This window comes from Dysidea avara, chromosome 9, assembly GCF_963678975.1.
Source record: "Dysidea avara chromosome 9, odDysAvar1.4, whole genome shotgun sequence".
Lineage (NCBI taxonomy): Eukaryota > Metazoa > Porifera > Demospongiae > Dictyoceratida > Dysideidae > Dysidea > Dysidea avara.
In genome coordinates, this window is record NC_089280.1 from 20189400 (window position 1) to 20454438 (window position 265039).

The 265039-nt window shown below is 38.5% G+C and overlaps 12 protein-coding genes, 2 long non-coding RNA genes and 2 pseudogenes across 21 annotated transcripts; 6 read left to right on the forward strand and 10 right to left on the reverse strand.

Annotated features, from left to right (window-relative positions):
• Positions 1-3018: 3018 nt before the first annotated feature.
• Positions 3019-43384, reverse strand: LOC136265520 (patatin-like phospholipase domain-containing protein 6). The gene is made up of 38 exons (XM_066060390.1): positions 43187-43384; positions 43025-43110; positions 42927-42973; positions 42748-42835; positions 42610-42659; positions 42461-42560; positions 42346-42405; positions 40961-41103; positions 40827-40893; positions 40680-40760; positions 37585-37837; positions 14704-14813; positions 14310-14474; positions 13901-13978; positions 13541-13609; positions 13193-13326; positions 12826-12957; positions 12422-12545; positions 12142-12191; positions 11907-12046; positions 11524-11631; positions 11400-11463; positions 10761-10875; positions 10361-10414; positions 10171-10305; positions 8137-8181; positions 8050-8081; positions 7881-8002; positions 7523-7635; positions 7406-7469; positions 7293-7345; positions 7173-7242; positions 6291-6407; positions 5522-5670; positions 5316-5428; positions 5229-5268; positions 3586-3726; positions 3019-3535 (listed from the first exon to the last, which is right to left on the reverse strand). Exons 1-38 carry the CDS (start codon positions 43326-43328, stop codon positions 3209-3211), a joined length of 3981 nt encoding a protein of 1326 aa, XP_065916462.1. The 5' UTR covers positions 43329-43384; the 3' UTR covers positions 3019-3208.
• A 37-nt stretch (positions 43385-43421) lies between these two features.
• Positions 43422-46970, reverse strand: LOC136265522 (leucine-rich repeat and coiled-coil domain-containing protein 1-like). Its single transcript, XM_066060392.1, has 6 exons — positions 46435-46970; positions 46193-46383; positions 46005-46137; positions 45791-45948; positions 44368-45742; positions 43422-44002 (listed from the first exon to the last, which is right to left on the reverse strand). The coding sequence occupies exons 1-6, from the start codon at positions 46858-46860 to the stop codon at positions 43454-43456; spliced, it is 2832 nt and encodes a 943-aa protein (XP_065916464.1). The 5' UTR covers positions 46861-46970; the 3' UTR covers positions 43422-43453.
• Positions 46854-49319, forward strand: LOC136265529 (F-box only protein 41-like). Its single transcript, XM_066060401.1, has one exon. The coding sequence runs from the start codon at positions 46946-46948 to the stop codon at positions 48506-48508; it is 1563 nt and encodes a 520-aa protein (XP_065916473.1). The 5' UTR covers positions 46854-46945; the 3' UTR covers positions 48509-49319.
• On the reverse strand, positions 48544-53195 carry LOC136265533 (TBC1 domain family member 13-like). Its single transcript, XM_066060405.1, has 18 exons — positions 52942-53195; positions 52705-52740; positions 52496-52569; positions 52405-52445; positions 52092-52153; positions 51817-51889; positions 51681-51763; positions 51565-51629; positions 51428-51513; positions 51235-51306; positions 51123-51182; positions 51010-51076; positions 50868-50966; positions 50752-50816; positions 50611-50689; positions 50404-50485; positions 50292-50349; positions 48544-48690 (listed from the first exon to the last, which is right to left on the reverse strand). Exons 2-18 carry the CDS (start codon positions 52722-52724, stop codon positions 48601-48603), a joined length of 1176 nt encoding a protein of 391 aa, XP_065916477.1. The 5' UTR covers positions 52725-52740; positions 52942-53195; the 3' UTR covers positions 48544-48600.
• LOC136265525 (uncharacterized) lies at positions 52891-62426 on the forward strand. Its single transcript, XM_066060396.1, has 6 exons — positions 52891-53289; positions 53367-54687; positions 54998-55091; positions 55145-55279; positions 61927-62091; positions 62141-62426. Exons 1-6 carry the CDS (start codon positions 53218-53220, stop codon positions 62241-62243), a joined length of 1890 nt encoding a protein of 629 aa, XP_065916468.1. The 5' UTR covers positions 52891-53217; the 3' UTR covers positions 62244-62426.
• Positions 62427-64714: 2288 nt separating this feature from the next.
• Positions 64715-93114, forward strand: LOC136267571 (uncharacterized). The gene is made up of 4 exons (XM_066062731.1): positions 64715-64831; positions 81706-81996; positions 92815-92993; positions 93109-93114. The coding sequence occupies exons 1-4, from the start codon at positions 64756-64758 to the stop codon at positions 93112-93114; spliced, it is 552 nt and encodes a 183-aa protein (XP_065918803.1). The 5' UTR covers positions 64715-64755.
• A 13-nt stretch (positions 93115-93127) lies between these two features.
• LOC136266777 (protein NLRC5-like) lies at positions 93128-135279 on the forward strand. The gene is made up of 5 exons (XM_066061797.1): positions 93128-94593; positions 110423-110680; positions 128670-134928; positions 134982-135068; positions 135121-135279. Exons 1-3 carry the CDS (start codon positions 93129-93131, stop codon positions 134621-134623), a joined length of 7677 nt encoding a protein of 2558 aa, XP_065917869.1. The 5' UTR covers position 93128; the 3' UTR covers positions 134624-134928; positions 134982-135068; positions 135121-135279.
• Positions 135280-139014: 3735 nt separating this feature from the next.
• On the reverse strand, positions 139015-144948 carry LOC136266694 (uncharacterized; annotated as a pseudogene).
• LOC136267572 (uncharacterized) lies at positions 144885-145989 on the reverse strand. Its single transcript, XM_066062732.1, has 5 exons — positions 145690-145989; positions 145382-145633; positions 145161-145325; positions 144980-145069; positions 144885-144927 (listed from the first exon to the last, which is right to left on the reverse strand). The coding sequence occupies exons 1-5, from the start codon at positions 145797-145799 to the stop codon at positions 144885-144887; spliced, it is 660 nt and encodes a 219-aa protein (XP_065918804.1). The 5' UTR covers positions 145800-145989.
• A 2863-nt stretch (positions 145990-148852) lies between these two features.
• LOC136267264 (uncharacterized) lies at positions 148853-151004 on the forward strand. The gene is made up of 2 exons (XM_066062348.1): positions 148853-149223; positions 149281-151004. Exons 1-2 carry the CDS (start codon positions 148915-148917, stop codon positions 150871-150873), a joined length of 1902 nt encoding a protein of 633 aa, XP_065918420.1. The 5' UTR covers positions 148853-148914; the 3' UTR covers positions 150874-151004.
• On the reverse strand, positions 150920-152685 carry LOC136267265 (uncharacterized). The gene has a single exon (XM_066062349.1). It carries the CDS (start codon positions 152661-152663, stop codon positions 151029-151031), a length of 1635 nt encoding a protein of 544 aa, XP_065918421.1. The 5' UTR covers positions 152664-152685; the 3' UTR covers positions 150920-151028.
• Positions 152686-219046: 66361 nt separating this feature from the next.
• Positions 219047-224940, reverse strand: LOC136266942 (uncharacterized; annotated as a pseudogene).
• Positions 224941-225862: 922 nt separating this feature from the next.
• On the reverse strand, positions 225863-226678 carry LOC136267573 (E3 SUMO-protein ligase ZBED1-like). Its single transcript, XM_066062733.1, has one exon. The coding sequence runs from the start codon at positions 226676-226678 to the stop codon at positions 225863-225865; it is 816 nt and encodes a 271-aa protein (XP_065918805.1).
• Positions 226679-230151: 3473 nt separating this feature from the next.
• Positions 230152-232537, reverse strand: LOC136266606 (uncharacterized). Of its 8 annotated transcripts, none has more exons than XR_010706185.1 (12): positions 231816-232537; positions 231668-231765; positions 231540-231622; positions 231388-231467; positions 231242-231338; positions 231102-231192; positions 230940-231037; positions 230810-230883; positions 230661-230754; positions 230445-230608; positions 230338-230392; positions 230152-230288 (listed from the first exon to the last, which is right to left on the reverse strand). It is a non-coding gene; the product is annotated as an uncharacterized lncRNA (long non-coding RNA). The 8 variants fall into 8 exon arrangements; XR_010706182.1 differs by having other exon boundaries at positions 231096-231192; positions 231388-231489; XR_010706183.1 differs by having other exon boundaries at positions 231096-231192; positions 231388-231464; positions 231816-232536.
• Positions 232521-235729, forward strand: LOC136266607 (uncharacterized). Its single transcript, XR_010706189.1, has 2 exons — positions 232521-232656; positions 235299-235729. It is a non-coding gene; the product is annotated as an uncharacterized lncRNA (long non-coding RNA).
• A 19192-nt stretch (positions 235730-254921) lies between these two features.
• Positions 254922-255704, reverse strand: LOC136267574 (fibrinogen-like protein A). Its single transcript, XM_066062734.1, has one exon. The coding sequence runs from the start codon at positions 255702-255704 to the stop codon at positions 254922-254924; it is 783 nt and encodes a 260-aa protein (XP_065918806.1).
• Between the last annotated feature and the right edge of the window lie 9335 nt (positions 255705-265039).

The window sequence follows — 265039 nt, forward strand, 5'->3', positions numbered from 1 at the left end:
ATCTAGTTGCAATTGACTGGTCAGGCTTCATCACATTTCAATATTTAGACTCCTCACAACAAGTCTATCACTGCCACTATAGTTTTCAAGCTTAATTCACTACAGATAATACTCCCGTATTGGGACCAAAACTATGGAATTATAAATGTGTAGCTTCTCTACATCAGTGTAACCTTCCTCGAGACTGGAAAACAGCTCGTATATTTCCAACCTTCAAGAAGGGCTCTTGCAAGTGTTCTGCCAATAAGCTATACAATTAACAAGTATTCCTTGCAAGATTTTTGAACATAATAATATAATATTTTGTTCTTCAATCTACAAACATCTGGTAAACAATTCTCTTTTATGCAATGCACAACATGGATTCAGAAAGAACCACTCTTGTGACACACAACTTATCTCCACCATTAATGAAACAGTCTCTCTACTCAACCATGCAGGTTGATATCCTCCTACTTGAGGCCTTCAATAAAGTCCAGCATGCTCAACTATTCAAGCTGGATTACTATGGAATCAGGGGCCCACGCATATTTAGATTGGATTAAAGAATTCCTTTCCAATAGAAGTCAGATGGTTGTTATTGGTAACAGTTTCAGTGCACGATTCCCAGTTGCCACAGGGCTCAGTGCTTGGTCCCTCTTACTTTTGTTATTCATAAGTGATCCACGTATTAACTCTACCCTCAAGCTCTGGATGACGTTTTGATATTTAGGGTATTCATAGCTCTACCAAGAGTATATACTCATGTAGTCTTGGTTAGACAAAGATAAACTAGCTCAGTGGTCTACTAACCTAAGGATTGTTACTAAAATGTCGCCTACTGCCTGCTACTATTTCAAACAGTAAAGTCAGCCAAATACCTGGGCATAACATAACTTATCATGGTCTGATCATATCCCCAGAATTACTGGCAAAGCCAAACTCATTTCTCTTTCTTCAAAGGAACATCAACCTCTATCACTGTTTGCAAGATTTAAAAATGAAAGCTTGTCTGACATATATATGTCCACCCATGCCAGTTGTTGAATATGCTTCTGTCATTTGGCCACCATGTAGACAGCGTCACATTCATCAAGTTGAATGGTCCCAAGGAGAGTGGCCAGATTTGTTTTCAATAATTTTTCTAGATACTCTAGTGTATCAGTCATCACTTTAAGTCAACTTGACTGGCCATCTCTCCAAATACGCAGAAATCATGATCAGTCTTCCTTAATTGTGTTCATTGTTAATGATATCAAGAGTTCGTGAACTCTTGATGATATTGTTGACATCCCTCACACTTTTCTATGCTCTGCTCCACATGATCAGAATAAATTATTCATTTACAATCAAGAATCGAATCTTTCAAGGATTCCTTTATTCCCAGAACAATAAGGCTGTGGAATCGTCTACCTGATGATGTGATTGAATCAGACAGTTTAAAAAACTTTCAACAATTGATGAGTAATATTATCATCAGAGTTGGGGGTAACTAGTTACTTTTCTGAAGTAACTACTCCAACTCTGATTATCATGTACTTTAACACTCACATATGAGGTCTGTACATTACAAAATAACAGTAGACTTTTAAAATAGTAATATGGGGTTCACAGGGATAAGGCCAGGACACTATAGCAAGGTAAGATGTGAGTGCTGTTCATGATGCTACAATATAAAATATTCACACTTAAAACCATACAAATGTACAAATGCATGCAAATCTCTAGAAATAAATTGGAGAGTTGAGACTCAAAATACTTACCTCTGAAAAAATAAACATTGTACTCTTTCCTTATTCCCATTACAAACTTATGGGATATATATATATATAGCATGAATTGGGAAGGAAGGACAGGCAGATCTCTCTATACGACTCCTAATTCACTTGACCAATAAAAATCTCACACCTGTATGGTAGAGGACCAACAATGCACCAACACACAATACAATATATCGAATGTGATATGTATTGAACATGCATGTACACACTAAATGAGCTGGGATTATGGGAGAACTGGATTCACTACTGCTTCGATATTGGATTAGTAAAAAAATATTGGGTTAGTAAGTACAATTGTTAAAAACCTGAGTGTATACTAACATAGCTGGTGTGTATAATGTGTGTGTGTGTGTGTGTGATCTGTTTACTATGTAAGTATAGCTACTCAGATTTCAGTAATATTAAAGACACTTTCATGACTACAAATGTATGGCCACTATCATATATGGCTTTTGTGATGAAATTATATCACAGCATCACAGCTGTTATTAAGAGAGTGACTGGTGATAAGGTTTTCTCTCCACATTACAGGAGTCCATCTAATTTAGATGCCATGGAGCATACGAGGAGTTACATGTACAGATGGAACCATCACGTACACAATTACTGGATTTGGTGTCATTTCAGAGGGTACACTTCGTTAAATTCTTGCCACCCACTGGCTAAACATGAGGTCACACATTTCTGAGTGGTCATCTTTCTGGCAAATAAGGGATGTGTAACTATAACTAGCTAATTGCAATTGACTGGTCAGCCTTCATCACATTTCAATATCTAGACTCCTCACAACAAGTCTATCACCACCAACTGGTTTATCTCACTATATACAATACAGATAATAACACACATATATAATGGTCGGGTGTAGTGGGACCAAAATTTGTGTAGTGGACATTTTAATAGCAATATTGGGAGTACAGGGATAAGGCCTGGAGCCCTGGATACTATAGAAATAGTGAGATGTGAGTGTTGTTCACAATGCTATACTTAAAAACATACAAATCTCTAGAAGTAGCCTTACATAAATTGGAAAGTCGAGACTCAAATATGTATCTCTGAAAAACAAAAATTATTCTCATGCCTTATTGTCCATGCATGTATCAGTGTATCCACTGCAAACTTATGGGATAATATTAATGCATGTCAATAGGGAAGGAAGGACAGGCAGGTCTCTCTATATGATGACTCTAATCGCTTGGCCAAATTTAATAAGCATACACGAATCCCTTTAAACTACTTAATATAAATCTCACACCTGTATGGTAGAGGATCTCATTTGAAGTCCAACAACATACCAACACACAATACAATATTGAATATGAAATGAGTACATATTGTTGTATACTATTGAATGAGCTGAGATTATGGGAGAACTGGTTCACTATACTGCTTCTATGCACAATACAGTTTTCTGGGGAATTAATAGCATAGCAAAAAATATTGGATTACTAAGGATTGACCACCAGCTCTGAGTCCGACCACAGAGTGAATTTTGCTTTGCTCTCCTCTTGTTCATCTTCATCATTAGCTCCATCAACATCATCAGAGGGACTTTTTGTGAATGCTGACTCCTCCGGATCTGACCAGTAAGTTTCCAGCACTTCTTCCTCTGAACTATCAGAATCATTTTCCTTGTCTTTTTTTTGACTCTCTTTAGAAATACTTTTCCTGGAGCGATTATGTTGTTTGATTACATTAGTGACACTGAGTGAGCCTCTTCTCAGCTGTGAAGCCAGTGCAGCGAGATCTTTAACTGACGACCGACGAGATGCCAGCTATAATAACACACGTAGGCACACCATTATTTGAGCCACAGTATGCTTACAAGTGGGTCAAGAATGAGTGCCTGTTCTTTTTGTTTACGCTCATCTCCCTCAGTCTTCTCAACTTCATGGAACATGTGTTTCATGTCATCTCTCATCCGCCAACCTTGGATCACCGTCTGTCCATGTTTGTACCCTAATTCCTGCAACAGCAACCATAACCATATGGGTAAAGAGTAAATATAGCAGAAGCCATCATATTCATAATATTATATACATGCATTCAATAAACATATAATTATAAATTTCAACTATAGAGCACATTGTCAAATTTTAAACTGTTTTATCATGCAAATATGCATTACATCATATAATATAGTACGTACTGTATAGTAGGGATCACAAAGGTTTGGGTGTGGCACATGAAAAAACATCACCCAAAAAACCAGCCTAACTTTCCCTGATGACGATGAGGCAGTATTGGTTAGGCCCAAACAAGCCTTCAGATCAACCTGAAACGTTTTCAACAAGTTGCTATGGAAATTAAAAAAAATATTATTAAATAGAATTTTTTACTGACTGAGTGAGTGAGTGAGTGAGTGAGTGAGTGAGTGAGTGAGTGAGTGAGTGAGTGAGTGAGTGAGTGAGTGAGTGAGTGAGTGAGTGAGTGAGTGAGTGAGTGAGTGAGTGAGTGAGTGAGTGAGTGAGTGAGTGAGTGACTGACTGACCGAGTAACTGATGCCTTCAGACTGATAATGGCTAAGGCTACAGGCTTGATCTTTTCACTGTTCGACGTCACTTAAGCCGGACACATGCCTTATGGCATACCGCAGTACGTACAATGCATTCTTCATGGGCTTACCAGTGTCCTCCTTTGTGTCCCATTCATGTATGCTGACAGCGAAAGGTGTCGATTTGGCGGTAGCGCAAGATGGCTTCCCTTCACAACAGAAATTATTCGTATTTTTCATAGTGGCTACTTTGATTGCAGAGGTGCTTTTCAAATAGTTCTTGATTCGTAATGCTGTGTAACGGGTTGAACATAGCTGACAACGAAGCATAATGGATACTTCACTTTTCAGACGATAATTGATAGCTGGGGCATGCGGCGCTTTTCTTTCTTTTGATGTGGTATGCATGGGTTCACCAGTCATAATAATTTTATTTTACAATAAACAAGTTTTTTTGTACTTGTAATTTTAAGCTGTGCATGAAATATTTTACAAAATTGAGGATCAAATAATATATTTCTAACCACAAGAACTATCCACCTTCTTTAGATCCATATACCTTACAGCTGCTTGTAATATACATAGGAACAAGGAGAAATATAGCAGTGACACCATTACACCATGGTGACCATGCCCCTCCAATTGTCAAGTGTATTTTTTGTACCCGTGCATTGTCAGCACTACCAGTATTTGTGTGTGGGTAATGAAAGGTCTAAGAGATCCTCCTCCTAAACTACTAAAGGTGCACATAACAAGATAACAATGATCCTAAGAAAGTATATTATCTATCAACTTATATGTATGCATGTATACACTCACACGATGCATGCACACAATCCCATGTTTACCCATAACACCATGCCACAAGTTATCAGAGGGATAAAACATACCCACTGTTGCATTGAAGTCATCATGCATGCACACATACGCACACAGACACACACACAGAGACACGCAGACACACACACACACACCTGAGTTTCTTCAAAGCTTCCAAATTGGATGGTACCAACACTGTAAAAAAAAAAGTTATATCACAATTCTGTCTACGAAAGACTCACTGGTCGATGGGTGGTCTAACATATTCACACACTCCATTTGACTTGATAGCATTCAACAAGCTAGTAGAAGTGGTGTAGGCTAGCCTGGACTGTACCTCTGACATGTCAGGGACCTGCATGAAGGGTGATGAGTCAACATCAAAATGGAAAAGGACAACAAAGTTAGGTGGTCACTAAGTAAGGTTCTACTGGTTGGTCATACTCACTCTGACTTTAGCTCCAAATGGAAATAGTTTCTTCAACATCAGGTACCAGCCCGATATGTGGTCACCATAGTCTGATAGGTCATTGTTGTTCATGGCACTGACGTCTACCGCCACAATTGTACGCACACCTTGTGTGACCATGATGTCCGCTGAGTAGTGAACATGACATACAAATTTATAACCAAATGACCATCTAGGTATGATACTCAATTACAGCATACAGTAACACCTAATTTACATACTGTGTTAACACCATGATGAATGCTCTAATAGAGTTTTTGACTGTTGTATAGAGTACAGTGGATCCTCACTAATCCGAACCCCAGTAATCCGAATGCTCACTAATCTGAACAGTAGAAGTGACTGTTCTATTAGAGTATTTTGTCAACTAGTGTGTGTTATATTAGAGTAGTTGAGCTGCTTTGTATATAATCAATGGTTCACTAATCCGAACGAATTCACAAATCTGAACAGACTTTTCTCAACTTGAGAACAGAGCTGTTCGGATTAGTGAGGATCCACTGTATATTAAAATTCTCTCTGATTAGGGGTTGAAGACAAAAGGGGACCTTTGATTTAGGTAATGTATTTTGCCTATTTGAAATACAATTTTCACCTTTTTTGCAGATGGGTTAAGAAGTGGTTTGATTGGATGTGAGTAATAAAACAAGTAAATTATGGACAGAGAGAACTGACCTTGTGTTACACGTGTAGGTACATGTATACAACTGTTGACAAAGAAGCCAAGACACTACCATCACGCACATACCTGGCAACACATTGACATAACCTCCATCCAACAAGAGATGTCCGTCCACTGGGTCACATAGTGGAGGAAAATAACCGGATAGTGACATGCTGGACCTGACATATCTCCATAAACAACCTGTGAGATGTAAGTAGAGCAATCATTCTAGATTAAACCAAAATGAAATAAGTGAGTGCAAAAAAACATTGCATGATCACAGAAAAAAGTTTAAAGTTTAAGGCCAAAGTTTGCACTCAGCTTCTCCTAATGTTAAAAACTTTTCGTATTTTGAATTTTTGATGCTATAATATTTTATTTCATTATAATATTCAGTTGGAGTAGTAGACACACTAACTGTGTACACTGTTACATGCTAAGGACTTAAAATAAAATTTGTGCATTTCTACTTAAGTATTGTAAGCTGCTCCAGCTTAGATTATTGTGGAGATTTAGGAAGGGACACATTGTTAGGAGTCGTTGTATAATGTGTGAGGCACACTTTGAAATGAAACGCGAAGCATAAGCCTTCAAAGAGGGCCTGAACATGCTCCACAGGAAAAATTTCCCTGAGATTAAATTTGGAAGCAAAATTACCTAAGCAAGTTGTAATATGACACTTTATTATATTTGTGTTTGGGCTGCAAGCACCAGACCCTTGGCATATTTGCCATAAAGCAATAATAAATAAATAAATATGGTTAATAGATGACTGCTCTATTAGAGTATCTTGATCTGTTTCAAATTCGAAGTGGTCTGACCACAACCGGACCAGCTTGACTGGCTCCTACACCCTTGATACTTTTCCGTACAGCCATGGTTGTTGTTGTACACAATTTTAATCTATCAATTTAGCAGCTGAAGTATGTGCTAGAAGTATACGTACTGTATATATTCTTAGCTAACCATCTTTGTGTATCCTGATCTTTGAATCAGTAATATCCGTAGTTACACAAAAGTACGGTAACCACAAGTCCTAACATCAGTAATTAAGAATTATAGAACAACTGCGATATTTGCAATTACCTCAATTTGCTTCTCTTTAAATAAACCATGAATGACATTATTGAAAGCTTTTCCTAAAAGCGAATAATTGAGTAGCATATTTAGAAATCTTTGCTAAATACACTAAATCCAACCTGTAAACATTGAAGTGTGTGGATAGGTCAGATCAAGTGCTTGGTTCACCTTGCTGCTCATCGCCTGAGGGAGAAAAAACATCGAAACACTTGTTGATGGTCATAATATTGTCACACCTTAGCCCATTCTCTGGCTCTAGCTTCAACCATGTCAGCGTCAACTTCTTCAGCATATAATGCTCCAATTAATGACCCAATACTGGTCCCTCCCACCATATCGATTGGTATACCTGTAAACCATGATATACAGTAACAACTGAGTGTAACACAATTGTCCTCCTCACATCCTTATATATACAACACTATTGGAACTATGGGCTATGCAAGTAAAATTTATACAACATTTTTGAATCTTGAGTTGCTAATTCACGGAACTAACTCTCATTTTACTAGTATGTGTAATATCTCTGTATAAGCACTGTGCCTTACAATTAGACACTGTGGCTTATAATCAGACAGTCCGACATGTGCTCACCAACTTCTCTCATTGCTTTGATGATCCCAACATGAGAAAGTCCCCTGGCCCCACCTCCACCGAGCACCAAACCAATAGAACAAGATGTTAACTTGCGAGCTAACCGAGCAAAATCAGAATGTCTGTAAAACAATACCATGCAATAATAAATAATCCTTTTAAAATATACCTTGATGGGATGGGAGGCAAGGTTTTCTCATCCTGGAGATAAAATGGATCATTTTTCAACCAGGAAGTATAGTTTGTTATGCCTTACCTTAGCAGTTAACTTGACTGTAAAAAATGAGTCAGGACAGCGAATCTGCAACACAATATAATATTATAAGATATGAGCTGAATTATAAAATGTCTTGATCAATAGTTGTGTGACAACAACAACAACCACAACAGCAAGAACAGAACAAGAACACACACACTGGACAAACATTTAAACAGTCAAGGCTGATCCTAAACAGTGATAAACTTGAGTGGTCATGTATTTGAGACAGAAATGCACCCGAATGATGACTACCCTCTTGTACTGGGAATGTCATTCCAGTGATGTGGTAAGGATGTAGTAATAGTAATGACATGTTATGACATGTTGTCACATGTCCTGGTATATCATAGGTTACCAGGGCTCAACCCAGAATATTAACCTAGAGGGGGTGAAGTAAGTCGCTTCGGATTCTAGGGGGGTCTGGGGGCATGCTCCCCCAGGAAAATTTTGAAAATTTAGGTGTAAATATACTCAATTTTGGTGAAATTTTACTGTGATGCCATTGAATATTGACCATTGGATTATACAACTTTGGGATCAATTAAACCTTTCCATTTCTCAAGGCTTTAGTTATAAACCTAGGGGGGGCAATAGCTAACCCAGAGGGGGCCTGTGCCCCCCCCCCCCACCCCCCCCCCCCTAGATTAACCCCTGGTTACGTCATGAAACCTCTTCAAAGAATTTAGTACATAACTAGAAATATTTAGCTATAGAATCGAACACTGGGAATGAAATAATTGCCAGCACTTTGGGGTGATAAGCTCTGTATCAGCATTTTACACAACCATGGCTGTGCTAGCACAAATTATGCCATTATATGACAAAAGACAGGACCTGTGATGTAATGTTGTGGAATGCTTTATGTACATGACATGAATTCCAACATGTACTTTACAACACAAGTGCAAGCATGAATGTAACTATTGGCACAGTCAAAAGGAAGCAATGTAAGGTAGAACAGCCATTGTATTGGTGATTCAGCCATTTACATCTATATAAATATGTGGGATTCTACAGGTGTATATGATAAAAATGCATGGTAAATATGACCCCAAGCCTGAGTGAAATCTGTAATTTTACATAATTTTTGTAACTTAGATAGTTTTGAATTTGAGTACTGGGTAGGCAGCATCTCTGGTAATACCCAGGGGCACAACCAAAAAGATCCACAATGTGAAGCATGACACAATAGTACATAGCTAGCATATATAGCTATAATAAATAACTAAAGTCAGAGTACAGATAGTTTTCAGTAGTACTGGTGTTACATGGTGTACATAGTGAAAAGCTTCAGAAATTTAACACACAGAAGTATCTTCTCAGTTGATTTATAGTTTGTCTATCGTGTTTTCTTACTTAAATTCTTGGCCAAAAGACTATAGGCTGCTCTTCAGTTTGGTACGCGTATGAGTTGGTCACGCCCCTCTTAACTCGAAGCCGCTTTCGCTATTCCAGATAGCCAGCAATGAACACTTTTCAATTGGTTTTTCAGTTGTTAAAAGGCAGTAGAGCCCTCAACAAAGGTGTTCACAGTGTTTTCAGAAAGTCGCCACGCCTACTCATGAAGAAATTGCACTAGAGAAAAGCCTATGTATATAGAAACACTTCAGAAAGTTTTGGATAAAGTAGATTTGTTATAACTGTCCGTATCAAGAAGGGATATTTCCATAAAAGTGGTATAGCATGAACAATGATTGCCGTCCGGATTACGGATTATAAAGGTGTCCGTATTTTTAAGGTTATGATACATGTAGAGTAGTGAAATAAATTTTGGTGCTTTACAGAGCAGGCCATTTTATACAGGTGTCCGCAATTTCCAGGGTCTGGATTAAAAGGTTCCACTGTAATGTGAGTAAAACTTCTTGCTCAAGGAAACAACAAAAACAACACCTGGGCAAACACCTACTGGACATCATGGAGCATTAAAACCTGGAACTTTCCAATTACAAGGCCAAAGCTTTAGATGTGCTGTTTCACAAACAATCACGCAGGCACATGTATGTCATGTGTACGATCCCACAGACCACTTACATGGAAGTAGGACGAGATCCATCCAATTTTATTAATCCATCGTACAGTGCCAGTAGGGTGGGTGACATCGCTCTTGTGCAATAGTATCAACTCCTTCTGGACTCTCATTGATATAGCCTGCACTTGATTAAGGATCTACCATAGAGCAAACACCATCAATACTTGATATTTGAAGGTGAGTTCACCATACCTGACTTGTAGTAGGACCACGTTCTGCTAGTGCTACTAGGAGGATACAGTCAGCCTGTGTGAAGAGGAGATGATTATAAAGTGTTACATAAACCTGCCTTTGGATATGTGAATAAAGATAGTGTTATTGTTTAACCCAATATGGTATAGTAAAATCTCACCTACTGGCCACTAATCTAACAAGACCATGCCACTACGGTGGCCATGGCATGTCGTTGCCAAGTGCAGCAGTTAAGTAAGGTACAGTTACAGTACTACACAACCCTTTTAAATACAAGGCTAGCACATTATCAAGTTTAGGTATTTAGCACAATGTTGGTTGAGTTTGACTACAGTACAATGTATACTTTAAGCCTATTGTTTAGGAAGGAACATATCCATGTACGCCATTAGGTACATACCTGTCTGATACAGCGAGAGGTCCATGGTGTTAGCTGAGGGTCAGCCTGATACAATACAATACTGTGTTTGTCCTCCTGGTGGGCAAGCCATGTGCGTAGCCTGTATTCGTAGACACTACAAGGACATAACATGGTTATTGGAGTATACTAGAAATATCTGATCAACATGTTTGGCACTGCTAATCTGAAATGAACTCTTATCATGTTTTAATTGTTGGTATTAGTAATTTTTACCACTGTGGGTTTATGAGGGTTTATTGATGTAGCTACTACTATGGCAATATTCAGCTGCACTCCTTCTTAGGGGTAGGGCTACATAGTGTGCACTAGGTGAGGTGCTGCCATACCAAAGTTTTATTACAGAAAAAAACAACAACAACTTAGGAGCATTTTATTGCAGCATACATATAACACCACACACACGTACGTACGCATACACACACACACACCCACCCACGCACACACGTACGCATGCACGTATGCACACACATACTACACACGTACACAAATACACACGCATGCGCACATTACATACACACTACACACATGCATGCACACACTGCACAAAACACACACACATGCACACACTGCACAAACTCACGCACTACACGCACGCGTGCACACACAAACAATACACACCTCTCAAGTGCTTGTGAACCCAAACACTCCTGCACAAAGGAGCTAGTCAGTCTAAGAGCAGGAGCTATCAACACACATACACAACTAATATACACTCAACAACAACAACACTACTACTACTCACCAATGGCTTTAATGGCACTACACAACTGTCTAGTGAGGTGAGAGATTGGTACATCAGCAGACACAGGCACTACTGCCACCGTGGACAAGTTAGAAGATGCTTTTGACACTAAAACAAATTAATGACAACACAATGAAATCACCTCATTATAGTGGCCGTGTCAAATAAGTCCCAAACATAGCTAAGGTATACTTCATGACCTCATTAATAATACCACCTCATTATAGTAAGATCCCAAGGTGTAATTTATTTAGTGCATCTGGCTTGACACACTTAGGTTGAATTGTAGCAAAGAGACTTTATTGAAAAATTATACAACAAACTGGACACTATCTACTGCTGTTGCCTATGCCACAGTATGTTACAAGAGTTCCATTACTCACTTGGTTGGTGAGAAGACAATCTCGTGTAGCCACCAAGGATCTTCTCACCAAGAATGTCAATCATCCGACCTACCACCTGAGGCTGCTTCAGTTTGAGAGTATTTAGTAACCCAACAGGAAGTTGGGCTAGCTCAGTGTCCCTAAATGACGACAAAGTATATATGATGTGTGGTGAGTGGTCTGTTAGCACACACATGCACACACGTGCATACACACTGGTCCACTACGCACTCACCTTATAGCATGCACAGTGGTGGCTCTTGTTTCAGTTGTCATCACTTCAACCTGAGGAAGAGTAACAGACTAGTGAATACTTCTTATAAAGGATGCAGACCAAAGTGAACACACACAATTTGTGTAGACCCCTCATCATAAGCCAAAAAAAAAAAATGCTATTAGTCCAAGAAATCAGATATTTATATACCAGTCTTTCTATTTTAGTAATCTACATTTTAAAACAATACACTCTTGTTTCCAGAGTTTCAGCTGTGGAATATTTACACAAATCAACATACCACTCCCACAGCTTCTCCTCTTCCAAACTCATCCACCATTTCCTTCTTGCCATCATTGTTTCTCACTACTGACCTCAACCGACCTTGCAGCACAATGTAGGCACACATGGCCTTGTCTCCTTGACTGCAGGAAGAGTGTAACAGTTGGTATGTATACGAGGTAAGTATATTCAAGGGGAAAACATCAATGAATTCTTCAACTAAACATATTCAATACTATTTATTGTTGAGCTTTAAAGTTTCACAACTTGGTTGATATAAATTCACACAATGACAATTTCAGATCATTGCAACTCAGATAATATTCAGGATTCATAGGAAGTCTAAATCATGCGGTTCACAATGACACAAACATCCAGTCATGTGTTACATACAACATGACACACACACTAAGGTACACACACCTGTACAGAGCTCTTCCTGCTTCAAGTTCCATCCAGTCCAAACCAAAATCCAATTCTCTCACTAACGGGGAGATGCGCTGGACTAGGTCGTATGCAGGACCACATATAGCCTGAGGGGCTTGGGACATTATCCTTAAAGATAAATATTTAAGTAATTACTACTACAAAACACAAACACAATAATGCATTTTGTGTGCTCCTTATCAAAGCTGGGTTCATACAAAAGCCAAATGTCATAAAAAAGGACAAGAGGGTGTTTGCTATCTTATGCACGGCTTTGATATATTTCTGCATAGCACATATTTAATCATACAAGTCACACTAGTATATTCAACTAATAGATGCATACACAGTGAGCCCCACCCACTTGTACAAGCTCTGCTTTGTGATGTAGATCAGATGACAGTAAGAAGTGGAACGGATACTGAAGAAAGATGGTTCCCCTGTAACAGCTGACAATACTCCAGTAACTTCTCCTGGTGAGGCGTAGTGTAAGATGACCTGAAGAAGGGTGACAAAAAACAGACACCATAAACAGTAAGGGTTTTCTAATTCACTACAAGGGAATGTACTTTTAGATGATAGAGTGAGTGATTGTTCTATTAGAGAGTTTCAAAAACATACCAATTGAACAATACAGGTTACCATTGGGTTAATCCATGAAAAATATACATATATGTAGAATACTATTGTTGTACAATAATGTGTTGCTCACCTCTTTGGGTGACTCTGTCACCTTGGTTACTGCAAGACGGCCACTGGCCACAAAATATAAACAGGCATCCTACAATAAAAGTGCACAAAATAGTATAGAGCAAACAGTTAATAAATCGACTGCTCTATTAGAGTGTTTCATTCAGTACCCCATATACGTATACACTATAACAGGCACAGCTGTTACAAGGAGGTTGGTCTTATTTAGAAGTACAGCTTCATTGATAGAGGTTATAAGAGCCTCAGAAACTGCTCTTTTTGTGTTCTATATTTAGAAGGTCCTACAAAAGAGGTTCTACTGTATCTATTAGAGTATCTGAAGGAACAATGTACACATACTACTATACAGAGGAATTGTTACCATATCTCCTTCTTTGACAAGTATTGTGTTTGGGGCAACCTCCATTAGTTGAATCCTCTCCTTCAAGAATGTCTCATCCTACATGTACAGAAAACAACACAATCAACAACATGGCCAGTACATCTTTACTACTATACATACTGTATGATGGAACAAGAAAAATTCACAACTTTCGTGAATAATATTATGTGTTTTATTCATGAAACTTTTCCATGGAGAATTATCAGTACTACACAACTACTTGAAAATGATTTGTACCTTTTACAAAAATGCTTTACATCTACCCTATCTGATCTATTACCATAATCTTTGGCTAAGATTCTTACAATCTGTTTAAATCATATACCAACTCATACACCAGCCTCACATGGTAGCAAATTACAGGAGCTTACACAACCTCATTGCTGACCTTCACACTGAATATCTCTTGCAAGTCCTTGACTGCTGCATTGTATATTTCATCACTGTCCATCTTGGAGAATTGTGCGTATGGTCCACTAATGACTGAATGATGACCACCTGATGGTGGATGAGATGACGGCTTCTTTATCGGAGTTGATCGGTCTACCCCAGCCTGTGTGATTAAAACAAACAATGAATGTGCAAGTCATTGGTTGGATTTTGTGTGCCTGACTCCCTAGCACTCGTGTAGTACACAGCTGTCCTAGGTTGATGTAACCTGTGAGAATTTGGTATGTAGTGTGTGTGTGTGTGTGTGTGTGCGCGTGTGTGTGTGTGTGTGTGTGTGTGCGTGTGTGTGTGTGTGTGTGTGTGTGTGCGTGTGCGTGTGTGTGAGTCAATACCTGATGCCTTACTGCATCAAATTCTGGTGAAGTTGATATGGTTCCAACATTACTACTGAAGTCTTCATCACTCTCCTCTGATTGCCATCTAACATGATGCAACATGCCAACTACACAAACAACAACATGTAGTGTTTACAACTAAAAAGGTGGTCGCCAAATGTAATAAAAGACTTGTGGACAAAGTGCATAAAAAAGGCCTGAACAAAGATAAAAATTTGGATTCTGAATCCTTGGCCCTATGAACAGTTCACACTTAACCAACACTGCTACAAGATCAGTCACACATGAATGCAGTACTTAAGTGAAATAACTGCTAAAAGTCAACATTTTACAGATTTCCAATATTACTGATATCATGATATTAGTACTGATACCGATATTTAAATCTGTAGTATGTTTTGTGTGTGTATGCATCCTGTATGTGTGTGTGTGTGTGTGTGTGTGTGTGTGTGTGTGTGTATGTGTGTGTGTGTATGTGTGTGTGTGTATGTGTGTGTGTGTGTGTGTGTGTGTGTGTGTGTGTGTGTGTGTGTGTGTGTGTGTGTGTGTGTGTGTGTGTGTGTGTGTGTGTGTGTGTGTGTGTGTGTGTGTGTGTGTGTGCATGTGGTATGGCTTTCTTGTCAATTTCTTTTGTTAAAAAATTTATTATTGTGTCCATACTGAAAACCTTTTATGCTCACATGCAACCCACTACTAAAAAAATATCAGTATTGGTAATTTTGTAGTTACTTTATTATATCAGTTACTGATGTATTGGCAAATTTCCCTTCCATATCAGTGCACCTCTACCACTACCACTACTACAACACATACACAATAAGTATACACACAATCTGTGTAGAAATTTGTGTCTGATTGTTTAATGACGATGGTGCACATTTTTATGACATTCCATATCACCTTAGTTGAATGTTCTGTTGCACAATTTGATACAGCTTAACGATATTACATTTTACAGTCTATCACTAATATAAAAGGACAGTGGGATAAAATGAATGAACAAGCTGACTTTAGTGTGCGTATATACAAAGTGTACAATGATAATAGTAACTAATCTACACTACACACTCCAGTATAGCTACTGGTGTATAACTAACTGATAGTACATTGTGTGAGTGTTGTGTATTAAATGTTACAATTGAGTGGCCTGATCTTTATCTCGATAAAATAACTGTTTACTAACAAATCTCCAAGATGACTATAAAAGTCATTTGGATTTATTTGCCAACAACTATGGTACCACCATCCCCCAGCTGGTTTATCAGGATCAAACAGAATTGTACAATTACGCTTGTATTGATCATTGTCATTGTCTATAGTGGAGAAGTACATTTGATCATGATATGCCATTGGATTAGTAGTAGTGGTCCATTGGAATTCTCCAACAGTTAATTTGTACTTTTCTTCAGCTGATGCAACTTTAAACTGTTTGTAATGGAGAAAATTGCTGCTGCCATCTTTGTATTTGATGTCCATTCTCATCTCCCAATCACCTTGACTGGTGAGGCAATAAAGGGGTCTCAGGCCGTACCAAAATTCTCCAGTCAACTTGCCAAATCCATCTTCATACTCAACCCAGGTTCTGTTAAAGTCAACAGATCCATCTTGTCTTCTCTGTACTACTACCCATCCTCCTCTCTCAGTTTTCATGTCACAATAAGCTTCAGCCGTGAACCAATCATTTCCACAAAAATTTGAAATAACATACAGTCCAGATGATTTGACCGTACTTGAGGAGGAGAAAACATGAAATCTTTGGTCACAGCAGCTTCCGAGGCGCATATTGTCATTCTGACTATTGGCAGGTAGCATCCCAACAGCCAGTAGTAGCAGCAGCAGAACAGTGGCCATAGTATCAGAGGAACATGTACTGTAGACAGTTGACGTTACGATTGCACAAGAACTGACTGATAAAGAGTTGCTTTCTCTGCTTCAGTCACCTGTTTACTTAGTTCCTTCTGCACTGACTGCACTACACAGATGCTTGCAATTTATAAGCGAGGAAGGGTAATTCCACTGAGAAACCCTTGCAAGGGTATTAATGGTGGAATTACCCTTGCACAGATGTTATGGTGATGGTGGTGTGTGCATAGGATAGGCCAGCTGTTGCTAGAATGCTACCAGAGGTATGAATCCATTTATGAATTAGGCATCCAGAGGAAAGCTTCAGCATCAACACCAAGTAATCTAATGCAGATCCTACTTATTTTCATCTCGATGAATTTACTTTGCATACATTGCTACACTGTAATTAATTTAGTTGCTAATTTGTTTCATTGCTTTTTATCTGTGATTCTCCCCACTCAAACACAAAATTTCTCTTACACTTGTTTATTTATTTTTTTGTAGTAACATACTTGCCGCACATTTTTCCTGCCAGACACATTAATCACATGACTGAACATGTGCCCCAATTATTATTGACTGAAATGTGAAATTGCCATCTGACTTCTTTTTTCAGCTGCTGTACAACTTTACAAATGAAGAACAGTATGAGAATTAAGCATCTCTGCAATCAATCCACTTACAGTACTGAAACCATGTCATGAGTTACTGCCACTCAACACCCATGTGGTAGTGGAGAAAAAAATGGAACACAAAGGAGGACAAAGGTATGTCCCCTTTTGTTTATTGTAGTTGCTGTGGTTTGTGAAAAAGCACATCTTGGGCTAAAGCAATGTCAAATCATCAAGAAATCAAGCCCACGGTCTTATCCATAGTTGAGTTGGTTCATAAACATGCTAAAGAGTTTGGGGTTGCTCTGAAGATACTTAAAGGCTTTTTATGCCTAACCAATACTACCAAGGAAAGGTGAGGCTGGTTTTGGACGATATTAAGCCCAAACCTTCATGATCCCTATACTATACAGTACCACTGATAGTTACATCATAAATAACGAATGCAAAAATTACAAGGTTCATAAACATTCATTAATCAGGAATGACCACTAATGAACAAAGGGCAAACATATACTGGAATAATGAATCTCAAGATGTAGTTGAAGAGATATGTCACTTAGAATAAATCTAACTCATAGGCATGTAGCTAGGAGCTGTGGAGGCTTGGATCAGAAATGACTGCTCATCTTTTATGAAAGCAGTTATACAGGTTAGTATCTATTAGCTATACTTGTGTTTCAAGGGTTGTTTACAAGTGTTTGTTAGGCAAGGCGTTGTGAGAAGGCAGAGTTTTTCTTCTTGTTAAATTTGCTGGCATGCAAGATATGAACAGATTAAAATCTCTATTGTAACTATAGTTACACCAGAAATTCATGTCAGGTTGTCTAACCGACACAATAACAAGAAGGAACAGCAGCTATGCATTTATTTATTACACCAAACTGGTAGAATGCTCAGTGACAATGTACAGCAACACAACCTTAGCTGGCTGACTGTATTATTCATTTTCTCCCAGCCAGCTAAGCTATTCAAAAATGATGTAAGAGAAGTAATGTAATTACATACAGCTATATCACTCCTTCTTAGCATGATGCACAACCAGTAGCTATCATTGTATCATTCTCTTGAACACTGTGTGCTGGATAGGAATGGGGCCAAGTACATTTGATCATGCCATTGTAAGGTTGCCAAACAGAAAAAGGCTTTTGAAAACAAGAATGTTCGGGCTTGCCCTTTATCAAAAATACACCAGCAGGAAACATTCTGATATTTTATTTAGTGGATTCACTCCAGTTAAAGTGTTCCAATTGTTAAGCGACTGAAACATATAGCTTGTATCAAGGAAGTTACATTTTATGATCACCCAAATAAATATCTTGAGCCAAACTACGTATCACAGCTGTATAGAACAATGAGCAGTTTACATTCATTGCTGTCCAAGTGTTTTCAGTTGGTGGTGATGGCAGAGCTGACAGCCCGGGACATTTACGCATTTATGCTTCCTATGGTATAACCACGAATAAAGTTTTTCAGAATAAGTAAGCACATGAAGAACAAGATAAATAAATTTTTATAAAGCAATGAAGTAAAATCAAGTTATCATAGTAAAGCTATTGGATTTTTAGCACATAAATCTGAATCTTGACAGGCAGGTACAAGAAGATTTGTAAGAAAACATTCAACATAGCTATTGAGGTGTTCCCTAATTGCATGAAAATGTGTGTGATCACCAACTATAGGCTTTCTTGATTGGCTTTTTAGTTTACAAAGCTTTGTGTACTTGTTGGGATGCTTTGACATAAGAAGTAAAGCTACATTAGACGTATCAAACAATATGGTAGCACTGCTCAAGTAGGGGAGTGCCCCAAAATTTCACATGCCGTCTAAAATTCCATCTTTAAAAAAAAAAAATCAACCTAGAGACACACTGCCTTATTGACCACAGTCGCAAGGCTAGAGGCCAAACAAAGCAGCATATGACCACCATTTTATACCACAATAACAAACTCACCAGTAAAATCACCTTTATGGAATAGTACTAGTCCATATAATATATAATATAACAAAGTACTTACAGGTGGCCGGATATAGAATTTTTTAAAAAATCACCAAACTATGAATTTTAGTCTCACTGCCTCATTGACCACAGTTGCAAGGCTAGAGGCCAAACGAAGCAGCGTACGACCACCACTTTACACCACAATAAAAAATTCACCAGTGGGATGTGCCTTTTGGGGTTCCGACAAGTGTAGGCCCTCTGTGCCTTTTTTCTTTTATCTTCAATCAGGCTGCTTGTCTTCTTCTTCATCCAATGAAACCGTATCGAGGCATTAATTTTCCATAATAGGTCCACTAGTAAGTATCATGTGAAAAGGAAACAGTAAGTGTATTCATACATTAACAGGCATAGTGAAGTTTACAAGGAGAATCCTGGGATAAAAAGTAGCAAGGCTTGCTGAATGGATCATTGTGCATGTCCATGACCTATTTTTGATTTCGTTTTCAGATGGAAACAGCCCATACCGGGCCGTTTCTTCTTGCCAAAATTCCATTATGGATACGAAGCCATACAACATTATACTAAGGGTTAGGTTTTCGGGTGTGTACTGCTTGTTGCTAATAGAATCTGTCTTATAGGCCAGGAAGCTTAATCTGTGTGAAGACTTTGTTGCAAGGTGGTTTTTTCGCTCCATGATTATTATACATGGGTGGGTTATCCAGATTAAATATTGTCATGTAAATACTCTAATAATGCAGTGGGATAACAACAATCCTTGCACCGCTACATGTATTAAAGGTACTAGTAATATAATTCTAGGAGACTCTGTATGCACACTGCAATTTGATCAGTTTCATGTGTGTACTGAAACGTTAATTGACAGCATTACTATGCAAAATGCAAAATTACACTAAATATTCACAGTCTTCATTATCAATAAATAAATCCATTACTGGATAGATGAATAAAAAATTGAAAATGTTAAGAGGAAGAATAGGGATCGCTAAAAAATCCATGAAACAAGAAGGGATCGCTGGGGTGGTAATGTAAACCACAAATCCCTATTTTGACTCATTTCAAAATGACGGAGCATGCAACTAAAGATTTATGACAGAGAGTCAAAATAGGGATTTGTGGTTTATATTACCACCCCAGTGATCCGTTCTTGTTTCATGGCTTTCTTCAGCAATCCCTATTCTCCCTCTTAAAATTGTCCATTTTTAAATCCATCTAGTTATTGTTTACTCTTGATTTTATGCAATGCTACTAGGTACCGACGTAACTATCAAATACTTATAGACAAAACCTTGCTCTCTGTTTTTGCATGTACACAAGCAAACACGTTGTTAGAAGCAGGTCGCTATTCCTTCTAGCATACAAAGTCATAGCCTCATTATATAAACGACTGCCGAAGATTTTAATAATAAAAGATTTTGCTGTGTTTGTACTAGGGCTGAGCGATACTGCCATTTTAGTATCACGATCAATACTAAAGCCACTATTCACGATACTGAATAGTTCACGATACTTACAAATAAGTCAATCATAGCTGGTGCTACATAGCATATTGCTCAGCATTCCTGCAGGAAGTCCTTATATGTGATAACAAACTAGCCACTATCATCCTTGTTTACAGTGACAGTTATTGTAACACATGCTTTGAGGTTGTTATGGTGTTCACACCTCTCTGCAGGGGAAACCAGATGGGTGGACTTAATCATTTACAAGGATTCTTAGCCTAGTGCTGCATAACAAACGGATTTTCAATGACAATAATGTACAGGCATGGTATCACGATAGTTAATAACAAAATATAGCGATATCGATACTTTCAAAATATCGCGATATATCGCTAAAACGGTAGTATCGCTCAGCCCTAGTTTGTACTATTGTGTAGACATTCCACATATTGAATCCATATCACCTTTGTAGAATGCTGCTCAGTTGACCAAGTAAATAGATACTGTTATTCATATATGATTTCTACATTAACAATAAACAAACTAGGATACATGTGTATAGTTCGTACAATGATAATAGTAACTAATCTACACTACACACTCCAGTATAGCTACTGGTGTATAACTAACTGATTGTATATTGTGTAAGTGTTGTGTATTAAATGATACAATTGAGTGGCCTGATCTTCATCTCAATAAAATAACTGTTTACTAACAAATTTCCAAGATTACTATAAAAGTCGTTTGGGTTTATTTGCCAACAACTATGGTACCACCATCCCCCAGCTGGTTTATCAGGACCATTCAGTAGCGTACAATTACGCTTGTATTGATCATTGTCATTGTCTATAGTGGAGAAGTACATTTGATCATGATATGCCATTGGGTTACTAGTAGTGGTCCATTGGAATCCTCCAACTGTTAATTTGTACTTGTCTTCAGCTGATGCAACTTTAAACCGTTTGTAATGAAGAAAATTGCTGCTGCCATCTTTATATTTGATGTCCATTCTCATCTCCCAATCACCTTGACTGGTGAGGCAATAAAGGGGTCTCAGGCCGTACCAAAATTCTCCAGTCAACTTGCCAAATCCATCTTCATACTCAACCCAGGTTCTGTTAAAGTCAACAGATCCATCTTGTCTTCTCTGTACTACTACCCATCCTCCTCTCTCAGTTGCAGTGTCACAATAAGCTTCAGCCGTGAACCAATCATTCCCACAAAAACTTGAAATAACATAGAGTCCAGATGATTTGACCGTACTTGAGAAGGAGAAAACACGAAATCCTTGGTCACAGCAGCTTCCGATATTGTCATTCTGACTGTTGGCAGGTAGCATCCCAACAGCCAGTAGTTGCAGCAGAACAGTGGCCATAGTATCAGCAAATAAGAGGAACATGTACTGTAGACAGTTGACGTTACAATTGCACAAGAACTGACTGATAAAGAGTTGCTTTCTCTGCTTCAGTCACCTGTTTACTTAGTTCCTTCTGCACTGACTGCACTACACAGATGCTTGCAATTTATAAGTAAGGAAGGGTAATTCCACTGAGAATACTCTTTCAAGGGTATTACTGGTGGAATTACCCTTGCACAGATGTTATGGTGATGGTGGTGTGTGTATAGGATAGGCCAGCTGTTGCTGGAATGCTACCAGAGGTATGAATCCATTTATGAATTAGGCATCCAGAGGAAAGCTTCAGCATCAACACCAAGTAATCTATTAAATGATAGGTTTATGCCATGCAGATCCTACTTCTTTTCATCTCAATGAATTTACTTTGCGTACATTGCTACACTGTAATTAATCTTAAAAGTCCTCTCTTGTTTCATTGCTTTTTATCTGTGATCCTTCCCACTCAAACACAAAATTTCCCTTGCACTTGGTTGTTTACTTTTTTGTAGTAACATACTTGCCGAACATCTTTTCCTGCCGAACATCTTTTCCTGCCAGACACATTAATCACACGACTGAACATGTGCCCCAATTATCATTGACTGAAATGCGAAGTTGCTATCTGACTTCTTTTTTAGCTTTGTTCCCCCTGCTGTACAACCAAGAGTTCATAATAAAAATAGTGATTTTTTATTATGAACTCTTGGTACAATATTTCAATTGAAGAACAGTATGAGAAGCATCTCTGGCAGTTACTACAGAAATTATGATTGAATGCACACCCTGATTATCAATCGTGACGTGGCCATTTTGCTTCAGTTCCAGCTATATTTCACCTGTTATACAGTGTTACAAGTAAAGAACAGTGTGAGAAGAGCCTTGCAATCAATCCAGTCACACTATGGAAAATAAAGCACTGAAGCCATGCCATGAGTTACTGCCACCCAACACCTATGTGGTAGTGGAGAAAAAATGGAACACAAAGGAGGACAAAGGTACATCCCTGATGTGATTACTGTAGTTGCTGTGGTTGGCAAAAAGGCACGTCTCAGGCTGAAGTAATGTCAAACCACAAGCCAATTCATTAGTCGAGTTATACTTGGCTGGAGGCATCAGTTTACAAAATATTTAATATTAAAATTCATAGAAAGGGTTTGGGGTCACCTGAAGATATTTAAAGGCTTGGTTATGCCTAATCAATACTGCCAAACTGTTATGAAGGAAAAGTGAGGCTGGTTTTGGGTGATACAAAGCTCAAACCTCTACAGTACCACCATACTGTATAAATGGCGTTGGTCATTGTACTACCTTCTTCGTATTCCTTGGAGTCAGAAAAGTATTTGCAGTGAGGGATGTTGTTAGTACACTTCCAAAACGGTGAGTGCCAAGAAGCTGGTTAGTTTTTATGAGAAAACCTATACCGGGCATGATGATTTCAGAAGGGTACGCTATTCCTTCGACGGTTACTGTATCACTTCCACAAGCCGTCGAGTATAACACTAGGTATGCATGCTGTCACTTTAGCCTTGGCGTAATAGCCATGTTTGCGCAAGATATCTGGAGACTGTACAGTGCCCCCTTGCTAACTGAGCTAATGCACATTTAGTCCAGCCAATTCACCTCTCAAGGTGGTTTGACATGAAGCTGGATTGAATGTGCATTGTGATCAATTTGGCCCAGGTGTGAAACGGTTTGATCCAACTGTGCAATCGGCTGTAGTGTGAAAAGGCCTTTTCTTGTATTTCAAGGTTTGTTTAAAGTGATGAGTATATTTGTTAGGCAGAAGTCACTTGCTGCTTGTTAAATTTGCTGGCATGCAAGATATGAACAGATTAAAATCTCTATTGTAACTATAGATACACTAGAAATTCATGCCAGGTTGTCTAACTGACACAATAACAAGAAGAAACAGCTAATTTGAAGTATAAACTTCGCTAGCTCATAGCCAGTTATGCATTTATTTGTTACACCAAACTGGTAGAATGCTCAGTGACAATGTACAGCAACACAACCTTCAGCTGGCTGATTGTATTATTCATTTTCTCCTGGTCAGCTAAGCTATTCAAAAATAATGTATGTATGAAAAGTAATGTACTGTAATTATATCACTTCTTTACGTGACGAACAACCTATTGTTGTATCATTCTCTTGAACATTGGGTGCTGGACAGGAATGGGGCCAAGTACAATTGAGTACTTACAAGTACTCAAAAAGTATGTACTGGACAATACTTAAATACAAGTTTGGTCCAAGCTTAGGTTGATTGAAAGTACACGTACGTATGTACTTGGTTGTATGTGGACAATAAGTTTCTAGCATTAGTAGTATCATACTGTATTCTTACAGAATCCTCGTGGCAAATACATTCACGGATTTCGCAGTTATAATAAATCTATTCCAAGAAAACCCACCAGCTCCCAACAACTATTAGTCATTCTTGTCTCTTCTGCAAATAGCACAAGGTGGATTTCCAGAAGTTTTAAAAGCTGGGAAATACTATGTTAATATTGCACATGTACATATTGTGAGATTTGTTTCTGACATTGTCCTAAATTGTAATATCGTAACATCATATAAATAATTTCATGTAATTCTACTAGTCACCTAAAATACCAAATACTCTCAAGGTTGCTCTCCATTTTCACATATACACAATCAGACACGCTTGCTATTCCTGGTAGTGTACAGGTTTAGCAGTTATTGATGGTCTTCATTAGCCCAATTATATTATGATCGCTGAAGATTTTGCTGTGTTTGCACCAATGTGCAGGCATTCCACATATATTGAAGCCATATCACTTTAGTTGAATGGAATACCAAGTTAATACAACTTATCGGAAATTACTATTACAACAATACACAAACTGTGGTATACGATATACTAATAATACAGTGTTGATACACGTTAGTGTGTGTATATACGTAAAGTATACAATGATAATAGTAACTGATCTATACTACACACTCCAGTATAGCTACTGGTGTATAACTAACTGATAGCACATTGTGTGAGTGTTGTGTATTAAATGATACAATTGAGTGGCCTGATCTTTATCTTGATAAAGTCACAAAATGTTGAACTACCAATACTAAAATCATCGAAGTGATCATTATAATAAACGTTATGTTTCAGCAATTATTGTGCCACCATCCTCCATCTGGACTATCGGGACCAAATTGAAGTGCACAATTCCCATCATCATCTCGATCATTGTCTCTGTCCTTAGTGGTGAAGTACATTCCATTGTGAACTGCCAGTACCACTTCCTACAAATCTTCCAATAGTTAATTTGTACTTGTCTACAGCTGATGCAACTTTAAACTGTTCATAATGAAGAAAGGTGCTTATAATATCATGGTATTTATAGTCTATTTTCATCTCCCAATCACCTTGACTGGTGAGACAATGGAGAGCTTTTAGGCCGTACTAAAACTCCCCAGTCACATTGCCAAATCCATCTAAGCCAGGTCCTGTTAAAGTCAACAGATCCATCTTGTCTCCTCTGTACCACAAGCCATCCTCCTCCGCCATTGGTTGTATCACAATAAGCTTCAGCTGTTGCATTGAGTCTGCAAAAACTTGAAATGACATAGCGTCCAGGTGATGTAGTGCTGACTGCCCCTGAGAAAGTGAAAAGACGAAAGCCTAAGTCACAGCAGCTATTGATAGAGCGAACATGTGTTCCACCCTGACCATTGGCAAGAGTGAGTGGAGTGTCCCAATTGCCAGTAGCAGAAGCAAAGTGACCATTGTATCAGGCGCTGTAGACAGTTCACAGTATGGCTACAAGAAATAATCAATAAAAAGATGCTTTGCTTTCTCTCTTTCTCTCACTGAGCGTATTTAGTTCCTCTACACTGACTACACAGTACAGGTGCTTGCAATTTATAGATAAGGAAGGATAATTCTACCTGGAATACACATTAGTGTATTCCTGGTAATTACGCTGTAAGTTTTGAGGTAATGTTAAATGCTGTGATGATCTATAAATGTTTTACATAACATTATTTTATTTATTTACACAAGACAGGAATGTGTGGTCAACTACAATGATTAATGTGATAGCTTACACAACTAGGCTTGAGCCTATTATGCTCAAAATATTACCTATTATTCTTTCCAGAATTTCCCAAAATTTTCACCTATTATTCTTGTGTCTTGCCTATTATTCCAAACTAATTCTCATTTAGTTTCTGTAGCTAGTCATGATCTGACTGCTCTATTAGAGTATTTGAGCGTTCTATTAGAGTATATTGATCTTTTAAAGGCTTTCAGGTCCTTTTCAGCCGGCACTCATATAATTACGTCAGCTATATATCACTCTTAGTAGCTTAACTCTTTCTTCTAGCTAATCAAGAATAGACATGCCCTTTAATTCCACCGATTATTCTCGTGGACATCCGATAATTCTAAAATTATGCCTTTAATCATTCTATTATTCCGGAATTATTCTCACGAATGGGTGACCTATTATTCTCAAAATTATGCTGGCATAATAGGCACAAGCCTATACACAACACTGTTGAAGCACTATGAAAACTGTTTTGAGTTCAGCTATTATGCATCCAAAGAGAGTTCAACCAATCCATATTCCAATAATTTGGCATCGATATAACAAGTATGGTAGATCTATGCTAGAACCTTTATAAGGTACTCTCCAATAGGCCTGCAGATGCTGTGCTGTACTTAATAATCTTGATCTGGTTGTTGCTTACTAGTAATGTACAGTACTGCCCAAGCGCAACGTCATTTCTTGCGAGTGCACGATTTAAAAAAAAATCACTAATTAAAGGGCGTGGCAGCCATTTTGCTAGTGAGTCATTATCAAACGGATAATGACTAACTCATTGCATCTCTTTATTGGTTATTTCGCTAATGACTCACTAGCGAAATGGCTGCCACGCCCTTTAATTAGTGAGTTTTTTAATTGCGCACTTGCAAAAAACGGTATTGCGCTTGGGCGGTAGCGTAATAATATTACTGAACAATAATACTAATATTATTACTTGGAAAAAAGCATCACAATAAGTCACACAAAGGTAAGCAGGTATAACTCCTATAAGTAGTAATAAACCAGTTACCTACTGTTGCTGTTACCTACTGTTGCTTCACTACATCTGTATATCTAGACCTACCATACTGTGTCATTGCGTTGTTGGTGGGTGCAACTCTGTCAGTGCAAAGGGCCATGGCTAAAGATGAAGCTATTCAAAACCAACAGGTTAGGGCGATTAAATGCCAACAGAGCAACTTTCTTCCTCTTCAGGCTCTATAGCACTTCACAACTGACTGCTTTACTATAGGAATGCATCTGCGAAGAAATGGGCATTAAATTGTTAAAGTGTCTTATGCCAGATACTGTTCTAATGATATTTCCAAGGTCTGAGCACCTCAAGCTTATCTACGAGTTGAACACTGGCCGTAAAACGACAACACTTGATAAACACAAATTAAATTTATGCACATTTTAAATATCTATGAACAGACAGTAAATAAGCTCCTACAAGTAGGAACAGGAGCTACTGTTGACATGGATAATAGGACAGATCTTACAGGAACAGCTATTGTCACTACTACGATAAAGGCAAAGACAAAGATATAGTTATAAGTATGCATACAATTATCTCTACAATTCAGTAAATACCGTAGAATATTTCACGCAGCTCTGTGTGAGCGTTACTAAGTATGGGAATCTAGTGTAAACTCTCCATTAAAAAGCTTACTGCTGGAGGATTACTGAATGGCTTATTTGCAACAGAAATTAACACAGATCTTGAGAACAACATCAACTTTGACTCATACTTTTCATTGTATCCAAGAAGATAGCCAAGATAAACAAACAACTAAGGTTGAGATTGAGATTACAAAAAAAAATTATTATGTCATGGATATGTCAACCCAGTATAACTAAACTAAAGTACAAGTAAAATGTGATGAATAAATATTTGTTAACTTTATAGGCAATGAGGTAACATCAAGTTACCACATGCAGGAAAAGGGTTTTTAGCAAAAGCTATTGGATTTTTAGAAAATAAATCTGAACGTTGACACCTTAGTCACAGACAGGTACAGACAGATTTGTAAGTATACATGGGCATGGATGTGATGTCTGGCATAAGTAATGTACGTACTGTATATGTGCAAATTATAATGAGGCCATTCAATTCACATTGTAGTATCTAACGACACTGACTGCGGGGTATAGTGGACCAAGAGTATCAGCAGCTATATGTACTGGTGTCAGCTATTATACATCCAAAGGGAGTTCAACCAAACATATTGGCATCGATATAACAAGTAATCTATTAACTGGTAGGCCTATGCCATACAGATCCTAGAACCTTCATAAGGTACTCTTTAATAGGCCTGCAGATGCTGTGCTTTACCTAATAAATTAGTACTACTTCTTGATCTGGTTGTTGCTTATTTGATTTTAGCAGTGCTAAATCACATGAAAACACAATCATCCACATGTCTATAAAAATGCTATTCATAGTGTGTTAATACAATTTGAGTTACTATTAAAGAATCCCTAATCCTTACCAGTAATGAGAAAAGTAATAATATTACTTCACTAATACTACTACTTGGAAAAAGCATCACAATGTGTCATCTTAGTCACACAAAGGTAAGCAGGTACAACTACTACAAGTAGCAATACACTTACTGTTGCTTCATTGTATCTATGGATCTAGACCTGCTATACTGTGTCATATCTACTCATTGCGTTGTTGGTGGGTGCAACTCTGTCAGCGCAAAGAGCCATAGCTTTCATGGGTTTCCTAAAAGATGAAGCTATTCAAAACCAACGGGTAAGGGTGGTTACATGCCAATGAAACAACTTTCTTCCTCTTCAGCTTTGTGCTCTAAGCACTTCACGGCTGACTGCTTTATTGTAGGAATGCATCTGCAAAGAAATGGGTATTCCATTGTTAAAGTGTCTTATGCCAGACACTGTTCTAATGATACTTCCAAGGTCTGTGGCTTAGCAGCACCTCAAGCTTATCTTATCTATGAGTTGAACAATGGCTGCAAAATGGCAACAACGCTTGATAAATGCAATGAAATTTATGCACATTTAAATTAATGTATTTACTTGGTTACATGATCGATTTACATGATCGATTTACATGATCGATTTACATGATCGATTTTGAAAATAATGGCTTCAACATAGTTTTCAAGCATCAAGTGGTGGTCAAATTTGAATAGTTGCAGCATCGATTTTACAATAAACACCGTGACGTTTAACCACAGTATTTACGAACAGACAGTAAATGATAGGATCAGGAGCTACTGTTGATATGAATACTAGCATGGGCACAGATCCTATAGGAACAGCTACTTCACTAATCACCAATGTTTTTTCAACACTTAAAATTCAGTGCATGTCACTACTACGATAAAGGTAAAAAGTCAAAGATATAGTTATAAGTATGCATACAATTATCTCTACAATTCAGTAAATACCGTAGACTGTGTCTAAGTATCTCTCCACTAAAAAGCTTACTACTGGAGGATTACTGAATGACTTATTTACAACTGAAACTGACACAGATCTTGAGAACAGCATTGACTTAGACTCATCCTTTCATTGTGGTCAAGAAGACAACAAACAAGCCTGAAATTACAAAAAAAAAATAAAAAAAAATTATCATATAGATATGTCATAGTGACACTCAACCCACACAAACCGGAAATGAGATCAAATACTTAGTATTTACATCTCTACCTTGGCACACTGCAGTGTTAGCACACTACAGATCATGCCAATATCACTGCATGGAAGGGTTGCCAAACAGAAAATGTTCCCACTACTTGGGCTTGGGACAATCAGCTCTTTTATCAAAAATAACTAACAGGAAGCAGCATTCTACTTTTAACAGCTTTAATATTTTATTCAGTGGATTCACTCCAGTCAAAGTGTTCCAGTTGCTAAGCCACCGAAACATAGTGTTTATCAAGGAATGTATATTTTATGACTAGTAGCTTAGAAGTCCAAGTACAGGAACACATTCGAATTGTATCTCCAAACATAAAACATGGAGAGTTGACTGTACTTGCTCATCGGTGGTGTAATAGTGGTGTTTTCTGTTCGGTGCATCTACATAGTCTGAACGGAAAATGATTTGTCAATGTTATACTCACTTATTACATACAGCACAATTTATATCTTCAGAAAGAGAACAGAAATTTTAAACTGGTGATCTCCACACACCTATTGTTGCATGGAGAGAAAAGTCACACTAAGTCACACTGTATGGATCACCGGGGGTAGTAGAATGCCATCACCAGGAAGTACCACAATCAGAGTCACAGCCAGAGACTACACTGTTGTAGATTCTGACTCCAACTGATGATGACAAAGGTGACAATGAAACCATAACATCAAGTCAGTCAATAATATCCTTACAATGCAACTAAAAACTATCATCATCAAGTGTTCCATGCATGATGACAATATTTGGTACATTATCAGCCCAATCACAAATAGTCTTAAATAATTTTATAGTTAGCTGACTTTGATAATTGTTACACTACTCCCTTACTAAAAAAAGGAGGTACAGAGCAGGTTAGTACCTATTAGCTTTACTTGTGTTCTAAATTTTGTTTACGGGTAATGAGTTATTGTGAAAAGTCACTTTTTGGCCAATGAATTTGTGTGATAAACAGACTGTAAAAATAAGTTTCTTCTGTTTGTCAAGACTACACTGGCTAGGATAATCAAGATACTGTATTAGAGAAGTCATTACTAAATTTTTCACAGATGTTGTATGAAGTAATAGCGTAACCATAGATGTAACTGCCATAGTAAAATGAGTCATTGGTGAAGAAGACAAGGAGAAACAGCTAATTGGGAAGTGTGAGCCTTGTCAGCTTACGATTATCGTTTATTTCAAACTGATAGAATGATCAGTGGTTAATGTACGTAGACATTGTACAGCAACATTGGCTGGCTCTAAGTTATCCATTTTTCACCTAAGTTATTCAAAAGAGGTGATGCAGAAGAAGCAATGTACTTACATACTGTCAAGATCACTCATTCTTTTAATAATATAACACCAAAGTAGAGTAGCTATTGTTGCATTATTCCGTTAAACACACAGAAGTGCTGGCTGTACACTGTTGGCAGAATTTAACACTAAATGTAGGAATTTCAAATACTAATAGGCATCATAACGTGTTCACCAAATTCTCACTGCAAGTATTCACGGTTTTCGTATGTAGTTACAACTAAAATTCAGTTCAGACTTAATTACAAGTTGTCTTCTGCAAAGAAACAGTGGCGAGGATATTCACTTTTCATCACTTCCAAAAGCAGAGGGAACCAATATGATATATTGCACATGTAATATTGTGATGGTTGTTGCTGACATGTTGGAGAGCCAGAAATCACAATATCAAAAGATCGTATAAGTATTTACCGCACTTCTACTAAGCAATCAAATATTAGTCAAACCTGCTCTTCATTTTCAAGCACGCCCTGAAAGGTTTACCATGTATGAATGCATTAGCATCCATGAGAAGATATAAGTGAATTCATATCACTTTTGAAGTTTTGTAGAATGCACTGTTGAACAAGTTAATACAACTTAACAAAAATTGCTGTACACCACCAATACAATCGACATCAACAAAAACACAAACCAGGGCCATAACTACATAGGTCATATTTTCTCAGTTGGCTATTTTGAGTAGAGCCAAGTTTCACACCTATATGCCTTAAAATCTGGGTGGAGCTGAAAAGTTGCTTTAAAGATTGATATCCTCGATAGAACAGTCAAGCAAATACTGCAATAGAACAATAAAATGTATTTCTCTGGCTTATGAAACACTAGCTACTAAAATTAAGAGCACAACCACAACTTTGCATATCAGTTCAGCAACAAAAGCCAAAATAGTTGCCAGAAGTCACATGTATACAGTAATGTTGCCCAACGTAACTGCATGCCACTAAAGTATGACAAAAATTATAACAGCTTTTTTATTGAGCAGAGGAGCAGCTACATTCCGAGCATCGAGAATGGATAACTGTGATGATTATTTCAGTAAAAATGTGTCTTGGCACTTTTCTTATAAGTAGTATGGATTAATCTATACTAACAATTAATCGAATTAGCTACGCGTCAGATTTCAAGTGATAACTTTTGAGAGTCAGAGCAATACACATACACACTAGAGTCATCAGTGTGTACATTCAATGTGAGGTCAGTTAGGAGGCATATTAACTTAATAAGGTGTTGTTGGCGTCTGGGAGCTGAGTCCCCCCGCTGCTGTGATCACCTACCAGGTCACAGTAGAATGCCCACCCTACAAACTGTGATGTAGGATATACTAACAATACAGTGTCGGTACATGTTATAGTGTGTGTATAGTTTGTACAATGATAATAGTAACTGATCTACACTACACACTCCAGTATAGCTACTGGTGTATAACTAACTGATAGTACATTGTGTGAGTGTTGTGTATTAAATGATGCAATTGAGTGGCCTGATCTTCATCTCAATAAAATTACTGCCTGCTAACTCATTTAAAAGAATACTATAAAAGTTGTTTGGGTTTATATTCCAGCATCTATGGTACCACCATCCTCCAGCTGGTTTAACAGAACCGTACAAAAGTGCACAATTCTGACTATATTGATCATTGTCACTGTCTTTAGTGGAGAAGTACATCCCATTGTGTCTTGTCATTAGATCACCAGTGCTTTAAACCGTCTATACTGAAGAAAATCGCTTCTGCCATCTTTGTATTTGATGTCCATTCTCATCTCCCAATCACCTTGATTGGTGAGGCAATGGAGGGATCTCAGGCCGTACCAAAATTCTCCAGTCAACTTGCCAAATCCATCTTCATACTCAACCCAGGTCTTGTTAAAGTCAACAGATCCATCTTGTCTCCTTTGTACTACTAACCATCCTCCTCTCTCATTTGTAGTGTCACAATAAGCTTCAGCTGAAAACCGACTATTCCCACAAAAATTTGAAATGACATACAGTCCAGATGATTTAGTGACTGCCCTAGAGAAGGTGAAAAGACGAAAGCCTAGATCACAGCAGCTTGTGATGTGGCGCACATTGATTTCATTGTGACCATTGGCTAGAGATAGTGGTAGCATTCCAATAGCCAGTAGTAGTATTATTGTTGTGGTCATTGTATCAGCAAATTACAAACATACCGTAGACAGTTTACGTGATGACTGCAAGAATTGACTGATAGAGTTTCTTTCTCTGCTTCTCTCGCTGAGTGGTCAGTTTACTGTAAACTGACTGCACTACTACACAATTTATAGACAAAGAAGAATACACTGTAATTCCACTAGGAATACCCTTGCAAGAGTATTCACAGTGGAATTACCCTTACACAGATGTTATATGGTGTCTGCGTATAGGATAGCCATCAGTCCAGCAGCATGTTGCTGGAATGCTATCAGAGGTGGGAATCTTTTTAAGACCAGGGGAAATTTAGGCATACAAAGATAGCTCAATCATACATTATATCCACTTCTATGGATAGGAAACTGCTAACGTGCACTACTTGTCACCATCTGCATTTTCATGCACATAAAAAAAGGTCTTCTGCCCTACGGGACCAAGATGCTGTAGTTAGAATCACAAGCATTCGTTTAAATTACTGGTTGGATGTTGAGTATTGACTTTGGTGTTCGAGTTTACTGGTTCAGCGAAAATGTCCTAATAACTTTGTAATGGAGCTTGTCATCATTTTAACTTTCCATACAGGTATGCATTATGTGACTGCTGGTGCAAACTTCATGAGACAGCATGCTATTCTTGCAGAATTGTTACCTTGTGGAAAATGTATAGTCACCAATGCTTTGTCATAGCACTGAATATCTAGTTGGTGCGCACAGAACAGATAAAGTAGGCAATTAGCAATGCACTATTTACAATACCTAATCTTCTTTGCCTTGTTAGAAGACAACAGCAGTAGATGCCAAACCCTACCCACCACAGGCTAGGAAGAGGTGGGGGTCCACAGACACCACACATGCTGAATTAAAAACCTCTTAGAAACAATTTCATGTTGCAAATCACCTATTGTTTACCTAGTAAATTGCTACAGCAACGATGCAGAGATAAGATCAAATGATAAATCTTGGCAACAGTACGTAATGTATATACTAGTTTCAGTGGATTAGACATGACAGTAACATTGATGTGTCTTAACAGTAGTAACTGTCAGTGTTGTTTCAAACACTAGGAAACAACTATGGAGAAGTGTTGAGGCAACACCAAGTCTACAATGATGACTTTACACAGAGACACATTCACGGGCTTGATCTTTGCATTCATTTGTGGTTTTGATTCAATGTTTTGATTCCATCATTTGTTTCTCGGGATGTCACTCAATAGCTAAAAAAATGAACCCTCTATAGTTTTCATTAAAAAAGACATTTACCTCTTAAATGTATGTAGTATACACAACAGTTAGGAGTAAATCATGGTTATTAACACATGGCCTCCATATGAAAGTTTCTCAGGGTTGCATAAATAGTTAAATGTCACATGGACAGTTAGGGTGTTTTCCCAGTATAGTAACCTTCAAAAAAGTTGATTACAGCATATCCTGGGTTTCCTTTTATGATTTCAATTTCCTTTTACCTTATGCTATAAAGACTGTTCCCTGTACCTCTTCCTGATTTCCTTTAGCCCCATGAATGCTGTCATATAGTTGTTACCCACTAACTTTACATCATTGCTTTGCTCATAAATCTGCATAAGCTTGTTGGCTCTAGGTCATGGTCTGCCTTCTCTGTTTACCCTATGGAATCTACAGTAAATTAATCGACTGCTCCCTCCACCAAATGATTGATCTCTTCAGTATCACCTCAGTAGCTATTAGTAAAAATTTTTAAGCTTGTTCCCTCTATTCTGATATTTGTTACCTTTATTTCTTGCTAATAAGAATTTTATTTACATCATTGTTCCTGCTTCTATATATACGATTATTCCCACTTGCACATTTTCAAAATATGTATTGAAGCATACATAAGTTTAGGTGTAGAACTTGAGAAGAAAGTGTTAAAAGAAAGGAAAAGGATGCTACAGCAGAGGTCGGAAAGGTAAAGCTGGTAGGAATGTCAAAAGTATATATACTGTATGGTGTGATATATCATTCCTATACAGAGTTCTCTTGAAATTATTCACATGTTAGTAGTTCGTCAGATGGATGGTATCACAGCACAGTGACAAACAATACTTTCAATGTTTCTAAACTGTGAAGCAGTCAGTGTTCTGGCCACCGGCAATCGTTTCAAGGCTTAACAGTGTCAAGAATGAAACATTCTTCACAACAGACAAAATTGCACACAGTACCTCAGGTACATAAAAAAAATCACTGCAAAAAGTAATCAGAACCAAAAACAAATAGCCAAGGTTAAGGAAGATGGTAACATCTTACTGGAATCACCCAATTGAAATTCTGAGAAGATATGGAGAATTACCCAATTACTACAAATATGATGACTTTAAATGTATATCTTGGGAGTAGCAGGTATATCTAACAGCACTACAATTATTTTATTGCCGAACACCTTAGCGCAAGGCTGGTCACACGTCATCAAACATCTTGTGATCTCAAAGAAAAGTTCTACCCATTCAACCCTGACAACTCGGTATTGATATATAATAATTTAATGTGCAAACTGATATTGATAATTACGGTTTTCTAATTTTTCAGTGTTACAACTATCTCTATATTTTATTATTCATTCATAGCTGAGTTTGTCTGCAACGGAAGTACATGATGTAAAGTGTTGCGCAATGAATTAATGCGGCAAGGGTTGTTGTGAATGTGACAGGTCTCAGTTTTATTGTTGTCATTGCTGGAGGGTAGCCTTACAAATTTATCATACAGTACAATAGTACTGTATATTAGGGACATTGAAGGTGTGGGGGCAATCCGTAATATAATACAACCCAAAAACCTGCCACAATTTTTCCTTACAACGACATGACAGTATTGGTTGGGTAAAACCAAGCCCAAAAGTGTCTTCAGATCGACCTGAAATGTTTGCGTCAAGTGCTACAGAATTTAGAAAAAAAATTATTCAACAGAATTTTCTACTGCTTGCCTGCCCAACACCTTCAGTCAAGCGTAGCAGAAAAGTGGCTACAGCTACAGCCCTAATTCTTCCGCAGAAACGTTTCTAGTTTGCTTAAGAAAAATCCTTTGGTATATTGATAAACGTACAATGCTTGCACTATTGTCTTACCTTTTATCCTTCTTTACCATGGCCATTAGTCAAGGTCCTACTGCTGAGTGTTAATAGACTACAGTACAGCTTCCATACCAGTGTATATTGCATCAAACTATTCGAATACGCGTGGTCGCCGGCTGTACCAAAAACACACGTGTATGTGACTTGCTGTTGATATCGATCAGAGAGAGCAACTCACGGCAAACTATATAGCAATGTGTAAGTCACTAACCACTTACGTAAATTACTGTCTGTAGATGTATGGTAGCCACGTCCATTCATCAGTGTGTAGGTATGCATGAATCCACGTCCATTATTGTCTGTAGGCTTATGTAGAGCCACGCCCACCGATCAGTTGTTATTGTATGAGTCATAATTTAGTATAATAGTGCTGTGATTAACTCAGCAGATATTTAGTGGTCATGAGCTTGCAAAAAAACTTCACAAACAAGTATAAGAAAAAAATAGGAATTTTAAATTAGATTAGGGACAGTGTATAATGCTGCAATAAAAAGTACTGAAACAAGTTGGATCGGAGTAGTACGTAATGTCCGTAAAACAATAATAAGTGAATATCCCTACTGTGCTACACTCAATGCACAGTAGGGATATTCACTTCTTATTGTTTTACGGACATTACGTACTACTCCGATCCAGCTTGTTTCAGTGCTTTTTATTGCAGCACTATACACTGTCCCTAATCTAATTTAAAATTCCTAATTTTTTCTTATACTTGTTTAATTAAACAATTTGTGGAGGATGGTTTGTGGTGACACAAACTATACCTCAGACAAACCCTACATAAAAATTTGCGGGAAGAAGAAAGTGACCTAAAAGTTTGTTACAGACATATTTTGAATTTTAGCGTATTCATTAGCAGATACAAAGGGCCTACACATGTTCTAACTAAAAGATTTGACCACAGCCCTGTTGAAATATTGCATACAGTCACATCATACATTGTTTACATGATGTACTGTACCACCACAAGAAGCCACTGTTGCACTATTCTCTTGAACACATTGAGTGACTGTACAGTGTATATGATCAAATTTGATAGCTCTTTTGATGTCAATTCTTTTATGCAACCAGTCTTTGCTTTATTTCTTTTTGCTTTACTATTCAACTTGTCTTTAATACAATCTTTACCACAGCATCCTGAGCTGTGCTCCATTGTCAATGGAGTTCAAGTTTACACACCACACATTGAGTTGTATTGTAGCCAAGTGCATGTCACCACATACTGGTACTCTTGTGGGACTGATGACAAGATTACACATGCTACTGCTACTGTTTCAATGTCAATCACACACACACACACACACGCACGCACGCACGCACACACACACACGTGCAAAAAATAAACAAACAAATATGCATACCCACACACTATACAAACCTTTTTTCTTCAACAGAGGTGTGATTTCAGGTGACACAGTCCCAGTCTCTGCTGCACTATCATCAGTTGTAGTGTTCACAGTCTTATCCTCTCCAGTAGTGATTGGATATGTGTACTCCACCTGACCGGTGACTGTAGGGGTGTTATCTTTAGTGGAGTTATCTTTAGTGGAGTTCTCCAGTTCAATGATTGAATTCTTCCTAATTTTACGTTGCACTTTGTACACACTCAGTTGCCTCTTTTTAGGAAGTCTCTGGAATATGAAATAGTTTGTAGGTTAACAAGACAAATGGTCCCAAAACATGAGTACTGTACATGTAGGTACTTAAGCATACATACACGAGTAAAACATTTATGAAGGTTTGTACTTCACTTAGATGTATTTGCCAGATTTTAAGACTTGTAAGTAATACTAAAAACCAACTGTCCCATGAAAAAGTGTTAGGAGTAGTGTGAATGTATTCTATTCCTAGTCTCGCATTGCCAGACCAATATGCGCCAGCCACTTATCGATATACTAATTATAAGCATCGGCTATAATTGGTCTGGTGAAATGTGCATTCTACTAGAGTGACCGAATGTGATCTTCCACTTGTGAACTGTCCCACTCACAGTAGTGTACGTATAGTATTCCTCAGAGACTTTGTCCTTCTAGTTTGCAGTTTGCCTTGCTTGCAGTAAGTAGTGGGAGGCGTGTCTTGTTGGAAGACTTGTTGGAAGACTTGTTGGAAGACTTGTTGGAAGACTTGTTGGAAGACTTGTTGGAAGACTTGCCAGAAACTCTCCTTAGATACTGCTGGGTATAATTGCTGAATGACATAGCACGTACCAGATCACATGACTATTTCTCTAATGTGATTGGTTAATGAAAAAGTAGTTAATCCTATTTATCATAAAGCTATGGCCATTGATTATCCGAACATTCTGTTATCTCAACTGTGGAGATGACTGTTCTATTAGAGTATTTGAACAGAGTTCGGTATATAAATGAATGGGCTTTAGTTTTCTGAACTTTTCATTATCTGAACTCACCCTGGGCCCAATGAGTAGGGAGCACTGTACATAAGAGTATCTATTAGCAGTGTGCTATACCTGAACACATAGCACAAAATTATAGTGACAATGATAAAGGGCTTAGCTCATACGGAAACCACCCTATGATACATCGATTTGGGCAAGCAGTTGGTCTGGAAAGTTTGAAGCAAACTGGGGGCACTAGGAGTTTGTGGTTTGAAAAAATTTATGGCCAGAATTTTACTGTTTCCCAGGCCACGAACTAATAAAGGCATGGAGAGAAGGCTGGCAACTAATAAAGATGCTTCAGAATGTAAGACAGATTCTTACATGTAGCTTCCTTTAGTGGCAATGGCAGTTTACTGTAGTAGTATATTAATTGCCGCCAAACCCTAATAAAAAAAATTCACTTTCAAGTGTAGATTGGCTTGGTACCAATCCAGAAAAGAATCCAATCTCTGATCAAGAACAATGGGATAATTAGAATATTGATTTAAATATGATGAAGGGATCCAAGGGACAATAGAGTCGCAAGGCAAGTAATATGAATGCTGGTATTACAACATAGCTATGTGGGAAAATCCCTACATTAACATGTCGAATAAAATTAATGCCAAATTAGGAATTTTCCACAAACTTGTATATTGCATCCATATAACCTACTTTCTACCATTTACCACTTGGATTACTACTTCATTTTAATATACTGCATTTTTGGAGTATCTCGGTCTCACTGCTGATCTTTATTGACCAGGTATCCTATGTGATCATCATGTGATCATCATGTGATCATCATGTGATCATCATGTGATCATCATGCCTAGTCTTCTGCAGTGAAACCAGTTATTATTAGTAACATAGTTGCCAACTGTTCTTCAGAGAACTGATTGATACTAGACAAATGTTAACAGCATCGTGGGGTGGCCTTAGTACTCAAGCTGCATTTGAGTACATGACTGCTCTATTAGAGTATATCAATCTTTAAAGGTGGAGGGGCTAAAATAAAAGTGGACCGGTTCTAGTCCAATAGCCCCCCCCCCCCCCCCCCCCACCCCTCCCCGTGTTGCTATATGTCTATGGTGTAATGTTTGATAGGACCAGTTACGTCATGTTTCTACGGTGTATATTATTGTGTGATGTTTAATAGGGCCTTCATTTTTTTCATTTGTGCTCATTCTGGACAGTCAACCATACTATCAAATATGGAATGTTCATTGTCCTCTCGTTTGTGATGTCTATATATGCACTGGTAAGGAAAGTGACAATATAGAAAATTAAGTTAATTAACACCTCAAAATGGTATTTTTGCATAAAGAAGATGACCACTAGTAAGATTAGAGAAGAAAGGAAAGGCAATTCGCACAGGGAGTACATTCACTGGAACCCCAAAAAAGCACACGTCACTTGTGAGTTTCTTATTGTGATGTAAAATGGTGGTTGACAACATGATGTTTGACTGTGGTCAGGCAGACAGACAAAAAGTTGGGTTTCGGGGATTTTTAACTTGATACAGTGTATCTCACCTTTGTTTCTAGAAACGGATAAACTGTTCAGATAATAGAATTTTTTATTTACCGAGGAACGCACATAAGTTGGTTAGCTCAAGGCCATCTGGTTTACTTGTATTGTAGGTGACACAGATAATTACTGATGCATTTTTGGGTAGTTGGAACTGATTAGTTTGAATAACTGAAGCCCATTGATATATATACAGAGTTCCATTCAATTCTTCTAAAAGTTATGATGCATTATTCTAATTCAACAATTACTTTTGGTATTAGGATAGTATGAGGTTCAGATAAATGAGGATCTTCTGTACAAGTTTTCCAAGATTTAATACTAGATTTGATGTTACTGTAAAATTAATACTTTAAGACTGTAAAGGTGCTGTCTGATACTTCTATGATGCTTTTTAGCAGCAGCGTTTTGGTGAACACCCTTCATTTTGGTGGGTATCCATACTATACAGTACTGCTGGGATGTACAATATTTAAATGTAAGCCTTTAACTCACATACACTTGGCTTGAGTAGTTTAAGCTGTATACATTGTAAACTTGCATATGCACAACTAACATAGTACCTGATTAAGTAGTTCATTGTAGAGGCCAAAGAATTTGCTGAGGGACATAAAAGTGACCCTCTGTAGGCGTAGCATAATAATCTGCAACAACAATAACAACAACAACAGGTGCTAAGGACAGTGCTAGCAAGTTGTTATACCACTGACCTGGACCATTCGTAGCAGAGAGTCAGGATTCCTATCAAAGAAGTCCTTAAAAGCTGCAGCCCTTAGCCTAAAAGTAAACATTACATCATAAAGATCACACTACCCTACACACAATTACAGTTTTGGGAACTCACTGTAACACATAAGTATCCCTGCTAGCACGAGCTGCCACTCTGTTAAAGGGTCTGGTATGTCCGATCACTGCATCCAGTATACTCAACATGCTGTGGATACTCTCTCCCTGGTGAGCTTCTTTTAGAGGTAGCTCAGTACCATCCTACACAGGAGCACATAATGTATTATGTATGACAGTGACATATTACTAAAGTCATACTGGATGTGTACTATAGGTACAGTAGACCTTCAGTTATCTGACCCTTGTTTTCTACGAAATTGGAAATGACTGTTCTATTATAGTATTTTGAATACAAGTGAATGTTCTATTAGAGTATTTCAACAGAGCTCTATATAAATGTATGGGCTTCAGTTATCCGAACAATTCGCTTATCTGAACACTTTTATCATTGCCTGAGACACATTGGGTTTTGGATAAACGAGGGTCCACTGTAGTGTTGTTACTTTTAGTTATAGCAAACTAGCCAGTTACACACTTCCCTACATCAGTTGTGGGACTATTGGCACTTTCAACTGGGCTTCTCTTTTTTACCTTCAGCTCAGCCTTGTGGTTCATAAATGATTAGACAGAACTCACAATTTTAGCTGTAACATGTTATGAGCTCATAGAGTGTTATGTAACATTACTAGTATAACATGATTATGGCTTCATTTAAAAAGTATTAAGTATATACTACCCCACATAATGAATAATAACATGTTACATTCCTCGTAAGCCATAATCATTACATAAGCTATTACTTTAGTAATGTGTTATTACCAACACAAGCTATAGTAGCCATATAAATTCAAGTGGTTTAACATAATATAATGTATCACAACATAGCTACATTATATGAAACAGGACCTTTCAAACACATCTTTAGGTATATATAGGGCCGGTAAGCAAGTGCGCGGAATAACCTTACAACTCTCTCTGTGCTTTTGTGTAATGCTAACCTCAGCCTGGAAATACAAAATTTGTTGGTGATGAGGCTAATGGCAGCACCCCGGTCCCTGACCGTGTGGTTGAGGGCCAGGTGTCTTACAAGCAAGAGGGACATACCTTTCTTGTCTATAGTGTACAAGACTGCAATACATGGACAATATTGTCAGGCCCCTGCTATTGTCCAAGACCGATCACGGGTTGTCCTACCTGGCAAAGCCTCTAATTGGTTACTCAGCATCTTTTGGCCAATTGGTTAGGTACCCTATTCTATGGGAGGATGTGTTCTGTGGGAGAGGGGATTGTCCGACAGGCGGTAAAAGGTCTAAGGTGAATGGAATGCATTCACTTGAATGTTTGCTAAGTCCCCAGATCCTCACCATTAAAACAGTGACTACAAGACCAGTCCTTTAGCCAACGAATACATGTACAAATTTGTTGCTTCATGTCATATCCTACCTCTTCTATGGTGAAAATTTCCAGCTTGCCAGTCTGAACAACAAAGATACTATCATCAGGCTAAACACAACACAAAAAACCAGTGAAGTTTACTTCAGACTATAACTTAACTTACCTGCCCAGGTCTGAATAAGATTCCACCTGCTGGAACAAATTTAGTTTCCATATGCTTGCACAGTTCAATAAACAGCGGCTTCTCAAAATGTCCGAACACCCTTTGAAATAGAGTAGATTTAGTTAGTAGTTAATTGTTAGTGAACTCACTTTACACTCTTTAGAAGGTACAATACTTCTGATGGTATTTGAGTGTCATACTGCAAGGAATAAAACTATGTAGATGGTATGAAATTGATCATGAAAATAAGTGGTACACAAGAATAATAATGGAACACACACACACACCTCCTCCATAATATCCGCCTGCAACATCTCATCCGGAGGTTCTTGGTGTAGTAATTGTTCTGGAGTCTCTGCATTACCTGGTAACAAGCTACAACAAAAAAAAACATGTTGTCGTTGTCACAGTTTACCACATTAACACATACAACCTAGTTATATTATTCACACTATTAAAGCCATACCGAAATCTGCTCAATTCAGAGCCAGCTCGTTGACGTAAGTCACTGAACTACAAACAAACAACACTGTTACTACAGTATCACGTACTGTTATGCACTACCTTTCTGACTAGCTTTTTGCCATGTATAAGCACCCTGTCTCTCTTTCTGATGCGCTTTTTAGTCATTTCCAGCTTAGCAGCGGCATCTGAGAAAGATTAGGGCCATGAACAAGGTCACATTAACTTGGAGAAGCGTGTAGCTGATCAGAGAACAAAACCTACCTCGTTCTTTCCCTTTACCTACGCAGTAACATGTTATGAACGTCAACAGCGTCACCACAGCTGCAGTAGCGATATAGTAGGTGGCATTCAGCTCAACAGACAACCATAGCTCCCACAAAGAACCGAGGGACCAGCTCGCCATTACATTACTTCATACACAAACGAGGACAGGAACCCTAATTATTTTGTTGCGCTTGTAATAATTATTTCTAGCAGCGCGGTGTCTAAAACTGTATACAATATTTTAAGTGGAAATAAATAATGTATTTACACAAGTAATGGGAAACTGGTTACACTTAGATCATTGGATGGTGGCTGGGTTGATGGTGATACCGGCCTTGATGTTTCACTGACTTCTACAGCATCATTTTGTTGTTCCTCTGGCTCAACAATATGTAGAACAGGCTGAGGTGGCATCATCTGGTGCATTAATGCTGATCTATTGTTCAAGTCTCCTTGTAGAATTACACTGGTGTTGAGCAGGTGTGAGTAAGGTCTATTAGAGTCATGAGATAGACAGCCAGTAGTTGCACGTGACTCTGAGAATGGTGAGTTTTGAAGTTGACTATCTTGTAGTCGGCTGTGTAATCTCCTCAGACGATAGTGTGTGTCTTGTTCCGGTGATTCTTCTAGCTTGCCAAAAAGAGCTTCTAGGTAATCCAAAGTTGGGTTTGATTCTGGTGGCAAAGTTAGTTCTTCCTCAAGGAGAGTACTAATGTTGTTAAACTTTGCAGTCACTGTATGATCAGCTACTTCTTGTCTAGCCTTCAATTGTGCAACTCTTTGTTTGGCATCCATCAATCTATCATTGGCTGCCTGTATGTATGGTAACAGATGTATGTTAAGGCAAGCTCACATTTAAGATGCGTATTATAGTTTGTGCGTATGTATCTACTGTGTGTATTGTGCATGTGTGTCTGTATTTGCATGTATAACTGGTTAGTATTAAAAAAATTAAAGTATCACGGCATATCATGTTAAAAGAATATTAACACTGGAGTAACTGACTGTTATATTAGAATGTTTGACTGAGAAATCACAAAAATATTGTGGTTTGATTATTAAAATCAGTAGGATTTTTCTAATCACTGCATAGTGCAAAATGCAAACCATGAACTGGGGTCTGTGTGTATGTGTGTAATACATGAGGTGCAGGTGTGTGTACTCTTACACAACTTTACCTGTAGCACATGGGCATTCAGTTTAGCCCTTTCGGCTGCCCCCTCAGATCTCAACTTCAGTCCTCGATACTCCATATACCTGCGAACTTCATGAAGCATATGCTGTTCCTCTTCTTGGTGCTGCCTTGTGCTCTCCACATTTTCATGCACAATCTCTTCTCGGTACAACTTGGTATCTTCTTGGGCAAGTGTATGTTTCACCAAGTTGTTTTGTTGACTAAATTGTTGGAAGAACTTCTTGTCAGCAGTTCTGATCGACTGGTTCTGCAGTCTTAATGCTTTTCTGTGCTGCCTTTTCTTCACTACCATTTTTTTCTCAGCCTTTCTTGCTGCAGCTGCCTTAGCTTGAGTTTTACTTTCTTGTTCCTTCCAGTCATGAATCTTCTCCTGACGAGTTTTGTGGAAGTCGTTGATTCTTTGTCTTCCATCAAGTAAGTCTTGTCTCATTCTTTTCACTGTGTCAACCTTGTCTGTCATTGCAACAACTTTCTTCCTGGACTCGTAAACTCTCTCCACAGCTTTCAGTGCAGACAGAGTCATGGTAGTGTATATTCTATTGAAGACTCTCTCTTCCGGAGTTATTAACTTGTTATGCCTAACAATTTTCTTTGGTGGTAATTGCTTCAACATTTCCTCATATTCTCTCATTGCAGCTCTTACTGTTTCACCGTCTTCTTTCTTACTGAGCAGCATGTCTGCATAAGGATTACCAAACCACACGCCCATAATTTTCCCTTTAACTCCCAATTCATCATCACATTTGTTATCAATGGGACCTACTCTTTGGGATACCCTGGGTGGTGCTGATTTGAGTTCCTTCTTTGCAGCGACTGATGCAGCTATTTCTTTAGGAGTAACAGTGACACTGGGAATATCAGGTATGGTATCTGTAGTAGCTTTATGTACTTGCTTAGGCTTGTGCTTAACAACTTTGGCCTGTGTCATTGTAGTAACTCCACTTGACAAAAAAGCATCATCCTTCGATTGAGCATCACGGATATTTTTCTCAAGTCGATACAAGTTTATATGAAGTGATCTTCGATGAGGGGAGCTGCAAGGAGCGGGAGGATGATCACTGGAAGAGGCAAGTGAGATGGATGAAGGAACACTAGTTCTTCTCGACGTTGGAGGTGCAGACGGGATAATAGATGCAGCACTACCTACACTAATGGAGCTGTCCCAACTACGACCCTGTTGACCATGTTCTTGATGTTTGACAGGTCTGTCCTCTGATATTGGTGATAAATCAAATGTGACTTTTTGATGCACTGGTGACTTTACAGTATCTAGTATCTCAGCAACAGTTAAAGGAACTTCAGGAGTTGGTGGTATTGAGTCTTCTTTACCAGGCACATGTGTAACAACAATAGGCTTTCTGTAATATATAATTGTATCAAATAATTTGAATAAAGTATATACAAACCTTGGCATGGCTATTCCACTTTGCTTCAATCTTAGTCTAGTTAAGTGTCCTCGGATAAATCGTTGCATGATTACGACAGGCGAAAATTTAGCCAGAATTCTATTGATTTGTAAAAGTAACTCATATACCCTCCTGTGTTCTTCCAGGTAAGTACTGTGCTGCATAGAAATAACTGAAATACAACACAATTACAAAAATTAATACTTTAAAATACCTTAGGACATGGTACGTATGATTGTATTTTAAAAGAGGTGGACAAAGCAGCGAAGACGCCCTTTAGATAAATATCTTCAATAATTTCTTCATCAGATATCACAAAATGATCCAAAGCTTTCAGAGACCAAATGCTAAGTGAGAACACCAATAGACAATTCAACAAATAGTCATTCATTATCACTATACCTGTTAACTACATGGTGCCTGTAGTTCTTCATCAAGCTGATTGGTGTGTCATACATTGTTAGCAGTTGCAGCACTGGGCAACCATTGAGTTTCCTGATACAATCTTTGTTACCGATAGTGTTTCCATGTAGATATAATATACGCAGCTCTTTTAGCGAAGCCCAAAATTGCTTGCTAGGAAGTTTGTCGATCTAAATGGAACAAATTAAAAACACATGTATATGACGTTAAAGCAGCTTTACTTGGTTGTTTCTTAGGTCCAGTTTAACAAGGTTGATGCAGGAATAGAAGGCACTGATGTCGCTTATATAATTTGAAGAAAGGTTACAAATTTTTAATTGTGCACATGACAAAATGGTGAACTCATCCAAACTTCTGATGTGAGCTCCAACCAAGTTCATCCATGGCAGCTCTCCAAGGTTTAAGTCTGGCGGCGGCTCGTCTTCTTCTTGTTGTTGCTCTAATTCTTCTTCTGTAGGCACTTTTCTACCAAACGTGTGTTCGTACAAATAGTCGAAATCTAACTGACGCAGGAAGCCTTTCTGATATGCAGTCTTGACGGCATCGCGTTGTCTTCTTTTTAAGTCTCTTATTCTCTTTATTGAAGAATCCTCTTTTGATATTGGTGTAATCGACGACTGAAGCTGCACCCATTCAGGGGCAGCCATATTTCGTTAGTGCCTTCGTTGTCGTCAAGGCAACGTTGTTTACAAGTGTATACAAATTGTTGACGCCTACAGTAGCGTTGTGACCATGACCGAAAGTGTAAACGAGAAACTATGGAACGCTATCTCTCTGGATGGACTGGTACGAAAAGCTCAAGAGTTGGAACAACGGTTGCAATCTTCAAGAGAGGAGGCATTATTTAGAACAGCCAATTTAAATAGCACCACGGCCTTGTGGGAGAGAAAGTATAATGACCACGCGGTGTCTGATGATAAATCCTACACGCTTGGGGCAGTCAACGATTCAGATAGCAGCAGACTTGATCAGTTATTAGCTGATTACCAAAAGCTTGCTGTACATGCCACCGCCAATCATGCTGAGGTGAAGAGATTGAAACAAGAGCTAGCAGAAAAGACTTATGAGTTAGATAATCTTAAAGGATATTTTGAATACTGTGAGCTGTCCAAACAGAAGGAAACAACATTGGTATCTTCATGCATTGATGATGCACGAGAAACTAAAGAGGTGTCAAAAGCCGAGTCAAAAGAAGATGAAATGCAAGATAATGTCACAAAGGCTTTTTCAGTTTCACCAAGTGACAACAGTACTGAAGAAAGTACTGCCACTGTTGAAAAATGTGATACTATTGCCAATGCAGAACCACAACCAACTTATGACACACATGGAATGGCTTTACTAAAGATATTTGGTTACCTCACAACTTGGGATGTTTGTGTTATTCAGGGAGTGTGTAAACGATGGCAGAAAGTGGCTCAACATCCATCTCTGTGGCGTCACATAGAAATCAAAGACGTCATGATTCCTGTGAGTTCACTTTACAACATGGCACAATGGTGTACAGCTACAGAGAAAATACATATTCAAGGTATTATACCCACCCCTACATTGGATGATGAAGAACTAAATGCATATGTTGTTCGACAGAAGGGATCTTTCGAACCTGCCTTGGCTATCATCCTGCGTTCTTCATCTGCTACCCTGAGGTCTATAATCTTAGATGAATGTAACATCATGATAACACAGAGGGTATTTTGGTTGATCAGTGTACATTGTCCACAGTTAAATGAGCTACGTTATAGCAGTGATGAGTTTCCACCGACCCCAGCTGCCTTGTGGACCCTCAGTATTGGCTGTCCTAATATCACATCCTTGCACTTTCCACCAGTTTTTGCTAGCAGTTTTGTTGCTCACTTCAACGACCATTGTTTGGCTAGTATAGCAGATGGCTGGCCTTATGTTAGAACCCTATCAATAGGCAGTCCGAGTGTGAGTTCAGAGGGTCTTCATTTTATTGTAAAACAATGCCAATATCTGCAGCACTTCTGTATTATGTACTGCCAACAAATAACGGAGTCAACTGTTGCACTGCTTTGTAAGAGTGGATTACGAAAAATTCAGACTTTGACTGTGATGTTCACTCGGATTTCTGCGAAGGCTGTAGTGTACTTCATAAGGAATTGTCGCCAACTGAAGCGGTTTGAACTTCACTTAGGATACTCAGATTATTTTAACGAGGATCCCAGTGAAGACACAATATTGAAGTATAAAATGATAATTAAAAACTTTCAGGATTTACTAAAATACCCTGATATTCAACAAGTATTTAAACTAAAAACAAATTATAACTGAATTAGATGATCTAGTTTTCATGTTCCAACAAGTAATACTCTATCATATACATTATTATTTTATAGAAAATTTTCATTGCAAATTATTGCAAATTATTTACAAATAGATAAAGGGTACCAATCTCTAAGTTCTTTAGCTTGTACGATCACTTTTCTAATATCAACATTTGTAGAAGAGTAATGCTATGAGGACAACAACACACAATTACATATTATACATACGTACATACATCTATGCCACATCTATACACACTACAAAACAAGCTAAAAACAATGACACACACTGGGGCATACCCAGGGATGATGTTCAGGAACATTTTTGTTTACACATTATTGTAGGAAAATTGAGACTTCAGATTCCCATTATATCCCAGTCAAGCATTGTTTTCTCACATAAGCTTGTGGCACAGGGCTATTTTCCAAGTGGCCCTCTTCCAAGTCCCCTCTTCACACACCATTAGAGTTGGGTTGAAAATGGGACAACTCAAGCCAATGAGCCAGTACAAGATCTTCAGGACAATGGAAATTCATTTAAACCTCACCACAAAGTAACTAGAAGTGGATGGATTGTTAGACTACTACGGGGAATAGTTGGAAACACTTGAAATGTTTCGCACACACAATATTATTATTGTAAATACTGCTTCCCATGAATTTGTGTACTGTAAGTGGGAAGGTATATAGTAGGATATAATAACGTAAGCATGGTTCTGTGTTTTGTGATTCATCATGTCCGTATCCATGTGCTTGTTTGTAGTGTGTGTGTGTGATTGTATTCTGATATACTGTAGACTGTTGTGATCATTCTTAAAATTGTTTTTTAGTAAACTATAAGTGGTGTGCATGCTCAAGACACCTATGAAGCCATTCTAATGGCTTACACAATGAATTGGCCAATTTAGTAGCAATTAGCCATAACCGATAATCATTACAGCTGTTTCTGTTGTGGCATGATGGCCAAAGCTAAAGCCCTATAAACTATTAAAAAGTTGTACTAGGTAATTAGATTTGGTACCTTGGCAATGTCAAGACACATGGTAGTGTATCATGTGGCCAAGAAAGCCGGCGTGCCACATCATGAAGAAGAAAACATGATTTTCATGAATATGTAGCTTTGTACTGTCTTCTTGAATTGTTTGTGCTGCAAACGTCCTCAACCTTCAGCACCCTACACTAGATTTGAGCAACACTGCCTTATGCAATCGTGAAATACAAGCCCTCAAAGCTTTGTTTAGGAGCTTGGGGGCTGATTAGACTATTATTTTCACACTTTTTACAAAAACCATAATAAAATGCAAATGCGTAGTTCGATTTTGAATAGTATGCACTTTAAGAACGTATTGCAGCAAAATCACTTATCAAGTTTGGTGCAAATCTGATAAATGGTCATGGAGCTATGGATGATTATATTTGCATTAAAAAGGCCGACTTTTAGTCACGTCTACAGGGTAAACCGCCTATGGGAATAACTTAAAAATCAGCATGCATATAGGTTAACCATCATAGCTCAAACCTTTTGTAGTTTAAAAGAAGGCTGTTTATATTTAGCCGGTCAATGCAATTAAAGAAAATTACGGGTATAAGAAAATGGAAAATGGTGGCAAAACTGGGCCTTGAACCACCAAATAGTATAACAGTCAGACAATATTGAGTATATATTCTAATAGAACAGTCACTCAGTGCTGTGGAATCCCTTTTCAAAACTTCCTGCCCTGACTATGTTAAGTACTTACATGCACACTTAATATACGTACTACACTGAACGTACACCAAATACATTTTACCTGTAGAAGTACAATGTTTTCACCAAAGTCTCCTGCTATCAGTTCTCTTTTTATACAACTAAATAAATCACAAAATATATCACATGATCACACAGAGGCTTGATTTACGCACAGTATCATGGAACAGCAGACGTAGATGACAAAATCAAACCTCTTGCTGTCCGCCAAGAATGTGTCCCAGATTTGAATGACATCTGTACAGTATGTAGAGTGAAAAAGTAAAAGAACTTACAATTCCAACAATAAATACGTGCACACACAACACACAGTCTACAGAGATACATGCATACACACAAATATAACTCAATAAAAATCTAACCAGGTAATAAGAATTCTTGTGACAAAAGTAGTGTTATCCATCTGAATCCAAAGAATTGTGGATCAACATCTTTGCTTACCTGTGTACAAGCACAATAAACAAATCACACCATCTCGGACTAAATAGCAACACTGCCCATACCAAGTTCTCATACAAGACAGCATCTTTACGTTTTAGTAACATCATCATAGTATTCAAAGCACTTTCTGCATAGTACCAAGTACAATAATATAAGTAACATGACTCAACATGCTTACTATAACCAGTAGGTGACGAGTCAAGTGCTTTATTGAATTTGTCCCCAATTTCAACCATTATATGCGAGAAACAGAAAAATGTGTCTGCCTCGGCAAATTCTGAGGAAAAAAAGTTATAAAGGTTAAAATAGAGAATACCCACCTTGAGATTGTTTGTCAGGTTGTGAAGCAAATACATAATACAATGGTCCACAAATTTCATTCATTCCCTAAAGAGATGTATGGTACATGTTTGTATGCTACATACATGCCTACCTGAATGTATCCTAAGCCCTTGTGTACTTTTGTATGGATAAACAAAATTCTTTCTACAACCTGAAGGAAAGTATAGATATAATCTTAATGGGGAAATGGCTGTCACTGTTACCTCCCAGTGTGCCTCTTGTCCTTCTTTCAACACAACATGAGGCTCTGTATCAGACTGGCTTGATATACGAACCTGGAAAATGTATAAATACACCAGTAATATAGCCTGGTGAAATAAGAAATTAAATGTGAAGTAAGAGTTGTGCAGACACATACATATATAACACACGTACAGTAATGAGGGGCGAGCATACATTTTTAACTCCCTGTCGGGTAGATTCCACTACTTGTGAAGGTAAAACTGTTTGTTCCACTCTTCTTTTAAGTTTGTGTTTTGTTCCTACAAACAATGGGAATCTTCAAAGTCAGGCTACACAAGTGATAAACTCACCTCGGTACTGTGTACATGGGTAAGCAGTTGGCAGTTGAAAAAACGATATGTCAGGGTACAATCGTCTAGATGAGGATGGAATCAAAATGAAAAAATAAACAGGTTTCTATGTATACTTTGCATCGTGATCAATTTGTATTAATGTTTCATTGTCTTGAAAATACTTATTCCAGCTGCTGTCTGGGTTAGGGTTTAGTGGCTGTAATTATTGTTAGTATGGTTTACTGATGTGAGATAACAATAAGATCTCACATGATCATCGTCTACTGAATCATCTTCATCAGGAATGATAATGGTCTCTTTTACATAATGTTTGTATAGTTCTCTATTAGAACAGTCAGTTTCACAGTTATTATTTTACACATATACACAACACACTACATGCACACTTGCTTGCATCTATGTCTACGTACATAGGAATGCATGTGTGCAAGTGCATACATGCCTAAAACTGCACACACACACACACACACACACACACACACACACACACACGCAAAGCACAACACAGACCCACATACAATCACCTATTTTGTTTCAATGTGGTTTCCCACAGGTCTGTTTCTGGTGGGAGGTAGCTCAGAAGTAACTAAATAACACACAGGAGTTGCACATGATGTAATATACGGTAGTGTGGCATTCATTCTATAAATTGGCCAATTAAACCACACATCCTGTGTAGTATATACACATAAGCTACCAAATTCATAATATAACAGCTAATACAATGCACCAACAACAGGCCATGATCATGATGTCCCATGTATAAAATTACACTACTGGGGACATCTGTTTAATATTATTGTACACTATTTGATGTTCATGTATTTTGTTGGTTACCTTCCAGCATGTTGCTCTAATCCCTGGAGCATCAGGACAACCTGGTAACATGTTGGTGGACAAGTGGTAAAGTAACACAGTAGTGATGTACCTTCAAAACACAACTGTCTTAAATGGTCTAAATCCACCACCGGCTGTGACAATAATGTTTTGAATTGCTCTAGTCTGTAAAGAATACAGAGGAAATGCTTTCCATATGTTTAATGTGGTAAGTTTTGGTAGAAAACTGAGATTTCGATAATTCTTTAAAACACAACTTGTATCTTAGTAGTACACTGATGCTTACAGAACAACATATACCTTGCTGATTGCTTTGCCATATTCACACTACTCCACCTGCAATTTGGTAGTGCAATAAAAAATATTACTTTAAGGCACAATCTTATTATGTACAAAGTATACATGATCGAGACAATACACATATCTTGGAACTGCTTTATATTGTATAGTGGGGTTGCCAAAGGGGGTTGCAGTACTAGCTGTATAGATACGTTTTAGGATCTATGGTTTTATGAAGGTGTAGGAACCGTAACATACCTTAGCGGATACTTTGGGTAAAGGTCGAAGCAGCACAACAGAGTAGTTCAGCGAGTAATTCAAATAATCCGATTAATACACCGTAGCGATTCAGCGATTGTGAGCAGTGTTTCAATTGGAGTCGTAAAATATTTACTGTGTACGCGCTTAATTTCTATCCTGCTTTAACAACCAAGCGAGGCACGAAGACATCTCATTTATAGCGTGCTGAAATATCGTGTAAGCAGTTGTAGCTTACATTTTATCAGTGTGCTTTATTTGGAAATACATTACGGCATGGCCTTTCTATTCCCGCAAGTTTTGGAAAGACAACGAAAAGCAAACCTTCCAACTGCGATGAGGATTGGCGTGAGTTAGCATTTTTATTGTACATGTTGGTATAATTTTTGCATATATTTTATACCACCCTGTGTTTTGTGTTGCAGTTTGTCATAATCAATCAATCAGACAATGAAGTAGAGAATCCTGAAAATGCCCAGATAATTATGGAAAAATATTTTAACACATTGGAAGAAAATAATTCCCCACGCAACATCCTGTACTCGCATCTGCTGGAAATCTACAAGTATTTCTGTGAGTCCTTGCTGGAAGCTGGATCGGTTGAGAGTGGATCTTTTGACCATCTGATGAGCACCTTTGGACGTTCGGTTATTGACAGTGGATTGTTTACATGTTTGGCAAAGCTTATCCGTGCTAACAAGCTGACGTCAGTTACTGATACCTTGCAGCGTAACATCTGTCTGGTGGCAATTGACATTATTCGGTTGTTTACAAACAGAATGCACACCCTTAGCCATGCAGCACACCAACAATTAGTCACCGAAGAGGAAGATTTGCTCAAAGATTTCATGGAGATGCTGTTTGATGAGAAAATATCTGAGTTCTATCGTTGTTTGATTCTGTCGGTTCTTGTTGATTTGTCTTACAGCAAATGTGGCCTTGACTGGATCGTGAAACAAGAGCAACTTTTCAGTGCTATTCCAAAGTGGTTTTTGACCTACAATGATTTCTTGGAATCGGGGATGGTACTGAAGCCATCAGAGACTCTTAACAGCCAGTGCAAAGCCATGCTGGCTAAACCAATTTATAAAAAACTTGTTCGTTCATTAAAGAGTGGGTCACTCCATATTTTAACAACTGTGTTTTATCCTATGAAAAATAGTAAAGAAATTGCAGAAAAGATTGGTGGACTGTTAATGCAGAATGGCCTCTTTAAGGACTTGGCCACAAAATTTTATTATCTCTCGCTACCATTTTTGGCTCCGTTTCAACACACAGATTTCATGTTGTTCAATTCTTCAATTGCTATGATGGTTAATGGAACAATTGACGTTTGTTTAGAAGAGTTTTGTAAAGAGTTGCAGCTGTTTAACTGTTGTACACCGAATCCTAATGCCATTCTTTCATTACGTCACTGTGGCACAGATAACACCTTAGTTAGTCCAGTTGCTTTCTTAATAATGTTTGCCATTAGCATACAACAGAGAGTATTCCAATTAGAGCACATGTTACGACTGTTTGGCAACCTATTAATATCCAGTGACTGGACTAGGGATCTGCTGTGTGAGTGTGTGGGGACTGAATTAGTTGACATATCATTTTATGGAATAATGCACGAGCATTCTGTATACGGGGACATAAGAATGCGTAACTTGCGGCAAGAAGATTGCAAATTCCAACGGATAATGATATCCCATTTGATAAAGCCTCTTCTTAACTCAAACTTTGGCAAACAGGACAGTAGTGGTGAGTGGTTAATACTGTGTACTGTTTGTTTGCCTTGTACATACTTTACAGTGAATAACAAAAAAATTGGCGGGACTAAAGTGTAGGGAATTTAAGAAAATTTATTCACTAGTTTAGCTATTGTACATTGTTCAGTATTCGGCTGCGTAGCCACATCTGTTAAAATGTTGGATGCAAGGGACTCACCAACTTTCATTGTACACAGTACATACAGTGTGTGTAGACTGCTATCCATTTCAGTATAATGATAAAAATAAGGGAACTGGTTTATCAATGGCTTAATAACAGTGTACATTTCTTGTACTTACAGTCCAGAGTGAAGCTACACTTGAAGCAGCCCTGTTGTGTTTCAAGTACCACAAGGAGACTAACAATACTTACCAAGAACGTCTACAACTTCTCTCGTATGTCCACATTACTTATGTGATGCTTGTATGGTGTGCTAATCTGATTACAGGAGGGGCAAGAAGTTGCTGGTTAGAGCTGTGAAGAGTCTTGATAATAAAGACAAGACTAAGGCCATTCGTATTTGTACTAAAGGGTTGGCAGTCACTCCATTGGAAGCTGTTAAGCTGCAGTCAGCTCTTTACTAGTGAGTAAATGAATAGAGAAGAGTAGTTGACCCTTAAGAGCTGAGAAATGAGTCTCCTAGGTTTCCTTGTAACTCAGTTAGGAAACAACTCTTTGATGTGTACTTCCCTAACCCCAAACAAATCTAAGGTGTACTTGTGACCTTATTATATTAATAAGAACACTGCATTATAGTGACCAGTCAAGTAGGACCTCAGGTGTACATCATGACATCATTAATAATACCGGTCAGTCCCATAGGTAGCCTTATTAACAAGGCTTTGTATACCACACCTTTCTGAGGGTGTAGCCGTGTAGCAAGAACCCATGTCCAGGTATCAGCATACTCTAATAGGACAGTCACCTTAACCCTTAAACCCACATAGGCCAGAAAACTGGCCCAATTATGCATGTCTTGCACTAAGCGCCATAACTTTCGAAGCGTCCATCCTATGGCTATATACACAATTTATGTCATTCTACTTGCTATGTAACAAGGATTAAAATGATACCTAGGGTTTTACTGTTATGCTAAATGGTAAGGCCAAATCTAGCCGTGAAAATAATTTTTCGGTAAAGAAACACGCAAACCCTTATATACCTTTATTAAATGGTCAATAACTCGATGCCTATCACCTTGCAACAACTTCCATTTGATTCCCCGTAAAATTTTTTATCAGGCCATACACGGCTCACGTCAGTGAACTCACAATTGAAATTAAACACGTGACAAGAATTTGAAATACGGGGACACGACTAGTTGCTGTTCATCGCTTCATAACAAGTAAGCCACTATAGTTACAGTGTTCATTTAACCTTAGCCCAGTGAGCAAATCTTTACTTGATGTATATTTGTAGGTTGTAAGAATTAAGTTACCCTACCTAGTGTCGCCGAGTAGAGGTGTACTGATAATCGGATCGGCTAAAATATCGGCCACCAATATGGTAATTTTAACCAATATCGGTATCAGTACAGAACCGTTACCAATATCGGTATCAGTACAGAACCGATATTGCTACCAATATTTATACAGTAGCAACAGTTTGTACATAAACGGATTATATGTTGGTTTTCTACGTTATTCATGTGGCTCTTTAGTGCCAGTGGCTTATTGTTCACTCTGAAACAAGCGCTACTCTGCAAGAAGCCATATACTTACACACGATTCTAGTGCTTGCTGCTGCAAAGCTTATCACAGTCTATACAAATGAAGCAGTTATAGAGTACCTTGTAATAAAAAGAAGGGTCACAGGATAACCAAGAAAACTTGCTGTACCAGCTTTCTCACAAGCCATTAAAATGCAGAGTAATATATTAAGGCTCAATGGGAGTATGCATAAAAATGTTTGTGGGTGCCTAATTGTCTGGATTACACAATGGATGATATCCGCAATGACGTTTTCTGATGTCACAAAACAAAATGGCCGTGCTAGTGTGGGGACTTTGTACAGGGAGGTATTGGGCGAGGTAGTGTTTCCCTATGATAGTGTTTATAAATTCGAAAAAGGGCGAAGGTGAGGCATATCATGAACCATGATAGTGGGTTCATAATAGGGATCGCCCATGTTTTTTGCAAAAATCCTAATAGAACGCACACCTAAAAACCACCTTGAAAAGCATCCTTCAACTCAAAACAACCCTCTGGTGTTTCTTTGCAATAAGTATAGGCCCACTAGTAAGTATCAAGTGAAAAGGAAACAGTATGTGTATTTCAGACAAAACTGAAATATGCCCGTTTGTTCATATTATTATCTATATATTAATTCTCTTCGCCCACGCACGTGTTTTTCGAGCACTGATCCGTCATTCTTGGTCGGATTTCAATCGGATCGGTACCATTCAATTCTAGAATTTGAGACAAATCTTATGATCCAGGATTGGTGGCGATTCGTTGAACTACGGAAAATATCCTTAAAACCACCGTAACTACCCTAGGAAGACACGAATTCGTCCATAACTTTCTTGAGACCCTTATCGTGTTACCAGCCTTCCCCATCCCCCAGCCTACACTAGACTTTTCTCTCCCCTGTGGCCGACAGAACGAGAAACGTTAAAATCGAGGCCATAAAATTTTCAAACACAAACTCCTCCCAGGTTTTTCCCCCGATTAGCTTCAAACTCGCTAAATCAACTACCCGTCCAAATCAATGTGTCATAAGGTGGTTTTCGTGTCTATCATTACGTGCTAACCTTGGTTGCGAGATACTTATCACTGTCAATGGCCATTATAAGTTTACGATACGCGTATACGGCATCCCGTTATACACGCGTTGCCAATAGAAATCAGATGACGTCATGGTTAAAATTTAATATCTAAAAGCTTACAGTGAGATAGGATCAATCACTTTTTCATGATTTAACCAATCACATCAGCGAATTTGATCATGTGATCTGGTGTGTACGCTATCATCCGGCAAACACTCGCCAGTATAAAAGGAGAGTTTCGTATTGGGTGTAGCAAGTCTACGAGCGATGATTATTTCTATCAAGCTACTTGACAGAGACCACACAAGGAAGACTCACCGGAAATACACACTCTGCACCATACTGTGCTGTCCACTACAAGGATAGACGTCCTAAGGCCTATCCCGCTGTCCGCTAGACGAAGCAGTATAGCTACTGCGACAAGCAGGTCCGGGACTATAGACAGACCTAAAACGGAGGATTACTAGCAACACCACTGCAAGGAGAAGGATACAGTCAACAAAGGATAGTTTCGTAGTGGGTGTGGCAAGTTACCGTGGAATGATCACTCCGACCAGGCTGCCTACAATGACACCCTGCAGGATGACACCTTTGTGAACGAGGATATTCAACCACTCTAATAGAACATACATCTACCTTATACTAAGCCATGAATCGTTGGGACAAGATCATTTAGTTGCTATTGCAGTCTTCAATGTGTAGGGAGACACAGACACATTTTCACTCTTTGGTAACTCAACAGGGACAGCTGAAACTTAAAGAAGCTCTACTGAGCAACCACTCTTCGTATGAAGGATTCGCCTGGGCTATGCTGATATACAACTCTTCACATATGCTGGTGTTGACCTTCTTGCTCAGTACAGTCGATTAACTTGAATACCCATAATTAATACTGTACTGCATACACATTTTGTCATGTAATAAGTAAACAACATAACAATACCATGACTAGGATGTAGAAATGAAACTCCAATTCAGTGACTCAAATTGACAATACAATCTATCTATATAATAGCTCATTGTGGTAATGTACCAACCATTGGTCAACTGATCCTCATGCCACACTCAAGCATGCAATTTATGTTAGTTCATGCAACATCATCCAAATGAAGTAGATTACATCCCAATTGTGGTATTTGTCTGCTGCTCAAAACTAATTTATGTTTGTGCATGGTTGTAATGGGACCTGCATGAGTAATGCGCAGAAATTCCAGTGCACAAGGCCAACCTACATTATAAAAACTATAACATCAGTCACTCTTTGCTCATGAAGCCACCAACATTATAGCTAGATTTTAGTGCCAAACACAATTGAAGAGATTATGCGTGCACATCAATAGCTATGCATAATCATGACTTTGTTGGTATGCAATGATGTGATTACTCCTTGATCATTAGTAATGTTCAAACTTTAAGTGTATTCACACAAGAGCAAACAATTGTCTTAGTATCACGCGCATTTTGCACGGGTACACCTAGTTCTTATTATTCATAATATTATTATTATTCTTTCACAGGCATAGCGAAGTTTACAGGGAGAATCCTGGGATAAAAAGTAGCAAGGCTTGCTGAATGGATCATTGTATATGTCCATGACCTATTTTTGATTTCGTTTTCAGATGGAAACAGCCCAACCCGGGCCGTTTCTTCTTGCCAAAATGCCATTACGCTCAAGAAGCCGTACAAGATTGCACTCAAAGTTTGGTTTTTTGATGTGCGCTGCTTTTGGCTAATAGAATCTGTCTTTATTAAACATAAGCCAGGAAATTTTATCTGGGCTGATGACTTTGTTGCAAGGTGGTTTTTTTTGCTCCATGATTATTGTATGTGGGTGGGTTATCCAGATTAAATACTCTAATAGAGCAGTCATGTAAATACTCTAATAATGCAGTCAAGTGTACAACAAAAATCCTTGCACTGAATTTGACAGCTATTAAAGGCACCAGTAATGTAAATTGTAGCTCATATTAGGAGACTCTCAGTCTGTATGCATATTGCAATTTGATCAGTTTCATGTGTGTACTGAAATGTTGACGATGTTACTATGCAGAATGCAAAATTACACTATTCACAACAGTCTTCTTCATAATCCATTACTGGATTAATAAAAAGTACATAAACTAGATGAATAAAAAAATGGAAATTTTAAAATGGGAATAGGGATCGCTGAAAAAAGCCACAAAACAAGAAGGGATCGCTGGGGTGGTAATGTAAACCACAAATCTCTATCTTGACTCACTTCAAAATGACAGAGCATATAACTAAAAATTTATGACAAAGTCAAAATAGGGATTTGTGGTTTACATTACCACCCCAGCAATCCCTTCTTGTTTTGTGGCTTTTTTCAGCGATCCCTATTCCCATTTTAAAATTTCCAATTTTTTATTCATCTAGTAGTATATAATGCAATACAGATAAGCCTAGTTGTGTCCGAATTTAAAATTTTTGGTCTGCTTTCCTTGTTGGAATGCGTTTTGCATCGTCACGGTACATGTACTATTTCTTACCTTTATTATCTCGTGGTTCCAAGTGTAGAAAACTACAGACAACATTCATTTCGAATACTGCGTGCAGGGCCGCCCACAGGGGGGGGGGCAACTGGGGCATTTTGCCCCGGGCCCCAGCCTGAAAGGGGCCCCAGGAGGCCCCATGAAGGGCCCCCTGAATACCTGTTTAAAAGATTGATATACTCTAATAGAGCAGTCAGATCTAAATACTCTAATAGAGCAGTCACAGTATTCTTCAGAGGAGCAGTGTAGCAAGCTTATAGATAAGGAGATATGGTTGGTGATGGGTAGTTATTGTCATTGCCAGCAGGTTGTGACCTTTTTTTTTTTTTTTTTTTTTTTTTTGGTCTTTACCTTACAACTTGGGTCAAGGGCCCCACTTTAACTCTTTGCCCTGGGCCCCTTAATTTCTCTGGGCGGCCCTGACTGCGTGATAAAATTACTGAAGCCTCCACATTAACATGGCCATTTTATCAATTATGACATCAAATTTCGTCATTGTGGATATCGTCCATAGAAACCCAAGCTGTATTTGAGTACAGCAATGAATACATGCATATGTTGTTGTAGGGTGGGTAAATGTACACTTTAACTATAATGCAAATATCGGATCAACTATCGGTTATCGGCTTCTTTTGGCGGCATCAATATCGGATATCGGTACATGACAGAAACCCATATCGGTACATCTCTATTACCGTGTGTGCCCATATTGTGTAAACACGCATTCCCCAAAAGTTCTCTGCTGGTTTAAGGGTTAATATAACAGTCAGGCAAATAGTAGCTTTACTAATATACTGTTGATAACAGATTCGATTTCAGAAAGTTTCCTGGGGGCAACATGTTTAGTAGAAAGCTTACTACGAGATAGTTAGAGCAGTCATTCTAGTACAACAGTCAGATAAATATTTATTATTTATATTGTGATAAACTTTTGAAATCACTCTCAGATTTAATCTAAATTTTCCTAGAGGAAGACCCCTCTAAGTATGCTAGTGTGCAAACACTAAGATTTGTCTCCCCTATATTACCTAACTATAGTGTTATTTGGCTAGGCCATGGAATCACTGAAAGTCTGTCTATGCCCCTGCACGTACAATGTATCCTCATAGTTCTCTGGTTAACTGAACACCTCAGTTATCTGAATGGCAATACTGACTGTTCAATTAATTTAGTTATTGGTGTATGTCTTGTTAGAGTAAATGTGTGTTCTGTTAAAACTAAGATTAAGGGGGCAGGCAACTATGTCCTATGGCTTCCGTGGGTTTAAAACATGTCTTTATGTGAAGCTCTATAGCTAACACAGACACTATTATCTAACTGATCAATAACTGATGTTGTAGTTGAAGCCTTGAACATCTGTTTAGTGCAAATCTGAGTAAAAATCTTCAAAGCATGTGTAAAATATGGCGCAGTTGTCATTTTTCAGTAAAATAGATTCTTCTTCTACAGCTGATGATGAAACTCTCTAAAAATTTTTGCAGAGGCTTGTCATAGTATTATCTTGAAAAGTATGGAATCAGATTTTTGTATGATGTTATTACCCGACTACTAGAGCACCAGAAAACCGAATCAATTTTTTCTTATAAATATTGAGAATTCCACAGCTAATTTGAAAAAGAAATTCCAAAAATTGCTTCCATACTTTTGTTACAAATCCACTTAGGTAGCTGATTATAAAGTTTGAACACCATAGAACTAAAACTGAGAGACTAGTTTTAAAAATTCCATAACTGTGTAGGTTTCTACAACTTTTTGGTCTTAAACACAAAGCTGAAACTTTTAGTGAGTATTTTTAACTGGAGATGATGATTTCTTAGTGCTATAAATGCATCTGATACAAAAAATAATGGATAGCAAGCAGGGATCAGTAGAAAGCAGTAATTTTCAGGCTGTGATATGTGGACAAATGAGGATCAATTGTATTATTGTGTTTTTTTCTTTTATCTTACACAGCCTCAGGGCACAATGTCACTATGTGGTTGGGAATTTTTCCAAGGCGGTCCATGATTGTACTCGGTCGATGATGATGTCCCCTCATTACTTCAGTGATGTCCAATGGTTGAGGGCAATGTGCTTCTATCAGATGGGAATATATTATGCCACTTGGGTGGATCTGAGGTGAGCTATGGGATGGTGACTTGTGATACTGTGTGATTTGTTTTGTTAGGTGTGTGAAGGACACGTTTGATAAACAGTCTAAGATAAAGAAGAAAGAGCATAAACAATACCTCAGTGAGGTTGAAAAACATCTTGGCTTCGTCAGCAAGTGACTGGAATACCATATTTGTGCTGTTTGGAAACTGCATAATGTGCTGTTAACCAATGTTTTATTTTTAGCATGCCTGGTTTCTAAAAATAGAAAGTTTTAAGTTTGGGAAATTATGTTACTGCATATCATCTGTCTGTATGCACATGAGCAAAAGTTTCGACCTAAAAGCATTTCACACTGTATATGGAAAGCTTGGTGTTCTGGGGTCATGCCCCTCAGATTTTGGCAGCTCTTACTGCATGAGCACAGGTAAATTAAGTACCGTTGGAAACCTTACTTAGTGGCCTATAAAATGTAAAAGTATCTTGATCTTTTGTTACATGCATTGACCAACAATGTAAGATGAATGGATGTTGATGTGATGTACCAGATAGAGTATAACAATGATCTGTGCTACTAGGTCAATGGTGGATTGGGGGTGCTGAAGTCAAGTCACCCCCCTTCAAATTTTTACCATGTATTGTTGGCTAGTAGAAGCTACAGGAATGTTAGGATTGTATTTTAAGAATATCAAATGAAAAGATTGAAAGGACAAATCTTTTCTCTAGGTTTCAACATATGAACACTAAACTACTCTAATAGAACATCCAGCCATAATTATTATTGACCTATATTATTATTATATGTGTAAGCTGGAAATGAACCTCTTTTTTGACACTATATGCCAAATATCTTGCTATACCATTTGCTTAAATGCATGTATGGTTCATGACAATCACATGTTGACCTCATTTAGTAATCCTTCATTGGTAGACTGGTGAGCAGTTGCTATGAGAATAGCTAAACAAGTTTTGGTGAAGAATTCTTTACTGTTTGATAGGATTTCCACTCAGAATAGGAAGGTGCTTCATTTTGTTGTTTTTGGAGATTTTCACACAGATTTACCTTCAAGTTAAAGCAAACAAGTGCTAATTTGTTATTGGAATGTTTGCAGCAGTTGCTAGCTATTAAGTACAATTTTAACATGTGTAAATATCAAAAAAGTTGCCACGTGACCAAAAATCCCTTCCACTACAAAATAAGATGATGCCTCAGCCTTTTTCAATTGTTTCTGATGATTTTCACGCAGGTTGACCTTAAGATAAATAAGTGCTAATATATTATTAAACTGTCTATTACTTTCAATATCAGTGCAATTTTAACTGTAAATACCCAAAAGTGGTCATGTGACCAACAATCGCATTACAGCTATTATAATAAAGGATGTGCTATAACACTATACAGATGTAGAAGTCTTCATTATAAGACACTAATCGTGACTTCAGTCACCCTACAATACAATGATTTTCTAATAAGCTGCCCAATTTAACTATTATGGTATTTTTGGTCACGTGACCACTTTTTGTATGTTTTGTGTGTTAAATTTATGCTGATATCCAATGCTACAAGCAATCCAATAATAAATTGTTTGCTTTATCTTAAAGGTCAGGTTGTATGAAAATAACAAAAGGAAGCACCTGAGTTGTAAACCCTATGTTTGACTGTTTGTTTACTTATATACATGATATGTGTACCCTTCCTCAATATATATTTAGATTAAAAAATTTTCAGCTTGTGGGTTATGGGAAGGATATAATGCTAGGTTGCAATTGCATGCTACTTTTGGTATAGAAAATATGTATTGAGCCTTATGATCAATTGGTAAACAGAGGGTTAAATGTCAAGTGTGCTACTTCATAATTTGCTTCAGCATGGCAAAACACCATTGTTAAATCACACTGCTAATGGGCAATTATTGCATGTTATCCCTCCTCATATTGATGTGAACACGTGTGTGTGCGTGCATGTGTGTGTGTGTGTGCGTGCGTGTGCGTGTGTGTGTTTATGTAGCTAAATGTTCAGTTCAATGCTGGAAGCATGAATGCTACTGAGCTGGTAGTAGCAATAAAGTCCATAAGGAAATTTTGAAAAATTGACCTAGCTATTTTAGTGCTAATTTTGGCTGCAAGTTGAAAAATTTTATTGAATGTTCAAGCTACAAAACAGAATTAGCATAAGGTCCCCTGCACAAGCATCACAAAATAGCAATATAAACATAATATTACAGATAATCTTGGAATGCGGTGTGCTGCTGGTATATAGTCACTAGGGTGTGGATAGAGTCAACATGATAACTCAATTTAGAACAAGTGACTTAAAATGACATGACAAACTGCAGTGTTTCAGTTATAATTATGCTACTCTTGACTGTTTTATTAGGGTAAATGACTGTTCTATTAGAGTATCTAGATTTCTAAATGTAGAGGGTGCTCTAACCGTGGCCCACCTAGTTCCCTTTGCGCTATAGCCCGGGTAACAAATCACTGCATCAAGATGTTTGAATTATCTAGCTATGTTCAATGAGCAACACTATAATTGAATTGGGTACTGCCCCCTCCCCTCCCCCGCCCCTGGACTATCCCCAAATCAAATAGCCGCATACCGGAACTAGATTTCGCGAATTTCGCGGTACAGTAATTCGGTACACGTCACGTGATAAGCTTGAAACCTTCAGCTTTGCGTGTCGGTGGACGATGGCCATGATGGCGGAACCTCAGGTAGTCCATAAACCTCAGGAAAGAATGAAAGAAGGGCATATACTTCAAGAAAGTAAGAGTCGTTGTATTGCTTTTGTTGTAGCTATTATTGTACCCATGTTATAGCTACTCAGTTTCTGTGAGTTTTACATAATATATGTACAGTACGGTTTTCCTTTACACTCGTTTGCCCACTGGTCTCAGACCGCTTATTTCTTTTGTGTTCCCGCCCCTTAAAAAGCGGTCTGGCTACGCGAGACTATCGCTAGATGGAATCATAGACAGTCCTGCCAACCCTCACGGATCTACGGGGTGAGTCTCACGATTTCACTATCAAGCTCAAGGTCTCACAAGCAGTAGCTCTATACTCACGGGTTTTCAGTTAGACCTTCTAATTCTCACGGATCATCATGGTTAGCTAGGGTCTAAACTAAAGTCTGCAGCAGTGAGAAAGTAGCTACAACACCCACAGACTGTCATTAAACTTGCTGTGTCACCTTTTCTTTCCGGGGAATATCCCAGGGCTTGCCCCCGGGTAACTCAATTGTACATGTGGCACAACTATGTAGTCTCATGCACAGCCGGGCTCGCGCTAATGCGTAAACACTGTCTGGTTACAATGCTCAAGTTTCTTGGGCCTGGAAGTATGATCCAGCCAAAATATTGGCTGGCCAATCAGAATTGAAGAGTTGCATAATTGCATGAATGTATTGGAAGTATACGAAAAAGCAGACTATTTATTAGAAGTTACTCTCTAGAATATTTAAGACATTTGTTGTCAAGTTGTTTTTTCCAGTCTTACCTGATGAATCGTGATTTGATATTTCTCCTGAAATGAAACACAATTTTCTATAAATACGCTAAATGAAGAGATCACATCTAGTAAACGCCCTATTTTGAGTTTTACTTTATTCCTGGCCATTTTTGAATGGTATAGTTTCAGTGTTTTAAAATGATTATGCAACTCCTCGATTCTGATTGGCCAGCCAATATTTTGGCTGGATCGCACTTGTGGGTGCAAGAAACTCGAGCATTGTCACCAGATGGTTTTTGTGAACCTGGCTGGGCACGAAACTAACAACTGTAAGACTTAAACATTAGGCAATAAATAGAGATACAATCACGTGATTATAAGCAGAAAAACAGTGGGGATTTAGGCAAAGTTGTGAAATATTGGTCTTGAACCTTCTACTAACGTTAGTGAAATGGACATACAGTGACTGGGCTTGGGTAAAAGGTCAGAACTCAAGAGGCGAGCCTATTTACTAAAGGTGAAAGTGCTTGGAATAGCTAGAGTGACACCATGAGCACCTGCTCACCTGGCTAGGTGTGTAGTATGTAAATTGGTATGATTCGGTTGCAAAGTGTTCAGCATCAAAACTTGATTATTTTATTAGTGAGAGTTAAGGATACTGTGAGAGTTAATTATACTGCATGCATTTTAGTATGAAGTGAGATGCAATGGTGAGACCAGAGGGTTCACTGTCATTAGATGCCACAACTGGTGCATTTAGATTTATAAGCATACCTACGTGCACATCTCGGTAATCTACTTCGTAGTTTGTAGTATGCTTCCAAGCTAATTCAATCCCACAAGTTGTGTAAGATTTGCTAGTGTGTCCATGGACAACAGGCAAGAGTTCTACTCAAGTTTCTGTCACTAGAGAGGTCACACCCTGGCCCAACCTATAGCTTGCGATAGTCACGACGGCTTCCAGACCACTTGAATCCATGCTGAAACTGCAGTTCATCTGATACAGTAGCTATAGGCATAGAATCTATAGTACAACTTAAGCTATGACTTTGTAGCACCTAAGATGGGAATTTGGAAATTTGGTAGAAGTTCAGAAATCTACCCAGAAATTAGAAATTTGGTTGGCAAATTTCCACATTTCAAAATATTGTCGATGTATTTTGCACATGAAGGTCTCCCCGGTACCTAGTCTGGTACATCATAGACCCTATTCACTGTAAGTAGATTTGTGATTGTGGCCAAACTTACAAGTCAAAGCCAAATTTGTGCTAACATACATTGCACCCCTATGGATGTGAAACTAATCATGTGAGTGCATATGTTTCTATAGAAAGGTAATGGTCCTAGTTTTATGCCTGAAAAAGTCTGTGTTTTTGTTTATTATTATATGAAAGAGAAAGCCTTTAATAAGTCTGATACATTGTCTGTAATGTGGATTTCATAAGTATTTCTGCTGGAAAAAGTTACAGACACAGGATGCTTTTCGTGTTTTGATTCCTGGTGAGCCATTGTTGTCTACACATTTTCTCTAAAATACTGCCAATTTTTGCTCACTGACCATTTTCTTTTGTTATATGGTGTGTACATAAATTGTATTTTAAATTGTTTCGTGATGTTGTAATTTTCGTCACCAGTTTTCATCACCCATAACAAGCCAACCGAACATGCTGTAACAATAACATTAGACTGCTTTGCAATAAATAACAAGTCCCAACATTAAAAGCTTTCATCATTAAGAGAATGCGTAGACAAATTTGATGGCCATTTTACTGTGGGTGTGAAGAACAGGTGGCACTTATTAGTTTTATATCCGTAGGGGTGTATTATCTATGGTGCCAAGTCAACAGTCAAGGATAAAAATTTTTAACCTACAATCGAAAAGTATTGAAATATTGTCACTAAGTTACTGGTCAAAGATCGAAAAAGGCTCTTAGTCACAGATCACAGCAAAATTTTGGTGGGTCAAGACCAGTACTGGTCAAGACTTTGGTCATGGTCAAATTTGTCTGCAGTGCATGGCTGTGGCCCAGAGCAGATAATAATGATTGGCCATCAGGCATTTACAGACCAATTAGCTCAAAGACCGCCCAATTACCTTCTAAACCAGTCAAGCATGGCTGACCTTTTTCCACTAAAAAGAATGAGAACAGAAAGCTCCTCTAAAAAGTTACCTCATTGGGGAATTGAACCTACGTCCTTCAGCAGCAAAGTATATGTTGTGCACCTTTCTGTACCACATATTCACACACTCTTTTCAACAGCTATTTTAAATGTCCTGCAGTATGATCAGTAGTGTTGCACCAATATCCAAATTAGCTGATTATTCCAATAACTGATATTAAGCAACATAGTTAGCCGATACCGATAACTGATCCGATATACACTAATAACGCTAACACTCATCCTCATCATTATTAAATGACTCGTATTAGTGACATAACCATTGATATACAGCTCATTCTAGGTTACTGTAAATGAGGAAAAATTTGTCGTCAAAAAATTTTCGTCGCTGGCTGTATCGACGAAAATGAAAACGATGAATTATTTTTAAATATATTATATGGATAATTTGTGCATGCAAATATTAACGTATAGCTAGTTATTCAGTCAAAAATTTTTTGCCGATTATGCAAGTGACGAAAATATGTAGCGTCAAAATTTTAATAGTCGAAAATTTTCTACGTCGAAATTTTCCTGATTTACGGTAAAATGTAAAGTTGAATGTATATACTAGGCCACAAGCAAAAGCTACTTATGTTGACAAGGTTTTAAGCACATTTTACTACTGCTGTACAGTTGAGGCAAGTGGCTGGTGCTACATAGAAACCTAAAACCTCAGTTTACTTTGGTAACAGTTTATGATGGGCATGGCTTGTAGTCACTGCTAAACCATCGACACATAACTTAACCATCACCACATAACTCAATTAAAATTCCAAATAACTTATGTCTAGCCTCCCCCACATCATTATACTGCACACTAATGATCAGAATTATTATTTTCGTTCACTTCGTTACTAGCTTCATTCCCGGTATAATGCACTTAACACTGTCTTTAACACTGTCTTTGTCCCTGTTCAAAATTTCAGTACAGGTACTACTACTCGCTATCTTAATAACACAAGTAGTGATTTTAGTGGATAGCTAGCTATATAATCACAATATGAAATAATTGTGTGCATAGCTAATATCATGAACCACGGTAGTGGTCATAATAGAGATCGCCTATGTTTTTTCCAAAATCCTAATAGAACACTGAACTAAATACCACCTTAGAAACCTTTTCCAACCTCAAAAGAAGTCTTAGAAGTTAATTTGGAAGAAGTTTAGGTCTACTAGCAAAGATGAGGTCAAAAGGACGTACTTTTTTAAAGAACTGAAATTTACCATTTTGAGCCATTTTGTTCATCTTCTTATTATTTTTCTCACTGGGCTAGAGCAAAATGTGAGTACTGTTTTGGGATAAAAACTGCATAACTCTCCTTCTTATATCTTTCTTCATGTCCATGACCTATATTTAAATGCGTAATGTTAACATCCACTTTCAAGCAAATTTAGGTTCACTTTGCCATTGATCTTCTGACTTAGTCTCTGCAAGGGTAACCAATGTGTTAATGTGTGTTGATAAGTATCCCATTAACATGTTCATTTGGAAACCTTATCATTACTTACACTTTATTAACCACAGTATGTTATGAACAGCAATGTTGTTGTGTACCACTGGGTACTTAACTTCTTGTGATCACCTAACTGAAGCCATACTACTGCTACCTACAACATTTTATATGTTGCTTATACCTTATACGTAGTTGGATATATCAAAGCTGTGTAGTACATTCAATAGTAAGGAAACAATGCATTGGTGTTTGATAACGCTGATAGTATCAGCTAACTACTAATGTACATGATGACTGTCTTGATAATATCAAACACCACCTGCACCTCTAATTATCATGTCAGGTATCCATATTTATAAAAAGTAAACAGACTAGTGTAAAAATAATTTAAAAAATTAAAACATGGGAATAGAGATCACTGAAAAAAGTAAAGAAACAAGGTTCAAACAAGCCAGCATGTTAAACACACAGAGATCTTTATTTGGACTCAAATAAACATTTAATATACAGAAGCATTCTCAGTACTTATCTGCCCCTAATTTATGGAAAAACTACTGTTTTTTTCTTAGTTTCTACCATATCCATTGAGTCCAAATAGAGATCTCTGTGTGTTTAACATGCTGGCTTGTTTGACCCTTGTTTCTTTACTTTTTTCAGCGATCTCTATTCCCATGTTTTAATTTTTTTAAATTATTTTTACATTAGTAAGTACTGTAGTTGTAATTACTTGTGTAATATGACTGTGGGCACACTTCACCCACAGACCTTCAAGGTCATTCACGTTTTCTGGGTTGTATTAGTCTATACTATCATACTCATTATTATCATTATAAGTATGGATTAACAATGATACAGTGCATGGCTGCTGAAGGAGTCAAAATACTCATAATTTGCAATCTCAGAGTATTTAAAATCCCAAAATTTCCTGGGATGCATGCCCTTTCTTGGCATGCTCACAGATGCTGCATGTGCTTTGTACATTCATTTTTATACAATGTCAGGTCATGTCAGATTAACTTTGACTTTGATCTGACATAATGTCAGATCAAAAAAAGCTAGTTAAATCTGCTCTGGTCATACCCATATTGAAGGCAAATCTTTTGATCCAGGTTTGATGATGATTTGTTAAACTACAGAAATGTCCCTTAACTGCTACTGCAACCAGAGGAAGCTACGAAGCACTCTGAATCTCTCTGGATCTTCATAATATGTTGACAGCTTTTTGTGTGTGCCTTTATCTAGACACACGGTAGTGTGTCGTGGTGCCCAAGAAGCCGGCGCGCCACACCGTGAGTATATTTACAGGAAAAAAGTAAACGCGATTTTCACACCTCTGTAGCTCCGTGATTCCTTATCCGATTGAAACCAAAGTTGCTACAGAAGTGCCGGCTAGATAGGGCAGTCTACATTCCAAATTTGAAGAAAATCGCTCCAGCCATTTCCGAGATATGAGTGGCCAAACGTTGAGTTTTTTTTCTTAGTTTTCTTCTTCTACATCTTCTTTTCGCACACTTTGCAAAATCCGCCATAAAACATGAATGTGTACTCCAATCGGGCTGAAATTTGGCACACTTAAAGGGCTCATTAAGGCGAATCTCAGTACCAAGTTTGGTAGAAATCCGATGAACATTCACGGAGTTATGACCGATTATTTGCGTAAAATAAGGTCGAAGGTCTGTCACGCCCACAGGGTAAACCGCTTGAAGGAATGAGCTGAAAATTGCTATGTAGATGGAGTAACTATCGTAGGAGTGCCTTTTTGTGTTTTGAAAGGAATCCAGTTAAAGGTCACCGAGATATGACACAAAACCCAACCTGTGTCACAATTACGCGATCGATTTTTATGAATAAAAAAACTATTAGTTTTCACGCCTACCAGGCAAACCGCTTAGAGCAGTGAGCTGAAAATTGGTGTGTAGCTGGAATAATTATCAGAGAAAGTCCTTGCAGTAGTACAGAAGAATCAGAGTACAAACCACTGAGTTATGGTTTCAAAGCCAACTACGTGTAGCATATGCGAGATCGAGATACTCTAATAGAACAGTCACCCTAATAAAGCATTCAGCTACGTTTATAGCTTATTCCATTATAGAATTATATGACATTGCAAGTTATTCTGTAGGGAGTTCAGCTACAAACAGTTAATCTTATAGACAATTCAGCTACAAGCAAGTCACCCTGTAGAGAGTTCAGCTACAAATATGTTGCTGTAGAAATTCAGAACATTGTAAGTCACACTGAAGAGAATTCAGCTATAAACAAGTCACCTTGTAGAGGCAACAAGTCACTCTGTAGAGAATTCAGCTACAAACAAGTCACTGCGTAAAGGATTTAGCTACAAAAAAGCTACCCTGTAGAGAGTTCATCTAGATCAGCTACAAACAAGTTACTTTATACAATGTTCAGCTACAAGTAAGTCACTCTGTAGAGAGTTCAGCTACAAACAAGTCACTCTGTAGTACAAACAAGTCACCGTGTAGCTGGAGAATTCAGCAACCAATCAAATAACCACCCTGTAAAGAGTTCAGCTATACAAACATGTCATAACTCTATAGAGAAAGTTATAACTCTATAGAGAGATCAGCTAGTCATCCAGTAGAGAGATCAGCTACAAGACATCATCTTATAGAGAGTTTAGTTACAAAGAAACCACCATGTAGAGAGTTCAGCTGCAAATATATCACCCTGTAGAGAGTGCAGCTATGAACAGATCACCCCGTAGAGAGTTCACCTAGAAAAGTCATCCTGTAGAGAGATCAGCTAGAAGGATCACCTTGTAGAGAGTTCAACTACAAACAAATCACCCTGCAGATAGTTCAGCTACAAACAAGTCACCCTATAGAGAGATCAGCTAGAAGAACTTACCTTGTACAGACAAAGAAACCATCATATAAACAGTTTAGCTACAAACAAATCACCCTGTAGAAAGTTCAGCTACGAACAGATCACCCTGTAGAGAGATCAGCTAGAAGAAATCACCTTGTAGATAGAAAGGAACCACCATGTAGAGTGTTCAGCTGCAAACAAATCATCTGTAGAGAGTTCAGCCAGAAACAAGCTCACCCTGTAGAGAGATCAGCTAGAAACAAGTCACCCTGTAGAGAGAGCAGCTACAAAGAAACCATCCTGTAGAGAGTTCAATTACAAACAGATAACCCTATAGAGAGTTCAGCTAGAAACAAGTCACCATGTAGAGAGATCAGCTAGAAACAAGTCATCCAGAGATCAGCTAGAAACAAGTCACCCTGTAGAGAGCTCAGCTAGAAACAAGTCACCTTGTAGAGAGATCAGCTACAAAGAAACCATCCTGTAGAGAGTTCAATTGCAAACAGAATACCCTATAGAAAGTTCAGCTAGAAACAAGTCACCGTGTAGAGAGATCAGCTATAAACAAGTCATCCAGAGATCAGCTAGAAACAATTCATCCTGTAGAGAGATCAGCTACAAAGAAACCATCTTGTAGAGAGTTTAATTACAAACAAATAACCCTCTAGAGAGTTCAACTAGAAACAATTCACCGTGTAGAGAGATCAGCTAGAAACAAGTCATCCAGAGATCAGCTAGAAACAAGTCACCCTGTAGAGAGATCAGCTACAAAGAAACCATCCTGTAGAGAGTTCAATCGCAAACAGAAATCCCTATAGAGAGTTCAGCTAGAAACAAGCTACCGTGTAGAGAGATCAGCTAGAAACAAGTCATCCAGAGATCAGCTAGAAACAAGTCACCTTGTAGAGAGATCAGCTACAAAGAAACCATCCTGTAGAGAGTTCAATCGCAAACAGAAATCCCTATAGAGAGTTTAGCTAGAAACAAGCTACCGTGTAGAGAGATCAGCTAGAAACAAGTCATCCAGAGATCAGCTAGAAACAAGTCACCCTGTAGAGAGATCAGCTACAAAGAAACCATCCTGTAGAGAGTTCAGCTACAGTACAATCAAGTTACACTATAGAGAGATCAGCTGGAAACAAATCATCTTGTAGAGAGTTCAGTTGCAAACAAATCACCTGTAGAGAATTCAGCCACCCTGTAGAGAGTTCAGCTTAAACGAGTCATCATGTAGAGAGTTCAGCTACAAAGAAATCACCATGTAGAGAGTTCAACTGCAAACAAATCACCCTGTAAAGAGTTCAGCTAGAAACAAATCATCCTGTAGAGAGTTCAGCTAGAAACAAATCACCCTGAAAGAGTTCATCTACAAACAATGAGAGTTTCAGCTACAGTTCAGTTATGTAAGAAGTCACCTTATTAACTACAGTATGTGATAATCATCATTCAATGATAAATATACAAATATTTCATCAGACAAAAGCTATACATACAATTACTTCCTTTCTTCCACAATTCCTTACAAGTTAAAAGGAAGCAGCATCAAAGCCATATGGCCAGCTTTGTGACTTGCAATACAAAAAGAAGTGATATCTAAACCAAAACAGCCAAGCTGTAAAAAAAGAGTGCGGCCCCCAAGGTGAAAAAAGATGTGAAATCCAAGGTGGCGGCCAAGAAATGGCTGTGATGGTAGGTTGATGGCAAAAATTTTAATTACGCCAATGCAGGTGAATTTGGTGCCGAATCCTAGTGGAGGAGACAACACAAATTCACCTGAATTGTCGTAATTAAAATTTTTGCCATTAACCTACCATCACAGCCATTTCTTGGCCGCCACCTTGGATTTCACATCTTTTTTCACCTTGAGGGCCGCACTCTTTTTTTACAGCTTGGCTGTTTTGGTTTAGATTAGATATACTGGGGAAAATTCAAGTTCAAAGCACAAACTCCTCCTAGGTTACTCCCCTAATTACTTCAATTCGGCTTACTAGACGAACCTCCTGTCCAAATCAAAGTGTTGTAAGGTGGTTTTTGTGCCTATCTGTAAAGTCTAATCTTGAGTTTCAGAACAATTCTTTTACGTATTGCCATTGTAAGCTTACAGAATAGATTTATGATATTCTGATATGTGTGTGTTGCTAATGAAAGACACATGATGTCATTATCTAGCTATCAAAAAGCTTACAATAAAGTACTATCAATCATGTTTTACCATTTTAGCCAATCATATCAGGGGTGTGTACGATATCAATTATACCCACCAGGATTATTCTGGAGTTGGTGTATCCAAGATATACCTTCCACTAGCCAGGACAAGTACTGCCAGCAAGGAAAGCTACTGTACAAACAAAAGGGAGAAATGCCTCTGCCCGACACTATTGTGAGCAAGGACAAGTGGAATGAGATTACTCTAATAGAATGCACATTTCATTAGTTACCAGGCAATGAGTCATAGAGTTGCCATAACAGTTTTCAAAGTCCAGCAAGATACATTTCCATCTCCTGATTAACTCACAGGGATAGCTGAAACTTCCATGTCTCTGACTGGAAGCTATGTTGCTTTAGCTAATGCACATTTGCTCCAATAGAACACACACATGAGCGACCAAATACATAGGCATAGGAAATGGAGAGCATGGCACCCCTTGGCTAGCTATTTCAAGTCATCTCTTAAATACTCAACCACCAATGCTTCAGATTACTCTATAATTAACCTTTCTATTTCATAAAGAATTTGTAGAACTATCAGTTTGCACAGTGACTCCTCAGCAACACTTTGGATCGACAGTTGTGACAAGCACTTCTAAAATTATTTTCGTATAAGCATTGTTGTTTTGTGACTGACATAGAAGTAAACTGCACAAGTAAGAATGCATTGTGAGCATGTTTTGTTTCTAAAAATACTTTGAAATTCAATCTCAGATAGTTAGTTTTGAACAATTTTCCGGGGGGCAAGCCCTCAACCCCTCTAGTTTTGCATGCTCAGCTTTTGTTTTATTCTTACCATTGTTTGTCCCCCCCCCCCCCCCCCAACCATGAGGTGTTTGCTATGCTTATGATTAATATTCTAATTGAGCAACCACTCTTCACATGAAGGATACTCTTGGGCTATGCTTTTACTTAAAGGAACTGACAAAAGCAACTATAAAAGACCAAAAAAGCAAGACCTATATATCAGTGCTGATGTAATATCCAGTTTACCTTCTTGCTACAGTCGATTAAGTTGAATACAACACTTTACATAATTATATACACAATGCTGTGCAACAACAACAACACAACAGTGCCAGTACCATGACTAGGATGAAGAAATGGAACTCAGCCACTACACACACTGGTAACTAAGCAATCTAATTAAATGGTTACTGTAATTACAGGTATCTGTATAACTACTGATCCACTGTATCTGAGCTGAATTTGAATAGCTCTTTGTGGCGATGCACCAACCATTGGTGATGGAAACTGATTATGCCTAAGCCATAAATCAGCTTGCCTAGACAAGCACATATCAGACTCAGATACTTCATTATGTCAACACCATCATCAAAAATGAAATGAAGGAGCTGATATACATTCAATACTACTTTAGCAAAATCCTATTGTGACATTTTTTGTTGCTCAAAACTTACTCCAGGGCCATCAGAATATATATATATATATCAAGACACACGGTAGTGTGTCGTGTGGCCCAAGAAGCCGGCGCACCACACCGTGAGTATATTTACAGGAAGAAAGAAAACATCATTTTCACACCTTTGTATCTCGGTGATCCCTTATCCGATTGGAACCAAATATGCTACAGAGTTGCCTGCCAGCCAGGAGAGTCTGCATTCCAAATGTGAAGGAAATCGCTCCAGCCATTTCCGAGATACAAGCTGCCAAAGTTTCGATTTTTTTCTTCGTGTTTTTGCACACTTGCAAAAATTGCTATAAAACGCTAACGCGTACTCCAATCGCCTTGAAATTTGGCACACAGAAAGGGGGTCCAAAGGCGAATCCTAGCATCAAATTTGGTGCAAATCCGATGAATGGTTCAGGAGTTATGACCGATTATTCGCGTAAAACAAGATCGATTTGTTGTCACGCCTACAGTGTAAACTGCTTCATGGAATGAGTTGAAAATTGCTATGTAGATGGAGTAACCATCGTAGGAGTGCCTTTTGGTGGTTTGAAAGAAATCGAGATAAAGACCATGGAGATATGACACAAAACCCAACCTGTGTCACAATTACGCGATTGATTTTTATGAATAAAAAAGTATATTTAGTTTTCACACCTACTAGGCAAATCGCTTAGAGCAATGAGCTGTAAATCGGTGTATAGCTGGAATAATCTTCATAGAAAGTCCTTGCAGTAGTACAGAAGAATCGGATTACAAACCACTGAGTTATGATTCGAAAGCCAACTCCGTGTAGCAAATACGAGATCGAGATACTCTAATAGAACAGTCACCCTAATAGAGCATTTGGCTAATTTATTTATTCCATTATAGAATTCTATTACATTACAAGTTATTCTGTAGGGAGTTCAGCTGCAAACAGTTAATCTTATAGACAGTTCAGCAAGAAGCAAGTCACCCTGCATGTGGAGAGTTAAGCAAATATATCACTGTAGAGATTCAGAACATTACAAGTCACACTGAAGAGAGCTCAGCTATAAACAAGTCATGCACCCTGTAGAGAATTCAGCTACAATTAAGTAACTCTCTAGAGAATTCAGCTACACACAAGTCACTGTGGAGAGAGTTCAGCTACAAACAAATTACCCTGTAGAGAGATCAGCTACAAACAAAACACTTTGCAGAGAGTTCAACTACAAACAAATCAACCTTTAGAGCGATCAGCAACAAACAAATCAACTTGTAGAGAGATCAGATCAACCTGCAGAGAGATCAGCTACAAACAAATCAGCTTGTAGAGAGATCAGTTACACACAAATCAACCTGTAGAGAGATAAGCTAGAAACAAATCACCCTGTAGAGAGTTCAGATACAAAATATCACCCTGTAGAGACATCAGCTAGAAACTAGACACATGTAAGGAGTTCAGCTACATGCAATCACCCTGTAGAAAGTTCAGCTAAAACAAATCAACCTGCAGAGAGATCAGCTACAAACAAATCACCTTATAGAGAGTTCAGCTACAAACAAATTACCCTGTAGAGAGATTGGCTACAAACAAATCAACCTGTAGAGAGATCAGCTACACACAAATCAACTTGTAGAGAGATCAGCTACAAACAAATCACCCTGTAGAGAGATCAGCTAGAAACTAGACACATGTAAGGAGTTCATCTACAAGTAAATCACCCTGTAGAGAGTTCAGCTAAAACAAATCAACCTGCAGAGAGATCAGCTACAAACAAATCACCTTATAGACAGTTCAGCTACAAGCAAATTACCTTGTAAAGAGATCAGCTACAAACAAATCAACCTGCAGAGAGATCAGCTACACACAAATCAACTTGTAGAGATATCAACTACAAACAAATCACCCTGTAGAGAGATCAGCTAGAAACTAGACACAATGTAAGGGGTTCAGCTATAAGCAAATCACCCTTTAGTGAGTTCAGCTACAAACAAATCAACCTGCAGTGAGATCACCTACAAAAAAGCACCTTGTACAGAGTTCAGTTACAAACAAAATACCCCGTAGAGAGATCAGCTAGAAGAATTCACCTTGTAGAGAGTTCAGCAACAAAGAAACCACCATGTAGAGAGTTCAGCTGCAAACAAATCACCCTGTAGAAAATTCAGTTACAAACAAATCGCTAAGTAGAAAGATCAGCTAGAAGAAGTTACCTTGTAGAGAGTTCAGCTACAAAGAAACCATTTTGTAAAGAGTTCAGCTGCAAACAAATCACCTGTACAGAATTCAGCTACAAACAAATCACCCTGTAGAGAGATCAGCTAGAAGAAGTTACGTTGTAGACAGTTCAGCTACAAACAATTCACCCTGTACAGAGATCAGTTAGAAGCAGTTTCCTTGTAGAGAGTTCAGCTACAAACAAATCATCCTGTAGAAAGATCAGCTAGAAGAATTCACCTTGTAGAGATTTCAGCTACAAAGAAACCACCATGTAGAGAGTTCAGTTGCAAACAAGTCACCCTGCAGAAAATTCAGCTACAAACAAATCACCCAGTAGAAAGATCAGCTAGAAGAAGTTACCTTGTAGAGAGTTCAGCTACAAAGAAACCATTCTGTAAAGAGCTCAGCTGCAAACAAATCACCTGTACAGAATTCAGCTACAAACAAATCACCCTGTAGAGAGATCAGCTAGAAGAAGTTACGTTGTAGACAGTTCAGCTACAAACAATTCACTCTGTACAGAGATCAGTTAGAAGAAGTTTCCTTGTAGAAAGTTCAGCTACAAACAAATCACCCTGTAGAAAGATCAGCTAGAAGAATTCACCTTGTAGAGATTTCAGCTACAAAGAAACCATCATGTAGAGAGTTCAGCTGCAAACAAGTCACCCTGTAGAAAATTCAGCTACAAACAAATCACCCTGTAGAAAGATCAGCTAGAAGAAGTTACCTTGTAGAGAATTCAGCTACAAAGAAACCATTCTGCAAAGAGCTCAGCTGCAAACAAATCACCTGTACAGAATTCAGCTACAAACAAATCACTCTGTAGAGAGATCAGCTAGAAGAAGTTACCTTGTAGATATTTCAGCTAACCCTGTAGAGAGATCAGCTAAAAGAAGAGTTACCTTATAGATAGTTCAGCTGCAAACAATTCACCCTGTAGAGAGATCAGCTAGAAGAAGTCACCTTGTAGATAGTTCAGCTACAAACAATTCACCCTGTAGAGAGATCAGCTAGAAGAGGTCACCTTGTAGAGTGTTAAGTTACAAAGAAACCACCATGCAGAGAGTTCTGTATAAATATATGTATTATATATATATATAACTTGTACATATACTGATAAATTCAGAAATATTTAAAGTATTTAACATCTGCTTCACCTTTTCTTCTTCCTGTGGTAAAGAAAAAATGATAGGTTAAAAAAGCCCCAAAGGCCGGCTTTGGGGTATACAAATGCAAAAAGAAGTGAAACCTAATCAAAAACAGTCAAGCTGTAAAAAAAGTGTGTGGCCCTCAAAAAGGCTATGGTGAAGAGCGGCACCAAATTCACCTGAATTGTCATTATTAAATTTTTTACCATTAACCTACCATCACAGCCATTTCTTGGCTGCCACCTTGGATTTCACATCTTTTTTCACCATAGCCTTTTTGAGGGCCGCACAGCTTGGCTGTTTTTGATTAGATATATATACATACTAAGGACTGGGAACCACAGTGTGTTATACTGGACTTATACAGTAGAACTGTCACCTGGTAATCTGAAATAAATGGTCACCTTTGTACAGTGGCCATGGTCACAAGGTCCCAAATATTTTTCCATACAAATGTATGCATTGTGGTCTGTATTAAGTGGTCACCTTTCTAACGATGTTGTGCTTAGGCAGTACCGTATTTTGCCTGTTTTACTTTTATTGCACAAATTCTCTAGACAAAGCCTCATTACACAAGAGGTACAACTCCATAGTCCACGTGACTGGTTATGTTGTTTTCGGTTGTTTGATGCCCATAGAGCTTGTTGGGAAAGGGTAGGTATAGTGTTGTCTACACTCACAAGTATAAGAAAAGTTTTACTAGCTAGTAATAGAAAGTAAACAATGGGATCATCACCCGAAGTCCTACCTTAGCCATGTTACATGTAGTTTGTTACTTTAGTTATATTGCATGATTACAACTGGTGAACCTGCACATACTGAATGGACATAATCCTAATTATAATCAGCTTTGCATTTGAATATGTGCCCCAACCTTCAGTTATCATACAGTTGGGATCATGAAGAACCAGAAATATCACCCTAAAACCAGCCCCATTTCTCTTCATGACAGCTTGGCAGCATTGGTTGGGCACAGTCAAGCCCAAAAAGTTTCTATGGAATTTAAAAATATGTTCTATTTAACAGGATTTTATGCTGATGACTAACTACGTAATTGATGCCTCCTGCCAAGCATTACTTGACAATGGATAAAGCTAGGGGCTTGATTTATTTACTGTTTGACGTTGCTGTGTCCCAAGAAGTTCCTTTTTGCCGACCACAGTACGTACAATGCATGGACTTGCTTTTGGCCTCGTTTGTGTTCCAGTTCTTTTCGCTTCAATGCAAGGTGTCGATTTGCAATAGTGCGATGCAGCTTCCCTGTGGCTATTGTGTGTATTGCCTGTATTTCTATAGTGACTGGATTGATTGCAGATATGCTTCTTGTACTGTTCTTCATTTGTAATGTTGTTGAACATAGGTGAAAGTGAAGTGTAATAACCACTTCACTTTTGAGTACATAGTGGTGGCTTGTGAGTCATCTGTATTTTTCGTGGTGACAGGATTGATTGCAGAGGCACTTCTCCTACTGTTCTTTGTTTGTAGTGCTGTATAACGAGCTGAACATAGCTGAAAGTGAAGCATAATTGCCACTTCATTTACGAATCAGTAATTGATATAGCTAGGGCACGCATTCAGACAAAAACATTAACTCTAGTGCCATCCTTTTTTTTATGCGATATGTGTAGGCTCACCAGTCATAACATAGCGAAAAGTAAACAAACAAGTATAAGGAAAAATTAGGAATTCAAGTTTTATTAGGGATCACAGAAAAATGTAGGGAAATAAGGGAGGTCGTCTATACCTGCAGATATACTAGTGGACATCCCTAATTCAGTCATGGGCATAGACTGAAGTAGGGATTAAATGTCCACTAGTATATCTGCAGGTGTAAGTGATCTTCTATGTTTCCCTACTTATTTCTGTGGTCTCTAATTGAACTTAAAAATTCCTTATACTTGTAAGGTGAAGTGGCCATTATGCTTTAATTTCAGCCCTTTAGCAATAATGAAGTACATGTCTGCAGTCAATCCAGTCACATGGAAAATACCCGTTATAATTGTGATAGCATATGGTGATAATCCACCAGGAACTACCACACCTTGCACTGCTGGTGGAAAGAAATAGGACACAAAGCATTTAAAAACTTTGTAGCAATTTATTGGAAGCATTTTGCGCTGCACTGAAGAGCTTGTTCATACCTAACCAATACTGCTAAGGTACCGTGAAGGTATTGTTAAGGCTGGCTTCAGGTCAATTTTTTTGTGAGAAAGTGCAAGCTTTTATGACACTAATACACAGTACTACTGAACTATTTGATTCTTTACATGATAGAAACACAGAAAGCCATCCTGGAATTGATACCTTCAAAAGGAATGGAATGTAAAGTGGCACACCAAAAGACATATGTTGAAGAATGATCGAAATTTTTTAAAATTGAATCGAATCCCTATTTTTGAGTTATGCTTTTTCCTGATGGCCATCAGTCAGCCAGTACAAAACTCTGTTACACTAAAAGTAATTCTGTGGCACTCTTCAGATAGAGTTGCTTTAAGACATGTTTGGGCTTGATTATATTAACCAATAGTCCTTTAAAAGTTGGCTTGTGGTTAATGTTTTTGGTGGAAAACTGCAAATATTACTATACAGCAGATCGATGTTTTTTTTGTTGTTTTAATAATGTCACTAGACCAGCTTTCTCTAGTATACGTATGTGCATGTAATTTTTTTGCTATTGCAATAAGCATGTTAGAATTCACATAATGTTGTAAACTATTGATAACCCCTTAGTACTGAGAGTATTGTACATGTAGCAATATTTGTTACTATAATCTGGTGGTTATTTTACACAATAGGTTCTGATTGTCCTTATGGTAGATATTTAAAAAATGTCAGAGCATTGTTTGCAGAAAAGTGGTATGACATTGGGCTGGAATTGTTGGAGCCGGTAGATGAACCCAATTTAAGGATAATAAAATCTAATAGACTTGGTAAAGTTGAAAGCTGTGCAGAGATGCTGGAGTTGTGGATTGATAGACAACCAAATGCAACCTGGAACCAGCTAATTAAAGCTCTAAAGGCTCCTGGCATAGAACTGCATAGTGTGGCAGCTAAAATTGGAAACATGTTGATTAGACCAAATAAAGGTAAAAAAATGTGGTTTGGTATATACAACAGTAATTCTTTGGTAATAGCAAAGATTTTAGGGTGCTTGTTGGTTTCATTTTGCATTATATGTGGGCGGGAAATTTATAATTTAAATAGCAAAAATTAGAAAGCTGCAAATTATTTTTTGTCAAATTCATTGTGTTTGCAGGAAGCATTATCTCTTCCAGACACAATACTAATTAAGGTATGTACGCGTTGAGCTGAATCCTCAAAAGCATTTAATAACTCATGGATGCAATTACACACAATCTTGAAATTTGGCTCATTTGTAGTACTGCTTGACCCACTAAAAATATTTCAAAATCTTTTTGTTCAAATGTCTGACATAATATTGACAGCCAATCAAAATTTTCACAATACATTTCCTATGGGGAAGCCATACAAGTACACTGTCCATTACAGCCCTTTCCCGACTTTGTAATGGAGCCAACCGTATGTGTCTGTTGTTGATATCTTTGCTGTTACCACTAATCATCTGGTGGCTAAGTCTATTGAGAAAAAATCTCCTTTGAATTTTTAGCTGTTTTTCAGGATTCAGCTCAACTTGTACATATTATAGTTATGTGGCAGTAAAACCCAATGCATGCACTGCTGTGTACCTATAATCTTCATAACTGTTTTGCCATGATTGACAAAAATCATTGTTTAAATGTAAAGTAATGATAGAAAAACGAAGTAGGGAAACAAGGGAGGTTGCCTACACCTGCAGATATACTAGTGAACATTTAATCCCTACTTTGGTATATAACCATTACTGAATTAGGGATTTAATGTTCACTAGTATATATCTGCAGGTGTAGGCAACCTCCCTTGTTTCCCTCCTTTTTTCTATGATCTCTAATTAAACTATATTTTTTAAAGTTTAAGTTATTAAACACAGTTAATGTTGTGAAGCGTAGGCTGCGCAAGTACCCAAAATATTAGCATGCAACAGTGGGCTTTAATAAGAACAACGCATGCGCAACAAAGTGAGCAGAACACGTTGGCAGTAATTCATACCTGTTGTAACAAATCTTGCCAGTTACAGTGGCTTTTAATCTTCAAGATGAATACTCGTAGTTTTCGCCGGCTGAGGAAAGGGAGGGTCGTCGTCCTTGGAAGGTCGGACTGCTGGATTGAGCAAGCGAAGAGCTTTGTCACGCCGGAGGAAGGGCCGCCTATAGGAACAAGTATTCCGGACAGGACGACGACGCGACAAGATGCGATACTACAATGCTAGCAGCCACCTTCAGGGTCGTTTCTACAAGTTGCTTACCTTGGCCCACGCACGGTGTCACTGTCGCCTGGGACAGCTCCGACGCCGCTGGACTCAATACCAACAGTAACTACACCTCCACCTCATACCATAGCCAGTTCGTCGGATGCCACCTAATCAACAAAAATGCGGGGAAATCACGTGGTGGGCATCAATCAGAATCTTCGAGGACAAACACCACGACTATCGCGAAACGGCCTCAAACAAGATGCTGCATCGGGTAAGCAACAGTATAACACCAATTGGTGTACTAGTATAATCTTGCACACTGTCCCCACACACACTGTATATATTTGCATACAATCAGTGGGGATGTACCGGTACATCGTATCAGTGGCCAATATGGCGATTTTGTCTTTTGCCAATATCGGTTGGTCTCAATATAGCCGCCAAAATCGATATAATATACCGAAATAGTCTTTGCCATGGTAAAGCCACATTATACCCTCTGTTGTATAGCAAACAAGGCTGGGGAAACGGTAGTTTTATCCTTGAAAAGAAGTGCTATGCTACGAGAAGCCATAGAAATATGCACGTAGCAAACATTCTTTGTTATAACCATACAAAAATGATCATAGTGGAGAGCTATAGAGGGGAAAAATTTAAAAAGCAACCATGGGATGAATAAACTAGAAACACGGCTTGAGGCAACCGGCCATCTCTACAAGCCATTAGGGGTACGGAGTGATTTGGACTTATCTTGGTGGGAGCACGCACTAAATAATAATATTAAAAAAATAAAATTGTCGGTGCCTCACGGTCTGGGCTGTTGGTTGGGGCCACGCCGCCACAGGCAATCAACCATTGGCAGTGATTGTTGGGACTTGGGACTGCTTGCTGGGTGTATCTTATGGCAAGTTAAAGTTTCTCAGTTTCCTCTAATCTAAATGTATAGCTGCACTTTGTTATATTGGGTCGGTATCGGTGTTTTGACTCAGTATATCGCTTTGTATTGGATCGGTTCAGAAAATTTCTCTATTGGTACACCTCCAGTAGAATGTGAAATAATAAGAGTTGCTTTGTAAAAACAACAACACAAACACATGGTTATCATAAATTGTATGTTGAAAAGCAGCCAAGTACATGTTAGAACTTTGCATAGTAGTTTCACGGTGTTGTGCCAGCTTCTTGCACACCATACCCCTTGAGTCTTATAATAGTCCCAAAGAAAAGTCCATTTTATTGTCATTAAAGGAAACTTCAACCTATACATCTTCAACAGGAATTGTTTCAAAACACAGTGCTTGCTCTAATGTGTACACGATACAGTGTCTTCGTCATATATCTGTAGTTCTATGGTTAGGATCTGTTCCACAACTTTACCAGGCAATTGGTACGGGGAACACCATTGGGTTGTTAGTTGCATGTTAGTTTGCATGTACGTTATGTCTTCCTAATGTTTATGTTGTCACACTTGCTTGATATGTATGTCGTCACCACTGCTTGTCCGTATACCAACGTATGTCACTGCCACTGCTTGTTTTGTATGTCACCGTTGCTCAGCTTGCACATCATCATCATCATTTTCTGTATGCTGCAAGCATAGCTTATCTTGCATATTACTAGATGTTGCCACCATCATCATTTCTGCACATTGCATGGTCTAAATAAATAACCTTGATGCTTGGGGGGGTAGATCACGATATACATAATACATATCATGACCTACCTATGGCCTCTATTGTAAAGAGTTTAGGACAGAGACGCTTCTCTGCTCTAAACTCTTTCATTACCCAAGCATCAATAAACCAAAAGTACTTCCTACTTTGGCCCCGCTGGAATTACATAACCTTGCCTAGGCCATATACCATGGCAGATGAGGCCCCCTGGCACTTACCAAACCCCCTCCTCAATCAATGGATTGCTGGAGGTGAAGAATGAAGATCCGAGGAACAGAGCACGTAAATAGGTGAGTGGTAGCGTAACTAAACATTAATGTTTGTTTACTTTTTTGTAACATTATTATGACTGGTGAACCCACGCATGCTGCATCAAAAGAAATTAGAGTGCCAGGGTTAATGTTTTCGTTTGAACGTGCCCCAGCTATCAATTACTGACTTGAAAGGAAAGTGAATGGCCATTATGCTTTGCTTTCAGCTATGTTCAGCCTGTTACACACATAGTGTTACACACGAATAACAATAGGAGAAGCGCCTTTGCAATCAATTCAGTCACCATGAAAAATACAGACAATTCGCATGACCCAACTATCAAATACTGACTTGTAAGTGGTCATTACGCTTCCCTTTCAGCTATGTACAAACGATGAATGATAGGAGAAGCACCTCTGTAGTCATCATGGAAAATATGGACAATTCCTCTAGGGAAGCCATCGTGTTAGCTGCCGTGAATCAATACTTTGAACTGTCAACAAAAAGAAATGAGCACAGAGGAGGACAAAGGTAACTTAGGTAAGTCCATGATGCATGCATTGTAAGTACTGCGGTATTATGCCAAAAGGCACATCTCTGGATGAAGCAACGTTGAACAGTGAAAGAATCAAGCCTGTAGCCTTAGTTGTTGGGGCGAGCCTGAGCGAGCCCCACAAATGGCAGTAGTCACTCGTATGTCTGACCCGTACGTCTGACCATTCCCAAGAGTTTATGTAACGAACATGGACAGCTCCACACTGGTAGTGCTCAACTGTACGTACGACTGTATGTCTGATCATTCCCGAGAGTTTACGTAATGAACACGGACAGCCCCACACTGGTAGCGCTCAACTGTACGTATGACCGTATGTCTGACCATTCCCGAGAGTTTACGTAACGAACACGGACAGCCCCACACCGGTAGTGCTCAACTGTACATACGACTGTATGTCTGACCATTCCCAAGAGTTTACGTAACGAACATGGAAAATGCGCCACATGACTTAGAATTTGTCGCTTGTTACTTCGCTCACAACTTATTTATCTACGTGGACATGGACAAAGAAGACCGTCTTGGAAGAAGGCCGGGAGAGAACGAGACAGGGCGAGGAGGGAACACTGGCTGGTGAATGCCCAGGTAAATGGTACGTGCGTCACATTCACGGAAACTTCCTGTACAAAAAAGGCCGTAGTTGCATCACTTGGCTTAGAATTTGTCACGTGGGTTACAACTTCTTATTTACATAGACATGGACAAAGAAGACCATCTTAGAAGAAGGCAGGGAGAGAACGAGACAGGGCGAGGAGGGAACTCTGGCTGGTGAATGCCCGGGTAAATGGTATGTGCGTCACATTCACGAAAACTTCCTGTACGAAAAGGCCGTAGTTGCGCCACTTGGCTTAGAATTTGTCACGTGGGCTACAACTTCTTATCTACATAGACATGGACAAAGAAGACCGCCTTAGAAGAAGGCAGGGAGAGAACGAGACAGGGAAAGGACGACAGCAGAAATTCCAGATGAAGCAGAAGCAAGTATACACCTGATAGACACCATGCAAACTCGCAGATGAGAGCATGCAGTTGGCCAATGAAACTGCAGAAGACAGGGAGATAAGTCCTAGCTGACTATGCTTCCACACAGTTATGTAGCTATATACTGGCAGGCCACTGAGACTCCTAACTTTCGTCTTTAGAGTATCAAAAAATATATTGTAAATATGATGGAGAAAATTTGTGTATGGACTTAAAAACTTGAATAGTAGTATAATATTGTTGTGTATCACTATCTGATAAGCTAATAGCTATCGCTTCCACGCGAACAACCACAGTTAATATAGTTAATAACTCAGTAGATATCAGGAATAACATAGACAACTACAACTAACTGAATGCAAGGGCAAACACAATTTATATAGATACAGGTACCATTAATGATGTCATAAAACATTACACACAGTTATAGCGATATTAGTCAGTCTATCACAAGTATCATTGACACTCTGTTAAAGTAAAGGATAATATGGAGGTAATAGATGATGACATTTTCTTAACAAACTTGGAAATCACACTTTCAGTCATACTGGTCAATTTAGCAGTAGTAGGATACCAAACAATGTCACAGTAGTCAAGCAAAGGCATCAGAAAAGCAGTATACATAGTTAATTCCATGATACATGTAACCTCAGTTAATAATTAAACCAAAAGATTCTCAACCCAATATGCAATCATAAATACTCATATGCCTTATAGCAAGAGTTAATAATAGTAGGGAGGGAGAGTATCCAACGCTGAATAGGCCTGTGTTAAATGAGTGCGTAGAGCAACCCGGATATCACCGTACCTTTTCGTATTTTCTCAAAGTGTTAATGTGAAAAAATTTTTTTTGCTGACTGCACGGATCCGATATTTACGTTATTGGTACTACACAAGCCATACTTGTAGCACATGTCTACTCCAGTATGCGTATCCAATAGCCTCTTGAGTAGTGCGGACGAGAGAAGTGAAAGGCCGTCTCAAGAAGAGCGAAGAGAAGAGTTATTGGCGTGTCCATGCCGAAGATTGCTGGGAGCCTTGCTTTCAACCAACATCGTCAGTAGAAGCATCTCAATAAACGCCTGCCATGATGTGGGGGAAGAAATACTCGTTCAAGAATCGAGCGTGCCTTCAACTCTGTCAAAGAACTGACCGAATTTCGAAGCGGTTCATCCAGTGTTGCAGTTCTCCAGTGGATAGTTACACGCTCAACAACAGACAGATACTCATTGTTACCCAGTGAGACACGCACAGACGTTAAGACTTGCTATCTATTCTGTGTATCAATTACTTGCGGCGGCCTCGTAAAGGCTGTCTTACTCTTTGTTTGTTAACACGTTTCTACTCGCTCATTTTACACAGGCCTATTGAGCGTTGGATACTCTCCCTCCCTACTATTATTAACTCTTGCTTATAGTATACTGCTGACAAAAAAATTTTGGTCGTAATAGCTGAGTTATGGTGGTATTATAATGAACCATCTATACACAGAGTATCACTGGTGGCAGTGACCCATAGTAAAGAATGGAGGCAACTTGAGATTTTACTCTAGAGACCACATTAGAGATGTCTAAGGTCCAGGACAGTGCAGGGCCAATTATAAAACTCCTAGGTATTGAACAGAATCTACTTGAGCCAGTAAAGTGCCTCCAACTGAAACATTAAGTGATTTATTTGCAATTTTCTGTCGACTTTCCTGTGAGCATTGAAAACATTTAAACTAAGTCGAGAACTGCAAAGCCAACGAGCCACAACATCCAAATTAGATTGCAAGAATGTCTCTACTACACTCAAGTCCGAATGGTTACAGTGCAGTTCAGCATCATCAACATACAAATCCAAAAGTGAGTGTTTGATGACAATCAGCAGGTCATTAATATATACAAAGTAAAAAAAACAACAAGGGGCCTAAAATAGATTTGTGGGGAACACCAATTGACACCTGACCCCAGTCAGATAGTTCACCGCTGAACAGAATTCTTTGCTGCTGATTTGAAAGATGTTCCTCAAAATCAATAATAGCTTAATTTAGAATGTAAAATTTCATGGTTGATGGTATCAAACACCTTGTTAAAATACAGCACCAGTATATTTGCTCTCATATAGCTCTCAACCATTTGTCAGCAACATGCAGTAACACATCCTGTGTGGAATAACCAAAGTGAAATTGGTGAGCAGAAGTCAGATCATATTTATCAAATTGTAAAACAATTTGATTACGTACAACACATTCTAATTCCTGCAAGTTTTTATTAGTTGAACCACAAAGGTAAGGTGGATGTACAGGAATACACTTGGGGACAGGAGTCATAGTATCTTGCTTCCACTGAAAAGAGATCACGGAAACCTGTCAGTGCACTTGTTGAGCAATACAGTGATTATGGAGAGAAACTCTAATGAATCGAGCTGGAAGACCATTAGCTCCAGTGGATGACACTGTCTCATTATCAACACAAGTATACTTCACAGTAGGTACATTTTTATTCTCTAATAGCTTTTCAACAAACTCAGTAGCTAGTACAGTACTAGTTACAGCAGCTATAGTTTTGTGTGGTATCAATATGAAATTATGGTTAAATTTGCCTGTAACTGATAGCTGGATAACACCTTTGGAGTGTCTAGGCAAGCACTGAAAGTACTTTCCTGGTTACCCCTGAGAGCAGAGATGCAAAGTCACCAAAATATGCCGCTTTAGCTGATCACAGCATAGATATTACCTTGTTTCGAAGAGCTCTGTATGATGACCAGTCTGACACAGAGACATACTTCAAAGCTGTGTGATGAGCAATGTCACGTAAGCGATACAAGGGACACACTAGATAACTAAGGACAATCCTGTTTACAAATTCTCGTGTTTTACATGGTACAAGTCGATCCAACACATCATTCATTATCAAATTGAATTACTCCAAACACTTAGAATGGTCATAAAACTTGATAAAACATTATCCCAAATATCATTCATCACAAGTAAGAATTTTGTCAAGCTTATTCATATCAAGTTTACAAAAACTTCGAGCAATAACAAGCCAATCAGAAGGAGCTTCAATGCACACACTCCTAGAGTGGAAAAGGTTAATTAACAATCAAATGGTGATCACTACCACTAAAAGGAAACACCTTGGCTGATTTTCATCAGTAATCAATACACACATCAATCTGAGAGTAACTGGTCATAGTTATTTATTTATTTATTAAGGCTTTACAGTACAAGTGCTGAAGGTCTGTTATTCTGGTTGGTACACAAACAAGATCAACATGTTGTAATTGTTTCATAACTGATAACAGTAACTTAGTCTGTGAACAAGATTGCTTTAATAAATCAGCATTCACATCACCAAATACAGACATTGCATGCCTCGCACTCAGCCAAAAAGTTGTCAAAGAAGGTATACCGATGATAAACACAACAAATTAGCATGGATTGTTTAGTTTTTGGAAACAGTTCAATCCAAAGAAACTCTGTATGACCTTCACATTGTGGGGGACTGTTGATTAGTATAGCTCGGCTCGTTCACTGTTCTCCACGATCGCCACAGATACATACACAACACAACACTGTCACTACTATTGATTACATGTGCTACAAAATTCAACTGACGTCATATTCCTAGCCTATTACACGTGATCATAAACTACGTAATGTTAATGTATAATGTTACAACTAATCATCGACACACATTGGTCAGGTCTATCAGTAAACTTGACTCTTGATGATAGAAGAAATGCAACCCCACCACCATGACGATTACAGTCATTACGCACTATTGTGATAGATGAAATATAGAGAAATCTCATTGTAAGCAATAGAAGAATCCAACCATGTCTCTGTAGCAGCAAAAATGTCAATACATTGATGAGCAAAAAGGTCATACACCTCATTAGCAACAGACAACAAACTGCGACAATTTAAATGTGCTACCATCAAACCAACAGGTGAAGCTAATTCAATAGACCCGCACTGAAAAACAGAATCAGATGTTTTACTGTTAGAAGAACTTAAAGCAGAACAATCATGAAAGGGCATCATGTCAGCAATGCACTTAAGGCAAGTCCAGCTAAACAGCCTGGAAATTAATATACGTAGTATAGAACATGGATAACACACAGGTCACTTGACAGCAGTAAAATGAGAGAAATTAACCTCAAAAACAGCTGCAACTGTCCTACAGAACTAGTCAAGAAGACCATGAAAGGAGTAACTAACTTTCAGTGTTAATGATATAGCTTGTCTAAATATACCTAAGCTATAGTCCATCAATTCACAGACTATAAATGTGGGGCCCTGGTGGGATAGTTAGCAAAACATTATTGACTGCTCTATTAAGTATTTTTAATGGCAGTGGCTGCTCTATTAGAGTGTTTCAATCATTTTAGTGAAAGGATCCAACAGTGCTGCAAAGGGACATTATACTATAAAATCCATCCTGTATATTGCATGATGACCTATATCAGGCATTTCCTTTGGTTTTTTTCCTGTTCCTGCTTTCTGTTCCTCCATTTTCCTAGAATTTTACTTACCCAAAAAAATCTCTGCTACAACACTATTTCAGGCAAGTCTTGGTAGGAGCATACATTAAATATTTGTGGGTGCTGATGTCTGGGTCGTGTAATTGAGGCCAGACCACCATTGGTATTGATTCCAGCCACAATACTGTGATCAGTATTCAACTAACAATTGACCAAAGGCTTAGTTTGAGGTTATAAAATTTCCTGTAGCAGATCAGTCATCACATACATAATTTTTACATAATAGATGTCAGATTGGTACAATATCGGTAGATTAGTATTAAATTTCCTAGATCAGAAAAAGTTGAATTGGTACATCGTTAGAAAATTTTTCTGCTAAAATTGTCCTGCTTGATGGTGGAGCCCGATAAAATCATGTTTTCCTGTTAATAGCACACATGGTGTAGATAGAGCGCAGGCTCCTTGGACTTCTCATGACACTGTTGTGTGTCTTGATCACTGTAATGGAAATTTAAAGCATCTATTGGTAAAATGAGCGATTCAGAATTCTGTGCTCATTAATTTTGTCATATAACTAAAAAACATCATAATTGTGACAATTCTATTTTGCTAAATGTATTAAAATAAACTGGGTAAATTACACATACAATAGAATAATTTTATGCACTTTTCAATTGCTTCATTATGTACTGAATTGAAGCTGAAATCAATAAAACCTATACACCACCAGATTCTGCTGTTCATTGAGAATAAGAAAATCTTTGTTTTGTGAGTGTACGGTATGTGAGTTATGGGTGCTTATTTACGATGCAGTGACTTCTTTGTCCTCACAGAGACATACAAGGAATATCATGAGGATACACTCTGTACAGTAGCATAGAGTCTGTCCCATCATGAAGATACAGGTATCTAGTAGGCCTACCTCCATATAGTCTAAGCACCTTAAATAATTTTTTATTATGCTGCTCAAAGCATAGTTCAAAGAAAGTGTTGATACAGGAAATTAATGCCTCAATAATAGTTTCGTTGCATGAAGAAGGTGGAGGAACAGTTTAATTGAAAATGAAAGGAAAGACAAGGCACAGAGGGTACACACTTGTTGGAACCCTAAAAGGCACATCCCACTGGTGAATTTGTTATTGTGGCATAAAATTGTGGCCACATGCTGCTTTGTTTGGCCTCTAGGCTTGCGACCGTGGTCAGTGAGTGAGTGAGTGAGTGAGTGAGTGAGGCAGATGAAATTTCAAGTTTTGGTGATTTAAAAAAATCTATATCCGGCCGCTTGTGAGTGTTTTCTTGTTTTAAATGCTACATTTGATGTTAGATTGACTAATATTATTCTGTAGAAGTGATTTTCGTCGCGTAAGATAAGATGTCTTTCTAGGCTGGTTTAAAAAGGCAGAATTTTTGGTGGCATGCATCATTTCGAGCGATCTCTACTTAAACAGTACTACCTTACTGTTTGTTAATAATTTGTGTATGTGTTTTGTGTGCGTGTGTACTATTTGCTAGACTAAAAATAATAATAGTAATGGCTAGTTCAAACAAATGCACATTCGTTTGTACATGCTCCCTACTTTATTGTATCAATATGCTGAATGATAAAACTGGTGTTTTTTAAACTTTATATGTGGGATTATTTTTTTATGAATGATGGATTATACAGGATCATCATTGGTAGCTACTCAATACTTACAGCAGTCGCCTGTGTCAACATTACAAAATGAATTAACTTTTGCTTCAAATGATAACATACAATTAGCATTCATTAGACTTTCTAAACTAGTACAACAAGCAATCAGCCATACAGATTTGACTACAATAAAACAAGCATCTCTGGAAATTGTATTTCCTTTTATGGTTTCAAAGTCTCAAGAAATTCGTTCAATTGTTCAAGCAGCTCAGTCATTCCAAACTCTTGTTAATGTGTTAACTGAGAATCATTACTGGAACTTCTTAGACATAAGGATGATGGAAGCCATGGCAGCTGCTTCTGGGATACCTGCTGCACAAAAATCTATTGTAAATTTTAAGAACACATTTTATAGCAAAAAGGTAAAGGAAGTAGTTCCTCACTTTAAGTTGGTTCAACGTGATGAATCAGATTGTACTTTAGTAAAGGAGGTTTGCAATAAAGATCTCACAATTGCTGAGTTACACAATCAGCAATTTCTTATAGAAACTGAAGTGTTTGGGACAGGTCCAGGAACAGTGACAGTCTGCAAGATTGTAATTGGATCAATAAGCATTGACTGGAAAATTCATGTCAATCATGTTTATCAAGCTTATTCCATGTTAAATAAGAAACTTCCTTTACTTGCATTACATTCAATTGTCCACTTATCCATACCTGAAGTAATTCGATGGACAGAACTACCTATCATTTGGCGTGGACAAGAAGTGGGACAGCTTGGACCATCTCAATATAGCAAAAAAATTAAGTCATGTTCACTGCCAGTAGGACTAGAATGGACCACGCTGCATTCTGATGATTTTGATGCGATTAAGACATTGTATGATGATACTAGTGCTCACGGTTTTATAAGCAAAAAAACAATTCAGCGGAATTTTAAAAACCCTAACTATAAAGAGGAATTTGTGTTTGGTGTCAGAGAGTCTTCCAGTAAGAAACTAGTGTGTACAATCTGGTGTGTACCATATCACATAAGTATCAATGGACGTTTACTTCCAGTAGTGGAATTACAGCAACAAGGAATGAACTATGATGGTAAGCAGAATGAGCTGTACAATACTGTGACCAGAGAAGCTATGAATCGCGTTAGTAAATTTGAAATATCACAGTTTATCTTAGTTTTACCAAAACCTCAAATCATTAGACCTACAATTACTCTCTCTTGTTGGGTTTATGATTTCACACATCCATTCCATTCACTTCCATATGATTCCCCCAGAACTGCTGGTTTGAGAAGGATGATGCCAGAAGACATTACTGGAGCACTAACCCTTGTTAATCAGTATGTGTCTAGGTTTGAAATTGGACAAATTTTCCAAACTGAAAAAGAGTTCTTGCACTACTGTTTTTGCTCATCCAATTCAGATTATATGGTAACATATGTAATTGAGGACATTGTCAATGGTACTATAACTGACCTGTTTGGATTTAGACAGTACACATTCAGTGGTACGAACAACAAGATGATGAAAAGTGCTACAGTTTCTGCTATAGTAAACATCAAATCTCCAACCAGACAACTCATTACTGACTTACTATTGTGTGCAAAACACGAAAAAGTTGATTTTCTCTGCACCAAACAGTTTGGGCTTGCCAAAAGCAATTTTGAGAACTTGTTAGAACATGATTGTCAGTATGAGTACTGGCACATTTTTAATTACAACTACCCTGAAGTTGACGATAACAGCTGCTGTGTGTTTTGTTCCAGTTCAGCAAAATTTGAAGAACTTGTTAAACATTGGGAGCCAAAAAGTAAGGCAATTACTAGTTAAGTGTATAGTGATAGTATAATGCAAGATATATATGAAAGTTTAGAATCAAGACACGTGGTAGTGTTTTATATGGTCAAGGAAAGCCAGTGCAAGTGTGTGACAGTTGATTAACATATGGTTGTTATAATAATATATATATACCATTTTAGCAAGAGTTCATAATATAAAATGAGAGGAGAGTGTCTTACTACAGTATACACGTATCTCGAAGTAATGCAGTAAAACTTTGATTTCTTTAGGATATCATGTCAACATGTAAAGTGTTAAGGAGTGTTGACAATGCCATCAGTGGACTGTTTATTGAAGCCATAACTACAATGGTTATTGAAACTTAATGCTGAGTGCATGCCTGACCAACTAACACATTGAAAGTGACTATAGGTATTGCATCATAACTTCAAGATACGCGTTTATACAGGCTACATTGCAGTAGGACACTCTCCTCTCTTTTTATATTATGAACTCTTGATTTTAGTATGGGCATTCAAAGGCACCACTTGGAGTTTAACTCACATATTTTCAGGCATTATATGGGATAGTAGTTTATGCATAGTTTGAATGCTCAGCCATGTCAAAGTACAAAATACTTTGACTTGTAATTATATTTAGAGTTGCACCGATATAGCGTTTTTGAGAATTACCGATACCGGTAAATTTTACTTTTTCTAAGCCGATATGCCGATATTAACCGATACCATCCATATATATATATAATATATATATGTAGCACTGCTATAATAACAATAATATATTAATTTTGTATTGATAGTTTGACAGTATAAATTTTGTACCATGTATGAATTAAAAAACTTGAGTCATAAACAGTCATGTACTTGGCTAGGTCGATAAGTTTGTGAATGTCACTTTGTTAGGTGAAAATTGCTTTTAATGAAAAGCAATGCTTCTGCATGGTCTGTAGATAAACGGCTGCGCTTCTCATCATATACATCACCAGCTATTGAGAACAAACGCTCAGAGGGTACTGAAGTTGGGGGAGCACTCAAATACCTTTGTGCTAGCACTGCTAAATGAGGAAAGCGTACTTTGTTGGTCGACCACCATGTTAACACATGATGACCACCATGAAACTCAATCAATGGCTCTGAGAGGTATAATTCAACTTCATTTCCACAGTCATCAACTGAGGCCCCTGCTTCTTCTAGAATTTCTGAAAGACACTGAAGCAACCCAGTCTTGTGCCGCTTTGACACAGGTTCTTCATCTGTATCAGTGGGTGGGGCTTGATTGCTTCTGATTTCCATTACTTTATCCTTCAAAGCATAGATTGATCTTTCCACTGTAGAAGATGCTGTAAAGCATTTGTCCTTGAATCTTGGATCGAGAATGGTACTAATAGTTAAGATTTCATTTGATTCAACATTTTCATATCTGCGTCTAAGTGATCTTAACATTTCTTGTCTCATTGAGTGGACTCCCCTGTCATCATGAAGTTTGTCCAAACTCCTTTCCAGCATGCGAATAAACGGGATTATGGTTGAAACAGATGCAGCATCACTTGAAATGGCCTTGGTAATTTCTTCAACTGGGGATAGAGTAGCCACTGCTTTGTTGGCTAGATCTAATTGATGGGATGACAACTGAGTGATACTGTGTTCAGTTGAGTATGCTGCAAGCGCCATTTTTTGCTCGATGATAGATTGTAGCATGTGCAATGACGAGTTCCACCTAGTTGGGACATCTTGTTTTAGTTTATGCAATGGCAAACCTAAATTCTCTTGGATCTCATGTAGGCGGCTATAAGCAAGGGGGGAGTGCTTGAAATGTCCAACTATCTGTCGACAAATGGCAAGAAGGTTAATCACTGCCTGTTGTACAAGTACTCCATCGTGAACTACAAGTTGTAGCGTATGTGCAAAGCATCCTAGATTTGGAAAATCTCCATCTTTCATGGCTTTGATCATGTTAAATCCATTATCACGAAGAATGACATGAATTCGATCTGAAGAGATTCCCCAAGATTGCAGTATTTCAGAAATTTTCTCTGCTATGCAAGACCCAGTATGAGACCCAGTGATTCGAGCAGCATTAAGCATAGCAGCCCTACATTCAAATGTGTTAGTAATCCAGTGGGCAGTTAAGCTGATTAGAGATTCATTGCTGACACAAGTTGACCAGATATCTGTAGTGAAGCTTAAATATTTAACACCAGTGATCATTTGCAGAACTGTATCCCGGAGACTTTCAAAAAGCTCCGTAAGAACATTATCTGTGAAGTATCGTCTGCTCGGCAAGGAGTACCTTGGTTCTAGCTCTTTCAGTAAACAAATGAATCCCTCATCCTCAACCAATGACAAGGGATGACAGTCAATAGCAATCATTTGTCCTATCCGACAATGAATTCGCTTACTTCGAGCATCATTTATATCCCAGCACCGAGTACGATTGTCACACTCTATCAAAGAAAGCTGTTGACGACGAGGTTCTTTCGATTTAGCTAATTGCTCTTTAGCTTCTTTCGCTTCTTTAACCTTTTCTTCATACTTGGCAAATGATTCAGAATGCTTGCTTTTCAAATGAACAATCAAGTTGGTGGTTCCATAGCACTTCAAATCTTTACCACCTCGCGATACTTGTTGCCCACAATTTTCGCACAAACGCGTAGCAAACCTTTGGTCTTCAGAAATAGTAAAATACTCCCATATTGGTGATGTTTTCTTCTTTGGCACTGGGTTAGCAGCCATTATCACAGTTACCACTCATTATCACTTTACTTCGTGACAGCAACGTGTCTCTTGATAACTTGAGAATCGATTATGGGTTTGAGTTTATCGGTTGAAGAGGTAGTGAATGTACCGATACCGATTCAAAGAAAAACATGCATTATCGGCAGTTTCCGATTATTCAACCGATTATCGGTGCAACTCTAATTATATTGAACTACATGTAACTTTATATTGTGGGATTGAGGTTTAGCTAGGCTGGGTGTAGTTGTAAAGTTTCAACGACAGAACTAAGACTGCAGGTTACTAATATAGTAACTTACTCTCTCCCAATATCAAGGTTAGCAGGTAAAATTTAAAAAATTGATCCCACAATTGTAAGTTTACCAACAACAGATACTGATGTATGAATTATAATGTTCTTGAGAGGTATTATTAGCCCACTCTAGTAAAACCATGATTGATTGTCAGATACTAGTGTATGAAACAAATGGTGAATGCTCATTAGTTCTTTTATGTATTAATTGAGTATGTCCTGAGACTTATATATCACTTATATTGCAGCCATGGTATCAAAAAAACATGGTAGTGTGTTGTGTTGTTCAAGAAACTGGCATTTTACACCAATAGTAGGATCTTTTTTTAAATTTTTAAAAAAAAATTTAATTTAATTTTTTTCTTTCCCCGGGATATCCAGCACCCCTTGCCACCACCCCTAGCACTAGATGTTGAAGTGCTAGTCAAAAGAAAGACTAAACAATTTATTGGATTAAGGGAAAGGCACCTGACCTTCTATCAGAGCAAGGTCAAGAGCCCTATGGCTGGCCGGGCAGCCACTGTGGGAGCGTGCTCCCCTGAGACAAGCAATTGCTGAACGCAGCAGCGGAAAACTAAGGCGACAGCATAGCCAGGCCATAACACTACTGTAAGGAACACCCCTTTTCAAAGACAGCAAATAGGCCAGACGTTTGTAAACAACATTAGTACACCCACTCATTCCACCAAATATGGAAAACACTAATGGTACGAAAGAGCCCATCTCAACTTCTCTGATCCTTTGCTCATATTTTCTGCGTTTCTTCTTCTCAAATCGCCGATACAGTGAAGACACTGGAGTGGTGTGGTACGATGAAGCAGTTGGGTTGAAACCCTTGACATCAAAAAAAGCCCTCTGGTGTTGGCCACCCCAGAACCCATCAGCTGAGACGTCCAAACGAGCCCCATCCTCAGCAATTGCCGTTGAGTATGTGAGTGTTTCACCTGAAAGGGTCTGTAAGGAAGGTTCCATACGCACACCAGAACACACTTCTGATAGGGCATCAACAGTAAAGTCCCTTAATTCATTATGTCTAAGGGTGGGATAACCACCAGTGGGACAATTCATAGCATGGTCCACAGAGAATCCCTTACCACAAATGCACTGTGTAGGCAAACCAGATGGAAGCCACCCATAGCGCAAGCAAAGTGCATCACGAAAAGCGCCCTTATGCAAAACAAAACCGTGCTCATCAACAGGCAAAGCTGAAAGCCAAGATGAAGCCCCCTTCTCACTAAACAGTGCCTTGATTCTCTGTAGATCAGCGGACAATGATTGGTGCAAACTGGCAGCAAAATCAGCTTGTGTCACACGTACAACTTCGGATTTAGCCAAACGTTGAGCCTCCAAAGTGTTGATGCTAAAATGAGATTCTTGCTGAACAATCAGGGCAACAAGCGCAGAGGTTATCTTCACAGAAGAATCAAATTGGGAATCAGACAATAGTTTTGGATTACCAATGTCAAGACCACTAAGCCTAATGGGTAACGGGAAAAGAGATCTTTCAGCATCACTAATTGATCTCCCTGTCAATGCAGGAAGGAACTTAAGAGAGATAACATCCTCAAGAGAACCAAGGAGGGCAGAGATTACCGGGATGGTACGCACAAAATAAGTCCATTTACTACACACACCATGTACGAAAGCAGCATAAGCAGCATGGGGATGGACTTTCGCTGTATCACTGAGCAAACCAACACAGTAGGACCAGGACTCGACTTTCTCAGAGACATAAGCCTCGGTGAAACAACGGGAACCAAGAACAGCTCCAAGATGGCGCTTACCCTCAACAGTAATATTCACTCCAGTGCCAGCAAACTGCTGTCTGGCAGAGGAAAGATAGTCTGGCTTTACAATTAACCAGGTCTTGGCAGCATTAGGATAGTATCCATACATAGAACCAAGATCCTGAAGTTTAGTCCACCAAGTATACAAGCCTTGCAGTGTACCCCCTGCTGTCGCATCATCAGCAAACTAAACTTGTGCCACACTGGGATCCTGCAGTGAAGCGATCAATGGAGTGACGCTAACGGAGTACATAACCATCGCTAAAGGGTCACCTTGTGTAGTTCCCTCAGAAGACAAAAGGTGGCGACCATCAATATATTATGGAATGTCTTTCCGATAGGTATTAATAAGAATGTTCGCAAGAGGAGGACACAGAGACTGCATGTTATGGAGTGACACTTGACGATTAAGACAGTTAAATGCATTCATTGCATCAACCAACAGCACACCCTGAGTGGATGAATCAGAATAAATGTATCTCATTGCATGAATGGCCGCCTCACATCCTGCATCTTGACCCGCACAAAGTTGAAGTGGTCCCGCAGCCTCCAAAATGTCCAACTTGACAATACTCAGCACAGCCTTTGCAATAATCTGTCGTACCACTTCACCAATACCAATTGGACGTACTCCAGGGCACTTATTGAGAGCAATAAGACGACATGCTATTAGTGCATCAATTCCATCAGGATCCACACAGGAAGTACACAAATGCCAAGCAACTAGAGCCAAGGAGTTACACAAATCATCAGATGCCTGTTGAAATGAGGTGCAGAGGCGTCTCCATCCATAAGCATCCAACCCAGAAGGGCCCGCAGAATCCTGGGTCCGAAGGGCAGCACTTCTAATCACAGTCCTATCCAGAGCTTAAAAAATCACAGCATGAAAATTTGTATCCTTCTCCAATAATGGCTTAAGGGCACCTGGGTGAGCAGGCTGACTAGGAGGATGCTTCTTCAATAGTTCATTGTAAACTGTCCATGTAGGAGAGTCCTGATTCACAGGCATGTCCAGCTTCAACGGGGTGCCTGAATGGTTAGTGGAATCAATCACTTTTATAGCAGCCTTTACATTACCACGTGACATGTGGTCAACAAAATGACGATACAAACGATCGTTATTTGCAGATAAAGAGTTCTCAGATGGAACACGAAGATGCTGTTGTATTACAATTCCTTCATTTAACAAATCAGCAATCTGGCCTTGATTCCACAAATCAAGACGTTGTTCCAAACAGGAGTTAAAGTCCTTTGTCCTGGCAGACTTGTGTGGTTTCTGCAATAATAGAGTACACACATTACCATGGCAGCCTTGATAGCAATACACTCTAGGGAGCCACCTTCCCCATAAGCAGGAAACAATCTGGCCAATTCCTGAACAAAGGCTCTGCCCACCTTTCCAAATGGAACAACAAACAAGTTACGACGCCGATGCGCAGCTATATCATAAGCTGCAGATATTTCCTTCACAAAAAACTCACCGCTGGCATCTTTCCATAAAAAGGAAGGGGGAGACATTACTGAAAAAATTGGTAACTGAGTCCCAGAGGAAGGGACAGACTCTATCTGATCACTGGAGGAAGTGGCAGTAGCCGACAAGCAGATTGGACAGACATATTGCTCACCTGTTTGCTCCAAATGCCTCCCCTGAGCTTTGGTGATGCCGACACAATCTCCATGATACCAAATCTTACAGCCTTCACCATGCACATCACAGTAAATCACGAAACGATTGTTCTCAGGTTGTTGACAGGAACACCACAGTTTATTAGGAGTGCTGTTCGCGCTCATAGCAGCGGCCGCAGAAGCCTTCAAGCGAGCAGAACAACGCATCTCCAATTAAGGCCTCTCACAACCCTAGGAAAACAACACCAAGCGAGAAACCACGACAGCAACGTGTTAAACAACTTTATAGAGCCCCTTGCAGCGGGAAAGGAAGTGAAACAATGTGTCCAGCAGCTCGCGAGACGAGGAGAGAAGGGAGGCTAATCACTCTAAATCACGTGAGAATTTTTTCCAAGGGTTTTCCAAGTAGTAGGATCTGCAATGTGAAATTTTAATGCCTGAGAATCAACTACCAAACCACCCACTAATGTTAGGCTAGGCACCAAATAGAAAATGCCAGATTTTTGTAAATGCCTTGTTGTGCAAATTGCTCAGTATTTTCATAAATTTGTCTACGAATTGTTTTTAAACCAGGCATGTGCCTGGTTTATTGAAATTGTGTTTGTAAAAAGTGTGTGGTGTATGTGTGTGTGTGTGTGTGTGTGTATGTGTGTGTGTGTGCTCATCTATCTACCTATGGTTATCCATATGCACTGACGTGAGCAAAATTGTTAAATGGTAAAAGCAGCTTGCACGTAAGAAGTAAAAGCAAAATGAAGTCTGTATTAAACTTCTGCACAGGTAAACTTTGCTGTGAGCTGGTTTCTTTTTGGTGGTCTGAAATACAGGTGTTGTGACCCTCTGCAGACTTTGTGAATTACCTTCCCTTCCGGTTTTACAGGAATTTAACAACTGAAAGACAACATGCAGGCCTCGTAGACTACTACCAGGAATAGCCTATCCTTTCGAGTTGAAAGGGGCACATCCCCTACATATGAGAATGAAAATGAAGAGTAGCTCTGAGGCTTTGTAGAAAGAATTTGCGGGAATAGTGTTACAACGAGCGGATGAATTACCACAGGAGTCCTATAGTTCACATCAGACAATTTCTCTTCAACACAGTATGGACCAGAATAACAAGTGTATTACCAGGAATCGGTCATGTAGTATATATGACATCCGCTGCTCAATATCAGGAATGCATATAGTCTTGTCCACAGCCAATAAAAATGCAGTAAAGTGTATCTGATAACAACAAAGCTTGCACTGAACTTGACAGATATTAAAGACACTAATGTAAATTGCTTTATCTACAATGATCGTCATCATTAATAAAACAAATCCATTACTGGATTTATAAAAAGTACACAAACTAGATGAATAAAAAATTGAAAACTTTAAAAGGGGAATAGGGATTGCTGAAAAAAAGCCATGAAACAAGAAGGGATTGCTGAGGTCAGGGGCAGATCTAGGGGGGGTTTCTGAGGCTTTCAGAAACTGGTCAAGTGTATTCAGGTAATCAAAATTATATTTCACAGTGATTTGCAATGGTACATGGTACAAAAGTTCAGATCAAAATACTCTAATAGAGCAGTCAACCACTCCAATAGAACAGCCATGTTTTGTATTTCTCTAAAGAACTGTAAGTAGCTAGCTAGCTACTTTATTTACGCGTGCCAACACAGTAAAATATAGTCCAAAATCTTATAACAGAGTGTTAAAATCTGAAAATCTTCCTGGGGCATGTCCCAAGACCCCCAGAACAACATCCATGTCTGTTGTATGCTTCAAATATCAAATTTGCTCTGTCCCTTAACTCTTTAGTCTGTACCTGATACTGTACCAGAAGCAAGCATAATTAAGCAGCCTACATTATACCTAGCGTAATTATATTAAACTGTCAATATTGTTACCAGATTCAATTTCAAATTACACAATTTTCTGGAAAATCTTGGAGAAGGCAACACAAATTCACCTGAATTGTCATTACTTAAATTTTTCCATTTACCTACCATCACACCCATTTCTTGGCTGCCACCTTGGATTTCACATATTTTTTCACCATAGTTTTTGGGGGGCTGCACCCTTTTTTTATACCTTGGCTGTTTTGGTATAGATTTCTAATCAAAAACAGCCAAGCTGTAAAAAAAGGGTGCAGCCTCCAAAAAAGCCAGTGAGAAAAAAGATGTGAAATCCAAGGTGGCGGCCAAGAAATGGCTGTAATGGTAGGTTAGTGGCAAAAATTTTAATAACAATTCAGGTGAATTTGTGTTGCCTCCTCCAAGTTTCACTCAGATTCGGCACCAAATTCACCTGAATTGTCGTTATTAAAATTTTTGCCATTAACCTACCATCACAGCCATTTCTTGGCCGCCACCTTGGGTTTTACATCTTTTTTCACCCTAGATTTTTTGGAGGCCGCACCCTTTTTTACTGCTTGGCTGTTTTTGATTAGATATCACTCGTTTTTGTAATTTCATACCTAAAGCCAGCCTATGGCTTGCTTTGGGAATTTCTTTTAACTTGTCTTTTTCTTTCTATAGAAATGACGAGAAAACTATATTGTATAATTATTTAGCTACACATGCGCATTTAACAATATTTGTGTTGACTAATTATTAACTCAATGCTAATACTCTACAGGGAAATGTGTATGTAGCTGAAAGTTTTATAGGGAAAATCATAATGTAGCTGTACTTTTAGACTACATGGTGAACAATTTGTACGTAGTTGAACTCGCCACAGAGTGACTTATAACATAACTAAACTCTACAGAAAGAATTGCAAGATAACTGAACTTTATACAGGGTAGTTTTATTGTAGGTGATCCCTCTACAGGGTGACATGTTTCAAGCTGACCTTTCTACAGGGTGATTTGAAATGTAGCTGATCTTTCCACAGTGTGACATGTTTCTAGCTGATCTCTCTACAGGGTGATTTATTTCTAGCTCTTTCTACAGGGTAACTGTTTCAAGCTGATCTCTCTACGGGGTGATTTGTTTCTGGGTGATTTGTTTCAGCCTGATCTTTCTACTGGGTGATTTGAAATGTAGCTGATTTTTCCACAGGGTGGCCGATATCTCTACAGGGTGACTTGTTTCTAACTGATCTCTCTACGGGTGATTTGTTTTGGGGTGGTTTTTTCAGGCTGATCTTTCTACAGGGAGATTTGAAATGGAGCTGATCTTTCTACAGGGTGACATGTTTCTAGCTGATTTCTCTACAGGGTAAGTTGGTTCTATCTGATCTCTCTATAGGGTGAATTGTTTCTAACTGATCCATCCACAGGGTGATATGATTCCAGCTGACCTATCTGCTGGATGATTTTGATATGTATCTGATTTTTCTACTCAGTAACTTGTTTCTAGCTGATCTCTCTACAGGGTAACTGATATCTCCACTGGGTGACTAGTTTCTGACTGATCTTTGTACAGGGTGATTTGTTTCAAGCTGATTTTTCTACAGGTTGATTTGAAATGTGGCTGATCCCTCTACAGGATGACATGTTTCTAGCTGACCTCTCAACAGGGTGACTTGTTTCTAGCTGACCTCTCGACAGGGTGAATTGTTTCTAACTGATTTCTCTACAGAGTGATTTTTTTTCTAGCTGAACTCTTTACAGGGTGACATGTTTCTAGCTGAACTCTCTACAGAGTGACTTGATTCTATCTGATCTTTCTACAGTGTGATTTATTTCTAACTGATCCTTCTATGGGGTGATTTGTTTCAAGCTGATCTTTCTACAGTGTGATTTTAAATGTAGCTTATCTCTACACAGTGACTTGTTTCAAGCTGATCTCTCCACAGAGTGACTTGTTTCTAACTGTTCTCTCTACAGGGTAATTTGTTTCAAGCTGATCTTTCTACAGGGTGACTTGAAAAAATTTTCAACTCTTTGCAGGGTAATGTATATCTAGCTGATCTCTGTACAGAGTGATTTGTTTCTAACTGAATACTATACAAGGTGATTTGTTTCTAGCTGCTGAGAGATTTGTTTGTAGCTGAACTCTCCACAGGGTGGCTCGAAATGAGGTTGGGTTCTCTACAGCGCAATCAAGCTGATCTCTCAGGATGCCTGGTTTCCAGATCTCTCTACAAAGTGATTTTTCCATCTGATCTCTCTACAGTGTGATTTGTTTCTAGCTGATCTTTCTACAGGGTGACTTGTTTCTAAGTGGTCCTTCTTTGGGGTGATTTGTTCCAAGCTAGCATTTCTACAGGGTGATTTGATATAATTATAGCTGATCTTGCTACAGGGTGACTTATTTTTAGCTAGCTAATCTCTCTGCAGGGTGACTTGTTTCTAGTTGATTTTTCTACAGGATGACTTCTTTCTGGCTGTACTTTCTGTATAGGGTGACTTGTTCTTACCAGATCTCTGATTTGTTTCAACTGATATCTTTACGAGGTTACTTGTTTCTGGCTGACCTCTCTACAGAAATATAGTCGAATTCTTTGCAGGATAACTTGCTTCTACAGTAGCAGATCTCTCTACTGAGAGAATTGTTTGTAGTTGAACTCTCCATAGGGTGGCTTATTTCTAGCTGAAACACTCTACAAAATGTAGCTCTCTACAGGGTGAATTGTTTTTAGCTGATCTCTCTACAGAGTGATTTATTTCTAGCTCTTTCTACAAAGTAGCAGTTTCAAGCCGATATCTCCACTGATCACTCTACAGGGTGATTTATTTCTAGCTCTTTCTACAGGGTAACTGTTTCAAGCTGATATCTCTACGGGTGACTTATTTCTAACTGATCTCTCTACGGGGTGATTTGTTTCAGGCTGATCTGTCTACAGGGTGATTTGAAATGTAGCTGATCTTTCTACAGGGTGACATGTTTCTAGCTGAATTCTCTACAGGGTAACTTCTATCTGATCTATCTACAGGGTGAATTGTTTCTAACTGATCCTTTCACAGGGTGATATGATTCCAGCTGACCTTTCTACAGGGTGATTTTGAAATGTATCTGATACAGTGACTTGTTTCTAGCTGACCTCTCTACAGGGTAACTGATCTCTCTACTGTGTGACTTGTTTCTGACTGATCGCTGTACAGGGTGATTTGTTTCAAGCTGACTTTTCTACAGGGTGATTTGAAATGCAGCTAACCTCTCTACAGGACAACATGTTTCTAGCTGATTGCTCTACAGAGTGACTTGTTTCTAGACAGGGTAACTGATCTCTCTACTGGGTGACTTGTTTCTGACTGATCGCTGTACAAGGTGATTTGTTTCAAACTGATTTTTCTACAGGGTAATTTGAAATGTAGCTGATCTCTCTACAGGATGACATGTTTCTAGCTGAACTCTCTACAGAGTGACTTGATTTTATCTGATCTCTCTACAGTGTGATTTATTTCTAACTGATCCTTCTATGGGGTAATTTGTTTCAAGCTGATCTTTCTACAGTGTGATTTTAAATGTAGCTTATCTCTCTACACAGTGAGTTGTTTCAAGCTGATTTCTCCAGAGGGTGACTTGTTTCTAATTGTTCTCTCTATGGGGTGATTTGTTTCAAACTGACTCTTTCTACAGAGTGAGTTGAAAAAATTTTCAACTCTTTGCAGGGTGATTTATTTCTAGCTGATCTCTGTACAGGGTGATTTGTTTCAAGCTGATCTTTCTACAGGGTGACTTGTTTCTAACTGATCCTTCTATGGGGTGATGTGTTCCAAGCTAACATTTCTACAAGGTGATTTGAAATACAGCTGATTTCGCTACAGGGTGACTTGTTTCTAGTTAGCTAATCTCTCTACAGGGTGACTTGTTTCTAGTTGATTTTTCTATAGCGTGACTTCTTTCTGGCTGTACTCTCTGTACAGGGTGACTTGTTCTTACCAGATCTCTCCACAGAGTGATTGCAAGACAAGGTGATTTGAAATGTAACTGATATCTTTACGAGGTTACTTGTTTCTGGCGGACCTCAAGTTCTCTACAGAAATGTAGTTGAATTCTTTGCAGGATAACTTGCTTCTACAGCAGCTGATCTCTCTACTGAGAGAATTGTTTGTAGTTGAACTCTCCACATGCAGGGTGGCTTATTTCTAGCTGAAACATTCTACAAAATGTAGCTGAACTATCTATAGGGTGATAGCTGATTTCTCAACAGGGTGACTTGTATCTAGCTGAACTCTATACAGTGTAACCTGATCTCTCTACAGGGTGATTTGTTTCTAGCTGAACTCTCTACAGGGTGACTTGAAATGTAGTTGAACTCTATACTTGGTGACTCGATCTCTATACTTGGTGACTTGATCAAGCTGATCTCTCTACAGGGTGATTTATTTCTGGCTTATCTCTCTACAAGGCAATTTTTTTCTGCTGATCTCTCTTCATAGTGACTTGCTTATACTTAGCTGCATGAACTCTTTATTCACTGTGACTTGTTTCTAGCTGATCTCTTTACAGGGTAGCTTGTTTCTACTGAGCTCTCTACAGGGTGACTTGAAACGTAGCTGAAATCCTTGCAGTTTGACTTGTTTCTAGCTTTTCTCTCTACGGGGTGATTTGTTTCTAGTTGATCTTGATTTGTTTCTGGCTGATCTCTTTACAGGGTAATGTTTTCTAGCTGATCTCTCTTCTAATAGATTTGTTTCTAGCTGATATCTCTACTGTGTGACTTGTTTATACGTAGTTGATCTCTCTACAGGGAAACTTGTTTCTATTGAACTTTCTACAGGATGACCTGATCTCTCTACAGGGTGATTGATCTCTCTACTAAGAGATTTGGTATCTCTACTGTGTGACTTGTTTATAGCTGATCTCTCTACAGGGCAACTTGTTTCTACTGAACTCTCTGCAGAGTGACTTGTTTCTAGCTGATCTTTCTACATAGTAATTTAGTTAATCTTTTTTCCAGCTGATCTTTCCACAGAGTGACTTGTTTCTAGATGTACAAGGTGATTTGTTTCCAGCTGATCTCTATACAGGATGACTTGCTTCTAGCTGATCTTTCTACAAGGTGATTTTGTCCAGCTCATCTCTCTACAGGATTATTATGTAGCTGATCTCTCTCCAGAGTGATTTGTTTCTGGCTGATCTCTCTAAAAGTGACTTGAAAAGTAGCTGTATGAACTCTTTGCAGAGTGACTTGTTTCTAGCTGATCTCTGTACAGTGTGATTTGTTTCTAGATCTGCTTCTAGCTGATATCTCTGACTTGTTTCTAGCTGATCTCTGTACTGAGAGATCTGCTTTTAGCTGATATCTCTACTGTGTGACTTATTGTCTATAGGGCAGCTTGTTTCTACTGAACTCTCTGCAGGGTGACTTGTTTTTAGTTGATCTTTCTATAGGGTGACTTGTTTCTCTCTTTGTGCCTAGCTGATCTTTCCACAGGATGACTTGTTTCTAGCTCTACAAGGTGATTTGTGTCCAGCTGATCTCTCTACAGGATGCTTATGTAGCTGATTTCTCTACTGGGAGACTTGTTTCTAGCTGATCTGTCTACAAGGCAACTTGCTTCCAGCTGAACTCTCTACAGGGTGACTTGAAATTTAGTTGAATTCTCTTTTGGGTGACTGGTTTCTAGCTGATCTCTTCACAGGGTAACTTGTTTCTAGCCGATTTTTCTACAGGGTGACTCTAGTTGAATACTCTACAGGGTGACTCTAGCTGAATACTCTACAGGGTGACTCAATGTATCAGTAGCTTAATACTTTGCAGGGTGACCTGATCTTTCTACAAGATGACTTTATTGTAGTTGAGTTGTAATTGAGTTAAACCCTCTACAGGACATAGTTGAACGCTTAAATAGAGTAATTTTTATTTCTTAGCTGACTTCTTTATTAGGGTGACTACTCTATTAGAGTATCTCGATCTCGCACTTGCTATGCCGAGTTGGATTTCATGTTATAACTGTGTTGCTTTAAGTCTGATTCTTCTACACAATTAAAGGTCCTTTCTAAGATGGTTATTCCATCTGTACACCAAGTTTCAATTAGTTTCCCTTAACGGTTTTTCTAGTAGGCGTAGCAAGTGATTGTTTTTTTTTGTTAGCTGATCTTGATTGCATAATTGTTACACACTGTTGGTTTTTTGTTGTATCTTCGTGGTTTTTAGCTTGATTACTTTAAAACCACAAAAGGTTTGATGTTCAATAGTTACCCTATTCATGCAACGATTTTGAGCTTCTTCCTATAAGGAGTTTACTCTGTAGGCATGATAACATATTAGTGTTATTTTTCGTGAATAATCACTAATAACTCCTTGACTGTTTGTCGTATTAAAGCCAAACTTGGTACCAAGATGCACCTGTATACCCCCCGTCTGTGCACCAAATTTCAAGGCAATTGGATATGGCGTTTGCTTTTTATGGCAGTTTTTGTAAGTGTGTGAAAAGAAGAAAAATGATGATAATAAGAAAAGATAATGAAGTAACTAAGCCAGTTTTTGAAGTCTCATATCTCGGGAACGCTTGAAGCGATTTCGCTCAAATTTGGTATTTGGAGTACTGACGTTGGCGGGCGTGTCCACACCAAAATCGTCTTGTTTCACAAAGGCAGCACAAAGCTGTGGAGGTGCGAAAATTGCATTTTCTTTTTTCCTGTCAATATGTGACCAGATCTGCAAAAACCCGACACAATCACACATTTTTCAAATTCCTGTTTATTAAATATTTATAATCTACTTAGCCAGGTGTACCATCTGGCAAAGTTTCAGCCACATATGCCAATTGCTTTAGGAGGTACAGCCCTACAAAGTAGCAACAACAGAAAAATCGATTTGTACAGCAAGTATAGGGAAAATAAAGTACAGGCGTCTACAAAAACGGTTGTAACTTACCAACGAATTGAGGTATAGAGCTACATTTTTCGCCGTCGTGTTCGCCATGCACTGGGGAATCAATTACTGGGTATTTTTTTCCTTTACTCACCCTTCTTCACTGCATACAAAGGCAGAATCCATGAAGAAAAATCGATCGTGTACAATTGCTTCGACGTGACGTAAGCAAATGCTCGTAACTTCCGTATCCGTGGGTCTACTGCAACGAAACAAAGCTTTTCCAACTCCTCTTGAGCAGGCAAATACGATGGTATCCAGGGTTTTATTGTTAGTCCCTTCCTTCACTAAGAAAAAGGTGTTCAAACAATTTACGGAATTTTTTCAATAATACGCAAGAATTTCACCTATTGTATTCAATGCTTTATACTGTAAATTTAGGCTTGTGCGATTGTGTCGGGTTTTTGCAGATCTGGTCACATATACTCATGGGTGTTGCATGCTGGCTTCTTGGCCGCACAACACACTACTGTGTGTCTTGATATGTTACTTTATGTTTATAGTAGTGTGTTTTGAGTATCCAATCTTCCAGAATAGAAGTTGTACTTGTTTTATAAGTTATTATTTTTCTTTTGCACAAAAACATATTAGTATACAATTGATAAGAATGTTTCTTTCAATGTATTTTAAAACTTTTATTAGGGCAGAAAAAACCTGACCTACCAAGCTTGTACAAATATGTGGTACCAAAATATGTTTACAGATGGAGAGAACTTGGCAAATGTCTACACTTTGAATTTCCCAAGTTACAGATTATTAGTCGTAATTGTGGCAATGATGCAGAAAGATGCTGCCAAGTTTTGCTCCGTAGTTGGCTGCAGAAAACTGCAAACCCAACTTGGGATGAGCTGCTGTCAGCTATTGACGATTTACATCCACAACCTATTGATTCTTCCAAAGGTAATTAATAAGTATATTAAACAAGTATGTTATGCATGTTTGTTTACAAATGAAAGTGTGTAAATAGAGCCATGTAGTAGTGAAATATTCATGATTTAGGTACAAATAGTAATGTATATGTAGCTGTTAGTGATGGTGGTAAACTCTTTAAACATTGGTCACTGTAGTGTATGCAGTCAGTGGCACAGGAAACATAAAACTTCCTGACTCACTTACTGATCATTGTATTAAAATTAAACCATCTTAATGGACATTAAAATGAAGAAATTTATAATTCACAAGCTGACAATGTAATTTTTAAGTATCAAGATATCACGATAGGTATGTCATGTGGCCAAGAAAGCTAGCACACCACACTATGGGTACCTATCAAGACACACGGTAGTGTTTCGTGCGGCCCAAGAAGCTGGCTCGCCACACCGTGAGTATATTAACAGGAAGAAAGAAAACGCAATTTTCACATCAAGACACGCGGTAGTGTGTCGTGCAGCCCAAGAAACCGGCACGCCACACTGTGAGTATATTAACAGGAAGAAAGAAAACGCAATTTTCACACCTATGTAGCTCTGTGATCCGATTGGAACCAAATTTGCTAGAGAAGTGCCGGCCAGTTAGGGGAGTCTACATACCAAATGTGAAGAAAATTGCTCCAGGCATTTCGGAGATTTGAGTGATCAAAATTTTGTTTTAATTTCTTCATTTTTTCTTCTTCATTTTGCACTCTTTGCAAAATCTGCATGAATGCGTGCTCCAATCGGGCTGAAATTTGGCAGACTTAAAGGGCTCATTAAGGCGGATCTCAGTACCAACTTTGGCAGTAATTCAATGAACATTCACGGAAATATGACCAATTATTTGCTTAGAATAAGGTCGAAGGTCTGTCATGCCCACAGGGTAAACCCCTTGGAGGAATGAGTTGAAAATTGCTATATAGATGGAGTAACCATCGTAGGAGTGCCTTTTTGTTGTTTGAAAGGAATCAAGATAAAGACCATGGAGATATGATACAAAACTCAACCTTTTTCACAATTACGCGATTGATTTTTATGAATAAAAAACTATTAGTTTTCATGCCTACCAGGCAAACCGCTTAGAGCAATGAGCTGAAAATCAGTATGTAGCTGGAATAATTATCATAGAAGGTCCTTGGTGTAGTACAGAAGAATTGGATTACAAACCACTGAGGTATGATTCGAAAGCCAACTACGTGTAGCAAATGCGAGATCGAGATACTCTAATAGAACAGTCACCCTAAAGAACATTCAGCTACATTTATAACTTACTCCATTATAGAATTATATTACATTGCAAGTTATTCTGTAGGGAGTTCAGCTACAACCAGTTAATCTTACAGACAATTCAGCTAAAAACAAGTCACCACATAGAGAGTTCAACAACCAATCAAAAAAACCACCCTATATACGTTCAGCTATACAAACAAGTTATAACTCTATAGAGAGATCAGCTAGAAACAAGAGAGTTCAGCTACAAACTTAACAGATCACACTGTAGAGAGTTCAGATAGAAACAAGTCACCCTGTAGAGAGATCAGCTAGAAACAATTCATCCAGTAGAGAGATCAGCTAGAAGACATCACCTTGTAGAGAGTTCAGGTACAAACAAATCACCCTGCAGATAGTTCAGCTACAAACAAATCACCCTGTAGAGAGATCAGCTAGAAGAAGTCACCTTGTAGAGAGTTCAGCTACAAACAAATCACCCTGTAGAGAGATTAGCTAGAAGAAGTCACCTTGTAGAGAGTTCAGTTACAAAGAAACCACCGTGTAGATAGTTCAGCTGCAAAAAAAAATCACCCTGTAGAGAGTTCAACTACGAACAGATCACCCTGTAGAGAGTTCACCTAGAAACAAGTCACCCTGTAGAGAGATCAGCTAGAAACAAGTCACCCTGTAGAGCGATCAGCTAGAAAAAAAGAAGTTACCTTGTAGAGAGTTCAGCTACAAAGAAACCACCCTGTGGAAGAGTTCAGCTGCAAACAAATCATCCTGTAGAGAGTTCAGCTGTGAACAGATCACCCTGTAGTGTTCAGCTAGAAACAAGTCATCCCACAGAGAGATCAGCTAGAAACAAGTCATCCTGTAGAGAGACCAGCTAGAAGAAGTCACTTTATATGTAGAGAGTTCAGCTACAAAAAACCACCCTGTAGAGAGTTCAGCTGCAAACAAATCACCCTGTAGAGAGATCAGCTAGAAGAAGTTATCTTGTAGAGAGTTCAGCTACAAAGATACCATCATGTAGAGAGTTCAGCTGCAAACAAATCACCTTGTAGAGAGTTCAGCTACAAAAAAACCACCATGTAGAGAGTTCAGCTGCAAACAAATCCCCCTGTAGAGAGTTCAGCTACAAAAAAACCACCATGTAGAGAGTTCAGCTGCAAACAAACTACCTTGTGGAGAGTTCAGCTACAAAGAAACCACCATGTGGAGAGTTCAGCTGCAAACAAACTACCCTGTAGAGAGTTCTGCTATGAACAGATCACCCACTAGAGAGTTCAGCTAGAAACAAGTCACCCCGTAGAGAGTTCAACTACAAATAGATAACCCTACAGAGAGTTCAGCTAGAAACAAGTCACCCTGTAGAGAGAATCCTGTAGAGAGTTCAGCTACACACAAATCACCCTGTAGAGAGTTCAGCTACATTTCAAGTCACCCAGCAGAGAAATCAGCTGCAAACAAGTTATCCTGTAGGAAATAATTGGCATTTAATGAATATATATATTGTGTAGTTACTGATAAAATGTGATTAGACTGGGCCTGAGAAAATAGGGCATGTGGGCACATAATTTTTGCTTACTTTTTCAAGCTTTCATCATTCATAACTTTTTGTACCATAATGCTGTGGCAATGCTATTTTCAGTTTGTAGTAAGCATTTAATTGGCATTATGATGCAACTTGCATAATGCAAATATTCTGTTTCAGTACTGAGATATGACCTGTGAAGTGACGGAGTGTAGTTTGTACCCACATACCCTGTTTTCGCAGGCCCGGTCACAAATCAAAATAGTTTAAGTATTAAAAATCTGCTTTAAATCTTGATTATGATTAAATCTTTTTTTCCATCCTGTGGTAAAGAAAAAAAGATAGGTTAAAAAAAAAAAAGCCCCAAAGCCAGCCTATGGCTGGCTTTGGAGTTTACAAATACATACAAAAAGAAGTGATATTAGTTAGCCATTGTTTCACCTGCAAACTAGCTGATGATACACCTGCAAACTAGTTAATAAATTAGCTATTGGTCAAGCTGAAAACTAGCTAAAGTTCTACTGCAAATATTATAGCTGATGTAAGGAAACAAGGCAATGGTGTACCAGATAACTAGCTGAGTTACCACTAGTAATCTAGTTAATTTTTCAGCTTCATTCTAAGTAGTATTTTATCTGCTGCATAGGAAATGTTCAACTGCTAACTAGCTAATATTTCACCTGCAAGATAGTTAATGTTTCCCTACAAATTACACTAGCTAATGTTCTAGCTGCAAACCATAGCTGATGTTCCAATTGTAAACTAGCTAATAATGTAGCTGCAAATTAGCTAATGTTTCACTTTAAAGCTAATTAATATTCTATCTGCAAATGTTGAAAAACGTTTCCCCTGTATGCTATCTAACATTCTGCCTGCAAATTAGCTGATGTTAAACTAACTAATGTTTTAAATTAGCTAAAGATCAAGCTACAAACCAACTAAGTGATATTTCACTTACATGCATATTAACTCATGTTCCACCTGAAAATTGGCTAATGGTTCACCTGCAAACTAAAGGTGCTTCTGCTGCATGTGTTGTCTGCTGCTTCTTTGTAGCCAACAGTTGCTACTCACAATTTGCTGCTTGCAATTTTGCAGTTGCTACTGTTCCAGCTATTGATGCTTTTATTTACTATGTATGGCTGATATTTCTAATTGTGACTTGCTGCTGCTTGCAACTGCCTATTGCTCGATACAGCTTGCATCTAGATGCTACTGCTCTTAGCTGCTGCTACTGATTGCAGCTTTCTGCTTATATTTTGACAGTTTGCAACAGGCTGCTGCTGTTTATTGCTTGCTTGCTGCTGCTGCTGTAACTGTTTTTGATTCTACTGAAAGCTATTTGCTGCTACAGGGTGTACTTGCAGTTGACCACTGCTTGTGGCTAACTGCTGCTTGCAATTGATTAATACTCTTGCAGCTGTAGCTACTGCTTCTCGCTCCTGACTGCTATTACTATATATTGCTTGCTGCTGCTTGTAGCTACCAGCTACTGTCTGTAGTTGACTGATGGTTAGTACAGTTGTGATTATGGCTTGCTGCTGCAGCGCTGCTGGTGATTGTCTAGTCATCTGCTACTATTTCTTGTGGCTTACTGTTACTTGGAGATTGCTACCGTATGCAGCTAACTACCAACTGCTTTTTCTGGTTGTACATTGTTGCAGCTATGTACAGTTTTCTGTTGCTTCTAGCTTTCCACATGCTTACTAATGCAATAAGTGTACTAATGTATTTAGTGAAGATTGCAAAATAAATTTGAGAATGAGTTAAATGTATGTGTCAAGCTTGATGTGTACATAATGGACTGTATAAGTGCATAAGTAACGTAGTGCTTACTCAATCATTTAGTGGCAATTATTTCATTACTATATGTACATATCATATTCCGTGTCATTTACAGGTTTTTGCAGTTGAATTCGTCGCCTTTGCAATTGAATTCGTCCCGTTTGCAATTGAATTCGTCCCGTTTGCAATTGAATTCGTCGGTATTGCAATTGAATTCGTCCCATTTGCAATTGAATTCGTCGGTTTTGCAATTGAATTCGTCGGTTTTGCAGTTGAATTAGTCGGTTTTGCAATAGAATTCGTCGCGTTTGCATTACAATTCGTCATAAACAAAACGGCTCCAAGAAACCAACCCGTTCATTAAGAGATGAACTATTTATGCCTTGGAGAGTTACACTTGAGACACTAGAAGGTAATTGAAGTTGGTAGTACGCGAAGCTGATGGCTGTCTGACAAGTTAATTAGCTTGCTCGCGAGTGACCACACCCATCGCGAATGGCGTAGTAGAGTTTGGAATGTTGCTGGAGAGGCTGTAGAGGAAGAATTATTGCCTTATAAAGAGTTGTTTACTACTGTTGTACTTGAACAAGTTCTTGTAGCAGCTGCTACATCATGTTTTCGTGTTTGTTCCAGCTGCCATTCTTGTTACGGACGAATTTAACTGCAAAACCGACGAATTCAATTGCAAAACCGACGAATTCAATTGCAAACGGGACGAATTCAATTGCAAAACCGACGAATTCAATTGCAAACGGGACGAATTCAATTGCAAACGGGACGAATTCAATTGCAAAAGCGACGAAATCAATTGCAAACGGGACGAATTCAATTGCAAAGTCGCCGAATTCATTGCAAAAACCTGTAACAGGAGTGGCATATCTGACAAATTATTTACAGTTTTTAGGGAAAATAAAAGTGATGGAAAAACAAATCTTTATGCATACTATAGGTATCTGCTTAATAATGGCTGAAGTGAACTGCTGCATAATATACAGTATTCATAATATACAATATTCTGACTTTTGATACTTGACTCATGTGACTCACAAATATCATAGCATAAGTAAAGAACGCCCAATTATCTGATTAAATGTGTATATAGTTAGGAGTATGCCAGTGTCATTGGATGTGAGCTCAGTTCCAACTAGTCATCACTATTATGAACAGTTATTTATAAGCCATTAGTTTTTATGTAACATCATACATGATGTGTCTTGTGGTGGAACTACCACTACAGCAGATTTGCATGTGTTCTGTTATTGATTTAAGGCTATAAAAAGAAGGCTGTTAACTGAGAACTCAAGTGGTCCACCTCTAATTTTAATAGCTAGCTATGTATCGCAACAGTGAAATTTCTATAATAAACTTGTCTAGGCTTCAATGTATAGTATCGGTATCGGTATCAGTATCGGCAGAAAATTATAGTACAAATACTTGTATCAGAAGTATCGGTAAAAAGTGGTATCGGTCCAAATAGCTGATACTGATACTTATAATGCATACTAACATAATTGTTATTGTATACATCATTGTTAAGTATTAAATCAATGAATAATTGTTTCATTGTTAACATAAGATAGATAAGAAATAAGAATAAATAATTATGTTGTTAGTTAATGGTGATGCAACATAATTGAAGTTATTCAGTTCTTAACAAACAGTAGCACTGTTGCATTCTCTGGGGATAGCCTCCTCCAGATAATTAGAATTTGAGAAAAACAGGAATAGGACAGGAACAGGAACGACGCCTGATAAAGGTCATCATACAATATACAGTTTGGATTTTAGGGAGCATGTCCAAACTGATTTTGGTATGCCTAACGTCACAATGACATTAAGTTTAGATCCTCTCCCTCCCTCCTTAGTGTCACACTATGAAAATAAGGTACTGACAATAGCGGCACAGAACATTCTTGAAAACTTACAGTAGCTATTCGCTTCACTGGATTTTTCCATTCCTCAAATTTCTACATTATAGCTGCTTTAATTAGAGGGGTATTGGCCCTTATCTGTTACATTTTATCATGTATCAGCAAAATTTTGTATCGGTGCATCCCTAGCAAATTCTGTGGTCTATTAAATATTTCAGTTGATCTATTGTTTCATTGTATTCTGAAGCAATTATAATGTGTGTAAAATAATTTCTGTAGCACACATTATTTTAATTTCAATGCAGTTTATCTCGTGAACTAGTATATAAGGTTTTTGCTCAGTGCTGGGTCACATATGTATTATGAACTCTTGATTATATTAATGTGATACTGGCATGTTTTTGGCGATGTTGAATAGATATTCCAGGCATATTAGGTTCTGACGAGTGTGTGCCCTTTGCGCCTTGTATTTTCTTTTATCTTCAATCAGGCTGCTTGTCTTCTTCTACATCCAACGAAACCATATTGAGGCATTAATTTTCCATATCAACACTTTCTTTAAGCAGCATAATAGACACCACAAGATTATTTAAGGCGCTTAGACTACGCTACTGTACGGAGGTACTGGTATTAGATAGGGCTGAGCGATACTACCGTTTTAGCGATATATCGCGATATTTTGAAAGTATCGATATCGCGATGTTTTGTTATTAACTATCGTGATACCATGCCTGTACATTACTGTCATTAAAAATCCATTTGTTATGCAGTGCTTGGCTAAGAATCCTTGTAAATGATAAAGTCCACCCATCTGGTTTCCCCTGCAGAGAGGTGTGAACACCATAACAACCTCAAAGCATGTGTTACAATAACTGTTACTGTAAACAAGGATGATAGTGGCTAGTTTGCTATCACCTATAAGGATTTCCTGCGGAGCAATACACTATGTGGCACCAGCTATGATTGACTTATTTGTAAGTATCGTGAACTATTCAGTATCGTGAATAGTGACTTTAGTATCGATCGTGATACTAAAATGGCAGTATCGCTCAGCCCTAGTATTAGATAGCTTTCATGATAGGTCACAAGATCACACCCATTCTTCATTCTATGCATTATCGATCTATTCATTGAAACCACAATGACACACCCTTTTATGCTAGCTGTATTTCAGTGACCACACACTTTCAAGTTGGAAGGCTGACTCGAGATACTCTAATAATTGATCAAAATCACGCCCCTTTTGGGAAAGTGCACATCTTAGCAGGCTGACTCGAGATACTCTAATACAGCAGTCACCCTAATAGAACAGTCACATGCTTATAGCTAACTGTATGCCTTAACAAAAAACTAAACAAACTAGTATATTATAAATTATAAATTTAAAAATAAAGTAAGGATCCAAGCGATAAAAAGTAGTGAAACAAGAGATGGACGACGGTAGCTATTACAGCGTACGTAGTTGGTGGGAAATCCCTACTTTGGCATTGAACACAAAATAATTGCTATACCATGCCAAAGTTAGGGATTTCCCACCGAGCTATGCTGTAATAGCTACCATCGTTCATCTCTTGTTTTACTACTTTTTATTGCTTGGATCCCTACTTTATTTATAAATTTATAATTTTTAATATACTATTAACTATAGTGTTGTACCGATAATTGGTTCAATAATTGGTATCGGCTGATATTGGCCACTAGCCGATTAATTGGTTTGATTAAATCATAGCCGATTAATTGGTTTGATTAAATCAAAGCCGATATTAATCTCCGCTGTGCTGTGTAGTATAATGATGTGGGGGAGGCTAGGCATATGTTATTTGGCATTTTAATTGAGTTATGTGTTGATGGTTTAGTGATGACTACAAGCCATGCCCATAGTAAACTGTCAGGTTTTAGGCGGGATTCATTAAAACCCGAACAATGGAATAGCGGAATAACAAAATAAAGGAGTGCGACCATGCATGGCATGCAGTAGCGGCCAAACAATTATAGCAGCACAACCCTATAAGCTACGTATCAATAACCAAATGCTTTCGCATAGGTAAGAAAGGTGCTAAGCCTAGACTGCTCCAGATTTCTCTTGGCACAGAAGTAGAGAAAGCCAAAATATTACGTAATTGCACTAAGCTCCGTGATCCCAAGCTCTCACCTGATCTACACAAAGTTTTTATCACACCTGATCTTACCACTAAAAAGAGAGAAGCCAACAAGAACCTCAGAGCACAACTTAAAGAGATGAACAAAGGTGGTTGACAATTCCAATTAAAAAACGGTCAAATAGTGGAGAGGAAGAAGTAATTGTTGATGCCCCCTCTCACACTGATAATTACCCTCTTGATAATTCTTATAATACACATAACACCTCAAATCAAACCCTAAAATCACTCGTAATTAATTTTCAAAGCATCATGGCTATCAGAGTAGAATTCCATAACTTGATTAACGATAAACATTATCTTTGGAAATGAAACCTGGTTGTCTCCAAATGTCAACACAGCTGAAATTTTCCCTAGAGAATATAATGTCTTTAGACAGGACAGACCTGATGGACAGGGCCGCCCACAGAGGGGGGGGGGGGGGCAACTGGGGCATTTTGCCCCAGGCCCGAGCCTGAAAGGGGCTCCTTGAATACTTGTTTAAAAGATCGATATACTCTAATAGAACAAAGTATTCTTCAGAGGAGCAGTGTAGCAAGCTTATAAATAAGGAGATATGGTTGGTGAGGGGTAGCTATTGTTATTGTCAGCATGTAATGACCTTTTTTTTTTTTTTGGTCTTCAACTTACAGTTTGGGTAAAATTATGATTCAGAATGGAAACCTCCTTGCCCCTGGGGGCCCACTTTAGCTCTTTGCCCTGGGCCCCTTAATTTCTCTGGGCAGCCCTGCTGATGGATATGGTGGGGTCCTACTTGCTTTTAGAAGCACCCTAAATGTTATTGAATATCCACTTGTTAACATCAACAATTGTGAAGTTATTGCTGCTACTCTGTTACATGGAGATTAAAAAACCATCATTTGTTCCATCTATAGGCCACCCACAACTGACATTACTTACCTCCAGAATCTTATCTCAATACTCAAAGATCTAACCCATGCAAACCCTGCTACTCCTATATGGATAGGAGGAGACTTGAATCTTCCTAACATAGAATGGTCCTCCAACTCAATAACAGATAATCGCTACCCGATAATACTTTGTGACCAAATATTGGATTTGGTATCTGACTATGGATACTTGCAAATAGTCCAGAGCCCTACCAGGAATAGCAACATCCTAGACATCTTTCTTACAAATCAACCATCATTTATTGAATCCTATGAAGTTATCCCTGGTATAAGCGACCACGAAGTTGTGTCAGTTTCATCTCTCACTTCAATATCTCACAGCAAGCCCAAGTCAAGAAACATCATTTTATGGCACAACGCTAATTTTGAAGTTATCAATAACCACATAGCCCAATTTGCTGACACTTTCTTTAATGCGTATGACCATAATACCCTTATAAACATACTTTGGGATGAATTTAAAACTCTATGTAAATCATGTATAGATATGATCCCACAAAAAATGACTTGTGCTAATGATCAACCACCCTGGATTACTCGTAACAGCAAAAGATTGTTGAGAAAGAAACAATGTAAATACAACAAAGCTTGCAGAACGAACTCAGATGAAGACTGGTCAGCATATTGTGATTTTAAAAAAGAAATTCAAAGAGCTTGCCGTACCTCCCACAACAATTACATATCATCACTCCTTGACAAACACAACAAATGCACTAAAAAATTCTGGCGATATATCAAAAACATGCGAAAGGAGCAGATATCCATCAATACCTTACATTACAACGGAGAAACATATACAGACAGTGAAGAAACGCCGATGCTCTAAACAATCAGTTTGTTTCAGTCTTTACCAACGAAGATCAGTCTCCTCTTCCACATATTTCTAACGAGCCAATTCCTGACATTCTCAGCTAACGGTCAATGCTGATGGTGTTTTCAACCTGCTGAATAGAATCGAGCCCAACAAAGCAGCTGGTCCAGATGGGATTCCTCCTAGATTATTGAAAGAAACAAATGGCTCCACTGCTCACCTTTATTTTTCAGACCTCTCTTGACCAAGGCCGACTTCCTCAAGATTGGAAATCAGCAAACATTACACAAATACACAAAAAAGGAAACAGAACAGAACCAGCAAATTATTGGCCCATATCACTAAACAGTACTTGTAGCAAAATACTAGAACACATCATTTACTCCTTTATTTCTACTCATCTGTCCAACTACAATATCCTGAGCACTAATCAACATGGTTTTCATACAGGCCGATCTTGTGACACACAACTTCTAGGAGCCATTAACGACTTTCATCACAATCTTGATGCTGGAACCCATATTGATGCCCTTTTCCTAGATTTTTCCAAAGCTTTTGACAAACTTTCTCATAGAAAATTATGTTATAAACTTTCACATTATGGAGTTAATGGTAACCTATTACGTTGGATAAAAGACTACTTAACAGATCGCTCACAGTCAGTCCTACTTGAAGGCAAATCCAGCAAATCACACCCTGTTCTCTCAGGAGTTCCCCAAGGCTTAGTACTAGCACCGCTTTTATTCTTCATCTATATAAATGATACCACTGAATCCATCACTAGTACTATAAGACTTTATGCTGACGATGTTTTGATATACAGAATAATTAGAACTGAAGCCGATACCATCTGCCTTCAAAATGATCTTCTTACTTTAGAAAATTGGGAAAATACTTGGCAAATTAAGTTCAACCCGTATCCATCTAGCTATAACAAGAAAAAAACATATAAAACATTGTTATCAAATCCATAGTTAACAAATACAGCAAAGTAATCAGCTAAATACCTGGGAGTAGTGATAGATGAACACTTAACTTGGAAGGAACATGTCAATGACATCTGTAGCAAAGCCATCAAAGCAAAAGCCTTCTTACAACATAATCTCTTCCGGTGTCCAACAACAGTGAATCTAATTGTTACACATCCTTAGTGAGACCTATATTAGAGTATGCTGCTACAGTGTAGTCCCCATACCTTCTGTATCAGAAACACCAAATAGAAAAGGTTCAGCGCAGTGCTGCTCGCTTTGTTAAAAATGACTTCTCCTATCACAGTAGTGTGATTACCATGCTCAAACATCTTAAGTGGCCACTACTCGAACACTGAAGGAGTTTCTTAACATTAATAATGTTTTACAAAATATTACATGGTCTTGTTGACATTTCATTTACACTTATACTCCTCTAAACACCTACCCGTGGACACAACCAGTGTTTTGTCACCCCTTTTGCTAGAACTGATACATATTTAAATTCTTTCCTACCATCTGCTATCAATTTGTGGAATTCCCTACCCGATTCATTAGTTGAACTGGATGATTTAAACTAATTTAAAGATTTATCCTTATACCTCTTCCCAACAGACTGATTTTATGTATGATTATCTGTGTGTTTATACTCTTTCTGTGAGCTCTACACAGTAATTAACAATAATAATAATAATAGCCAGTAACATTAAATACTATCCATCGCATACAGACGTATGTGTACACACACGTACCTTAATCCTCCGGCCACTACTGGTATCTCGTGCTCGTCTCCACTGACCTGAACTTTAGTACTGCCGATTCGTCCACTGGTGGATGTAGAGGAGTCTAATGCACATTATTTCCGCATGCGCAGTTTTGTTTGTGCACATGGCTACCGCATAATAATATACACGTGACATATGTAATTATCGTGAATACTTACTTTCAATCATTACCATGATCTTATTTTCACGAATAGCATTGATCTTTTACAAAAATTCACGGAAGTTACCGCATTCGCGAAAATTACATCGCTCAAAAATAAACATTGCTCATGCCTGGTTTACGTCATTTGGCACCACCCATCAATTAAAACTGTTACATAACAAAAGATGAATATGAATAGGTATTATACTTCCTTTAACAGCTATTGATAATTGTCTTACAAATATACTGCAAACAACAATAAGCACATATACCTCACGAAAAGAGAATCAGATGTGCTGAATAGACAATCAAAATGGTAGTTAATTAGCTACAAAAACATAATCAAAACTCTGGTCCCATATACTGTTCAAATGTTAATACCGAACTTGACAAGAGTAGTAACATGTACTTGGTTCAAGTTCTGGAGGCAAAACGATAGCACTTGGCTGAAACGTTGGAGATGCAGCAGACAAACATTCCATGTTAAAGTGATAGTGTACAGTACTTAGTTTAGACAGGACTTTCACAGTCCCATCAGGAGCAACAAACGGCTGGCATTCCATTCAGCACACAATTAAGTCGTCAGGTGGCTGAGGTAGTGATGGGCGATACCAGGATTTTCAGAACGATACGATATTGACTAAAATTGACCGATATTGATACTTTTCGATACGTTATTATTTGCATACGTAAATAGCTTGTTTTCTTACACAATTTGATAGTAGGTAGCTATGGCTATACACAATGGGGATTTCCCACCCACATACACAAGAGTAAGAGTGATTTGAAAATTGCTGAAGGTATGGAAAGCTAAAATACACATTTTAAATTAATTCAGATCACGTGATGTATCGTATCAAAATAACTGAAAAATTTATCAATACTTTTTGATATCAGCAAAAAATCAAATGATACGATGTAATATCGATATATCGCCCAACACTAGGCTGAGGTAGAGAATCATCTGCCATTTTGAGGGAGCCTTTGTACCCTTGGCATTTTGAAATTTGATTAGTCATAAACTTGAAAATAAAAGGACAGCTTGTGTTACTGCTAGGGGTTGTGGTCCAAATGATACATTATTGTACTGCAGAAGCATATGAACAAATAGACAGCCCCACTGGAGACCAATAGTGATCAACTGTTTGATTCATTTGTACATGATCAGGACAGCCACGTCCGACAAGTTTGGCTGACGTTTCCCATACTTCTTGTGATACACATCCATGAAGCCATCTAATTCTCCATTTTGCTGGGCTGCAGCAACTGTGCGGGAACACATTTTTAATGATTTGAATTGTGGGCACTTATCATCACACTTATACCCTAACTAGTCTGTGGCTCTCACCAAATGTGACACAGTACTGGATTTCAATTTCACCATCTTATCTTTTTGCTACAAAAAAGTAAATCCCTCCATGACTGAATTAGGGATAAATGTCCACTAGTATATCTGCAGGTGTAGGAAACAACAGCATTCTCTTCGCTCATCAACATTGAGGCTTTAATTCAAACCCCTCAGCAGTTGGCTGTGGTACTTGAGTGTTCACAAATGCCTCCTTGCAAGGCAAAGCTATAGCACTGCTTTGGTCATTCGACTTATCAACCAAAACAGAATGGGTAGTTGTATGAACCTTGCATGAATTAAATCTCTTAACCTGGCCCACACGTTGCTCAGTGGTCATCTTGAAACAGGTGTCTGCAGGAACACACAGATGTTTATACTGTTGTTTTAAACAATACTAACCCTGCCCAATTATGGCTTTCTCCATCTCATGTTGATGATCATCAACAGCTTTCTTTATTTTGCCATTCAAAACTGGCCACTGCTGCTTCTTATAAGCTATACAGTCCTGTAATAAAGCATTCACAGACTCATTGGCATTAGTGTAAAATGCCCATGGAGGACAACCTAAGCCCACATCCTCACGGTACTTTTGCTTTTTGTTTAGTAAACTGACTATGAAAGTGGGGCTTGTATGCTTTTGATCAGTAAAAGTAGTTTTCTCTAGGGAATTCCACTTGTCGGCAAGCAACCTTAAGTTCTTATTAAACTGTTCAGCATTACAGCTATCGACCAGACCTTCATGAACTGTCCCATCACTTTCTTGCCAGCCAAATAAGTCATGGATGTATTCCTTGACTGCTGTGTCAGGAAAATGATTATCCTTAAGGTGTCCCTCTACATCTTGTTGCAGGTGACGAAAACATCTCAACTGGGTAGCGCGAGGGAAGCTTAGCATTGACCAGGGCAGTTTCTCCATCCGTACCAATTACTAGAATGTTGGAGATATTTGGTTGTAATCTACTATCAGTGTTGAAAAAAAAATGGTGTTAAGTGCTGAATTGCTTACAATAATGGACCAGGAGTGGACCAAGCACGATAGGTGAACAATGTGTTTTTGGGTGTTCTACCAGTAGGTTTCCATAAACGGTGGCAGTGACACTAAAATTACAAAGATTAAATGTGGGATCTATCCCAAAAATGCAAAAAATCCATACATATCACAACAAAATCGTTCTAAATCTAGCAATTGCTAACTTGTTGATAACACCACCATGGGCTCTGGAGTACATGTGACATGCTGCACAAATCCATTACCTTTCTCTGCATTATTACATTGCTCCGTAATGACAAGCAACATGTCATGGGAACCACTGGATGAACTTGAAGCATTAGTAGATCCTTCTCAAACATTTTATGCTTCAAAAAAAAATGCTCGATTTCGATCATGTGGCAGTTCACCTGCACTTGATGCTTTAATCAGACCCCCTTTGTCATTGAATACTTCCCTAATCGCACGTTTGGGTGTATGAGTAGCCAGATTATTGGCAACTTGCTGAACTGTGCTTTTCATAGTCCAATAAAATGGCTTATCTTCCTTGCTATTGCCATGTGGTCGTACTAACACTGTGTGCTCAGGAACACCAGCAAATTTATACGCCACCAATACAAGATCACACATATTACCTGAAGGACCTAAGGAAAATTTAGAAAAATAAAGCAGTAACTTCTTAGCAATTGTACAAAACACTAACATACATTCTATTTGAGCTGTTAGTTTCTCCAGACTCTCGTTAGTCCCATGAGTACGGTAAACGAGCTTTACCGCATAAACAGAAGAGCCTGCTTACTGTATCAATCTTGCCATCAGCAGACATTAACACATTAAAATATGTAGTATCAATGCCATTGTTGATCCATACTCCCGTATCATCTTCTAGGAAGTCTTTTCTGTTCCCAAGCTTGCTTGAATCCACAACAAACATAACATTTTTATGAATGCTGGTTGGAACTTTGCTACACACTTGGTTAGAATCTTTCATGTGTGGACTTAACAGGATATAAACAATATCTGTGGCTGAATAAAGTCGTTGTCTGGTTGATGGTATCATTTCATAAATTGGTAAATCAATATCTCCGTCATAACACAAGGATAAAACACATATTTGCATGCACCCCTAGAAAAAGCCACACCTGTCCTCTGATTCTGTACCTTTATCACTGTCTTTGGTAGATTTGTAATATGAAGACAGGGGCAGAGGAAGTAGTTAATATGAGGGGGGACTGGGCTGACCCAGACTTATGGAAATGAGGCACTACATTGTCTCTGGTTTGGTAAGGTGAGACCAAAAAAAAAAAAAAGGTCACAGCCAACTGACAATAGCTGACCACCTCACCAGCTATGCATTTATAGCTGATAAACTACTTAAAAATCCTTACATAGCTTGCTACACACTGCTCTAATACTGTGACTGCTTTATTAGAGTGACTGCTCTATTAGAGTATCTCGATCTTTATCACGGTTTTCAGCCCCACTCCAAGAAGGAGAATTTCGGTGTGATATCATTCTGAGGGGTGGGGGGGTTCAGCCCCCTAGTCCCCCCCCCCCCCTTTTCCGCCATCTATGTATGAAGAGAATATAATTTTTAACTATTCACAACCCAAACTCTTTCACAATTGAGGAATTGTTATATCTTAGATGAGCAATATGCTCTTGAAAATTGTGTATGGATCCTAGTTAACGCTTGTCTGAAGGCATCAGGCAGTTAGTCAGTCAGTAAAAAATTGTGTTGAATAAATTAAAAAAAAAAATTGTAGGTACCTATTCAGGGGCGGATCCAGGGGGGGGGCTTTGGGGGCTGAAGCCCCCCCCTTCATATTTAGGCTTTACTTGATCAATATGCTGAGTATTATAATGAAATTTTGTCTTAGCATAATTATATGATCACTAATAATACAAATACTCATAAAGCCACCTTATAAACGTCTTTCCAAGGTATTATCAGTGGATTTATGCTAAAATTTATGCAACAAGGACCCGAATCAGCATTGGAGGTTTACAAGATCGAGATACTCTAATAGAGCAGTCAGCTAACTACTCTAATAGAATATTCACTGGAAACATGTAGTTGGTTCTGTTATGGAATTTTTCCAAATCTGCCTGCACCTATACATGCAATGAAATGAATTGGTCTGTTTAAAGGGCTTCATTCATCTACTTGTGTAGTTAATATGTATGACAATACTTAATTCAGGTTCACAATTTCCATTGAAAATGCTCTCAGATTCAATCTTGTATTGTTCAAATTTCAAAATTTTCCACTTTCAACATTATTATTCTAACATGCACCTATTCAGTGTTGTGCAATTGTGAGAGGGGTGCATCATGTACTTGGTTGTCTGTACCTACCCAAACTTTTCCATTAGCAAAATGCTTCAGAGAGCCATACCTATAATCTAAAGGCAGTATATAAAATATCTACAGGCAGAAAATATTATGAATTTTATGTGGAAATGTCTCCAAATTGCAGTGTTTTAGCATCTATTTTTCAAAATTTACCTGGGGGGGCATGCCCCCAGACCCCCCTAGTTCCAGCATGCTTCGCTACCTCTACCCAAGAGATTAGTACCTTGAGTTAGCCCCCCCCTTTTATAAATCCTAGATCCGCCCCTGCTATTGGAAGCATTTAAGGTTGTACTGAAGGCACTTTTGAGCTTGGTTATACCTAACTAATACTTCTAATACACCAGGATGGTATTGTGAAGCTGGTTTTTGGGTGATATTTTTGGCCAGATAAACCCAAATCTCCATGATCCCTAATAATATACAGTACAGTAGTGTCAGAAACAGACCAACTTTAGGGGACTGTTGTACTGTTATTTTCCCAAGCTGAATGAATGGTACATTGATAAAACTGATGAGGTAATAACAAGAGTTCATAATATATATACTGAGGAGAGTATCCTACTCTCATATACCCCTGTAGAAGGGTGTATCATGAAGTTATGACGTAACAACAAGATGTTGTGGTTTGTGATGTGTGAGCAGCCATAGAAGTGCAAGAATCGTTAGCACCATTTCACACTCACGACGCTCAGGATAGCCGTATTCGCGAATGGCTTAGCAAGAAACGCCTACGAAGTGGTCTTAACCCATGAAGGAATGATTGTAGTTCGGTGAGAAACGCTTAGAGTTGGAGTTAATCTGGTTGCTAGCGACATTGTTAGGCATGTGTTTAATCGAAATTCTGTTCAACTAATGACTTCATTAATTATACAAAGAAAAATGGGCGAACTCAGAATTGTTACATCATAACTTCATGATATGCCCTTCTACAGGGGTATATGAGAGTAGGATACTCTCCTCAGTATATATATTATGAACTCTTGGTAATAACCATTTAGGTACAGATATACCAGATCACATGTAGAAATACAAATATTTAGATAGTTATTGTTTATTTAACTTGGCATGTATAAGATATGCTGACAATGTGTATAATGATTTTGTAGGTGTATTTGTGGATAGCACTTCCAGAACTTTACGGGATCAATATATTTCCAGCAGATTTTCTGTTGTTGGAGATGACTGGCCTCCACATCAACCAAAGCACTATACCAGTTTAGCTGTCATCCATCATAAGGAAAAATATATTAGCAAAAAAGTAAATAATGGTGACTCCCAGACTAGACAACATAGTAATACTATGAAAAATATTTCTGAATTGTTTGCAACTGCTGAACATTCAGCAAACATTCTTTTGATAGAAGGTGCACCAGGAATAGGAAAAACTATTTTGTGTAAAGAAATTGCTTACCAGTGGGCTAACAATAATTTGTTGCAGTACAAAAAGCTTTTGTTCTTAGTATATTTGCGTAATCTTCATTCATCAAAATTAAATTCAGTTGAAATGTTTGTGCAGCATGTGCTAAAAAGCAAAGAAGCAGCTGCTGGCCTTGGAAAGTATTTCAATGAAAATGATGGCAAAGATCTTGTTGTGGTGCTAGATGGCTATGATGAGTTGTCTGAAGCAGACAGGAAGAATTCTTTTATTGCTGATCTAATAAGACGCCGAGTGTTATGGAATTGTTTGTTAGTAATTACTTCGCGTCCATCTGCACTATTACCTCTTCATGATATTGCAGACTGTCGGGTAGAGGTAGCAGGCTTTACTGAAGAAAATCGGCTAGACTACATTAACAGCGCACTGGCTGCTTCTCCAGAGAAAGTTGCAGCTCTTCAGGGTTACTTGCAGGCTAATTCTACTATCAATGCACTGTGTTATATTCCATTAAACATGACTATATTGCTTTGTCTTAGTGAAAATGGAATTAGTCAATTGCCAAAAACCCAAACAGAGATGTATGGAAAAGTTATTGAAATGACTATTATCCGACTCCTTGGAAAAATGGGTGAAAATATTTCTGATGCGGCTGTGTTTAATTTGAACAGTTTACCTCATCCACATGATGTAGTGTTCAAAGAATTATCACGGTTTGCATATGAAGCATTAAAATGTGACAAGGTAGTATTCAAATTAACTGAAATACAAGAAATATGTCCAAGTTTAACTGCAGTTCCCACTAATTGGAATGGTTTAGGTTTGTTAAACTCTGTTACATATGTTGAAGATGGTAGTAAAATTGTTACATATCATTTTCTTCATTTCTCAATTCAAGAGTATATGGCAGCCTACCACATTTCAACACTACCAGAAAGAAAGCAACTTAAATTACTAAGAAACACATTTTGGTCAGCTGACTACTATAATACCTGGATCATGTATGTTGGCATAACTGGTGGTGACACTTTTCCGTTAAAACATTTTCTGTCTGGAAATTATTTTCAGATATCTACTGGGCTATTTAAGACTGGTATATCTAAAACGTTGTTACATAACAAGATTAAGTGTCTACATATATTTCAATGTCTTGTAGAAGCGCAAAGCAGTGACTTATTATCATTGTTTGGTGAGTTTTTTAAGAATCAAGAAATTAATCTTAGTGACCAGACTTTATTGCCCAGGGATCTCAACACACTTCGAGTTTTTCTCATCAGGTCAATTAACAAACACTGGAAAAAGCTTGACTTGTCAGGATGTAATATTGGTAGTGCTGGACTGAAAATACTTTTTGAAAGGTTTGTAGATAAAGATACACTTTCTGTGGTAACCATTGATAGAGTTGACCTTTCTTACAACCAACTGAACTTCTCATTTTTAGTTGGACTATTGAACTTGGTTAAAACGTGGAAAACATCAGAACTTATTAGTGTTGATGATTTTGTATTTGACAATGAGACTGCTTGTAATATATTTGAAGCAGTTGAGCATGTTATCCTTCAGTCAAGTGATGTAGTCATTTTGAAAACATTGCTCATAGGATCGTTTTTGTTTGCATACAAATTAAATGAAAATGAGATGCTTGAGTTGCTTTCCAAAGCTAAACACATTAAGACCATGTATTTGATAAGTTGTAGATGGGAATTAAATCCTTCTGAAACCACAAGTTTTCTTATAAAACAAAATTTATCAAATGTTCACATTCTTGGAAGTTGTTTGAATTCTAAATTTTTGACAGCGGTTAGCAGTACAATGTCACAGTGTAATGACAATTTTAGTTTGGTAATTGATGATCCCACCCTTTATGATCAAATTGCTTATGAAATAATTGGCATATTACCAAATAGTATTTCTAATGGTATTATATTAGTAGTCAGTAATAGTAAGATACAAGGAGTAATAAACACATGCTCACTGAGCAGTGAACTATCAAACTTGGAAATGCTTAACCTCATACGGAGAATGAGAACATTATATTCTAGTTGTGTACCACCTATAATCTCATGGGATGAGAAACTACAATGGCATGGCAACAAAGGTGAAGGAATAATTGAAAGTTTTGTTGATGTTTTGCTCTCATACAAGAATGCCAGTAAATTTCAATTGAAGATTGGACTAGTTGAAAAACATACTTTAATAGCTCATGCATTGAAATGTGAAGAAATATGTGAAAGTCTGTCAAAGTCGTTAACATCTATATATCTTAACAATTGTGATATAAGAAGCAATACATGGAACAATATCGTTGCTAACTTCAGTAATATTTCTTCACCGTGCCTTTATTATATCCTTAACTGTCAAATAGAATTATACTCCATACTATCACTGAATAGATTTATGCTAAGAGAATTATTTGTACACAGCACAGGCAACATTACCAGTGATGATGTAGAAGCCATTCTGTCTATGTGTCATCATACTTCAGTTGTAGTGATTACAAAGGATACCCTGGGAGCTCATAATCCTACTAGCAAACAATTAGCAATGGCACATAAATTAGAACCATCAGTCACTAATTGGAAATTTTTTGATTGCAATTTAAATACTGACACTTGTAAACAAATTGCAATTCTATTAACTTCTTCTAAAGTACTGAACGAATTGAAATTTGTTGGTTGCTGTATTGGTACCATTGATATCGAAATGTTAACCAATCATTTAATTGCTGAAAAGCATGTACTGACCATTCAAAACCTGCACATTTCCTCAAGTAGATTAGCTTCTTCAATTACCTCTGCACTTGCAGAAATAGTTAGTATTTCTAATGTCATTATTGATGACAGTAAATATCTTTTCTTTGATGGTGAAATAAAAATACTGCAGATTGTTTCTACTTTATGTGAATTGCACATCAGGCTGAACAATGTTACTGAAGAAATGGTAAATGATATAGCAGCTGTTATATTAAATAACAAAAGCTTAAGAACATTGGACCTTGGTAGAAATAATATTCAAGCAGCTGGTATGGCAAAAATAGCAAAAGCATTACAGAATGTTTCTTTTCTATTTGAGTTGCTCATCAATAACAATGATATTACTGAAGAAGCAGCAGATGATATAGTAGCTGTTATACTGAATAACACTAGACTAAGAATACTTAACCTTGGTGGAAATAAATTTCAAACAGCTGGTATGATAAAAATAGCAAAAGCATTACAGAATGTGTCTTCACTCACTGGATTGTACATCAATAAGAACAACATTACTGAAGAAGCAGCAGATGATATAGCAGCTGTTATACTGAATAATGGTAAATTACAAATACTCAACATTAGTGGAAATGAATTTCAATCAGCTAGTATGATAAAAATAGCAAAAGCATTACAAAATATTTCTTCTCTATCTGAATTGTATATTAATAAGAACAACATTACTAAAGAAGCAGCAGATGATATAGCACCTGTTATACTGAATAATAACAAATTACAAATACTCAACATTAGTGGGAATAAATTTCATACAGCTGGTATGATAAGAATAGCAAAAGCACTACAAAATATTTATTCTCTATCTGAATTGTATATAAATGAGAACAATATTACTGAAGAAGCAGCAGATGATATAGCAGCTGTTATACTGAATAATAGTAAATTACAAATACTCAACATTAGTGGAAATGAATTTCAATCAGCTGGTATGATAAAAATAGCAAAAGCATTACAAAATATTTCTTCTCTATCTGAATTGTATATTAATAAGAACAACATTACTAAAGAAGCAGCAGATGATATAGCACCTGTTATACTGAATAATAACAAATTACAAATACTCAACATTAGTGGGAATAAATTTCATACAGCTGGTATGATAAGAATAGCAAAAGCACTACAAAATATTTATTCTCTATCTGAATTGTATATAAATGAGAACAATATTACTGAAGAAGTAGCAGATGATATAGCAGCTGTTATACTGAATAATAGTAAATTACGAATACTCAACATCAGTGGAAATAAATTTCAAACAGCTGGTATGATAAAAATAGCAAAAGCCTTACAGAATATTTCTTCACTCAATGGATTGCACATTAATCACAACAATATTACTGAAGAAGCAGCAGATGATATAGCAGCTGTTATACTGAATAATGGTACATTGCAAACGCTGAACATTAGTGGAAATGCATTTCACACAGCTGGTATGATAAAAATAGCAAAAGCATTACAAAATATTTATTCTCTATCTGAATTGTATATAAATGAGAACAATATTACTAAAGAAGCAGCAGATGATATAACAGCTGTTATACTGAATAGTAGTAATTTACAAATACTCAACATTAGTGGAAATGCGTTTCATACAGCTGGTATGATAAAAATAGCAAAAGCATTACAAAATATTACTTCTCTATCTGAGTTGTATATAAATAAGAACAATATTACTACAGAAGCAGCAGATGATATAGCAGCTGTTATACTGAATAATAGTAAATTACAAGTACTCAACATTAGTGGAAATAAATTTCAAACAGCTGGTATGATAAAAATAGCAAAAGCATTACAGAATATTTCTTCACTCAATGGATTGCACATCATTTACAGCAACATTACTAAAGAAGCAGCAGATGATATAGCAGCTGTTATACTGAATAATAGTAAATTGCAAATACTCAACATTAGCGGAAATACGTTTCACACAGCTGGTATGATAAAAATAGCAAAAGCATTACAAAATATTTCTTCTCTATCTGAATTGTACATCAATGAGAACAATATTACTGAAGAAGCAGCAGATGATATAGCAGATGTAATACTGAATAATAGTAAATTGCAAATACTCAACATTAGTGGAAATGCGTTTCACACAGATGGTATGATAAAAATAGCAAAAGCATTACAAAATATTTCTTCTCTATCTGAATTGTACATCAATGAGAACAATATTACTGAAGAAGCAGCAGATGATATAGCAGCTGTTATAGTGAATAACAGTACATTGCAAATACTCAACATCAGTGGAAATGCGTTTCACACAGCTGGTATAATAAAAATAGCAAAAGCATTACAAAATATTTCTTCTCTATCTGAATTATACATCAATGAGAACAATATTACTAAAGAAGCAGCAGATGATATAGCAGCTGTTATACTGAATAATAGTAAATTGCAAATGCTCAACATTAGTGGAAATGCGTTTCACACAGCTGGTATAATAAAAATAGCAAAAGCATTACAAAATATTTCTTCTCTAATTGAAATGTACATCAATGGGAACAATATTACTGAAGAAGCAGCAGATGATATAGCAGCAGTTATACTGAATAATAATAAATTAAAAACACTCAGCATTAGTATAAATAACTTTCAAACAGCTGGTATGATAAAAATAGCAAAAGCACTACGAAATATTTCTTCTCTGTCTGAACTGAAAATCAGTGAGAACAATATTACTGAGGAAGCAGCAGATGATATAGCAGCTATTGTACAGCATAATAGTAATTTGTTCCTTCTTGATATCAGTAATAATATGTTACAAGCAACTGGTGCAATCAAAATAGCACAAGCAGTACAAAATGTGCCTTCATTTAGGATATTATTTGTTGAAAACAATCAAATTTCCAAAGAAGCAAGAGATAAAATAGCAACCATTCTATCTTGCAAAGACATTTTGTACTTTATGGATTAAAAGCCTTATGCGCATAAAGATAGTCAAATTCCCTTGAAAATTATTTTTCTGAGCACAGTTGTTATGTCTCAAGCTACTTGTCACAATTTGACTTGGTTATTTGCCACTGTCCAAGTAATGGTAGTAGTAGTAGTTATTTTAGTAAGTAGTGCTATGCTGTATATATTCTTTTGTATGATTTTATGTAATAGGAGCCTTGATATTGTCATATAACATGTGGCTCACTGTATTATAACATTGTTTGCATTCAGGCAATATGTTCGAATGTTTTAGATGCTGCTCTACTTCACTTTGCAGCAATTCAGGTAGAGTATGCAGATCAATTTAGCTAGGTGCTTGTGTTCTATTGTACATACAGCTGATGGTGGATGGATGAGCTGGAAGATTGCTAAAGCCAGTGGAACAAAATTCTACTGCATGACATCAAAATTTAATGTTAAGCGAGGTATAGAGCTATAAGCCATGCTATAACATAATATTTCACCATAATTTTGTAGCTATCACCCATCAACTGATATGTATAATTAAGACCAACAATAGTGAGGTGACTGCGTATTGTACAGTAATCATTTGGAATATAGGGGAAAACTGAGATTTGATGCTTATTACTTGGTTTTGCAATAGGCACTAGCCTATGCTTATTATGTTGGCACACTTTTGAGCATATGTAGGTGCACTGAAGCACCACACATAATGTGGTAGCCACATTGTTTGTGAAAATAGTTGCTATGATACACATATATATATATATATATAGACATAATATTATAGCTACCGTATTGGAACATATCAGTGTAGAACTACCAAATGTAGTATTTTTTCTATGTTAGGGAGCAATGCTATTCTTGCTCTCAACAGTTATTTATACATTCTGAGTAAGAGTGAGGGTATTTTAGACACACTGCTGGCAAAATGGCATTAATATTGAGCATACTTTTAAGCATAACAGAAAGAGGTTCCTGAAAGTATCAAACATAGTAGGCAGAATAATTAATATGCTATAGCTACTGTAAATCCCGTTTATGAAAATGTATGTAGTGGCCTCCAATTGAATGATCGATATCTCTAATAGAGCAGTCAGTTAGTTATTTGATGTGAATGCTAATTAGAATGTGTCGATAAAATATTCACAAAGTTGTAAATCTTTATCATTAGAAAGAGCAAATCATGGGAACTGTGACAAAATAATTGAGCATAATATATAGGCAGAATTTTTGAGTACTGCAGCATAGCATATATAGTATATAAAAATAGACTAGTGCCTCAAAACAAGCCATTTAATTATGTAGATGTAAAAACACTGACTACATAGGTGACCCAATTTTGGAAAATCAGTCTTAATGTCACATTTGACAACTCAAATATTTATGACCAAAATTAAGTATTCCATGCAATGAATCAGCTTTACTTACAATGATTACAATTGTCAGTACCTTGAATTACTACAAATTCTGAGAAATAATCTAACAGGTGCCAAACTGTCTTAACAGTAATGCAGTACGAGTGAATTATAAAATTCTAATTATTTCATGTGTGACATTAAGATTGATGTTCCAAAATTGGGTATTAGTATCCACACAAAAAACAGCCAAGCTGTGAAAAAGTGGTGTGTGGCCTTAATCATTATTATAATCAAGCATGGTCAGATAATCCCCAGGCATCCCTCTCTAAAGCAGCTCCCCAATCAATGGACAGTACAACTACCTCCCAATGACCGACCTCACTTCAAATTGATTCTAGGTGCAGGCACACCAAAGTTGATTCCCTCAGCCAACTATGATTTAGCTCACAACACTAATACCCTTCTAAGCAACAATACACTTACTGCTTTGGCTTCACCAACTGAATGTGTTCTTACTTACACTGCAACTAATTTAGCTGAACAACCATCTAAGCTTCTATCATTAAGCATTTAAAGTGTGCTAAGCAAGTAGGAAGCTTCTGGGATCTTCTTGAACATCATTTACCAGACATTGTAGTGGGATATGAAACTTGCATTGCCTTAATCCATCAATACTCAATAATGAGATAATGCAGTTATACCCTATATACAACTGATTGACATGATCAATGGCTATGGTGGAGTGATGATTGGCATGAAAAGAAACATCATGTGTTCTATAAACAGTCAATTTCTTAGTTCTAGCAGTTCCTGCAAGTTGTGTTCTGTAAAACTTATTCCACTTCCATTGAATTGGTGTTTATCGTCCTCTAAATATAAATTCATTAATTACTGGTATATGGTGAGGAACTGTGTCATGAAATTACCAACATTGTCAATAGTAACCCTAACTCATTTGTTGTACAAGAGACTTTGATGTGCCAGATGTTAACTGGGAGAATGAGTCTATAGAAACCGACTGTTATCCAGTCTCCATATCGATCCATTAGTCAAGCAATTCTTCAAAAACATCTAATAGTAAAATAAAGTATCCATGGATTAACCGTAACATCAAGCAGTTGAGTCGAAGAAAGCAGATCTAGAAATACTGCAATTTAGCTAAGAAAACCCAGTCACCATCATTATGGAAACAGTACAAGGATCTAAAGAAAGAAATTTAGAGAGTGTAGAAAAGCACGAAACCATTTCACTAATTGAATAAAATCAGTACCAAAGCAGTTAAAAGGAATATTTTTATAACTAGACAGATGCTAAAAGCATGTGATGGGGCGAGCCTTGGCTAACTGAACATATGTTTCAAATAAGGACAGAACTACATACACTAAACAGCGCTAAGTGATAAACAGTGCTGCTGGAATGCTAGGTGATTATTGTCTGTAGCTTGAGTTGTATTTTTTATAAACGAAAGATTATTTTATTATTGGATAGCTTATGGCAGCAAGTAACTGAGGTATGCAGCTATTCTCTTTCCCTTCTTCTGCTAAGGCTCATGATAATTATTTGTAAAGCTACAAACTAAATGATTAGTAAGGTGATAATTAAGAAACAAATCACACACAAGAAAATGTTTAATCACAGATAATCAGTCACTAAAATTAATTACATTGCAACAGCAGATACAATGTCTTTGTGATTAACTGTGTACTGTAAAGGAGGTGCAGTAAGTAGTTGATCATCTATGTTGCCATCCATCATCTGTTCTCCAAAACTTCTTATTTGCTGTAAGATGTCATTGAAAACAGTAACTTGATGCAGTTTCTTGGTGTCATCTTCCAAGATAAGATTGGCAACACTTTGGTGAGGGCATTTAGCCAATTTCATTTTAGCATTGCATTTTTGGCAAACCACTAATAGTGACTCTGTGGGTGGAACTTTTGCAAAGCAATTGCTGCAACTTTTATAAGTGTCGATGGTGATAACAGTTACTATTTCAGCTTTAATGACTTTAGCTCGTCCTGAACTTCCTTCGGGGTTTTCACTGTCAATCACTTGGCCAATATCTTGGATCATTGTAATTTCACACTGCTGGCCTATTGACACATATTTTTCCCCATTAAAACTTCTGACGGTGGCATTGGTTATACAGTAGCTGTTATTCTCCTGTAGTAGCTCAATGTGGGATTCCCAAGCCACACATCTGTATATAGCTGTTTGGTCAGATAAGAAAAAATCTCTCTTCTGCAATTCTGTTCCGCTAGATTTAACCTTGATTCTTTCAATTGGAAAAAGAGATGTAATTTTTCCAGTCACTGACACGTACTGATGCTCAGCAACATCTTTGAGATCTTCCAATGCCTTTATTTCATTAGAGCGTACTTCAGATAGCTGAATAGCTGTCTTGTCAACTTTAAATTTCTTCGGCGAATTGCTGATGACTGTACGGCTGTTAGCTTGGACTTCTAAATTGTGCTGTCTACTTCTTTTAACAGCACAGTTCTTTAAAAGCACGCCACTGGACTGTTCCCGTGCTTCTTCAAGTTGCGGCCTAAGTTTTGGTTCAAATGAATGAACCTGACAGTTTTGCACCCATCCGAAATATGCCCCTCAAAGTACTTCACAGCAGTGTTGTTTCGGCTACTCTTAACGGGCGATAAAGTTCCCACAAGCACTCCTTCAACCGAAGCAGAGGAACACGGCACAAGGTCGGAAACTGACACGTCCTGCTTATCGGTCATGATAAAGTACAGCCACGAGGTACGCAGTTGCGCGTGCGTCAATTCTAATTAGTGATCGTGATGTGCTATATTTAGAGTATTGTGTTGGGGTAGAGCACCAGCTGCGTGGCACGGGTAGGATACAGAGTGGCGACTGTAGCGAGCAGGCGTTTGGCTGATAGCAATAAAAGATTGTAGGATTGGCGCGAAGAGGATAGCAAACAGTGGCATGAAGAAGAGGATACCTTATCACGTAGCATAGGAACATATGTAGTAGTGATACCGGCGACTGGAATCCAGAAGAGACACGAGTTTAACGTTGATAATAAGTTGGCATCAATTTTAATGGATTGGAACAATACAGTATTTAAGAAACTCGTAAATTTATTATTTTGGTTGCTAGCTATACAGTACAATAGTTCGTAATTGATCATTGAGTGTAATTACACAATTTAATAATATTTGTCAAAATAATAAAGTCTGTCCAATAGGAATGATCGTGTTGTGTATAGTTCATTAGGGAGTGTTATTATCTTGGGGAGGTAAAATTGGTGTCTCCATCTAGATGAGAAGCTCAAGTCCGTTGATTAATCGATGTTTGGAGGGGAGAAGGGGTGCCTTGATTCATGCAGTATAAGGAAGGGGATGGAGTTTCATTATTAATCCACTTTGAAGAGGTGCCATGGCTTGGAAAGGGGTGAAGGGGAATCAGAAAGGGGTGAAGTCCCATAAATCGTCCACTCTGGGAGAGGAGAAGGTGTGCATCGGCTTACGATATTAAAGGGAGGGGATGGAGTGTCATGATTCATCTGCTTTGGGAGGGGTGAGGGGGTGCCTTGGTCCATGGTATCATTGCCAAAGTAATTTAAAAAAGCAGGATCAGTAGTCTCACTTAAGCTATATGGAGAGGGAGTGGTTTGTTCTAAGCATAAACACAACATTGATAGATAATGCATAAGTAACATAAGACAAACCTTCTTTGCCAGGGTTATTTAAAAAATCCAAGTCAGTTTCACCCATGCTGCACAGAGAGGGAGTGGTTTCACTGATTCCGCAAGGAAAGGAATGGGCTTGCACTAAAAAAAAAAGGATAATATAACAGTATTTAAAAAATACAGAACAAACCATCTTTGTCAATGTAGTAGTGTGACAAGAGGGATAGAGAGTCAACAGAGTCACTCATGTTGCTGACTTCACTTGTGGTTTGGTGACTTTGTTCCATCCTCTGTGATGAAGGAGAGAGATCTTCATCCGACAGCTTTGACCTAGGAAAATCCGAGTCAGTTTCACCCATGCTGCATGGAGAGGGAGTGGTTTCACTGATTCCGCAAGGAAAGGAATGGGTTTGCACTAAACAAAAAGGATAATATAACAGTATTTAAAAAACACAGAACAAACCATCTTTGTCAATGTAGTAGTGTGACAAGAGGGATAGAGAGTCAACAGCGTCACTCATGTTGCTGACTTCACTTGTGGTTTGGTGACTTTGTTCCATCCTCTGTGATGAAGGAGAGAGATCTTCATCCCACAGCTTTGACCTAGGAGAAGGTGTGGCTTCATGAATGCATTGTGAAGTGGAAGGAATAGCTTCTTGTATCCAATCTGAAGGCAAAGGGGAAGTGGTTTGCTCCAGGTCCACTACAACAGTATTAATTTACACATGCATATAATTTGTAATTAATAAAATGAAACACTAACCACTATGGGTGCTGCCCACTGTTGAACGAAGTGATGGTGTAGAATATGCCAAGCCTGTAAGTGATATAAAAAAAATTTACATTACAGAGCTAAAATACAGCTCATATCAAATACCTTGTGATGGTGATGTGGATACAAATTGTGCTGAGATATCCACAGTACGGAGTGTCAAAGCTTCTAGCGAGTGAAGTCGGATCTCCTCGTTCTTTCTCTCTTGAGTTCTTCGACCTTTTCCTAAGTTCTTCAATCGTTGGAATGGAAATGGAGGGTTCAAAAGAAGATCTGTTATATGCCTAACTCGGGAAAGCGCAACAAAAGTGAGTCCAGCAGAAAATTCCTTCTTTCCGATATCAATGCTGACCTTATCCAATGTGAGGCCTTGAGCTTTATGGATGGTGACTGCCCAAGCTAATTTCAATGGAAGCTGAAGACGAGAGCAGTGACTACCAGACGTTGACCACGAATGACGTATAGGTGAAATAGGTACAGTACCATCTGAAAGAGTAGGGCCTGAATAACTATCAAACAAAACAGTTACAGCTACAGGGAGATCTGGAGGTGCAGTACCTTCTGAATAGCAGATAGCCTGTATCGTTCCTATTGCACCATTAACAAGGCCCATTTCAACCCAGAGGTTTGAGGACAGCATGACACGGGCACCTCTGGCTAGACACACCACAGGATATAGTCCTCCGGCATCGTCAACAGAAGCCTTTGAAGCATTAGCACCAGTATGTACGGCTTTAATGGTAGCAACTGGTTGGCCGCATGCATGTAGTTTGTTAATGTTGTATTCGACTACAGCTTCAACGGTGGGAAACAAATGTAGAGCATCATCAAAACTGGATGAATTTGATGCACGAGCTGGTGTTCTTGTCATTAAGTGCCTCCAGTCACTCTCTGTGACTTGGCAATTTCTCAGTCTCAAGAGGATGTCCCTGAATGCAACCTGAGAGGGATCTTGCCCTGATTGCCGGATGACCTGGTCAAGAACAACTGCAGAATTAAAACTCTGATATGTAGAGGAGCCAATGTCAGATAAGGTGGAGCTTGGCAATGTAGTATAAAGTGGAAGGTCCATTACCGGAGGTAGCTGACCAAAATCCCCGAAAAGCAAACAAGAACATCCTCCTAAAGATTGATTACAATTATTGGGAAATGCTTGACGTAGTCGTCTGTCAAGTTGCCCAAAAAGCTTTCTACCCATCATAGACATTTCATCAATTATGAAATATCTAACACCTGCTAATGATTGCTGTAGCTTGTTAAGGCGCTCTCCTTGTAGGTCTTTGAAGTCTCCTTTAGTGGGTAGAGAGAGAAGAGAGTGCAAAGTCCTACCATCCACATTGTATGCTGCAACTCCTGTTGTTGCAAGAATACGAACTTGATCACGGAGTAGTGACCTAAGGCAATGTATGCGATAAGATTTTCCTGTACCAGCTGTCCCTGATATAATCAATCGAAGAGGTCTGTGATCATTGCTCGCCATGTGGTGCTCTACTAAGTTGTAAGCAGCCAATTGCTTACCCTGCAGGTTATTGGGGTCAGCTGTAGTTGTAAATTGGCGTTCATGTGCTGACTGACGGCATCTTGTAATAAAGGTAGGCATCTCATCTAGATTGGAATAGACCACAGAGGAAGCTGACCAGTTGTAATCATCATCACAATGAGTAGTGGTGTGGTAGTCAGCATTACGCTGACAGATAAGCATCCATTCTTCTGTTTCATGGAATTGGTTGGCTGCAGCAAACTGGTTCTGCTACACAAAAACCAAATAAACAACAATGCATTAATACAGTTCGTATACCTCATTTGTATCATCATCTTCTTGTTCCACCTGCATTAGTCTTCTGATGTCATCTTCTAGAGATACTGGAACATTGGTAGATTGAAGGAAAATGGAGTAGGCTTCAGAGAAGTGTGACAAGCCCCCTTTAGCTCAGTAATATGGCGGAATGGAACATACAGCATCAGTTTCTGCCGGCAGTATTGCTCATAGTTGGGACCAGTTGGATCGGGTGAGAAATATGGTCGCACAGTAACTATTTTCATTTTATGCTTCTTAGGAGGTGTACCTGGCTCTTTAGGCATAGAATAATTCTGAGCAAAATTAAGCAGTGCCATACCTTCAAAAGTGGAATTGCATGGTCGTTGTATATAGTGATCCAGTATGGAAGGCACAGTAGCTGTGGTGGAATCTCTTGATTCTGATTCTTGCACTTGACGAGACCCATCAACACTGAGTATGATATAATCTCTTGTGGATTTAACCAGTGGCAACTGAAGAAGTAGGTGACAGGTCTCCTGAGCTGAGATGTCCCTCTCACCAACACTGTTGGTTAGGAGTTTCTGAACTACCTGCAGGGCAGAACTTTCATCATTCAAATTTTGAGCTATGTTGGCATACACTTCTTTCATCGTCTGAGACCTTGGTTCTGACTTGGTGGCATACTTTGTGATGTAATTGATGACCTTGTGCTTAGATACACAATATTGCATGTCGACATTACCCCTCCAGGCTGACAGCTGTACAGGATTATGGCTGTTAATTAATCCATCATTTCTAGCAGTGACTACTGTAGGTTCATCATTGTCAGCTTCATCTGTTATAATTGTGGTCTCTGGTTGCAGCGGCTTAGGGTAATCAAAACGACACTTTTGTTCTCCGTTCTTAGTATGTAGACAATATGCAGTTGAGCATCGTGTATGTCTCTGACATGTTGCTATCAGGTCATTTAAATCTTGTTGGTAATCTTCAACTTGCAAATAAGATTGGTTACAGATATGTGGATCAAGTTTAGGGGGTGGAGCATCACAAACATTGGTACCGTCTTGGAGAACAGCTGGATTGGTGGTGCTAACTGTTCTATCAATGTATTCGATTAGCTCTTCTTGACCTGCAGGATCATCAGTTGATAGTATATTTTGGGCATCAGGAGCATCTTGTAGCCATATCACACCATGAACGTGTGGGCTACCTCTATGCTGATATTCAAACCGGAGCCAGTAGTCCTTTGCCCCCATTATATCCATATAAAATGCATCCATAAACTTAATCACGCGGTGGTAAAAGAACCAATCAGACATACAAGGATTCTCAATCACTGCTCTGGACCTGGCAGCACCACTGAGAGGATCTTCAACATCTAGTAAATGAGCCAATTCTGGCCACTGAAGATCTGCAGCACTAACTATGAAGAATGTAGAAGGAAGCCCAAGACAGTCAACCATTGCTGTGAGACGACCTCTCTGTCTCTGCCAGAACTGGCGTGTTCCACGTAAAGTTGATCCAAAGTGAAGAACACGATTTGACAAATTCTCACTTTCATTCCCTACCATGTCCCTTATTTCGTCTACTGAAAGATGACCATCATGAGGATTTTGACGGACGTAAATCCTTCCAGTCTGTAATGCACGATGCCTCATTATGGTGTTCAGGGCAAAGTACCTAAAACGTGGGTGCTTTGGAAAACGCTGATCATGATACATCATTAAATGTTTGCAGTAGTTAGCAATGGTTACAACTCGTTGCCGAGGTGCTAAAAAGTCTGCTGATCCTTCTGCGAAAAGTGTGGGAAATGCACAAGCCATGTATCCCTCTGTAGTAAATTCATTAATGGGGTTTCCATCTGTCGAAGGCCAATTCGCATGTTGTTGCTCATTGTTAATTGACTGGCGAATTGCTTCCTGTTCAGTAATACCTGTCATTCCACCAGGAACAAATGTACTGTTCATATGAGATTCATAAGGACTACTGTGCTGCAATGTGGTTTCCACTTCATCAGAATCAAGTGTTACTGCAACAAGGTTAGTGAGATCACTATCAATTGGTAACTGCTCTACTGTATCATGATTGATGATTACATTGTCATAATATTTGTTATGAAGAACAAGCCATTGTAGTGCATTAACAACAACTGACCGTCTGACTCTGAAATCTCTATGAGATTCTGCTGCTCCTTGCTTTCTAACAATTATAACATCTAGGGAAGTTGAGGAACGAGGCAAGTTGTTGACAAATGAAGCGACATCTTGAGGAAGGTTTAGGATATGTCCACCATAACCATACTGACCATGTGGAAGGCGATATATGCACATAACCGGTAGTACTTTTGCGATGAGCATTTCTTCAGCTTGAGACAAACCCTACATAAAACAATAAATTGTGCGTTAATAATGTTGTGAGTACTATACTGCTGGTAAAAACCATTAAAGTCTAATTAATCTTTAGGCCTTAAATGGTAACTTTTGGAAGTAAATAGAACAAAATACATTACAAAGTAACATACACAAAGTTCAGGTGGCACTGAACCAGGATTCATGTTGTTTGCAGCAGAATATAGTTTAGGGACTTCAGTATCATGTTGACAACGGTAGCATACACCTGCTTCATTAGTTTTGATAGAAGGAAACTGTTCCAAACAAACATCACATAGTGTATTCTGTAAGGCTGTTAAATCCACATGGTACTCTCGCATCTTTCGAATTATTTCTGGGTTGTCTACTGTCAAGTTTCTAAATCGAGGAACATTTTCATGTGTTTCCCCTGGCTGATCAAACAAGTGTTGAAATCGATCTGTTCGATTATCTGCATTTTCATGCATTTCCTCTGACTGGTCAAATGCTGTTTCAGAATGTTCCATATTCATAGCATCTCGCCTATGTCTATAATTTTCCCTAGCCCTAGACAATCTATATAATAGACAGTATATAATTTAATCACTTTATACAGTAATTCCAAAATGCTACACTAATAAAACAGTTATTATTTAGCTAGTTGTACCTTGCTGATCTTTCTTCATGAGTCTCGTTCTGCCTTCTCAATCTTTCTCTTTCCCTTCTTGTGCTCAGGCTCTGTTCTTGCTCAGGTGTAGTTATGGCTTGAATGTTTTCATCACTGGCTCTAGTTGCACGTCTATTCCTGGCTTGTTCTCTGCGTCTAGCCAACCTGCACGAGCGTACCACGTGTGACCTAAGTGGGTCAGCTTGGATACTAACACAAACCTTGCGTGTCTTTCTTCCGCGGTCTCCCTCTCTCTTCTAAGTCTATCACGCTGTCTTCTTCTTCTGAGCCTCTCTTCCCTTGTTTCTTCGCTTTCCACATTGCTAGCCATGCCACACGTGGCAACTATTCTTTCTCTTTCCCTTCTTGTGCTCAGGCTCTGTTCTTGCTCAGGTGTACTTATGGCTCGAATGTTTCCATCACTGGCTCTAGTTGCACGTCTATTCCTGGCTTGTTCTCTGCGTCTAGCCAACCTGCACGAGCGTACCACGTGTCACCTCAGTGGGTCAGCTTGGATACTAACACAAACCTTGCGTGTCTTTCTTCCGCGGTCTCCCTCTCTCTTGTAAGTCTATCACGCTCTCTTCTTCTTCTGAGCCTCTCTTCCCTTGCTTCTTCGCTTTCCACATTGCTAGCCATGCCACACGTGGCAGCTAAGAAGTGCTGACACCGTTTCTTTACGAAAACTTTCGGAAACGTGACTGCCGCACAGTGTGAGGCTTTCCGTGTATGGCACGGAAAGTTTAGGAAACGCGACGTACGAGGGCGTACGAACGGTTGAAGAGAGCACTACCAGTGTGGGGCTTTCCGTGTATGGAACGGAAATTTTAGGAAACGCGACGTACGAGGGCGTACGAACGGTTGAAGAGAGCACTACTGAATGCTCCTAAAACTTGGTTAGTTTCTAAGGAAAGGTTCCATTCAATTGCTGCTACTCTGTTTTCAGATACTGATGTTCAAATTACTTCCGCAGGCCGTCCCTACCTTGGGGCTGCCATTGGTTCAAACGCTTATGTCCAGGAATTTGTGAGGGACAAGGTTGTTGGTTGGTCAGCAGAGATTACACGGCTTGCCAAGTTCGCACAAGTTCAGCCGCATGCTGCTTATTCCGCTCTCACTCATGGCTTGTCAAGCCATTGGCTCTACCTTTGTCGCACTACTCCAAACATATCAGAGGCTTTACAACCCCTTGAGGACAACATCCGGCTGGTACTTATCCCTACTTTGATGGGTTGCTCTCCACCAAATGACACAATCCGTAAATTATTTGCCCTTCCACCTCGATATGGTGGTTTGGGTATCATAAACCCAACTCTTATTGCAGCTGAGGAGTATTCAGCCTCGTGTCACATTGCTGAGCCTCTTTCACAATTCATTCTGGACCGGGGTATCAATTCGGCTATTGTTAAAACAGAACAGCTATCTCGCAAGTCCGCAATCCGCAATTCCAAATCTTCCAACTATTCGGATAGATCTTCCAGTTTGCGTACCCACTTAGATCCCTCCTCTCAACGCGCTTTAGATCTAGCCTCAGCCAAAGGGGCCTCCAACTGGCTTACCACCCGGCCCCTACAGGAACATGGCTTTGCACTGCATAAGTCCGCGTTTCACGATGCCGTGGCACTACGTTATGGGTGGTCTCCTCAGCGGACTCCTGCTCACTGTGCATGTGGGACTTCCTTTTCAGTGGAGCATGCTTTATCCTGTCCCAAGGGTGGCTTACCTTCTATCCGACACAATGAGATCAGAGATCTAACTGCTACCCTGTTGACTGAAGTATGCTCTCAGGTAGCTGTTGAACCAGAGCTCCAGCCGGTTTCACAGCAGGACTACCCTGCTTCTGCCAATATCCAAGATGGTGCCCGTCTTGACATCGCCATGAATGGTTTTTGGGGTGGAAGAAGTGAAAGATGTTTTGTGGATGTGCGGGTGTTCAACCCTCTGGCTGCTTCTAATGCGTCCTCATCACTGGCCTCCTGTTATCGGAGGCACGAGAACATTAAGAAACGTGCGTATGCTCAGAGAATTCGTGAGGAGGAGCATGCCTCTTTTACCCCCCTGGTAATGTCTGCCTCTGGTGGTCTGGCTCATGAGGCTTCTGTTTTTTATCAACGCTTGGCTCATCAACTTTCAAACAAGTGGGGCGATGATTACTCTGTTGTCATGGGGTGGTTAAGGTGCTGTCTATCTTTTTCTCTCTTGCGGTCCTCCATACAATGCATCCGCGGAGCCCGCTCATCCATCGGTCACTATGTTAAGACTCCCCCAATTGTGGAGCTGATTCGGGCAGAGTCTCAGTTTGCCGTGGACTAAGAAAGTCCCGGTTTGTCCAGCACAGGCCATTTATGTGCTGGGGGTGGTAGGCAAGGGCAGTCCATCAATAGCGATTCCGGGAGAATTTTAAAATTAATGGAAGTAGTTTTTATTTAGCATAGCCTTGTGCAGTACTCCCTAAGGATCTCATAAACACTTAGTTTTTAAAAATCCGTCATAGGATAGTGGAGTTATAAGCAATTTTGTCCTGGAAAATAGGCAAAATTTTCTCCATATCTTTCCATTGAAAATAGTCCCAAAAATGGCACAATTGAATGAATGCTTATAACTGAGCTTCACAAAAACATTTTGAACTTCTGTTTTCTGTTATCAATACTTTAATATATGGACCACAGTGTAACCTTACTTGTAGGACCCTCTGAATAAAGGTCACCTCCATAGAAAGCCACTAAATAGTTTCATACATTTAGGATCTTGCAGATAGCAAAGCAGCATACACATAGTGAAGTGGAACCACTCTGTAGCAGTCACCTCCACTCAAAAATACAATGTGTATGTAAAGCAAGAAGTTGTACTGTTGATTTATAGCTGCTTATATGATTATTTTTTCTCTTAATGTACAGCTCCTTGACAGCTACCAAAATGGTGCATCAAGGAGATGAGCTATTTGTGGTGCAAATTTGCTGACTTTTAGCATAGTAATATTGAAAACTACATGGACAAAAATGCTCACCTTGGTGTAACAAACATGTGCTGGGTCGTTTCTTGCAAAGAGAACATAATATTGTGGTGGCTATATTGCAAAATAATCTTATAATTGGCATAAAACTCCACACAAACATATTTATAGCAGAAAACTAACTGCACCATCGTATTCCTTGCCCCCAGAAACCCTAGAAACGATCCAATTGTTTGATCAATGACTCGTACGGCAGCGAATTGATTGTGCCAACTCTCCAGTGGAAGATTCACGGAGAAATTTTTATGCAAATTTTACGGAATTCCGGAATCGCTACCATCAAGCCCGGGTAAAAAAAAAAAAAAAAAAAAACTACCAGTGTGGGGCTTTCCGTGTATGGCACGGAAATTTTAGGAAACGCGACGTACGAGGGCGTACGAACGGTTGAAGAGAGCACTACCAGTGTGGGGCTTTCCGTGTATGGCACGGAAATTTTAGGAAACGCACGCGCGAAATTTTTTGGAAACGCGACGTACCAATTGAAGCGACTACTGCCTGTGTGGGGCTCGCTCAGGCTCGCCCCAATTATAAGTTTGTTATTCTTGTGAAGGATGGTCTGACATCAAGACACACGGTAGTGTGTCGTGCGGCCCAAGAAGCCGGCGCGTAACACCCGTGAGTATATAGAGTTATTTCATCGCGTGAGCAAATCACGTGGCTAACTCTGGTCGCCCCCTCGTCCGCCATTACTGTGTACAGGTGTTCTGTGAATCTGCTATATCGACTTCTTCGTCACTGACAATGGTGCCTCAAATGTCTTCGTATTTCGAAGGATTGCTCGAAGAAAACAAGAGACGTTATAAATCGAAGATTGAGTTAATTAATGGGAATGATCCATTCGGGAAGATTGTTGGTGGGGAGCCATTTTGTGGAGTTGTGCCGGTCGACTCGTGTGATTTAGTGTCTTATCTGGTACTCAAGACCAGTTATATGACATCCGAGCAATTTAAAGCACGTAAAGGCCTGGAAGCATACAACCAATTCGTGTCTGGTTGGATTAAAGACGTATCTACGATGGAGATAGCTGGTAAATATCTCACTACTGGCAGAGTAAGTTTCTGTGTTATGCATTTATAGGCTCTACAAATTGATGTTTAATGCTCGTAGGTCCGTCACTCACAAAGGATGAATGAGAAGCCCCTGAGTTGCTGGATTATTTTGAAATTATCTGGGGAAGTTTGTTGTGCCCACTGTGACTGCATGGCTGGACTGGGAGAAGCATGCAGTCATATTGCAGCCATTCTTTATTATTTGGAGGCATTAGCCAGAATGGAAGGCATGAGAACATGCACACAGGAAGAATGCCAGTGGATAATTCCATCATACTTAAAAAAAGTTGAGTACCTTCCAATTAAGGAAATAAATTTTACGTCAGCCAAAGGAAAAAAGAGAAAGCTTGATGAAATGATTGATGGCAATAGTAATGAACGACCTCTTCCAAAGGTGGCACCACAAGGAAAGAGGTCTACTGAGACTGAACTGGCGTTACTCTTTGATGAGCTTAGTTGTAGAGGAACAAAGCCAGGTGTTCTGTCTTTAACATCAGATCATAGTGCTGTATATGTACCTAAGCTGATGTGTGATGGTTTTCCTCAACCTTTAACGTCATTAAAGCAACCACAATATGTACAGATGAACTATTTAGAATTGTTAGAACAGTGCGACTCTGTTACATGTACTTTGGATATCAGTGGAGAGATGGCAGCAAAGGTTGAACAAGCTACGCGATCTCAAAGCAGTTCCAAGCTATGGTTCAAATATAGGGCAGGCCGCATTACGGCATCACGGATAAAAGCTGTTTGTCGGACGAATCCTGGAAACCCGGCTCAGTCACTGATCAAAGCTATTTGTTATCCAGAGGCTTTTAGTTTTACATGTCCTGCTACTAAATGGGGCTGCAAGCATGAGAAAGATACAAGAGATATGTATCTAAGTGCAAGTAAGGTAAAGCACAGTGAGTTAACTGTGACAGACAGTGGCTTAGTGATAAATTCTAAATGGCCTCATATTGGTGCATCACCAGATGGCATTATTAATTACAATTGCCATGGAAAGGGCGTTCTAGAAATCAAGTGTCCTTATTGCCATCGAGGAACAGATATACAAAGTGCATCGGATGACCATAAATTCTGTTTGAAAAAGGTTAATGGGAAGCTATTTCTGGACCATGCCCATGCCTACTATTATCAGGTACAATGCCAGCTTCATGTTTGTGATGTTTCTTATGCTGATTTTTGTGTGTGCACTTTTGCAATGGATGATGACCAAGGAGCAGGCATACATATTGAGCGAATTTTTAAGGATACCAGTGTCTGGAATGAGTGCAAAGTGGCATCAGAACAGTTTTTCAAGACCTGTCTGCTACCAGAATTAATGGGTAACTGGTACACCAGGTCCACTGTCACCACTTCTAATGACACGACTGTTACTACAGATTCAGCTTCTGGCACTTCATTGGATAACAGTGTCAGTGTGACCCTTGAGGGTGCTGATTCAGGCTTTACTGATCAGCTGACGTATTGTTACTGCCATCGACCTGAAGAAGGCACGATGATTGCTTGTGATAACCCTGATTGTCCCATTGAATGGTTTCACACTTCTTGTCTCCAATTAACTAAACTACCGAAAGGTAAAGCTAAGTGGTACTGTCCTGACTGCCGGATCTTACCAAGGTTCTTGAGGAAAAAAGTCAAGAAGTAGATTGCTACCATATCACCAATTTTTATCACTATTATTGTATTCTAAGTCTTATGTACAATAAAATTAATGAATCAATGACATACATACAATATTGCAATGAAATATACTATCAACATGCTAAATTTCAAATTGATGGGATATAATGTTAGTAAAACCTAGTCAAAAGGTACGACAGAATCGCAACAGTTGGTTAGAGCACAGCATATACGGATCATTCTATCAATAGATGGACAGTCATCCTCTTCCCTAGTTGCCACAAATTGTATGGGCAAAGTACTCTGTAGTATTGTAAATTTTTGCCGTACTAAACCAATGACCCTCTCAACATGTATTCTAACATTGGCAATTGACCTTGTCTCCTCCACTTCTAATGGAGACAGCTGACTTTTACCTTTGGTAAATGCAGGTATATGCAGTTTAGCCTGCATTAAGCCAACAGATTCAGCAATGTCAAAGCCTCTGTCAGCAAGGATTATGTCTCCAGGTAACAGTTTCTTTAAAATTCCGCAGTTCTCTGTAATATATTTATCACTAGCACGGCCTCCCCATGCATCTGACACAAAAGCAACTGTACCTTGAGGTGTTATACCAATCAGTACTTTAGCAGTATTTCTGTGTTTATAATTTGACCATGTTGAAGCTCTTGCTTTTAAATTTGATGGTCTGTCTATAAAAATTTCAAAGCAGTCAATGATAACTGCAACCTTTTTTCCAAAGCTTTCTTGAAAACAAATCGGCATGGTTTTTTGTAAATTGTCTCGATCTGGCCAAATAATCAGGTCTTGGAGTCTAAGATCCATCTGTACTAACCACCTTGAAATAATTCTTGATACAGTAGCCTTGGATACACCAAACTGATAAGCTAGACCCTGTAGAGGAGTATTTGACCTAAGCTTTTGCAAGGTACACATGAACTCCTGCAAAGGGGTCAGCTTGTTGATCCCTTCAAATGGCATTGTCTTCAGTACATACTTAAAAATCGCTTTTAAGACCTGTACATTGGGAAGCCCAGTGTAATACAGCACAAACTCATCATCTGTCACTGACTCCTCACAAAAGGAAGGCAGGTGTTCCTTTAGTTTTGTTGATAGTTCATCGATAGTTGCATGACAAGATTTCAGTTCATCTTTTAAGGCTTTGATTTCTTCCGAGCATTCACACTTTCCTTCAGCTCGATGTAAGATCTCTAGCTCAAAAGCTTCCTGGGACACTCTCTTTAATTCTTCGTTTACAAAGTCAGAAATAAAATGGTCCATAACATTCACAATAGATGATTCAATAGTAGTAACTTCATCAATAGTTTGTTGGACAATCTCCTGCATCAACCCACTAACCACTAAATCTATCTCTGATGAACAAATTGCTTCCATTTGCTGGCTACAAATCCTGTCATTTTCTTCCCTTGCTCGTTGCTCAGCAGCTCTTCTTTTGGTACGTTCATATCTGGCATTGTTACCTGCCAACTGCTGGTTTGACTGCTGTTGCTTTGAGTGGCCTAGATTGATGGAAGGGAGCCAATCTGGGCTTGTCACATCATAAAGCTTTGCTGGCTTGCCAGATTGAAAATGTCTTGAACAAACCCTATAATCAGTCTTGGAATCGCTTTCAAGCATCTCTACTGTTAAATCTTCCCTAGAAATGGCAGCAAGAAAACCGTCTCTTCTCTTTGTAGACAACTCCCGATCACGATCATCATTAGTGTGAGTTATTACAGATGATATCTTGTAGTAGGATACGTGCTTATCTCGTTCTGAACGATTACTGCAGCCAAAAATCACACACAGCACCATTTCAATATTTCACGCTTGTACACAGTAATGGCGGACGTGGGGGCGACTAGAGTTAATCACGTGATATTGCTCACGCGATGAAAGAAGAAAGAAAACGCAATTTTCGTACCTCCGTAGCTCTGTGCTTCCTTGATGAAACTAGATGATTTTTGCTGTGGACATGCCCTCCAACTGCAGCACTCCACATTCCAAATTTTAGCGAAATCGCTTCGCGCGTTCCCGAGATATGCGACTTCAAAAATTGGCTCAGTTTCTTCGTTTTTTTCTCTTTTTCTTGTCGCACACTTACAAAAACTGCTATAAAACTCGAACGCCATATCCGATTGCCTTGAAATTTGGCACACAGAAGGGGGATATAAAGGCGCATCTCGGTACCAACTTTGGCTGGAATACGATAAACAGGCAAAGAGTTATGAGCGATTATTCACGAAAAATAACACCAATATGTTGTCACGCCTACAGGGTAAACCGCGTATGGGAAGAAGCTGAAAATCGGTGGGTGAATAGGTTAACTATTGAACCTCAAACCTTTTGTGGTTTGAAAGAAATCGAGCTAAAAAACAGGAAGATACAACGAAAAAACCAACAATGTGTAACAATTACGCAATCGAGATTAGCTAATAAAAAACGACTGCTTGCCACGCCTACCAGATAAACAGCTAGGGGTAATGCTTTGAAAACCGTTGTACAGATGGAGTAATCATCTTAGAAAGGCTCATCAATGGTGTAGAAGAATCAGACTTAAAGCCACGGAGTTATAACACGAAATCCAACTTGGTGCAGCAAGTGCGAGATCGAGATACTCTAATAGAGCAGTCATCCTAATAGAGCAGTCACCCTGAAGAGAATTCAAGAGATCAGCTAGAAATAAGAAACCTGTATAGAGATCAGCTACACACAAGTCACCCTGTAGAGAGATCAGCTAAAAGAAGTTACCTTGTAGGGAGTTCATGCAACTATGGAAAGAGATAGTTCAGCTAGAAAAAATCACCTTGTAGAGTTCAGCTACAAAGAAACCACCATGTGGAGAGTTCAGCTACAAACAAATCGCCCTGTGGAGAGATCAATAGAAGAAGTCACCTTGCAGAGAGTTCAGCTACAAAGAAACCATCATGTAGAGAGTTCAGCTACAAACAAATCTCCCTGTAGAGAGATTAGCTAGAAGAAGTTACCTTGTAGAGAGTTCAGCTACAAAGAAACCATCATGTAGAGAGTTCAGCTACAAACAAATCTCCCTGTAGAGAGATCAGCTAGAAGAAGTTACCTTGTAGAGAGTTCAGCTTCAAACAAATCACCCTGTAGAAAGATCAGCTAGAAGAGGTCACCTTGTAGAGAGTTCAGTTACAAAGAAACCACCATGTAGAGAGCTCAGCTACAAACTAGTGACCTTGTAGAGACATCAGCTAGAAGAAGTTACCTTGTAGAGAGTTCAGCTACAAAGAAACCATTCTTTAAAGAGCTCAGCTGCAAACAAATCACCTGTACAGAATTCAGCTACAAATAAATCACCCTGTAGAAAGATAAGCTAGAAAAAGTTACCTTGTAGAGAGTTCAGTTACAAAGAAACTACCATGTAGAGAGAGTTCAGCTACAAAGAAACCATTATTTAAAGAGCTCAGCTGCAAACAAATCACCTATACAGAATTCAGCTACAAACAAATCACCATGTAGAGAGATCAGCTAGAAGAAGTTATCTTGTAGATAGTTCAGCTACAAACAAATCACCCTGTAGAGAGATCAGCTAGAAGAAGTTAACTTGTAGAGAGTTCAGCTACAAAGAAACCATCATTTAGAGAGTTCAGCTTCAAACAAATCACTTGTAGAGAGTTCAGCTACAAACAAATCTCCCTGTAGAGAGATCAGCTAGAAGAAGTTACCTTGTAGAGAGTTCAGCTACAAACAAATCACCCTGTGTTAGATCAGCTAGAAGAAGTCACCTTGTAGAAAGTTCAGTTACAAAGAAACCACCATGTAGAGAGTTCAGCTACAAACTAGTCACCTTGTAGAGACATCAGCTAGAAAAGTTACCTTGTAGAGAGTTCAGCTACAAACAAACCATTCTGTTTAGAGCTCAGCTGCAAACAAATCACCTGTACAGAATTCAGCTACAAACAAATCACCCTGTAGAGAGGTCAGCTAGAAGAAATTACCTTGTAGAGAGTTCAGCTACAAAGAAACCATCATGTAAAGAGTTCAGCTGCAAACAAATCACCTGTAGAGAGTTCAGCTACAAACAAATCTCCATGTAGAAAGGTCAGCTAGAAGAAGTCACCTTGTAGAGAGTTCAGCTACGAAGAACCATCATGTAGAGAGTTCAGCTGCAAACACATCACCTGTATAGAGTTCAGCTACAAACAAATCTCCCTGTAGAGAGATCAGCTAGAAGAAGTTTCCTTGTAGAGAGTTCAGCTACAAAGAAACCACCATGTAGAGAGTTCAACTGCAAAGAAATCACCCTGTAGAAAATGCAGCCACGAACAAATTGCCCTGTAGAAAGATCAGTTAGAAGAAGTTACCTTGCAGAGAGTTCAGCTACAAAGAAACCATTCTGTAAAGAGCTCAGCTGCAAACAAATCACCTGTACAGAATTCAGCTACAAACAAATCACCCTGTAGAGAGATCAGCTAGAAGAAATTACTTTGTAGAGAGTTCAGCTACAAAAAAACCACCATGTACAGAGTTCAGCTGCAAAGAAATCACTCTGTATAAAATTCTGCCACAAACAAATTGCCCTGTAGAAAGATCAGTTAGAAGAAGTTACCTTGTAGATAGTTCAGCTACAAACAGATCTCCCTGTAGAGAGATCAGCTAGAAGAAATTACCTTGTAGAGAGTTCAGCTACAAAGAAACCACCATGTAGAGAGTTTAGCTGCAAAGAAATCACCCTGTAGAAAATGCAGCCACAAACAAATTGCCCTGTAGAAAGATCAGTTAGAAGAAGTTACCTTTTAGAGAGTTCAGCTACAAAGAAACCACCCTGTAGAGAGACCAGCTAGAAGAAGTTACCTTGTAGATCGTTCAGCTACAAACAAATCACCCTGTAGAGAGATCAGCTAGAAGAAGTTACCTTATAGAGAGTTCAGCTACAAAGAAACCACCCTGTAGAGAGATCAGCTAGAAGAAGTTACCTTGTAGATCGTTAAGCTACAAACAAATCACCCTGTAGAGAGATCAGCTAGAAGAAGTTACCTTGTAGAGTGTTCAGCTACAAAGAAACCACCATGTAGAGAGTTCAGCTGCAAAGAAATCACCCTGTATAAAATTCTGCCACAAACAAATTGCCCTGTAGAAAGATCAGTTAGAAGAAGTTACCTTGTAGAGAGTTCAGCTACAAAGAAACCATTTTGTAAAGAGCTCAGCTGCAAACAAATCAACTGTACAGAATTCAGCTACGAACAAATCACCCTGTAGAGAGATCAGCTAGAAGAAGTTACCTTGTAGATAGTTCAGCTACAAACAAATCTCCCTGTAGAGAGATCAGCTAGAAGAAATTACCTTGTAGAGAGTTCAGCTACAAAGAAACCACCATGTAGAGAGTTCAGCTGCAAAGAAATCACCCTGTAGAAAATTCTGCCAGAAACAAATTGCCCTGTAGAAAGATCAGTTAGAAGAAGTTACCTTGTAGAGAGTTCAGCTACAAAGAAACCATTTTGTAAAGAGCTCAGCTGCAAACAAATCAACTGTACAGAATTCAGCTACGAACAAATCACCCTGTAGAGAGATCAGCTAGAAGAAGTTACCTTGTAGATAGTTCAGCTACAAACAAATCTCCCTGTAGAGAGATCAGCTAGAAGAAGTTAACTTGTAGAGAGTTCAGCTACAAAGAAACCATCATTTAGAAAGTTCAGCTTCAAACAAATTACCTGTAGAGAGTTCAGCTACAAACAAATCTCCCTGTAGAGAGATCAGCTAGAAGAAGTTACCTTGTAGAAAGTGAAGCTACAAACAAATCACCCTATTGAAAGATCAACTAGAAGAAGTCACCTTGTAGAAAGTTCAGTTACAAAGGAACCACCATATAGAGAGTTCAGCTACAAACTAGTCACCTTGTAGAGACATCAGCTAGAAAAGTTACCTTGTAGAGAGTTCAGCTACAAAGAAACCATTCTGTAAAGAGCTCAGTTGCAAACAAATCACCAGTACAGAATTCAGCTACGAACAAATCACCCTGTAGAGAGATCAGCTAGAAGAAGTTACCTTGTAGAGAGTTCAGCTACAAACAAATCACCCTGTAGAGAGATCAGCTAGAAGAAGTTACCTTGTAGATAGTTCAGCTACAAACAAATCTCCCTGTAGAGAGATCAGCTAGAAGAAGTTAACTTGTAGAGAGTTCAGCTACAAAAAAAACCATCATTTTGAAAGTTCAGCTTCAAACAAATCACCTGTAGAGAGTTCAGCTACAAACAAATCTCCCTGTAGAGAGATCAGCTAGAAGAAGTTACCTTGTAGAAAGTGAAGCTACAAACAAATCACCCTATTGAAAGATCAGCTAGAAGAAGTCACCTTGTAGAAAGTTCAGTTACAAAGGAACCACCATATAGAGAGTTCAGCTACAAACTAGTCACCTTGTAGAGACATCAGCTAGAAAAGTTACCTTGTAGAGAATTCAGCTACAAAGAAACCATTCTGTAAAGAGCTCAGTTGCAAACAAATCACCAGTACAGAATTCAGCTACGAACAAATCACCCTGTAGAGAGATCAGCTAGAAGAAGTTACCTTGTAGATAGTTCAGCTACAAACAAATCTCCCTGTAGAAAGATCAGTTAGAAGAAGTTACTTTGTAGAGAGTTCAGCTACAAAGAAACCATTTTGTAAAGAGCTCAGCTGCAAACAAATCACCTGTACAGAATTCAGCTACGAACAAATCACCCTGTAGAGAGATCAGCTAGAAGAAGTTACCTTGTAGATAGTTCAGCTACAAACAAATCACCCTGTAGAGAGATCAGCTAGAAGAAATTACCTTGTAGAGAGTTCAGCTGCAAAGAAATCACCACTGCCCAAATTTCAAGGCAATAGCTCTTTCCAATCTGAAGTGATCAATTGTCAAAGTTGGCAAATTGGATGTGTGTGGAAGGCCCCTTTTCGCAAATCCGGTCACATATGTATTATATATATAATTTGTACATTTACTGATAAAATATTTAAAGTACATCTACTTCATCTTTTCTTCTTCCTGTAGTAAAGAAAAAAAAACATAGGTTAAAAAAGTCCCAAAGCTGGCCATAGGCCGGCTTTGGCCGGTATACAAATACAAAAAGAAATGAAATCTAATCCAAAACAGCTAAGCTGTAAAAAGTGTGCGGCCCTCAGAAAGGCTATGGTGAAAAAAGATGTGAAATCCAAGGTGGCGGCCAAGAAATGGCTGTGATGGTAGCAAGAGTTAATAATAGTGTGATGGTAGGTTAATGGTAAAAATTTTAATAACGACAATTCAGGTAAATTTTTGTGCCGTTTCACAAAATTTACCTGAATTGTCATTATTAAAATTTTTACCATTAACCTACCATCACAGCCATTTCTTGGCCGCCACCTTGGATTTCACATCTTTTTTCACCATAGCCTTTCTGAGGGCCGCACACTTTTTTTACAGCTTGGCTGTTTTGGATTAGATATAATAACTTAGATAAAGCTAACATAAATATTAAATCAACACTTTTATTCAGTCTTCAACAAAGATTTATCTTCACCCTTACCAGATATGGGTCCAAGCCCTTACCCTGATATTCCATCATTTGCCATATCCGTTGCTGGAGTTGCCAAGTTATTGCAAGGAGTTGATCCCTACAAAGCTACAGGACCGGACCTGATGGAATTCCACCTAGACTGCTCAAGGAAATGTCTTATGAACTTGCACCTAGTTTGACTCTAATTTTTAGTGCATCTGCTCACCTAAGTATTTTGTCTTCAGATTGGAAAACAACATTGGTTACTCCATTGTTCAAGAAAGGAACAGCCCTACTAATTATCGTTCAATCTCATTAACATTGATACGTTGTAAACTATTGGAACACATCATTTATTCCAAAAATAATGTCACATCTAAATCTACATAACTTTCTGTCTTCAGTACAATTTGGTTTTTGAGAGAAGCACTCTGCTGAGTTACAACTGCTTTGTACAATAGAAACAATACACAATTTTGCCTTGAATTTGAATCACAATGAAACAACTGATGCTATAATTATTTCTTGATTATTGTAAAGCCTTTGATAAAGTGTCACACCGGAACCTCAAACTGAAATTAGAATATTATTGTATTAATAACTCTGTATTACAATAAACCTCTTCTTTTTATAGATGGGCACAAGCAAAGAGTAGTTTGTAGCACCTCTGCAGCTGATCCAGTTAATGTCACCAGTGGCATACCACAAGGAACAGTTTTGGGCCTTTTAAATCTATATAAATTGACTTGTCAAACTGTATTTTATCCTACTGCAGCTGATTTGCAGATGATTGTTTCTGTACATGTATAGAAAGATTGAAACTGATGATGACCACAGAGCACTGCATCAGGATCTCTATAATGCTAGAAATGTAGGGAAGAAAATGGTTAATGACATTCAATGTAGACAAATGCAAAGTAGTACAGATATCACTCAAGCCTCAAAGTAAAAGATCTTACATTCTTTATAACAACAAACTAACTGAAGCCAAATATCTTAGAGTTATCATTGACTCAAAACTATCATTTTAGATTCATTTAATAAATATATCAACATCAACATGATTTGTAAAAAAAGCTGCATCATTCCTTAGACGTAACCTATACCATTGTCAAACAAATGTAAAAGTAAATACCTATGAAACCTATGTAAGACCTATCCTAGAATATGTTGTGATGGCATGGGCTCCCTACACCTAGAGAAACATTAACAAAATTGAAGCTATATATAGCTATCCAACGTGGGGCAGCAAGATTTGTCATGTCAGACTTTTCAACCTATAGCAGTGTCACTGCTATGTTATCTAATTTGAAATAGAAAACGCTACATCACAGAAGAGACATATTAATATTAAAGTTAACAATACTATTTAATATAAGATCCTACACAACGTAGTTGAGCTATCATGTTTACCAAGTTATTATAACATATAATACCAGCACCACCAGAGATCATGAACATAGACTGTCCATCCCGTTTTCAAGAATATTATTCCTACTTACAAACAGTACAGCTTTTTCCAGACACCATTCCAAACTATCACCTGAAGTCGCAGGAGCAGGGACTGTTGAATCATTTTCTAATTTGTTATGACATTACACAACACTCATGCATTATTATGAGTTCTTACAATTAGAAAATATAATAAATGCTGGGTGAAAAAATTGTGAAATCAATGGTGGTGGCCAAAATGGCAAAGTTACTCAATGTTTTCCCTCACCAATGTTTGCTAAAGAATGGGATGACTTCGGGTGGGATCAGTTAATACATGTAATAGCTGTAACACGGGCATGAGGGCTTTGCCTGAAATGTATGCCGACTTCCCGAGGGTAGAGGGCATACATATCAGGCAAAGTCTGAATGCCCCATGTTACAGCTAATATGTAAGCTGCAATCACCCAAGCCAACACGAGTGCAGCCACTGGAAACATTATATGCATACCTAAAATTTTTGATTATGGGTCAGCAGCTAGTACATTCTGTTACATTCAGTTACGATGAACGGACATATCCTAGAGATATCACGGAGACATTCAGTTATGCGAGTTTAATGTTTTATTGAATCATTTATGGAAAAAAGTACGCTAAAGGCCTAGATAGGTAAACTTGCTTGTAGAGTGATTACTCGCGCTCCGTGCAGAGTGTACATGGTAGCTTCGTGATGGGGACATGTCCATATTCAAAAGTGTGTAGAAACGATTGGTGAATAAGCTATAGCACTAGTTCTCACCTTAGGGGATGGAGTAAACTGGGACGGGGACCAAGAGGGGTAAAATCAGGACGGGGACGGAAACAGTGAAAGTGGATACTAGGGACAGGGAAATGAAGGGCTACAGTCAGGACCTACTATCCACATGCAGAGTGACAGTGGATGGATAAGACCTGGTTTCTGAGTGGTTCAGTTCCAGAAACTGGTAAACAAGATCGAGATACCCTAATATAACAGTCACTCCTTTATCTACTTCTGCAAGTGGTGCCAGCCAGCTGGCAAACTCTGCAGAGTCAGCTAAGTTCAGAAAGTATTCTTCTTTGATTCCATCATTTCACTTCTCCTCTTTATGTGTTGAGACCCTGGGTGCTTGGGGATCATGTGCACACTCATTAGTGAGGCGGATAGGTTCCCAGGTAATGGAACAGTCTGGTGATAATAAGGCCACCCAATTTTTGATTCAGAAGGTTGCCATTGATGTTCAACGTGGCAATGCTGCTTCTGTAATGGCAACAATACTATCATCCCAGGATTGGGCAGAGTTTGCCTCTCTGCCCACTGTTTAAGTGTTTTTTTATTGATTTATATTATCTTTTGCTAAAAAAAAAATGTCATTGTAATTGTATGTTGGATACTAGATATATAATTATATGCAAACAATAGTACAATACATTAACACGCACGCACGCACACGCACACACACACAAAATAGAGCAGTCACCCTAACCCTAATGCAAAATGATAATAGGGAGTCTAATTTTAATGCTTCCCAAGGATCATTCCCCAGGCACCTGTACATTTGAATTCACTGAATGCATCATCTCATGCGCACTAAGGCATGCTTTCCATTCTACATAATCATGGCTGTGTATTTAGGCATTTAGGCCCTGGCATTACATGAGCCTGGATTAAAAACCAGTTATCAAAAAAAATCTACTTATAAATGTAAATTATGTGCAAACAAGCCAGGCTGAAAGATCCAAACATTACTAGAAAGTATATCCATGAAATCCCAATGAAAAAAAAGCACCCGCTCTACTGTGAAAAGTCAGGCCCAATGGTCTGGGGAATGATCCTTGGGATGCATTAAAATTAAATTCCCTATTATCATTTAACATTAGGGTTAAGTTGACTGCTCTATTAAGGCGACAGAGAGAGAGAGAAACCATCATTTTATGATGAAGCAAATGAACAAAATTACTTACAAATGTGGTGTGTCCTTGGGCACATGTGGCCACAAACATGGCAAAAGCCAAAAGTGGGTGTGGCAAGGAAATTATGTACATATAAAAATACAATTAGCTATAAAGAGTTAATTATGCGGCCACTCCAAACAGCTTCTAGCCAGAAAATTCTTCCACAAAGTTGAAACCGGAAATCCAGCTGCCTTATCAAATAGCCTCCTACATATTGACTTTGAGATTGTTTGGTGGAAATAATGAACAGTTTTATGTAGCGATCTTAATGTAGATGGCAAGTAGTGACCCAATACATTAAGTTCAATTGTGTCATAATGGGAAGATCCCAAAATTTAATGATCTAACTCAGTCAGAATTTGAAGGTACTCCTTCTCTTGCAGCTTCCAGATGCTGCACGGAATCCAAAGGGCAAGTTAATTCAAGCAATGCCACAGAGTTGCATATTTCATTGTGGATGACAATATCTGGATGGTAATTACCATTAATGATGAAGGAATAGTTCCCTGAGGAGGCTCGTTAGCCCTCATACCAGGTAAGTCTGCATAAATGTAGATTGTGTCTACCTCGGCCTCCGCTAGAATCTCAGAAAGTCCTGAAGCTAGACAATGCAAGACTTGGTCATGCCAAAATGTACAATGACCCTGAGACAAGGCCACAGGACAACCACGAGCTGTAGTCGGTGCTCTATTAGAGTGACTGTACATGTTCTATTAGGGTATCTCGACCTTGCTTTACCAGATTTTGGAACCACTCAGAAAGCAGGTCTTATCCATCCACTGCATGTATAGTTAGTAGGGAGTCCTGACTGCAGCCTTTCATTTCCCTGTCCTTTATTTATCTATTTCTGTGCCCTGTTCTGGTTTTTCCCCTCTTGGTCCCCGTCCCTGTCCCGGTTTTACCCCACCCCTGCCTTGGCCCAACGTTTTTCAACTCGTAGGATGATGAGGATAATAGAATGCTCTCCATCTGTGTAGTTTACCTGGTGAAATCCAAGTCATGCATCCTAATCACGTGAGTATTAATTGATCCCCACAATCGATTTTGGCCTCAATGTCTATATAATCATTGACATCATTGCCCAGTTATAGCCCGGCTAGCTGGGTTACATATGAAATGTAGCCCGGGCGGCTTCTTTGATCTGAGGTGTGAAAGTGTTACATAATAATTATAATTTTTATGACCTTATATTGTGACTAGAGTAGTATTTAATACTAAGTGCATTTTATGTATAAAGGGCAGTAATAAAATGGCAGTGGTACTGAACCAAAAGTTGGTTCTATTGAACTGGCAGTCACGTGATACTTATGAAATGGAGTTATACAGGCCATGAGCAGGGCCAGCTAATTCTATACAGCTAATTAAACAATAGAATGGATGATTATTAATTTAGTCTGCTTTAATAATCACATGATTCATACACTTGTACCACTTCATGACTCAATTGTGGGACTCAACATGAGGCTGTAGCACTCATCAAGAAATCCATTTTATGTTGAATGGTGGAACCATGGATAGTACCTTCATGACTTGGCAAGTTAGGATGTTGCTATGGTAGTCAAGAAGGCTGACCACTGGAAGGGTTTACAAAAAGGAGTCAGTTTTAATACATTGCACTGAGACTAATATCATGGGTAGTGGCCCATGGAAAGACTCATGCAAGAATAGCCCAATTAATGCTTGTGGAATAATTATGTATTCATGGAGCAGGATGGAGGACAGTTGTTAAAGAGCCAATCAACAGCAATTAAACACATCAGAGACGACTAACATCATGGGTAGTGGAAAGGCTCAAGAATAGCCTAAATAATGCTTGTGAACATAGTTGTTAAAGAGCCAATCAACAGCTGGTTTAGCACAACAAAATGTAAGTGTTTTTGTGTAGCTACTGAGACATGTAAAGTAATCACGAGATCACACTATAGTGGATTACATTGCCAGTGTTACAATAGGTGAAAATTATATTGCTCATAGTACTGCAGCTGGTGTGCATCTCTGTACAGCTATGTGACCTGCTAAACTATAGTTTACATATTGAATTGTCATTTTTTGCAATGAGTGAACAATGCGTGCTACACACAGGGGTGGATTTAGGAGGGGGGGGGAGGGGGGGGATGTAGCCCCCCCTTTCCTTTCTAAGTTAGTACTTGGCCAATAAAACCCTAAATCTTCTATGTGTATCAATAGCAGACTTATTTCAGGAACTATGCATCACTACCAACACATATAATGTCTATGTAACTATACCTATTGTTCAACTCTGTTCCAGGAGAATATAGCTTCCTTTTCCTCAAGAGTTCTTCAAAAACAAGTTTCGATTGTGGGTTGCATCTCCAGTTATAAAAGTTGTAATTGTGGGTTTTGTTTTATTCAGATGATTAGCAGTGTTTTCCACTATGGCTATAAGAGGTGATTAGTGTGGTTTTTCTATATTATTATTATATGATTGAAAAAGTGTTAGTTGGTTAGATTTATCAGCTTCAGTATAATATGTAGCTAACTACCAACTTAGCCATTTAGCAAACTGTGGTCTTTTGGTAATGCACCTATCAATTTTATCCCCCACCTCCCCCCTCCCGGGCGTAGTGGGGGAAATGGTGGGGATTTGACTTTTTGAAAAATCATATTCTCCACCCACTGGGCAACAACTAGTGGTCAAATCTCCATGTAGTGTCGCTGGAATAAACTTTAGGAAACAGATCAATTATCATAGCTCGCAAGCTAAAGCAAACGCCTAAAATTTCGAACGGTCAAATAAAATTTCTGATCAAATCGGCGAAAATCCCCCACTAATCCCTTAGTAAGCCCGGGAGGGGGGAGTGGGGCTTAACATTGATAGGTGCATAATTTGCAGTCTCATAAGGCAGCTATAGCATATCCACCCACTTTTGTCTTTGAATGTAAAATCTGTATCAGTTACCTTCTGATATGACCCCATGCTGTGGGTTATAGACGGGTTGCCTTTTTAAGGCGTGGTCGTTTTACCGTAAATTTTCCACATACTTTCCGAGTTCGCTAAGTCAAAAATGTATTACGGCTATTGGAGAAAATGAACGTTTCGGTTAACTTTAGCAAGCAGGAGTTAGCCAGCCTTCAGAACAGAAAGTATGTTATAGAGAAAGGTTCGAGCTATAACATATCAAGCGTGTAAGGTGAAGGCTGAACGAGAAGATGATTTTCTCTCAATCTCGGGTTTTTGGAAAGCGATAAAACTCGCTGAAAACATTCTTTGTAAGACTTTGCTACTACTTAGAATGATAGACTGGATGATTTTAACTTACCTTGTACCTTTGAAGAACCAAAAACGTTTGCCTAACTATTTTAAAAAATGGGTTTTTTGTTGACTTCTTGACCAACATTGTAATCATGCGTAAAACGGAAAGTCGCGTTTGTTCGAGTTACACAAGGGACACGCCCTAAATAGGCAACCCGTCTATAGTGCTGGCATGTAGCTAGCCTATAGTTCAGTCTTCATAACCCGGCAGATATAATAAGTTGAATATCACAACAACAAATTCAGAAAGCCCATAATATAGTTGCACTTTGCTAAGGATTGCCAGTGGACTAGCTAATAGCCTTTACTGCATTCTGCTTTTCAGTACACTTTATTGGTGTTATGGCTAACAAAGTGTCACTAGGCTAAGGAGCATGCATACTATTAAATAATTGTGACGTTCAACACCACTACTGCTTAGCTATACATGTTTCTGCTTCACAGATTTAGCTGATTAGAGCATGGCTAAGAGGAGCTGATGCATTATGGCATATAGCTATATCTAAATGCTTGGTAGCTACAACTGAAAAGATTATCCAGAGGCATAGCTACAATGTAGGCAGGTGAGGCAGTTACCTCATCAAATATTGGTGACTGGAGTCACTGAACTCAGAGCTACATTGGACCTTTTAGATGCATTGAAAGCCTGCATTAACAAAGTTTATAGTCTGTTTAGTTCAATTTGTAGGTGTCCACCCAGGGGAAACTCTGGGGGGTTAGCTACTGAGGTTTTCAGAAACTGGTCAAGTAAGATCAATGTACTCCAGTAATAGAACAGTCAAGCAAACTTTTAACATAATAGTAATTAAATTGCTCTCACATTCAATATCAGATGGTCTAACCTTCCCAGGGTAATGTGCATTCTTTGCAATTACCATAATAGTATGACTAAAATTGCCTCCAGATTCAATCTTGTAACTCTTAATTTTCAAAACTTTCTTGGGGGGCATGCCCCCAGACTCCCCTACGTTAGCATCAACGTTGAAACCGGGTCACTACTGCTGATCCGGATGACCCACTGACCCGGATAGCAATCCGGGTCAGACCTGCTATCCGGGGCAGACCCGGATTTGACCCGGATGTGACCCGGATTGACCTGGATGTGACCCGTCGGCTAGTCTCGAGCGAGCGAACGAGTCTACATTTTGAGCGTTCGAATCGTGTTGAGTAAATATTGCAACTTCAGCCTAGCTGTAGGTTGAAGACCAAAAAAAAAAAAAAAGGTCTTCACCTACTGACAATAGCTACCTCTCACCATAGATACCCTCAGTTTCGTGCTACATACTGCACTTACTAACAAATGGGCGTGACTAAGCATATGTTGGTAATGCGATAAGTGGGCGTGGCTCACGAAAGAGCTACGCGATAGTGTTTATAAGTTCCACGTCGTCAAACGAACAATTTCGTTTCTCACGTGATCCAATCCGGGTCAGACCCGGATGACCCGGAGAAAATGTGACCCGGATGACCCGGGTGACCCGGATGACCCGACCCGGTTTCAACGCTGGTTAGCATGCTTTGCACACTAATGTAGTCACTGTTCCAAATAGCTAATTTAACCATGGATACTACATGAATCTTACAACTAGGGCCTGGTGAGAAGGCTTGGTATCTTCTAATGTCTGGCTAGTTACCTATGTCCCTATCCAGCTTAGCCCCCCCCCCCCCCCTTTCAAAAAATCCTAGATCCACCCCTGACACATATACACATGTTGTAGTTGCTTCAGTAAAACAGTGAAACAAGTTTGATACAAGTGATATGCCATTGTGTTTGCCTGTTCATGGAAAGTAAGAATATAACTTATTATTTTGTTTCATTTCTGTGCTATCAAACAAAAAATGTGGGGTATGTGTGTTTGACTGTTTGTTATAATATGTTGTAATACATAACTTTATTGTCCTCATTACTAAGCTTGACCAGCCTTCTTGCTTGTAAGCATGGGTTGATTTGGGTTGCAGTAGTCTCGCATGGCCAGACCCTTTTTTTCCTGCGGTCCGACTGCACACCAAAGGCACGTACACCAAAAAAAAAGTCTGGTACAATCACTGTCAAATATCTGTGTTGGCTCCTACCGTAGTAGCGGTAGGCGACAATTGGTCAGAGAAATAATAGGTGGCAATGGCCACCACCAACCAAAAGCAGGGGGAAAACCAGGGGGGGTTCAAAGGGTTCCATGGAGCCCCCCTTTTGAAAGGGCCTCTCTTACTTGAGATACTCTAATAGAGCAGTCAAATCGAGATACTCTAATGCACTTGTCAATTTCATGACCCACCCCCCCCCACCCCTGGGCGTCCCCACACCCCTGGTGAGGATTTAACATTGCTTCTTGTCCCCACCCCTGGGGAAATTGACAGTTGTCCAATTCAGAGGCCGATTTTCAGTATTTCCATTTCTAAACAATAAAATTGCACTTGCTATAATTTTACTAGCTAGCTGCTACAGGTGTATGCCAGGTTTATTACTAGTTGCATGCATGAAATATGCGCTTAGTCAACCTTGAGGTGTTGTCAAATCCCCTACTAGGGGGTGGGGACATAGTGGGGGATTTGACAGCCGATTTTGCCCCAGTAGTGGGATATTTGACACCACGATTTGTCAAATCCCCTGTATTCCGGGGGTGGGGTGGGGCATGAAATTGACAAGTACATAATAGAGCAGCCACAGTAGTCTTTTGAGGAGCAGTGTAGCAAGCTACTGTATGTATCTAGTTATAAATAAGGAAATATAGTTGGTGAGGGCATCTATGGTGAGGGGCAGTTATTGTCAGTTGTGGGTATGGCAAGGAAAAAAAAAGTGTAACTACATGCATACATACATACATACATACATACAATAAGAAAAAGCCTATAGTAAGGTAACTACAAAACCTAGTTCAATCAGTCTGGGCAATATACTCACGGTGTGGCGTGCTGGCTTCTTGGGCTGCATGACACACTGCCGCTGTGTCTTGATGCATGAGCATACCTCTGAGCTTGTCATACACATTTGGCAAAATCACATAAATAATGGACTTTCCATAGCCCGTTGGAAGAGCAACAAACGTGTCTTTACCAGATACAAACTCCTTTAATGCCTCTTCTTGCTTCGGCTTTAATGATACAAAGCCAGCATCTTTCACTGCTTCTTCCAAAGCAAGAGTGAGCTCCACACCATAGATATTATCTATGGCTCCATTTTGAATTGCTAATTCTAACATAGGGCGCTTGTTAAGACTGCAAGAAGCCGGACTAGACTCTATAATATGTAGCAAGTTTAAGTGGTGGTCATCGCCACCTATTATTTCTGGCCTCTGACCAATCATGGCCTACCACTACTACGGTAGAAGCCAACACAGATTTTTGATGTGATTGTACCCGACTCTTTTTTTAGTGCACCTTTTAGCGTGCGGTCCGCAGGAAAAATAAGGGTCTGGCCACACAAGACTAGCTCTCTATACAGTATCACTATAACTCCAAATGTATTCAACATGTAAGGCTGAAAATTTAACAGCCCATTGGCTTTTTCCCTGACAAAAAAGAAAGCAACTCAAGTATATGCAAACTATAGCCGGCTTTTTGCTCAGCCGGTTATGCATGGCAAATATCATAAAGGGTAGTTAGTAAGCACCGTTGCTGCAGCAACACCCAGTCACATACTACATACCAGGTTGACTTTTATGGGACCAAATCCAACATTATGGGAATAATTAACAAATCCAGCATAAGAGTCTAAGAGTCTCTATCAACAATCACATTAACCATGCATTTTGAATTTTGATTGCAGGATACAAGATGATTGAACCTTGATACTCCTCCACTAATGTAGTACTCCTCAGGAAATCATCTGCTGCCAAGTTCATGGTGAAACAAACTCGTTAGTTCATCCAAGCTAGGCTCTAAAATTTCTGGTTCTCTATAAACACAATAACATTCAGTATACTGAATGTTATTGTGTTTGAACAATTTAAATAAGCCAGGTGGCTCTTGACTGACTCAGCTATGCTAACATTGTAGTATATTACACATGTCAGTTTATGCATTGCTAAAATTATTTCATGCATCATCCTGCTTGTGACTTACGTATTAATATAGAAATGGAGCAAGGCCTTTCAACACTTCGATTCTGTAGATTATCCAAGGCTGCTGCTTTGATGTGCTAGTGCTAGCTGACTTTATACCTATTGTGTAAGCTGAAATTAAAAAACCATTCAAATTTGATGAAGCCAAAACTAAATGTAGTGAACATGCAATACTTAACAGCAAAAATTAACAGAAACAACATTTATCTTACACCCAGAACAGCTTCGTGTCTACTTCATCTGTATTATGCACCTCTAAAAAATTTCTACTATATATTTATCTTTGCTTTCTTTCCCTTGTGACTATTTTGGAAACATTCATCCTTAATTAATAAACTCAAATAGTAAGGTTTAAGATTTAAACAATATTGTGGAGGTGCTATTTGGTCAGTGTCTAGTTTCCCCCCCCCCCCGAGTACTTGTCAGGTTCTAAAGTATCTGTTATAGTGGTATTGGTGCATCATGGAAGTACAAGACCCACAAAGTGTCAATGCTATAAGATTTTTTCCTGTGAAAACACATTGATATTTCATGGAAGTAGCCAATGTTTGGGGAGACAATAATGCACATAGGAGAAGATTGCATGAACTACCACAGATATCATGTATTGCTACATAAGTAATTCGACTGATACAATCTTAGAGATTACACCCCTCAAGTGTAAAGAAATAACATCAGTAATTGGGGTTATGGTCTCACCAGGCAATTCTACACATGCCAGTGGCATCAGAGCAAAAGTGAAAGTGGTAAAGCTCATTCCAAAGGAAGCTAGTCTAGGGGGATCTGGGGGCATGCTCCCCAGGAAAATTTTACATTTTGAAATGCTATTTGGAGGCACATTGGGCTGTAATACTGTGTGCAGGGTGCTAGCTAGCTTCCAGCATCAAAGATACGTTATGATATACCAGAGGCAGATCCAGGGGGGTTCAAAGGGTTCACCTTTATGGAAGAGCTTCAATAGTATTCATAATTCGAGATACTCTAATAGAGCAGTCAAGTTCGAGATACTGTAATAGACTACATGTGCAGTCTATTACAGTATTATTTAGAGAAGCAGTGTAGCAAGCTACGTATGTAGTTATAAATAAGGAGATATGTATAGTTAGTGGAGGGCAGCAGGTAGTTACCATTTTTGGTCTTCAACTTACAGCTAGGTTGAAGTTGCAATTCCAGAGTGGAACCCCCTTTAAAAAGTCTGGATCTGCCCCTGTATGCTCATGAAGTTTAAATCTGATTTAGAAACATGGTAACTAATGGATTTCAGGCCCGTAGGCAAGCTGTTGTATGATGAGTAGCATACTGGGTCCTTTGCTCTTCTTAATATTCATCAATGATTTACCATCTGTCATTACTTCACAACTATTTGAATTTGCAGATGATACAAAGTGCTTCAGACAAATATTGTCCACGCTTGACATTCCTTCAAACTTCAGAAAGACCTCAATTCTTTATTTAACTAGTCTGTTAACAATTTACTTTCATTTAACCTGGCAATGAGCTTCCATTGTAAATTCAATTCCACTTACAATGTCAATGGTCAAACAATTATTGAATCCTCCAGCTGTAAAGATCTTGGCATTGTTTTACCAATTCACTTACTCGGCAAGACCACTATGAAATGATCTCCTCTAAGCCCTACAAATTACTTGGTTTACTGCATAGGGTATTTAAGGACTCTGAATGTTCCCAGGCCTGTAAATCATTGTACATTACTCTAGTTAGATAAAAATTATTGTACTGTTCAACACTGTGGAGACCTTATCTATTAAAGGATATCGAATCACTTGCAAAAATACAGCAAAGAGCCACCAAATTTATTTTATCTAATTATCATTCAGACTATAGAGCTAGGTTAATCCAGTGTGGTATACTGCCGCTAATGTACACTTATGAAATTACTGACATCTTATTCTTTATCAAATCCATCAAACATCCGTCTGATAATTTCGATATACTAAACTATTACTACTGGTACTACAAGATGTGCTGGCTGCAAGCTCTACCCCAAGACAGCCCACACCAACCTTATTATAAATTCATATTTTTATCGCCTACCCAGACTGTGGAATTCCCTACCAATAATTGACTTGTCCTAATCTTTAGAAGTAATCAAAGTAAAGCTGAAGAAATTTCTATGGAATCATTTTCTAGCCAATTTTGATTGAGAATATTCCCTGTAGATTTCATTACCTGTGCCCTTGTTCTCGATGTTCCAAGACTCCTGCACCAAGCAATTATAGTTATTTGTAAGTTATTTTAGATAATTGTAATTAGATAGCTAGTTAGTTAATTACATAGACTACCAGAGCTGGTGTCTGGTAGACCCTCAGAATTGTATGTCCCTTGCAAGCCAAAGTTTACTGTATGTGTAGCTGTACCACAATTCTGTAAAGCAATTTATTATTATTATGATGTCTGCATATGTAACAGCAGTTGTTTGTCACACTAGAGATGTACAAAGCACCGGCTTTAATTATGTTAGTGCAATGATGTTTCTTGCAATTGCTTGTAGTTAAGAATGCCTGGAATGTTTATATTCCCCTGTATATTGTTCACCATATTACGGCAAAGTATAATGGTTGAAGTGCAGGGGTGTAGCCAGGATTTTTTGAAGGGGGGTTCCTACAGCACTATTGAGTAATCAGTAGCAGGGGTCTGGGGGCATAGCCCCCAGCTGCTGAGAGACTTTCAATATTTTTATTCAGCAAATTGCTATATTTTATGCGATAAAAGTAGATTAATTTTATGCATATAAGTGCCCCTGGGATGAAGCTATAGTACTAGATAAAGCTACCTAGTGGAAACAGACAGCATAACACAATAGAGACACATAATAAATTAGATATTATGTAAATTAGATATTATGTAAGTGATAGTTATCCCACTTGGAACCATGAATCTACTGATACAAATGGAATGAAAACATTATAATTACAAATTTGCATAGAACGGATTCATTAAATTTTGCATGCCCAAGTCAGTGATAAATTACTGGAGTTCTATATCTTTAAACACTGGCCATAGCAGTATAAGGTCATGCTCAGTTTTGCATTTAGTGTTAGAATGTCTGAAAGACTCCACTAATGAAGTTCCTTAACATATGGATATTTATACATGCACGTTCTATTGGAGTATACGTGACTGCTCTATTAGAGTATACACCTGACTGTTCTATTAGAGTATATATCTGACTGCTCTATTAGAGTATATTGATCTTTTAACAAGTTTCTCATATTACCTCTGTAAATCCTTCCCTGAGAGATGAATACAACTATGAAAGCTTTATAAGTTGTTGCGATGTGCCATATATAGCTACACTATTACTCACTCATTTTGTCCTGCCAAGCTAAATGCACTTAGCTTGGTGTGTTAGGGTCCTGCTGTAAACTCAGAAGTCTAAATTTCACAGGGGGGTTCCTGACCCCCTTGGAACCCCCCTCCCTATGCCCCTAAAGTGCACGGTGAAAGTAGCTATGATTAATGTAGTATATTTTCAGCTGAATAATACTACTTTGCTCGGTAATAATTTTGTCAATCAAACTTTGTTATGTTGCCTGCATTGATATACATAATTATATCTCATATATACACTTTTACTGTATTTACCCTTTTAAACTCAAGATAGAGTACAGGGTGTAGAATGCAGAGTGGCAGATACACTATTAGTAATTCCCGCTGGGTGCTCTATCTAAAATTCTCACGGTCAGTATTGAGAATCAACATTTTACTATAATAGGAATCACTTAAACCAAGGTGTAGGTACAACCTGTATAACACAGTGGCTTCTTGAAGTATGTAGGCTAACCGGAGTACATGCCATTCTAGAGTATAAGAATATTTTGACTTTAGAAGCTATAACAGATTCTGTGTGTTGATGTGAATAATGCATTTTGCACATATAATTGAATTACATTTCATTTAGAAAACAGTTGGAAGTCCTCAACCTAAGGTGCAGCATGAAACCTCCTTGATTTGCAATACTGTAAGTATGCAGGTAAAGCTGTCATCAAATGTTAAAAGTCAACTAAAAGGATATTTGCAGTGACAACATGCAACTTAGGGAATATATTTTCACAAAATTAACTTGATTCATTATACCTCTTCTATATACTTTGCATATAGTGCCAGAATACTTTGAAGCTATACCAATATGCCAGTATATATGCACTGAGTATAATTATCATCTATGAGAGGAAATCCTACTACCACTTGTGTTGTATTACCCTGGAGCTGTACCCTAACAGGGACGGATCTAGGATTTTTTGAAAGGGGGGGCTAAGGGACATAGGTAACTAGCCAGACATTAGAAGATACCAAGCATTCTCACAAGGCTCAGTGGTAAGATTCATGTAGTATCCATGGTCAAATTAGCTATTTGGAATAATGACTAACTAGCATGCAAAGCATGCCAACCTAGGGGGGTCTGGGGGCATGCCCTCCAGGAAATTGTTGAAACTTAGGTCCTCTAGAGGTGAATCTGAGAGTGTTTTAGCAGTTTTCAGTGAAATTTTATCAAAACACATTTACTTTTTCATTAAATCAAGACTGATTGCAATATGCATTGAGTAGCTATCATGCATGCATGATAATCTTATCATTTGTAGCTACCAAGCATTTAGATATAGTTAGCTATATACCATAATGCATCAGCTCCTCTTCAACAGCCTCAACTGTCTATCTTACTGATAAAAATAATGTTGTTGGATCCCACTGGAAGGAGATTATTTCACACATCATGAAGTTGGAAGAATTGTGGAAAATGCTTACCCCAGCCTCAACATTAACAGACTCAAGGCAGACTCTCTTTATGGAATACTAGACTATCATCTTCTAAAGACCATCTGGGATTCATCAACATTGGGTGACTATGACTACAAACTACACAAGTTTGACTGTAATGATTGTGCAGTCTGCATGAAGGATGCTGTTTCTAAATATTCCCATGATCAAACAAAGCCAAACAATAGGGGAAGCCTTTATGGGATAATGTGTGGAAGAAACATGTATAGCTAAAAAGAGGCAGAAACATGTATAGCTAAGTAATAGTGGTGTTGAATGTCACAATTATTAGTATGCATGCTCCTTAGCCTAGTGACACTTTGTTAGCCTTAACACCAATAAAGTGTATTGAAAAGCAGAAGCAGTGAAGGGTACCAGTAGCTATTAGCTAGTCCACTGGAAATCCTAGCAAAGTGCAACTACATTTGCATTTGTGGGGTTTCTAAATTTGCTGTTGTGATAATCAACTTATTTCTAGATCTGCTGGGTTATGAAGACTGATCTATAGCTAGCTACAAATACCAGCACTATAACCCACAGCATGGGGTCATATCAGAAGGTAACAGATACAGATTTTACATTTATAGACAAGAGTGCTATAGCTGCCTTATAAACTTGTAAAATACCAAAAGACTACAGTTTGCTAAACGGCTGAGTTGATAACTACATATTATACTGAAGCTGATAACTCTAACCAATTAAACCAACTAACTACTTTTTGAATCACATAATAAATTTGTTTTAAAATATCAAAACCACACTAATCACCTCTTATAGCTATAGTGGAAAACACTGCTGAATAAAACAAAACCCACAATTAAAACTTTTGTAACTGAAGATGCAACCCACAATTGAAACCTTTTCTTGAAGAAGTCTTGAGGAAAAGGAAGCTATACTCTCCTGGAACAGAGTTGAACAATAGGTTAAGTTACATAGACATTATTTGTGTTGGTAGTGATACATAGTTCCTGAAATAAGTCTACTTTTGATACACATAGAAGAGTTAGGGTTTTTTTGGCCAAGTACTAACTTAGAAAGGAAAGGGGGGGGGGAGGCACAGCCCCCTCCCTAAATCCGCCCCTGCCTAAGATAATTGAGTAAACAACTTGAAGCCTCTCATCGTTATCTTAGTGATTTAAAGCGGTATTTCAGTATAGCTAACCCTAAAAGTCAATCTGAATGTACTTGTACTGGCCTTATGACAATTAAGGTGAAAAGCTGAAAGGATTATTCATTCTAATGGGTGAGTTGCTTTTCCAACTGACTGCAAAAGCCATGTTCTTACTTTTACATGAAAGTTTGGCCATTGCCAGACTAATGCAACTGCTATCACTTATGATAACTCTTACCATGCACATGTAGAACAAACTCGTAACAGATGAACTATTATTAAAGTAGGATAGATTTTTATGTATAGGTATCCCAGTATGCCCCGAGAGACAGAAATATAGTAAATTCGATTCATTGTCAAGCACCTCAACTGAACATACAAACACACCATGCGCATACCAGTACCATGCACAGGACAAACTTCACCATATAAGCGATCTCACTGTACATGTCTCAATGCGCAAGACAGTGAAGACACCTATAGACCCGGCTCTTTAACAGCTGTCCTCCATCCTGCTCCATGAATACATCATTATTCCACAAGCATTATTTAGGTTATTCTTGCATGAGTCTTTCCACTACCTATGATATTAGTCTCAGTGCGATGCATTAAAACTGACTCCTTTCTGCAAACCCTTCCAGTGGCCAGCCTTCTTGACTAGCAACGTCATAACTTGCCAACTGGCTATCCATGGTTCCACCGTTCAACATAAAACGGATTTTCTGATGAGTGTTTGAGTCATGAAGTGGTAAAAGTGCATGAATCACGTGATTTACATGCTAAGGGATACTTTAGGAGCATTACCAAGAGTCCAGATTATGCAGGTGTCTTCATTTTCAATTGTCCTGATTTAACAGGTTCTACTGTATTGGTTGATAATGTTAGTAGCTAATTTTACTGTACAAAGGTGATGACAATAGGTGATAATAGTCAGTAGTAGCTTACTCAAAATATCACACAGTATGGTAGTACTGTAAATGTAGGGATCATGGAGGTTAGAGGTGATGACAATAGGTATAGGTTGTAGTGTAGTAAAGGGAACATTGGGGGAATGTAGCATTGTTAACATACAGAGCTCAGCCTGCATCGTAGGCATGTACTGCCCTAGTTTCTTTTTGTTGTCAGTAAGTTAAATGTCATAATATTATATGCAGAGCTTACATGACAGGTTCTATAATAACACCACATAATATAGTTTGCTCCTGTGTGGTAGACATAATAAATTATAGGTATGCAAAGTAGTACAATATTACAGTTGTCTTTGCTTATGTAGCTACACATAGCTCTGCTGTTTAAAATCATCTGTATGTTCACATCTGATCATTCCAGTATACTTGCAGGATGGCCTCGTTCTTTAAAAGTGACTATTATACATAATTACATGAATTGTAATGCATGGTTTCCATTGCATTATGTGCCCGACATATAGTACGCAATATGGCAACTTCTGCATTGTAGGGCACGGGCGTACACAGGAATTTTGAAAGGGGGTTTCCACTACAGCTAAGTGACTGTTATATTAGAGTAGTTCATATTGCCTGACTGCTTTATTAGAGTATCTCGATCTTTTTACCAAAATCATAATGCTAGTGTTGCTATCATGTGAGAAACTATTATTTAACTGAGATAAAAGTTTTAAATGTGTCCTGTTCCATGACAGATTCCAAACCTGAAGTTTCAATTTCTTAATGTTTCAAGTACTGTGTAAAATCCAAAGGGGTTTCCTGAAACCCCTGGAAACCCCCCTCCGTACGCCCCTGGGGCATGTAGCTACCAATAAAATAATGTCTTTTGGGGTCAATAATATTAGTATATAGGACAGGTACTACTAGACACAATGTGTGCTATAAGCATACACATTATACCTCGCACATTACTACAGTAGTTTTAGCTTGGCTGCTGCAATTCTGCAAGTTAAGGAGTATGTTGTACCTGCATGCTTCCCATCATTTTGGTATACTTTGCAAGATGGTGGTATCACCATGCATGCTGCAAGGCATGAATGGCACTGATGTTTAATGCTTAGTTGCTATTATAAATGTAGTCCCTGCACGTAAGGCAGGTACCAATGCTATTAGCTGATAAGTCAAAAGATTCAGTATGGTGGCCGCTCATAGTCCTCCCATATAATTATGGGGACTTCCAATTGTTAAGGCCACTCCAAGAAAATTCCTTGTTTCCCATTTCATTGACCCTCAAAAATACATGCGGGCGGGCGGTTCAGTCATATATCTAGATATTTCCACTAATTTTCACTGAAATTCATAATTAACTTAACAGGTAAGAATACGGTAGAAATATTTAAACTAAGAACCTGAACAGTGAAAAGCTAGCTAAATGATAAATACCGAATAACAGGGGCATACACAGGAATTTTGAAAAGGGGTTTCCACTACAGCTAAGTGACTGTTATATTAGAGTAGTTTATATTACCTGACTGCTCTATTAGAGTATCTCGATCTTTTCACAATTTAGAAAATGCTATAAGTGTTGCTATCATGTTAGAAACTATTATTTAACAAAGATAAAAGTTTAAAATGTATCCTGTTCTCGGCATGATTCCAGATTCTGGAAACCTGAAGCTTCAAGTAGTGTATAAAACCCAAAGGGGTTTCCTGAAACCCCTGGATACCCCCCTCGGTACGCCCCTGAATAAAATGTTCAGTTCACAGCATTAGACAGCAATGATGAATGACCACGCGGGAAGAGAATCTGCCGGCATGCAGGCGGGAAATGGGAAACAATGAATTTTCTTGGAGTGGTCTAATAGCAAATATACGTCTCTGCAGCAGCTATCCCCTGTGGTAGTTTGTAAGGTACCGGCACACATGCCAGTGTTGGAAAGGTCTAGCTATAACCATAGATAATAGAGTAAAGGGATAGGAAACGCAATAACGTGACGTCACAAAATACGTACATTTCTATTGGAATTCCGTGTAGTACGTCACGAACATACTCGTTACGCTTGCTGCGCTTGTATCAAAGAGAAACAAATTGTTGTAACGACAGAATTTTGTAACCAACGACTGTGAAACTTCGCTACAGTGAACTCAAGTAAGTAATCGAGGGAAATAGGATGGTACCAACCCTCAAGGAAGTTATACGCAAAATTAAAGGAGATTGAAAGTGAAAAAAACGGCCCAAAAATTACTTTAAACCACTTTACTTTCTTCGTAAATATATTCTATCCTTTTAACTGTGATAAACCTATTCCTTACCATTTAACAGAGGGAACCAGAGGAAATATCGGAGCAAAACAGGAACTGTTGCTTGAAGAAACGACTAAGTATCTTCCATTTTTAACCAAAAGTTTAAACCACCTTGCAGTACAACGCAACGGTAAAAGACTGTGTTGGTGACACGCCTAGCTTACCACAAGATTCTAAAGTGGAACCGGCTATAAAAGAAGCGGTATGGACGAGGCATGAAGGTACGATGAGCGAAAGTGTGACAGCGTGTAACAATCACGGTTAATGCGATACGCTTTGTTACAAAATCTACGGTCTGAATTCTCTCGCCAAAATCTCTCACATAGGCCTAAATACTTACTGTAGTCTGTTGGATTACTATTTACGCTGTTTAGAACACTAATTCTCACAAAACTGTCTTGTCCTTTCAAGTCACGCGTAACGGAAATCAAACCGGAAATCGCTTGCGTTTCCTATCCCTTTACTCTATTATCTATGCTATAACGCACATTTAAAGATATAACTTAGGTAGAAAAACGCGTTCTACTTACTTTAGCATGTTCTTACTCACTTGCAAGTACGGTAGGAAGTCTGGATGCTCTTGAGGCTAATCACGAGTAGGGTTTAATTTTGTATGATGTCACTTCCTTTTATTACGTAAGGGTCAGAAAGTGGAAATTGGCTATCGTTTTGTTCACCCAAGTGGAGTCCATAAGCGCCTAATAACGTATATATGAGTCAGCATTATATAAAACCATAGACCGATAATATAGCGATTTCGTGACATCATGGAAGAGAGAAGCATGAACAGAAGCAGTAAACTGTCTAATAAGCTGAGTAAACTGTCTAATAAGCTGAGTAAACTGTCTAATAAGCTGAGTTGACTGCCATTGTTTGAGGTACAATGTGTGCACTTGTATTACCAAGTATTATGTTTTTCCTGTTTCTTGTCTACCCCTGGGAATAGTATATGAACAGAACATGGCTTACAATTCAGCCTTAAGTGACCAACATTAGGGCTTGGAAATTGTTAGGTACAACGTAGTGTACTGCCATTTGGCCATGCAGGCAAACTTGATACTTGTTTCTCAACCATGGCATGCATGAATTCTATGTGGGAGGGAGGTCATTTTATATATGTACACCTATCGATGCTAACCCCGTACTGCCCATACAGGCAGCTAGGGTGGTGATCAAGTGGGGATTTAACAAAGCAAATGTTACCTGCTGGAATACTGCCGCTACCTTTAAACCAATTGTCATTAGATACAAAATAGAAAATTTATTGCAGTAACCTACACCTGGCAGGATATTTTGTTGGTAGCTAAACCCCGAAATCTCACCTACCAAGCCTGCACTGGGGGTTACGGATGATAGGTACGCTGTTCATTGTTGAACAAAATACTCACAAACCACTGCAAAAGCAGGTTATCCACTATGCAGAAATTAGCGAATCAAAATACGTGTGCACATGATTAATAAAATTTGAGGCAGGAGGATGTAAGTAATGCAGTTAAGAATGAGAAACAATTAATCTCAGGCCTTAGAGTGTACATTGATTTTGGGGTCATGCAACTTACAGCTGAATGTGCTGTGTTGCCATGCTTTATTAGAATTGTGATTGAAGCTCTTGAAATGACTAAGATTTACAAGCTAAGTGTATATAGCATTCTTGTAGTTAGAGAATGAGAAAGTCAACTAGGGTAGCAACCCACCCAGCTAAACTGCATGGAGAACAAATACAAACTGTTCATGTCTTTGGAGATCCAGGTGGGACTTCGGGTGCCCACACCTTCATCTGTGAGACATGCATGGTACAGCCTCCTGCAGATTACTAGTCCTGCCACAGGAAGATCTGCTGGCACTGACTCGAAGCACCTGAGTGGCACACAGGTGTCCCAGTACTGGTTCACTGGGTGGTTGTGACCGCTAGTGGCAGCTAAAGGTTTTGCTTTGTGTGTGTGTATTGTGTACCTGTTAGTCTCGCATAACCAGACCAGTATTTTAATGTAAAGGCTCCCTAGCTGAAAAGGGTTTGCTACAGACATGGGTCTCAGTACACGAGTAAACTAATACTTCAGTACAAATTTGAAAGTACTGGCTTTATCTCAAATTTCCCAATGTATTTGTAAGTTTTTTGCTAATTACTTGGGTAATTAAAGTACTTATAAGTATTTTAAGCACTTTTTAAGTATTGTGTAATTTGTATGCATGTGTATAGTAAGTAAGATTGGAAAACACTAGAAGAATTCATGAAGTTATATATTATACTTCTACAGCAAATGACATGTGAGTTATGGGTGCTAATTTACAGTGTGGTAGGTTGTCGTCATAATTTCCATGTTGAAATAGCTTGCTTCTGCACATGGAGAAGTACAGGAAAAGTACTATATTTTATTTGTCAGTTCATGGTGAATAGATTAGAAACTTGTTTCAGTCATGAGTTATGATTGATTCATTAAGCACCTTTAACTAATTTGCCATATTGTTGCTGTACAAATTATCAACTGTTCCAACTGTATGTGTAGTGCTATAACTCAAAGACCACTCATCTTACAAGGCTGAAACTTTGACATCCACTCCTTTGTTACAAAAATGGAATTCGAGAAATGTGCAAAGCTTTTGCTCAGTCGGTCGCATTCAGCATTAAATGACAAATCCATACATGCAACAAGTGTAGTTCCATTATCGGTCATTTCAATGAAGAATATCGTACAATAAATGGGTCGGCTATTTCCACAACCAACATCAAAAGGGAGGGAAAACCTGGGCAGTGGTGAGAGAATGACATTGATTCTGGGTATTATGTCCTCCTGCCTTGACTTCAATGAATAGGCCACTTCAATAGATTCATTGTTTCCCATTCCTGCCCGCGTGTTCAGTATGGCTGTATTCATTATGCTGTTACCTGAACATTTTATTCATTATGTGATTGTATAGCAGTATTATTATTAGCAGAGTCATAACCAACATAGCTTTTACTGTTTTCATGCTCCTAGTTTATATTTTCTTGCCCTGCTGTGTGGGTTGTACCTTCAAACCTCTCTAATCCGACACTCAATGGGACCCATAGGATTAAGGATTATCAAGTCACTGTAAATCCGACATTGTACAATATCTAGAATTATGTCAGATTATGCAGTAAATTACCAGAACACACAATGTGTTATAATGTTACAATTTGTAAGTATTACAGCTTTTTTCTGTTACTGTTAACAAATAAATGTTTTGGTTGCTTAAAAATATTATTTTCTGTGATTGTTTTAATGCTGCTAGTATTGTCCGTCAGATTACAAAGGTAAAAAACAATGTATTTCCAAGTGTAAGGAATCAAATTTTGTGACGGATTGAGGAGTACAGAAGTGAAGCAGTGGCGTAGCTACACCCGGGCATACCCGGGCATTTTCCCGGGCATCAGAAAATGGTTGGGTCACGCAGCCACTCAAAATATCGTGTTTAGCACATAAATCTTCCCCCATCCCCGTTACCATTAATTCTACGCAATTTTCTAACAGCTTCTGCCTCGAGTTCTGCCTGCCATGCATCGACACTTGCACCCTCTCTAAAAAGGGGTGTGCCGCGCTTTGAAACAAATTAGTGCTGTGCGTTCAGTTAAAATCAGAAAATGATGCCATGTGTTCTCCGCATGACATGTGAGTGTACACAGTTGGCTGTTAGTTGGATATTGTTTGATTATTGTTTGATGGTGCGAGGTCCGTGATAATGCTCTAAACAGAGTCCTCTAATAGTGCCCGAATTTATTTAGATGCAACGTGACACAAGGGGAAACTGACGAGGTGTGGAGTCAGTGTTGTACGATTTAGGAGTGGAGTGTGATATGTGATGTGAGCTATTATTAAAACAATTGTATTAGTCACAGTGGTGGGAGATCACCAGGATTTTTGCCAGTTTTTCTGCCGTTTTTTGTAGACCTAAGTTCACTGAAGCAGAGCCAGTCAGTGGATGAATTGTCATGTTTAGTGAGTCACATCCTCAATGGAGGACTGGAGGAGGACTTATCACACAAGATCTCTATGTGTGTTGTGGAGCTGCACGTGATTACTACATATACATCCCACAATCGATTAGGTAGCAATCATGCAGTAGCGATTAGCTAGATAGGCTGTATAAATGCTCATGTTCATGCACCATACAGATAGAGTTAGCAGCCATACAGAATAGCTAGCCATGTTTTGCACTAAAAACAAATTTTTATGAGTGTACGTATGAACATCCCACAGGTTGCTCACTTAGTTGCTTGCAAGGTTAGTGGTTTGCCCGGGCATCATAATTGGTCTAGATACGCCCCTGAGGTGAAGTTGTTTTCTATTGGTAAATGACATTTTGATCGAATTAGAGAGGATTCTGGATTATGCAGGTGTCGGATAAGAGAGATTTGACTGTATACTTTTAAAACTTAGTAGCTGAATAATGTATCACCTGCTTGCCTGCATTTTTAGATCAATGAAATGGGGAAAATGGAGTGGCTTTATAGAACATAATATCAATGTGTGGTGGTATATGGATGTTAGGAATGTACTGGAATTCAATAGTTGACATTCTCATTATCATGAATCAAATACGTTGTAGCTAACTGCCAGGTTTTTATAACTAAATAATCATTATTTAGCATATTCTGGAAAGGAAAAGAAAAGGAGCTCTGCATTTCCGTAAAAGTAACAAACACCCATTTTGTTTATATTCTTAACTCATGTTCAATGTTTCCTCAACCATACAGCTGTACTTTCACTAAAACACAAGTACCTATGTATTGAGATACTCTAGTAAAGCAGTTACTAACAGTATAGCCACATTCACATATTTATACACTTGTAGACATGCATGTATCACCTGTAGTTATGAAAAGTAGGAGCTAGTATGACTACTGATATCACCATTGCACTTTAATTGTAGTGTGGTACACCTTAATTTTGCAAATACAGTAGCAATATATAATCGCACTACTATGTATACTGGACTTGCAGTGGTGTAGTATTTGGTTGTATAAGTAATTACAATAGTTGTTTTGTTTGTTCTTACTAATTGCAGGTTTATTCAATGTCTGGTCAGACTGATGATCACTCCGAATACAGTAGCAAATGGCCAGTACATCATTCAAACATCATGAAGAAAGAGTTTTCATTCTAAAGACATGACAAAAATGTATTTATAGTGTATTTGACCGTAAAATTACTTTAAACCTACAGTTACAGGTTTAAAATTAAAATTAATTGATGCGTTGCCAGTGCAGGTGTGTGTAATAAACATGAAAAGGGTCTAAGTAACTTAGACACCTCCAAAAATCCACCACTAAAAACTTCAGACCACAGGGGTCTAATTAATTTATTAACCAGATGGCCCTGTTCATGGCGCCTGAGCAAAGCGAAGGTGCTACTACAGGGCCTGAGGTACACAGTAAGTACTGTTATGTTGGTCTCATAAAAAAACTACTGTGTTGACCGGTAATGGTTATGCAGCCTTCCAAAATGAAGAGACAAACAAAAGTAATGATGTTACTGGCACACATTTGCTTTGCTTGGAATGATCGTGGTACAGCCATGTAAATACTGGAGAACACATTAATACTTAGCTGGTGAGCAGGCAATGTGTTTAAAGTTCAGCACATCCAGTCCCATCCTAAATTATCCTTACAGTTCATTCCTCTACCTCTGCTTATTTTTTCATCACACGGACTCAGTGATGTCTAGTATAACAGAATGCACAATAATGAACACTTGATTGCTTTCAATACTGGCAATCAGGCTCTTATGGAATGAACAAAGTAACCTATAATTTTATCAGCATTTCCCTACCAAGAAGTGACGATTGGCTTGTTGTGAATGAGGCATTCAGTTGTTGGACAAACAGACTAACTGATACAATGCCTCATAAGCAGTAAACTATAGTAAGGCGATGGACCAGGGAAAAGACTGCCTACCTTTACATTATATTGGACACAGGTCTTTTGCATCTTCTAAACCAATGCTGGCACTAGTAGTCTGTTAGTCTGTAATTGTACCAGGAGCTTTATAATTACTACTAGATGCTTTTGTGTTTATAAACCCCTTGTTGTACTAAGTGTTTACATAAAAAGGTAGTCAGACTTTGGAGCTATGCTTTCCCAATTAAGGAAAATTGGTGGTTGGTTGTACATAATAACATAATATACTAGGCTACAGTACTGTAAGAGTTGACTCTTCTGAAACTTCAAAGTCAAGTTTAGCCGTATAAAAGCTCTTTAATAAACTCTAATAAGCAGATGTATCTGTTTAGTTGCATAACCCCAAAATCAATGCACACGCACATGCAAGCTTGGTAATTGTTTCTCATTCCCACCTGCATTACTATTCATCCTCTTGCCTCAAATTCTATTAATCACGTGCACACATATTTTGACCTGGAGAAGACTGGCCTTACAGTACAGAAAAAAATATTTCCAGAGTAAGTGATAGCTTTAAGAAGGCTAATTTCTGCATAGTGGATAATCTGCTTTTGCAGTGGTTTGTGAGTATTTTGTTCAACAATGAACAGCGCACCTATCATCCGTAACCCCCAGTACAGGCTTGGTAGGTGAGATTTCGGGGTTTAGCTACCAACAAAATATCCTGCCAGGTGTAGGCCACTGCAATAAATTTTCTATTTTGTATCTAATGACAATTGGTTTAAAGGTAGCGGCAGTATTCCAGCAGGTAACATTTGCTTTGTTAAATCCCCACTTGATCACCACCCTAGCTGCCTGTATGGGCAGTACGGGGTTAGCATCGATAGGTGTACATGATATAAAATGACCTCCCTCCCACATAGAATTCATGCATGCCATGGTTGAGAAACAAGTATCAAGTTTGCCTGCATGGCCAAATGGCAGTACACTACGTTGTACCTAACAATTTCCAAGCCCTAATGTTGGTCACTTAAGGCTGAATTGTAAGCCATGTTCTGTTCATATACTATTCCCACACTGCTTGAAGTATCTTAGTTTACTACAGTGGTATATCCCCAGTATATGGAACAGTTAATTGTTTGTTATTTTAGTAGTTTTTCAGTAAACCCGCATTCACTGATGTTTTACTGAGAGTTTAAAACTTAGTAAAATAATTATGTTCCATATACTTAAGTTTACTGACACTTTACTATCAGTATAACTACAGTAAGGCATCTTAACAAATTAGTAAACTAAGAACCTTCAAGCAGTGCCAGGGGCAGACAAGAAACAGGAAAAACATAGTACTTGGTAATACAAGTGCACACATTGTACCTCAAACAATGGCAGTCAACTCAGCTTATTAGACAGTTTACTGCTTCTCTCTTCCATGATGTCACGAAATCGCTATATTATCGGTTTTATAATGCTGACTCATATATACGTAATTATTTGAAAAGCATACACTCAGTTATTAAGTGTGTGTTAGTTGAAGTGCTCCATGTAATCCGCAATGCTTACAAATTTAATGCTGGCATATCTAAGTATCTTAAGGCATGCAACCATCCCTAGCTACATATTAGTTAAACCCCAGCCTTTAGAATTCAATCTGAATCCACATGATATGACCATGTGTGAGTACATTATCATTGCATTGCTATGCTATGTACAGTATCTACATTTACAAGTTGTGATAAAAATACATTATTGGTATAAATACTTATCTACAGAGACACATAGTTGGCAGGGAAAATACCAGTTTGTCCATTCACTGTTCCTTCCCACCAATCATCTTGACTGTCTGTCCAAGTGACAATCTGTTGACCTTTACTGAATTGTAAATCACAGAGCATCTCTCCATGAAAATTATATGCTTTGCAGTAAACTTCTTTATCCCAGTCATCAGATTTAGTGATTACACGTTTTGTGATTGGGCGTCTTACAATTAGTTTTTTGAAGTGCACTACCCTTCTTTTTCTGACTTCCTGCAGGATTTGGGTGGATATACTGATTTGCTTTTGGTAACTGACGGTGTGGTGATGCTATATGATCTAATTCCTTGTGGTGGAGACGATCATTTCACAGGCACATCACTAATGCACCTATCAATGTTAAGCCCCACTACCCCCTTCCCGGGCTTACTAGGGGATTTTGACCTGAAACTCTGCCCCACTAGTGGGGCATTTGACTGCTCGAAATTTTAGGCTTTTGTTTTAACTTGCAAGCTAAAGGAATTGACCTGTTTCCTAAAGTACCTAACAGCCATACTACATGGAGATTTGACCACTAGTCGTTCCCCCATGGGTGGAGAATTTGATTTTTCAAAAAGTCAAATCCCCCACTACGCCCGGGAGGGGGTAGGTGGGGGATAACATTGATAGGTGCATAACACGGACTACTTGTTTTATGAAGCGCTTATGGACTCAACTTGGGTGAACAAAACGATAGCCTCATACAGACCTCTCAACCCGGAAGCAGATCTGGTCGTGAGAAAGCCAGCCAGCCACCCCCATGCAGCTGTGAAGCCTCAGGGGCGTAGGCAGGATTTCCAAAAGGGGGGGTTCTAGTTTGGAAAGAGGGGGGGCACCTTTCTGAAAAACAGTTGAAGACCAAAAAAACTTGCTGAAAACCAGTTGAAGACCAAAAAAAAAAAAAAAAAAAAAAGGTCACGACAATAATAGCTAGTTGTCCTTACCAACTATATCACGTCTGTTATGTAAAATAAAATCCTATTTATAGCTTCATAGGTAAGCTACACTGCCTCATGAACATTGTGACTGCTTTATTAGAGTAATTGACTGCTCTATTAGAGTATCTCTTAACTCTGAAAAGGGGGTTCGTCCGAACCCTTTGAACCCCCCCTGGCTACGCCCCTGAGCCTACCATCTTTATGATGGGGCTCATGCACATACATTTGTTTTAACAAAAGAAATTGTTAAAAAGGCACAACTAACTAGCTATGTGAGTGCAATACTGCTGTTTACCGCAGCTTATAATATCTCTATGTTAACAGTGTAGCCTACTCTACGATAAGAAACTATCTTTGCTCCATCGTTGGATCACGTGATGCAATTCTTTCAACTTATGATGCACTAGCTCAGCAATAATTCGTCGTCAAAATCACCCCTCATTCCTTGAGTAATCAGTATCCAGTAGTGGATTCGGTGTTCAGCACAGATTCTCCGGACAATGCACCTCACCAGTGACTTCACAACAACTGAAACCTAGAGTTCATAATATATATTATGAACTCTTGCTGAAACTAAGCAATAAACATTAATTTTGTAATAACACCAATTTCACCTTATTCCTCACCTTAAATGTGTGCTGAGTCTTTTTCCAAAGGTTTTCACCTTTGAGTTTAAAACTGTTTGGCAGCGTATTCACTCGTGACACAGTCAAAAACACGGAAAACCGCCAAAAACTCCAGCTCAAAATACAAAGGCACCCCGCTATTTCTAATTAAATGATCACGTGATACCCGGTACATAGACGTTTTGGGCCTTGAATCATAGATAATGGACACACCCCACCATGCTTGAATCAAGGAGATTTAGCGTGTCTTAGGAATTTTTGTTGAAAATCGTGAGAAATCGTGAGATCAGCAAGCGGTCGTGACATCAAAGCTGAAATCGTGTGTCTCACGACCAAATCGTGAGAGTTGAGAGGTCTGCTCATAGGTTACTCAGCGGGTGACGGGCTTGACTATTCAAAAGCCAATTCCAGCATACAGCGATTGTTATTATTTATATTGACACCCTACAAAGGGATAAGATGAGTGAATGTAAGTCCATGTATAATGCACCTACCCCATCACCCCCCTCTGGCATGTATGGAGCTATGGTGAGGATTTGTCACAACCGAATGTCAAATACCTATAATAGAGTCATAGATATACTATGATAGAGTAAATCTAGTGTGTCAAATCCCTAGTCTGGCGGCGCCCGCCCCTTCGCATGGAGTAAGGGTCTGGTATGCTTAGCATAGTGGAGTTGTACCGGATTACCAAAAACTGGTGCAACCAATCAGAACGCTCCACGTTTAATCAGCGCATTTTTGTTTATGTTACGTCAAAAGAATGAATCAAATTCCCTAACAGTACTGAAAGAAACAAAAGGAGTTAGCTAATAAAGAACAAAGAGAAGAAAGTGTTATTTCGGGAAGGACCTTTCGCTTTGTTTGATACGCGAAAAACCCGGGTTACGCTTTGATTTCCTAGATAGGGAGACATGTCTATTCTATAAAAGTAGACCACTCCACTTTCGCCTGTGTAAAGGCGAAGGAAGTTCAATATCACTGCCACAATTTTGAGGCACTTCCGTTAAGACCATTTTCGTTACGTCATTACATTCAAATTAAATTCCTCCAGAACAACTCGGTGATACTAAGCAAACCAGACCCTTATTCTATGCGAAGGGGCGGGCGCCGCCAGACTATCAAATCCCCACTATAAGCCCCTGTTGAAGTGCAGGGATTTTGATGTGGTATAAAATGTAGCCGGCTACCAACAAAAAGATATTTGAGCTCTCTTGGAGGATTGTCCCGTAGAGGGGCAACAATTCCCAGGGATTTTTTAGGGGGGGGCAAAGGGGCAATTCCCCCCTGAAAATGATTTTGCCCCCCCCTGAACTATGCTTCAACTGGTTCAATGATAAAATAAAAATTAATTTGAGAATGATAAATTTTATGATAAGTAAATTTTAGGTGACTTAAGTTCTGCCACCCCTAAAATTTTGAAAAGCTCGAATTGCCCCTCCTGAATTTATTTTCTAGAAAAATCCCTGAATTCCATATATGTCAATTCCACCTGTAAAGCCCCACCTCAGCCTGAGGATGGATGGGGCAATACATTGATAGTTGCATAAGTCCATAAATGTTGTGTAGCCAGTTTATAGTAAGTCTATTATATGTGTTTCTATGTTATCATTTCTGACCACAAAAGAGTTGGTACAGGCTTGCTGTAATGTATTCATGGATGGTTCTTGCTGCCACACACGATGTGTCATGTTTTGGTGGTTACCTACCAAAATGTTTGCCGTACCTACAGTGTACCTTTTTGTGATGCCCCGTGTTTAATATAGTGAAACTTACTACCAAGATGTGTTATACTTTAGTAGATAAATTGTGTACATGTCACTACATTTATGTGTTTCAAATTTACACAGTGAGTCCAGTGTAGACATATGAAGAGGTGATGAACTTGGACAACAATATAACAACATTTAAAATAATTGTTCATCTGTTCTTCAAGCCATGTTGATACACTCTGTCTGGCAGACTGAACTTACATGGTGAACTTTGCAAGTAGTGGACTATGATTCATCTATGTCTCTGTTACAGTGAATTCATATGATGGGATTATGGGTGGCCATCCTTTGATATACACTTGAAAATGTTTTAAATGTAACTGTTTTATCTTTTCTATTAAACTTTTAAATTGTATTTTTATGTACTGTTGGTGCATGGCAGGCTGCAAGGTGGTATTGAGGGTGGATCAGAGCTAGCTAGAGTCATAGAATGTGCACAGTCAACAGAGATGGGGAGTAAATCTAAGAATGTAGTCTGTTAAATGAGTCCCATCACAATTTAATGTAAGTAATTGCCAGCATTTTTCAAGCCAAATGGTAGTCCTTGAATGGAGCTCTTGGTTACCTGTGAGAAATAAGCAAATTAAAGTGACTAATGGTCATTGGTTAGCTGTTGAGTCATAATAATCTTCAAATCTATAAGTTGATACTATTCAGTTATTCATTGCTTGTACATACATACAGTAACCACATTTCCATACCTTTCCCATAATTGGAAATCCTTGGAAAACTATGTTACCTCTGAAAGATCATCTTTCCAAATATTTCCAAACACTTGGAAAGGTAAGGAAAGGTGATTTTTTTTGCAGTGTATGTTTGTGATCTACTCCAGATCATATAAAATTGTTTCTTAGTCAAGATGTTTTACTGTATTAATATTAAAGTACATATCAGCAAATAAAAATGTTAACAAATTAAACCACTGAGCAGTAATTCCCCTTTTTGGTAGATTCCATCACTCCTGAACATAATATGTGCTACTATACTACTAACAAGTACTAGGAACTTTATGTTCACTGAATTTAGGGATCATAGAAATAAAAAGTAGTGAAACAAGGGATGTCACTTACACTAGCTTGCTTCTATATTTGGCTGAGACCAAAGGGCAGATGCTCCAACATCTCTCCTGGCCAGAGCTTCAAACTTTACGTAAAACATCTAGACCACAAATCCATTCCACAACTAAATTCTTATATCTATCCATCTTTCAATGACTAGGCCTGAGTCAAATATATATGCTCAAAATTGATTTCAGGAATTCCCAAATTTTTCACCTTTTATGCTCTTCAGTGTTCCCATTATGCACTTGTTACAATTATCTTGGAATATTTTAATCAGTGAATGCTCTATTAGAAAATTGTACTACACAGTGACTATTCTATTAGAGAGTATCGATCTAAAGAGTTATGTATAATGCATTTGAATGATCTATTGCAGTTTGCAGTTTCCACTGACTGCTCTATTAGGGAGTATCGATCTATTTTCATGGAATTAAGCTCCACAGTTTGAATTATCTACTTAATAATATGCTAACAATATGCTGGCATAGCACTCCAGCCTAGTATGCATGCCTATTATTATGCTGGCATATTTGACGAAAGTCTACCAATGACCAGAGAAACCAGGAAATATCATCAGCATAATATGCACCATGTCATACTTCCTACAATGCCAAAAAATCCTTTTCCAGAACTGTACAAGAATGGAACTCAGTACCACAATTCCTAGATGACTTTGACTCATTTTCTATTAATATTTCAAATTACCGTACCAATGTAAATGTATGATCAGTTTTTTTCCTGAGCATAGCTACCAGCACTGCTGACTGCTCAGTATAAATAAATAATCACATAGGCCATCAGTCTCTCACTATGATGATGTCAGGCTGTGACTGTACTATGGCTGTATAGAAGTAAATGATGAGTGGAGGTGGATCAATGATCGTGACATTGACTAGGGTAGCACTGTCACAGTAAAAATCCTTTATCCTACATTTGGGGGTGTATTTCCATCCTTTGTATACCTTTTGTTTTGTGTATTACCCTCAGGAGTTCAGCTTATGTGAAGTGATGAAATTGAGAGATGATGCATTGTCTTGCTCCGTAATCTGTAAGGTGTTCAATGTAGGAAGGATGAGATATAGAGAATAACAGTGGACCAATGGTAAGCCTTGTGTCAAGTATCAAGCTTCTATATGCATCCATTATTTATACCGTAATCCTCATGCAAAACCACCAACTGATAACATAGTGAAATTTATAGTGACTTAGCTAGTGTTATTGAACTACGGTATAGTGTATATACGTATATATATAGACAGGGGTGATACAAGTAGCTATGTGTCTTTCAATGTGAACAATTTTTGCTTTGATTTGCATGCACAGTGGTAATGTTTGAGTTATACTGTATCATAATGTACACTGTACTTTTTTTTGTGAGCGTAGTCAACTGGTATATACTTTGAATCAATTCTGCACTGAAAACATGACGCGGTGCTGTGGTATCCTAGTATTTGGCACAAAACGTATTTCAAGATTTACTGATTATGAAGCCACTAAAGAATAATGGTTTACCGCCACATATAATAGAATAAGATGTATGAAGCGGTTTTCCTGAAACTCTTGGAAAACTCCTTCCCTATGCCCCTTATGTCTCATGTATACTATGTTTCACAGAGATGTTTCTACAAACCCACAGGTTGTAGACATAACATATGATATGTAGCTAGCTACATGCAGTATTCCTATATAATTTTTGTGAATGGAATGCATTTGGAAGATGCTTTAATACAGTGTTGCATACAGTTAAAAACTGATTTAATGTTTTATTAGAGTAACTATAGGGCAATATACCGATATTTAGTTGTTGTGCAATATTTTTTTAAAACCTAAAATTAAATATTTAATATTTATTAATACCGCATACCAACATACCGAGAATACTGGAAATCACTGGTTTTCAAATTATTCAAACAGTATTATCAGAACTTGTTAGCAAGATTGGAGAAAAGAGCCACCACTGCATTGTACTAAAGCTTTCTGCATATACCCTAATGAGACAGTTTGGCTGCATGTATATCTGCATGTTACGAAGAAGGATATCCTGAATGATGAATGATGTAACTATGAGGTATATATATCTAATCCAAAACAGCCAAGCTGTAAAAAATGTGTGCGGCCCTTGAAAAGGCTATGGTGAAAAAAGATGTGAAATCCAAGGTGGCGGCCAAGAAATGGCTGTGATGGTAGGTTAATGGTAAAAATTTTAATAATGACAATTCAGGTAAATTTTGTGAAGCGGCACAAAAATTCACCTGAATTGTCGTTATTAAAATTTTTACCATTAACCTACCATCACAGCCATTTCTTGGCCGCCACCTTGGATTTCACATCTTTTTTCACCATAGCCTTTTCAAGGGCCGCACACTTTTTTTACAGCTTGGCTGTTTTGGATTAGATTTCATTTCTTTTTGTATTTGTATACCCCAAAGCCGGCCTTTGGCCAGCTTTGGGACTTTTTTAACCTATGTTTTTTTTCTTTACTACAGGAAGAAGAAAAGATGAAGTAGATGTACTTTAAATATTTTATCAGTAAATGTACAAATTATATATATAATACATATGGGACCGGATTTGCGAAAAGGGGCCTTCCACACACATCCAATTTGCCAACTTTGACAATTGATAACTTCAGAATGGAAAGAGTTATTGCCTTGAAATTTGGGCAGTGGTGATTTCTTTGCAGCTGAACTCTCCACATGATGATTTCTTTGTAGCTGAACTCTCTACAAGATAATTTCTTCTAGCTGATCTCTCTACAGGGAGATTTGTTTGTAGCTGAATTATCTACAAGGTAACTTCTTCTAGCTGATCTCTCTACAGGGTGATTTGTTCGTAGCTGAATTCTGTACAGGTGATTTGTTTGCAGCTGAACTCTTTACAAAATGGTTTCTTTGTAGCTGAACTCTCTACAAAGTAACTTCTTCTAACTGATCTTTCTACAGGGTGATTTGTTTGTAGCTGAACTATCTACAATGTAATTTCTTCTAGCTGATCTCTCTACAGGGTGATTTGTTTGTAGCTGAATTCTGTACAGGTGATTTGTTTGCAGCTGAGCTCTTTACAGAATGGTTTCTTTGTAGCTGAACTCTCTAAAAGGTAACTTCTTCTAACTGATCTTTCTACAAGGCAATTTGTTTGTGGCAGAATTTTATACAGGGTGATTTCTTTGCAGTTGAACTCTCTACATGGTGGTTTCTTTGTAGCTGAACTCTCTACAAAGTAATTTCTTCTAGCTGATCTCTCTACAGGGTGATTTGTTTGTAGCTGAATTCTGTACAGGTGATTTGTTTGCAGCTGAGCTCTTTACAGAATAGTTTCTTTGTAGCTGAACTCTCTACAAGGTAACTTTTCTAGCTGATGTCTCTACAAGGTGGCTAGTTTGTAGCTGAACTCTCTACATGGTGGTTTCTTTGTAACTGAACTTTCTACAAGGTGACTTCTTCTAGCTGATTTTTCAATAGGGTGATTTGTTTGTAGCTTCACTCTCTACAAGGTAACTTCTTCTAGCTGATCTCTCTACAGGGAGATTTGTTTGTAGCTGAACTCTCTACAGGTGATTTGTTTGAAGCTGAACTTTCTAAATGATGGTTTCTTTGTAGCTGAACTCTCTACAAGTTAACTTCTTCTAGCTGATCTCTCTACAGGGTGATTTGTTTGCAGCTGAGCTCTTTACAGAATGGTTTCTTTGTAACTGAACTTTCTACAAGGTGACTTCTACAAGCTGATTTTTCAATAGGGTGATTTGTTTGTAGCTTCACTCTCTACAAGGTAATTTCTTCTAGCTGATCTCTCTACAGGGTGATTTGTATGTAGCTGAATTCTGTACAGGTGATTTGTTTGCAGCTGAGCTCTTTACAGAATGGTTTCTTTGTAGCTGAACTCTCTAAAAGGTAACTTCTTCTAACTGATCTCTCTATACAGGGCAATTTGTTTGTGGCAGAATTTTCTACAGGGTGATTTCTTTGCAGCTGAACTCTCTACATGGTGGTTTCTTTGTAGCTGAACTCTCTACAAGGTAACTTCTTCTAGCTGATCTCTCTACAGGGTGATTTGTTTGTAGCTGAACGATCTACAAGGTAACTTCTTCTAGCTGATCTCTCTACAGGGTGGTTTCTTTGTAGCTGAACTCTCTAAAAGGTAACTTCATCTAACTGATCTTTCTACAGGGCAATTTGTTTGTGGCTGTATTTTCTACAGGGTGATTTGTTTGCAGCTGAACTCTCTACATGGTGGTTTCTTTGTAGCTGAACTCTCTACAAAGTAATTTCTTCTAGTTGATCTCTCTACAGGGTGATTTGTTTGTAGCTGAATTCTGTACAGGTGATTTGTTCGCAGCTGAGCTCTTTACAGAATGGTTTCTTTGTAGCTGAACTCTCTACAAGGTAACTTCTTATAACTGATCTTTCTACAGGGCAATTTGTTCGTGGCAGAATTTTATACAGGGTGATTTCTTTGCAGCTGAACTCTCTACATGGTGGTTTCTTTGTAGCTGAACTCTCTACAAGGTAACTTCTTCTAGCTGATCTCTATACAGGGTGATTTGTTTGTAGCTGAACTCTCTACAAGTTAACTTCTTCTAGCTGATCTCTCTACATGGTGATTTGTTTGTAGCTGAATTCTATATAGGTGATTTGTTTGCAGCTGAGCTCTTTAAATAATGGTTTCTTTGTAGCTGAACTCTCTCAAGGTAACTTCTTCTAGCTGATGTCTTTACAGGGTCACTAGTTTGTAGCTGAATTCTCTACATGGTGGTTTCTTTGTAACTGAACTCTCTACAAGGTAACTTTTTCTAGCCCATCTTTCTACAGGGTGATTTATTTGTAGCTGAATTCTTTACAGGTGATTTGTTTGCAGCTGAGCTCTTTAAAGAATGGTTTCTTTGTAGCTGAACTATCTACAAGGTAACTTCTTCTAGCTGAAGTCTCTACAAGATCACTAATTTGTAGCTGAGCTCTCTACATGGTGGTTTTTTTGTAACTGAACTCTCTACAAGGTGACCTCTTCTAGCTGATCTTTCTACAGGGTGATTTGTTTGAAGCTGAACTCTCTACAAGGTAACTTCTTCTAGCTGATCTCTCTACAGGGAGATTTGTTTGTAGCTGAACTCTCTACATGATGGTTTCTTTGTAGCTGAACTCTCTACAAGGTAACTTCTAGCTAATCTCTCTACAGGGAGATTTGTTTGTAGCTGATCTTTCTACAGGGTGATTTGTTTGAAGCTGAACTCTCTACAAGGTAACTTCTTCTAGCTGATCTCTCTACAGGGAGATTTGTTTGTAGCTGAACTCTCTACATGATGGTTTCTTTGTAGCTGAACTATCAACAAGGTAACTTCTTCTAGCTGATCTCTCTACAGGGTGATTTGTTTGTAGCTGAATTCTGTACAGGTGATTTGTTTGCAGCTGAGCTCTTTACAGAATGGTTTCTATGTAGCTGAACTCTTTACAAGGTAACTTCTTCTAGCTGATGTCTCTACAGGGTCACTAGTTTGTAAATGAATTCTCTACATGGTGGTTTCTTTGTAACTGAACTCTCTACGAGGTAACTTCTTCTAGCTGATCTTTCTATAGGGTGACTTGTTTGTAAACGAATTCTCTACATGGTGGTTTCTTTGTATCTGAACTCTCTACATTGTGGTTTCTTTGTAGCTGAACTCTACAAGGTGATTTCTTCTAGCTGAATTATCTCTTTCTATAGTTGCATGAATTCCCTACAAGGTAACTTCTTCTAGCTGATCTCTCTACAGGGTGAATTGTTTGTGGCTGATCTCTCTACAGGGTGGCTTGTTTGTAGCTGATCTCTATACAGGTTACTTGTTTCTAGCTGATCTCTTGAATTCTCTTCGGGTGACTGCTCTATTAGGATGAATGCTCTATTAGAGTATCTCGATCTCGCACTTGCTACACTAAGTTGGATTTCGTGTTATAACTCCGTGGTTTTAAGTCTGATTCTTCTACACCATTGAAGAGCCTTTCTAAGATGATAACTCCATCTGTACAGCGATTTTCAAAGCATTACCCCAAGCGGTTTACCTGGTAGGCGTGGCAATCAGTCGTTTTTTATTAGCTAATCTCGATTGCGTAATTGTTACACACTGTTGGTTTTTTCGTTGTATCTTCCTGGTTTTTAGCTCGATTTCTTTCAAACCACAAAAGGTTTGAGGTTCAATAGTTAACCTATTTACCCACCGATTTTCAGCTTCTTCCCATACGCGGTTTACCCTGTAGGCGTGACAACATATTGGTGTTAATTTTCGTGAATAATCGCTCATAACTCTTTGCCTGTTTATCGTATTCCAGCCAAAGTTGGTACAGAGATGCGCCTTTATATCCCCCTTCTGTGTGCCAAATGTCAAGGCAATCGGATATGGCGTGCGAGTTTTATAGCAGTTTTTGTAAGTGTGCGACAAGAAAAAGAAAAATAAGAAGAAAAAAAACGAAGAAACTGAGCCAATTTTTGAAGTCGCATATCTCGGAAACGCGCGAAGCGATTTCGCTCAAATTTGGAATGTGGAGTGCTACAGTTGGGGGGCATGTCCACAGAAAAAATCGTCTTGTTTCATCAAGGAAGCACAGAGCTACGGAGGTGCGAAAATTGCGTTTTCTTTCTTCCTGTCAACATACTCACGGGTGTTACGCGCCGGCTTCTTGGGCCGCACGACACACTACCGTGTGTCTTGATAAAAAATTATATCATTTTGAGATGCACATTTACATACCACCAATGTGTCCATTGTTGTCATAGTCATGTAAAGAAAGTTTTGATCCATTTATTGGGTTGGTCACAAGGGGTCAGTAGTAGTGATACCAATAAATCCTCCAATAGTCAGTTATCTAGCACTTCCTACACTGACAGTGTTGTAGTGGAGGTAGGAACAGGTGTGGTTGTCAAATTGAAAGTTATTCCTTGACTCCCAGTGGCCAGTTAGCAATGTAGCTACTCCATACCACAGTTTGTCACTATCAAGGTTTCCAATTCCTTCTTTGTATTCTTCCCATGTCTTGTTGAAGGTGTTCACTCCATCTTTAATGTTCCTTTGTATAACAATCCATCCTCCATCACTGGTGTCCATGTCACAGTAGACATCAGAAGTAGTGAGTGACCTCATGTCACATTTACACTAATCATATCTGGTAGACAACAGAAGGAGTTTTGCTGAGTGAAGAATTGATAAGATTTAGATGAATATCTGGACAAATTTGGACATTAGTAGCAGCACTTTTGGGATGAAAGTGATATAATTATACACAGTTGATGGTCACATGCATATATAATGAAGATATAAACATAATAACTGAAATTAATAACACTTTCAGTTTTGTGTAAGATTAGTAAACATGGCAACACTTATAAAGTAAATCATCTATTTTGAATATGTTTATGATCTCATGCATCTGATAAAAGAATGAAAATTGAAAGTTTCAATTTTCAATCTTTTATCAGATGCATGAGATCATAAACATATTTACATCCAAAAATGACGATCATGATGGTATCTTTCCAGAGCCTAGCGTATGTAGTACCAGTGTTCTTTTGAATAGTTGGGGGTGCAACAAAGCAGTACACAATGGCAGCAATCATCTGAATCAGTAGACTTATATAATGGAAATGTACAAACTGTTATTAGTATCAATAATTATTATATTTGCTTTTATTGCTTGTGAATTTTACATACTAGTACAGTCGACGTCATTGGTCAGTCACATCAGCCAGTGACTGACTTGTAATACACATGCATGCACAAAAGTAAAACCGATGTAGTAGTAATCATACAAATTTGTAAAATCTTATAGCCCTAAGCTCCTTGCAGAACTGTATAGTTCATTTATTAATAGCAGTGTACAAAGAGGGGCATGATACATTTTAACTCCTCCCTTTTATCATTAACCATGATGTAGTGTCCATTAAATCATTAATAAACCAAATAGTTTTGAGTATCACCTGTATGAACTTGCTGGTTATAATTATAGCTATGTATTAGTGAATATGTAGTAGTTGTAACATGGACACGAGTGATTTGCCTGAAACATACACATGAGCACAAGGAGTGCAGCCCCGATTGTAAGTGCATATATTTCAGGAAAATCACAAGTGCCCATGTTGCAACTAATATATCACACTTGGGTGACTCACCTGCAAGTGTGGGAAACTGCAGGAATGCTTTGCGAGTGTATTTATATCGAACCATGTGAATTTCGATTGTGGGTAATGTCGTAATAGCAATGACAAGATGCCTCTGAGAGGCTGAATGTAAGTGTAGTGACACAATCAAGCATACAGATTGCTTTGATTGTGGGTACATAATTAAACACAGGAGGCCCAAATGCGAGCTGAGCAGCTCATAATGAAGCTTAAGTGCACTATAAAGTACTCACTATACTAGCCATGAATAAACTAAAGCAGTGAATATAAACTAATCTGTGACCTTCTTCATTCAGTAAAACAACAACTATCTTCTACTCCAAGTCGATGACTTATCTAAGTTTTGGCTCACTTTTACAAAACTAAAACCCACTATCAACCCTATGAAGTGTCACTATATTAAAGCAGAGGAGATCATACAGTTTTATCAAAGAAATCGGATGATTTCTGAGAATACTTGGAATGTATTAATGAGAATAGGAGGTAGTATATACAAGTTACATCCCTCTATATACTACCTCTATTTCTCATTAATGCATTCCTGAGCACTGATAGCAGTGCTATTATGCCGCTTATACACCTTCCCTTCCCTTTGAAGCGAGGTGTGAAAGTGGTATATAATAGATGCATTCACTATATAATGTAGGAAAAAAGAAACAATCATAGTAATGTAATATGGCACAAACTGAAAAGTACACAATCATCTTCATTATCCATTACATCACTGCAAGTAACTAAGTTGCTATATATATAGCATATTCAACTGTCACTGCACAAAATTGATTTACTGTTGCTGCAAGTAGATGCCTCACAGATAAAGCAAAAGCATTACGTAGGTTAAAATGATATGCATGAGATACTGAGGTGTACATAAAAGTACAGCAAGTTAACAGTGCAATGTAATTTCAGCAATTTATTATATAGCCATTATGTATTCCTATTCAATGCTACTGATAACATCACTGCTGCAAATAGCAGGTACTACTGTCTATTGTGTAACACCAGATGATCACTATCCCAGCAATAACAGAACTAACACACTGAATCACTACCTCACCGATAGCAGGACATATTTCACCTTTAACACTGAACTACACTTCCTCCCAGGCCAGTATCAACTCAACACTGATCTTGTTATAAGGAATGTTAACAATTTCTCATTAATTGGAAGCAGCACTGATGGAGTAATTGACACTGTCATCATTTGTACATCACCAGCCGCCCTAGCAGTGATTGACAGTACTAACATTGTGATTGCAAATATTTCTTTAAGCGAATGTAGGAAGAGCTTTAAATCATATTTCTATTTGTCTCTTCCTCTCCCTCCCACTGCCAGTTTCTTTTCTCTAAATAACAGTTTTATTGAAGTAAGCAACTTCACAGCATCAGTGAGTAATGAACACTGTAGTCTCCAATTTGTAAATACACTTGGTAACTCAGCAGTTAAGAATGCAGCATCAAATGAGTTACTAATAGTTTATGCTCACGAGAGATTTGTAAGCAGAGTAGAGAATAATACCAAACTGAGATTCTTCAGCACAGAAAACACTACACTCATTATTGATAATTTTACAACTTATTTAATGTTTGAATTTGTATACTCCATTACTCTATTACAGGTATTGAGTTTCAGCACTCTAAACATTGTGTTGTCTAATACTGTGTTTGTAAACAAGAATGCATTACGGATGCACTGTGCCAATTGCGCTGAGGATCATAACATTACAATACAAAACTGCAACTTTGCAAATATAACTGGAACGGCAGTTGAAGAAGATGATCAAGGAGTTGTGTATGCACATTTCATCGAGTTCTATTTTGATCACAAAAGGACGATTTGGTTTATTGACTGTCAATTTGTTAATAACGATCTGCTCAATGGAACATTAATAAATATTATAGTGAATAATACTGATGACCGTGTGAAGAAACAAAGAAAAATGTCTCTAGGAGTAGCCATCATCAATTGTCAGTTTCACTATAATCAAGTTAAGGCAGTAATTTCAGCACAATATTTAGATACCATACTTCTCTTTGAACCAATATTGGCACTCACAAATACAACTATTTCTTTTATTGAAGCATCTTATGCTGTAATATATACAAAAAGGATACATGTAATGCTAGGGAGGGTTATTTTCAATTCAATTACTTTTGATGTGTACACAAAAGATAAATTTATTATTTTCAGTATTAGCAAGTATACATATTTAATTATTGTTCGGTATGTTGAAATATCTCAGGTCAAGGCACATGCAGCAGTATTTGCATCCCTTATATATATGAAAGAAAATGCAACATTAAACATCACTTCTAATAACTTTACTTTTGCTTTTGTAGCAGGATTAAGCAAAGAATATATGTTTACTGAAGACGTGACAGTCGTCCTAAAGCTAAGGCCATGTCTTTTCCAGTATAATAGTGAAAGAGGAAATTTAGACCAGGAATTCCATAAAGGAAAAAAGTTAAACTACCACATCATGTTTAGAAATAACCAAGTAAAACGACTGTTTGACACAAGATATGCAGTGTCACATTGTGCTTGGGGTACCAAGTCCAAGGTATTCTTGGACTTGTTTTCGGGTCAGCATTTGAGACTGCAAAACCTCTCCAAGTAAATGAAAAAATAATCCAGTATGTTAACAATTCTTTACAAGAGAGACAAAAGAAAAGAATCATTTGCTTGTGCTTTAGTATGCAGGAATTTGATTGTGATGCTGATGAGCTGGGACCTTATTATCCAGGCCAAACAGTAATGTTTTATTTTAATCCAGTAATAAATTTTAGAACACCAGAAATCTTGTTTGAAGTTATTCAAATCAAGCTTAATGAAGCAGCTGATGATGCATGTAAAAGTGATAACAGATCTACACAGGTAGAGCTTACCATAAATAAATGCAAGCCAGTCAAATATGTTCTCAGTCACAATAATGGAAAACATTGTGCTATGTACCTAAAATTTTCAGTGATTCCTTTTGATGATAACAAACAAGTATCTTATGGATCAGTAGAAATATACTCAGTACTATTCAAGCCTTGTCCTATGGGTTTTAAGTTGAGGGAATGGTGCCAATGTGACCCAGTCTTGCAGTCATACAGATCCCTCATCACAAGTTGTGATATTAATGATCAAACTATATTACGTCCTGCAAACAGTTGGATAATTGCAAGGCCTTCAAACAATGGCTTGTATACTTATATCGTATCTCTGCAATGTCAGTTTGACTATTGCCTGCCTCATTCATCACACCTTAACCTACTTACTCCTGACTCACAATGTCAATTTAATAGATCGGGTGTGTTGTGTGGACATTGTCAACGTGGGCTCAGTACTGTGTTTGGTACCTCTCAGTGTAAACATTGTTCCAATATTTACCTATTGATCACTATTCCAATACTGATATCTGGTGCAATTTTGGTGTTGATACTCTTCATTCTCAACCTGACAGTAACAGATGGAGATGTTAATGCATTTCTATTTTACGTAAATGTTGTGAGTATTAACACACCAGTGTTTTTCCAAAGAAGTGGACCCTCCTTAGAATACATACTAATTTCCCTAGCTAACCTGGATCTAGGTATTGAAACTTGTTTTTACAATGGAATGGATGACTATGCTAGAATGTGGCTACAATTGGCATTCCCAGCATATCTGATAGTGATTGCTACAATAATCATTATATTAAGCCGATACTCCACTGGTATACAAAGACTCACAGCAAATAGAGCACTACCAGTATTTGCTACACTCTTTTTGCTGAGTTATACCAAGATCCTGCTAGCTGTTTCAAGTGTCTTATTCTTCTACTCAGTAATCACGTACCTTCCTGGTGAGCATACAACAGTGGTGTGGGAAATTGATACAGGTGTTTCACTCTTTGGTTTGAAATTCACCATTTTATTTATAGTCTGTCTTATACTATTTCTGATACTGATAATGTTCAATATAGTCCTAATATTCACCAGGACACTATTTTGGTTTAGATACATCAGCCGTTTCAAACCATTATTAGATGCTTATCAAGGTCCATATAAAGATAAATTCTATTATTGGACTGGTCTTCAGCTGGTAATGAGAGCACTGTTCTTTGGATTGTCAGCACTGGATAGAAGTTTGAACTTACTGACTGGCAGTTTAATACTTGGAATAATGCTAGCCTTGCATGGAATTATACAACCATTTAAAAGCAAATTCAGAAATGTACAAGAACTCTTATTACTACTAAATCTTCATGGGATTTATGTAGCTTCTCTGTATTCCATATCAAAGACAATTGCAGTTCGTGTGCTAGTAATACTAGCCTTTGTTCAGTTAGTTTGTATTGGTCTATATCACACTAAAAGGTATGCACTGGCTAAATGCCTTGCAAACAATAAATGGAATTTTTCTTTTGCTGAGAAGTTCTGTCAAATAATGAAGTATTTCAAGAAATCAGATTTGTCTCAAGCAAACATACAACATGGCATTCAATTAACAAATGCTGTACCAGAAGTAGCTTATAATTATAAGCAATTTCGTGACAATGAACCTCTTAGTTTAGGGAATTAGTTTTGCATATATTTAGCACGTATAAATATTATATTAAGCTATAAGTGTACATAGCTATAGCTATAAAGAATTCACACAACTATCATGTATGCATATTGCACATTATAAATACATTTTTGATATACAAGTTGCCAGCTTTGTATAATATACTGAAATAATTGTTAGTCTAGCCCATCATGTAGATGAAATTTTAGAAGCCTCTAAAATCTATGCCGATTAATAGCTATATCTGATGGTTGTTTAATTTATTTTGTTATTACAGTACAAAATTATCTAACAAGATGAGAATTTGCCATATGATGTGGTACAGGGATAAATTATAAAGCCTGTAACAAAAGTTAAATGCAATGCGAATACTTTACCACAATAATTATTTTGTTTGAGGTTCAGCCTCACAAAGTTGATTCTCAAAAGATTAGATTAATGGTAACTGCAGTCAGTTTCTGAAGCAGAAAAACTGAAAACAGGAGAGAAGAACCGCCATCGTTGATGATGAAAACATACGTATGTACATACAAACAGTATGATAAGCTTGTGAGCAGACTTGGAGGTAATTAGCCAGTTACTTTTGTAACTAAGTTGTGTAATAATACGTGTAAAGTAACTAGTAATATAACTAGTTACATCTTATAGTATATAACTTGTAACTAGGAATAATTGTGTCAACTGGTTACAACAGTTATGTAGTAAAGAGTAATCATTCCTTAAAAGCCAGAACGGTTTTCAATTTTTGTAACATACATGCTAGACATATGCTGTGTACCGATTCAGTTTGAGTAACAGGCAAAGCAGATGAAAGTTGCAATTGAGTCTTGAAACTGAGCTGAAATGGCCACAGAATTATGCACATAGCTATGTACAGTTCTCTTTTTCTCTTGCTAAAGCAAAAACAAAGAATTATATTACAACTGAGATAAAATTGTAATACGTATTAATAGCGCTCTTTATCTAATCTGTTGCACCACTTTCTACTATCTCTCATCAGAAAGATTCTTCTACAAGCAGAAACATTGGTAGAGGTAGCATCAACCAAGCATTTCTTGAACATTTCTTGAGGCAGCATCATCCAAAGATTTCCAAACTTATATGGAGCTCTTAATATTTCAGTTGTAATTCTTTGTTTTTGTGCATGTGTGTCATATTTTTCTTTTTTGCTGTACCAATGATTCCATATGTGGTCAACCCATATGATGGCAAATTCCAATACTGTGAATTATTCCAGAAACTATTCAAGTACATTTAAATTACTGATTTCATACATATTAGGTTCAGATGGACATGCTTAAATAGAGCAGTAATTACACCCTAATAGAACAGTTACATTTTAATATTTTTACATGTTAACACAGTAAAATATCATCTAAAATCATAGTGTTAAGTATAAAACCTGCAATTGTTTCCTGGGGCATGCCCCCAGATTCCCAGAATCAGTGGCGGATCCAGGATGGGGCATTTGGGGCAAATGCCCCCCCCTCCCCTTCAAGAAATTGCATACAAGATCGAGATACTCTAATAGAGCAGTCAATTACTCTAATAAAGCAGTCACAATGTTCATGAGGCAGTGTAGCTTACCTATGAAGCTACAAATAGGATTTTATTTACATAACAGACGTGATATAGTTGGTAAGGATGACTAGCTATTATTGTTGTGACCTTTTTTTTTTTTTTTTTTTTTTGGTCTTCAACTGGTTTTCAGCAAGTTTTTTTGGTCTTCAACTGTTTTTCAGAAAGGTGCCCCCCCTCTTTCGAAACTCTGGATCCGCCCCTGAGAATGGCATTCTATGTCTGTTGTATGCTTCAAACTTCACATAGCTAATTAGCCTGCTCCTGATACTATGCCAGCAGAGCAGCCTATATCCTAACATATGTTAAAATGGCAGCTTTAAAGATTTGTTTTTGGTATAAATTATTACCAGATTCAATCTCATGCTCAGTAGGGATGCGGTGATTATGCTGGCATAATTTTGGGCATAATAGGTATGTGTGGGAATCAGAAATTATGCTAGCATTTTGAGGTAATTATAAAGCTTTAACAGTAGGAAAATCTGCTGATTGCACACTTCTGTTAAAAAATATTGAGATACTCTAATAGAGCAGTCAGAAACTCTAATACAACAGTCACTGAATATTATTTACTCTAATAAAGCAGTCATATTGAAATGAAATACTCTAATACAGCAACCAACTAAAGAATTCAAGACTATTGGAAGTTTAAACATCAATGAAAATTGTGTGATACAGCAATAAACTGGCATTATTAGCCAATTATTGTGGCATAATTTTGGGAATAATGGGCAATTCTCAAAAGCATAATAGATGATTTTTTGAGCACTGTTCAAAAGCATAGTGTTCACTTTTTGGAGCATAATAGCCTCATGCCTAATGCTCAGAATACATAATTGCCAAAGCACTGGGGAGCATGCTCCCAGAATCCTTATAGATTTACATGAGTGCATATAACAGAAGATTTGGAAACCTGCCACCAAATTTACTAGAGCCACCTTTGTGATTTGATAATCCTCCCATCACCCCTTCCATAGTCAAAGCTACATTTCTATGATGTTCAATGAGGTCTTCCCCTGGCAGTGATGACATTACTTACATATTCTCACCTAAGCCATTTGCCATTGATTTCAACAAACTACTAGATAGGGGTTCTTCCCCAGCCTACTGAGGGTTACCCAATATTTTATAAAGCTGGTGTCAATTTTCTGGTCCACTAAATTGCTCTCACATCTGTAAAATATTGCACAAAATTATTAGTTTTCATTTGGTAGACTACCATAATTTGTAGGAAAATGATATGATTAATACAAGTATTCATAATGGATTTTCTTACCAGTTACCACCATGTATGTACCTGGAGTTTTTGAATGTATTTACTCCTTATCAGCAATTTATGTGCATGTATTCCATTATTATTAAGAAGCCTTTAATGATCACCTTTCTTGAGTAGAAGATCTAGAATACCTCTGGCTTAACTTTTATTTAACATGATAAGAGCAGTTTGGCAAAGTTCTCTCTACTGTTTTGGTTTGTATTGAAAGAATTTATCTTCAATTGTTTTGTTATTGTTGCTACTATTGAAGTTCGGAGGCTTCACCAATTCCTTTTTGATCAAAGTATATATTTCAGGGTGACACTATATCCTCTATTGCTAACTTTCAACCCTTTGCTGCAGTTAGCTAGCTATATAGCTTAATTGTGGTTATCGAAATGCTGTCTAACTACCATCAAAAGGAAAATCTCCCCCTAAAAGTATTATGATATGTGAAGTGGATAGAACAAGGAAATGAACTTCCTGGTTGGCATCTTAACATGACTTTCTCACTAATAAATAATGTTGTAAACATAAACAACCTACAAACAAATATTTACAAGCATTGATTTAACCTGAATAGTTAAAATAACCTACATAGCTTCAAAGCAGTTACCGTAAACATGTACAGTATATCCTTGGTAGAGACCAACCTACTATGCTGGCATAATTTTGAACATAATGCATAGGTACATAGCATCAAGCATATAATGCTAGTATAATGGGCAGAATGCTCTCAGTTTTTTCAGGAATTTTTGTAGTCTGTGTACATGTATGTGACAACAGAATTTCCCAGTTATAATATTTCTAATAGTCAATCATTCTAATTTTGCATTCAAAGATTATAAGTATGGCAGTACTGTTTAAGTAGGAATCCCCCCAAATGACGCATGCCACCTGAAATGCTGCCTTCAAAAATCATCCTGTTTTTATGTCATCGTATAGATAAGGTGACCTCAATCCAGGACAAATTTGCTCTTTTGGAAGACCCTCAAGTGGAGCTTCATCTTCTACGAAGTTGTCTCAGCAGCTGCAAGACTATCCACCTACTTAGCTAGAACAGTTCCTTCCTCTGTGCTACAACCATTTCACCTTAACCTTCACAAATGTCTCAGCTGTATTATGAAATGCAGTCTTTCTGGTGCCAAACCAGCTTGCCTTTCCGCCTAGGTTTACAAGAATCCACCCAGTCTGCTGCAGCTGCTTTTTGGGTTCATGTAATAGCATATGTGATTTAGCTTCTAGACTTCTGTTTATTACTTCAGATCAGCCTCATTTCCCTAATGAAGGTGCTGCTGCTGCAACGTTCTCTGACATTCCCATTTCTTCAGGGAATTAGCTTTGCATATAGCTAGCACACACACATGTTATATTAAGCTATAAGCGTACATAGCTATAGCCATTAAGAGTTCACACAACTATGTATGCATATTGTATATGTAAATACATTTTTGATATAATTAGAAGTTGCCAGCTTTGTACTGAAATAGTTGTTAGTCTAGCCCATCATGTAGATGAGATTTTAGAAATACTCATAGTGTCTCTAAAATGTATGTCAATTATTAAAAGCTACAGTATATCTAAATATTTCGATAGCCTTTTTGTTAACTTACAATCATTACATCACTCTTAATGCATGCATGTGTCTAGAATTCAATATTTTCCCCTGGTTTGTGGCTGCTTATGGAATTTGAGTCCATAAAATACAAATACATTGGATGTGTATATAAATACTATATCTTTCCCAAAAGTATACAGCACTTTAGAGGATATATATATCACTTATCTTTGTATTTTATTTTATTTATATTTATTGTTACTAGGCAGATGGCAATTGCCGATGCACCCAGGGGGCGATCAATACCCCAAAGAAATCACACATACACATAAAATATACAACAAACAATTACTATGACAGATACTGGCAAGCTGTTCCAATCTTTGATTGTCCTTGGAAAAAAGAATGTTGGTAATAATTGGACCGTGTACTGGGTTGGATAGAGTGGTGAGTGTGGTAGTGTCTGGTGGATCGTTGAGTTGGCAAGAAATATGGTGGAATGGATAATCCTGATAAGCTGTTGATCCCTTTATAAAATGTTTGTAGTTGACCAATTCTTCGTCTAGATTTAAGTGTCGGCTAATCCAAAATCTCTAGCATATCAGTTACACTGCTAATTTAGTCTATTATAGTCAGACAGTGCCCACCGAGCAACTCTACGTTGGACCTTTTCTAGGAATAAGATGTCATTTTGTTGGTATGGGTCCCATACTGATGCTGCATACTCTAAAACAGGATGAACTATAGTAAGGTAGGCAATGGCTTTAACTGAGGGAGAACAGTTATACTCAAGTTGCATCTTAAAAAGTTGAATAATTGTGATGCTTTTGCAGCAGTTCTAGTAATATGATTAGACCATGATAGGGATTCGTGTAACAGGACACCCAATACAAATGCTCATCTCTTACTTCTAGAATATGATTATGTAGTTGGTAGTCATATTGAAATAGATTAATATCTGTGATAATTATGACTAGTATCTTTGAACTTAAAATAAAACATGATAACTGTATACATGTACTACAACAACGTTTGCAGATAGACAAACTATGGTGTTAAGTAATTAGCTATATGAACTGTATTTTTAAAATAATAAATCATACATATAATTACATTTAAGTATGTACCTCAGGGGCGGATCTAGGATTTATAAAAGGGGGGGGGGGGGGGGGGGGCTAACTCAAGGTACTAATCTCTTGGGTAAAGGTACTAGGGGGTCTGGGGGCATGCCCCCCAAGGAAAAATTTGAAAAATAGATGCTAAAATACTGCAATTTAGAGACATTTCCACATAAAATTCATACCTGTAGATACTTTATATACTGCCTTTAGATTATAAGTATGGCTCTCTGAAGCATTTTGCTAATGTAAAAGTTTGGGTAGGTACAGACAACTAAGTACATGATGCACCCTCTCACAATTGCACAACACTGAATAGGTGCATGTTAGAATAAGAATGTTGAAAGTGGAAAATTTTGAAATTTGAACAACACAAGATTGAATCTGAGAGCATTTTCAATGGAAATTGTGTACCTGAATTAAGTATTGCCATACATATTAACTACACAAGTAGATGAATGAAGCCCTTTAAACAGACCAATACACTTCATTGTATGTATAGGTGCAGGCAGATTTGAAAAATTCCATAACAGAACCAACTACATGTTTCCAGTGAATGTTCTATTACAGTAGTTAGCTGACTGCTCTATTAGAGTATCTCGATCTTGTACACCTCCAATGCTGATCCTGGTCCTTGTTGCATAAATTTTAGCATAAATCCACTGATAATACCTTGGAAAGATGTTTATAAGGTGGTTTTATGAGTATTTGTATTATTAGTGATCATACAATTATGCTAAGACAAAATTTCATTATAATACTCAGCATATTGATCAAGTAAAGCCTAAATATGAAGGGGGGGCTTCAGCCCCCAAAGCCCCCCCCCCCCTGGATCCGCCCCTGCACCTCAAGATAGCCCCCATTAAGTCTATCATGAATCCTTATTCTTGTGGTCAAGACTGAAAAATGTTTATGAGACCATATGATATTATGGCAATATCCATGAAATTTCATCACCTCTGTCCTTTAACCCACTATATGTTTTGCTGTTTCTTAATTTCTATCAGGGTTTAACTCCTTCAGGGTGACTATACTAGAATGTTACTACTGCATAAATTATAGCAAATCCATTTCTGGGATAATTTAGAAGCCAGTAATAAAGAGTGCTGGCATACAAATTTATCACAAGGCTGCTATAATTTACATAGGCTCAAAATTAATGTTAAACATTGTTCTAATAAAGTTGCCTATATGTTTTGTTCCATCTTTTGGCTATAGTTATCTTTTGGCACTTGACTGCTAGCTTGTATTTGTTCGCTGCATTAAAGGAGTGTGTATTTTGTTGCTTTTAACCAACTGCTTTATAGGCTTGTCTTGAGTACATTATACTTTTAAAATCACCTACTATTCTTTCTGAAAATTCTTTTTTTATTCACCTATTGTTCCCAAAATTATTCCCAAATATTCCTGGAGTAATTCCTGGAATTGCAAAAGTCAAATGGATATTCTTCTGCAGCTGAAAATATAACCACTTGCAAGCATAAAAACTATACCCAAAGATCGAGATACTCTAATAGGGCAGCCACAAATAAACTTGTCTGACTGTTCTATTAGGGTTAGTGACTGCTCTATTAGAGTATCTCGATCTTTTTGCCCGATTTTGTGCTAGCAATGATTGCGGATGTTCCTTTACGAATTTTTCTGCGATACTACATGAAATAAGTGTGAATTCTAATTAAAGATAGCCCTATTATTCCGGAATTAATATTCCTGATTCCTTTTACCGCCGATTATTCCAAAAATTATTCCAGCATATGTACGCATGCCTACTGCTTTAAGTAGGCATTCCAGCCCAATTTTTAAATTTTGGAAAAATGGACTTTTTATATGCTCAATAGATAGAGTATTGATTGCCGATCTCAGAAATATATAGTTTGTTGGGTTGGAATTAACTACTTTGGCATGCACAGTGCTTTAAAACTGAAAAAAGGTACATTTTTCTCCAGGGCTCTCCATACATTTTAAAGGGAAAAATGGCACAATTGAATCAGGAAACCATCTAGCAATCTGGACTTTCTTGAAACTGCAGTTGCTTCTAGCTGGAAGTTTGTACATGTAATGAGAGTAACTTCAAATGTTATCGGATCTCAGTGATTTTGTATGCTTTGTGGTGAGCAAATATGTTTCAACTACTGCCACACATCTCAATACAATGGTGTGTGGCCATAGGTAAGTGGCTATCTCAAGTAAGTAAATAACATCAAGTTAACGGTAAATAACTAAAGTGGAGGTGCCACAATGATGCAACAATACCTAAGGTGGAGTTGTGGTTTCAATTATGGCATGGTTATGCTGACTTTGAAGTGGTTTGTATTATTGAGCTGATGACACAGCCATCAGAAAATTGTTTTGGAGCTGAAAATCGCTAACCCGAGTGAAGTAACTACGCACTTTAAAGTAAGCACCAATGACTACCTTCCACCCGACACTACGTATTTTAAAATTTTAAAGTATTCTACATACTTACAAGGCTTGAAAAGATTACCAAACAACACAAAACTTACTTATATGTAAGGCCCCTATTCGGTGATTATTAGTTTCTCATCCAGCCTTTCTAATTATTATGATGCGGGCGGGAGGGTATTACCATTATGCCATTATTTTATAGTATTAACACACTGATGTACAGACCTTGTCCAAATTGTCTTTCTTTCTTACTACAAACATTTCCTTCACCACTTTTCGTTATCGCCAACTGTTTTTCGACAGTCAACTGAAAGCCTGCTTTGATGAAGTCGATAGAGCACGATTGCAACTGGCACTGCAGCAATTTGCTAAGGAAAACAACAGTTCTCCTGGTGATATATAGCGAATTGTAGCGTTCATCAGCAAAAATTATAACAGTTTGGTATCACGTGTTCTTCTGAGCATGCGCAGAGTAAATAATGGCTTACCATGCGGTAGCTTAAGAAGGATGCGGGCGGTGGATGAGAAACTAATAATCACCAAATAGGGGCCTAACGCGTACGACAAAACTAAGATTTTCATGATGATCATCGTGTGGACAAACCCCATAGCGATTTTCATCCTCATTGGAGCTCGGACTACGGAGCAATCCCAAGTTAAACGCCAGTTGTTGTTTTGTGCCAGGGTTCCATTGGGGAATATACGGAGAATTTTTTAATTAAAAAATCTCGGATACTGAAATGCCTACTTTAAGTAATCCGCCACTCAATTCTGTTGAAATATCTGAGTGCACGCCGGCTAGTTTTATTATCTTTGTGTACAGAAACAATTATCATGTTTCCTTCAAAACATCACCTTACTTTCTAATTCCCATATATAACTAGCTACAAACCAATCAGAGGCGTAGCCAAGGGGGGCAAGGCGAGGGGCAAGGGGAGGCATTTGCCCCCATCACTGTAGCCAGTGGCTTTTTAAAAACTTCCGTCACAAGCTTACCAGTATTAAACTGACACGAAAATGACTATAAATCATGTGCGCTGCTATGCGGTATCACCAGGGGTTGCTAGTGAACGCGCGCACACAACATTCAACTCGCTCGTGAATCCACTGAACGAAAATATTAGAGACACACTTCTATATTTAGCCTAGATTACTCACGTGATAGAGCATTTTCGAATCTAAAGAGTGACCCACTCTAAGCACCTCGCCACGGTAGGAGTCACAACTCACAAGTGACAAAGGAGACCAGATGACGCTAATAACCTACTGCCTACGAGGTGATAAAGTGTTAAATGTACCAAGTTTTTTCTCGAGTCGATCACACTAGATCTTTGTACGGCAGTGGTCTATATTTTTACTTTATTAGTCAGTCAGGCGGATCAGTCACAAGCTTACTAGAGAATAAGGAGCGCCCCTATTTGATCGCATACACAGTTTAAATAATTTATTGTCAACTGGACACGAAATCAATGACAAGCACAACTAACACAATGATACATCTCAGTCTATTTATATGTCAATGTTCCGGTTATCATCCGTATTCTCTACTTACAAGTTCTGCTAGCAAGAAACACAGATGGGATTACATGCAATACGTGGCATTTGAATTTCGCCGAGTGAAGTGAGTGAACATGTCATCCTGTCAGCAGTGTGCTAGGGCTGCAACACAAGCTGTGGCTAACGTAACTCTAAAATATTAACAATATAGCTCTACCGGACTGTGGATGAATTTGTTGGACAGTTGTGGCACGTGCGATGATGGTCGACGAATATACCTCCATTGAACCATTGATAAGTGATCATGATAAGCAATCAGTACTGAAATAGTTACGTAGCTAGTTGTGTAAACTAATAATACAACACCGTATGTTGGCTAGCCCACCATTGGGTCATTAGCCCCTTTTGCAATTAATGATTTTGAGCGTTTCGTGGGACATGCCTGCCCCTCCATCACCTTCTGGCTAGCTACGCCCCTGAAACCAATTTATTTACTGATTCAAATATGCTGGTATCATAGGCGGCGGAAAGGGGGGGGCTTAGTCCCCCTTCAGAATGATACCACGCCGAAGTTATCCTTGGAGTGGGGCTGAAACCGCGATAAAGATCGAGGTACTCTAATAGAGCAGTCACAGTATTAGAGCAGTGTTTATTTATTTATTAATGCTTTATAGTACACACATACAAGCATGAGCTTAGGTACACACACAGATACAAGAATTGACAATACTCATGGTGTACTAAAGGTCTGTAGGCTTGTTCCAACAGCCAAAAGTAGTAATTATAAAATAATAATAAAAGAACACATGATAAATTGTCTAAAACAGTGTGTAGTTAATCGAGAAATGATCAGTAACACACCGACTACAGGGACAGTGGTAGTGCAGTGTATGAGGGTTGAGGGAAACAAAGTTATGAATGAAATGATTCCAGAAGTGGGACTTGACTCTGTTCCTGATAGTGTCAATAGACAGATTAACGTCAATTAATGGAAGCGCATTCCATAAGCGACAGATCCTTACAAAGTAAAAGTGTCGTTGCTTGTTAGTGGTGGAGGGATTGTGATGTAATTTGAAGCCTCCTGATCTGGCACTGGTAGAGAAGGAAATGAAATGGTGAATGTTGAAATTACTGGTTGGATTTTTGATAGATTTGATGAAAAACATGATGTCTGAAAGTTCAAAGGTGTACATTAATGGAAGAAGCTCTAGTTTGAGAAATCTAGTTTTATAGTCGGAAATGTAATCGTTCAAAATATACTTTGTGACTCGTCTCTGAAGATGTTCTAGGTTACTGATTCTTTCACTAAATATGGACGCCAGATAGGGGAGCAGTACATGAGCTGAGACCTGATTAGAGATACGTATAGCTTAACTTTAGTCAATGGTGGTATAGATGAACTGAAGGTTCTTCGTACAAGACCCAATGTCTTATAAGCTTTACTTAAAATAATGTCATGATGAGTTTTCCATTCAAGATTATCACTTAATGTAACTCCGAGATCTTTATGTGATTGTTTAGTAATGATTATGTTACCACTAATAGTATATGATGTAGGAAACTTCCGGTTAAAAGATAAATGGCAGCTTTTAGATGAGTTAAAATGTAAATTAGAGGATGTACTCCAGCTAAAGAGGTTGTCAATGTCACGTTGTAACAGTGTGTAGCGAGCTATGTAAGGATTTTTATGTAGTTTATCAGCTATGAATGCGTAGCTGGTGAGGTGGGCAGCTGGTTGCGACCGTTTTTTTTTGGGTCTCACCATACCAAACCAGAGACTAAGTCTGGGTCAGCCCAGCCCCCCCTCATATTACAATGGAAGCATGCCTATGTCACCCCAATATTTAAAAAAGGTTCCAAAGCTCACCCAGGCAACTACCATCCTATCTCACTCACCTCAGTAGTTTGTAAAACACTGGAGCATATCATTGTGAGTCAAATTATGAAGCATTTGGAGGACCACAATATTCTTTCAGACAACCAGTTTGGATTTAGATCAAAACATTCCTGTGAGACTCAACTACTCATTACTGTTAATGACATTGCAAAAGATATTGACAGGAACCTGCAAGTTGATGCTGCTATATTAGACTTTTCTAAAGCGTTCGACAGAGTAGCTCATTCTAGACTTCTCTACAAATTAAATTACTATGGTATAAGAGGAACTGTCTTACAGTGGCTAGAGTCCTTCCTTCATGGTCGTACCCAACAGGTTGTAGTAGAAGGCTCTAGATCTTCTACATGTCAAGTTACATCTGGTGTTCCACAAGGTTCCGTACTTGGTCCTGTGTTGTTCCTAATTTACATTAACGATATTGTAACAAACATCAAGAGTGAAATTAGATTATTTGCTGACGACATTCTACTCTTTAAAACTATAGCTACGCCCAACGATCACAGAATACTGCAAAATGACTTAGATTCCTTAACACAATGGGCTAGCAACTGGCTGATGGAATTTAACATTCCCAAATGCAATATTTTACAATTTACAACCCACCACAGTAAAAGCACTTTTACATATAAAATGTCTAATATTCCATTGAATATTGTATCAGAGCAGACCTATCTTGGTATCCGCCTCCATCATACACTATCATGGGAACCTCATGTTAACTATATTTGTGGAAAGGCAAACCGTCTTCTTGGATTTCTGAAAAGGAATTTATATAATGCCCCAATACAAATCAAAGAACACTTATACAAACAATTATTGTTATCTTCTATTGAATACTGCTCAGCCATCTGGGATCCTTATCACCAAACAACAGTTAGCAAATTAGAAATGATCCAACACCGAGCTGCAAGATTTGTTCTTAATAAACCATGGCACAGATCCAGTCAACAACACAGTATTACAGATATGCTTAATTACCTTCAATGGCCAAGTTTAAAAAGTAGGAGAAGGAATGCTAGAATTATATTATTATTCAAGATTGTAAGAAACTTACTGGTGCTACCAAACCATTGTTTACCCCAGCCAACCCCTGTATCATATACTCGTGCCAATAATCCCCTCAAATTTGCACAGCTGCAATCCAGAATTGATTTATATAAGTATTCTTTTCTGCCAAGAACAATTATTGATTGGAATAACTTGAAAATTGACAACATTGACTCAATTAACCTTGACACTTTTAAGAACATTATAGATAAGCTAAACAATTTGTGATTTGTAATGCACATTAGCGTGTTGCCCCTGGTGGGCTTTGCTAATTAATAATAATAATAATAATCAACTACTTCCTCTGCCCCTGGCTGGTATGATTGCAGTGGTTATTCTGCATGGGGCTATTTGGAGAATACCCCCTCCAAAAATCCCATTTTTTCCCCACCAAAATTGTGAATGGCACCTGTTCTGGGCTAAATGCGACTAAATTTCTTAGTATTGTAGGGTATTGTAGGGTAGTCGCAAGGCATTCCATCTGACCGATCTCGTCCTGGCGACATATACCACCCTGATTTTCATCTTGGTCGTCCTGCCTATTTTGATCTCTCCATCAGGAGTACCACTCAGTCTGCTGTCATATCTTCTGCTTCTTCTCAGGCTGGGGTGGCCGCCGCTGTTGGTGAGATAGCTAAGGACAACCAATACCAGGACATTGTGAATGATAATGGAGGAGATTTTATCCCTCTTGTATGTGAGACCTTTGGTGTTTGGTCACCATATGCCCTATCAATTTTAGGATCCATAGCTGACAGAACAACTATTAGAAACGGTTTACCTCGAAAGTTTGCTAGGCGCCAACTTCTCCAGCAACTGTCTGTGACTTTGTGGAGGTACAATGCAAAAATGATACTCCGCCAGTATTCGCTTACTGCTGAGGACGAATTTCCTGACTTTGACATTGGTTAAGTTAAGTACGTATAGGTAGTACTAAGTATATAGTTAGGTAATAAGTAGTAGTATGTTGTAGTTTTCAGTATGTACGTGTGTTATGATCATCATAGTTTTCATTTGTATTGTGAAAAAAAAAATGTAACAGGATGTTAAATGGATAGAGCAATGGCTGACTAAAAGAAACCAACAAGTAACTCTAGAAAATCATGTGTCAAGTAAACTACCCGTAAAGTCTGGAGTTCCACAAGGAACCGTATTGGGACCTCTCATGTTTTTGTTGTACATTAATGACATTGATGAAAATATTTCTTCAACAGTTTGGCTATTTGCCGATGATTGCGTTATGTATAGGATAATTGATTCCTTAGAAGATTCACTGTGCCTTCAAAGAGACCTCAGTATCATTCTTAACTGGACTAAAAAGTGGCAGATGCAATTGAACATTGACAAATGTGTAGTATTAAGGTGTACAAGATCAACATCTCCCATTAATTATGACTATAATTTAAATGACGAAACTCTTCAATTAACAGAACAACATCGATACTTGGGACTTATTTTTCATGAAAGCATGCAATGGTCGCATCATATTCAAGCTATGTGCATTAAAGCAAACAGATCCTTAAATTTTCTTCGGCGCAACTTAAGTAAATGTAGTAGTAATGTCAAGCAAAATGCCTACATTACCATCATAAGACCATTGTTAGAGTATGCAGCTTGTGTCTGGGACCCTTATCATGAATACTTAATATATGACATAGAAAAAATCCAACGACGTGCTGCAAGATGGGTCCTTTCTGATTTTAGTTGGTACAGTAGTGTGTCAGATATGTTGAACTTCCTTGAATGGCCAACCCTACAAGAGAGAAGACACATTAATAGGTTAAGCCAATTTCACAAAATCGTTCATCAGCTTACTCCTTCCATACAGCTACCATCTTATTTCTTACCAACTCAGTATCCAACTAGACAGCTCCATCAACATCGATTTATAATCCCAGTCAGTTCCACTGTATCGTATCAGAAAAGCTTCTTTCCGAATACTTTAAGAGAATGGAACACTTTACCTAACAACTTTATTGAAGAGCAATCCACAAAAATTTTTACCAACCACCTTGTCATCACACATTAAATAATTTTATGTATGCATGTATATGTTAAATGTTTTTTGTTTTTTTTGTCTGTATTTACCTGGGTCAGTTATCAGCTGTGCTGTCTCGACCCAGTATATAATCATAATCATAATCATAATCATGAATCTTGGAGCTGCATAGTAAAGGAAGGAGTATACAAAGTCCGGGCTAAGGGAAAATATCCTTGCATGGCTATAGTGTTAAGGCCAATGAAACTTGATTACCAGTTTCTCGATCAGATTTTTGAAAATTTGATGCGGGCGGGCGGTTATTATTTATTATTCATTATTTTCTAAAAGCACAACGCACATCTCAAACGTGAAGATTTCTGCTAAAAAAGTGAGTCTACATTGAATACTCCTGCATTAAATAACTAAAATACGTTACTAATCCGTATAACAAGTGATTTTTCCTTTAGAGTATAGCTCATTGCTCCATTAGAGTAAAAGTGACTGCTCTATTAGAGTATTTCAATCTGAAATACCAATAATGAAATTCCATGCGGGTGTATCAAAAGCATGCGGGCGATGACGCGAAACTGGTAATCAAATTTCATTGGCCTAATGTGCACTCAAATAGATATTGAACAGACTTCAGGGTCGGACCGGCCGGACCACTTTTCAGCTACCATAGCGGAGTAGGCGGGAAAAGTTACGCGTGGGAAATATTTCGCGAATTTCGCGATTGCAAAAACTATCGCGAAACTTTTACGCCGGTTAACTTGCTATACTGTCTACAAGCTTGTATTTGTACAGTAAGAAACTAGTAAGCACAATCAGCATCTCGAAACTTTCCCGCCGGTATAAAAAGTAGAGTGCCATTCGCGAAACTTTTCCCACGCGTAACTTTCCCCGCCTACGGTAGAGTAACTCACCTAATATCGGACGGGCTCCAAAATCGGACGCGATTACTCGAACTACAACAAGAAATTTTGAACAACTTATATGTCTTTAGATAGTTCAAGGCTGTGGGACTTTGCACACCAAGTATCAGCTTTCTCTGCTTCTTTGTCTGGTGGCAGCAGCCCTGCAAAGTCACTTCCGATTAATACGTATAATCGGAAAAAAAAGGTCGATTCACGGACAACCAGCATTTATAGACTAGATCTGCAATCCATCAACCATTCGTTATATTGGTGGTGAAGGGCAACTCTTCTACTTTCTAAATATCTATGGTTTATTTATTTTAAATCCCTTTCACTATGAATTACAACTGAAATAAAACAGGATGTCACTGGAGTGATGATCGCACGTGATTTTGTATTAGTTCCGGTTTTGTAATTAGTGAAGCGTGGTCCGCAGCGCGTGCTTTTGATTGCACGTCTACTGAAATGATTAATTCCCTGTTGAAATGGTAGGTATTATATAGTATAAAACAAGCAGTTTTCAGCTTTTATTAGCATGCGTGGCCTTTTCTGGTAGATTGAAATCCACACAATTTCAGCTAGTGGCTGGTTTTTTGATTGAAAAAGGTTGGAACTATGCAAGCACAGCTGAGAACATGGAACAAAGCTCAAGAGGGAATTCATTGTACATAGCTGCCTACCCAGTAATAATAAAAATAGCTCACTGAGTACCAGGCAAGCTTGTCTGTCCAGTTAGTCACTTTTAAATGCATATAAACATCTCGTTACATTAAACTATGCTGAAGCCACAGATAATTTAAAATGATCACATTCTGCTCTAAACTAGCTAGCTAACTCTACACAATTCACAACAGTTTATCATAAACAACTTTTGTCCAAAAAAACAAATGAACATCTGAGTGTAATTTAATTTCAACGAAAGTAATGTATAATCACAACATGACTCAGTAAATAGTTGAAACATGTTTAGGTTTTGCAATCAGAACAATACCAGGAACCAGATGGCTTCCTTGATAATCCAACACAATTAAAGTGGAACCAGCCAAGTTTGCAGCTTTTGTTTTCACACAAAATCATTCGACCATATTCTTCTTCATGACATATACACCATAGTTGATCATCTTCTTCTTCAATGACACTTATTTCTTTACTCTTCTCTTGATCCACTATTAAGAAATCAACAATGCATTACAGTAGCATCTCCATATAATGCACACTGTGGGACCAATCAGTGATTGCATAAGAAGGAAAACTTAAAACATATTTACTCAGATTATGCCATACACACTCCCAAATAGTACTGCAGTGGTGTGTGCTTTCAAATGTTTTTGTTTCAGTAAAATAATAAATATATTCAATTACATCACACCCTTGAATAGTGTAACACCCCATTTTTACTGCTATCATTAGCCATCAACGGCATTTATTTCCATCACTTTGATAGGCCATGACAGTCAAATTTCAATTACTGCTTCTATGTTATAGTCACCAAAACAATGAAAGGAACAAGCCAAGCCATGCCAGATGTAGGCGAGCACTACAGATAAACACTGTGACGGCAACTAGTCCAACTTGATACTTGAAATGTCATTACCTAAGAAGATATGGAAGCTGTTTTCAAGACAGAGGTTGGCAAGAATATAGTTGAGAACACTGTCAACGATCTAGCCAATTGCTAAGAGAAACAATGTGTCCAATACTCATTTCCACTACTGGCGTGCTAGCATCCAGAAACCACCAAGATAACCAGAACCGCGCAAAGAAAAGAACCTACCTATGGTAGGAAGCTAGTTGCTCCACTATTAAAACAGTACTGTAGAGTTGTTAAATGACCACTGCGTGTTGAATTATGAAGCAATTTGTGTGCATTTAAATTTAAAAATTGTAACTACTGTGTGAAGCAATTTTACGCATTGAAAATTTAAATTGATGTCTGTTAGACATCTGGAATTTATCAATTTTTAGTGGTTTATGATGGCTGTAGGTGTGACATACTGGTCAGTAATTTGGTAATCTTCTGGTAATTGTATCATGCAAGCTAATGGCATTCCAGTGATTGAGCCAAGGTTCAGATAAACGATTACTTTGACTCTGCACATTGTCCTCTGTTACTGGTCAGGGGAGCCATCTATTGATACCAAACTTGGTACACAGGAAGATGAATACCTCTGCCAAAATTTGTGCTCCAGGAATGTTTGTATGAGAAGGTATGTGTGGCAGAATAAATGTCTATTAATCGGTTGCTTACGTTAGATAAGTAGCAATGTGTTGTGCCTGTTAACAGGATAGCTAGTAGTCAGTAGATTTAAAATAGTAGCAGCACATCCTCAGATTATATTGCAGTGCAGCACTATTCACAGTTTGTACCCATGTGGTAAACATCCAAGTTATGCGGTATTTAGGCCACATGTATAGTGTTTGTGTGGCTGATAATACTGTGCCAAGAACTTTTAAGCTGTACAATACATAAGCAGTTTTAAACTCTTTGGACATACCACAGCACTTTTACCTGTGAAAAGGGCAGCCTCCTTAATTATATAAGTAATACTGAGTAAAATTTGATCTGCATCAACTGCCGCGGCAGCCCCAAAAGTGTGCATTATTTTGGGACCATGCAGTGCTAGGAAAAGGGTTAGACATTTAGACAGCTAATTTGAAAGACATCGCTCAGTTTAATATACTACTGCTAAGCAAAGTCTTACAACTTTACAAAATATCAACATTGTATATATGTACATCATACATGTAGCTATAATGTAATTTTACCTTTCTCTTTTACACTGTCCAATGTGGTAGGGGGTTGACTAGGAGCTTTAGCATTGTTGGCTGCTGTAATGTAAGAAAATTAGTTTTTACAATGCATAATACACATACATTGAGTATACGTATCCAATGCTCTATATTCCTAGAATGACCAGTACATTTTCACATTTATTAATAATCACAAAGATCATTCCAGACACAAGGGTGTGCATTTAACTTTGGCCAGCAAGCACAGTGCTGTTGTACTATATGATAACCTTGAGGGTAACTCAATGAGAACAGCATCTGAGAAACCAATAAGAGGGGTTTGGGCAGAGTACCACTCAGAATTGTCAACTGCATCTCACCATATTAACAAGTATATAGTGTACAGTTACAAAACAAGGCGAGAAACAAATTAATAGCATGTTCTGTGCTAATTTGTAAAGAGCTGATAAATTCAAGGAATAGTATTTACAGGGGGGGGGGGGGTTACTATTCAGTGGACTGGACTACTGGACTGACATATTTTTGGTTTTTACACATTCTGAGGTTGGTTTTATTGAGTCTTGCTAGTAAGAACCCTTTGGGTACCTGCAGCCCACTTCTAAATACTGAAGACAAACAGTGGAATATGCGAAAACTGTCTCTTAATATTTTCGCTACTGTTCATTATGCCACTATACAACACTTATTCCTTACCTGGTGTGTAGTAATGCTGCAGGCAGTGCAGGGAACTGAATATGACAGCAATAGTTAACCAGCGATCAACTAGCCAGTAGACAATCTTTCAAGATATCCTTGAGGAGCAAGCTAGTCTCGCCAGCATTGCCAGACCTCTCTAGGCAGTGCAGGGGCTTACAAATTAGAGATTTTTCAGCATGGACGCTTATAATCTTTATTTGATAAGCCCCTACACTGAAACAGCGAGACTAGTGAGAGCAAGACTAATGAGACTAGCTTGCTCCTCAAGCTTGCTCTAAGGATATATCTTGAAGGATATTGTCTACTGGCTAGTTGATTGCTGGTTAACTATTGCTGTCACATTCACTGCCGGAATTCCCTGCACTGCCTGCAGCATTACTACACACCAGGTAAGGAATAAGTGTTCTATAGTGGCATAATGAACAGTAGCGAAATTATTAAGAGACAGATTTTGCATATTCCACTGTTTGTCTTCAGTGTTTAGAAGTGTTTAGAAGTGGGCTGCAGGTGCCCAAAGAGTTCTTACTAGCAAGACTCCATAAATCCAACCATAGAATGTGCAAAAACCAAAAATATGTCAGTCCAGTAGTCCAGTCCAGTGTTCCAGTCCACTGAATAGTGATGCCCTATTTACAGGGAGTCTAGTTAGCACAGCATCAACTTGTTACATAAGAAATTTAGTTAAAACTATTACAGTATTTGGCAGTTAATACATAAAGTAAACAAGATTTATAAGTAAAGTACCACAATGTCTAATTGCTATATAGGTTTTGCAAATGATAAAAGCATTACTACAATGCTTTGGTGTAAGCACCATGTCCTTATTGTAAAAAAAAAACAACAAAAAAAAAACATTCAGTTATATACTTGTCAGTCAACAATGTAGCTAGATAAATAAGTCTTATAGCCAACAAAATTTATCTAATATAACTAGTAATAAATTCCTACCTTTTTTCTTTTCTTTATCCATTTTAACCTTCTCCTTTTCTTTTCTCTTCTGCTTCATCCTTACGCTGTCTCTTCCTCTCAGCTTCTTCCATCTTCTTCTTTTCTGCTTCATCCTTACACTGTCTCTTCTTTTCAGCCTCTTCTATTTTCATCTTTTCTTTCTCTTCTAACATTTTAAGGTTCTCAGTACTTGTTAATATGCGAGCTGATGTTTTAGGGTGTTTGGCAACAGTCTTGACATCTATATGTTGTGAAGACAGAACTTTAGAAAGTGCTGATGAGCGCTTCAGCAGAACAGGAATACTTTTAGCAGCACCATCATTCTGAGTCTCCTTTGTTGTAAGTCCCTTGTCAGCAGCAAGATCAACATTTTCCAAGTGCTTGGGCACTATCTGTACCTCAGAATTAGGCTCAACCTCTTTTGATGTATCTTTGGGTGGTATCAAAGACTTAACCACTGGACACTCCTCTACAAATCCAGTGCCACCTCCATCAGTATTTTTCCCATCCTCATCCAATACATTATTTTTATCTGCTTTCAACTGAAGCCACCAATTGTAGTGCTTGTCATGAGTAAGATCATACCCTTCCTCATACCTACGAGTGAAAAGCGTAGTTTCTTCTTCACTGAAATAAGTTGATAATGGTATTGATTTGCTGCTTGATGGACTGTAAACAGGGAGGAATTTCAACTTTGTGCCTTTGACCAGATGTTCAGGATTAAATTTTGAAGGTGTTAAAGCTGCTAGTGGTGTTAAAGCATTTCTGTTAAATGGGAATATTCCAGTTGTGCGAAAGCCTGCAGTTATATTGGCCATGGTCATGCTTTGAGCCCATGCCTTAGCAAACAATTCTGAGAAATTGTAGCGTGTTATGACTTTACCTGGGTTGTTTGTCATGTATTCATGGCATACCTCTTTCCAGGCAGCCTTCAGTGGCCCAAAACACCCTTTGTCTAGTGGTTGAGTCAAATGGTGGAATGAGGTGGTAAACAAAATAATATTACATCCTCCTTTGCTGCCATACGAACAACACTTGGTTGTGAATGTGTTGAGTGACCATCCATTATAAGTAGAAGAGGTCTACAGGAAGGTGCATGAATAAGAAAATGATGCTTGAACCATTCTTCAAAGAGTTCAGTATCCATCCATCCATCCATTTGATGATAGTGCATACATGGTTCCTGGTACTTCCCCAAATGCATATTCTGGTCTCAAAGTTTTTCTATCAAGTACCACTAATGGTGGAATTGCATATCCAGCAGCACTACAACAAGCAAGAACTGTGATCTGAGATTTATCATTTGAGGTGACAGAAGTGGAGTGCTTTGCGCCTTTTGCAACCACGATTTTTGGTGAAATTGGATTTAATGACATTCCTGATTCATCTAAGTTGAATATCTGATTTGGTCTGCCTTCAAGCTCATGATCAAGCAATGTTTGCTGCAACAAGTCATAGTAGTGATTGAGAATTTCTGGTTGGGAACAAACAGCATGCACATATGATAGTGACTCAGCCATGCGTAAAGCTAAGGTGCCATGCCTCTTCATAAATGACTTCCACCATCCTTCTCCAACAGTACGGTTTATTCCTTTAGTGGAAATTACTCTTTGAACTAAAGCGAGAACCTGTTTCTTCGAACGGGCATATCCCATTGATGCACAGCCTTCTAAAAATGACACCATTTCATCCTCTTCTTCAGCACTTAGGAAAGGAGGCGGACCAGGTTTATTCCCTGTTACTCTGCCGGTCATTCTGTCATAGAGCGTACTTTTTGGAATGTTATAGGTCACTGCTGCTCTCCGAATTGATTGACCTGCACGGACACCATCGCATGCTGCCTGCATGTGTGCATCATCCCATTTAGTGTACGTTGATGGTCTTGAGGAAGGTATCAGTGGAGTATGAACGCTTAATCCTGAGGAACGTATGATTCTACTCTTGGAAGAATTCTTAGCCGCGATAGTCTGAGCTGCCATCTAGAAAACAACACAGAGAATTCTTTAAGTGATAGAGTTTACCATCATTGCAAACAATATCAGGCAGCCTATAGATATAGTTAAGTACCCGGCATGAAATATACTGAATATTTGTATTCATAGCGACTAGACTAGCTTACTGCTATAGCTTTAAAAACTTATAGGCCTACATCAAATTCAGATCATACATAGATTTATAAACCCCAGGTTTATAAGTCTACGGGATTACATACAGGTATATAGTACTGCTAGCTACTCCGCATCTATAATGGCGTCGTGCATGTCAACTCACGTTACCAGTACCATGTATGGCTATTACGCTCACATCATGCACACTCTACGTACCTTTACTTCACTTGAACGGCGACAAACCAGGTAGACTATAGTCTAAGCATCAATTAGCAACTGGAGTAAGAGAAATTTTGGCCCGCGCTTCACTAATTACAAAACCGGAACTAGTACAAAATCACGTGCGATCATCACTCCAGTGACATCCTGTTTTATTTCAGTTGTAATTCATAGTAAAAGAGATTTAAAATAAATAAACCATAGATATTTAGAAAGTAGAAGAGTTGCCCTTCACCACCAATATAACAAATGGTTGATGGATTGCAGATCTAGTCTATAAATGCTGGCTGTCCGTGAATCGACTTTTTTTCCGATTTTACGTATTAATCGGAAATGACTTTGCAGGGCTGCTGCCACCAGACAAAGAAGCAGAGAAAGCTGATACTTGGTGTGCAAAGTCCCACAGCCTTGAACTATCTAAAGACATATAAGTTGTTCAAAATTTCCTGTTGTAGCTCGAGTAATCGCGTCCGATTTTGGAGCCCGTCCGATATTAGGTGAGTTCCTCTACTTGAATTTGTAAAAAAAATCGAGATACTCTAATAGAGCAGTCATCATGATATACTCTAATAGAACAGTCATTGCAATACTCCAATAGAGCATTCGGTATAGAATATAGGCACTGTTCTAGCCATTACATGTATGATTAATTATCTTCAAATCACTCAAAAGTTCCAGTGCGTCATCTGCATGGTATTGCATTGGGCTAATCGATCATGCATGCATTAGCAATATACAGTTCCAATGGCTTCTGTATCTCAAAGAATTAAGCGTTCACAAAATTTTTAGGCCTGTGCGATAATGAAAAAACCTATATCTTGATAAATTCTGATAATAAAAGCCTATTTATCTCGATAAATGATATTATCTCGATAACGATCATACAATATATATAACACCGAACACTAAAGAACTTTCAAGTAAGTGATGGTTGTTAAAACAAAAGATTTAGTCTCACAATAAACAATATTGTTATACCGTTAATCATACTGTTACTTTTAAATTTATCTTTTCTTCTTGTTAACTTCTAGGTTTGCACCAAGAAAGACCAACATGTTAACATTCTCTGGTAGTAGACAGGCTCTTTTTTCATTTACTACATGTCCAGCCACACTAAACGCATGCTCTGATGGCACTGAGGTTGCTGGAATACATAAAAATTTCCTGGCTAACTGTGCTAACCGTGGATAGTGTTTCTGATTGTCTCTCCACCATACTAGAGGGTTACCCACTGTACTAGGATCAATTTCAATGACAATGTAATTGCTCATTTCCCTTTCTACTTCAGCTTTGATTCTTTCACTGTCTGATAGTGGAGCACCTTCATCTTGAGATTTGGAATTAACAACATCATCCAACAAAGACATCAAGCCTTTCTTGGCCTTTATAGATGGTGGAGGAGCATCATCATCATCAGTCAGATTAATAGTGCTTGTACTAGTATCAAGGCTGGTGCTATCATCATCATTCAACTCTTGTGCTTCTTCTTCCACAGAAGCAATTGTAAAGCTCTTGTCACTGTCAGTCATGAAAGCAAGGGCTTTAAATCTAGAGTCAAGGAAGCATGCCTTGTTAATCAAGCTCATGACATCATTGTAACGATCTTTGAGATCACCCATCACAATCTTTTTCATTGTTTTAGCCAGTGAGGAATCTGAAGAATTTTCAACCAAATGTATTGACAAAAGCTTGTATAATAGTGGTCTTACAGCTGAAATGGTTACTAGTTTTTCACCACCCAGTGTCTCAGTGATTTCCACAATGGGTTGTAAAACTTTCAAAAATGTTTCCATTGTTGAAATCTCAGCATCACTAGGCATAAAATCTGTTTTTTAAATTTAAATTAAGGTAGCACACAGTGGCTGACACTGTTGAAGCAAACAATTCAGCATGTAATACGATGAGTTCCACCATGTAGTGACATCTTGAACCAAACTTAGTTCCTCAACATGCAAGTCTGTTTGTTTCTGCTTTAATATATATGAAGACTTAGAAGAGTGATGAAAATGGGTCACTACATGACGGGAATGAGCAAGAGCTCTTGATATTTGTGGAATTTCCATAGCTTTCTTAACTCCAATTTGAAGCGTGTGGGTTAGACAACCAAAACGAGGCCATGATAGTATTTCAGTTGCACAAACAATGTTTCGTGCATTATCAGTGGTTATAGACATGAGATCATCATCTTTAAGGTACCACCTTGCAAGGCTATCCTTTAACCCATCAGCTAAATTAACACCTGTGTGCTCCAATGGAATTTCAGCAGTGTCCAAAAGGTGAGCTTGTATAGATTCCATAATTCATCGATATAATGCACGATATGTGTAATATAACTATGGTTAGCACGGGAGGTCCAACCATCTGTGGTAAGTGAAAAATTCTTTACTATTATTGATTGTTGTGCAGACCTCAAAAGAGTATGGTGCACAAAAAAGGGTACAATTGCTACTGTCAATTACAAAAGAAAAACAAACTTATTTAATTATACAATATTTACTATACACAAGACCATATATACACATTGATAAATTATTAAACAGTTACTAGTCCAGCTAGGCTGTGCTTGAATTGGTCAATCTCTGTTAAATCAATCACTTGTTGGGGTAAGGAATTCCAAATATTGATTGCAGAGGGGAAAAAAGAAAATTTATAACAGTCAATTCTAGTCATTGGGGTTAAAAATCTCTTATCATGGCCTCTGGTGTGATGTAGGTTAGGATTAGAAAAAAGTAAATCATCAGCATTAATATCGATTTGGTGAGATATAATTTTAAATAACATTGTAGCCTTCTGTTCATTCCTGCATCTGGCTAAGGTAGGCCAATTAAGGTTAGATAACATTTCAGTGACGCTGGAATATCTAGAATAGTTGTTAAATGCAAACCGTGCTGCTCGTCTTTGGACATTTTCTATGGCATCGATGTCTCTTCGCGTGTGGGGTGACCAGACTGTGGCTGCATATTCCAAGATCGGTTTAATCAGGGCTTTATATCAGTTACTTTTGACTTGGAGAGGACACTTGCTCAAGTTACGTTGCAAGAAGCATTTGGTGTTATTGGCCTTTTTAGTAGTTTGTTTAATGTGCTCTGACCAGGATAAGTTTTTGTCGATAGTTACACCTAGATACTTAGCATGCGTTACCTCTTTTATAGTTTTACTTTGCAGTGTGTATTGAGCTAGTATTGGGTGCTTCTTGTTAGTGATTCTAAGAAATTCACATTTTTGTAAGTTGAATGACATTTTCCAGTCAGCTGCCCATTGTTCTAGACCACGTGCCATAGCAGCAACAATTCTTGCTTTCTCACTCTGATAAATTTCTGGAATGTAATTCTGTGAGAAGGTCTTCCTATCAGGAACCACGTATCTTGGCTCGAAAGTACGCAACATAGCCCGAAATCCCACATTGTTAACTATGCTAATGGGCAACATATCCTTCGCTATACATATATATATATATTGTTAATGTACAAACTCAATCATGAGTATACAATGGCTTACTGATTGGTTAAGAGTTTTCCACCTTTTCGAGTTTGTTGACAGTGGCTCTAACTGACGGAAAGCTCAGTTCACTAATGGGTGGTTGGTTGGCAGACACGGCACTACACTTTTGACCAGTTGCCGTTTTGGCTTTTACTTTCAAATATTCCGAGCGGTGGTTGTATTCCAAATGAGAGATCATATTGGTGGTGTTTCCAAGATAGTTCATCTTCTTTGGGCAGAGCGTACAGTAGACTTCAGTCCGCTTCTTTTATCTTTCTCCAAGTACTGCCCATTTTCTGCTGGGAAGCCAAAGTATTCCCAAACAGGACTCTTTGCTTTTTCAAGCTTTAACAGTTCACGAGGACTATCGCGACACTCACCGCTTGAGTCACTGCTAGAATCACTCGCACCACTATAAGTGCATGCTCATTTCACTAACGCAGATAAAACAAAACAACATGAGGTGAATCACGAGATACATGATTACGTAAACAATTGCATCATAATTATCGTATAATAATCAATTACAAGGAATATAATATCGCTATCTCGATAACCCTTCATCCTATCGCGATAATCGTATTATCGCTATTATCGCACAGCCCTAAAAATTTTTGAAAGTAAGATTAGATATGTAAAATTACCAGCTGCAGGATATATCCTTGATGTTCATGTAACAAAAGGAGGAAGAGGCCTTGCAAGTAAAATAGCTTCCAGCACAGCAAAATTCGCCACAAATACGGAGGAAAATTTCCCGTAATTCCTCCCGTATTAACGAAGATACGTGGCAAATACGGAAAACGTCTGTAACCCCACGACGAGATTAGTAGTAATCCGTCGTGGGACCACTTTTCAAGACGTCCAGACGTAGTTACCCGTCATAATACATCGTATAACTTTGTATTTAGCATTAGTTCGATCACAATTACTTTACTGTTCTCCTTTATCGCACCCCTACCTTATTTGCGACATCTCTGCTTTAGAAAGAATCCAACGCCGGGCAACCAAATTTATTCTAAATGATAATGTAACCGATTACAAAACACGTCTTATCAAACTTAACATACTACCACTGATGTACACCTATGATCTTTATGACATACTCTTCTTCGTAAAATCAATCCAGCATCCATCTAATCATTTCAATATCAGTAACTATGTCAACTTTTGCCGCAATCCTACCAGATCCTCCACCAGTAACAAGCTTCAACACAATTTTACATTAACCAACAAACAAAGTAACTTCTACTTTAACAGATTACCAAGAACCTACAACAGTCTACCAGTACTTGACTTAAATCAACCTTTTCCCACCATTAAATCACAGTTACTCAAGATTTTCTGGCAGCATTTTACAAACGATTTTAACTCTGACAATCCCCACAGTATGCACTTTGTTTGCCCTTGTAGTACCTGCTCCAAGTCTCCTCGCCCACCAAACTTCAGCAGTAATTAATCTTTTTTTTTTTGTTGCTCTCTCTTAAAATAAGTACTTAGCTTTATAAGTAAGTTTATTATTAAATACACATGTAAGTTTTAAAATTATAGGGTAGTACAACTATATACCAAATGTAAATGTATGTAATAACCTTAGCCAGCTAACTTAATTTGATTGTAATTTTATACATTCAATTGTAATGTAAGTTGTACGTATACTTTTTCTGGCTGTGGGCACCAGTTGCCCACAGACCATTAATGCAGGCCTTGCCTGCATTAAAAAGCAGTTAAAATAAAATAAAGTATATACCTAGTGACGCCCGTCATGGAAGTGCTGTCACGTAGCCGCGCACGTGATCCCAAAGGATACTCGAGGTACGAAAATCGGATATTCATTTAAATATAAAAAAATATATGAAAAGTAACGAAATTCTGGTCTTCATATTCACTTCCGTCAGTTCTTTCATACAGCATTCGCCGTCCTTGGGATTGCCTTCTCAATTTCTTTCAATTCTAGTGTGCATCAATTGAAAATATTAAAATGCAACAACTCTCAACATACCTCTTTTGCATTCATCACTTTCTGTGCTGGCGTAAATCCTTTCATCTCAAAAATTCTAAACAGGATACATTACTATATAATCTGATAATCAAGAATTTTGTACGTACCGTCACACTCTCTGCTCTAGTGCCATCATCTAATTTTGCTACTACCAGCAACTTTGGTGCCACACTCTACACACCATGAAAACTGATGCAGGTCTCTCTTATACTTGTACTATAGTCCGCTTTCCTTCTAAAATAGTCAGCATTCTTCCAAGAAATATTTCACTCTAAACACAAAGTTTTACTTATAAAATAATCATTCAAAAGTGCTGTACATACCATCTCACTGATAGTAAATCTTCTTCTTCTACTAGCAGTACTCAAGTCCGTTCTCTCTTGCATGGTAAGCATTTCTTCCAAGAAAGATTTCAATCTATAAACACACAAGTTTTACTTATAAAATAATCATTCAAAAGTGCTGTACATACCATCTCACTGATAGTAAATCTTCTTCTTCTACTAGCAGTACTCAAGTCTGTTCTCTCGTGCATAGTAAGCATTTCTTCCAAGAAAGATTTCAATCTATAAACACACAAGTTTTACTTATAAAATAATCACCAAAAGTGTTGAACATCAGGTCTTGCTCTTCTACTAGCACTCTAGTCTACTTTTCTTTCTTGCATATAGTCAGTATTTCTTCTGAGAAAATTTTCACTCTAAATACAAAGATTTATAGATACAATAATCATTAGTATTCAAGAACTCTGTACATACCATCACAGTGCTGGCAGGTCTTCCTCTTCTACTTGTACTATAGTCCGCATTTCTTTCTTCAAAAGTAGTAAGCATTTCTTCTGAGAAATAGTTTACTCTAAATACAAAGATATATAATCTTTAGTATTCAAGCATTCTGTACATACCATCACAGTGCTGGCCGGTCTTCCTATTCTACTTGTACTATAGTCCGCTTATCTTTCTTCAAAAGTAGTCAGCATTTCTTCTGAGAAATAGTTCACTCTAAATGCAAAGATTTAAAATCATTAGTATTCAAGAATTCTGTACATACCATCACAGTGCTGACAGGTCTTCCTATTCTACTTGTACTGTAGTCCGCTTATCTTCCTTCAAAAGTAGTCAGCGTTTCTTCTGAGAAATAAAATAGTTCACTCTAAACAGTGTTTCATACCTAAAATAATCATTCAAGAATACTATACATACCATCCCACCACTGGCAGTTCTTTCTATTCTACTAGTACACTAGTCCGCTTTTATTTCTTTCAATATAGTCAGTATTCCTTTCACTAAAGTTTTACACATTAACAATCATTCAAGAATGCTGTACGTACCATCCCACTGACATCAGGTCTTCCACTTCTACTAGAACTCTCATCCACTTTTTCTTTCTTCCAATATAGACAGCATTTCTTACAAGAAATATGTCACTCTAAATGCAAAGTTTTACATATAAATAACCATTTAAAGTGCTATACATACCATCCTGTTGACAGGTCTTCCAATTCCACTACTACTGCTTTTTTTCATCTTCCAAGGAATATTTTCAAGCATGTACCATCTCACTGCTGGCAAATCTTTCTCTACCAGTATCGTACTCGGCTATTCTTCCTGTCCAATGTTGCCAGCCAGCATTTCTCAAAACAACATTACACTCTAAATGCTTAGAACAATCATCTAAGACTGTACTACACATTGTCTGACTGGTGGCAAGTCCTTCTCTTCCACTAGTACTATCATTGGGTTCCCTTTCCATCAGCATTTCCAACAACTGTTAATTCTAGATACAGAGCATCTCTTAAACACTAGTCGTTTTCACGTAAGAAACTTTTGAAGAATGGTGGGGCGGTATTTCAGTAAGTTTCTAATTAATGAGCGCTGGCAATCTGGAGAAGAGTTACAGCAGTAAGAGACTAAAAGTATGTTCTTTCCCTTCCACTACTGCGTTAACATATATCCTTCCACTGCTGTTATTGTCAGGATTACTCTTCACGAATCATTCCGTTCTGGACTCTTAAACAATGGCCTCGACAATGGCAGACGACTTACTAGTAGCAGATCTGGTACTCAACATCTGTTGCGAGTATCTGCCCATCCATAAAGCTTTACAGATCAGCATACTTTACTTCTTCACGACCACCTTGTGTCTCCCCTCCTGTCTCGCCGCATGTCCGCCTCGTGGCTGCACGATCACGTGCTTAACAAATTATGAAAATTTCTATTTAGTGCCGCTGGGATGAAGGATGAAAAGTACGATGCGGTACGGTGCTGTTGGGTATATTAAACCATCTTTTCAAGGCGGAATACAACATTCGACAATCAGGTTTGTGTTTTAGTGAACACATGTCAGTGTTGTGGAAATCGTCGAAGTTTCGTTTGAATAGATGAACTAGACGTGTAATTCGGGTTGTATTTACCCACTGGAAACCTGTATCATGTAGATTTGTCATTTGTTTTGTAATTCCACGCACTGACGTTGTAGGTGTGGTATTCGCCTTGTAATTTAAGCACTGGCGACCTGTTTCCAAGTCTTGTATGTATATTAATTATGTGTTACTACACACTGTCGTTTTCCAGGTCTTGTAATATTATTATTATTATTATTAAAGCTTTACAGTGGCCTGCACTGAAGGTCTGTATGGGTGTCAATTGTGATTTGTTACCGCACACTTTTGACCTGTTTCTGTGTGTCAATTGTGATGTGTTACCACACACTGTCGACTTACTTCCGAGTCTTATATGTGTGTCAATTGTGATGTGTTACCACATACTGTCGACCTGCTTCCAGGTCTTGTATGTGTGTCAATTGTGATTTGTTACCACACACTGTCGACCTGTTTCTGGGTTTTGTATGTGTGTCAATTGTGATGTGTTACCACACACTGTCGACCTGCTTCCGGGTCTTGTATGTGTGTCAATTGTGATGTGTTGCCACACACTGTCGACCTGATTCCAGGTCTTGTATGTGTGTCAATTGTGATTTGTTACCACACACTGTCGACCTGTTTCTGGGTTTTGTATGTGTGTCAATTGTGATGTGTTACCACACACTGTCGACCTGATTCCAGGTCTTGTATGTGCGTCAATTGTGATGTGTTACCACACACTGTTGACCTGCTTCCGGGTCTTGTATGTGTGTCAATTGTGATTTGTTACCACACACTGTCGACCTGATTCCAGGTCTTGTATGTGTGTCAATTGTGATGTGTTGCCACACACTGTTGACCTGCTTCCGGGTCTTGTATGTGTGTCAATTGTGATGTGTTACCACACACTGTCGACCTGATTCCAGGTCTTGTATGTGTGTCAATTATGATGTGTTACCACACACTGTCAACCTGCTTCCGGGTCTTGTATGTGTGTCAATTGTGATTTGTTACCACACACTGTCGACCTGATTCCAGGTCTTGTATGTGTGTCAATTGTGATGTGGTGCCACACACTGTAGACCTGATTCCAGGTCTTGTATGTGTGTCAATTGTGATGTGTTACCACACACTGTCGACCTGATTCCAGGTCTTGTATGTGTGTCAATTGTGATGTGTTACCACACACTGTCGACCTGCTTCCGGGTCTTGTATGTGTGTCAATTGTGATTTGTTACCACACACTGTCGACCTGATTCCAGGTCTTGTATGTGTGTCAATTGTGATTTGTTACCACACACTGTTGACCTGCTTCCGGGTCTTGTATGTGTGTCAATTGTGATTTGTTACCACACACTGTCGACCTGCTTCCGGGTCTTGTATGTGTGTCAATTGTGATTTGTTACCACACACTGTCGACCTGCTTCCGGGTCTTGTATGTGTGTCAATTGTGATTTGTTACCACGCACTGTCGACCTGATTCCAGGTCTTGTATATGTGTCAATTGTGATTTGTTACCACACACTGTCGACCTGCTTCCGGGTCTTGTATGTGTGTCAATTGTGATTTGTTACCACACACTGTCGACCTGCTTCCGGGTCTTGTATGTGTGTCAATTGTGATGTGTTACCACACACTGTCGACCTGATTCCAGGTCTTGTATGTGTGTCAATTGTGATTTGTTACCACACACTGTCGACCTGCTTCCGGGTCTTGTATGTGTGTCAATTGTGATGTGTTGCCACACACTGTCGACCTGATTCCAGGTCTTGTATGTGTGTCAATTGTGATTTGTTACCACACACTGTCGACCTGCTTCCGGGTCTTGTATGTGTGTCAATTGTGATTTGTTACCACACACTGTCGACCTGTTTCCGGGTCTTGTATGTGTGTCAATTGTGATTTGTTACCACACACTGTTGACCTGTTTCCGGGTCTTGTATGTGTGTCAATTGTGATGTATTACCACACACTGTCGACCTGTTTCCGGGTCTTGTATGTGTGTCAATTGTGATGTGTTACCACCCACTGTCGACTTGCTTCCGAGTCTTGTATGTGTGTCAATTGTGATGTGTTACCACACACTGTCGACCTGCTTCCAGGCCTTGTATGTGTGATTTGTTACCACACACTGTCGACCTGTTTCTGGGTTTTGTATGTGTGTCAATTGTGATGTGTTACCACACACTGTCGACCTGATTCCAGGTCTTGTATGTGTGTCAATTGTGATGTGTTACCACACTGTCGACCTTCTTCCAGGTCTTGTATGTGTATTAATTGTGATGTTACCACACACTGTCGACCTGTTTCCGGGTCTTGTATGTGTGTCAATTGTGATGTGTTACCACATATGGTTGACCGTTTTCCGGGTTTTGTATGTGTGTCAGTTGTTACCACACTGTTGACCAGTTTCTGGGTCTTGTATGTGCATCATTGTGTGTTGTGGCCACACTTTTGATATATTTCTGAGATTTGTAGGTGTCATTCATGTTACATTATACATACTTGCAACCTGATTCTGGGTCTTGTATGTGTATCATGTCTTCTCACAAAGATGACCTGTTTTGTGTCTCAATAACAGTGTTATTTGTATTTACAGATCGCTAAAAAGCTATAAAAATATTGAAAGAAGAAAATGAAGATCAAAGGATTGAGATTTGTAACTTAGGTATAAACACCTTGGGAATGGCAGTGTGACTTAAAACTTTGGTGAAATTTCAGGATGTACAGATATCTTATTGTGCAGCAAGTATAGATTATGGATATTTTATGTGCCATTTTGTTTACAATGTACAGCAAGCTATATTTCCAAGGCTCACATTATATGAGCAGCTGGATTAACCTGACTTGTAATTGCTGATATCCTCTACCTTTTTCTGTGATGAGCATGGTTGTTGTACTATGCATGCAATAATTGCAGGACAGTATACTCATGATATTTATTACATGCACTGCCACCAGTGGAACCAGACTTAGAAATAATGATGTTATTTATTACGTGTTTTCGTGATGATTGTTCCTTGACAGGCAGTAGATCAAGTCATTGAGTACATAGGCAATAACCATAGGGAAGTAGCTATGCAATGGTGGATCCAGGACGGGGCATTTGGGGCAAAAGCCCCCCCCCCTCATCCATCGTCACCTTTTGGAGGAACCATACTTATGAGTAATACTCAACTTTATGTCAGGGCTAAAATGATATGCAGGTTTTAGTAGAATTTATTAAATTCACCTGAATCAAAGCAAACCAAAGTCAAACTAGCTGTGAAATTTCCCTCAGCACCTCGTGCGTACTAAGCGTCTCTAACAAAAAATTATCGTGTGTAGAGATTCATAGCCTTTTACACAGCTTTTAAGACTCCACAACCATCTGGCAAAATTAATGTCAAATCAACAGTGGGACACTACCATTATAAAGTGGTGATTATTTGCTGCTTCATAAATGCAGCAACTAACAAGATAATCTGGTTTTCCCCACCCACCTACAAGTCAGCCTGTTTGTGTCCCTCCCCCTGCCAGCTCCTGGATCCGCCTCTACTATGGTATACCTTGTGCAGATACGAGTGCTGTGTCTCGGGGAAACCTCCAGGGTAATTTTTGGCGCTGGGACTCGTAACTTGACTAGAGTTGTGTAATCACTGGGGTGCAGTAACCCATCCAGAGCCATCCCTTCTGTTCGATCGTCATCCATCCGTCTCGTAAACCTCTCAGCTTGATGAACGTAAAAATTATGACAGCATTAGCTACAACGGCCCGCAGAGACGAACTTGATTCTGTCTTAGTACGTCCTTGCCTATTTTCAGCTTGCGAAGACGTGTTCCGTCCTCTTCGTATTTAATCATAACAGCATTACATTCACGTAATTCTTCATAGACGGACTGAATTCCGTATTAGTACGTCCTTTCCCATTTGCAGCTTGCTAAGACGGTGCTACGTTCTCTCCGTATTTATCGTGATTTAAGCTGTGCAGATGCCATTTCAGAGCATCTATTTCAAAAAAATTTCCCTGGAGAGCATGCCCCCAGACCCCACTAGCTTGGCATGCTGTGTGTACTTATTACATGCAGTTGAATTGAGTATCACATGAAAGCAGATAATCTAAAAATCACATCTTGCTGATTCGGATCAATAAAAAGTAGTGTACATGACTATGGCCTCCATTGCAGTCCATGGATGGCCGAACCGCTCAAAATCTCTGGGCTCTGGCCCTGATTGAACAGTGCCAACATATGTATATTTTAAAGATCTTGAGTAGTAATTTTCAAATTCAAACATTTTGAGTAGCTGCACTATTAGAGTTATCAGTATATTATCTCAATTGTGTGGTGTTTGAATAAATAGTGACAGAAAGGATTTCAATAACTATTCTCAATTTTACGGTGATACCACATGGATACTTTGTTTTTACCATGGAATGAAAACAAAGTATCCATTATGGTTAATAAACATAATTGATATCACAATAAGCAGTTCACTTCCAATAACATTTCATTTGTTTCTTACAGCTGTACTGGCTGCTGTAGGAACTGTATACACCTTGTAATAATAACTGAGATAAGACAAACAGCAAGACTTCCTTTTCCTCTGTGTTACACAGTAATAACAGCTCCTATCCAGGTAAGACATTGATGATTGTAAACTTGTAAGGATCAAGCTTGTAATAAGGAGGACGCTTGAGATCACATGAACTTGAACATATACCATAGTCAAGGCTGTATCTATACAAGTACACGAAAAAATTTGGAATTTTCAACTAGAGTAGGGATCATAGCACATCGATAAAAAGTACTGAAACAAGTTGGAGTAGTCCATGATATTAAATCACTGTAAAAACAATAAGAAGTGTTATATCCCTACTGTGCTCAAGATACCATAACGGAAATATACAGTAGGGATATAACACTTCTTATTGTTTTACAGTGTTTCAGTACTTTTTATCGATGTGCTATGGTCCCTACTCTAGTTGAAAATTCCAAATTTTTTCGTGTACTTGTTTGTTAACTTTTTTTTGTAAATAATTTTATTATGATTGGTAAACCCACGCATACCGCATCTGAAAAGGCACCGCGCGCCCCGGCTATATCAAATATCGTCTCAAAGTGAAGTATCCATTACGCTTCGTTGTCAGCTATGTTCAACCCGTTACACAGCATTTCGAATCAAGAACTGTTCGAAAAGCACCTCTACAATCCACACATACCAAAAGAAAGAAATCGTGCCGCGCGCCCCAATCATATTAATTATCATCTGAAAAGTGAAGTATCCGTTACGCTTCGCTGTAGGCTATGTTCAACACGTTACACGGCAGTACGAATCAAGAACTGTTTGAAAAGCACCTCTGCAATCGAAATAGCCACGATGAAAAATACGGACGATTTCCGTTTCGAAGGGAAGCCATCACGTGCTCACGCCAAATCGACACCTTTCCCTGTCAGCAAAGATGAATGGGACACAAAGGAGGACCAGTGTTTATTCTAGGATTTCTCCTTTGGGGGAGAATCAGAAATTCAGGGGGTGACCAGTGAAAGTCTGTTATATAGTTGTCCAAGTTCACAACTATGCCAATCTGGTTAGGCATTTAAGGCTCATGAGTGTTGATTTTTGTGAAGCCACACCAACAAAATGTAAGATGTTCACTACTGCTAACATCAAGCAACCATTATCTAAATCTTCAAGTATCTCTATAAATTTCAGTGGTAGAGCTTGATGCATGAGTGCACAGCGTTGCTAAACCTAAGTATAGCGTAGTAGTCACTCACAATTTTAGGGGTGAGTCTGAGATTTTAGGGGGGAAGTTCCCCCCTAACAGCCCTAGAATAAACACTGAGGAGGACACTGGTAAGTCCATGAAGAATGCATTGTACGTACTGCGGTATGCTAAAAGGCACCTGTCAGGCCGAAGCGACGTCGAACAGTGAAAAAATCAACCCCGTAGCCTTAGCCGTTATCGCGGTACGCTTGTCTGAAGGCATCAGTCAGTCAATCAAGTCAGTCAGTCGGTCGGTCGGTCGGTCGGTCGGTCGGTCGGTCGGTGCTTGACTTCTAACAACTCCAACGACATTCTATTGAACAATTCGTCAGGTGTTGACCTACCTGATTTTCAACCTGTAGTTCAGCCTAACTTTCAGTGGGGGGATCTTGATGGAAGCTGTTTTATCTCAGAATTGGATAAAGTTTATTTGGAAGTGATACATTGGAAGAAGAACAGTTTTGCAGTTCCACGGGGTACAGCTGGTAAGGCTTTTGTACTTGAACTGGCTCGTTTGTTTCGTGCTGTAGGTGAGGGTTCTTCCCTGGAGTCTGTCGCCCTTAAGGCAATTGTTGTGGTTTGTATATTACTGCTCCAGAAGCCAAGCCGCACATCTAAGGACAAGGATCACACTCTCCTATTGGAGCAGCGGCTGAAACAGTGGAAGGATGGGAATCTACTTGAACTGGTTACTGAGGGAGGAGCTATACAGGGTCGTCTCAAGAGCCATTTACCAAAACTAAGTGAGGCACAACTTGTACGTAACTTTTCTAAGCTAATGTTTGAGGGTAAAACCAAGGCTGCTTTACGATTAGTCTCAGGTTACCAACGCGGTGGAGTTCTAAACTTGGATGAGATAGCTGATTCTGCTTCTCCCGGCCATTGTGTTCGCGATGTTCTGCGGGCTAAACATCCTCCAGCTCAACCTTTGGATCCTAAGTGTCTTCTACAGCATTGGGCTGACCCACCATCCGTACACCCTGTTATATTCTCTTCTCTTAATGCTGCTGTTATCAGGTCTGCTGCTTTGCGAACATCTGGTGCGGCTGGACCCTCTGGGATCGACGCTCGTGGTTGGCGTCGACTTTGTACCTCATTCCACTCTGCTTCACGTGAATTGTGTGTTGCAATGTCCTCATTTGCTCGTCGTTTATGTACTGTTTTCCTCTCCCCAGATTTGCTCTCGCCTTTTTGGTGTGTCGCCTCATTGCTTTGGATAAAAATCCTGGGGTGCGGCCTATTGGTGTGTGCGAGGTTATGAGACGTATTGTTGCTAAGGCTGTGCTGGTCATCCTGCGGGATGACATTCAGGAGGCAGCTGGTTCACACCAACTTTGTGCGGGGCAACTTTCTGGGGCGGAGGCTGCGGTTCATGCTGTCCGAAAGGTTTTTGAGGAAGGAAGCACTGAGGCTGTGTTGCTGGTGGACGCCTCCAATGCCTTTAACTCGCTGAACCGTTTGGTGGCTCTACACAACATCAGACAACTGTGCCCGCCACTTTCCACTATTCTGATCAATATTTATAGGTCTCCAGCCTCTTTGCTTGTTTCTGGGGAGGTTATTTTATCAGAGGAGGGTACTACACAGGGAGACCCACTAGCTATGCCTATGTATGCCCTTGCTACAGTGCCTTTAATCAATCAACTTCATGGGACAGTGGACCAGGTCTGGTATGCTGATGATGCTTGTGCTTGTGGCAGTATACAGGACTTGCTCATCTGGTGGAACCAGCTCTGTATTAAGGGACCTGCTTTTGGCTATTTTGTGAATGCTCCTAAAACTTGGTTAGTTTCTAAGGAAAGGTTCCATTCAATTGCTACTACTCTGTTTTCAGATACTGATGTTCAAATTACTTCCGCGGGCCGTCCCTACCTTGGGGCTGCCATTGGTTCAAACGCTTATGTCCAGGAATTTGTGAGGGACAAGGTTGTTGGTTGGTCAGCAGAGATTACACGGCTTGCCAAGTTCGCACAAGTTCAGCCGCATGCTGCTTATTCCGCTCTCACTCATGGCTTGTCAAGCCATTGGCTCTACCTTTGTCGCACTACTCCAAACATATCAGAGGCTTTACAACCCCTTGAGGACAACATCTGGCTGGTACTTATCCCTACTTTGATGGGTTGCTCTCCACCAAATGACACAATCCGTAAATTATTTGCCCTTCCACCTCGATATGGTGGTTTGGGTATCATAAACCCAACTCTTATTGCAGCTGAGGAGTATTCAGCCTCGTATCACATTGCTGAGCCTCTTTCACAATTCATTCTGGACCGGGGTATCAATTCGGCTATTGTTAAAACAGAACAGCTATCTCGCAAGTCCGCAATTCCAAATCTTCCAACTATTCGGATAGATCTTCCAGTTTGCGTACCCATTTAGATCCCTCCTCTCAACGCGCTTTAGATCTAGCCTCAGCCAAAGGGGCCTCCAACTGGCTTACCACCCGGCCCCTACAGGAACATGGCTTTGCACTGCATAAGTCCGCGTTTCACGATGCCGTGGCACTACGTTATGGGTGGTCTCCTCAGCGGACTCCTGCTCACTGTGCATGTGGGACTTCCTTTTCAGTGGAGCATGCTTTATCCTGTCCCAAGGGTGGCTTACCTTCTATCCGACACAATGAGATCAGAGATCTAACTGCTACCCTGTTGACTGAAGTATGCTCTCAGGTAGCTGTTGAACCAGAGCTCCAGCCGGTTTCACAGCAGGACTACCCTGCTTCTGCCAATATCCAAGATGGTGCCCGTCTTGACATCGCCATGAATGGTTTTTGGGGTGGAAGAAGTGAAAGATGTTTTGTGGATGTGCGGGTGTTCAACCCTCTGGCTGCTTCTAATGCGTCCTCATCACTGGCCTCCTGTTATCGGAGGCACGAGAACATTAAGAAACGTGCGTATGCTCAGAGAATTCGTGAGGAGGAGCATGCCTCTTTTACCCCCCTGGTAATGTCTGCCTCTGGTGGTCTGGCTCATGAGGCTTCTGTTTTTTATCAACGCTTGGCTCATCAACTTTCAAACAAGTGGGGCGATGATTACTCTGTTGTCATGGGGTGGTTAAGGTGCTGTTTATCTTTTTCTCTCTTGCGGTCCTCCATACAATGCATCCGCGGAGCCCGCTCATCCATCGGTCACTATGTTAAGACCCCCCCAATTGTGGAGCTGATTCGGGCAGAATCTCAGTTTGCCGTGGACTAAGAAAGTCCCGGTTTGTCCAGCACAGGCCATTTATGTGCTGGGGGTGGTAGGCAAGGGCAGTCCATCAAGCCCGGGTAAAAAAAAAAAAAAAAGTCGGTCGGTCGGTCGGTCGATCGGTCGGTCGGTCGGTCGGTCGGTCAGTCAGTCAGTCAGTCAGTCAGTCAGTCAGTTACTCAGTCAGTCAGTAGAAAATTCCGTTGAATAAAAATTTTTTAAAATTCTGTAGCAACTTGTTGAAACCGTTTTGGGTCGATCTGAAATCTTGTCTGGGCTAAGTTTTTCTCACCAATACTGCCTTTAGTCTGGCGGCGCCCGCCCCTTCGCATGGAGTAAGGGTCTGGTTTGCTTAGTATCACCGAGTTGTTCTGGAGGAATTTAATTTGAATGTAATGACGTAACGAAAATGGTCTTAACGGAAGTGCTTCACTCAAAATTGTGGCAGTGATATTGAACTTCCTTCGCCTTTACACAGGCGAAAGTGGATTGGTCTACTTTTATAGAATAGACATGTCTCCCTACCTAGGAAATCAGAGCGTAACCCGGGTTTTTCGCGTATCAAACAAGGCGAAAAGCCCTTCCCGAAATAACACTTTCTTCTCTTTGTTCTTTATTAGCTAACTCCTTTTGTTTTTTTCAGCACTGTTAGGGCATTTGATTCATTCTTCTGACGTAACATAAACAAAAATGCGCTGATTAAACGTGGAGCGTTCTGATTGGTTGCACCAGTTTTTGGTAATCCGGTACAACTCCACTATACTAAGCATACCAGACCCTTATTCTATGCGAAGGGGCGGGCGCCGCCAGACTATACTGCCTCATCGTCGTAATGGAAAATCGAGGCTGGTTTTTGGGTGATATTATTTTGTTGGCCACGCCTACTCCTTTGTTGTCCCTACTATACAGTTACTATCGTACTGGGTACACCTATGTACACACACACATTGACATTTGTATGGATCTAGCCTGTAATAAGAAAGACACTTTCGATCACAGTATACATGAGTACTTGCTGTAGCCAATGGCTATAGTTATGTGGTTTTACATTTGATTGATTGTCAGATACCACTATGATTTAGGTAGTTTTCATTGAAATCAACCATTGACAGACCTTGAGATGGTATCTATACTGATAGCAGGATGATAACATGTTTGTTGATCTTGTGTGTGAATGGTTTATATATAACTTTGATTTAGAACTAGACAACTCATTGATTTAAGCATCATTATTTTGCTTTCATCTAAAGTATCCCTAACTTAAACCCTTGGCAGCTAAATTTGCAGCATATAGGTGTATGTATGTGTGAGAGGCATAAGATCATAACAAACCTACATTATTATCTGCTGTTATGAACTTGATAATCACTTGATCATGCCATGCCTTTTCAATGTAACACATACCAGGACTGAGGTGTTACATTTGTCAGCATGTGAGCTATATAAGTGTGTACATAAACATACTGTAGGTGCACAGTTGTACATATGTACATGCACGTATTGTTCGTGATAGATTGTGAGTAAGTATTGTTCTTGCTTTTTTGTGCCTGTTGTTTATGTTGTGGCTCAAGGATTAACATACATACTGAAATAAAATCAACTAAAAAGGTGTATGACTATATATTATTTATGAAGATATCAATTTCAATTAGTGTATGATGAAAATAAATGAACATGTCATTGTCATCTGGTACAACTATTATAAATGTACTATAATTGTACAATTTCAATGTCTTGTGACACTCATTCTGCTGCAGTTATTAAACTGCTCCCAAGTGTATATGGTGCCTAAGCTATGTACATGTAGATGGTCACTATAATTGCTTTAATTTAAAACATATTATTATGTAAAGTGTTTTTTGAAGTGGATAATAAATATAGGCTTTAATATCAGCAGACAACTGTAGCTACCAACTTGTTGTGTACTGAGAATAAGCTTGAAAAATGAACAATTGTGCACTTTATTATCACAAGAAGCTTAACGGTTAATCAAGTTTCTGTACATGACCATTTTCAGATGATTTTTTTATAATAACACAATTAGCTAGTGGGGTTGTGTATTGAAATTTTTATAGGTGTACATGTGATTCAGACTTGTTGTATTAATATTACAAGGACTAGAGGAGCCAGGTAAAATGGTCATGCAAAGTCTCACCAGACTGTATAGTTTCTATGGGACTTATGACCTCAAATATAACGAATTTTCAAGTTATCCTGGAATGGTAATCTAGCCAATAATCTGTCTATGTATGCACGTTTGTTTACTGCACTATAAGATCAGATCAAATTAATGCAGCTATTCCACCAACAAGACATATGGCATTTGCCTCAGTTTTATTGAGTGTTTAGCATCAAAGAATTGACGCTGCAGTGATGGAAAGAAGCAAGCTGACTTTTCATTGGTGTGCTTTAATGTATGTACATTTTGTATATCCTCACATATCACTAAGTTACATACTGTAGTTAAATGTACATGCAGGACTTGTCAGTACCATCATGCACATGGGAGGATGTACATTATGTACTTTGTAATTAGTGGGCCTCTATATGCATGGTCACGGTTGATTAGACATAATATAATTTATTTTATACAGTCCCATGCTTTACCATATAGCACTACTTCTATTGTTGGAATAAGGAAATTTCAAAAGGGGCTAATGTTAGTTATTCAACATTATGGTGTAGTTCAATAGCTAGTGGCTCAGTACACATTATTAGTTCAGTATAGTAGTGTGAGTTGACTGTGACTAGCACACAAAAATTACCATTGTCATCTGAAAAAACTCTTTTGAATCAGATATTGATGGTCGAATATGACAGTAATTCCAGTGACACTCTTGAGGACTAGCCATGCAATGATCCCTCAAGTGTACATGTGTCACAATTGGCGTTGTAGTTGTATGGGGAATGTTTGTCAAATGTAATGCCAGGAACATAGGTGTAAGGAGCTGGTTGGACACTTTTGTCAACTGAACATGATCTCTCTACAGGATTACTTGTTTCTAGCTGATTTCTCTACTGGGTGACTTGAAAGGTAGTTGAACTCTTTGCAGGGTAACTTGTTTCTAGCTGATCTTTCTAAAGGGTGACTTGAAATGTAATTGAACTCTTTGCAAGGAAACTTGTTTCTAGCTAATCTCTCTACAGGGTGACTTGTTTCTAGGTGATTTCTCTACAGGGTGACTTCTTTCTAGCTAAACTCTTTACAGGGTAACTTGTTTCCACCTGATCTCTCTACAGGATGATTTGTTTTGCACTGATCTTTCTAAAGGGTAATTTGAAATGTAGCTGATCTATCTACAAGGTTACTTGTTTCTAGCTGATCTCTCTACAAGGTGATTTGGTTCTAACTGATCTCTCTATGTTATACTGAGAAATATCTGTTTGTAGCTGGACACTACCATGTGTCTTGATATGCATGTATTTTGCAATTTTTGATTAATTGCGTCCATAAGCGGATCTGAAGGGGGCCAAGGGGTGCTGTTCTCCCCTGGCCCTTCTCTTGCCCCCTTGGACTCACAGTACTATGTTGATACCAGAAACTGGAATGATTCATGCATTCACACTGTATTCAGAAGTATAGAAAACCAATAGGCAAATAGAAGACAATAGTTATAAATGTACTTTACAGTTATACTGTACATTGTAAAGAAAATGAGGCAAATAAGTTTAAATTGTTGTGCCAAGATCGAGATACTCTAATAGAGCAGTCACTACTCTAATAGAACAGTCACAATTCTAATGTCATTATAACAATACTACTATACACCTTTATATTTTGATTTAGTACACTTTACAGGTTTTATTTCCGATAGGCTAATTAATCTTTATATGCATTGCAAGCATACACATTTTAAACTAAATTCTATCAAAAATGCTCCCAAATGTAAACCTAGGAGATCTAATTTTTAAAATTTTTCTCTAACTACAGTCGTAAAACTGTATGTCTATCATTCATCCAGTTATACTCGTTATGCAACTGAATATAACTTGTATAGACGGGTTGTCTATTTACAGTGGCGGACCCAGATGGGTTTCTACCCCCTTTTAAATTTAGCTTAGTGGCATTCTCATTACATAAACATTGTTGTATTGACAATTTGTCATAGCAAACAACTATATACCAGTAGCATGCATGCAGTTGCACTTAACTAACACCATTTATAGCTATTAAACCATCAGCAACACTTCATTTTTCATCTCCCAATGCATTAAAAACGGTCGAGATACTCTAATAGAGCAGTCAAGTAACTACTCTAATAGAGCAGTCAAGTAACTACTCTAATAGAGCAGTCAAGTAACTACTCTAATAGAGCAGTCAAGTAACTACTCTAATAGAGCAGTCAAGTAACTACTCTAATAGAGCAATCAAAGCCACAGCTTGTAGTCACCATATTTGCCCTACCAAGACACACGGTAGTGTGTCGTGCGGCCCAAGAAGTCGGCGCACTACACCGTGAGTATATTAACAGGAAGAAAGAAAACGCAATTTTCACACCTATGTAGCTCTGTGATCCCTTATCCAATTGGAACCAAATTTGCTAGAAACATGCCGCCCAGTTAGGGGAGTCTACATACCAAATTTGAAGGAAATCGCTCCAGCCATTTCCGAGATACGAGCGAACAAAATTTCGTTTTAATTTCTTCGTTTTTTTCTTCATCTTCATTTCGCACACTTCAAAAATTTCACCATAAAACACGAATGCGTGCTCGGATTGGGCTGAAATTTGATACACTTAAAGGGCTCATTAAGGCGGATCTCCGTACCAACTTTGGTAGGAATCCGATGAACATTCACGGAGTTATGACCGATTATTTGTGTAAAATAAGGTCGAAGGTCTGTCACGCCTACAGGGTAAACTTCTTGGAGGAATCAGTTGCAAATTGATATGTAGATGTAGCAACCATCGTAGGAGTGCCTTTTTGTGGTTTGAAAGGAATCGGGATAAAGACCATGGAGATATGACACAAAACCATAGGCGGCGGAAGAGGGGGGCTAGGGGGCTAAAGCCCCCTCGGTCTGCTGAGGGGGGGCTTAGCCCCCTCAGAATGATATCACTGAAATTATCTTTCTTGGAGTGGAGCTGAAAACCGTGATAAAGATCGAGATACTCTAATAGAGCAGTCACTCTAATAAAGTAGTCAGTGTGTAGCGAGCTATGTAAGGATTTTTATGTAGTTTATCAGCTAGAAATGGTAGCTGGTGAGGTGGAAAGCTCTTGTCAGTTGGTTGTGACCTTTTTTTTTTTGGTCTCACCTTACCAAACTATAGAAATAAGTCTGGGTCAGCCCAGCCCCCCCTCATATCAACTACTTCCTCCGCCGCTGCACAAAACCCAACCTGTGTCAAAATTACGCATCGATTTTTATGAATAAAAAAACTATTAGTTTTCGTGTCTACCAGGCAAACCGCTTACAGCAACGAGCTGAAAATCAGTGGAATAATCATTATAGAAAGTCCTTGCAGTAGTACAGAAGAATCGGATTACAAATCACTGAGTTATGATTCGAAAGATCACCGTTCGATTGTGGGTTGCAGCGTTAAACTACCTCCGAGTATTTCTTCGTCCTCTGGTGTTGTAAGACCTCAACTATACTGCTGAAACTGAAGAATTACCACGAGAAGAAACCGTAGACGCCAGACGAGGAAGAATCTTATAGTCCCGGACATCGGACTATTCCCGCCAAAACGTTTACGCTGTTGTACCGTGGCTAACATCATTAACGGTACCTGTAAAGGTTCGACCATTCTAAACAATTGAACTGTGTGTTTTCTGTCGTTATTTTGCATTCACCACACGAAATACATGAAATGAGTACTCCTAGTCGACGTACTAGAAAGATCAAACGGAAAAAGCCCACTCACAACACTCCTCCTAACAACAGTGTTGTTAAGAAGACTAAGGAAACTCAGGATGACAACCAGATTGAATGTTTAATTTGTGATAACATCATATTAGAGCCTGGAGAAAACACAGATGGTCACGACGCTGTATTCTGCGAAGGGGAATGTCAGGGGTGGATTCATAGACATTGTGCCGGCATTACTCGTCCTGTGTTTGAGAAGTTACTAAGTGAGTCCGCTCCATACTTGTGTCCACACTGCACCTTTAGCAAACAATATAATGAAATCAGTACTTTAAAAGAGACCATAAAGACCCTAACTGACAAAATAAGCAAGCTAGAAGGGAACCAGACTAGCCATCCTAAAACTATGCACCAGCAGCCAATGTTGCCTAGTAACCAATTGCCTGATCCCCAAATCAACCTACAACTCCCCTCATCAATCAGCAAAGGTCATCCGACAGGAAGTGCAATGTAGTATTTTATGGTATCGCAGAATGTCCTCCAAATACATCTAAACCTTGTAGATCACAATCTGATCTTAAAAACATCCTATCAGCTGTACCCAATATTGAAAGCTCAGCAATTAAAGATTTACACTGACTAGGGAAATTCAAACCAACTCAGCAATGCCCAAGACCACTTTTAGTACAGTTTCTCCGTGCACTAGATGCTCAAGCTGTCCTGTATGATAGAAGTAAGCTTTCTCCTCCTATACTTGCCAAGCCTGATATGACCCCTGAAGAGAGAAACACTGAATCCTTACTACTTAAAGAAAGATGGAAGCTTATCCAACAAGGCTATTCTCACAAATCTATCAAAATTCGTAATGCTCACATTTATGTCAATAATCAGCCACATGGCATAGTCACCAATTCAAAGTTTAACCAACTCAGCCAGCTTGCTCCTCTTTCCTCTGACGCTACAAGTACAAATACATCTCAGCCTGAGCCATCCCAAACTATGGACACTACTTCCACTGATTCCCAATGACTAAATTTTGATAAAAGATATTATTGTCCTGATGATTTTACCCCTACAGAATCAATCCCTAGTCACAACAGTAATGACAACAATTACAATTCCATTAGTCAACGTGTCTCAATACCCACTAAAACTCAATGTAATAATCTTAAGTGTCTTAGTTTAAACTGTTGCAGCCTCAGAAGCTCAAGTAAGAAGGCTTGCCTTCTAGCACTGATTGACGAATCCAACCCAGACATCATCTGTGGCTGTGAATCCCACCTTAACCAGTCCTATTACTCCTCAGAAATTTTTCCTGATTTGTACATTGTAATAAGAAAGGATCGGGTTGAGGGAGCTGGGGGGGTCTTCATTGCTGTGAAAAGGCAATTTAATGTTTCAGAAGAATGTGAACTAAATACTAATGCAGAGCTAGTTTGGGCTAAGGTATCAATTCCTAATACACAACCTATCTATGTTTGTTCATATTATCGTTCACCTGACAACAATTTAAATCCTATTTTACAACTTCAGATATCTCTAAACACATTAGTAGAAAAGTCACTCAACATACCATCAATTTTACTTATGGGCGACTTTAATTTTCCTAGTATTGTGTGGTCAGATGGTTATGGTCTACTAAACCCTAATCCAACTTATGGCAGTGAACTTAATAATGTATTTCTTGAGACCATGAATGATGCTAGTTTAGAGCAGTATGTCACTGAACCCACCCACCAGAACAACATATTAGACTTGGTCTTATCTAACAATAACAATATTCATAATTTAAATGTAGTTCCAGGAATCTCTGATCATGATGCTATTCAGTTTCAACTCTCAGTAACACATAAATCAGCCATACACAAGCCTCCACACAAGGTAGCATTATACCATAGATGTGATCTCACCAATATTAAAAGGGACCTACAGGATTTTGCGAACTATTTCCTACAAAGTGACTCAACTTCCAAATCCGTTGATACAATGTGGTCGGAATTTAAAGACGCTATTCATGAATGCATAGACAAACATGTACCACATAGAACAGTTCGATCTAACAAGAGTCTACCTTGGATTAACCATGAGATTAAAAAGGATATGAAAACTAGAAAACGTCTATATAACGCTGCTAAGAAGAATAATAGGCAAGATGACTGGAATGCTTATAAAAGAATGAAGAATTTGATTAATGTAAAGTTAAAAGATGCCCACAATAATTACTATGGAAGACTATTTGACAACTCCTTTGGTGGGAACAAAAGACAATTCTGGAAGTATATAAAAGCAAAAAGAAAAGACACTAATGCAATCTCCACAATCATGATTGATGGGTCTCCCCACACAGATACCTTAAGCAAGGCTGAAGCACTCAACAAACAGTTTAAGTCAGTTTTTACTCATGAAGATATCGACAATATTCCAACAATGGCCACATCTTCTGATACTGGAAATTCATTTCCCATCATGTCTGATATCACATTCTCCTTAAATGAAATACAGCAAGCACTCTGTAATCTTCAAGTAAATAAAGCAAGTGGTCCTGATCATATTCCTCCCTATATTCTTAAAAACTGTGCTGAAGAAATCTCTCCAGTGCTAAAAGTGATATTCACCAAATCATTCACAACAGGTATTTTACCTAAAGACTGGCTTACAGCTAACATATGTCCAGCTCACAAAAAAGGAAGACGTGATGATGCTTCTAACTATAGGCCCATCTCTCTGACATCTATTTGCTCTAAAGTCCTTGAGCACATCATATATCACAACATCATGAATCACTTAAACAACAACAATATTCTCATAGAGAATCAACATGGATTCCGAGCAATTCATTCCTGTATCACCCAGTTACTAACACTAACAGAAGACATATCATATGCCCTCGATCACCGGAAGCAAGTTGATGTAATCCTTCTCGACTTTGCTAAAGCTTTCGATACTGTTCCCCATCGACGACTCCTTACCAAACTTCATTTTTATGGAATTCAGAATGACACTTATAACTGGATTGAGGCATGGCTTTCCAACCGCACCCAGCAAATCCTTCTTGATGATATAACATCTAGCTCAGTAGCCGTAACATCTGGTGTCCCTCAGGGCACAGTCCTCGGTCCTCTTATGTTCCTGTTGTACATAAATGACATCACCACCAACATAAAGTCGCCTTTACGAATATTTGCAGACGACTGTCTTTTGTACAGAGTTATTAACTCTCCAGAAGACACCATCATTCTCCAACAAGACCTAGATCAAATCTCACATTGGGTCAAATATGGCAGCTTAGACTAAATGTTACAAAATGTGCACTAATTCGATGTAGCAGATCCCTAACACCAATAGTTCATCACTATACACTTAATAATTCTTTCCTAAAAGAAACTGACCAGCATCTCTACCTGGGGATCGTGTTGAAAAAGACATTGTCATGGTCGTCACACATATCAAACATAGCTAAGAAAGCATCTAATACTTTAAATTTTATAAAGCGCAATCTGAGTGATTGTTCAAGAGAAATAAAAGCACAAGCATATCTTACCATGGTAAGACCCCAAATGGAGTTTGCCTCAGTTGTTTGGGACCCCTGTTATAATGTTGATGTAGACAAATTGGAAAAAATCCAGCGTAGAGCAGCCAGTTGGGTCATCAGTGATTACAACAGAACTAGCTCCGTGACACAAATATTAAATCAACTATCCTGGCCTACCCTACGGACACGACGAAAGATATCTAGACTGCAACTGCTCCACAAAATCCTCCATCAAGACATATCCCTATCAATTCCCCCATATTATCAATCTGTAGAGAGACAAACAAGACACTATCATCCCTTGCATTTTATCCTGCCCACACCATCAACAACATCTTATCAACACCTGTATTGCCTGTATTGCCTGTATTGCCTGAACTGCCTGTATTTATTATAGAGATGACAAACTATGATGAGTTTACAACTAACTTGATATCACACTTTACAAACAATAAACACCACATTAGTTAGTATATAATTGTACCTAATACTGTGATTCCTTTTTTTTTCCTGGGCACACCAGCTGTGCTGACTGCCCAGTAATCATAAATAAATAAATAAAGGCAACTACGTGCAGCAAATGCGAGATCGAGATACTCTAATAGAACAGTCACCCTAATAAAGCATTCAGCTGCATTTATAATTTACTCAGTTATATTACATTGCAAGTTATTCTGTAGGGAATGCAGCTACAAACAAGTCACCCTGTAGTCAGATCAGCTAGAAGAAGGTACCTAATAGAGAGTTCAGCTACAAAGAAGCCATCATGTAGAGAGTTCAGCTCAAACAAATCACCCTGTAGAGAATTCAGCTACAAACAAATTATCCTGTAGAGAGATCAGCTAGAAGAAGTTACCTTGTAGAGAGTTCAGTTACAAAGAAACAATCATGCAAAGAGTTTAGCTGCAAACAAATCACCCAGTAGAAAGTTCCTCTATGAACAGATCACACTGTAGAGAGTTCAGTTAGAAACAAGTCATCCTGTAGAGAGATCAGCTAGAAGAAGTTACCTTGTAGAGAGTTCAGTTACAAAGAAACAATCATGCAAAGAGTTTAGCTGCAAACAAATCACCCAGTAGAAAGTTCCTCTATGAACAGATCACACTGTAGAGAGTTCAGTTAGAAACAAGTCATCCTGTAGAGAGATCAGCTAGAAGAAGTTACCTTGTAGAGAGTTCAGTTACGAAGAAATAATCATGCAAAGAGTTTAGCTGCAAACAAATCACCCAGTAGAAAGTTCTGCTATGAACAGATCACACTGTAGAGAGTTCAGTTAGAAACAAGTCATCCTGTAGATAGATAAGCTAGAAGAAGTCACTTTGTAGAGAGTTCAGCTACAAACAAACTACCATGTAGAGAGTTCAGCTGCAAACAAATCACCTGTAGAGAGTTCAGCTTGGAATAAGTCACCCTGTACAGAGATCAGCTAGAAACAAGTCATCCTGTAGAGAGTTCAGCTAGAAAAGTTACATTGTAGAGAGTTCAGCTACAAAGAAACTACCATGTAGAGAGTTCAGCTGCAAACAAATCGCCCTGTAGAGAATTCAGCTACAAACAAATTACCCTGTAGAAAGATCAGCTAGAAGAAGTTACCTTGTAGAGAGTTCAGCTAGAAATAAATCACCCTGTAGAGAGTTCAGCTAGAAACAAGTCACCCTGTAGAGAGATCAGCTAGAAACAAGCCACCCGTAGAGAGTTCAGCTAAAAGAAGTTACATTGTAGAGAGTTCAGCAGTTTAGCTGCAAACAAATCGCCCTGTAGAGAATTCAGCTACAAACAAATCACCCTGTAGAAAGATCAGCTAGAAGAAGTTACCTTGTAGAGAGTTCAGCTACAAACAAATCACCCTGTAGAGAGTTCAGCTAGAAACAAGTCATCCGGTAGAGAGATCAGCTAGAAGGTTCACCTTGCAGAGAGGTCAGCTACATAGAAATCACCCTGCTTCATCTTTTCTTCTTCCTGTAGTAAAGAAAAAAATGACAGGTTAAAAAGCCCTAAAGCCGGCCATAGGCCGGCTTTGGGGTATACAAATACAAAAAGAAGTGAAATCTAATCCAAAACAGCCAAGCATTAAAAAAAGAGTGCGGCCCTGAGAAAGGCTATGTTAAAAAAAGATGTGAAATCCAAGGTGGCGGCCAAGAAATGGCTGTGATGGTAGATTAATGGTAAAAATTTTAATAACGACAATTCAGGTGAATTTTGTGCCAAGACCAAGCAGCACCAAATTCACCTGAATTGTTGTTATTAAAATTCTTACCATTAACCTACCATCACAGCCATTTCTTGGCTGCCACCTTGGATTTCACATCTTTTTTTACCATAGCCTTTCTCAGGGCCGCACTCTTTTTTTACAGCTTGGCTGTTTTGGATTAGATATAGTTAGCTATAGTATTTAGTAATTATTTACAGTTTAAAGTATTAAATTTATTGTAATTGCTAACCTAAAATCCGATCTCAGAGCTTCTAAAATCACAAAATTTTCTGGAGAATTGTTATCAGATGCCTTATTTAGCTATACCAATTTTCAGAAACCCTTTTTAAAAATCCTAGATCCGCCACTGTACTAGAATTCCTCTTAGTGGAATAAACACTGTTGTGCACTAAAACGTCTTGCCCCCCCTTGGCCCCCCTGACAGTGCCTCCTAGATCCGCCTATGATTGCGTCTATTCTAGTATTTCAAACCACTCCAAAACACCTTCGCTGTAAAAAAGGCGCATCCAAGAAACTACAAGTATCTGTAAATAAAGCTCAGTTGTATAGAAAGACCTCACATTGTAAATTATAAACTCTTTGTTAACTGTTTAAACAACTCATCATTACTAAAACTTCTGTATTTACCACATCAATGGAAAGACCATTGCCAGATGTATTAGGCTATAATTGCAGAACAAAATATGCAACCCAGTACTAATTAAAGCTAAAAATGGTGGTTGTACTTTTTCAGCTGTTTAAGTTTGAATGCTGGAGGCATGATGCAAAAATGTTAGTTATCAACCTGGCACCATGAATCCATTCTAGACCTGAAAATGTTGAAGTTACAGCTGTTAAATTAAGAATCATAGAAATCTTATACAGTGCTTTTTCCACCTCTTTAGTGCCTTGGGTATCCTGTGTTTCAGCGAATTCTTTTACTATCATTTTAGCAGAGCTTTATACCATTTCAATAACAAAGTGCATGCAATAATACTGCATGCATGTACATTGTTTAATGATAGGTTTTTGGTATAACAAACCACAAGAAAGCTAGATTAGAAAATCACTAATCTGCTAAATTGTTTGCTTATAGTAATGTGTTGCCTATACACTGATTTTGAGACCATTTTGGTACAACTAGCTGCTTTTATTGAAATTGTATCATTACACAACATATTTTTTCAGTATAGACAGGTAACATAGGCAGTATTGGGACAGTTACTTTTTAAATGTAACTCGTTATCTATTACATATTATTTACAACTGAACTATTTAGTTACAGTGACATATTACCCATATAATAAAGTAACTATAATAATATATTATTTTGTGTCCACAGCCTTAAGCTGTCACGTGTGAAACTGCTACTTTATCACGTGAAATGATTGCGTTGTTGGACAATGTACAAATCTTGGTTATAAGTAAGAAGCTGGTGAATAAGCTTCATTCAGTAGGCTTCGTTACTTCATAGTGGCTAGGCACTACTCGGTGGACTACTAACGAGATTAGTGACTTTGTTACTTAAAGTAATAACATTATGTAATGTTAGACTCATTACAGTAACTTCATTACTTAGGTAACGCATTACATTTGCAAGTAAATAAACTTGAGTTATATTATGTTATATTACTTTGTTATCACAAAAGTAATAAATAATATATAACGTGTTCTTATAATGTGTTACCTCAAACACTGAACATAGGTATACGTGCATGTGTTTATTACAACAATGCTTTTACTGAGTAATGCTTTCACTGAGTAATGCAGTTATGAGGTCGTATCTTCATCTCCATTACACGTAGGTAGTGATCTTTAGAGTTTAGGTATAATCGGGGTGGTTGGCGATTTGGGTGGAGATGTGAACAGTGATCATACCACCATCCACCAACACTTGATGCACAACTCCCGTCACTCTTACCATCATTGTCATTGTCATATGTGGAAAAATTTCTTCCATTAATTGGGACTGTCACAGCAGGGTCAGTAGTAGTGGTACCAGTGAATCCTCCAATAGTCAGAGGATATTCTTGCCTAGCACTTCCTACACTGAAAGTGTTGTAATGGAGATGGGACCAGGTGTGGTTGTCAAATTGAAAGTCAATCCTCAACTCCCAGTGGCCAGTCTGTGTAAAGCAATGTAATGCTTGGAGTCCATACCACAGTTTGGTTCTAGTAAGACTTCCAAATCCTTCTTCATATTCTTCCCATGTCTTGTTGAAAGTGTTTACATCATCTTTAATGTTCCTTTGTATAACGATCCATCCTCCATCACTGGTGTCCATGTCACAGTAGACATCAGCAGTAGTAAAGCGACCTCCACACTTACACTTCATCTGGTAGACAGCAGAAGGAGCTTTGCTGAGAGGAAAGTTGGTCAGATCACAACAGCTTTTGATAGTGGTTGTTTCTGGTCTGCACTTAGCCTTTAACTGGTTACACTGCTGGAGAAGGTAATCACATTGTTGATCAGCATTAACAGCCTGTAGTGAGCTGACTAGTATGAGCAGTATGACTAGTTGCAATTGACTCTTCATATCTACTATGTTGTATAGTTGATCAGTTAACATCACCAGTTAACAGTAGCACTACAACTTATGGCAGTACAACAATAGCTTGGACACGCCCGTTATTGTCAGTTCAGTGCTTGTTTGGAAGCTTGTAATCTGATATATTAGTAGCTAGGAGAATTTCTTACCATATTAATGTTGTTATAGGAACTAAGTGTAGTATAGTTGTGGTAACAAGTATATTTAACTGCAAGCTTAACTCCTTAAGTTAGAGTTAAAGCACCGCCGCGCGTGTGTACGGAAAATACAGTACGAGGGGTGTGTCGAGAGGCTAATCATAGATATTATAGCTTACGAAACGGGAACTGATGACGTCACATAACTAATGTGTGTTACGGGCAGCTGGTTAGCGATATTGTTCATTAAAGTAATGTAGGGAGCGCCTGTCCTTAATTGTGTTTACTTGTTAGTGAAAACAATACAGAAACAACAAGCATGTTCTCTCGGACTTGGTATGGTTGCTCCAGGTGTTGGTCCACTTGTCCGCACCATACATTACTTCAGCTGTTACATCACTTCAGTTGACCTAACGTTGATAATTAATAAACTATGTTGTAGTGTTTAGCTATGTGCATGGATTGTCTGAGTAGTCTGCTAAGAGCAGTGGCAAAGTATAAGGGGACTTCAGTGGTACACATCTCATCTATAGTTCTGATGAGCCTCAGAAGGCAAGCATGCAGTATAATGGTACACATCGGCTACCCAGTGCACATTTTTCCTCTCATTCAGCCACACAGTGTTTTCCATGTATACAATATGTAGCCAGTCACCTCAGGTAGTCATAATAAACAGTGTTTAAAACATACTGAACAGTGTTAACAGGCTGTGAACAAAGTCAACAACACACATGCTGTATGACCAGCTCCTGCAGGAGCTACTTCAGCCAAGTGGGTGGCAATGGTAAGAATGATGGAAGATTTCATCTGCTGTGTTTCATAACAGTTTTCAGTTACAGGTTTCTGACTCCTTGCTTCACAGGCTTACTGTTAGCCTCCTTGCAGATCCCTACTACAGAGGGATAGTTGTCTAATAATAACAGGAACAACCTTTCATGTATTCCTAAATGTTAACATAAAAAACTCAACCTTATACTTGACAAACAAACAGTATAAAAACAAAACAAAAACAGAATTTATGTTATGTATAAAATGACACTGCATGATCCTTATATTTTAGTTGTCAGATATAAGACAATGAGGAGAGTTGTTCTGGAAATACAGTAACAGTACCACAATGTAAAATTAATTTACTATTTGTACTCCCCAGTATAGAGCAGTAACACATGACATCACAGTAGTTACATAATCACTCCCATAGGGCAGAAAATGTATGCATCTAACAGGGGCGGATCCAGACTTATGGAAAGGGGGGGTCAAAAATGAACTGAGGCACTACATTGTCTCTGGTTTGATAAAGTGAGACCAAAAAAAAAAGAAAAAAAAAGGCCACAGCCAGCTGACAATAATAGCTGCCCACCTCACCAACCATGCATTTATAACTGATAAAGTACATAAAAATCTTTAAATAGCTCACTACACACTGTTCTAATACTGTGACTGCTTTATTAGAGGTTATGTATAAGGTTGTATAAGCATTGCATTTATTGTAATTGCTAACTAAAAGTAGCCTAAAATCCACTCTCAGAGCTTCCAACATCTCAAAATTTTCTCGAGAAATGCCATCAGGTGCCTTATACCACCTTTCAGAAACCTCCTTTTAAAAATCCTAGATCCGCCACTGAGTAACAGGGGCGGATCTAGGAGTGGGCTTTGGGGCTGAAAGGTCCGTGTACTTACGGGCCATTCCAATGTATAATAATCAAAACGGAAAAGAATAACTGCGCTTGGCGCGCTGCTCAAGCGCTTATTCTTTCCGTTTTGGTTTTTGTACATTGGAATTGGTGAGTTCCAATTGTCGAAATTCTGGCCGTTTGATTGATTTTGCCAGAGGAGTGAATCGACCCTAACCGGATGGAATGAACAAAGGGTGCACAATGGTCCGTGTAGGCATAGACGGCGGAAAGGGGGGGGCTAGGGGGCTGAAGCCCCCCTCAGAATGATATCACACCGAAATTATCTTTCTTGGAGTGGGGCTGAAAACCGTGATAAAGATTGAGATACTCTAATAGAGCAGTCACTCTAATAAAGTAGTCAGTGTGTAGCGAGCTATGTAAGGATTTTTATGTAGTTTATCAGCTAAAAATGGTAGCTGATGAGGTGGAAAGCTCTTGTCAGCTGGTTGTGACCTTTTTTTTTTTTTTTTGGTATCACCTTACCAAACTATAGAATAAGTCTGGGTCAGCCCAGCCCCCTCTCATATCAACTACTTGCTCCGCCGCTGCGTGTAGGTGCGTGTATATTTCCGCCAACGCTTTAGCCGAATATTGGACCCTTTGCCTTGGTGCAACAAGGTACAGAGAGATTTAGATATACTGGCTGGAGCACTGATTCAGGTATAAATGGAATGTATGTGTGAAATCTCACCTTCATGAAGGGAGGCAATAGTTTTCTACCGTCGTTTGGCTGACCATCTATCTCGCCGCGGCTCTACTAGTTACAGTCAGACTCTGGCTTTTATCCGATGCACATTGTCTTTTTCTCTACTTCGGTCAGCTACAATGTGCATACGTGGAAGTAGGTCCATCTAGATCTCGCATCGCTCCTCTGATGCCTCTCCTGAGACGGGCCGCAATGATGAGCACAGGGACTTTAAAACTTTCAGCAATCTGGTCCTTTTTATTCAGTTGTCCAGCACGTGCTTTCTTTGTGCTGGGGGTGGTAGGCAAGGGCAGTCCATCCAGCCCGGGAAAAATCTTCATGATAGTAGAACTGTAGCAGTGCTGGCAATCACCGCCGAGCACGAAAAGTACAAAGAGGAGTTTCCTACACGTGGCACGAGTATAGTCTGGTACATCGCAGACCCTATCCAAGGGGGTGTCACTCCAATAGACAATGTACTACGATCTGCGACCGCGGTCAAAGTCGGTCAAGATCAATTTTCGATTTTGACCGTTGACTTTCGTCGAAAATTTGTCTTGACCATAGACCCGGTTTCATTTATTTTTGCTATATTTTCGTGCATTACTAACTAGCGAAGCTTTGACCGTGCTGGGAAAACAGCTTGACCATTGTTCTTCGTGAAAAATCGGCCTTGTCCATTGACCTTTTTTTTTCAAAATTAATATACTTTTTCCTGGGCTTGATGGACTGCCCTTGCCTACCACCCCCAGCACATAAATGGCCTGTGCTGGACAAACCGGGACTTTCTTAGTCCACGGCAAACTGAGACTCTGCCCGAATTAGCTCCACAATTGGGGGAGTCTTAACATAGTGACCCGGCGATGGATGAACGGGCTCCGCGGATGCATTGTATGGAGGACCGCAAGAGAGAAAAAGATAGACAGCACCTTAACCACCCCATGACAACAGAGTAATCATCGCCCCACTTGTTTGAAAGTTGATGAGCCAAGCGTTGATAAAAAACAGAAGCCTCATGAGCCAGACCACCAGAGGCAGACATTACCAGGGGGGTAAAAGAGGCATGCTCCTCCTCACGAATTCTCTGAGCATACGCACGTTTCTTAATGTTCTCGTGCCTCCGATAACAGGAGGCCAGTGATGAGGACGCATTAGAAGCAGCCAGAGGGTTGAACACCCGCACATCCACAAAACATCTTTCACTTCTTCCACCCCAAAAACCATTCATGGCGATGTCAAGACGGGCACCATCTTGGATATTGGCAGAAGCAGGGTAGTCCTGCTGTGAAACCGGCTGGAGCTCTGGTGACCTTTAGCTTTGACCGCGGTCGCAGATCGTCGTACAGTGCCTATTGGAGTGACACCCCCTTGCTATCCGCTGGGACTTATCGATTAGAGATTATATTCCAGAGGGCGCTTATAATCTCTAATCGATAAGCCTCAGCGGATAGGGTCTGCGATGTACCAGACTAGCACGAGTACGCATCCGTGAAGTTTACGGTATTATGTAATTATAGATCACGTGATCGTACGATTGTCTAAAATCCGTGCACGGACGGACACGCCTTGCGAAAGAAATGGCAGAACAAAGCTCAGCCCCTTCACAAAGTTCCATCGAAACGAAGTCGTTTGAAAAGTTTAGAACCGCTTCTGAACGTAAGTGATAGTCATGATGTACACCATGTAGCTAGCTAGCTATTTGAAAAAATCAAGTAAATTCTTCACTGTTCAATCCATTTCTTTCTCGACTCCAGGCTTTACTGACTGACTGTATGTAGCTATTTCTATTTTATGTTATTGTTACTATTATGAAATTTAAAAAAATAAGAAAGAAAGGTGTTGATTTGCGGTAATGCAGAATGGCTTTATTGTTGGTGGTAATCATCAGTAATTTCCATAGTCAGTGGATTGATTGCAAAGGCACTTCTTGTGTTGTTCTTTATTTGTAATGTTATATAATGGATGGAACATATAGCTGGAACGAAGCTTTTCAGTATATGATAGTCAAGCTGTGTTCAAAAGAGTCTGGCTGGTTCCATTCTTTCCTTTGATGCAGGAAAACCATGATACATTAAGTCACTATTGTCTGCAGTTTAATATTATATTCATGTGGGAGTATTAATTTCAGTTGTGGACTGGTCTATTTTTAGTATGGTGGAGAGAAAACTATTTTTAGTAGAACTCGTTTGTGTTCATTTGAGCTCTGCCAAAAACAATATCAAAGAGGTGAAAAAGTGTTTACTCCCAATGCTTTTGTACTAGAACCATTCATGTTGTACACATGTTTTCATGTTGTAAGCATGTTTGTGTGCCTGAATTGATGGTATAAACATGTTTGCATGTCTGAATTGTCTATACTAATGATGTATCAATTCACTGGACTACTGGATTAATGAACTGGACTAATAAACATACATCCATACTAAATGTATGGGATGTTTTAAAGCCTCTGCTATCCCACTAAGCAAAGTTAAAAAATAGATTGATATGATAGTTAAACCCTGGTAATGAAAGTTAAACCCCAGTAGATTAAAATCCTTAAACATGCAGATTTACACATTCAGTTGGATCAAAGGTAACATGAAGCCATATCATATCGCTACAAGCACAGCAAAATTGAAACCATACACAACTTTACTTGCCTCATTGTAGTTCTTTATGAAGTAAAATGCTTCAAAGTGTGGGATAGAAGGCATGTCAACACCTCAATTTAGCAATTGTCACATTGTTCATGAAGTCAAGTGCTACAAAGGGTGTGATAGAAGCCAATTAAACCCCACACCTGTACTTGTAGGATTTCTATTATCAACACCTCGGCCTCAGCTTTGTCTCTGCTAACAACGATATCCTTAGATATGCTTCTCATGGTAGGGTTTGATTATAACATATCTAATTGTAGGTATCAAAGCATTTTTAATAAACATTTCTGGCATTTAACTGTACATGTGGTAATAAAAGTTTGCCCATGTAACTGACAAGAGACAAGGGTTCAGATGAACATGAACTGACTACAATTGTAGACTAGGGTTGGGAAATATTTCAATAAATCGTCAATATTGCCTAAGCAAGTGCTCGCGATACCATTATTGCATGTATTTTTCCTTCGCAATATTATCGCATAGGCAATATTCATTGCATTTTGTAATAATTATTGCATTTATCATCTAATTTGTGTCTCGTCTAGACCTCATATTTGATACAGTTCATGCATACTATAGCTAACTATGTCAATTGGTTGACTTGTTAGCAAAGATTATGTTAACTAGTACTCAGTGAAAACAGGACTTTTCAAACTATGTGGTTGTGTTTCAATTTTCACAAGCAATATTGCAATAATCGCATTAAGTGGCTCATGCAATAATCACATGTCACAAATTCAATATCACCCAACCCTATTGTAGACAATGAATATGTTTATATATTTTTTCAGAGGTTGCATGCTCTCATGATCACTGCTATAGTTTACGTACATTCCTGTGTGTTGAAAGTGAATAGTTACAATAAAACTGTGTGGACTGTTCAGAGTAGTGTTTCATCACATCGATTATGTAATAAACAAGTTGATGTTGTGCTACTTCTAAAAACAGGCGCCATGCAGATAGCTAACTCATCTGGAATTAAGTATAGACAGTATATGCTACTATGAAATAACCAACTATGTATTACTACTTTACAATAGGGTAGTTTTGGGTTGTGCAATAATATTATTAGCTAATTCTCGTATTTCGTATTTCATGAAATATTCGTAATTCGTTCAATTACGTTGCTATGTACTGCTAAGGAAGCGTTTGTTACACCATAGATATACTAACGCTTACCGGGATTGGAAACGGAAGTTGCGCACGTGATAATTTACAGTGAAATTATACAGTGAGCGGTAAATTCCTTTGAAGTTATCCATGTTTCGCCTTGGCTACTTCCGAGTGTGGCGAACTGCTTCTTACAGTACGGAACTTTCTCGAAAGTATTGCATTACTAGAGCATAGAAATAGCCAGTATTTTAATATCGTCACTCAGAGTTTTTTTTTTCACATTGGGAATTTTTTTATTTTAAATAATACAGTTACAATACAAATTACTCTACAACTAAACTACAAACACAATTAATTACAACGGGGGTTTGGGGAAAGGAAAATCAGAGTCCTCACACTGCAAAGCCCAGTACCGTAAAATCATACGGGCATTGTTCGTCCATAAAGAAACCGAAAGTTGTTGTAACAAATGTTTACGAGCCTGTTTGGTTGATGCACCACTTCTGGCTGTGGTGCGTTCAGCGATGGTACGAAGGGTCTGAAGCGCAAATGGTGACCAAAAACCAAAAGTTTCTACAACAAGTGGGACAAAGTCACACCCTGCCTCCTCTACAGCATCTTGATGTCTCTGGTCCTTGGCTAACTCACCTGCTGCAGCAGCTACCCCAGCACAAGAAGAAGAAAAAGAAATGTGAGAAGGCTGGGTAGTGCTACGAACAGACACATCAAAATAAGCTGGACAACCATGCTGAAAGTCAGGGTGGTACACATCACCTGGGCGAGAATTATCTTCATAAGAAACATGTTGTTCCTTCAAAACTCCTGAGTGACTCTGGGACAAAGCATGACAAACAATGTCAACTAGAGCATCATGGCGACGAATTCTCATAGGACCATGAGAACATTCTAGAAGATGGTCACCAAATTGGTCAATGGAAGTAAGACACACACATAATGGGGAAAGTGGAAATAGAGGGATTCCGAGCCACAAACGAAGGGCAACAACAAACTCAGGACCAGGAATAGCCAGAGCAAGGGAGACTTGAGGAATAGCTTTGAGCCATCCACTGCTAGTACCAGATGAGTGAGAGAGAGCAGTAAGTCGAGCACGGTTTCGGATGTTGAAAGAAGCAAATAGTTGGTCATACTGATTTTGATCTAACAGAGCCTGTAAGTCCTGCTGGGTAGCAGAGGGAATAAAGATATCAGATGTAAACCTTTCAAAGGTAGCAACAGCATGTTCTTCATTTGGAAACACTAGATCATGAAAGTGCTGGGATAGAAGATGAGAAGCCAGGAGACGAACACTGTTACATGAACCCAAAAAGGCCGCAGCAGCGGAAGAAAAGGATGAGCGCAAGCCCAGACGCCCCAAGCGAAATGGTAAAGTGGCTTGGCACCAAGAATCATTAGGAAGACTACATTGTATTATGCGACTTAGACAAGATTTAAGATTAGAATCAAACTGTTCTAAAAAGGAGTGCAATATACAGAATGGCACTGTGTGCAAAAGATGAATGATCTTGCAGCTTCCAAGGCAGCTGCGTCACTCTGAGTTGAAACTGGAGTTGCATCGGGCAGTGTCACCCGTAACTAAGTGAGCAGCTGCTTTGGAACACCCCTAGATGACTAGCGAAGCTTAAGTTAGGCCATATTCGGGCTATTACAAGCTGTAGACGTGTTCTATGCGTTAGTGCAGTTATATTTGGCAGACTGTCACTTTTCGGTAGGTTTTAAGACAAAACTCACTTTGTGTTTCGGTTTCCTTTTGGTACATGCGTAGCCCAGACAAAGCAACATGTCTAGAATTGTGAACTATATTTAGAATATAATTACGTAATGTACTTTTTTTAGAACACGTGTGTGTGTGTGCTTGTACTCTAGTGTATGTCACGTGCCTTAATTCTATCAGTCGTCAACGTGGTGATCCCGACGAGTCGCTCCTCCCTTTAGAACCTGAGCTATCACGTTTCTCGATAAAACAAACCGTTTTGAAATTTGGTAAGGTTACTCGTAATTCCTTCCGCTATGCACTCCAAATATTGATACAACAACACGGCACTGTATTTTCTACTTACAGCAATGATTCTGGACCCCTACCAAACGCCATGCATAGTACAATGAGGTGAGATATTACGTCAGGCGAAACACGGATACCTGTAACCGCAACTTCCGTTTCCAATCCTAGTAAGCGTTAGTATATCAAGACTCACGGTAGTGAGTCGCGCGGCCAAGAAACTACAAAGCGCACGTCCAATTAAAAGACGCGCGTCCACTACTGTGAGTTATTTACGTGTAGGGCCGGTTTCGCAATATTAGTCCTAAATTACGCAACATCTCTCAATAGATTTGTATTGCGTTACGTGATAAAAAAATCTTTAGGAGTCGTCATCATAGTTTTCTTGCGACCTCGCTAAAATAAAAAAGTAACCATCGCAAAATAAAAAATAGGCGTACTTCACTTTATTTCTCTACCTTATGTTACAACTACTGTCACGTTATACCAGTCAACATAGTCGTGTTTGTATAGTCCATCTAGCACTGACATTATCCAATCCTGGTTTGCCTATACGCGTATTTTCTTCAATCAAACCTCTAATCCCTACAATAACTTTTAAAGACACGATGTGGACACAAACTCTAATGTCTGATAAACAAGTTGTGACAGCGTGCTGAACCGTAAGTTCCCTAGGGATGGCGTTTTAAGCAGAAATCTTTTAAATTCCATTTAGTACCACACCCCATGCGAGCGTTTATAAATCGCCAGTTGTCTTATGGTTTGAAGAACAAAATCACTAGCGAAGGTGCTTTAGCATACTCTTCAATTCTCTATTTACATGTAATTTTTAATAGATTAACCACAAAGGCCGGTAAGGTGAATACAAAAGGTAACAAGCCTTTAGGGGTTACCACCTCTATGTAGTGTGTACCATCAGTGGCGTAGCCAGACTTTTCGCCATGCCTGGGCAATGGGTGGGCAAGCCATTTCCCATGCAACACACGTACACATGTCCATCTTCATATGGACATCAATATAACATTTTAAAAATGCATTATGTATCATCCTACACTA

Bases quoted from the DNA above. Each gene is read 5' to 3' on its own strand.
- LOC136265520 (XM_066060390.1), bottom strand. From the start codon at position 43,328: ATGGCGAGCTGGTCCCTCGGTTCTTTGTGGGAGCTATGGTTGTCTGTT. The intron at 42,660-42,747 runs GTGTGTGTGTGT...TATTCCTTGCAG, and splicing joins AGGCGGATATTATGGAGGAG to TATGACACTCAAATACCATC. The intron at 5,429-5,521 runs GTGAGTATGACC...CCCTTCATGCAG, and splicing joins CATTTGGAGCTAAAGTCAGA to GTCCCTGACATGTCAGAGGT.
- LOC136267573 (XM_066062733.1), bottom strand. From the start codon at position 226,678: ATGCCTAGTGATGCTGAGATTTCAACAATGGAAACATTTTTGAAAGTT.
- LOC136267571 (XM_066062731.1), top strand. From the start codon at position 64,756: ATGGCCATGATGGCGGAACCTCAGGTAGTCCATAAACCTCAGGAAAGA. The intron at 64,832-81,705 runs GTAAGAGTCGTT...TTTACACAATAG, and splicing joins AGGGCATATACTTCAAGAAA to GTTCTGATTGTCCTTATGGT. The intron at 81,997-92,814 runs GTAAAAAAATGT...TGGATTATACAG, and splicing joins GTTGATTAGACCAAATAAAG to GATCATCATTGGTAGCTACT.
- LOC136267574 (XM_066062734.1), bottom strand. From the start codon at position 255,704: ATGAAGAGTCAATTGCAACTAGTCATACTGCTCATACTAGTCAGCTCA.
- LOC136265529 (XM_066060401.1), top strand. From the start codon at position 46,946: ATGACCGAAAGTGTAAACGAGAAACTATGGAACGCTATCTCTCTGGAT.
- LOC136265533 (XM_066060405.1), bottom strand. From the start codon at position 52,724: ATGGCAAAGCAATCAGCAAG. The intron at 52,446-52,495 runs GTACATCACTAC...ACATGTTACCAG, and splicing joins AAGACAGTTGTGTTTTGAAG to GTTGTCCTGATGCTCCAGGG. The intron at 51,307-51,427 runs GTATGCTCGCCC...TACATTTTCCAG, and splicing joins CCCGACAGGGAGTTAAAAAT to GTTCGTATATCAAGCCAGTC.
- LOC136267265 (XM_066062349.1), bottom strand. From the start codon at position 152,663: ATGGTGCTGTGTGTGATTTTTGGCTGCAGTAATCGTTCAGAACGAGAT.
- LOC136265525 (XM_066060396.1), top strand. From the start codon at position 53,218: ATGGCCTTTCTATTCCCGCAAGTTTTGGAAAGACAACGAAAAGCAAAC. The intron at 53,290-53,366 runs GTGAGTTAGCAT...TTTGTGTTGCAG, and splicing joins CAACTGCGATGAGGATTGGC to TTTGTCATAATCAATCAATC. The intron at 54,688-54,997 runs GTGAGTGGTTAA...TTGTACTTACAG, and splicing joins TGGCAAACAGGACAGTAGTG to TCCAGAGTGAAGCTACACTT.
- LOC136265522 (XM_066060392.1), bottom strand. From the start codon at position 46,860: ATGGCTGCCCCTGAATGGGTGCAGCTTCAGTCGTCGATTACACCAATA. The intron at 46,384-46,434 runs GTAAAGCTGCTT...TGTTCCATTTAG, and splicing joins TGGACCTAAGAAACAACCAA to ATCGACAAACTTCCTAGCAA. The intron at 46,138-46,192 runs GTATAGTGATAA...GTTCTCACTTAG, and splicing joins AGGCACCATGTAGTTAACAG to CATTTGGTCTCTGAAAGCTT.
- LOC136267572 (XM_066062732.1), bottom strand. From the start codon at position 145,799: ATGGCTAGCAATGTGGAAAGCGAAGAAGCAAGGGAAGAGAGGCTCAGA. The intron at 145,070-145,160 runs GTACAACTAGCT...TCTATTATATAG, and splicing joins CATGAAGAAAGATCAGCAAG to ATTGTCTAGGGCTAGGGAAA. The intron at 144,928-144,979 runs GCATGAAAATGC...TTGTTTGATCAG, and splicing joins TTTGACCAGTCAGAGGAAAT to CCAGGGGAAACACATGAAAA.
- LOC136267264 (XM_066062348.1), top strand. From the start codon at position 148,915: ATGGTGCCTCAAATGTCTTCGTATTTCGAAGGATTGCTCGAAGAAAAC. The intron at 149,224-149,280 runs GTAAGTTTCTGT...TAATGCTCGTAG, and splicing joins AATATCTCACTACTGGCAGA to GTCCGTCACTCACAAAGGAT.
- LOC136266777 (XM_066061797.1), top strand. From the start codon at position 93,129: ATGGCAGCTGCTTCTGGGATACCTGCTGCACAAAAATCTATTGTAAAT. The intron at 94,594-110,422 runs GTAAGGCAATTA...AACTTTTATTAG, and splicing joins TAAACATTGGGAGCCAAAAA to GGCAGAAAAAACCTGACCTA. The intron at 110,681-128,669 runs GTAATTAATAAG...ATGATTTTGTAG, and splicing joins ACCTATTGATTCTTCCAAAG to GTGTATTTGTGGATAGCACT.